Raw genomic sequence first — 288358 nt, 5'->3', positions numbered from 1 at the left:
AGCCTCAAGGACAGATTAACTGGTCAGGTGTGCAATGACTCCAAGGAGATCGCCACGCCTCCAATATATACTACAAAGAAAAAAATAAGGGGTTGGGTCAGCACAACCTGCCTGCAGGTGCAGATCACTATGGCGAAATACATATACAAACGGAAAATGCAAATGTGATCGCACACTACATCCAGCACTCTGCCCTCCATGCTGGATGAGACATTGGTTTATATTTTGGCCAAAGCATAGTAAGCCACTCACCGCGTCAAGGTTGTCTCATGAGTGGTCCCTAACTCTTGTTCCTACCTGTTCATGGGCCATGACAGCCACATAAAATCCAGGGAATGCAGGTCAGCATGCAAGCCAAGTACACTTTGCTTGTAACCCCGTCCGGTGCCATTACAGCTTTCATCGGATCCAGGGATGCAAGTACCAACATGCATGCTGAACCCACCATATACTTCTCCTGGAGCCAGATGGCTAATGGTAGGTTCTATACAAGCAGACTCAGTTTTATACTGACTTTAAAACCAGCCTCAAGGACAGATTAACTGGTCAGGTGTGCAATGACTCCAAGGAGATCGCCACGCCTCCAATATATACTACAAAGAAAAAAATAAGGGGTTGGGTCAGCACAACCTGCCTGCAGGTGCAGATCACTATGGCGAAATACATATACAAACGGAAAATGCAAATGTGATCGCACACTACATCCAGCACTCTGCCCTCCATGCTGGATGAGACATTGGTTTATATTTTGGCCAAAGCATAGTAAGCCACTCACCGCGTCAAGGTTGTCTCATGAGTGGTCCCTAACTCTTGTTCCTACCTGTTCATGGGCCATGACAGCCACATAAAATCCAGGGAATGCAGGTCAGCATGCAAGCCAAGTACACTTTGCTTGTAACCCCGTCCGGTGCCATTACAGCTTTCATCGGATCCAGGGATGCAAGTACCAACATGCATGCTGAACCCACCATATACTTCTCCTGGAGCCAGATGGCTAATGGTAGGTTCTATACAAGCAGACTCAGTTTTATACTGACTTTAAAACCAGCCTCAAGGACAGATTAACTGGTCAGGTGTGCAATGACTCCAAGGAGATCGCCACGCCTCCAATATATACTACAAAGAAAAAAATAAGGGGTTGGGTCAGCACAACCTGCCTGCAGGTGCAGATCACTATGGCGAAATACATATACAAACGGAAAATGCAAATGTGATCGCACACTACATCCAGCACTCTGCCCTCCATGCTGGATGAGACATTGGTTTATATTTTGGCCAAAGCATAGTAAGCCACTCACCGCGTCAAGGTTGTCTCATGAGTGGTCCCTAACTCTTGTTCCTACCTGTTCATGGGCCATGACAGCCACATAAAATCCAGGGAATGCAGGTCAGCATGCAAGCCAAGTACACTTTGCTTGTAACCCCGTCCGGTGCCATTACAGCTTTCATCGGATCCAGGGATGCAAGTACCAACATGCATGCTGAACCCACCATATACTTCTCCTGGAGCCAGATGGCTAATGGTAGGTTCTATACAAGCAGACTCAGTTTTATACTGACTTTAAAACCAGCCTCAAGGACAGATTAACTGGTCAGGTGTGCAATGACTCCAAGGAGATCGCCACGCCTCCAATATATACTACAAAGAAAAAAATAAGGGGTTGGGTCAGCACAACCTGCCTGCAGGTGCAGATCACTATGGCGAAATACATATACAAACGGAAAATGCAAATGTGATCGCACACTACATCCAGCACTCTGCCCTCCATGCTGGATGAGACATTGGTTTATATTTTGGCCAAAGCATAGTAAGCCACTCACCGCGTCAAGGTTGTCTCATGAGTGGTCCCTAACTCTTGTTCCTACCTGTTCATGGGCCATGACAGCCACATAAAATCCAGGGAATGCAGGTCAGCATGCAAGCCAAGTACACTTTGCTTGTAACCCCGTCCGGTGCCATTACAGCTTTCATCGGATCCAGGGATGCAAGTACCAACATGCATGCTGAACCCACCATATACTTCTCCTGGAGCCAGATGGCTAATGGTAGGTTCTATACAAGCAGACTCAGTTTTATACTGACTTTAAAACCAGCCTCAAGGACAGATTAACTGGTCAGGTGTGCAATGACTCCAAGGAGATCGCCACGCCTCCAATATATACTACAAAGAAAAAAATAAGGGGTTGGGTCAGCACAACCTGCCTGCAGGTGCAGATCACTATGGCGAAATACATATACAAACGGAAAATGCAAATGTGATCGCACACTACATCCAGCACTCTGCCCTCCATGCTGGATGAGACATTGGTTTATATTTTGGCCAAAGCATAGTAAGCCACTCACCGCGTCAAGGTTGTCTCATGAGTGGTCCCTAACTCTTGTTCCTACCTGTTCATGGGCCATGACAGCCACATAAAATCCAGGGAATGCAGGTCAGCATGCAAGCCAAGTACACTTTGCTTGTAACCCCGTCCGGTGCCATTACAGCTTTCATCGGATCCAGGGATGCAAGTACCAACATGCATGCTGAACCCACCATATACTTCTCCTGGAGCCAGATGGCTAATGGTAGGTTCTATACAAGCAGACTCAGTTTTATACTGACTTTAAAACCAGCCTCAAGGACAGATTAACTGGTCAGGTGTGCAATGACTCCAAGGAGATCGCCACGCCTCCAATATATACTACAAAGAAAAAAATAAGGGGTTGGGTCAGCACAACCTGCCTGCAGGTGCAGATCACTATGGCGAAATACATATACAAACGGAAAATGCAAATGTGATCGCACACTACATCCAGCACTCTGCCCTCCATGCTGGATGAGACATTGGTTTATATTTTGGCCAAAGCATAGTAAGCCACTCACCGCGTCAAGGTTGTCTCATGAGTGGTCCCTAACTCTTGTTCCTACCTGTTCATGGGCCATGACAGCCACATAAAATCCAGGGAATGCAGGTCAGCATGCAAGCCAAGTACACTTTGCTTGTAACCCCGTCCGGTGCCATTACAGCTTTCATCGGATCCAGGGATGCAAGTACCAACATGCATGCTGAACCCACCATATACTTCTCCTGGAGCCAGATGGCTAATGGTAGGTTCTATACAAGCAGACTCAGTTTTATACTGACTTTAAAACCAGCCTCAAGGACAGATTAACTGGTCAGGTGTGCAATGACTCCAAGGAGATCGCCACGCCTCCAATATATACTACAAAGAAAAAAATAAGGGGTTGGGTCAGCACAACCTGCCTGCAGGTGCAGATCACTATGGCGAAATACATATACAAACGGAAAATGCAAATGTGATCGCACACTACATCCAGCACTCTGCCCTCCATGCTGGATGAGACATTGGTTTATATTTTGGCCAAAGCATAGTAAGCCACTCACCGCGTCAAGGTTGTCTCATGAGTGGTCCCTAACTCTTGTTCCTACCTGTTCATGGGCCATGACAGCCACATAAAATCCAGGGAATGCAGGTCAGCATGCAAGCCAAGTACACTTTGCTTGTAACCCCGTCCGGTGCCATTACAGCTTTCATCGGATCCAGGGATGCAAGTACCAACATGCATGCTGAACCCACCATATACTTCTCCTGGAGCCAGATGGCTAATGGTAGGTTCTATACAAGCAGACTCAGTTTTATACTGACTTTAAAACCAGCCTCAAGGACAGATTAACTGGTCAGGTGTGCAATGACTCCAAGGAGATCGCCACGCCTCCAATATATACTACAAAGAAAAAAATAAGGGGTTGGGTCAGCACAACCTGCCTGCAGGTGCAGATCACTATGGCGAAATACATATACAAACGGAAAATGCAAATGTGATCGCACACTACATCCAGCACTCTGCCCTCCATGCTGGATGAGACATTGGTTTATATTTTGGCCAAAGCATAGTAAGCCACTCACCGCGTCAAGGTTGTCTCATGAGTGGTCCCTAACTCTTGTTCCTACCTGTTCATGGGCCATGACAGCCACATAAAATCCAGGGAATGCAGGTCAGCATGCAAGCCAAGTACACTTTGCTTGTAACCCCGTCCGGTGCCATTACAGCTTTCATCGGATCCAGGGATGCAAGTACCAACATGCATGCTGAACCCACCATATACTTCTCCTGGAGCCAGATGGCTAATGGTAGGTTCTATACAAGCAGACTCAGTTTTATACTGACTTTAAAACCAGCCTCAAGGACAGATTAACTGGTCAGGTGTGCAATGACTCCAAGGAGATCGCCACGCCTCCAATATATACTACAAAGAAAAAAATAAGGGGTTGGGTCAGCACAACCTGCCTGCAGGTGCAGATCACTATGGCGAAATACATATACAAACGGAAAATGCAAATGTGATCGCACACTACATCCAGCACTCTGCCCTCCATGCTGGATGAGACATTGGTTTATATTTTGGCCAAAGCATAGTAAGCCACTCACCGCGTCAAGGTTGTCTCATGAGTGGTCCCTAACTCTTGTTCCTACCTGTTCATGGGCCATGACAGCCACATAAAATCCAGGGAATGCAGGTCAGCATGCAAGCCAAGTACACTTTGCTTGTAACCCCGTCCGGTGCCATTACAGCTTTCATCGGATCCAGGGATGCAAGTCACCTGCTGGAGAATGCCTAGTCACCTGCTGACTGATGAGGATTTTATTGACAGATTAAAGGGGTGGTGGTGGGAGTACTCCCAGGATAACGAATCCCATAGGCAAAACCCAGAGCTTTTCTGGGAAACTGCCAAAGCGGTGTTAAGAGGGCGCATGATGTCTACAATAGGACAGAAAAGAGACATTCAGAAGAAATACGAACAGGCAATACAGCTTTTCCGACTAGCATATACAAAATATCTGGATGACCCATCAGACATAAATAGAATACAGTGGGTCACTGCAAAACATAATTATGATTACTTACAAGACGGTAAGGTCAAATGGTTCGCGGACTGTAAACAGGCCACCTTATTTAAACTTGGTAACAAGGCGGGTAAATTATTGGCAAACCTCACGCGCCCATATACCTGACGTGTACAAATATATCCCCTTAGAGATGAAAAGGGAGTTCTTCACACCCACCCTAGGAAGATGGTGGAAACTATGAAAAACGACTTCACTGCTATGTATTCTCAGGAATCCTATGACAAACAGATGGCTCGGGAGCTTCTAGCGAAAGTGCGACTCCCAACATTGACAGATGAGGCACTAGATAGTCTTAATGTGGAAATAACGGAGGCTGAGATAACACAGACAATCAAATCCCTGCAAAACGGGAAATCACCAGGCCTGGACGGGTTTCCGGCAGAATTTTACAAAGCCCTGGGACCGGAGATTGTGTCAGTGCTAACTGCATTGCTTAATGGGGTGATTCAGGGGGAAAGAATACCACCCTCCAGTATTACTGCGTACATTAAACGTATCCCTAAAAAAGGAAAAGATTTATCAAACCCGGAATCATTCAGGCCAATATCCTTGATCAATCAGGATCTAAAACTGGCTTCTAAAATCTTGGCCAACAGGCTGGCGATATTTATGCCAGACATAATCGGAGACCATCAGGTGGGCTTCATTAAAGGCCGCTCTGCAGTAACAAATATTAGGAAGGTACTGGCAGTGCAGGACAGCCTAAAGGGTAGAACGTCGAATGCCTCGCATGCCCTCCTGGCAGTTGATGCCGAAAAGGCATTCGACAATGTTAGCTGGCATTGGCTGGATGATGTTCTTGACACAGAAAGGTAACTTTCGGAACTACATCACAGCTCTATATGCAGACCCACAGGTGAGGGTGCACGTCCCGGGCTTTCTGTCAGATGCAATACGGCTCAATAAAGGAACAAGACAGGGATGCCCCTTGTCGCCCTTATTATTCGACTTAGCTTTGGAACCGTTGGCCTTGTACCTAATACGATCTAATGTATATGAGGGGGTAAAGGTTGGAAACGAAGTGCTGAAGCTCACGTGCTTTGCTGATGATCTATTAATTTACATGAGATCACCGGATCTACATTTAAAGACAATACTTGAGACATTCCAAACATATAGCGGTGTAACGGGTTACAAAATAAATGTATCCAAAAGTCCACTTTTGCTTTTGGGAGACCAAATAATAACAAATATATCCCAACTTGGAGTAGAAATAAGGAGGGAATACCTCACGTACCTGGGGATCAAAATAGGTAGAACCGCGTCCTCAATCTATACTTTAAATTACCCACCGTTAATTAACAAGATTATCAAAGAGCTTGATAAATGGAATGAGCTGCCATTGTCCCTGACAGGGAGAGCATGTCTAATAAAAATGATCAGCTTCCCCAAGATGTTATACCCGCTGCAGACAATCCCAATGCTTCTGAAACATGTAGATATAAGGAAACTACAATCAGCATTCGTGACCTTCCTCTGGAAAAAAAAACGGCTCACATAGCCTACAAAAAACTATGTTTATTGAAGTGGGAGGGAGGCCTGAAAATGCCCGATATTAGGTTATATAATCTGGCAGCTCTGTTTCGACATGTGAGGGATTGGGTGTGGAATACTGACTACTTTTCGGCGGGCAATGTAGAACGAGAGTTGGCGCAACCGTGGGACTTAGTGGCCCTGATACACACAGTTGCGGATCCAGAGCCTGGTCTCGGGAGGGGCACTTCCAGATTATTTTCTGTCCGCTGCCACAAAACAATGGTGCTTATAGAACAGACTCCACAGTGTAGAGGTATACTGTATATTGTGTGGCACAGTGTAGGCTATATGTGTATAACATAAACATATTCCACATGAAAACTTACAATTACTTGGCTTGGCCCTTGGGGATCTCGGACACCACTTCAACACTTTGACCGGGGGGCTCGGCGGAGCTGATGTGTTTTATCCTACTGAGAAAGATTTCATAATAAGGATTTGGAGAAGGGGCAGAGGGATAGCAGAGCATGGAGAGGCTGGTGCTGCTACTAGGGGGTCATACCATGGGGAAGTAATAAAGCCCACCATAATGCCCCCCCAGTAGAAATAATTCTCCTTATAATGTGCAAAACATACCCCCTTGTAATGCCCCAGGTGAGCTAATGTCCCCATAATGCTCCCATAATGTGCCAGTATAAAATACCCCTATATAGTGACCCCAGTAAATCCCCCCATAGTGCTCCACACCCTCCTTCCTCCTAGTGCCTGTACCAGTATAAAATGCTCCAGTAGATGCCCTCAGTGTCCCCCATAATTTGCAAGTATAAAATACCCCTTCTTAGTGCCCCCGTAGATGACCACATAGTACTCCTCTCCCCCCTTCCCCATAGTACCCACCATAATGTGTCCCAGTATAAAATTGTACTGTACAGAGCACCCCATATAAAATACCCCTTCTTTGTGGCATCAGTAGATGCCCCTATAGTGCCCCCAATAATGTTCCAGTAACAAGAGCAAACCCCCCAATCATGTGCCAGTAATAACAGCCCCCCCATGTGCCAGTAATAACAACCCCCCATGTGCCAGTAATAACAGCCCCCCCATGTGCCAGTAATAACAGCCCCCCCATGTGCCAGTATTAATAAAAGCCCCCCCATGTGCCAGTATTAATAACAGCCCCCCCATGTGCCAGTATTAATAACAGCCCCCCCATGTGCCAGCAATAACAGCCCCCCATGTGCCAGCAATAGCCCCCCCATGTGCCAGCAATAACAGCCCCCCATGTGCCAGCAATAACAGCCCCCCCCATGTGCCAGCAACAAACCCCCCCCCTTGTGCCAGCAATAACAGCCCCCCCATGTGCCAGCAATAACAGCCCCCCATGTGCCAGTAAAAGTATTGTATATATATAAAAAAAAACACACATACTTACCTCCATGTCAGCGATGCGATGCAGGCCTCTTCCGGCCTGTGTCCCGCGCTGTACGGCTCAGGCGGCGCGATGACGTCATCACGCCGCCTGCGCCGGCCTCTGATAGGCTGCAGGCACTAGTGCCTGCAGCCTATCAGAGGAAGGGAAAGGGACACACCTCTCCCTCCCCTGCCTCAGCACAGTCATCTGTATCGCTGTCCTGAGGATGGCGATACAGATGACTATGGAGATGAGCGCTTCCACAATGGAAGCGCTCATCTCCCTGTGCCCCGCCGCCACCAACGTTGCCCCGTTGCCCCCCCCCCTGGATCCGCCACTGGATACACACCAGGCTTAAAGACCTTCCAACAAATATTAAGCGATTCATTCTACTCAGGGACACCATAATGGCATGGAAAGCGATTAGGAAGTTGTATAAATTACCAATATATGTGTCACCCCAGATGCCCCTATGGTCCCTCCCAGCCTTCCCACAGGGATGGGACAATAGGATGTTCAAAAGTTGGAGGGAGAAAGGCATCCGCACACTGAGTGACATAATGGTGACTTCAGACCACATGTTGATGACATGGGAACAATTAGTAGACAAATACCAGCTAGTCACATAGCACTCATTGCCATTCTTTCAGCTTACAGCTTACTGCAAAGCCCAGTCGAAGTCACTGGGAGAAACCGACAGAATGACCTGGTTCGCAGCTCTCCTGGGGGGAAAAGATGGTATGACCACACTCTCAGATTTGTACAGGCGTATTCATAATACGAGTTCTATGGGCTTGGTGAAAAGTGTATTTGCACATTGGGAAAAGGACATCAAAGTCACAGACCTCTCCCTCAAAATGAGAGAGGGTTTGGAGTACATCAGAAAGGCAGTCCAAAGCGAACAGTGGCGAGAGTCGCAACTGAGAATCCTACATAAAGCAACATATGCCTTCAATCTCTCATACACTAATGCTCCAGCACATTACCTAAGAGAATGCCTGAAATGCTCGCAACCAAAAGCAGATCTCTTGCACGGGTTGTGGGATTGTAAACATATTAAGCCACTTCGGGATGAGATAATCTCCTTCATCAAAGAAGTGTGGGACATAGAGGTAAAAGCAGAGCCCCAACAGTGTATATTTCAATACATCCCAGTGGGACAAGATGAATCCCGGGGGAGAGGAATAGCAGAACCGGGAGTACATATAGTACTTATGGCGGTAAAAAAATGCCTACTACGTCATTGGCTGACAAGTACATTTCCTACTAAGGATGAGGTTATAGGTCTGGTGAAAAAGATACTATATATGGAAAGGCTGGAAGCTGGTAAATATAGAGAGAAGGCGGTGGCAAAATTCATAAAAAAATGGAGGAGACTGGTTGAACATGTATTAACAGGAGAGGAAATAGGGGAACTGATGTCTCCCTTTGTGCAAACCAAGTGGTACCTAGAGGCAAAGGTCAAGGGCACACTAGGAAGACTTGAGATATAAATGAGACGTCACGCAGTGAGAGGGTTGTAGAGCTGATGCATTTATTCCTTGTTCCTTCATTATTTTAGCATGAGCGACATGTGTTGGGGGGTGAAGTTTGGGGGGGTTACAAGGATTTTCAACTGTAAAAATATGCAAATGTAACTATGAGCGATGTTATTTAAAAGGATGTTCATGATGTGATATATATACTGGATGTTTTTCCCTTTTCACACCATTCTTTGTAAACCCTAGAAATGGTTGTGCGTGAAAATCTCAGTAACTGAGCAGATTGTGAAATACTCAGACCGGCCCGTCTGGCACCAACAACCATGCCACGCTCAAAATTGCTTAAATCACCTTTCTTTCCCATTCTGACATTCAGTTTGGAGTTCAGGAGATTGTCTTGACCAGGACCACAACCCTACATGCATTGAAGCAACTGCCATGTGATTGGTTGACTAGATAATAGCATTAATGAGAAATAGAACAGGTGTTCCTAATAATTCTTTAGGTGAGTGTATATAAATGCATAATACATGGGAAACTACTACTTACATTTTTAGCCATAATATATTTTCAGGAGTTTAATATGGAGCTCTATAGCTCATTAAAGGGGGGGGGGGGGGGGGGGGGGCATGTGGCGTATTCTGGAGCCATGAGGACCTTTATGGGGTGTCAATCTGTGAGGGAGGGCCCGAATCAACAGAGTGTAACTGTCTTGTTAGTACATTATTACAAGATTTGGGGCCCCACTTTTGATTTTGCACAGGGCCACATTTTGTCTAAAACTGGCCCTGGGGACAATGACATGGGATGCAGAAAGTAAGTTTGGTACTTTAGCTGATAACTATATGGGGACCACTTTGACTGACAGCTAAAGGTGGCAGGGGGCAATGTGACACACAGGAGAAACATTTGCTGTTCATAATTTTTTGAGCTTTAGTCTCAAGAGGCAAAGTCTTCTTTAGGGTCCATTCACACAACCGTATCTTTCTTTCCGCATCCGTTCTGCATTTTTGTGGATGTAGATCTATTCATTTCTGTTGGACCGCAAAATCCATGCATAGCACACCGTGTGATATCTGCTTCTGTATGTCCGTTCCATGTGTCCACATAAAAGATAGAACATGTCCTATACTTGTCTGCAAAATGAGGTCCGTCTCCCCATTCTGCAAAAATGTGGATTGCAATCCGTATTTTGCAGATCCGTGTCTGCAAACTTTAATGCCCTGTCATGTCACCTTTGAATCTTTATTAAAATGATACCTTCTGTTTTTTACGGCTCATGCATTCCATTTTTTGCATACATATGAAAGATTTAATTTGACGAGTCTGTGGACCGCAAATAAGAAACAGCCATCTGAATTAACCCTTACTGTGAGAACTGTGAATCTGTGGATGTGGTCACAGCAGGAACAGCAGTTAGTTAAAAAAAAAAAGGCTTGGATGAATTCTTAAAATTAAATAACATTAATGCTTATGAAAATGTGTAGAAGTTCAGGTCTCACTTATATTTTCTCCAATTCACATCCCGACTCATACCTTGGTTGAACTTGATGGACCATGTCTTTTTTCAACTGCATTAACTATGTAACCTATAGGGATGGATACATTGTGGCTGACAAGTAAGTGGAGTACTATAATTGATATCTATGTGAGCAGTATGGCTGACATGTATGTAGCAAGTGGTGGCTGACTCTAGGCCATTTTACAGTTGGCTCTGTATATTTTCATTTAGGACAAGGTATATACACTGCTCAAAAAAATAAAGGGAACACTTAAACAACACAATGTAACTCCAAGTCAATCACACTTCTGTGAAATCAAACTGTCCACTTAGGAAGAAACACTGAGTGACAATCAATTTCACATGCTGTTGTGCAAATGGGATAGACAACAGGTGGAAATTATAGGCAATTAGCAAGACACCCCCAATAAAGGAGTGGTCCTGCAGGTGGTGACCACAGACCACTTCTCAGTTCCTATGCTTCCTGGCTAATGTTTTGGTCACTTTTGAATGCTGCCGGTGCTTTCACTCTAGTGGTAGCATGAGACGGAGTATACAACCCACACAAGTGGCTCAGGTAGTGCAGCTTATCCAGGATGGCACATCAATGCGAGCTGTGGCAAGAAGGTTTGCTGTGTCTGTCAGCGTAGTGTCCAGAGCATGGAGGCGCTACCAGGAGACAGGCCAATACATCAGGAGACGTGGAGGAGGCCGTAGGAGGGCAACAACCCAGCAGCAGGACTGCTACCTTCCCCTTTGTGCAAGGAGGAACAGGAGGAGCACTGCAAGAGCCCTGCAAAATGACCTCCAGCAGGTCACAAATGTGCATGTGTCTGCTCAAACGGTCAGAAACAGACTCCATGAGGGTGATATGAGGGCCCGACGTCCACAGGTGGGGGTTGTGTTTACAGCCCAACACCGTGCAGGACGTTTGGCATTTGCCAGAAAACACCAAGATTGGCAAATTCGCCACTGGCGCCCTGTGCTCTTCACAGATGAAAGCAGGTTCACACTGAGCACATGTGACAGACGTGACAGAGTCTGGAGACGCCGTGGAGAACGTTCTGCTGCCTGCAACATCCTCCAGCATGACCGGTTTGGCATTGGGTCAGTAATGGTGTGGGGTGGCATTTCTTTGGAGGGCCGCACAGCCCTCCATGTGCTCGCCAGAGGTAGCCTGACTGCCATTAGGTACCGAGATGAGATCCTCAGACCCCTTGTGAGACCATATGCTGGTGCGGTTGGCCCTGGGTTCCTCCTAATGCTAGACAATGCTAGACCTCATGTAGCTTGAGTGTGTCAGCAGTTCCTGCAAGACGAAGGCATTGATGCTATGGACTGGCCCGCCCGTTCCCCAGACCTGAATCCAATTGAGCACATCTGGGACATCATGTCTCGCTCTATCCACCAACGTCACGTTGCACCACAGACTGTCCAGGAGTTGGCAGATGCTTTAGTCCAGGTCTGTGAGGAGATCCCTCAGGAGACCGTCCGCTACCTAATCAGGAGCATGCACAGGCGTTGTAGGGAGGTCATACAGGCACGTGGAGGCCACACACACTACTGAGCCTCATTTTGACTTGTTTTAAGGACATTACATCAAAGTTGGATCAGCCTGTAGTGTGTTTTTCCACTTTAATTTTGAGGGTGACTCCAAATCCAGACCTCCATGGGTTAAAAAATTTGATTTCCATTTTTTTTTTTGTGTGATTTTGTTGTCAGCACATTCAACTATGTAAAGAACAAAGTATTTCAGAAGAATATTTAATTAATTCAGATCTAGGATGTGTTATTTTTGTGTTCCCTTTATTTTTTTGAGCAGTGTACATAAGCATGTAAATAAAGCAAATGTAGAAGTGCTTAATGCGCATAACTGTATATTTAGGGGGAAGAAACATTACAGATTGTATTTTATGTTTTCACCTATGGAGTTGTACTGAAGGCACAACAATTATCAGCGTTTTTTTTAAGTGTAAGACTCGTGCCAATGATCCTCCTGGTTAGCTGTTTGCTTGAGACAGTTATATAATGTGAAGTTGCAGAAAATGAAAAATGGGCTGCATGTTTTGACTAACAAAGGGCCTGGTATGGGCCCAAAATACATTTTATTGGTATGAAATTGAAGGATCTTTTAATCACAACCTTGTCAGAGAACTTTTGATGACAACACTACGAAGAATCAATTGTTCTGTTTTATTGTTTGTTACCCCATATGGGATTTACATAAAAATACAGTCATAGTTGCAGTCTTTAGCAGTCTTTATTTCTTTTGCATATTTTTTTCAAACAGGGTAGATGAATCCCCCCCCCTCCAAAAAAAATTTATATAAAAATAGAGAGAGCCTATGGGCCAGATTTATCATTACTCTGACAGCTCACTCCACTTTCACATATGGCTAAAGTCAGTTTTAGCAAAGTTTATGATCGGCCCTTTAAGACTGTAATAAATGTGGTTTGACGGTAGCAGTTTATCTGTCAGTAAGCAGCTTTACGAAAAAGTCGCATGTTCTATTAAAAAGTCACATAAGATAAGCATGGTCCTCACTGGAGTTAAATTGCGCATTTTTGGGCGACTTTTTTGTGACTTTTTAAATAGTCGCAATAGTAAATCTGTTTAGAGGTTCATTTACATAAGAAAACACGCCCACTTTCAGAAAACTGGCGAGCATAGTGCAGAGCCAATAAAAGTCGCAAATTTTTGTGCAGTTTAAGCGATTGTGCAAAAATTTGCGACTTTTTCACTCCATCATTCTCACTTGAGCTAATGATAAATCTGGCCCTATATGTCTGTGTACGTTTATCTCCTTTCCCCAGGCTGAGCTTATGTGATTGTGCAGCCCTATGATTGAGTCAAGGGGTTCCTAAAAGTAGGAAAATGTGACTTACAACTTCGTAAGCCAATACGAAATGTGAAGTGTACCTGTGTTCATGGATTGACAAGATGTCTAAAAACAGTCTACTGTGAAGGAAGAAAATAACTACTTACAATAAATAAAACCATTTTCCTGGGATGATTTGTTTAAAACATTCCACACGGCACTGTGTGGCTGTACATTACATTCAAGAAATAGACCACCAAGTATTATGGAAAAAAGTGAACTCTGCTTGAAGATAAGACAGGAATTTCCCAAGCCTTAAATATTATTTCACAAGCAGACAACAATCATACGGTGTCTTGAAAGTTCTCTGACCATAAAGTTCAGAATTACATTTAGGATTGCTAAAGAGGATAATATTAATAGAACACTCTGCTTGTTGACACGAGCCATTCCGTGTATGCAGACAATTTAAAGAATTTGCTCATCTCCAGTCTAGCTGATTAATGACTTGGTGTACGAGGTTTGGACCTTACATAGTGGCTGCTAAATCTGGATAAATGTTTCCATGGTAATTTGTGTTTACCACCATAACATCATCCTTCAAATTTTGGAATTGTTAAACTGATGTTTTGGTAGGAAAAAAAAAAATCCCTAAATTTTAAGAAAGAAATATTTTTAATTCACAGTATTTTCTGGTATATTTTTTTAATTAGGGATTAGAAGGGGAATTTCTAGTAAAAATATCATTAGTATGCACCAGTAATGGTTATCTGAACAGTAAAATACCGAAATAATAAAAAATAGAAGATGTAGATACCGTATTGTCTAGGAACTGCAAATCTAAGGGGAGCAACAGACATATAAGTAATTTGAAAAATACAAAAATGCGCCATCATCTGAAAATCTATTATCTTATCTAGTTCGACGTTTTCCCAAAATGCAAACTACTGTTTGGTTTTTGTAGCAGTCTCTATGGTTGTTTGGAATGAAATGTCAGGAAGCCACCTCTCTGGTCACGTATATTTTTTTAATCATGCTCCCCTTCTCTAACATTTTGCCTATGATGTACAGTACAGACCAAAAGTTTGGACACACCTTCTCATTCAAAGAGTTTTCTTTATTTTCATGACTATCATGACTATGAAGGCATCAAAACTATGAATTAACACATGTGGAATTATATACATAACAAACAAGTGTGAAACAACTGAAAATATGTCATATTCTAGGTTCTTCAAAGTAGCCCCCTTTTGCTTTGATTGCTGCTTTGCACACTCTTGGCATTCTCTTGATGAGCTTCAAGAGGTAGTCCCCTGAAATGGTCTTCCAACAGTCTTGAAGGAGTTCCCAGAGCTTCTTAGCACTTGTTTGCCCTGTGAAGTGAAAACCATTTCAGGGGACTACTTCTTGAAGCTCATCAAGAGAATGCCAAGAGTGTGCAAAGCAGTAATCAAAGCAAAAGGTGGCTACTTTGAAGAACCTAGAATATGACATATTTTCAATTGTTTCACACTTGTTTGTTATGTATATAATTCCACATGTGTTAATTCATAGTTTTGATGCCTTCAGTGTGAATCTACAATTTTCATAGTCATGAAAATAAAGAAAACTCTTTGAATGAGAAGGTGTGTCCAAACTTTTGGTCTGTACTGTATGTGCAGCATTTCTTTTGGAAAGACTATTCAAGATTTTTCCTGTTGCTCTTCAGCATCAGACTATAAAGTCTTAGTTTGACAGTAACAGTCTAAAGCTAGGTTCACATCTCCATTAGAACAGACTACCCAAATGCAGAATGGAGATAGGAATCTAGCCTAAGGAGTCATTGTCAAGTTAGAAACCTGTGCAGAACATATCTGGGCTAGCTTCTTATCTGAGGCGGAGCCGGGCACCATTGATTATAATGGAGATCCAGTCACTACCTGGCAAATAGGCTGAGAATCAGCCAGACAAAAAACTTTGCATACAGGGTTTTTTCAAAATAGTCCCTCACCCACAGCCACAGTGATTCAACTAATCAAGAATGCTGTAGTATGTAATACCAAACCTTCCTCCAATATCCTTCTTCACTGTCTAGAGAGAGAGATATAGCTATATATTTCTAAGAAGTAGGGATAAATGAATGAAAGGTGCCTAGTCCACTTCACCTGTTTCTCCATGAGATCAATGCATCAGCGCTGAGCAGGGAAACTATTGCGAATGTCAGTCCACTGCTACATGCAGGAGGAGGTGGATCAGAGTTTCAGCTACAGGAGAAACAGCAGGGGGCGCTTCCAACAGGGGAAAAGGTAATATACAGTACATAAACTAGCAATATTTTTATTGCATGCATATTTCAATAATACTTCATTTTAAATGCTCTATCCATTACACAGTAATGCTATTCACGGTATAACCCCTTACAAAAAACTAAAAAACTGTAAACAAATCGTTATTTAATCAGAATCTTTTGCCTCACCCTTATCAAAATAGCTTGTCAATAGGCACATTGGTAGTACTTTAACTGGTATTGTGATAAAATATCTTGCGAAACGAATCCAAATTTCCTCGCGCTTTGTGATAACAAATCAGATTTCCTAAAATGGTGGTGGCTGCACATGTTATAAAGTGAATGTATGTGTAGAGGAGACAAGCCCAGGAACACGAGATCACCCATAATGTCGTGCAGACTGACAATCCACAGATAGCCATCCTCCTAGTGATATCTTAGGATAGTGATATCCTAGTGATATCTCAGCTTGGCAGAGCCCTATAAAACCCTGATCCCGCACGATCGCCACCATTTTCCTGTGAGCTGAGCATAGGGAAACATGTGACAAGACGCTCATGCACTAGGTACAGTGTTGTTGCAAACTCTTAACAGAGAGCGTAGAAAAATATTGGAGGGAGACTGCGTGGGAGACTGCATGGAGAGTGCAAGGAGAGAGTAGGAGACTTATGAACTACAGACTCAATTTATTGTCGTGTACATAAGTGTGCAGTGCACCAAGAGTCATAGCTAATCCATTAGGTTAGCTGTAGAGTTACTGCACCATTAGTATTTCAGGCAGGTCCAATCTATCGCCGTGTACATAACTGTGCAGTGCACCAAGAGTCATAGCTAATCCATTAGGTTAGGTGTAGAGTTACTGCACCATTAGTATTTCAGGCAGGTCTAATCTATCGCCGTGTACATAAGTGTGCAGTGCACCAAGAGTCATAGCTAATCCATTATGTTAGCTGTAGCGTTACTGCACCATTAGTATTTCAGGCAGGTCTAATCTATCGCCGTGTACATAAGTGTGCAGTGCACCAAGAGTCATAGCTAATCCATTATGTTAGCTGTAGAGCTACTGCACCATTAGTATTTCAGGCAGGTCTAATCTATCGCCGTGTACATAAGTGTGCAGTGCACCAAGAGTCATAGCTAATCCATTATGTTAGCTGTAGAGTTACTGCACCATTAGTATTTCAGGCAGGTCTAATCTATCGCCGTGTACATAAGTGTGCAGTGCACCAATATTCATAATCAATCCGTTCTGTTAGCTGTAGAGTATTACAGGCCACTGTTACTTTTAGGCAGATTGGCCTCGGTGTACCTGATTTATAACGATTTGTGACAAATCAAAGCTGCCAAATCAAATTTTTCAAAACTTTGCTCATCTCTACTTTTAACACAATACCTTCTGGAAAGATGTCAGTTCTAAGACATTATTTCAATATCCACTGAATTCATAGATCTTAATTTAAAACAATATTCAAAAGGTAATATAAATTGTACTCATACACCCTATCTGCCATTGAAAACACTAAACTGTTATATGAAAAGTATATCAGTTTAGCAATTCTTACCAGAGAATTAGAAATGTGCAAGCAACATGTTTACCCTCTCTCAAAAGACTGTGCTGTAAATTCACTGTGTATAAAATCTGTGCTGCTGATAAAGATGATTATGGCTGTCTGACTGGTTCATTGGCACAGATTACCGTATTTGTACAGCCCAGAGGCATTGCATAATATACCCTAGTGCTTTACAGTATCAAAGCTGACTACAGGCCAGCTTGCTTTATCAGCTTATATAACACATGTCACCGTTTGACACTGCTTATTGAATATCTTGCTAGCACAAGTATGACAGTGCATCTGGATTATCTTACCATGTCAATATAAAGTTTAGTCTAATTTCTTGCAGTATGTTTTACTTTACAGCCTTAAGACAGCAATTTACTTGAGATAGCTGGTGGTGGTGGCGAATGCTGGTCCTGCCGTTAGCTATTTCTCCGAATCCTCTCATATGCATGCTTAGTATATGTTTTGAATGCGTAGAGGGGCGAAGCCACTGTCAGACACCTCTGGCAGTGGTTAATCTCTGGAGAACAAAATCCTGTGAACAAAATCCTGAGAACAGTTGAAATCTAATGCACTTAATCCTAATTTCCCCCAACATCAACCATTGGGAGAGAATTGGGAGGCCCCATACACATTAGATGATGGGTTCCGCCAACATAGATGGCCAGCTTTAGTCAACTCTCAGACATATGTAATACTGGTGTTTTTTTTGTGCCTGTGCTATTGAGAGAACACCTGAACAGGGGCGGATTGGCCATATACCTTACAGGGAAATTTCCTGGTGAGCTGATGCCCATGGGGCCGCCCAAGCCCTCCTCTTTGCTGCTGGCCAGGTACAAAATGAGCTCTCAGCGGTAATTAATCGTGTGGGAATAAGAAACTCATGTACCCCACCAGCGACCGCACATGCCCTCTGAATTCAACTGCTGTGGCCCACATCTCACCTCCTAAGCCCCCTGCTCTATATCAGAAAATGGCATCTAATGATGGCCACAACAGAAAGACAGTTTTTGGGGCAGTATATTGCGCTTCTCTGTGGTATATGTTTCTGCTGGGACAGTATTTTGCGCTATGGTATTGCTGCCCCTGCCTATTTGTGTTGCCCGCCCTCTGTCAACTTGGATACCCCTACAACATGGGGCCACTTTTAGTTTTTTTTTCCAGGGCCACTTTAAGTTCCCAGTCCGTCCCTGCACCCGAATCTCCCACATTTCATCCAAACTGGAGTTAGAGCACCATAGAAGCGTAATACAGGTACAAAAAGCACTCTTATTATGTCTGAAAGTGTCCTAAAATAGATTGGTATTTTTATGCAAAGAGACACAACTTACAATCCAATATTTAATAAGTTGATCATAATTTTATTCAATTGTACAAAGTTAACATGGAAAAAAAAAAATTTCATTTTCTTTGGCACTTTGTACCCTTTGTCTTCTGTTTACATATGGCATTCAATCACACATGACATTCAATGATTAGAGGTCATTTACATGTAGTAGTTATTGCTTGAAATGAACAGAATTAAAGCAGTTGTTTGGGCTGTCCATTGACCTTAATGGGAGCAGCGCTGCAGTGATGAGCCCCAAGTTTGATGGAGCAGTGTAGTTCCAGAGCTGACTTCCAGTGACAGAGCTACTCACACACGGCTGATCAGCTGATATGTTAGCTTTTGAACCTTCAACTGCCCAGCAAGGGTAGGTACAAAGATTGTTCAAAATACATTAAAAGTAGAGAGGTCGAAATAAGTAATCCTAAAAACAAGAAAGACTCAATGAAAGCATGGTTTTATAAGATAGAATTTAGTAATATGGTAGCATGGGGTCAATCTGTCTACTGTTGCCCCAGATTTGGGCCTTGGCTCTAGCATAAAAATCAGAAGCATTAATAAGTTCATATTGCATATTTTGGTTTACTAAGACCACCACCACAGAGACATCAGGTGTGAGGGGAAGTTTCCAAGTCCTAGTAATAACTTTAGAAAAATGAAGAGACTGGCATGAAACTGTCTGGCGTCGCTTGAGAGTGAGGTCAGACCAATGCCTAAGGGCTCATGCGCACAAAATTATTTTTTGTCCGCATCCGGTCCTCATATTTTGCGGGTCAGATGCGGACCCATTGACTTCAATGGGGCCAAAAAAGATGCAGACAGCACATCGTGTACTGTCCACTTCCAGATTTGAATATATATATATATATATGTACAGTACAGACCAAAAGTTTGGACACACCTTCTCATTCAAAGAGTTTTCTTTATTTTCATGACTATGAAGGCATCAAAACTATGAATTAACACATGTGGAATTATATACATAACAAACAAGTGTGAAATAACTGAAAATATGTCCTATTCTAGGTTCTTCAAAGTAGCCACCTTTTGCTTTGATTACTGCTTTGCACACTCTTGGCATTCTCTTGATGAGCTTCAAGAGGTAGTCCCCTGAAATGGTTTTCACTTCACAGGTGTGCCCTGTCAGGTTTAATAAGTGGGATTTCTTGCCTTATAAATGGGGTTGGGACCATCAGTTGCGTTGAGGAGAAGTCAGGTGGATACACAGCTGATAGTCCTACTGAATAGACTGTTAGAATTTGTATTATGGCAAGAAAAAAGCAGCTAAGTAAAGAAAAACGAGTGGCCATCATTACTTTAAGGAATGAAGGTCAGTCAGTCAGCCGAAAAATTGGGAAAACTTTGAAAGTAAGGGCTATTTGACCATGAAGGAGAGTGATGGGGTGCTGCGCCAGATGACCTGGCCTCCACAGTCACCGGACCTGAACCCAATCGAGATGGTTTGGGGTGAGCTGGACCGTAGAGTGAAGGCAAAAGGGCCAACAAGTGCTAAGCATCTCTGGGAACTCCTTCAAGACTGTTGGAAGACCATTTCAGGGGACTACCTCTTGAAGCTCATCAAGAGAATGCCAAGAGTGTGCAAAGCAGTAATCAAAGCAAAAGGTGGCTACTTTGAAGAACCTAGAATATGACATATTTTCAGTTGTTTCACACTTGTTTGTTATGTATATAATTCCACATGTGTTAATTCATAGTTTTGATGCCTTCATAGTCATGAAAATAAAGAAAACTCTTTGAATGAGAAGGTGTGTCCAAACTTTTGGTCTGTACTGTATATATATGGATATGCCCCAATTATCTATGTATATGTGTGTTGTGGGGATTTGCTCTGGTAGGCAGCTTAGCGGACGCAGTATAGAGGCAATCACAAAGTCTTTAACTTAAATAGTTCAGTGTTTATTCACACAAAAGGCAAAACAAAATAACAGTTCGTAGTATTGGTGTATGTTCACACCATGGAAAGTCCACAGAACACAAACGTTCAGCTGGTTAGCAGTTTTTTTTATCAGCTATCCATTGCAGGCTTTAGGGGGCCTGTTTTCCAGCAATGCGGCTCTCAGCCCTTTAATTCATAGTGCAACTTTGTGGCGACGGTCACCTCATGAGTCCGCGTGCTGGCCACCGTGGATAGTGACACCAGGGCGGTAGGATAGTCCTTTAAGTCTCCATGGATGCACACTACACCTACTTTTCGGCCAGTATACTCGGCGGGCCACACCAGGGCAGCTCTTACCAGGGACACCAGGCTCCCTGAGTCCAGCAGCGCCACTGCCAGGGTATCTCCCACTTGCACCTGGCACAGGTGACTATTGTCTATTGTCTCAGGGTTACCGGATGCACACAGCCTCCTGGCATACATTGAGGGGCGGTAGCCAAAGTTAGTGTCCATGGGTTCACCCCGATGGGGGACAGTCGGCCCTTATGTGTCCAGGCTCGTGACACCGCCAGCAGACCACTGGGGCTGGGTCTGCAGGGGGTACGTCCTTGGCGGGTTTGGCTGTGACCAGCTGCCAGGCCTGGAGTGGAGATTACCGGGGTTTGACTAGCCCCCTCCCAAAAGAACTGCAGATTTCTGGTGGCCTCGTAGCGCTCCACCAGGTCGACCATCTCTAGGGCATTACCAGGAGACACCTGGCCGATCCAGTGCGGGAGAGGGCACGGCAAAGTCCTCCAGAACACATCCACCAACAGGCAGTACAGCATAGCAGTGGGACTCAGTACGTCAGGCTGCAGCCATTTTTGCAGCCGGTGAAGCAGATCATAATACTGCGGTCTGGCTGGTTTATCCAGGTTAAATTCCTACTGACGCACTCGCTGGGCCTGGACCAATACATTCACCCCCAGTCTTGCCAGAATCTCACCTTTTACGGTCAGGTAGTCGGCCGCTTGGTCAGCTGGTAGTTTGAAAAACACCTGCTGGGATCCAGACGCCAGGAACGGAGCGATGACCTCAGCCCATTGGTCTCGGGGTAACTTTTCCCACACGGCTACCTTTTCGAACACTGCCAGATACGTCTCGACGTCGTCTGATTAGATCATCTTAGGGATCGCCGCACGAACAGCTTTCTGGGCATCAAGGACGTTCTGGGACGCTCCTGCCGCTTGTAATGCCATCACATGCTGTTATGTAACATTCACCTGGTTAGCAGTTTTTCATCAGCCATCCACTGCAGGCTTTAGGAGGTCTGTTTTCCAGCAATGCAGCTCTCAGCCCTTTAGTTCATAGTGCAACTTTGTGGCAACGGTCACCTCATGAGTCCACGTGCTGGCCACCGTGGATAGTGACACCAGGGCGGTAGGATAGTCCTTTAAGTCTCCATGGATGCACACTACGCCTACTTTTCGGCCAGTATACTCGGCGGGCTGCACCAGGGCAGCTCTTACCAGAAACACCAGGCTCCCTGAGTCCAGCAGCGCCACTGCCAGGGTATCTCCCACTTGCACCTGGCACAGGTGACTATTGTCTATTGTCTCAGGGTTACCGGATGCACACAGCCTCCTGGCATACATTGAGGGGCGGTAGCCAAAGTTAGTGTCCATGGGTTCACCCCGATGGGGGACAGTCGGCCCTTATGTGTCCAGGCTCGTGACACCGCCAGCAGACCACTGGGGCTGGGTCTGCAGGGGGTACGTCCTTGGCGGGTTTGGCTGGCACCAGCTGCCAGGCCTGGGGTGGATATTACCGGGGTTTGACTAGCCCCCTCCCAAAAGAACCCCCCTGCAGATTTCTGGTGGCCTCGTAGCGCTCCACCAGGTCGACCATCTCTAGGGCACTACCAGGAGACACCTGGCCGATCCAGTGCGGGAGAGGGCACGACAAAGTCCTCCAGAACACATCCGCCAACAGGCAGTACAGCATAGCAGTGGGACTCAGTACGTCAGGCTGCAGCCATTTTTGCAGCCGGTGAAGCAGATCATAATACTGCGGTCTGGCGGGTTTATCCAGGTTAAATTCCTACTGACGCACTCGCTGGGCCTGGACCAATACATTCACCCCCAGTCTTGCCAGAATCTCACCTTTTACGGTCAGGTAGTCGGCCGCTTGGTCAGCTGGTAGTTTAAAAACACCTGCTGGGATCCAGACACCAGGAACGGAGCGATGACCTCAGCCCATTGGTCTCGGGGTAACTTTTCCCACACGGCCACCTTTTCGAACACTGCCAGATACGTCTCAACGTCGTCTGATTAGATCATCTTAGGGATCGCCGCACGAACAGCTTTCTGGGCATCGTGGACGTTCTGGGACGCTCCTGTCGCTTGTAATGCCATCAAATGCTGTTATGTAACATTCACCTGGTTAGCAGTTTTTCATCAGCCATCCACTGCAGGCTTTAGGGGGTCTGTTTTCCAGCAATGCGACTCTCAGCCCTTTAGTACACACACATCATGCAGATCCTAAAACCACAGCGTCTCCACAGCTTCACTGTGAAGTGGAGGATAATCCACACAGCTGAGACTGCTGGCTGGGTTTTTTATATCCCAAACCAAAACCCGGCCTGAAACGTGGGGAACAGCCACCCACCCTGCACTTTGGCTGCTCCCAGTAAGAGCCGGCCCGGATCGGCTCTACAGCCATACCAAATAACAAATAGTGTCAGTCAGCACTAACTGCCGCTGACACTTAAAATTACCGGCTCTTATCTCACCGAGGCCAGGAATCTCGGTGACACATACCTTCCATCAATGACTGACCCTTGCGCCTTCCTACAGTGTATATATGATTATATGTCCCCAATATTACGTTCTTCTATATACATTGATATATATATATATTTAACTATGCCACCATAAATGACCCCCACTCACGGGTGTTCCCCCCCAGCTATTGTATCCTCCTGCAGACGCATACCCTGTATGTCACATACCTGCGGCACTGTAATTACAGGACCGGAGGTATGCGGTCACTTCACAGGTGGGAGGTTCAAAGCGAACCTCCGCCTGGAAGCGTGCGCCAGGAGGCGCGGGCTGGTGCAGTCATATCACCGCGTCAGCCGGCGAGCGATGCTGGGTTTAAATAACCCGGCAGCACTACGCTCTGGAGGAAGGGAAGATGAACCAAGCAGAGGGAAGTCCAGCCGAGCAGACCCAAGAGAATCAACCCCTGCAAGACGAGCATTTACAAGCAAGGATCATCCCCTACAACGAGGAAGAACCCCTGAAAGACGAGCATTGACCCCTGGATGGCTGAGTACCCTATACCACCAACCTATTAACCCCTGCATTACCAATATTACCCTATACCACCAATGCATTAACTTCTGCATTACCTTCCCTACCCTATACCATCAACGAACCCTTTTCCTATTAGCCTCTGATTTTCCCACTGACACCAATTATCATTACCGTTAACCCTTTGTTTATTAACCCCTTCATATACCCTGCTCTGCATTGAACCCTATATTACCAACATTATTACCCCTGCAATATAATTAACCCCTTCATACACCCTGCCCTACATTATCCCTGGCCTGCACTGTATTAACCCTTGCAGTGCCACTACCATATACCCTTAGAACCCTCTATACCCTGTAGGGAAAGTATAGAGCCAGGAGGGTGGGCGCTGCTATTTACGTGTGTGTGTAGATAGTTTGTGGGGTGGAACTGGGATTGTGTCATGTTAGCATAGTTTAGGTGTATTGTAGTGTTGTTACTGTATTGAGGTGTATGTATATATATTTATAACCATTGATATAAATATATATATATATAGATATAGTAGAATTTATAGACTGTAGAATTGTATTTGTTAATAAATTATTTTATTGTTTAAACGCAGCTTATAGTCATTTGTAGTCGCCGTAATAATCCATCGCACGTAGTTCACAGAAAGGTATAGCAACAGGTAGTTAGTATTTATAGTATAAATAGTTGAAGTCATCAATAGACGATTCACACCTATTTATTAATATTAAGTATTGATATTAACACAAAATATTAATAATTAATATTTCCTTTACCACGCGGCATCTGCAAAAATATAGAACATGTCCAATTCTTGTCCATATTACAGACAAGGATAGGACTGTTCTATTATGGGCTGGAAGTTCCATTCCCCAAAATGTGGAACAAACACGTCCGGTATCTGTGTTTTGCCAATTTGCAATTTGCGGACCGCAAAACAGGCTACAGGTTAAGGAAGAGTAATTGTGCAATGCCACAATATATGAGCTATAGGTCCCATGTCTCTACGGTTGCGCTATTAGGAAGGGTTAAGGCTGGGAATTACACTACCATAAAATGAAAATGTCTATTTTACAACATGGCAATGCTGAGGTTTTTATATGCACACAACACCAATCAAGAAATACGCCCAAAGGCAATAATGGCTGTGAGCTAAAGATAGAAACTGAATAACACCTATAAATGTACAACACAGCCGTATGAAGTATAAAATACCAAATCTTTATTGTTACATACGCAACATAATAATAAAAAACATATATGTGGCAATGTAGACACAGGAATGACACCGGACTACTAGTGGTGTATCAATACAGTAAATGCAGTAAATCCCATCTACCACTGACAAATGCCAAATAGATACCAGTACAATGGATAATAATAAAGTGCGAAGTGCATGGGATATGTATAGACATGGGAAAGATAGCTGCTCAATAAATACAGACAATAGTCCTGACCCCGACGCGCGTTTCGCTGTCGCTTCCTCAGGGGAATCGACAGCGAAACGCACGCCGGGATGGTCCTGGATGATCAAGGCAGACAGATGCACGCCAGCATTGCCATATAAGCCATCATGCATAGTGCAGAGACGCACAAGACCAACATCAGATGTCTTGGTGTGGGGCACCATTAGTTACTATGCCCGTTTCTATCTGGTATTTGTGGAAAAACATTGACCAGCCTTTGGTGTGACCAGGACATTGTGAAACCAGTCCTACTGTCGTTTTTGTCTGAGTTAGGAGATGTGGTGTTCCAACAAGATAATATCCACTCATACACTGCCCATGCTATGCAATGTGCTCTTCAGGGTATCCAGCAACTCCTCTAGCCAGCTTGATAGCCAAATCTCCCCTTCGAGAATGTCTGGGACTGGAAGGGGCAAAGGATCCCCCATACACAGCAACCAACAAAAACATTGGCTAAACTACCCACCCAAGTTGAAAAAGCTTTGAAAGACATACAGGAGGATATCCAGCATTTGTATAACTGTTAACATGCCAGAGTGGCAGCCAGTATCGCAACAAGGGGAGATGCCACCCATTATTAACCCTTCAACCCCGGGCCTGTTTTCACCTTCCTGCCCAGGCCATTTTTTGCAAATCTGACATGTGTTACTTTATGTGGTGATAACTTTAAAACGCTTTGACTTATCCAGGCCATTCTGAGATTGTTTTTTCGTCACATATTGTACTTCATGACACTGGTAAAATGGAGTAAAAAAAATAAATTTTTATTTATAAAAAAAATACCAAATTTGCCAAAAATTTTGAAAAATTTGCAAATTTCCAAGTTTCAATTTCTCTACTTCTATAATACATAGTAATACCTACAAATTTCCAAGTTTCAATTTCTCTACTTCTATAATACATAGTAATACCTACAAAAATAGTTATTACTTTACATTTCCCATATGTCTACTTCATGTTTGGATAATTTTGGGAATTACATTTTATTTTTTGGGGATGTTACAAGGCTTAGAAGTTTAGAAGCAAATCTTGAAATTTTTCTGAAATTTTCAAAAACCCACTTTTCAAGGACCAGTTCAGGTCTGAAGTCACTTTGTGAGGCTTACATAATAGAAACCACCCAAAAATGACCCCATTCTAGAAACTACACCCCTCAAGGTATTCAAAACTTTGTTAACCCTTTAGGTGTTCCACAAGAATTAATGGAAAATAGAGATACAATTTCAAAATTTTTTGGCAGATTTTCCATTTTAATAATTTTTTTCCAGTTACAAAGCAAGGGTTAACAGCCAAACAAAACTCAATATTTATGGCTCTGATTCTGTAGTTTACAGAAACACCCCATATGTGGTCGTAAACCGCTGTAAGGGCACACGACAGGGCGCAGAAGGAAAGGAATGCCATACGGTTTTTGGAAGGCAGATTTTGCTGGACTGGTTTTTTGACACCATGTCCCATTTGAAGCCCCCCTGATGCACCCCTACAGTAGAAACTCAAAAAAGTGACCACATTTTGGAAACTATGGGATAAAGTGCCAGTTTTATTGGTACTATTTTGGGGTACATATGATTTTTTATTGCTCTATATTACGTTTATTATTATGTTTTGGCATCGTTTTTATTTTTTATTTTTACAGCGTTTACCTGAGGGATTAGGTCATGTGAATTTTTTATAGAGCAGATCGTTACGCACGTGGCAATACCTAATATGTGTACTTTTTCTTATTTATTTAAGTTTTACACAATAATAGCATTTTTGAAACTGAAATAATGATATTTTAGTGTCTCATAGTCTGAGAGCCATAGCTTTTTTATTTTTTGACCGATTCTCTTAGGTAGGATCTCATTTTTTGCGGGATGAGGTGACCGTCTGATTGGTACTATTTTGGGGGGCATACGCCTTTTTGATCACTTGCTGTTGCAATTTTTGTGATGTAATATGACAAAAATGGCTTTTTTTTACACCGTTTTTTTTTTTTTTTACGGTGTTCATCTGAGTGGTTAGGTCATGTGATATTTTTATAGCGCTGTTTGTTACAGACGTGGCGATACCCAATATGTATACTTTTTTGTATTTTTTTCACTTTAGCACAATAATAGCAGTTTTGAAGCAAAAAATAATCATATTTTAGTGTCTCCATAGTCTGAGAGCCATAGCTTTTTTATTTTTTGGGCGATTGTCTTAGGTAGGGGCTCATTTTTTGTGGAATGAGGTGACGGTTTTATTGATACCATTTTGGGGGGCATACGCGTTTTTTGATCGCTTTGTGTTGCACTTTTTTGTGATGTAAGGTGACAAAAATGGCATTTTTTTACACAGTTATTATTTTTATTTTTTTATGGTGTTTATCGGAAAGGGTGGATCATGGAATATATTTATAGAGCCGGTCATTATGGACGCGGCGATACCTAATATGTGTGGGTTTAGTTTTTTTTTCTGTTTTTTTATTATAAAACAATGGGAAAGGGGCGTTTATTTTTCTTTTTTACTTTATTAATTTTATTACTTTATTAAAAAACCTTTTTTTTTTACTTTTTTTTACTTTACTTTATTTATGACATTCACTTTTGGGGGTCTGATCCCCTCTGCAATGCATTACAATACATCTGTATTGTAATGCATTGCCTGTTAGTGTATGACACTGAGTCATACACTAACAGGTTGCCTAGGAGACCCAGCCTGAGGCTGAATCTCCTCGGCACCCGTAAAAGGCAGTTCCCGATGCTGTGCAAGGCATTGGGCAGCCTCTGCACGGCATCGGGCTGCCTTATGTCGCATCGGGTCCCCGCCACAGCAGTGCGGGGACTCGATGCGATCGTTCACCTGACACAAACCTCTTCTATGTCGCGGTCAGCGCGGACCGCGGTATAGAAGGGGTTAATCCACCGGCATCGGCTTTTACAGCGATGCCGGCGGATACAGCAGGGACCCAGCTACCACGGACTGCCGGGCCCCTGCAGTGATCGTGCGTTCACCGCTCCGGTGCCCGCGCGATCACTTTGACGTACTATTACATCAAATTGCGGGAACTCAGTGGTTCCCATGACGTAACAGTACGTCAAAGGTCGGGAAGGGGTTAATGTGACCCTGCCTCAACATATACCCTATTGCAGAACATAAAATAAAGCCACGTTGGCTGTGTGCTCATTGACAGAGCACCACTAGCATTTTATACTTTGTCAATCATAGCTCAATCACATTTTTTCAGGTGTTCTTTTTTCAATTTTCTGCTTGTGTCAAATACTAAGTAGAATCTTCAAAAAAAAACACCATCTGGAAGATTTATCACAACTGGTGTAAAAGAAAACTGCCTTATTTGCCCATAGCAACCAATCAAATTCTATCTTTCATTTACCAAAGGAGCTCTGAAAAAATGAAAGGTGGAATCTGATTGGTTGTTATGGGCAACTAAGTTTTCCTATACACCAGTGTTGATAAATATTCTCCTATGTCTTTGTTATATAAAAGTAGTAAATTGTAACAAAAATATATTTGTTTTGGTATCACTGTATTTGTACCAATACACTGAATAAAGTTGAATTCAATTGTTACCTTTACTGCATGGTAAACAACAAACAAAAATGCAAAGGAGAATGATGAAGGGCATTTTTGCACCTCCCTTAAAAATAATTGAACACATCAATCAATAGATTATATGTATCCCAAAATGGTACAACTAAAATGTATAACTCACCCCACAAAAAAAAAAAAGAAAAAGAAAAAAATCACCGGAAAGATAAAATATAATTTTTAATGCGAAATTAAAAAGAAAAGTTGCTTGAGGTGTTTTACATTGAAAATACTTGCGGTTTTAAACCTTTAAAGTAAATGCTTCATGTACAGAAATGCAGAGAGCATAAACCTAGCTTCAAATATATGATGCATGTGTCAAAGGTTTGACATCCAAATGATGCTACATAAATACCACTGCTAGCTGAGGATTACGTGAGGAGCGCACTGCCGTGCTGTCAGCTAATTTGTGTAAACATATACAGCCTTCCAGGGTTGCTTGAAGATAATTTAGGAGCCATCTGAACACCCAATCCTCATGTATGTTTTTACATCTGACAGTACAAACATGCAGGCTTTCCTATTGCAGTAATGTAGGGGTCAGGGGATACCTATTGATGTGGCTGAAAGAGGAACTACCACTTGGAAGATAAGGACTTTCTAAGGAATTGTACTACTGCTGTGACCTTCTGGGAGTCAACATAACTAACAAAGTCACACCGCATTAAATACATATTTGGAAATACAGTTCAGTTTTTAAAATTAACTATTACTGAGTATAGACAATAAATGGCTTTTACTTCCAATCCGTCCATTAAGATTGAAGATATGGTGAGCTGCTTGAAACTGTCCCACTGCACATATAGACAGACATCTGCAGTATCCACTTCTTTTCTCACTGAGTAAATCTCCAATTACTGTTAATGCTCAAAAGAGTATTAAAGTGGTCTTCCGTGACCCAGTGGGCACCGCAAACAGGGCCGGCGCCAGCACCCGGCAAACCCGGGCAAGTGCCGGGGCCCACTCGTTTCTGCACGGTCCCTTTAAAAATGTTTACAAACTGTTGCTAGCGCTGTGCAGCGCTGCCGCCGTGATAAAAGATCTCCAGGACTGCAGAGTGCAGAGCGTCAGTGCGCCGCGTGCATGTGCACCTTCGCGAGTAAAGTGGTCGGAGTGGCAGGCCCTGCAGCAGAGGAAGCCGGCGGGAGCTGGAAGAAGGAGGGCTCCCAGGTTGGCTGACAGCTGTAGTAAGGAGAGCATACTGCACTGCGCAAGGACCCATGGAAACATGACAGGGCTGCTGGAAAGCTAGGGAGCCCGGCCTGTCAGTCTTCAAGTAAGTGATTCCCCCCTCCCCCAATCATGGTTCTGTCCAGTCTCACAGTTCTCTGCTCCCCCTCCTCCTGTCTCCTCACTAGTGACCCTGCTCCCCCTCCTCCTGTCTCCCCACTAGTGACCCTGCTCCCCCCTCCTCCTGTCAGCCCCCTAGTGACCCTGCTCCCCCCTCCTCCTGTCAGCCCACTAGTGACCCTGCTCCCCCTTCCTCCTGTCAGCCCACTAGAGACCCTGCTCCCCTCTCCTCCTGTCTCCCCACTAGTGACCCTGCTCCCCCTCCTCCTGTCACCCCACTAGTGACCCTGCTCCCCCCTCCTCCTGTCTCCCCACTAGTGACCCTGCTCCCCCCTCCTCCTGTCTCCCCACTAGTGACCCTGCTCCCCCCTCGTCCTGTTTCCCCACTAGTGATCCTGCTCCCCCCTCCTCCTGTCAGCCCCCTAGTGACCCTGCTCCCCCTTCCTCCTGTCAGCCCACTAGTGACCCTGCTCCCCCTCATCCTGTCACCCTGCTCCCCCCTCCTCCTGTCACCCCACTAGTGACCTTGCTCACCCCTCCTCCTGTCATCCCACTAGTGACCTTGCTCCCCCTCCGTCTGTCAGCCAAATAGTGACCCTGCTACCCCCTCCTCCTGTCTCCCCACTAGTGACCCTGCTCCCCCTCCTCCTGTCACCCCACTAGTGACCCTTCTCCCCCTCCTCCTGTCTCCCCACTAGTGACCCTGCTCCCTCCTCCTCCTGTCAGCCCCCTAGTGACCCTGCTCCCCCTTCCTCCTGTCAGCCCACTAGTGACCCTGCTCCCCCTTCCTCCTGTCAGCCCACTAGAGACCCTGCTCCCCCCTCCTCCTGTCTCCCCACTAGTGACCCTGCTCCCCCTCCTCCTGTCACCCCACTAGTGACCCTGCTCCCCCCTCCTCCTGTCTCCCCACTAGTGACCCTGCTCCCCCTTCCTCCTGTCTCCCCACTAGTGACCCTGCTCCCCCCTCCTCCTGTCTCCCCACTAGTGACCCTGCTCCCCCCTCCTCCTGTCAGCCCCCTAGTGACCCTGCTCCCCCTTCCTCCTGTCAGCCCACTAGTGACCCTGCTCCCCCCTCCTCCTGTCTCACCACTAGTGACCCTGCTCCCCCTCATCCTGTCACCCTGCTCCCCCTCCTCCTGTCACCCCACTAGTGACCTTGCTCCCCCCTCCTCCTGTCATCCCACTAGTGACCCTGCTCCCCCTCCGTCTGTCAGCCAAATAGTGACCCTGCTACCCCCTCCTCCTGTCTCCCCACTAGTGACCCTGCTCCCCCTCCTCCTGTCACCCCACTAGTGACCCTTCTCCCCCTCCTCCTGTCTCCCCACTAGTGACCCTGCTCCCCCTCCTCCTGTCAGCCCACTAGTGACCCTGCTCCCCCTCCTCCTGTCAGCCCATTAGTGACCCTGCTCCCCCCTCCTCCTTTCACCCCACTAGTGACCCTGTTCCCCTTTATCCTGTCACCCTGCTCCCCCTCCTCCTGTCACCCCACTAGTGACCTTGCTCCCCCCTCCTCCTGTCACCCCACTAGTGACCCTACTCCCCCTCATCCTGTCACCCTGCTCCCCCTCCTCCTGTCACCCCACTAGTGACCCTGCTCCCCCCTCCTGTCACCCCACTAGTGACCCTGCTCCCCCCTCCTCCTGTCACCTCACTAGTGACCCTACTCCCCCTCATCCTGTCACCCTGCTCCCCCTCCTCCTGTCACCCCACTAGTAACCCTGCTCCCCCTCCTCCTGTCAGCCCACTAGTGACCCTGCTCCCCCTCCTCCTGTCACCCACTAGTGACCCTGCTCCCCCCTCCTCCTGTCACCCCACTAGTGACCCTGCTCCCCCCTCCTCCTGTCACCTCACTAGTGACCCTACTCCCCCTCATCCTGTCACCCTGCTCCCCCTCCTCCTGTCACCCCACTAGTAACCCTGCTCCCCTTCCTCCTGTCAGCCCACTAGTGACCCTGCTCCCCCTCCTCCTGTCACCCACTAGTGACCCTGCTCCCCCCTCCTCCTGTCACCTCACTAGTGACCCTACTCCCCCTCATCCTGTCACCCTGCTCCCCCTCCTCCTGTCACCCCACTAGTAACACTGCTCCCCCTCCTCCTGTCACCCCACTAGTGACCCTGCTCCCCCCTCCCCCTGTCACCCCACTAATGACCCTGCTCCCCCCTCCTCCTGCCACCCCACTAGTGACCCTGCTCCCCCCTCCTCCTGTCTCACCACTAGTGACCCTGCTCCCCCTCATCCTGTCACCCTGCTCCCCCTCCTCCTGTCACCCCACTAGTGACCTTGCTCCCCACTCCTCCTGTCATCCCACTAGTGACCCTGCTCCCCTTCCGTCTGTCAGCCAAATAGTGACCCTGCTACCCCCTCCTCCTGTCTCCCCACTAGTGACCCTGCTCCCCCTCCTCCTGTCACCCCACTAGTGACCCTTCTCTCCCTCCTCCTGTCTCCCCACTAGTGACCCTGCTCCCCCTCCTCCTGTCAGCCCACTAGTGACCCTGCTCCCCCTCCTCCTGTCAGCCCATTAGTGACCCTGCTCCCCCCTCCTCCTTTCACCCCACTAGTGACCCTGTTCCCCTTTATCCTGTCACCCTGCTCCCCCTCCTCCTGTCACCCCACTAGTGACCTTGCTCCCCCCTCCTCCTGTCACCCCACTAGTGACCCTACTCCCCCTCATCCTGTCACCCTGCTCCCCCTCCTCCTGTCACCCCACTAGTGACCCTGCTCCCCCCTCCTCCTGTCACCCCACTAGTGACCCTGCTCCCCCTCCTCCTGTCACCTCACTAGTGACCCTACTCCCCCTCATCCTGTCACCCTGCTCCCCCTCCTCCTGTCACCCCACTAATAACCCTGCTCCCCTCCTCCTGTCAGCCCACTAGTGACCCTGCTCCCCCTCCTCCTGTCACCCACTAGTGACCCTGCTCCCCCCTCCTCCTGTCACCCCACTAGTGACCCTGCTCCCCCCTCCGCCTGTCACCTCACTAGTGACCCTACTCCCCCTCATCCTTTCACCCTGCTCCCCCTCCTCCTGTCACCCCACTAGTAACCCTGCTCCCCTTCCTCCTGTCAGCCCACTAGTGACCCTGCTCCCCCTCCTCCTGTCACCCACTAGTGACCCTGCTCCCCCCTCCTCCTGTCACCCCACTAGTGACCCTGCTCCCCCCTCCTCCTGTCACCTCACTAGTGACCCTACTCCCCCTCATCCTGTCACCCTGCTCCCCCTCCTCCTGTCACCCCACTAGTAACCCTGCTCCCCTTCCTCCTGTCAGCCCACTAGTGACCCTGCTCCCCCTCCTCCTGTCACCCACTAGTGACCCTGCTCCCCCCTCCTCCTGTCACCCCACTAGTGACCCTGCTCCCCCCTCCTCCTGTCACCTCACTAGTGACCCTACTCCCCCTCATCCTGTCACCCTGCTCCCCCTCCTCCTGTCACCCCACTAGTAACCCTGCTCCCCCTCCTCCTGTCACCCCACTAGTGACCCTGCTCCCCCCTCCCCCTGTCACCCCACTAATGACCCTGCTCCCCCCTCCTCCTGCCACCCCACTAGTGACCCTGCTCCCCCCTCCTCCTGTCTCACCACTAGTGACCCTGCTCCCCCTCATCCTGTCACCCTGCTCCCCCTCCTCCTGTCACCCCACTAGTGACCTTGCTCCCCCCTCCTCCTGTCATCCCACTAGTGACCCTGCTCCCCCTTCCGTCTGTCAGCCAAATAGTGACCCTGCTACCCCCTCCTCCTGTCTCCCCACTAGTGACCCTGCTCCCCCTCCTCCTGTCACCCCACTAGTGACCCTTCTCCCCCTCCTCCTGTCTCCCCACTAGTGACCCTGCTCCCCCTCCTCCTGTCAGCCCACTAGTGACCCTGCTCCCCCTCCTCCTGTCAGCCCATTAGTGACCCTGCTCCCCCCTCCTCCTTTCACCCCACTAGTGACCCTGTTCCCCTTTATCCTGTCACCCTGCTCCCCCTCCTCCTGTCACCCCACTAGTGACCTTGCTCCCCCCTCCTCCTGTCACCCCACTAGTGACCCTACTCCCCCTCATCCTGTCACCCTGCTCCCCCTCCTCCTGTCACCCCACTAGTGACCCTGCTCCCCCCTCCTCCTGTCACCCCACTAGTGACCCTGCTCCCCCCTCCTCCTGTCACCTCACTAGTGACCCTACTCCCCCTCATCCTGTCACCCTGCTCCCCCTCCTCCTGTCACCCCACTAATAACCCTGCTCCCCCTCCTCCTGTCAGCCCACTAGTGACCCTGCTCCCCCTCCTCCTGTCACCCACTAGTGACCCTGCTCCCCCCTCCTCCTGTCACCCCACTAGTGACCCTGCTCCCCCCTCCCCCTGTCACCTCACTAGTGACCCTACTCCCCCTCATCCTGTCACCCTGCTCCCCCTCCTCCTGTAACCCCACTAGTAACCCTGCTCCCCTTCCTCCTGTCAGCCCACTAGTGACCCTGCTCCCCCTCCTCCTGTCACCCACTAGTGACCCTGCTCCCCCCTCCTCCTGTCACCCCACTAGTGCCCCTGCTCCCCCCTCCTCCTGTCACCTCACTAGTGACCCTACTCCCCCTCATCCTGTCACCCGGCTCCCCCTCCTCCTGTCACCCCACTAGTAACCCTGCTCCTCCTCCTCCTGTCACCCCACTAGTGACCCTGCTCCCCCCTCCCCCTGTCACCCCACTAATGACCCTGCTCCCCCCTCCTCCTGCCACCCCACTAGTGACCCTGATTCCCCCTCCTTCTGCCACCCCACTACTGACTCTGCTCCCCCGCTTTCTGTCACCTCACTGCTGACCCTGTGTGTTCCTGTACGGAGAGGAGCCTGGCTGAAGTGTGGTGAGGTGTGTGTGTCCCTGTGTGTGTGTGTGTGTCTCTCCCTGTGTGTGTGTCTCTCCCTGTGTGTGTCACCATCACCATTCCCACAGTGTTCCTATGTCTTGACGCAGCTGCATCAGGATGTTCTGTGCGGGGCAAGAAGAAGAAGATAGAAGAGGAAGCAGCGCCGTCAGCATGCAGTCCATGGGAGAGACACAGGGAGGCACACTAATGACGTAGGGAACACTACCACATGATCTACACTAGTGCTATCTGTGGTTTTACATAGGACTGCAGGTAACACTACCACATGATCTACACTAGTGTTATCTGTGGTTTTACATAGGTCTGCAGGTAACACAAACACATTATTAGCACTAGTGTTATCTGTGCTGTTACATGGGACTGCAGGTAACACTACCACATTGTCAGCATTAGTGTTATCTGTGGTTTTACATAGGATTGCAGGTAACACTAACACATTATTAGCACTAGTGTTATCTGTGCTGTTACATAGGACTGCAGGGGACATCTACTATATTATCTGTACTCAGAGAGTTATCACTGTGTAAGGGGGCCCACTGAGACTTTATCGCCAAGGTCCCACATGAACCTAGAGCCAGCCCTGACCGCAAACCTACTTTAGGGTACTTTCACACTAGCGTTATTCTTTTCCTGCATTGAGTTCCATCCTAGGGGCTCAATACCGGAAAAGAACTGATCAGTTTTATCCTAATGCATTCTGAATGGAGAGCATTCCGTTCAGGATGCATCAGGATGTCTTCAGTTCAGTCTTTTTGATCTTTCAAGGTCGGAGATAATAACGCAGCATGCTGCAGTTTTTTCTCCGTCAAAAATTCCAGAACACTTCGGCATTTTTTCCCATTGACATGCATTAATGCCGGATCCGCCCCCGAGTGTTGGTCTGCACATGCTCAGACCGCAAAAAATGTGAAAAAAAATAATTGCCGTATCCGTTTTTCCGGATGACGGATCCGGCATTTCAATGCATTTGTCATACGGATCAGGATCCTGATCTGTAATGACAAATGCCATCAGTTTGCATGCGTTTTGACGGATCCGGCAGGCAGTTCCAGCAACGGGGTTACACATACTTAATATAAAAATACAATAAACAAGAAAGGAGGTAGGCTTTCCTGAAGAGGTGGGTTTTCAGGTTACTTTTAAAGGTTTGGATATTGGGGAAGAGTCTGATGTACTGGGGTAGCTAGTTCCAGAGTAGGGGTTATAGTGTGTGTGAAAGGGGCAATTCAATTCTGGTTCAATTCCTAGTATAATTCCTGTGATACACTTAACCACTTGCCATCTGGGCCATTTACCCCCTTCCTGACCAGGCCTAATTTTGCAAAACTGACATATCTCACTTTATGTGGTAATAACTTTGGAACGCCTTTACTTATCCAAGTCATTCAGAGATTGTTTTCTCGTGACACATTGTACTTCATGATAGTCATAAATTTGAGTCAATATATTTCACCTTTATTTATGAAAAAATCCCAAATTTACAAAAATTTTTGAAAAATTCACAATTTTCTAAATTTCAATTTCTCTGCTTTTAAAACAGAAAGTGATACCTCATAAAATATTTATTACTTAACATTCCCCATATGTCTACTTTATGTTGGCATCATTTTGGAAATGTCATTTTATTTTTTTAGGACGTTAGAAGGCTTAGAAGTTTAGAAGCAATTCTTCAAATTTTTAAGAAAATTGCCAAAACTAACTTTTTAAGGACCAGTTCAGGGCTGAAGTCACTTTGTGGGGCCTACATAGTGGATACCCCCATAAATAACCCCATTGTAGAAACTACACCTCTCAAGTTACTTAAAACCGATTTTACAAACTTTGTTAACCCTTTAGGCGTTCCACAAGAATTAAAGGAAAATGGAGATCAAATTTTAAAATTTCACTTTTTTGGCAGATTTTCCATTTTAATCCAATTTTTTCCTTAACACATCAATGGTTAACAGCCAAACAAAACTCAATATTTATTACCCAGATTCTGCGGTTTACAGAAACACCCCACATGTGGTCATAAACTGCTGTATGGGCACACTGCAGGGCGCAGAAGAAAAGGAACTCCACATGGTTTTTAGATGCCATGTCCCATTTGAAGCCCCCTGATGCACCCTTACAGTAGAAACTCCCAAGAAGTGATCCCATTTTGGAAACTAGGGGATAAGGTGCCAGTTTATTGCTACTATTTTTGGGTACATATGATTTTTTGATCATTCATTATAACACTTTATGAGGCAAGGTGACCAAAAAATTGGTTGTTTTAGCACAGTTTCTATTTATTTATTTTTACAGCGTTCACCTGAGGGGTTCAGTCAAGTGACATTTTTATAGAGCAGATTGTTACGGAGGTGGCGATATCTAATATGTATACTTTTTCTTATTTATTAAAGTTTTACACAATAATAGCATTTATGAAACATAAAAATTATGTTTTAATGTGTCCATGTTCTGAGAGCTATAGTTTTTTTATTTTTTGAGAGATTTTCTTATGTAGGGGCTCATTTTTTGCGGGATGAGGTGACGGTATTATTTGTACCATTTTGTGGGACATACGCGTTTTTGATCACTTGGTGTTGCACTTTTTGCGATGTAAGGTGACAAAAATTGCTTGTTTTGACACTGTTTTTTTTTTTTTTTTTTTTCACAGTGTTCACCCGAGGGGTTAGGTCATGTGAAATTTTTATACAGCTGGTTTTTACGGACGCGGCAATACCTAATATGTATACTTTTTTTATTTATTTCACTTTAACACAATAATAGCATTTTTGAAACCAAAAAAATGATGTTTTAGTGTCTCCATGTTCTAAGAGCTATAGTTTTTTTATTTTTTAAAAGGTTTTCTTATGTAGTGGCTCATTTTTTGCGGGATGAGGTGACGGTTTTATTGGTACCATTTTGTGGGACATACGCGTTTTTTGATCACTTGGTGTTGCACTTTTTGTGATGTAAGGTGACAAAAATTGCTTGTTTTGACACTTTTTTTTTTTACGGTGTTCACCCGAGGGGTTAGGTCATGTGATATTTTTATAGAGCTGGTTTTTACGGATGCGACAATACCTAATATGTCTATTTTATTTTTTCTATTTTTAACATTTTTTTTTTATTACTTACTTGGGGAATTTTTTTTTTACATGTGAAACTTTTTTTTTATTTTATTTTTTCAACACTTTATTTTTTAATTTTTTATTTTACACTTTTCGTCCCCCATAAGGTCATACAAGATCTCTGGGGGACACTTACTTAACTTTTTCATTTTTTTTTCACTGTTGATTTCGGCTCTATTCACACGTCCGTGATGTGTTGCGGACCCGCAAATTGCGGGTCCGCAACACACCAGCCCGTCACCCCCATTGAAATGCCTATTCTTGTCCGCAAGCTGCGGACAAGAATAGGACATGCTCTATCTTTTTGCGGAGCTGCGTACCCAAAATCGGGGGCGCGCTCCGCAATTGCGGCTGCAGACAGCACACTGTGTGCTGTCCGCATCCATTCCGTCCCCATAGAGAATGAATGGGTCCGCACACTTTCCGCAAAATTGCGGAAAGGATGCGGCCCCATTTTGCGGACGTGTGAATGGAGCCTTCTTCTGTAACTGGGGCTGACATAGTAGCCCCAGTTACAGGAGAAATACACCCCCCAGAGAGGCTGTAAAGAGCAATACAGCGCTGTACAGCCTCAGTGCAGGGCTGATCGAGGTCTGTGAAAGACCTCACACAGCTCCTGCACTCTCCGGTCCCGGCGATCACATGACCGCATAGCGGTCACTGAGCGCTGTGTATGCAGCGATCCAGAAGGCAGGGACACCTGGGCACTGTCCCTGCTTTCTCTCTGGGTTGCCCTGCTGGCACTGACAGCGGGCAACCCGATCAGCAGCTGCACGATTAGCGTGCAGCTGCAGTTTCTGAATGGACGTTCTGGAACGTCCATTCAGAAATAGAGAACCACCTCCCGGACGTTTATATCCTATGGGCAGACGGGAGGTGGTTAACCACTTAAGGACCACAGGTTTATACCCCCCTAGTGACCAGGCCCTTTTTTACAAATCGGCACTCCACAACTTTAGCGGTTTATTGCTCGGTCATGCAACTTACCACCCAAATGAATTTTACCTCCTTTTCTTCTCACTAATAGAGCTTTCATTTGGTGGTATTTCATTGCTGCTGACATTTTTACATTTTTTGTTATTAATCGAAATTTACAGATTTTTTTGCAAAAAAATGACATTTTTCACTTTCAGTTGTAAAATTTAGCAAAAAAAACAACATCCATATATACATTTTTTTTCTAAATTTATTGTTCTACATGTCTTTGATAAAAAAAAATGTTTTGGTAAAAAAAAATGGTTTGGGTAAAAGCTATAGCGTTTACAAACTATGGTACAAAAATGTGAATTTCCGCTTTTTGAAGCAGCTCTGACTTTCTGAGCACCTGTCAAGTTTCCTGAGGTTCTACAATGGCCAGACAGTACAAACACCCCACAAATGACCCCATTTTGGAAAGTGGACACCCTAAGGTATTCGCTGATGGGCATAGTGAGTTCATAGAACTTTTTATTTTTTGTCACAAGTTAGCGGAAAATGATGATTTATTTTTTTTCCTTACAAAGTCTCATATTCCACTAACTTGTGACAAAAAATAAAAACTTCCATGAACTCATGTTGCCCATCACGAAATACCTTGGGGTGTCTTCTTTCCAAAATGGGGTCACTTGTGGGGTAGTTATACTGCCCTGGCATTCTAGGGGCCCTTATGTGTGGTAAGTAGTTTAAAATCAAAATCTGTAAAAAATGGCCGGTGAAATCCTAAAGGTGCTCTTTGGAATGTGGGCCCCTTTGCCCACTTAGGCTGCAAAAAAGTGTCACACATCTGGTATCGCCGTACTCAGGAGAAGTTGGGCAATGTGTTTTGGGGTGTCTTTTTTTTTTTAATAAAGATGTTTATTAGTATTGTGTCATGATCATAAAAAGATATCAATACAGTATCATCCATCATACAATAAAGATTACATTTCCATAATCTTCTATATTATGCATTTTAGGTGACATATCTTAGTTCAGAGCTGACGACACAATACTATGCATTTTTTTATATTTTTTTTTTTCCCTCCCCCCCCCATGTAATCCAACAAATAATAACAGATCAAAGTATGTCTGACAAGGGTAAACACATCTCTCTGAGCGCCAACTTGTTCGTCATCACCATTAATACACTTTTCCTGATACCCCTTTGTCTCCTCTTACTTGTCCTGTCTTATATCTCTACCGATCACATACTTTAAGCCTACCTAGCCGTCCTTTGATGTCTTCCTGCAGGTACCAAGCTGTTAGGGCGAACGGTCTCATGATTCTAACTGATTCTGCCTCCTCCATGAAGTTTAACATGAATTTTTTCCATGTCCTGTACAATTTTTTCCCAGCCGCTTCCTTTCTACCTATTGCTTCTAGCCACTCCAAGTGTAGCATATGCCTCAGACGTCTCAAAAATTCTGCCTTTGATGGTACCTCTGATTTAAGCCATGCCGACAACAGACATCTCTTTGCTTCCAGAACTATCCTATGTCCCATTGCCGTGAGGCCTTTATTCTGCCCATTATCATTTTCACCTTCATTAGACTCCCCCTGTTTTCTTGCATGCAGCATTACTATTTGGATGTCGAGTTCCTCTTTAGAATTACTGCCATTTCGTAAAATCGTTCTCACCATATTCCAATAATCTTCTAATTTTGTGCAGCTCCACAGCCCATGTAGCAGATCAGTTTTGGGGGTGGAACATCTCGGACATGCCACAATCCTATCTGGTTTTGCGCTATTGAATGGCATGTCAAAACCATATAAGGCACAGTGTATAATTTTAAAATGCGTCTCCCTCATTGTTTCATTCATCACTGACCTGTGTAAAGCTGCTATACCATTTCTCACGATTGGGTAAACCTCCTCCAGATCCAATTTGTTCCCCCATCTCCCGAACACTCCCTTGGCAAAAGTGTCTTCCCATTGGCTCCGCAGACTACTATACAAAAGCGATATGGATTGTCTATTACCAGAGGTAATGAGTGTATCAAATTTATTCCTGCTCCATTCACCACCCATATTGGTAGCTAGGCTCTTACAATAGTGTTTGACTTGTAGATATGGGAACAAATCAGATCCCGACAGCCCCCACTTATCTATTAGTTCCTGTAGAGTCGCCCATCTATTCTCCTGAATATGGAACAAATCGCCTACCGTCTTCACACCCTTGACTTTCCACCCCCGGAACGACCTCTCCGACTGCCCTGGCTTAAAGGCTGGATTATTGTGCAAAGGAAGGTGTTTCGAGACCTGATACGGCAATCTATATACCCTTCTAAGATTTTTCCACGCTATAATGGAATCCCGTAGTATTAATGAACATCTGGCTAGGCGTGGCAACTGAGATAGTTTGGTATGAACCAAAGCCTTTAGATCCCATGGTGCCGCCAACTGCTTTTCTAACCTTAAATTAGAGTAATGGGAAGTCTCATTGAACCAGTCCAATAGGTGTCTACTTAAACAGGCCAAATTATATCCCCTAATGTCAGGCACATTTAGCCCTCCAAATTCCCTTCGCAGTTTCAGCTTCCTCAATGAGACCCTTGGTTTTTTACCATTCCAAATGAATTTTATAAAACATCCCTCCAAATTCCTCACATCTATGTGTCTTAGGAGTACTGGTATGGTCTGGAGTGGGTACATCAATTTGGATACTGCTAGCATTTTGATTAAATGGCATCTCCCCATTAGAGATAATGGTAGATTCTGCCATCTGACTAAATCATCCTTAATTTTGTTGAGCAAAGGTGGGTAATTTAATTGATAGATGGAATGTGGCGTCCGTCCAATCTTTATACCTAAGTATTTGATTTGGGATTTTATCAAGGAGCCCACTATGCCCGTATTTTTATCTACCTCCAACCTGCTTTTTTGGCCTATCGGTAGAAGTTCACATTTGGACATGTTCACTTTGTATCCAGAATATTTCCCGAAACTCTCCAATGCTTTAAAGATATTATCTATTTGTCCCTGTGGTTTTGACATAAATAAAATAATATCGTCGGCAAACAATGCCGCTTTCACTTGCGACTTTCCGACTTTAATCCCTTCAAATAGGTCAGACTTGCATAGCTCTCTAGCCAGTGGCTCTAATGCCAGATTAAATAACAATGGGGAAAGAGGGCACCCCTGCCGAGTCCCCTTTTGTAAGTCGAATGGTTTGGATAAGTGGCCCTGCGTATAGACCCTTGCCTGCGGCCTGTGGTACATCTGCGTCAAGACTCCCCTAAAGGCCCCTGTAATCTCCATTTTATCCAGGACCGCCTCCAGCCATGCCCACCTGACATTGTCAAACGCTTTTTCAGCATCTAATGTGAGCATGGCTGGGGTCTCTCCCTTCTCCGGATCATGTTGCACCCTATCCATAACGGTAAGAACTGTTCTAATGTTTGTCACCGCTGCACGGCCCTGGATGAAACCCACCTGCTCCTGTCCTATCAATGATGGCATCATTTTAGCCAAGCGGTCTGCAATAATTTTGGACAGAATCTTTGCGTCCACATTTATCAGAGAAATGGGTCTATATGAACCCGGCAGTAAAGGGTCTTTCTCAGGTTTGGGTAACAATTTGATGTAGGAGAGGTTAGTTCCATCCAGGGCCGATACGCCCCTAAATACGTCATTGTAAACCTCCATCAACACCGGCAATAGCTGAGTACATAAGGCTTTGTAGTACTCTCCAGTATAACCGTCAGGTCCAGGAGCCTTAGCGTTACCTAGCCCCTTTATCACCCCCTGCAATTCTGTCACTGTGACCTCTGCATTCAAGATATGTCGTTGTTCCTCAGTCATCTTAGGTAATCTATTTTTGTCAAGAAGTGTGTTACTTAAGTCGACCCTATCCCCATCTTTATACAGTTTTTCATAATATTCTCCCAAAATGGAATTAATTTTTTCCGGGTTATGTATAGTGGTCCCTACAGAATTTTTCAAGCTGTTTATATACTGCGGTTGTCTCAATCCTTTCGCCAGATTGGCTAAAAGTCTCCCTGACTTGTTGCCATATTTAAATAACTTGGCCTCAAATTCAGAACTACGAAGTAGTTCTTTCTCTTTCATGCACTGCTCAAAACTTTGACGTTCCTCAAACCATTTTTTCCTATTTGAATCTGTGGGGTCTTGCTTAAACTCTGCATAGGTCGTCCTAACTTTTTGGCTTGCCATTTCCAGCTGAGCTTGAGCCTTTTTTTTAAGACCTGTCAGGTATCCCATGATTCTGCCTCTCAACACTACTTTAGAAGCGTTCCAGAAAAGATTTGGTGTGTCAATATGATTCGCATTATCTGCTTTATATTCCTCCCACCAAATAGAGAGCTTTTCCAAGAACTCCTCTCTTGCGCAGAGTTGCGAGGGGAATCTCCATATGTAGTCAGGGCCTCTAGGGAAATCATCCCTCACCACTACTGTCACCGGTGCATGGTCCGAGATTACTAAGTCTCCTACATCTGATAATTCTACCCTATGTACCAAGTTGTGGGTCACTAACACATAATCTATGCGGGACCAGGAGTTTTGGGAGTGTGAATAGAAAGTAAAACTACTCTCGTCAGGATGGGCTTGACGCCAGACATCTACTAATCCACCACCCACCAACAACTGTTGTAGCGCTTTATCTTGGGAAGTCTCCCCTCCTAGTTTTCCTTCTTTTCTCTTCCTATCCACTACACCATTTAGAACCGCATTAAAATCACCTCCAACCACCTTATTTATGCATGAGTCTCCTAACAGTCTTAATTCTAGGTCCTTTAGGAAGGCAGGATTCCCTGTGTTAGGGCAGTATATATTATACATACTATACTGTGTATTCTGCACTTGTATTACAATATGTACCCATCTTCCCTGTAAATCAGTAGTTTGTGATATAATCTGGCAGTTCAATTGCTTATTGATAAGCGTTATTACCCCCGCTTTTCGGTTAAGTGACGGGGACCCAATGACTCTACCCACCCATAACTTTTTCATTCTGTCAAAATCATGCGCCTCTAGATGGGTCTCTTGTAAGAAAACCACATCTGGTTTAAGTTTCTTAAGGTGTCGTAAAACCATCCACCTTTTCTGGGGTGATTTTAAACCTTTGATATTCCACGTTAGCACCTTCATGTCAGTCCCCTGGACTTTTTTTTTTTTTTTTTTTTTATATATACGTTTGGCAGATATATATGCTATTCCAACCTACCGAGTCTGGGGTCCACGTCACTCACCGAAAGCGCCCAGAGAGATCCCTTGCGAACAAACAGATAAATGTTAGATTACCAACAATTTTGTGTAACACTGTCACAAACTTTTAGCTTCTCTGTCTTCCTTCTCCTCTAATACAACCTCTTTAATTCTTATAATAACTTCCCTTTTTTTCTGGGTTGCAGGCTGCCTCTCACCAAGATATCTAGGAAAAATAACACTCCTACTGTACCTTCTTGAGGTCTCCCCGTTAAACATATTAGGCTTTTACCCGTATCCATCTATACTGCATCTGGTATCATCCACCCCGCATATGACATTTCATTAGCACTGCACTTAATACAGAATATTAACATAACTTGGCGGGTATAACCATAACCCTCTTCAACATATATGCAGTGACAGAACAGTGCTGCCATATTGAACCAGCAGGTATACCAGTCTCACATGCATTTTGAGATCTCTTATAGACCCCCTATTGATTAGATGGAAAACGTGGGTCATCTCCCTGGGTAGGGATCTTCTCTCCGGTCTGAAGATCTTCGTCCCCTAGTCCCAGGCTCTGGATATTCTCCTCCTCTCTCCCTTCTCCGTTCCCGATCTCTTGGGTTCACCACTCTGGATGAGCTTCTTCCTCTCCTCTTGTCTGCTCCCTCTGGCTCCCCTGGATTCTGTATGGATTTAATCCACTCTTCTGCTGTCGTCGGATCATGATAAATCGTGCTTGACCCATTAGGATGCAACACCCTTAACTTTGCTGGGTATTGTAGTTGAAACCTGCGTCCCTTTTGATGCAGTAAAGTGCAGACGTGACTAAACTCCCTCCTCTTCCTAGCCACAGCTGCAGAGTAGTCACCAAAAAGTAATACAGAGTGTCCCAGCAGCTTTAGTGGACCTTTCTTGGCCCTATATGCCCTCAGCAGGGCTTCCTTGTCGCAATAGTCCAGGAATTTCATAATAACCTGACGTGGTTTAGGACCTTGACTTCTAGACGGTCCCATCTGGTTCTGCTGATCCTCTAGTACTGGACCAATTCTGTGGGCCCTTTCTACTTTACAGCGCCCTTCTAATCCCAGAGCCCTGGGTAATTCTTTTTCACATATATCCATCAGAGTCTGCGGTTTAAACTTTTCAGGTAGCCCCAACAGTCTCAAATTGCTCCTTCTGGACCGATTTTCCAGGTCCTCTACCCGATCATACAAAATCATATTCTGCTTTGAAAGCTCATTAACTTTTTGAGTAAAAGCAGCCGATTCATTTTCAGCCCTAGACACTCTCTGCTCAAGTTCTTCCAGTCTCAGATCATGCTGGGCGACCGCCTCATGCAGCTGCTGTAACGAGGCAGACAGAGTTATGGTGAGTGTTTCTCTTATATCGGGGGCTAAATGTCTGGCCACCTCTATGGCCAGCTTTTTGTAATCAATGTCCATTGAGGGGTTTGGCTGGGTAACTTGCTCTTCACTCATACCGCTTTCTAGCAGCACTTGTGTCAGCGGAGATGGAGTAGAAGGGCGCGAGTCCGCCATCTTGTCGAGCATGTCCTCAATGACTCTGCCCCGTCCTCCGGAGATCCTCCTTTTGCCGCTCCGTAGCAGGTAGCGTTCCATAAACTTATGGACTCTGGATGTTCAGGGACCAGGACGTACCTGTCTCAGCCCCCTATTGCCGATTTTTGACGAGCGGGATTCAATATATGGTGAGAGGTCACCGGAGCTCCTTCACGCTGCCGCCCGCATCCCAGCGCCGGAACCGGAAGTCTTGGGGTGTCTTTTTACATATACCCATGCTGGGTGAGAGAAATATCTCGGCAAAAGACAACTTTTCCCATTTTTTTATACAAAGTTGGCATTTGACCAAGATATTTATCTCACCCAGCATGGGTATATGTAAAATGACACCCCAAAACACATTCCCCAACTTCTCCTGAGTACGGCGATACCATATGTGTGACACTTTTTTGCAGCCTAGGTGGGCAAAGGGGCCCACATTCCAAAGAGCACCTTTAGGATTTCACAGGCCATTTTTTACACATTTTGATTTCAAACTACTTCACACGCATTTGGGCCCCTAAAATGCCAGGGCAGCATAACTACCCCACAAGTGACCCCATTTTGGAAAGAAGACACCCCAAGGTATTCCGTGAGGGGCATGGCGAGTTCCTAGAATTTTGTATTTTTTGTCACAAGTTAGCGGAAAATGATGATTATTTTATTTTTTTTCTTACAAAGTCGCATATTCCACTAACTTGTGAAAAAAATAAAAACCTCCATGAACTCACTATGCCCATCACGAAATACCTGGGGGTGTCTTCTTTCCAAAATGGGGTCACTTGTGGGGTAGTTATACTGCCCTGGTATTTTAGGGGCCCGAATGCGTGAGATGTAGTTTGAAATCAAAATCTGTAAAAAATGGCCGGTGAAATCCGAAAGGTGCTCTTTGGAATGTGGGCCCCTTTGCCCACCTAGGCTGCAAAAAAGTGTCACACATGTGGTATTGCCGTACTCAGGAGAAGTTGGGCAATGTGTTTTGGGGTGTCATTTTACATATACCCATGCTGGGTGAGATAAATATCTTGGCAAAAGACAACTTTTCCCATTTTTTTTATACAAAGTTGGCATTTGACCGAGATATTTCTCTCACCCAGCATGGGTATATGTAAAATGACACCCCAAAACACATTCCCCAACTTCTCCTGAGTACGGCGATACCAGATGTGTGACACTTTTTTGCAGCCTAGATGCGCAAAGGGGCTCACATTCCTTTTAGGAGGGCATTTTTAGACATTTGGATCCCAGACTTCTTCTCACACTTTAGCGCCCCTAAAATGCCAGGGCAGTATAAATATTAAATTTTTTTGCCACAAGTTAGCGGAAATTGATTTATTTGTTTTTTTTCTCACAAAGTCTCCCTTTCCGCTAACTTCGGACAAAAATTTCAATCTTTCATGGACTCAATATGCCCCTCAGCGAATACCTTGGGGTGTCTTCTTTCCGAAATGGGGTCACATGTGGGGTATTTATACTGCCCTGGCATTTTAGGGGCCCTAAAGCGTGAGAAGAAGTCTGGAATATAAATGTCTAAAAAATTTTACGCATTTGGATTCCGTGAGGGGTATGGTGAGTTCATGTGAGATTTTATTTTTTGACACAAGTTAGTGGAATATGAGACCTTGTAAGAAAAAAAATTAATAAAAAATTCATTGATCACCCCCCTGTCATTGATCACCCCCCTGTAAGGCTCCATTCAGACGTCCGTATGTTTTTTACGGATCCACGGATACATGGATCGGATCCGCAAAACACATACGGACATCTGAATGGAGCCTTACAGGGGGGTGATCAATGACAGGGGGGTGATCAGGGAGTCTATATGGGGTGATCACCCCCCAGTCATTGATCACCCCCCCTGTAAGGCCCCATTCAGATGTCCGTATGTTTTTTACAGATCCACGGATACATGGATCGGATCCGCAAAACACATACGGACATCTGAATGGAGCCTTACAGGGGGTGATCAATGACAGGGGGGTGATCAGGGAGTCTATATGGGGTGATCACCCCCCTGTCATTGATCACCCCCTTGTAAGGCTCCATTCAGATGTCCGTATGTGTTTTGCGGATCCGATCCATGTATCAGTGGATCCGTAAAAATCATACGGACGTCTGAATGGAGCCTTACAGGGGGGTGATCAATGACAGGGGGGTGATCAATGACAGGGGGGTGATCAGGGAGTCTATATGGGGTGATCACCCCTGTCATTGATCACCCCCCTGTAAGGCTCCATTCAGACGTCCGTATGTGTTTTGCGGATCCGATCCATGTATCAGTGGATCCGTAAAAATCATACGGACGTCTGAATGGAGCCTTACAGGGGAGAGATCAATGACAGGGGGGTGATCAATGACAGGGGGGTGATCAGGGAGTCTATATGGGGTGATCACCCCTGTCATTGATCACCCCCCTGTAAGGCTCCATTCAGACGTCCGTATGTGTTTTGCGGATCCGATCCATGTATCAGTGGATCCGTAAAAATAATACGGACGTCTGAATGGAGCCTTACAGGGGGGTGATCAATGACAGGGGGGTGATCAATGACAGGGGGGTGATCAGGGAGTCTATATGGGGTGATCACCTCCGTCATTGATCACCCCCCTGTAAGGCTCCATTCAGACGTCCGTATGTGTTTTGCGGATCCGATCCATATATCAGTGGATCCGTAAAAACCATACGGACGTCTGAATGGACCCTTACAAGGGGGTGATCAATGACGGAGGTGATCACCCCATATAGACTCCCTGATCACCCCCCTGTCATTGATCACCCCCCTGTCATTGATCACCCCCCTGTAAGGCTCCATTCAGACGTCCATATTATTTTTACGGATCCACTGATACATGGATCGGATCCGCAAAACACATACGGACGTCTGAATGGAGCCTTACAGGGGGGTGATCAATGACAGGGGTGATCACCCCATATAGACTCCCTGATCACCCCCCTGTCATTGATCACCCCCCTGACATTTCCTTCAGGGAATACTCGCTGCTCAAGGACCATGTAATGAAGTCAGAAATTTATCATTCTCCGGCCATCCCCTTAACGACAATACAAAAATGTATCAAAAATAACTCACCGATAAAAAAAGCTATCTCCTCTATTTACAACATACTCAACAATCCCACCTCACCCCCCTCATACCTATGAAAATGGACAGCAGAGCTAGATAGAGAGTTCAATAGCTCTGAGATAAAAGACATCATCTCAAATGTAAGATCTAAATCAATTAGTCCCAAAATACAGGAAACTCAATTCAAGATAGTCTCACGTTGGTATAGAACCCCTATTATACTTAATCGAATGTTCCCAGACATTTCCCCGTTGTGCTGGAGGTGTGAGACAGAGAGGGGTACTATATCCCATATCTGGGTTCATTGCAAAAAACTAGAAATGTTTTGGAAATCCATTGAAACGATAATAAGTAAAACATTTAGCACGACAGCAAAAATCTCACCAAACCTGATTTTATTCAGTATATTCAACATACAAACCTCTAATATTAGACACCCTTTAACACTTCATATGTTAAATGTAGCCAAACTACTTATCCCCAAATTATGGAAGGAAAAAGAACCCCCATCTTTCTCAGAATGGTTGAAAGAGATGCATATCTTACACAACTACGAGAAGCTGAGATTAATTAGAGATGATAAAAAGCCCAGGTACCACCAAGTATGGGACCCTTGGACCAAACTTTTAGGAAAAAATGCCATAACTGAACATCTTTAACTATTTAACTTCCGCGCCTGGACCCTGTAACCATAAGGTTAAATCAAGCCTGATTCCCTCCCCCCTCCCTTATATACTCCGTGTTAAATTGCTATCCTGTTCTCCCTTCCCCCCCAAGTTACGGTTCTTCTTGTGATGTAGCTGGGATGACCCGACAAGATTGTCACACGCAGTAACTTAGAAGCTGACTAAATCTCACAATACTGGGCAACTGTAGTGATATAGGATTATAACAAATAGCAACTACGCTATCATCTAGTTAATAAAGACTGCGGTCCTAATTTGCTATTTGGTTGATTGTCGCCCCAGCACTAATAATCAGGGGTTCAATAACTTTAGGAAACTAAATACTCTCATCTCGTTACTTGATTATTATACATTTTTATTGTAACACATGTCATGACATTAATGATATGTATACCATTCTGATTTATGTTTACGATATTGATTTAAACTATCATTTTATTGTATTACAAATTTGTTCTTTGAACCTGAAAAATTTGAATAAAAAAAATAATTTAAACAGTGTTGCTTCCTAAGTGGACAGTTTGATTTCACAGAAGTGTGATTGACTTGGAGTTACATTGTGTTGTTTAAGTGTTCCCTTTATTTTTTTGAGCAGTGTATATATATATATATATATATACTGTATATATATAAAACTAAAATCGGACAGCACTCCAAAAACATCAAAATCTTTCTCAAGCAAAGAACACCAATACAAGTGAAGTATATATACTTGTCTATATATACTTCATTTGTTTATATATACTTCACTTGTATTGGTGTTCTTTGCTTGAGAAAGGCTCTATTGTTGAGCCGAAACGTTGCTCTCCTTTTTGCCACATGGGTGAATAAATTTTATTGTTTTTGGAGTGCTGTCCGATTTAAATTTTTTAGATTTTGGCATTGACCATATGACCTGGGACAAAGCACCCGCTCTACGCTTATTTGTTCGGTATATATATACACTGCTCAAAAAAATAAAGGGAACATAAAAAGCAGAACGTTCTCCACGGTGTCTCAAGAATCTGTCACGTCTGTCACATGTGCTCAGTGTGAACCTGCCTTCATCTGTGAAGAGCACAGGGCGCCAGTGGCGAATTTGCCAATCTTGGTGTTCTCTGGCAAATGCCAAACGTCCTGCACGGTGTTGGGCTGTAAGCACAACCCCCACCTGTTGACGTCGGGCCCTCATATCACCCTCATGGAGTCTGTTTCTGACCGTTTGAGCAGACACATGCACATTTGTGGCCTGCTGGAGTTCATTTTGCAGGGCTCTGGCAGTGCTCCTCCTGTTCCTCCTTGCACAAAGGCGGAGATAGCGGTCCTGCTGCTGGGTTGTTGCCCTCCTCCACGTCTCCTGATGTACTGGCCTGTCTCCTGGTAGCGCCTCCATGCTCTGGACACTACGCTGACAGACACAGCAAACCTTCTTGCCACAGCTCGCATTGATGTGCCATCCTGGATAAGCTGCACTACCTGACCCACTTGTGTGGCTAAGCGAGTGGATCTACAGCCTGCCAGCGGCGATCGTTCGCTGGCAGGCTGTAGATGCGATTTTTTTAACCCCTAACAGGTATATTAGACGCTGTTTTGATAACAGCGTCTAATATACCTGCTACCTGGTCCTCTGGTGGTCCCTTTTGCTTGGATCGACCACCAGAGGACACAGGCAGCTCTGTAATAAGTAGTACCAAGCACCACACTACACTACACCCCCCCTGTCACGTATTAACCCCTGATCACCCCATATAGACTCCCTGATCACCCCCCTGTCATTGATCACATCCCTGTCAATGATCACCCCCCTGTAAGGCTCCATTCAGACGTCCGTATGTGTTTTACGGATGCACGGATCGGATCCGCAAAACACATACGGACGTCTGAATGGAGCCTTACAGGGGGGTGATCAATGACAGGGGGGTGATCACCCCATATAGACTCCCTGATCACCCCCCCTGTCATTGATCACCCCCCTGTCATTGATCACCCCCCTGTAAGGCTCCATTCAGACGTCCGTATGTGTTTTACGGATCATCGGATCCGCAAAACACATACGGACGTCGGAATGGAGCTTTACAGGGGGGTGATCACCCCATATAGTCTCCCTGATCACCCCCCTGTCATTGATCACCTCCTTGTAAGGCTGGCTCCATTCAGAGGTCCGTATGTGTTTTGCGGATCCACTGATCCATGGATCGGATCCGCAAAACACATACGGACGTCTGAATGGAGCCTTACAGGGGGGTGATCAATGACAGGGGGGTGATCACCCCATATAGACTACCTGATCACCCCCCTGTCATTGATCACCCCCCTGTAAGGCTGGCTCCATTCAGAGGTCCTTATGTGTTTTGCGGATCCACTGATCCATGGATCGGATCCGCAAAACACATACGGACGTCTGAATGGAGCCTTACAGGGGGGTGATCAATGACAGGGGGGTGATCACCCCATATAGACTCCCTGATCACCCCCCTGTCATTGATCACCCCCCTGTAAGGCTGGCTCCATTCAGAGGTCCGTATGTGTTTCGCGGATCCACTGATCCATGGATCGGATCCGCAAAACACATACGGACGTCTGAATGGAGCCTTACAGGGGGGTGATCAATGACAGGGGAAGCATCATCCCATATAGACTCCCTGATGACCCCCTGTCATTGATCACCCCCCTGTCATTGATCACCCCCCTGTAAGGCTCCATACAGACGTCCGTATGTCTTTTGCGGATCCACTGATCCATGGATCGGATCCGCAAAACACATACGGACGTCTGAATGGAGCCTTACAGGGGGGTGATCAATGACAGGGGGGTTATCAGGGAGTCTATATGGGGAGATAACCCCCCTGTCATTGATCACCCCCCTGTAAGGCTCCATTTAGACGTCCGTATGTGTTTTGCGGATCCGCTGATCCATGGATCGGATCCGCAAAACACATATGGACGTCTGAATGGAGCCTTACAGGGGGGTGATCAATGACAGGGGGGTGATCACCCCATATAGACTCCCTGATCACCCCCCTTTCATTGATCACCCCCCTGTCATTGATCACCCCCCTGTAAGGCTCCATTCAGACGTCCGTATGTGTTTTGCGGATCCGTGGATCCGCAAAACACGGACACCGCGGATCCGCAAAACACATACGGACGTCTGAATTGAGCCTTACAGGAGGGTGATAAATGACAGGGTGGTGATCACCCCATATAGACTCCCTGATCACCCCCCTGTAAGGCTCCATTCAGACATTTTTTTGGTCCAAGTTAGCGGAAATAGATATTTTTTTGTTTGTTTTTTTGTTTTTTCTTACAAAGTCCCATATTCCACTAAATTGTGACAAAAAATAAAATCTCACATGAACTCACCATACCCCTCACGGAATCCAAATGCGTAAAAATTTTTTGACATTTATATTCCAGACTTCTTCTCACGCTTTAGGGCCCTTAAAATGCCAGGGCAGTATAAATATCCCACATGTGACCCCATTTCGGAAAGAAGACACCCCAAGGTATTCACTGAGGGGCATATTGAGTCCATGAAAGATTGAACTTTTTGTCCCAAGTTAGCGGAAAGGGAGACTTTGTGAGAAAAAAAAAAAAAAATTTATTTCCTCTAACTTGTGCCCAAAAAAAAAAATTTATATGAACTCGCCATGCCCCTCATTGAATAACTTGGGGTGTCTTCTTTCCAAAATGGGGTCACATGTGGGGTATTTATACTACCCTGGCATTTTAGGGGCCCTAAAGCGTCAGAAGAAGTCTGGGATCCAAATGTCTAAAAATGCCCTCCTAAAAGGAATTTGGGCCCCTTTGCGCATCTAGGCTGCAAAAAAGTGTCACACATGTGGTATCGCCGTACTCAGGAGAAGTTGGGGAATGTGTTTTGGGGTGTCATTTTACATATACCCATGCTGGGTGAGATAAATATCTTGGTCAAATGCCAACTTTGTATAAAAAAATGGGAAAAGTTGTCATTTGCCGAGATATTTCTCTCACCCAGCATGGGTATATGTAAAAAGACACCCCAAAACACATTGCCCTACTTCTTCTGAGTACGGCGATACCAGATGTGTGACACTTTTTTGCAGCCTAGGTGGGCAAATGGGCCCACATTCCAAAGAGCACCTTTCGGATTTCACAGGGCATTTTTTACACATTTTGATTTCAAACTACTTCTCACGCATTAGGGCCCCTAAAATGCCAGGGCAGTATAATACCCCACAAATGACCCCATTTTGGAAAGAAGACACCCCAAGGTATTCCGTGAGGGCATGGCGAGTTCCTAGAATTATTTTTTTTTGTCACAAGTTAGCGGAAAATGATGATTTAGGACCACACCCCTAAATGCATTGAAGCAACTGCCATGTGATTGGCATGACCGATCCCTCATGAAGCCATGCTGATATGGCGTTAAGATAGCTCTAAGATAGCATCTCTTAAACCTTCAAACAGTTTACCCACAACAGATGTTAAACTTACCGGCCTATAGTGCAGCTAGACGTCATTAAGGAGTCAAAAAGTGAGTGGGCCAGTCCTATAGTATTGATACCCAAGCCAGACGGGACGTTGCGGTTTTGTAACGACTTTTGTAAACTTAATAATATTTCTAAGTTCGACGCATATCCTATGCCCCGTGTAGATGAGCTAGTCGAGAAGTTAAGACAAGCACGGTACTTTTATGTTTTTGACCTCACGAAAGGGTACTGGCAGGTGCCCTTAACGGAGGCTGCCAAAGAGAAAACTGCCTTCGTCACAACTTAGGGGCTGTATCACTATAAAATGTTACCCTTTGGTCTGCATGGCGCCCCCGCCACTTTTCAGCAGCTTATGGGCATTGTGCTTCATCCACATCATCGGTATGCAGGCTGTAGTGGACTCCCTTCGGAAGGCTGGACTAACCGCTAACCCAAAAAAATTTGCAATAGGGTTAGAGGAGACTAAGTACCTGGGGTATGTCATTGGGCGTGGAGTCATCAAACCCCAAGTAAACAAAATAAAGGCGATAAGAAATTTGTCCCGACCTGTCACCACTAGGCAAGTAAAGTCATTCCTAGTAATAGTGGGCTATTACACAAGGTTTTCTCCCCACTTTGCTACGGTGGCCGCACCATTAACAGGACTCTTGAAGGGACGCAAGTCAGGGATGGTTCGCTGGGATGATCGGGCGGAAGAGACTTTCTCTGCTTTGAAGGCCCTGTGTGGGTCCCCGGTTTTGGTGATGCCCGACTTGAAAAGAAAGTTTATAGTACAGACTGATGCCTCCGAAGTAGGCCTCGTGTCACGGATGATGTTGCAGATAGCTGGAACTTATGAATAAACGTCCGACTGGCTTGATCCCAAACTAAGGAGCATATAGGTGAGCCCTATAAAACCCTAAGAGCTCTCCCTGACTGCTATGCCCATGCAAGGGTCTCAATGGTAGACGATTGCATGCCCACGTACCTATGACTATGTGACACCTGAAAACCCTATAATAGTGAGGGGACACGACCCTTTTTAGTCATATCAGTGAGTGGTTTAACAACAGAGGAATAATTCAAAATTAACTTTCTGTAATAATTGGCAAAACCCAAAAACCGCATCAGTGCCTTCTGATTCTCAGGAAGCTCCCAATCAAGCACAGCGCGGACCTTCTCAGGGTCCATGCGAAAACCAGAAGCGGAGAGAAGAAAACCAAGAAATTGAATCTCCAGAACTGCAAACACACATTTTTACAGTTTAGCGTACAATTTATTCTCCCGCAGAAGCAGCAAGACCTGACGTAGGTGGTCCCGATGAGTCTTGAAATCAGGAGAAAAAATCAAAATGTCATCTAGATACACCAGAACAAATTTCCCCATTAAATGATAAAAAATGCTGTTCACAAAATGTTAGAAGACGGCCGGAGCATTCATCAAACCAAAGGGCATAACCAAATTCTCGAAATGACCCTTAGGGGTATTGAAGGCCCTCTTCCATTCGTCCCCTTCCCTGACCCTGACTAGGTTGTATGCCCCTCTTAAATCCAACTTAGAAAAAACGTTAGCCCCAACAATCTGGTTAAACAGCTCCGGGATCAGAGGAAGCGGATATGGATCACGAATCGTGATACGGCTCAGCTCCCTGAAATCCAGACAAGGTCTTAAAGCACCATCTTTTTTCTTAACAAAAAAAAAAAAACAGCGGCAACAGGTGACTTCGAGGGTCGGATGTGTCCCTTTCTCAGGCTCTCAGAGATATAAGTACGCATAGCGACTCTTTCAGGTTGGGAGAGATTGTATAAACGTGATTTTGGCAGCTTGGCGCCTGGGATGAGATTAATAGGGCAGTTGTACTCCCGGTGAGGGGGCAACTCCTGGACACCACTCTCGGAAAACACATCCAAATATTCAGAGAGAAAAGATGGTACAGTCTTGGTAGAAACCTCTGAAAGAGACGCCGTGAGGCAATTCTCTCTGCAAAACTCACTCCAACCATTTATTTGCCTTGCTTGCCAATCAATGGTGGGGTTATGTTTAGTGAGCCAGGGTAGCCCCAACACTAGAAGATTAGGTAATCCGCTTAGGACGAAACATGACATATCCTCAACATGAGCATCACCCACAGTCAAACGGATATTGTGAACTATGCCCTTTAACGGTATTTGAGAAAGTGGAGCGGAATCGATAGCAAAAACAGGTATATCCTTTTCCAAAGTGCATACCTGGAAACCATGCGTTATTGCAAATTGATTATCAATGAGATTGACAGCTGCTCCACTATCTACAAAAATCTCACAAACAATGTTCTTGCTGTCTAGCGCCACCCTGGCAGGTAGGAGAAAACGGGAACTACAAGCAAACGGCAAACCTTCAATTTCCGCATCAACCTTGCCAATAGTAGCAAATGGAAAGTTTTTAGAGTTTTTTTTATTTTTGTTTTTTTTTATTACCCTCAGAAAACTCCATGAATCTCCTAGAGGGGCAAACATTAGCCAAATGAATTATACCCCTACAACAGAAACAAACCCTCCTCTGAGAGCTGAATCCTCTACTATCAGAGGCAAGCAAACCCAGCTGCATGGCCTCCTCCTCAGAAGGGATTGAGAGAGACTGAGACCGCTGCGCACTGAATGAGACTGAATATGACAGGAAGGAGTAGTCTCCTCTCTCTCTCTAAGACGCCTGTCAATACGAACAGCTAGAGACATGGCAGATTCTAACGAGGCTGGTCTCTCATGAAAAGCAAATGCATCTTTCAGTCTTTCCGAAAGACCATGGCAAAATTGACTTCGGAGTGCAGCATCATTCCAACCAGTATCAGCTGCCCATCTACGAAATTCAGAACAATATATCTCTGCGGACTGTTTACCCTGGCATAAAAGACGCAGTTTAGATTCAGCCAGAGCAATACTGTCACAGCCACTATCTCTGGCTGTGACCTTCCGTCCTTGCTCGTTCGGCGCTCCTTGCTGAAGTTTTGTTTCTGTTTTATTTGTGGTTCTGTATGGGTTAACTCCCCTGTGTTCCTATTAGGAGTTAATCCTCTCTGTCTGCTCCATGGGTGTGGCCTCTCTGCTGCATCCATGGAACCTGTATATAAGGCTGAGGTTTCCTCAGTTCTGGGTCAGCTCTCCTGGTGTGTGTTGTCTTGTCCTGCTCCTTGTTTGTACTCTCTCCCATGCTGCTGACCCATGGGATCCGTGTCTGTCTGTCTGTGCGTCTGTCTGTGCTCTGTGGGTTTCCCTACTTGTTAATTGTTGTCCTCTTTCCTGTGTTTCTATTATCTGTTCTGCCAGTTATGTTTTAGTTACCTTATGTGTATTCATGTCTCTGTTTAGCAAGTCCTTGCTGCACCTTTCTTTGCAGCAGAGTGCCATGCGCAAGGCCATGCAGTTTACTACTTGTGGAGCAAGTCCTTCTCTGCTCATTGTCACTCCTGTTTCCTTGCTATGTATTCCTGCTTGTGTTATTAGTTGCCCTGTTTGTATTTGCCTGTCTGTTATGTATGCCTATGTGCCGTCGGTACCTTCTGGTACCTGTTGTCCATTCGTTCCTGCTGTCACTGTCTAGTTCACGCTCCAGAGTGGACCCTGGCAACTTCCTGCTGCAAAGCCTAACCCTACCATCTGGGGCCCTAGTGAATACCAGGAGTTGCTTAGTCATGCCCCTCTGGAGTATTACTGGACAGTGGCGCAGTGGGGGTTTTCTCCCACTGTGCTGATGGTACATAGAGCTCATGTTTTGTCTGTGCTGCCTTCCCTGGTTTTTGTTTGTGCAATAAACTCTTGTGTGTCTGTACCTGATTTCCGTTTGTTTATTGCTTGACGACGCGGTGGTCTCTCCTGGGACCTCCAACTCGTGACAAATACGATCCGGGTCCTCATATATCTGCCCCAGGGCTACAAAAAATTCATCCACCGATCGGAGGGGCCGTGCCCCCACCGGCAGCGATAATGCCCAAGACTGAGCGTTATCCCTGAGCAGCGAGATGATGATCCCCACCCTCTGCTCCTCATCACCAGAGGAATGGGGAAGTAGGCGAAATCGGAGTTTGCAAGCCTCTCTAAAGCGAACAAAATTCTCACTACCCCCGGAGAACGTATCCGGCAGCGAAATCTTAGGCTCGGAACAAACTCCATGAACGCCAGCAGAACCGGTCACCTGAAACTGAGACACAGTTTTACGGAGATCTGCTACCTCCAGCGAAAGACCTTGCATGTGGTCAATCAAGGCTGAAACCGGATCCATGCTTAAGACAGTAACGGCGGTTTATAATGTCACGGATGATGTTGCAGATAGCTGGAACTTATGAATAAACGTCCGACTGGCTTGATCCCAAACTAAGGAGCATATAGGTGAGCCCTATAAAACCCTAAGAGCTCTCCCTGACTGCTATGCCCATGCAAGGGTCTCAATGGTAGACGATTGCATGCCCATGTACCTATGACTGTGTGACACCTGAAAACCCTATAATAGTGAGGGAACACGACCACCGGTTCCCTGCACTTAATATGGACGGAGTCAGGGTCACCTAGAATCAAGCCAGCAAGGAAACACAATACATAAAAAGACTTATCTGAGCAAACAGCAGCAGCCGCCAGCAGTGAACACTTCATCCAGGAAGTAGTATAAACCGCAAAGTGAGGCAGTATGGGAGGGAATATAAAGGGAGACGATTAGTCTAAATAGGTGACACCTGGGAGAAGGAAAGGAGATGACAAAGTGAAGCCAAAACAAAGAAAGTCATGCAAGAGGTAGAGAAGGACGTCTGCCAGACCTTCTCACAGAACTGGCGGTGACACCTCGGTGCTGTACTGTCTCAGGAAGTTAACAGGGAGGAGCATCCTGTTGTCTTCCTCAGCCGTAAGCTCACCCCAGCCAAGACCACGTATAGTATCGTGGAGAGAGAGTGCCTGGCCATCAAGTGGGCACTCGAGTCTCTGCACTATTATTTGTTGGTGAGAAAGTTCCGCCTGTGACTGACCACTCCCCTCTCAAATGGATGAGCCAGGCCAAGGACAAAAATGCCCGGGTCACCCGATGGTTTCTGTCCTTGCAAACCTTAAAGTTTTTTAGTGGAACACAGGGCAGGCCGGTTACAGGGAAACGTGGATGTCCTGTCCCGGGTACATTGTCTCGCGTGTGTTCACCCCCTCAGGGTTGAACAAAGGGGGTGGGGGTATGTGACACAGCGAGGAGTTTTGTCTGGGAAGGCAGGTATTTTCCTCCCAACATGTGCGGCTGGTCTGGTTTCCAGCCAGGTGAGGTAAAATACCGGACCAGAGTTTAAGTGGCGGTCTGGGTTTTGGCAGCACCTGGATGTCCTTTAAATAGGCAGCTGAGCTCAGCAGCTGAGTCTCTGTGTTTGGGATCTGAGGCTTTGCGCCCTGCTGGAGGGCTGAGAGACGCACGCTGGGAAACAGGCCCCCTAAAGCCTGCTGTGGACCGCTGGAGATAAAACTGCCAACAAGGTGATTTTTTGTTCTGTGGACTTTCCATTGTGTGAACTAACACCAAGACTGCAAAGTGTCGTTTTACTTTTGCCTTATGTGTGAATAAACACTGAAGTTTTGCTTTACAAACTTGTTGTTGCCTCTGTACTGCATCCACTTACCCTGCCTACCAGAGCAAATTCCCACAATATATATATATATATATATATATATACTAGCAGAAGGACCCGGCTTTGCACGGGTATATTTAATCTATATTTTTTCATGTTTGTGTGTGTCGTTAAAAGATATTGACAGTATCAACTATAACTACAGTACTCCGTCCCTTTAACAGTGACCTCCAAAGCGTCCTGCTCCCTTAACAGTAACATTCACAGCGCCCTCCCATTTACAGTGACCTCTACAGCAGCCGCCTGTCACGGCTGAGGATGGGGAAAACTCTCAGCCGTGCGATGTTAAAGGAAAATGAAGCTGCTAGGCCAGAACAACAGAATTAGGGAGCAGGTCACCTCCTACAGCGTCCCTAACTCTGACCCTGACTCCTAGCTGTATGAGCCGACCCTGATGGTAGGAGGGCTCATACTCCGGAACCTGGGGTCCCTATTAGCCCTCAGGGTGGCCCTGAACTAGGAGCAGGGTAAGACGACCAGTTCCTCCTAGATACGGAGGAACAGGAGTCTCACAGGCTGAGCTGCAAGGAATGGGGAACAGATACAGTATATAGATATGGCAGGTGAGTGAAACTACTTACACACCTACCTGCCACAGACACACTGACTGGATCCCGTGCTCACAAGCTGCTGTTCACACCAAACATAAATGGACACAGCACGCACACATAAACACACAGGAACCCAGATCCATAGCTGCAGTAAGAATAACACCAACATAAACTTATGACCACAAGGGTGGCCCTCACTGGCAGATGGTATATACCCAGGAGGATGACTCCAGCTAACCATGGCTGAAGTACCCCTCAGAGTCTGGCATCCAGCCGGAGCTAAATAGCCCCAAGTGGCCACACCCACACACAGACACACCCAGTGTTCACACACTAAGAAGGGAGTTAACCCTTCCTACACCAGGCAGGGTAGTGAAGCCACTTAAAGGGAAAAGCACATAAACAACACACTCACCGGCAACGGCATGCGTGGCAACCATGTCCTGGGGAACAGCCAGCAGGCCGAGACACTGCCACGACATGCACACAACACCACACGTTGCCGCGGACAACCGCAAGTGAAGGGAGGTGTCACAGTGCATACAAACATAACCTCGTGCACAACAAACCCGGAAAGTGCACACATACCAAGAGAGGTTGCCAGGTGAAACTGCATGCAATTGACAGCAAGCTGCCTAGCAACAGCTCAGGCTGCTATGATGCCAAATACAAACATGTTGCCAGCGGCAACCACACGTGAGGCAACATACACGCGGCTAAGCTCCATTAAAGTGAACAGAGCTTAGCCGCGCCCACGCTGATACTACTCGTGACATCAGTGGGCCGGCGGCCCGGCGGTAAACAGTGAGAAGGCCGCGGCGCTGCTGGAGCGCCTCTGCCTTCTCAAACAGCTGATCGGCGGGGGTCCCGGGTGTCGGACCCCCGCCGATCAGAAGCTGATGATCTATCCAGAGGATAGATCATCAGTTAAATGAAAGTGCAGAACCCCTTTAAGGACCAGCGCCGTACATGTACAGCTCCTGCACCCGTCCGATCAGCGGCACTAACCTGGCAGTCACTGACAGCCGGGCCCCTGCTGAAGACACCGATGCCAGCGTATTAACCCCTTGTATGCCGCGGTCAAAGCTGACTGCATCATGCAGAGGGTTTGAGGAGGGTATGTGTGCCCTCCGCATCTCCATCGGGTCCCTGCGCTGCAGTGGCGGGGACCCGATGGCAGAGAAGGCAAGTCCGATGCCTTCCATATGCATCAGGGCTTGCCTTCTACAGAAGCCTGTGAGATCCAGCCCTTAGACTGGGTCTCACAGGCAGTCTATCAGCATACAAGCTGACATGCAATGTATTAGAATATAGGATGTAATGTAATACATTGCAGATGGGATCAGACCCCAGAAGTTGAAGTCCCATAGTGGGGCAAAAAGAAAAAGTGTTTTTCATAATATTAAAAAAAAAGTTGAAAGTAAAGATTTTTTTTTACATTTCCCAAAATAAAACACATAAAATTGTAAAAAAAAAATAGAAAAAAACCCAGGCATATTAGGTATTGTCACTTCCGTAACGATCGGCTCTATAAAAATATCACATGATTCACCACCTCACCTGAACGCCGTAGAAAATTTTTAATAAAAACTGTGCTAAAACTATAATTTTTTGGTCACCTTACATCACAAAAAGTGCTACACCAAGCGATCAAAAAGGCATATGCCCTCCAAAATAGTACCAATTAAACCGACATCTCATCCCACAAAAAATGAGAACCTACCTAAGACAATCGCCCAAAAAATAAAAGAACTATAGCTCTCAGAATATGGAGACACTGAAACATGTTTTTTTTTTTTTATTAAATGCTGTTATTGTGTAAAACTTAAATAAATAAAAAAGTATTATTGGAACGTATAGAGAAATGAGGGGGCACACTCAAACGGGAAACACTAGATAGATAGTTAAATGATGTTTTATTATTATCAGTATAATTAATACTCTAAAAACAAACCCCTAAAATACATAAAATACATAAATACATCAAATTATATAGCAACCTATATAAAGTATGCCGCTGCTGCAGGTGTAGTATCGCTGTGCTGAATACAATGTCCCAGTTTAAATGATGGTACTATGACCAAGAACGTCCAGAGCAATGATCTTAATTATGCCGTACCAATGCACAGATGTGACACTGCAATCATATGGGGCAATGATGTATGCTGCTCGCGCTATGGCCAGATCCAATGGAGCAATGTTGGTAATAATATTATCAGTGCAACAGTAATGGTAATGATATACCAATGTCCGGTATACACAGGCAATGCACGTGACGTTATAGTCTCCAAATTACTTACAGAGTCTTGCCGCTTGTATTGTCCCGGTCTCACCCCTCCTTGCTGCCTGACCGCAACGTTGATGTACACGGCCGAACGTGGTGTCCCACGTGGCCTGGTCGTCTGGGGTTCCGGACGGACGCTTGAGATGACGTCACTGCTGTGCGGCTGTAACTCCGGACGGGCGCTTAGGTAACGTCACTCCTATGCGCTTGGGTAACGTCACTCCTGTGCGACTGTAGCTCCAGTTCTCAAGGTAAATATCATACACTTGGATCCAGTATGTAGGTTCTTTGTTCTTCTCTTTGAATCCACGCACACTCTGTAATGCCAGACGCGTTTCAGGGTCTAACGCCCCTTCCTCAGTGGCCACCGAGTGAGTGGATTCTCACTCCTTATAAATGGTGTTGTTCCACCCACAATTAACTTTTTTGGTGCTTATTCCAAAATGTGGAGTGGATTCGGTTTGGCTTCATATTATCATACAAGATTAAAACATCCTTAAAAAAGATACTGCATAAATATTACTTCCCATGTATTTAAAAACAGTTCAAAAAAGTGCTTGGAGTGGACTGCAAGGTCAGAGCATGATTCTAGAAAAAACCGCATCAAAACCGCATCCGTGTAAATTGCGTCTTACATGCGGTTTTTATATTTTTTTATGCTATAGGGCAAGGTGAACCCTCCAAAGGGAAATGGACCAAAAACGCATCAACATATCATATATTTTTTGTGCGGTTTTGGAATTTTGGGTCTTTTTTATCTTTTTATCATATTGGAGCGCCATCATTCCTAGGGTTTAATTGTGGTACCTGCGGAACAACTGGAGTTCCTGTTAGAGGGAGTGAGATACATCTTGACTCACAACTATTTCTCTTTTGAGCAGGAATTCTATTTGCAGTGTACCGGTACCGCCATGGGTACCAGATTCGCCCCCAGCTACGCCAATCTTTTTTTGGCCCAATGGGAGAAAGAGATCATCTCGCCCAGGCTGGGGTCGGATCTGGTACTATGGCGGCGGTACATTGATGATATTCTATTCATCTGGCAGGATACAGCTGAATCTCTGGATTCATTTCTCACTGACATTAACAAAAATGATAAGAACCTTGTATTCAGTCCAATTATCAGTAAAGAAAAGGTCGAATTTTTGGATTTAGAGATATGGATTAAGGATGATCAGCTACAATGTAATACATTTTTCAAGCCAGTGGCCAAAAACAGCTTCATCAGATTTGCTAGCTGCCACCTACCGCGGTGGCTTATTGATATACCAACCAGTCAGTTTCGCAGGCTGAAGCGAAACTGTACGGTTGATAGCAAGTTCGATGAAGAGGCCGCTGTCTTGAAACAACAACTGCTGGAAAGAGATTATCCAGTCCAGATTATAGACAAATCTTTGGAGAAAGTCAAAAAGATGGAAAGAAAGTGCTTCTTTGAGATAGGTCTACCACAATCACAAGATGAAACATTGAGGATCATCCTTCCATTTAGCTCCCAATATAGAGTGATGGAAAGGAGTATTCGAAAGCATTGGGGACATTTGCTAAATGATATGGTAATCGGGCTTCTTTTGACTGATGTACCAAAAATAACGTACACGAGGGCAAACAATTTAGCAGGAAAAATAGCCCCAACGGTGAAAGTCAAGAAGGACAGTCAACAACAACAAAAAAACAATTGGTTAACCACCAATGGGTTTTTTAAATGTGGCAGATGCGCAAATTGTAAAACTACAAGTTTCCCCAAAAAAACAACTAAGGTAGCATCGACAGTAAACTCTTTTAGTTTAGAAATAAAAGAATGTTTAACCTGTGACTCTACTGATGTCATATACCTACTGGAATGTGGGTGTAGGAAACAATACATAGGCCGGACAAAAAGAACACTCAAAAAAAGAGTAGCGGAACATATGGCAAATATAAAGAAAGGCCTGGAAACACACTCCGTATCGAAACATTTTAAAATACAACACAATTGTGACCCAACAAGTTTGAAATTTACTGCAATAGAAAGGGTCAAAAAAATGTGGAGAGGGGGTAACCATATTGCACATATGTCGAGACAAGAGTCCCGCAGAATTTTTGAGTATGATACCATTATCCCTAGGGGCCTCAACGCCGAGATGGAGGTGTTCGGGTTTCTGTGATCATTGGGGGGCTGTCCGGTGGGGATGGGATATCGTAGTTTGGTCAATTAATGACACTGTGATTTCCCCTCCCTGCTGGACGGCTCCTCCCAGATACCACAATTAAACCCTAGGAATGATGGCGCTGCAATATGATAAAAAGATAAAAAAGACCAAAAATTCCAAAACCGCACAAAAAATATATGATATGTTGATGCATTTTTGGTCCATTTCCCTTTGGAGGGTTCACCTTGCCCTATAGCATAAAAAAATATAAAAACCGCATGTAAGACGCAATTTACACGGATGCGGTTTTGATGCGGTTTTTTCTAGAATCATGCTCTGACCTTGCAGTCCACTCCAAGCACTTTTTTGAACTGTTTTTAAATACATGGGAAGTAATATTTATGTAGTATCTTTTTTTAAGGATGTTTTAATCTTGTATGATAATATGAAGCCAAATAGCAACCGAATCCACTCCACATTTTGGAATAAGCACCAAAAAAGTTAATTGTGGGTGGAACAACACCATTTATAAGGAGTGAGAATCCACTCACTCGGTGGCCACTGAGGAAGGGGCGTTAGACCCTGAAACGCGTCTGGCATTACAGAGTGAGCGTGGATTCAAAGAGAAGAACAAAGAACCTACATACTGGATCCAAGTGTATGATATTTACCTTGAGAACCGGAGCTACAGTCGCACAGGAGTGACGTTACCCAAGCGCATAGGAGTGACGTTACCTAAGCGCCCGTCCGGAGTTACAGCCGCACAGCAGTGACGTCATCTCAGGCGTCCGTCCGGAACCCCAGACGACCAGGCCACGTGGGACGCCACGTTCGGCCGTGTACATCAACGTTGCGGTCAGGCAGCAAGGAGGGGTGAGACCGGGACAATACAAGCGGCAAGACACTGTAAGTAATTTGGAGACTATAACGTCACGTGCATTGCCTGTGTATACCGGACATTGGTATATCATTACCATTACTGTTGCACTGATAATATTATTACCAACATTGCTCCATTGGATCTGGCCATAGCGCGAGCAGCATACATCATTGCCCCATATGATTGCAGTGTCACATCTGTGCATTGGTACGGCATAATTAAGATCATTGCTCTGGACGTTCTTGGTCATAGTACCATCATTTAAACTGGGACATTGTATTCAGCACAGCGATACTACACCTGCAGCAGTGGCATACTTTATATAGGTTGCTATATAATTTGATGTATTTATGTATTTTATGTATTTTAGGGGTTTGTTTTTAGAGTATTAATTATACTGATAATAATAAAACATCATTTAACTATCTATCTAGTGTTTCCCGTTTGAGTGTGCCCCCTCATTTCTCTATACGTTCCAATAATCCTTCCAGGTCCTGAGGGTAGGACCGGAGGGTGAGCACCTATCCATACAGGACAGGGGTGAGCCGCTGTATTCTATAAATAAAAAAGTATACATATTAAGTATTGCCGCATCCGTAACAACCTGCTGTATAAAAAATATTACATTATCTAACCCCTCAGGTGAACACCGTAAAAAAAAAAAAAAAAAACTGTGTCAAAAAAGATTTTTTTTTGTCACCTTACATCACAAAAAGTGTAATACCAAGCGATCAAAAAGTCATATGCACCCTAAAATAGTACTAATCAAACCGTCATCTTAAACCGAAAAAATGAGCCCCTACTACCTTTCATATTTGGTATTGTCGCATCCGTTACAACCTGCTCTATAAAAATAGCACATGATCTAACCTGTCAGATGAACATTGTAAATAACAAAAATAAAAACAGTGCCAAAACAATAATTTTTTGTTACCTTGCCTCACAAAAAGTGCAAAGCAACCAAAAATCATATGCACCTTAAAATAGTACAAAAACCAGATAGTAACAGCAGCACAGTGTACAAAAAGTAGTTAGGGTGCAAAATCCTTTGAAAAGGTGGACAACCTTTCCTCCAGTATAGTGTATCCAAAGAATAGGCAGCACTCCAAATGTGAGAAAAGGTGATGACCTGTTTATTCCCAGGCAACGTTTCAGCCCACACACTGGGGCCTTTGTCAAGCAATTACAATAGTGTCTCACATGGGTATAAATACCTGGATACAGTCACGTGATAAAAATGTGTCATTTAACTATTCAGAGTATCAGTGATAACAATTTCTGATAATACAATCCATCATAACAAATAATATGAAAGTGCACGATTACAGTGCATATATGTCACGGGGTAGCGTCACGGGTATAAAGATAGAGCGGAGGTGCACCCCCTGAGCTGCCACCCGGTCCCCTGTCCCTGCCTACTTGCACCACCCGCCCTAGGTGACGGGGCGCAACTGGGCAACAGTCCCTGACCTGAGTAAGTGCAAGCAGAGAGATAGAGACAGCGGGGAAGCGGACAGCCAATGAGAGGTAGCACTCGAGCGGACAGAGAGGTGGAACAAGCAAAGTACCACCAAAAACGGGAGGGCGAGGCGGGCCAACTAGCCGGGGTCAGTCCAGGAGGTCACGTCAGTACGACAGAGGAGACAGAGACAGATCCGAGAGCGGGCCGAGGTCAAAATCCGGGAGGTCACATCAGTACAAGAGAAGAGGCAAAGACAAAATCCAAAAGCAAGCCGAGGTCAAAATCCGAGAGGTAGCGTCAAGGTTCAGGGTGCAGGCAGAAGAGGTGTCAGGAAGCAGATCAAGGGTCAAATCCAAAGGTAAGCTAAATAACAATAATAATACACAGCCTAAGGGACCAAAATCACAGGCAACCTGTAGCCAGCAGGCTGCCTGTATTTATAGTGGGGAGTGAGGGTCATGTGACGTGGCCAGCGTCACATGACCGACAGACAGACAAGTCGAGCACCGAGTGATCAGCTCGGTGCTCAAGGCAGACCTAGGAGCAGGGAGCCTCCCAGCTAGCAAAGCCACCCTGGGAACGAGGCCGAACACAGATCCTCGATCCCGAAGCTAAGCAGCAGGTCTGCGGCTGATGGGAGACCGAGTGCGCCTTCGGCGCCCCGTTACAATACATCCAGTATTTCCATGATTACAAACGTGATTAAATACATATATCATGTCGATATTAATATAAACATATAAAATGCTAGTGCATCAGGTAAGTGAAGGGTTAAAAAGAGGGTTTATCTCTTTTTAGATGGTTACACTTTGTCATATCCATTCAGCGTGCCTGAGGAGGTTCTTGGTGTCCGGATGGTGTGGCTGTTTCAAATCGTCCACTGTGCATCAGTGGATTTGTCTGTTTGCCATCCAGTTATATATTTAATTTGCTATTTATGTTTTTACAACACAGGACCTTTAGTGACTTGGCATTTGAGACCGGTTTGTATCTGGACGGTGTTGATGTTTTCCACTAGGGATGGGTCACTAGCGTGTCTTGTCACCTGTGGAGACAGTTGCATTGGATCGATTGTCCTGATTGGGAAAATCTGTCTTATGCTACGCCTGTACCACTAACTAATACGGTCTCCTTCAAGTCTGTCTGGTCCTATACGTGATAACTTTGTATCCCAAGGGATGACATATGTGCTGTTGCAAAACGTGTAGTGCCGCTCTACACTGACGTGGGGGGCGACGCTCTACTATTGGTTCCTACTGGGCCCCTGCACAGGGAGCCCCATGGAGCTCTTAATGCACCACATGTTAAATCCTGCTTCTAGTGTACTTATACTACGGACAAGCACTGATGACATAGTCTTTATAATGTATGCAGCGCCCGTATGGCATAAACACTTTGGTCACCTAGGTGACTGACACACCCCTGTCTCTGATAGGTCGGGCCGAAGTCATGTGGCTTGTTCTCTCCCTCTGACGCAGGGAACATCCTCTTGCCGGCGCGTCCTCTGTCATGTGGGCGCTGCTGGGGGTGGCGCTGCTGCGTCTGTGGGAGGGGATTGATCCTATTGACTCTGTGGCTGCGCAGTGGCTACAGGGGAATGCCGATTCCATGCGGACACACCGATCCTGATTTGTTATTTCTGTATACTGAATATAGGTCAGCTGCGTATGTTCAGCTGAGCCTACCCTCTTATTAACCCTTGACTTACCTGATGCACTAGCACTTTATATGTTTATCTTAATATCGACATGATATATGTATTTAATCACTATTGTAATCATGGAAATACTGGATGTATACACTGTAATCATGCACTTTCATATTATTTGTTATGATGGATTGTATTATCAGAAATTGTTATCACTGATACTCTGAATGGTTAAATGACACATTTTTATCACGTGACTGTATCCGGGTATTTATACCCATGTGAGACACTATTGTAATTGCTTGACAAAGGCCCCAGTGTGTGGGCTGAAACGTTGCCTGGGAATAAACGGGTAATCACCTTTTATCACATTTGGAGTGCTGCCTATTCTTTGGATACATTACCTTAAAATAGTACCAACAAAACTGCCACCTGATCCCATAGTTTCCAAAATAAGGTCACTTTTTTGGAGTTTCTTCTCTAGGGGTGCATCAGGGGGTCTTCAAATGTGACATGGCAACTTAAAATTATCCCAGTGAAATCAGCCTTCCTAAAAACCATATGGCGTTGCTTTCCTTCTGCGCCCTGCCATGTGCTCGTACAGCAGTTTATGACCACATATCGGGTGTTTCTGTAAACTACAGAATCAGGGTAATAAATATTGAGTTTTGTTTGGCTGTTAACCCTTGCTTTGTTACTGGAAATGTTTTTATTAAAATGGAAAATCTGCCCAAAGAGTTAAATTTTGAAATTTCATCTACATTTCCCTTTAATTCTTGTGGAACACCTAAAGGGTTAACAAAGTTTGTAAAATCAGTTTTGAATACCTTGAAGTTTCTACAATGGGGCCATTTATGGGTGGTTTCTATTATGTAATCCCACAAAGTGACTTCAGACCTGAACTGGTCCTTAAAAATTGGGTTTTGGAAGTTTTCTTAAAAATTTTAAGATTTGCTTCTAAACTTCTAAGCCTTCTAACATCCCAAAAAAAGAAAATGTATGTTACAAAATGATCCAAACATGAAGTAACCATATGGGAAATGTAAAGTAATAACTATTTTAGGAGGTATCACTAACTGTTTTAAAAGCAGAGAAATATAAATTTTAAAAATGGCAAATTTTTCTAAATTTTTGGTAAAAGTAAAATTAGAATATTTTGACTCAAATTTACCACTGTCATGAAGTACAATATGTGAGGAGAAAACAATCTCAGAATGGCTTGGATAAGTAAAAGCGTTTTAAAGTTATCACCAGTGACACATGTTAGATTTGCAAAAAATGGCCTGGTTCTTATGGTGAAAAATGGCAGGGTCCTGAAGGGGTTAATGAACAAAGAGAAATCTAAACCAAATCAATATTTGGTCTGACCACTCTTTGTCTTCTAAGCAGCATCAATTCTTGCAGGTACACTTGCTTACAGTTTTTGGAAGGAACTCATCAGAGAGGTTGTTTCAAACATCTTGGAGAAATAACCATGGATTGTCTGTGGATGTAGGCTTGCTCAAATCCTTCTGCCTCTTCATGTAATTCCAGACAAACCTGATGATGCTGAGATCAGGGCCCTTTGCAGGACTCCTTGTTCTTCTTTATGCTGGAGATAGTTATTAATGACATTGGCTGTATGTTTGGGGTAGTTGCTGCAGAATAAATTTGGAGCCAAGCAGAAGCCTCCCTGATGGTATTGCATGAAGTATCTGCCTGTATTTCCCAGCACTGAGAACACAATTAATCCTGAAAAAATCCTCAGCTTCATTTGCTGAAATACAGCCCCAAACTGGCAAGGAACCGCTACCATGCTTCACTGCCCTTTGACAAACAAACTACACTACATTCTGTTACAGCCATATATTTAAAATTTTGACTTATCCATCCAGAGCACCTGCTGCCATTTTTCTGCACCCCAGTTCCTATGTTTTCGTACATAGGCTTGTTTCCTACTCAACCATACAGGGAGTACCCTGTCCAAGGTGTGGGTCCAGAAAGAGAACACCGAAGACAGGGAAGCTCTGCATCTGTGAGTGTCTGTAGGATTTTGCGGTACATGTATAAACCGTTCGATGGGCTGAAGGTTCAGGAGGCACTGCAGGATCTATAAAGGGGGAAATATTGATACATGCTTGTGAGGAATATGGATTAATGTTTGCTGTCAGCCATGTCCTCACACCCCCATTTGCTGACAGATGGCGGAGGTAGTGAACTCCACAGGAGGGCCCTGCTTCAATGCCCCCATCCCTGATTGTCATTTGATTCACCTCTTGGCATATTCAGTGTACATGCAAAATAAGTTTCCACCCCCCCAGCCATCTGAGTGTCAGTTGGCAAGAAAGAAAGCCCCAGGGGTCCAGGCTTCAAGGAGGCCCAAGGTGGAGAAGGTCACACCTCAGTCAACCAGCTTGGAGCTAAATCCTGCAGGAAAAACCCCCAGCAGGAGGTATCAGCCCTGTCAGGATCAATGCGACCTCCCAGACATGTTGGCACCTACATGTCATAAGGAATTATGAATCGCCTGGCCATAGCAGGCACAAACCGGATACATATTTGTGTCCCGGTGGCCACGATGTACGTGCCCATGGTCTTTGTTTAATAGGGTTTAATAGGGTGAGGTCAGGAAGAGGAGATATCCATATCTCCCCATAGAAACCACATAACGGTACCAGGTTTGGACTCTACTTGTAGCCGGAACACAGGCAAGTCCGTTGGTCCCAGAACCATCTCCCTGTGACCCTCTGGTCTGGAGTTATAAACCCTAAAGGGTTTTGTGGGTCATTTGCTGCCATCCCAGAAGAGGGGGAGTGGACCCTTCCCTGAGGCCGGGAGGGGAGGGGCCGGCTACAGGTTAAAAGGCTTGGGCCAGCAAGCGGCTGTGTCTTTTCTCTGAAGAAGGGTAACATCATGTAATGTGTTTAGAGGGACCCAGGAACTAGCTGAGATCACGGCCCTATATGTGGACTCCAGCAAAGAACATCTCACAACCAAAAGGAACTTTCATATTACCCGGTAACTGACTTTTACACTGCTTAACCCTGTTCTAACCATATAACCTGTAATCTGTAACCTCAGACCACTGTGTATATTCTCTGTGTATATTGTGTTAAATCTAGTGTGCCCTTACGGCGATTAAATATATAAATTAATCATGTGCTATCTTGTATCTCGATCACGAATCCCACGTCCGTGTTTTGGCCTAGTTATAAGCTACCGCGGGTTGGTTTCTGACCCTATATAATCCCGTTAGCGGACCGGGCTTATATCAAACGAGAAGCTGGTGGCAGATTTCCCAGGCTGAGACAGCTCTGTTTTCACTGCGGCAGTGAAAAGGCTCTCTCAGCTTGTTGCCTCTCTGTGCCCGCGTGGACAGGAGGTGTGTGTGTAAACTGTACCAACCTGACCTTACCTGCTGCTCCTAGAGGGCGTAACGTCACGTTTTTGGTAACCAGGGACAATACCGCGTCTCGTGAGCTCGACGTATTTGACATCTAGCGGGCACGAGGTGTGGTATTCGTCACAATTCTGTAAAAAAACTTATGCAATATGGACTAAAGGTGTTCCTTGATATTTGTGATAGTCACCACCAACTCTTTTTTATTCACACAGTTTTATTACAGAGCAACAAGTGACTCATTAAACAGGATTAGGTAGCACTCTATATTTTTTTAAATGTTAAAACAAACTTATTACAAGTAACATCAATCATAGATACCTGTTCTCAATATATACACCATGTAAGCAGAGGCACGCAGTATTAGCAGGAAGGGTATTAACAGGAAGCAAAAATATAATCCACCATATTGTTCACAATACTCAAATGGGGAGGGGGGCAAGATAATCTTAAGGCACCTGCACCTCACACTCACACCAAGAGTCCAATGCTGTGGGTATTTTTTATTAACTCAGTGTGTTTCAGGGATACATATAACTCCCTTTCTTCAGGAGTAATAACATAAAACAACTAAAAACTATAGACAGGCCCTTACATTTATATGAAAATACTGGATGCCATCACACAGGAGGGAGGGATTTGCAAGTGGAGGCAACACTACACTGCGTGCAGAATTATTAGACAAATGAGTATTTTGACCACATCATCCTCTTTATGCATGTTGTCTTACTCCAAGCTGTATAGGCTCGAAAGCCTACTACCAATTAAGCATATTAGGTGATGTGCATCTCTGTAATGAGAAGGGGTGTGGTCTAATGACATCAACAACCTATATTAGGTGTGCATAATTATTATGCAACTTCCTTTCCTTTGGCAAAATGGGTCAAAAGAAGGACTTGACAGGCTCAGAAAAGTCAAAAATAGTGAGATATCTTGCAGAGGGATGCAGCACTCTTAAAATTGCAAAGCTTCTGAAGCGTGATCATCGAACAATCAAGCGTTTCATTCAAAATAGTCAACAGGGTCGCAAGAAGTGTGTGGAAAAACCAAGGCGCAAAATAACTGCCCATGAACTGAGAAAAGTCAAGCGTGCAGCTGCCAAGATGCCACTTGCCACCAGTTTGGCCATATTTCAGAGCTGCAACATCACTGGAGTGCCCAAAAGCACAAGGTGTGCAATACTCAGAGACATGGCCAAGGTAAGAAAGGCTGAAAGACGACCACCACTGAACAAGACACACAAGCTGAAACGTCAAGACTGGGCCAAGAAATATCTCAAGACTGATTTTTCTAAGGTTTTATGGACTGATGAAATGAGAGTGAGTCTTGATGGGCCAGATGGATGGGCCCGTGGCTGGATTGGTAAAGGGCAAAGAGCTCCAGTCCGACTCAGACGCCAGCAAGGTGGAGGTGGAGTACTGGTTTGGGCTGGTATCATCAAATATGAGCTTGTGGGGCCTTTTCGGGTTGAGGATGGAGTCAAGCTCAACTCCCAGTCCTACTTCCAGTTTCTGGAAGACACCTTCTTCAAGCAGTGGTACAGGAAGAAGTCTGCATCCTTCAAGAAAACATGATTTTCATGCAGGACAATGCTCCATCACACGCGTCCAAGTACTCCACAGCGTGGCTGGCAAGAAAGGGTATAAAAGAAGAAAATCTAATGACATGGCCTCCTTGTTCACCTGATCTGAACCCCATTGAGAACCTGTGGTCCATCATCAAATGTGAGATTTACAAGGAGGGAAAACAGTACACCTCTCTGAACAGTGTCTGGGAGGCTGTGGTTGCTGCTGCACGCAATGTTGATGGTGAACAGATCAAAACACTGACAGAATCCATGGATGGCAGGCTTTTGAGTGTCCTTGCAAAGAAAGTGGCTATATTGGTCACTGATTTGTTTTTGTTTTGTTTTTGAATGTCAGAAATGTATATTTGTGAATGTTGAGATGTTATATTGGTTTCACTGGTAAAAATAAATAATTTAAATGGGTATATATTTGTTTTTTGTTAAGTTTCCTAATAATTATGCACAGTAATAGTCACCTGCACACACAGATATCCCCCTAAAATAGCTAAAACTAAAAACAAACTAAAAACTACTTCCAAAAATATTCAGCTTTGATATTAATGAGTTTTTTGGGTTCATTGAGAACATGGTTGTTGTTCAATAATAAAATTAATCCTCAAAAATACAACTTGCCTAATAATACTGCACTCCCTGTATTAGGAGACTGAAGCCATATGCTGCATCCAAAAAACTTAGTGGCTGGGCTTTTGTCCTGGAATGGAATGCATACTACCCATGTGTGTCATACTTCATCACTTCTGATCAGCAGGAGGATGGGCAAGACCATGTGGAAGTTCCTGTCAGTGATGATGTTAAAGGGGAGAAATAAGGCACATGGTATTATTGCAATGATACCCATACTGCACCCGCAAATGGGGGGAGTCTGGTGAGGTAAACATAGCATACCACCATGGACGCAAATATCTGAAAATGCGCTCAAAAGAGCTAGAAGATCAATTATCATGACAAATCAGAATCTAACTGTATTGTGGCAAAATCAAGAATCACAATATTGATGGAATATATTAAAATAAAAACATGATGAATGGTGTTTTAATATGAATAAAATATAAAAACAATAGGACATAAATTAGAAATTAAAACAATAGTGCCATAGTCACTATAAAAATGTATTTATGCTAATGCAAGATTCTTGGCATTTTGTACAAAATCATTTTTGCCTGTCCACCAACGGCAAGGTGATCTATTTAGGACAGGAACCTACACTAATTACTACTTCCACTGGTATCATACTGGCGTCCATTAAATTTAGGAAATGCAGGTCCACATTCATGCTGAGCCCACTCTGGATTTTACCTACTCTGGTGCCAAATGGCCTCCATTAAATTCAGGGAGAGCAGGCTACAGCTTTATACTTGCACTATTTAAAATCAACGCATGGGACAGTGCTGCGCTGGCTGGACTCCCCTTCCATGGTCTTCTTTCAGGCTCCGCTGTGGTGCCCCTACCGCGCACAGTAACAAAAAAAGCCAGAGAGCTAAGAAAACCGCAATAAAATGCACATCCCACAGATATAAAATAAATGAAGCATTTTTTTTTAGACAAGACAAGCATACAAACACTTTTAAAAATTGTATACAATAAACAATGTATACCCAGAAGAAGCAATGGTGAGGTGAGTCCTGGATATGCGGTGCTTTCCGGGAACAAGCGAGGTAAGTTTATTTTATTTTTTTTAAATCTGATCTGAGGTCTGATGGGGGTGGTGAGTACAATCTGAGGCTGATAGGGTCTGAGTGGGGGTCTGATCTGAGTCTGATGGGGTCTGGGGGCTAATGGGGGCTGATCTGAGGCTGATGGGGGGTCTGATCTGAGACTCAGTGGGGCTGGGGGGTTCTGATCTGTGGCTCATAGGGTCTGATTGGGAGTCTAAAGAGGCTGCGGGGCTGATGGGGCTGATATGAGTCTGATGGGGGATGGGGAGTCCGATCTGAGGCTGATTGGGGCTTGGGGTCCGATCTGAGGCTTTAGGGGTCTGACCTGAGTCTGATGGGGGCTGGGGGGGCTAATGGGGGTCTGATCTGATGCTATTGGAGGCTGGAGGGTCTGACCTGAGGCTGAAGGAGGTTGAGGGGTCTGACTGAAACTGATGGAGCTTGGGGATCTGCTTTTGGGGTCTTATCTGAGATCTGATGAAGAATTGGGGGTCTGATTTGGAGGTCTGATCAGGATCTGATAAAAAAAAATGGGAGTCTTATTTGAAGGTCTGGTCTAAAGAAAAACATTTTTTTTCCATATTTTCCTCCGCCAAATCCTAGGTGTGTCTTACAGTCTGAAAAATATAGTAAATCCCTGAATAAATTCATGGACAATCCTCTTCAATATCTTTGTATTCACAGGATATATACAAAATTAAATATCAGGAAGCGGTAAAGGAATACAATTACTGTAAAATATGCAAAACAACAAAGTGGAACAAAAAGGACCCATTGTCCATATAATAAAATAAGTTGTAAGGTATATAATGTAAACTTGTCTATTACACTAAATCACCGTCCCTATATCATCAGTAATTGGTGAATTCTAAAGACTCATTAAGGCCAAACAGTACTGATGAGTTTAAAGATCCCATACATTTCTTTCTGACAAAGTTGTAGATAAGAGACTGGAATGTGATCAATCTGAGTAAATATTAAAAGACCAGGGTGACTTCTATGGTGTTCCTTGAAATGTCTTGACACACTGTGTAGTGTGTATTCACGGTTAATATTAGACCAATGATGGTTCAGCCTCTCAGTGTTTGTGTGGTACGGCCTATATGCTGTAATCCACATTGGATCAGGTATATGTCAAACTTTAGAGTTATAATCCATATGATATTTTAATGTGATCTCTTCTACACTAGTGATGACAATAACTATACATCATGGGATATATTGCTGCAGCACTTGCAACATATAGAACCACACTTGACTGAACCAATTATTCCAAATTCTCTCCTGGGTCTTGCTTTGGCTTGCTGCTTAACAAACTGTTAGGCTGGTTTCACACGGGCGTTGCGGGAAAATGTGCGGGTGCGTTGCAGGAACACGCGCGATTTTTCTGTGCGAGTGCAAAACATTGTAATGCGTTTTGCACTCGCGTGAGAAAAATCGCGCATTTTTGGTACCCAACCCCGAACTTCTTCACAGAAGTTCGGGCTTGGGATCGGTGTTCTGTAGATTGTATTATTTTCCCTTATAACATGGTTATAAGGGAAAATAGCATTCTGAATACAGAATGCATAGTAAAATAGCTCTGGAGGGGTTAAAAAAATAAAATAAAATTTAACTCACCTTAATCCACTTGCTCGCGCAGCCGGCATCTCCTTCTGTCTTCATCTTAGCTGTGTGGAGGAATAGGACCTGTGGTGACGTCACTCCGATCATCACATGATCCATCGCATGATCTTTTACCATGGTGATGGATCATGTGATGACCGGAGTGACGTCACCACAGGTCCTGTTCCTCCACACAGCTAAGATGAAGACAGAAGGAGATGCCGGCTGCACAAGCAAGTGGATTAAGGTGAGTTAAAATATATATTTTTTTTTTAACCCCTCCAGCGCTATTTTACTATGCATTCTGTATTCAGAATGCTATTATTTTCCCTTATAACCATGTTATAAGGGAAAATAATAATGATCGGGTCTCCATCACGATTGTCTCCTAGCAACCGTGCATGAAAATCGCACCGCATCCGCACTTGCTTGCGGATGCTTGCGATTTTCACGCAACCCCATTAACTTCTATGGGGCCTGCGTTGCGTGAAAAAATGCAGAATATAGAGCATGCTGCGATTTTGACGCAACGCACAAGTGATGCGTGAAAATCACAGCTCATGTGAACAGCCCCATAGAAATGAATGGGTCGGTATTCAGTGCGGGTGCAATGCGTTTAACTCACGCATCGCATCCGCGCAGAATACTCGCCCGTGTGCATGAATCTGGGACATGATGGAGCTATCAAGTTCTTAGGCCCCTTGCAGACGAGCGTGTCTGGATTAGGTCCGGATGCGTTGCGAAAGCTTTCAGTGAAAATGCGTGATTTTGCAGGCAAAGTCATTCAGTTTTGTCTGCAATCGCGTTCAGTTGTTCAGTTTTTATCACGTGGGTGTAATGCGACTTAATGCATTTTGCACGCGCGTGATAAAAAAACGAATGTATACAAACAACATCTCTTAGCAACCATCCGTGAAAAATGCATCGCATCCGCACTTGCTTGCGGATGCGATGCGATTTTCACGCAGCCCCATTCACTTCTATGGGGCCAGCGTTGCGTGAAAATGACAGAATATAGAACATGTACAGAGCCCTATTGAAATGAATGGGTCCGGATTCCGTGCGGGCGCAATGCGTTCGCATCACGCATTGCACCCGCGCGGAATACTCGCTCGTGTGAAAGGGGCCTTAGACTTTAGAATATATATCCACATCACAAAATCAGGATTTAAAAATACCATTTAAGCAGTAATTGTGCAATAAACGACGTGTGTAGCAATGTACATAAATGACATAAAAAGTAGAAACAATTGTTTGTGTTGTAAATCATTCCAATCTTGCATTCCAATCTTCTCCACCTGTGAGAATGGAAGCTAGCTCTGGTTTGTGATCATCTCTTCTCTTTAGTTTCACACTTGCGGCAGGACGGATCCGACATGCTGTTCACCATGTCGGATCCGTCCTGCGGCTATTTCGCCGTGCCCCCAGGCCGCCGCTCCGTCCCCATTGACTATAATGGGGACGGGGGCGGAGCTCTGGTTCAGCACGGCGAAAGCCGCCGGACTAAAAAACCTGACATGCAGTAATTTTAGTCCAGCGGCCTTAAGCCGTGCACCGCCGTGCTGCGCCGGAGCTCCGCTCCCGTCCCCATTATAGTCAATGGGGACAGAGCGGCGGCCCGGGGGCATGGCGAAATAGCCGCAGGACGGATCCGACATGGTGAACAGCATGTCGGATCCGTCCTGCCGCAAGTGTGAAAGTACCCTAAAGGAGACCAACCAGAAAAAAAATGTTTAAATGGCTGTTTGGTGCACATTTGGATACAATAAGGGGGATGCGGACCCACATCTATTAGCGGGAAGAGAGAGCCACTACAAAGAGTGCCTACCCTTGGAGAACCATGCATTGTGCATTAAACTAATGGCTCATTCATTTGAGTAGGTGCTGTGCAATGCTTTATTTATTCTGCAAAATGGAGGCTCAGTGGTGACTTTCCCTAGGGACACCAGCTGATCACATAGAGTACTGACAGATCATCATTGGGGGACGTGTATGATGGTATGTTTTTCTCCAAACTGTGCTACCACTTTAAATGAATATTGATGTCAATGGTGATTTGAATCTTAGTCCGTTAAATTCAGGTGATATGCAGTTTTTACATATTCATTGTTAACTTAGAGCCTTGTACACAATTCTTTTGGTAGGTACCTTTAAGATATCTCATGGTAAATCCTTTCTCTAAAACAGATTTAATCACCAATCACAAAATCTCCATGCTTTTCTGAGTCTTCTGAAATTCATCTCTATTGGTAACATACAGTCTGATCACTTTAACATACACTGATGAGCAAAAGGGTAACAGTGTTATGAACTTTTGACCTTCAGGCTCCATATTTCACTATCCACTACAGCTTTGAACGTTGGACTACCATCATTTTATAGACAATCATCTCGGCTATCTCATACATAAATTAGACTTGCAACTATTTAGCATATGATTAGTTATGCAGATTATTGTCATGTAACTGCATTGATACTGTTTTGCTTCTAAAATTCAAAATTTTAATAATTTTGTTAGTATTTTGTAAATCCACCTTTGGCTTTCAACACTGCCTAAATCCTTCTGGGCATGCTCTCTATCAGATTCAAGCATGTCTCGACTAAAATCTGTTCCCAGGTCTCTTCTACACGTTCCCAATTAGAGATGAGCGAATTTTTAAAAAAATTTAGTTCGATCCAAATTTATTTGTGGAGAATCGTGTTAAAAAACTGCTATTTCCTGGCTGCAGAGAGCCTTTATAGTGGTGTAGAACACTGTGCCTTGCAGTTGCACACATATGGAGTCTGCTTTGGTAGTGAAATAATACTGTGAGTTCGTATGACATGCAGTTAACAGGCATCGCTCTTAGAATCACTGCACACTTCACTTATTTGGGCAGTTACGGGGCCAAAACTGACCAAATAACTCAAGTGTGAACTCAGCCTCACAGGTCAAGGTTAGCATCAAGAAGAAGCACACTCCTTTTACACCGTCATCAGCTGATTCCACATAGATGTCTACAGAACCTGTTCTATTAAATGCTTATACAAGTAGAGCCCCCCCCCCGACAGAGTGGAGTGGGTGTCAGCAGTAAGTTTGTGTTGATGTCACTGATTATTTTGCCCTTCCTCTGATCCGTCAGAACAATAACCCCCAAAAAACGGATCCTGTCCGTGGAGCATCCGCCTTCACTCGGTCAGCATTTGGTCAGTAATCCATCAGTATCGCTAAAGCAAAAAAAAAAAACAGGAGTGGATCCAAAACAGAGATGACATGTGAATGGAATATTTGTATGTCTTTTGTGTTTTGTAGCCACTCCTGCTTTTGGCTACGAAATCATAAGCCAATTCTGATGCAAAATAGCAACCATGCCATGCAGGCCTTACAGCTCTTACATAAAAAGGATCCGTTGTGCGTCTCATTTTTCCTTCCTTCTGACAGATCAGAATAAGGGTCAAATAAATGATGATGTCAGCCAGGCCAAAAGGCAAAATACTGTCCCAGTCATGAAGTGGGAAAGGTGGGAACAGCATGAGAAGTCCACAGCGTGGACCTATGACATAGTGTTGAGGTGGAAGCAGCATGAGGAGACCACAGAGTGGCACAATGACAGAGTCTGGAGGTGGCAGCAGCATCAGGAGGAGGCCACAGAGTGGCACAATGACAGTGTGGAGGTGGCAGCATAAGGAGGCCCCAGAGTGGCACAATGACAGAGTGTGGAGGAGGCGGCAGCAGCAGCATCAGGAGGAGGCCACAGAGTGGCACAATGACAGTGTGGCGGTGGCAGTATCATCAGGAAGAGGCCACAGGGTGGCACAATGACAGTGTGGAGGTGGCAGTAGCATCAGGAGGAGGCTACGGAATGGCACAATGACAGTGTGGAGGTGGCAACAGCAGCAGCAAGAGGAGACCATAGAGTGGCACAATGACAGAGTGTGGAGGTGGCAGCAGCAGTAGCATCAGGAGGATGCCACAGAGTGGCACAATGACAGAGTGTGGAGGTAGCTGCAGCAGCATCAGGAGGAGGCTGCAGGGTCGCACAATGACATAGTGTGGAGGTGGCAGCAGCAGCATCAGGAGGCCACAGAGTGGCACAAAGACAGAGTGTGGAGGTGGCGGCAGCAGCTTTAGGAGGCCACAGAGTGGCACAATGACAGAGCGTGGAGGTGGCGGCAGCAGCAGCATCAGGAGGAGGCCGCAGGGTGGCACAATGACAGTGTGGAGGTGGCAGCAGCAGCATCAGGAGGCCACAGGGTGGCACAATGACAGTGTGGAGGTGGCAGCAGCATCAGGAGGCCATAGAGTGCCACAATGACAGAGTGTGGAGGTGGCAGCAGCAGAAGCATCAGGAGGAGGCCGCAGGGTGGCACAATGACAGTATGGAGGTGGCAGCAGCATCAGGAGGCCACAGAGTGGCACAATGACAGAGTGTGGAGGTGGTGGCAGCATCAGCATCAGGAGGAGGCCACAGGGTGGCACAATGACAGTGTGGAGGTGGCAGCATCAGCATCAGGAGGCAACAAAGTGGCAAGGTGACATAGTGTTGAGGTAGCAGCAGCATAAGGAGACCACAGAGTGGCAAGGTGACATAGTGTGGAGGTGGCAGCAGCATCAGGAGACCATAGAGTGGCAAGGTGACATAGTGTGGAGGTGAGAGCAGCATCAGGAGACCCACTCTGATGCCACACTACTGGCCAGGCAGGACAGCTTTTCCAGGACAAACTCTGCCAGTTGTGGCAACAAATCCAGTTTGGCTGTCCAGTAGTCCAGCGGATCTTCAATGTGGGTTGGCAGGGTGCTGTCCACTATTATGGGGGATCTGTGGATGACGCACTGTCATGTGGGGGATCTGTGGATGGCACTGTTATGGGGGACCTGTGGATGGCACTGTTATGGGGGATCTGTGGATGGCACTGTTATGGGGGATCTGTGGATGGCACTGTTATGGGGGATCTGTGGATGGCACTGTTATGGGGGATCTGTGGATGGCACTGTTGTGGGGGATCTGTGGATGGCGCTGTTATGGGGATCTGTGGATGGTACTGCTATGGGGTGGGAGATCTGTGGATGGCATTGTTATGGGGTGGGGGGGATCTGTGGATGGCATTGTTATGGGGTGGGGGATCTGTGGATGGAACTGTTATGGGGGGGATCTGTGGATGACACTGCTATATGTCATCCACAGATCCCCCTCATAACAGTGTCCCCCAATACACCGGCCCTCTGCTCACCGAAGTATTTATAAACATGAATACTTATCCTGTTATTAAGTTTAACTAACGCTGCGCTCTCCCATGTTCCCATGTTCCCCTGTATCCCCACAGCACTTACGAACAAGCTTCAATAGCAGGCAGAGCGGACGGCAGCAGTAACGTCACTCACTGAGAGGAGCAGACGCGCGACGTCAGTGATTGACGTTACTGCTGCCGTCCACTCTGCCTGCTATTGAAGCTTGTTCGTAAGTGCTGTGGGGATACAGGGGAACATGGGGACATGGGAGAGCGCAGCGTTAGTTAAACTTAATAACAGGATAAGGATTCATGTTTATAAATACTTCGGTGAGCGGCGGGGCCCGGTGTAAGAGTACAGTGACTGCAACGGGCCCCGCCCCTAGTTCTGGACTCCAGCCCCTCCTCTCTCCCGGCTCATACATCGCAGTCTGCGATGCTGCAGCATCGCAGACTGCGATGTAAAATGGAAGCATTCGCCCCATAAGACGCAGAGGCATTTTCCCCCCACTTTTGGGGGAGGGGGGGAGTGCGTCTTATGGGGCGAAAAATATGGTATATTTTTTTCTCCACTGCATTCACTGAAGAAAATAAACTGTCAGATGAAATGCAGAATGTAAAAGTAAATTCCCCATTAAAAGTGTCCTGTCTGACCCAGGAAGAAGTACAGTGGCATCTTAAAAATATTAAAATAGACAAATCGCCAGGACCAGATGGCATACACCCCCGTATCCTAACATAATTAAGTAATGTCATAGCCAGACCCTTATTTCTCATATTTAAAGGGACACTGACAGGGCCAATAAGCATATGTTTTGAAGCGCCGCCCAGCTCATCAATATTCACTTCGCTGGGCGGCTACTACTGTCCCCGACTTCACAAGATCCGGCGCATGCCCAATACAATCCTACGGGCATCGGCCTCCGTCTCATCTTCAGCACTAGTATTAACCCCTTCTGAGGTGTAAGAGAGCAGCGCTCTGAAGCATAACGCAGAGGCTGTAGCGGCCTCTAAGATGCAGACTGAACGCAGGCGCGATGTGATCCCGGCCAGTGAAGGTGCCGGGCGCATGCGCTGAAGATGAGACGGAGGCCGATGCCCATAGGATTGTATTGGGCATGCGCCGGATCTTGTGAAGTCGGGGACAGTAGTAGCCGCCCAGGGAAGTGAATATTGATGAGCTGGGCGGCGCTTCAAAACGGCAGTTGGGGGTGGCTGGCTGGGCAGAAGTGGAGAGGAAACGCCGCCCCTTGGGCAGAATGAAGACGATTCAACCAGGTTCTAAAACTTCAGTTTACTGTATTTATAAGGTGGACAGGGGGTATACTTATATGCTTTTAATACACATTAGAAGACCTGTACTGTCATATATATATACCTAAATATGCTTATTGGGCCTGTCAGTGTCCCTTTAAGGACTCTATACTGACAGGGAGTGTTCCACAGGATTGGCGCATAGCAAATGTGGGGCCAATATTTAAAAAGGGGCCAAAAACAGAGCCTGGAAACTATAGGCCGGTAAGTTTAACATCTATCGTGGGTAAACTGTTTGAAGGTTTTCTAAGAGATGCTATCTTGAAGCGCCTCAATGAAAATAAGCAAATAATGCCATACCAGCATGGCTTCACGAGGGATCGGTCATGTCAAACTAATTTAATCAGTTTCTATAAGGAGGTAAGTTCTAGACTTGACAGCGGCAAATCAATGGATGTCGTATATCTGGACTTCTCCAAAGCATTTGACACTGTACCACATAAAAGGTTAGTATATAAAATGAGAATGCTCGGACTGGGAGAAAATGTCTGTATGTGGGTAAGTAACTGGCTCAGTAATTGAAAACACAGGGTGGTTATTAACGGTACACACTCAGATTGGGTCACTGTCACTAGTGGAGTACCTCAGGGTTCAGTATTGGGCCCTATCCTCTTCAATATATTTATTAATGATCTTGAAGAAGGCTTGCACAGTAAAATATACATTTTTGCAGATGACACTAAACTGTGTAAAGTAATTGACACGGAAGAGGACAGTATACTACTACAGAGGGATCTGGATAGATTGGAGGCTTGGGTAGAGAAGTGGCAGATGAGGTTTAACACTGACAAATGTAAGGTTATGCACATGGGAAGGAATAATGCAAGTCACCCGTACAAACTAAATGGTAAAACACTGGGTAACTCTGACATGGAAGAGGACCTAGGAATTTTAGTGAACAGCAAACTAAGCTGTAAAAACCAGTGTCAGGCAGCTGCTGCCAAGGCCAATAAGATAATGGGTTGCATCAAAAGGGGAATAGATTCCCGTGATGAGAACATAGTCCTACCACTTTGCAAATAACTGGTCAGACTACAAGTGGAGTACTGTGTACAGTTCTGGTCTCCTGTGCACAAGGCAGACATAGCAGAGCTGGAGAGGGTTCAGAGGAGGGCAATTAAAGTAATAACTGGAATGAGGGAACTACAGTACCCTGAAGGATTATCAAAATAAGGGTCATTCACTTTAGAAAAGAGGGGAGATTGAATTACTATGTATAAATATATCAGGGGTCAGTACAGAGATCTCTCCCATCATCTATTTATCACCAGGACTGTGACTGTGACAAGGGGACCTTCTCTGCGCCTGGAGGAAAGAAGGTTTGTACACAAACATAGAATAGGATTCTTTATGGTAAGAGCAGTGAGACTATGGAACTCTCTGCCTGAGCAGGTGGTGATGGTGAGTTCACTAAAAGAGTTCAAGAGGGGTCTGGATGTATTTCTGGAGTATAATAATATTACAGGCTATAGCTACTAGAGATGGGTCGTTGATCCAGGGAGTTTTCCGAGTGGGGAAAATTGGCTTCTACCTCGCAGTTTTTTTTTTTGCCTTCCTCTTGATCAACTTGCAGGATAACAGGCCGGACTGGATGGACAAATATCTTTTTTCGGCCTTATATACTATGTTACTAAGCAAGTCAGCATGCATTGGGCCATTTGTGCAAGTGACTCGAAGGGACTCCCTGCCTCCATCTCCACTGCATACTGCCACGGTGTCTCTGGGTCCTCTGCCTCGTCTTCCTCATCGCCCTGTAGCTCCTCTGGCTGCTCCTGCTCCTCCTCTCCTGTCACCTGTGTAGAAAAACCACCCATTTCGCTACACATTGCTCATGCTCCAATGTTGTTCTCCTCCTTCTCCTCCTCCAGTTCAGCCCCACAGGGCTCATGTGGCCATGAGAACTAGGGGCCACGTCTCCAGTCCCCTGACCAGCCAGATTTACCAGCATCTGTTCCAGGACATGAAGCAGTGGAATGACGTTGTTCATCCCGTAGTTCTAGCCACTGACAAAGAATGTGGCATCCTCAAAGGGCCTGAGCAAACGGCAGGTGTCACGCATGAGCTGCCACTGGCTGACATCGAAGTTACACAGGGGAGTAGTCCTGTCCGCTTGGATCATCAAGTAATTGTTTATGGCCTTTTTCTGTTCGTATAGTCGGTCCAACATATGGAGGGTGGAATTCCAACGGGTGGAAACGTTGCATATCAGCCTATGTTGGGGAATGCCGTTCTGCCGCTGCAGCTCAAGTAGGGTGTGTTTTGCGGTGTATGAGTGGCTGAAGTGCATGCAAAGTTTCCTGGCCATTTTTAGGATGTCCTGCAGATGGGTGGAAGACTTCAGGAACCGCTTGATAACCAGATTGAACATGTGTGCAATGCAGGGGCGCATGGCTCTTCCCTCCTTGACGCAGCACCGACACCATGTTCTTCCAGTTGTCGGTCACCATGGTTCCGATTTTGAGTTGTCATGGAGAAAGACAGGATTCGATTTCTTGATGAAGTACACTGAGAAGTTCCTCCCCTGTGTGACTCAGTTCCCCCAGGCAAACGAGGTGGAGAACAGCAGTGACACCGCCGTGCCCTGCACATGTGGTATGCTGGAGGGGCACTGTGAATTTTGCCTGCAGTGGAGGCTGAGAACACAGTGGAGGATGAGGAGGCAGAGGCGAACATTGTCGCAGTACCAACGGCGTGAGAACGTGGAGGCAGAAGCGGCGTTCTGCTGGTGTGGATGTGCAGGAACAACATTTACCCAGTGGGCCGTAAGGACATGTATTGTTCCTGACCGTAGTTACAGCTCCACACGTCTGCGCTGCCGTGCACTTTGGCAGACACCGACAGGCTCAAGGACTGGCCCACCTTCTGTTCTACATACAGTACAGACCAAAAGTTTGAACACACCTTCTCATTCAAAGAGTTTTCTTTATTTTCATGACTATGAAAATTGTAGATTCACACTGAAGGCATCAAAACTATGAATTAACACATGTGGAATTATATTCATAACAAACAAGTGTGAAACAACTGAAAATATGTCATATTCTAGGTTCTTCAAAGTAGCCACCTTTTGCTTTGATTACTGCTTTGCACACTCTTGGCATTCTCTTGATAAGCTTCAAGAGGTAGTCCCCTGAAATGGTTTTCACTTCACAGCTGTGCCCTGTCAGGTTTAATAAGTGTGATTTCTTGCCTTATAAATGGGGTTGGGACCATCAGTTGCGTTGAGGAGAAGTCAGCTGGATACACAGCTGATAGTCCTACTGAATAGACTGTTAGAATTTGTATTATGGCAAGAAAAAAGCAGCTAAGTCAAGAAAAACGAGTGGCCATCATTACTTTAAGAAATGAAAGTCAGTCAGTCAGCCGAAAAATTGGGAAAACTTTGAAAGTAAGGGCTATTTGACCATGAAGGAGAGTGATGGGGTGCTGCGCCAGATGACCTGGCCTCCACAGTCACCGGACCTGAACCCAATCGAGATGGTTTGGGGTGAGCTGGACCGCAGAGTGAAGGCAAAAGGGCCAACAAGTACTAAGCATCTCTGGGAACTCCTTCAAGACTGTTGGAAGACCATTTCAGGGGACTACCTCTTGAAGCTCATCAAGAGAATGCCAAGAGTGTGCAAAGCAGTAATCAAAGCAAAAGGTGGCTACTTTGAAGAACCTAGAATATAACATATTTTCAGTTGTTTCACACTTGTTTGTTATATATATAATTCCACATGTGTTAATTCATAGTTGATGCCTTCATAGTCATGAAAATAAAGAAAACTCTTTGAATGAGAAGGTGTGTTCAAACTTTTGGTCTGTACTGTACGTGTGCAGGGCTGGTACTGCATTTTTAGCAAAGAAATGACGGCTTGGGACTTTCCACCTTGGCACGGCACAAGCCATCAGTTCTCTGAAAGGTGCAGAGTCCACCATATGGAAAGGGAGGGACTGCAGCACCAGCAACTTGGCCAGGAGCACATTCAGCTTTTGTGCCATTGAATGAGTGCACGCATACTGTTGTCTCTTGGCAATCGCTTCGGTGATCGATTGCTGATGGAATGACTGATGAGGAGTAGGATGAGGACCAGGAGCATCAGGACCAGCAGATGATGGGAAGGACAGAAGACAGCTCCCTTCGGCTGAAGGGATGGAGCCTTGACTGCCTAGTGGATGGTGAGATATGGAGCCTGAAAGTCAAAAGTTCAAAACATTGTTACCCTTTTGCTAATTAGTGTAGTTTTAAGGCTAAAAAGAGACATCCATCCATCCAGTTTAGCCTGTTATCCTACGAGTATATCCAGAGGAAGGTAAAAACAAAAATGGGAGGTAGAAGCCAATTTTCCTCATTTTAGGGGGAAAAATTCCTTCCAGACTCTAATCAGGCATTCAGAATAACTCCCTAGATTAACGACCCATCTAAATCACCACCTCCTCAGGCAGATAGTTCCATAGTTATAGCAGTGTACTGTCCTCTTTCATGTTAATTAAACTTAAAGACCTTTTCACAGTGGGAAAGCTCTAATATGTATGGCCAACTTAAAGTATCCATGACCATCATTATGCTTCTCAAACTTTAAGGTAAGCCTCACTGATGAAATGCCCCCGGTTGTTGGAGAGGTGCAGTTGAGGATGCTGTTTTAATAGAGGTGATCATAATGAAACTCTGACTGAAATTATAGATAATAAGTAATACTTAAGCGTTTTCTTAATTTTGTCACGACTCAATTTTCTGACAGGTGAGGTCCCAGTTGAAAAAGGTTATGAAGCCATGTACTAGACAATAACTCCCAATTATATGAATAATTATAGAAGGCACACACTTATGCACCTCCTGTTTACCCATCTGTTCTACTAGACCATACACAATTTCAGTAGGGCTTCATGGATGCTGGTGATGGTAAAATTGTTGTGGACTGGGAGAAAATTCAAATCATGATTGAATGAACATGTGTGTCACGGGGTAGAGTCGCGGGTATAAAGATAGAGCGGAGGTGCACCCCCTGAGCTGCCACCCAATTCCCTGTCCCTGCCTACTTGCACCACCCGCCCTAGGTGACGGGGCGCAACTGGGCGACAGTCCCTGACCTGAGTAAGTGCAAGCAGAGAGATAGAGACAGCAGGGAAGCGGACAGCCAATGAGAGGTAGCACTAGAGCGGACAGAGAGGTGGAACAAGCAAAGTACCACCAAAAACAGAAGGGAGAGGCGGGTCAACTAGCCGGGGTCAGTCCAGGAGGTCACGTCAGTACAAAAGAAGAGGCAAAGACAAAATCCAAAAGCAAGCCGAGGTCAAAATCCGAGAGGTAGCGTCAAGGTTCAGGGAGCAGGCAGAAAAGGAGTCAGGAAGCAGATCAAGGGTCAAATCCAAAGGTAAGATAAATAACAATATTAATTCACAGCCTATGGGACCAAAATCACAGACAACCTGCAGCCAGCAGGTTACTTGTATTTTTAGTGGGGAGTGAGGGTCATGTGACATGGCCAGCGTCACATGACCAACAGACAAACAAGTCGAGCACCGAGTGATCAGCTCGGCGCTCAAGGCAGACCTAGGAGCAGGGAGCCTCCCAGCTAGTAAAAGCCGCCCTGGGAACAAGGCTGAACACAGATCCTTGCTGCCGAAGCTAAGCAGCAGGTCTGCGGCTGATGGGAGACCGAGTGCGCCTTAGGCGCCCCGTTACAATGTGAGAAATATTAAAAAAAGGATTAATGTTCCATAGAACATAAACAAAACCTCAATGGATTAAAAGTAACAGGTTGAAACAAATTGGAGGGGAGGTGATACAATCCGTACATTTTCACAGAAAGAACCCAAATACATTAATCTGCCCATCACTCCGCAGTGGGTTAAATGTGGAGGTTGACATTAAGGTCCCTTTCAGACGGGCGAGATCTCCGCGCGGGTGCAACGCGTGAGGTGAACGCATTGAATCCGGACCCATTCATTTCTATGGGGCTGTGCACATGAGCGGTGATTTTCACGCATCACTTGTGCGTTGCGTGAAAATCGCAGCATGCTCCTCTTTGTGCGTTTTTCACGTAACGCAGGACCCATAGAAATGAATGGGGTTGCGTGAAAATCGCAAGCATCCGCAAGCAAGTGCGGATGCGGTGCGATTTTCACGCACGGTTGCTAGGTGATGATCGGGATGGGGACCCGAACATTATTATTTTCCCTTATAACATGGTTATAAGGGAAAATAATAGCATTCTGAATACAGAATGCATAGTAAAAAAGGTCTGGAGGGGTTAAAAAATAAAAAATATAAATATTAATAAAATGTAACTCACCTTAATCCACTTGTTCGCGCAGCCGGCATCTCTTCTGTCTTGTTCTGTGAGGAATAGGACCTTTGATGAAGTCACTACGTTCATCACATGGTCCGTCACATGATCCATCACCATGGTAAAAGATCATGTGACGGACCATTCTGTATTCAACCATGTTATAAGAGAAAATAATACAATCTACACAACCTTGAACCCAAACCTGAACTTCTGTGAAGAAGTTCGGGTCTGGGTACCACAGTCAGTTTTTTATCACGCGCGTGCAAAACACATTGCACCCGCGCGATAAAAACTGAACAACGGAACGCAATCGCAGTCAAAACTGACTGCAATTGCGTACCTACTCGCGCGGGTTTGCCGCAATGCACCGGGACGCATCTGGACCTAATCCGGACACGCTCGTCTGCAAGGGGCCTAACTGTTTTATATGAAAGTTTTTTTTAATTGAAATTAATATTAAGATGACGATTGGATAGGTGTAATAGCAATCATAAATAAGTGGAGTCCTGAATTGGGAACCCCTTACGAAGGTGGTGAAATCTGTCGGGTGTCAGCAGGAATCATGTGGATTTTATGATGTGCTTTTTAATTAGATTTATCTTATCTTTCAAAATTCCATGCAGCCTTTGTCCCTTCTGTTTCCCGATTTTCCAATATAGGCTTTGGCTCTATTGGTGGGGATTTTTGAAGAGGAATTATCCTGTCTGAGGTGTGGGTCTGGAAGAAGAAGACCAAAGACAGGGAACTTCTGTGCCATCTTTGCCTGTTAGAGTTTGTCAGATGTAGCAATTTGAACTGGACAAATACTCCGTTCACCGGGCCAAAGTTTCCGGAGACACAGCAACAACTTTTGCTGTGGGTGCCTACCCCCAGGGCCCTTTAAGAGTTAAAAAGTAGTACTTGTTTTTGTGACGCCAGTTGCAGCGAAGCAACAAGAGCACAGGGCCCCTTTTTAGTGATGTAGTAAATGGTACCCAGGTGTAGGAGTGCTAGCGTGGTGTAGGGTGGCCTAAATGTCCTTTAATGTTGGTGCACATGTCACGGTGCTCCTACCTGAATATGCTGGACCCCAGGCGTTGGCTCCAAAGCAATGAAAAGGGGGTAGTTGAATGGTGGGATGAAGAATAAATTGAGTCCAGACCTTGTGATGAAGTTGATAACAGCTTTACTTGAATAAACGTTTCTCCAAACAGTTTCAGGCCTTGTCTTGGTCCCAGCAGGCATGTGCATTAACTGTGGCAGGCAAACTCGTCTCTGCTACATCTGGTGCTCTCTGGCTCTGCTGTGCTGACAGGCTAGCTGTATAATTTAGCTTTCTCTGGGTGCTGCAACTTCTCTCTGATAGTTTGACTCTAGGTTATGCCAGGGAACTTTCCTCCTGGCTACTGAAGCTTTAAGCTTTGGCCTCCATGTCCAGATGAGCTGCAGGTGCTCCAGCTGGCCTGGGCAAGACACGTCCAGCAGGGACGTGCACCTGCTTCCTTCCCCTAGCAGGGGGTAAGCTAGACTAACTAAACCTGGTCCTCACCCTTCCTGGAAGAAGCGGGACTCGCCCACTTCTCCACAGAGGGGGGTTAGAATGGAATAGAAAGCACCATTCTTTCTACCTGTAGCTCTGCCATTTATGCTGCCACCTTCTGGTGAACCAGGCATATTACACGTGAACATAAACAGATACATAGAAAGGGATGTGCACATTATACAGGACCTGGTAATAAATACACAGAATTACATTAGGTTAACAATAGGAGATAGGTAGCGACTCTGGGGTGTTACACTATGAATGGGGAATTATTGATACACTATAGAATTTGGTATCTCATATGGACTCAAGGTGTTTATTGTCCTTTGTGATAGCCACCATGGACTCTCCTTTATAGAGTCCTTTTCTATTGACTTGTAATAAGCATGGCTACCCTATATGAGATCCATTTTGTATTACGGACATTTAAAGGAGTTGTCCGGGACTCGAGTACAATATTCATGACCTATCAGATTGGCCGGGGTTCGACTCCTGGCATGCCAACTGTTTTATCTCTCATGCAAGCACTGCCTCTTCTCCATAGTTTACCTGCATGCCGTCTACATTGCAGTGGCGGTGCAGTGTAATTACAGCTGTTCAGTCCATTCACTTTAAAGGTAGAAGAAACTGCAATACCCTGCACCAACACTACAAAGTAGATGGAGTATAAATAAACATTGAAGAGGAGGCAGCGCTCTCGCTCTGTGGATAGGTCATCTATATTATAATAAATGGACAACCCCTTTACTAGACTACATTTCTGTGCTCAGGTAGCACTATAATTAATCTTTGATAGTTTGATCTAACCAATTATGGTGGCTTTAAATGGCCAGAGGACCAACCGATTATTGGAAATTAAGCTTTCCTTCCCGACAATCGGCTGCTCATCTAGGGTGGGTGGGGGGGGTGAAGTGCTACATTTACATGCAGCAATCACCTCCACAGTATGAGAATGAGCGATGGCTACTGAAATCGCTCATCCTCATACGTCTGCATTGTCTTAACAGCACTCTGCTGCCCAGAAACCATAATTTACTTGCCTGCACAAACAACAGTTTCACCCGATGAACGAGCGTTTCACTAGTTCATTGAGTGATCGGCTGCACCTTTACAATCGTGCCATGTAAACCCGCCATTAGGCTCTGTAGTCGTCTGCTTTGAGGAATCTCAAATGTTATAGTCGTACTTCCCAACTGTTGAAAAGCCCAAGGAGGGAAAATAGCAGCAGCACACATAGCATGCTTCAGCAAATATTTTTTACACTAAGCCATGTCATTAACTCCGCCCAATGCCTATCTATGCAAACCCAATCCCACCCGGTCACTTTTCTACCCCCACACAATAGTTATTCCCCCTTAGTGCCCCTCACAGTAGTTATGCTCCCTTAGTGCCCCTAAACTGTAGCTGTGCCCCCTTAGTGCTCCCACACAGTAGTTATGCTACCTTAGTGCTCCCTTCCCAGTAGAATGCTCCTTTAGTACCCCCTCACAGTACTTACTGGCAGGCCTGGCTCATTTATCATTTTCCACACCAGTTTTTGGTGTGGAAAATGGCTGAAATCTATGTCAGCAAGGAAGCTGGTGTAGATTTAAGTCTGTTGCATTGCCTGCTGAAGGAATTGCCAAACTTATGTAGAGGCTTGCACCTCTACATAACTTTGGCACATCTACCAGCAGTGCAGAGGGACTTAAGAGCGACGTGGAAAATGACAGTCTTAATAAATATCCCCCTATGTTTTGTGGAGATTTATGTTTTATCAATGCCACCTATAGAAGTAATAATTGTTTTGAAACTATATAGACCTGAATGGATATATAGTTTGTATGAGAGCTCTGTATGTAATCCCTTGAAAAAAGCCAAAAAGGCGAAACCAGTTGAGAGGAGACGGAGGTAAGTATAAATCTTTCCATAGAGGAGACAAATTGTGGACAACAACGAAAAGTTATTTATTCCCAGACAACCCTTTTATGACAAGCAATGAATAAGGCAGCTACACTTTTTCCATGTTTCTTTTATTCCCATTTAGACTTGCACATTATTCTCAGCGTTTCCGGGACATACATACTATATCGTTTTTTGAGGACAAATTTTAAGATTTATTAAAATTATTGTGTATAACAGTGTTTTTCAGTTATTAAATCCTTTTGCATTGCAAATTTAGAAAATGTCAGGAATTTAAGAAATAGTATTCCAATAAAAAGTAAGAAAAAGCCTGATATTACAATTTTATTACAGTATCTTTTTTTTATTACTAAATTATTGTCCATTTATGGAGATGTCGGAGTCAGAGCTGGAGTTGAAGTCCCTTATTTTTTTTTAGTTTGTTCACACTAACAGATGGGCAAAGAAGGAAAAATATACATTGATCCAGCTTCCTGCAACATGCTGGTTGTCATACAGTGAACAAACACTATGACCCTAGGGAAACAAACATCAAGTACAGTATATTTATCTGGATCAGAAGTCAGTGTTCCTTATCACCTTGTTTGAACAAGGCAGTACAATCTACCAAGATGGAATAAACAGGTTCAGAGACCAGTTTAGCAAATATTGGGAAACTATACATGTTAAAGAGGACTATGCCATCAATTATATTAATGGAAAGTCACAATTTTTACCAAACTATATGTAATTATCAATCTTTATTATTTTGCTCAAGATATTACACCACTTCTCTGGCATAAAAAAGTCACAAACCCAGTGTATGCAGATTTTTAAATGCCATTGTGACAAAATTTTGCTCCCAGTGTTGTTTCTACGCTACCCTCGGCACTTTCCGAAAAGGGGGCGTGATGAGGCGGGGAAGGGATGGGTCAGCGGGCCCAACACATTTATCTTTATTTACACTAGTTTTCTGCCATAATGAACACAGAAATCTATCCCAGTTGCCGTGTTTGTATGTTTAGGCGCACAGACAGCCTGTCACGAATCAGTGGAAGTGGCCCCACTGTGCTACAGACTGGTTGTACCCTGGAGGGGCGTCACTAAGCAGCTACCTTGTCTTTGGTAGAGCCTCTGGTGGTAACTATAGACTTAGGCTGTTAGGGTAGCTGCCAGGTACCACTCCAGGGCAGTCCCAGAGTCGGTAGCAGCTGGTCCGGGCGGACCAGGAGGTACCTGCGAAGGTACCGACAGTAAAGACGTAGTTAGACAGGCAGGGTCGTTACCAGGAGCAACCAGACAGGATCGGTGGAGGAGGCAGAGACGTAGTCGAGACAAGCAATGGGTCAGGGTGCTGTAACCTTTGCTGCTTTCTGACATATAACGAAGTCAGACAATCCGGGTCGGCAACAGGAGGAGCGATGCAAGCAAGCAGGGATCAGACAAAGAGCGTAGTCTAGGAACAACAATTGTACAAACTTATAAGACCTCTCAGCACATGTACGATGTTTACTTAACTAGTGCCACTAAAATTTGGTCCTTGAGACCTAACTACATCTTTTTTTCATGTGCTGTTTTATTTAAAACTTCACTTTATTTTATATGTTCCCTTTAAAATCTTATAAAAAATAATCACAAAAACTGTAACAGACTAAAACTCACAGTGGCTTCAGGCTGGCTCCCTCTTATAATCTGCGAACTCCTGCTGTTTATGTTTCTTCACAGCAGCGTTCTGATTCTAATAGGCTTAACTACCTTGATGTTCGAGAAGAGGTTAAGGACCACTGGTTTAAGCAACGACACGTGGAAGGCATTGGTAATCCGTAGCGAGAGAGGCAGGTGTAACTTGTATGTCCCCTCGTTGATCTTCTTCAAGACCTCAAAGAGTTTAAGGAATCTTGGAGCAAACTTAAAACTGGGGACTCTTAAGCATTGGTCTTCATGCGGATCACTGCTTTGTCAAGGCAGGCCTTGGTGTCACTCCAAATCTTCAAGAAATCTCTGAAGGAAGAGTCTGCAGCAGGTACCCTGGAAGATGTAGGAACAGGAAGAGGAGTATGGGGGTGTTGACCATAGACAACAAAGAATGGCGAGGATCCAGTAGACTTACTAGTGTGGTTGTTGTAGGAGAACTCTGCCCAAGGTAATAGTGATACCCAGTTGTCGTGTTTCATTGAAACAAAATGTTGAAGGTAGTTCTCCAGAATCTGATGAACCCACTCTACTTGTCCGTTGGTTTCGTGGGTGATAACCGGAAGAGAGGTCCAGACTTATTTCTATGAGACGACAGAGGGCTCTCCAGAGCTTGGACACAAACTGAACTCCTCGATCGGAAACAATATGCCAGGCAAGCCATGTAGACGAAATATATGTTTTATGAACAGCTTGGTGAGTTCCGCAGCCGAGGGTAATCCAGTCAACGGAACGAAGTGCGCCATCTTAGAGAAGCGGTCCTCAACCACCCAAATCACTGTACATTCATCTGAAGAAGGAAGATCAGTAATAAAGTCTATGGCATTGTGTTGCCATGGAGCATCAGGAACGGGTAGAGGTAGCAACAGGCCTGGAGGTTTGCTTCTGGAAATTTTATTTTGAGCACAGACGGTGCAGGCCGAAACATAGTCACATACGTCTTTGGATAATGTGGGCCACCAGTAGTGGCGAGACACTAGTTGAGTGGTCTCGCGGATTCCGGGATGACCGGCCAGTTTGGAGTTGTGTCCCCATGACAGGATGCTTTTCATTTTGGCAGAGGGTACGAATGTTCTCCCGGGAGGAATGTCTCTTAACAGGAAAGGAGCCACCGTGATTAAGTGATCAGGATCTATCATGTATGAAGGCTCCTCCTGCTGGTCACCCTCTACATTGTACGATTCCCACTGCCGTAAAACTTAAAGAGGTTCTCTGGGAATTAAGAAAATGAAAATACTTAAATATTACTTTATTATAAATATATTATCAAATACCTTTCATTATTTATAATGGCTTGTTTTGTCTGAAAGCAATCATCAGTGGAAACAAAATGGCCGCTGTCCCATTAGTTCACACAAAACCTGTCCTGATCACACATGAGGACAAGTTACTTTACAACAGTGAGGTAAAGAGCTGCCTCATCCTCCTCCTCCTCTCTACTTGTCATATGATCCTGAATACAGATGATAAGAACTTTAGCTGAATCTCTGGGGAATTTAGTTCATGAGGAAGCATGAAGAACAGAGAGGATGGACAGGACAGGCAGTAGTGATGTGGGGCTGTGGTAATGGAGACTGTAAACAAGTACTGCTGCTCATTTGCCACACCTCACCCTCCTCTCATGTCTCCTCATCTTCTCCATTCCCACCGAGATTCACCTGTATTCAGGATCACGATTCTTGATAAGCAGAGCAGAGAGGAGCATGAGGCAGCACTATGGCTCGTTATGGTGATGTAACTTGTGTACTGATAGGATGGCGGCCATTTTATTGCTCCCTAGACAAAACAAGCCATTCTAAGTAATGAAAGGTATTTGTGAATATATTTATTATAAAATAATATTCAAGTATTTTTCATTTTTTTAATTCCTGGACAACCCCTTTAAAGGGACACGGACAGGCCCTATAAACATATTTAGTTATTCCTATGCAGTCATAGATCTATTAAAGTGTATTCCAATGATATAAGAGTACCCCCTGTCCGCATTGTAAACCATGTAAAAATTTTTTTATATTGATCTGTCAATCACATTTCTTTATGCCCAAGGGGCGTTTTTTCACATTTCTTTATGCCCAAGGGGCGTTTTTTCTCCTACCTTACAATTATTATTCACTGCGCTGGGCGACTCTTACATTCCCCGATCCTGTCACCCGAGAGAAGAGCGCTGGATTCAATTACAGGCTTGGGAGGGTGGCGGCGCATGCGCAGATGGTCCGATTGAGGCCGATACCCATAAGTATCTATCGGGCATGCGCGGGAACTGACAGGATCGGGGAATGTAAGAGCCGCCTAGCGCAGTGAATAATAATGAGCTGGGCGGCGCTAGGAAGCGACAGTTGAGGCGCGGCTGGGCACAAAGGTAGGAGAAAAAAGGCCCCTTGGGCATAAAGAAATGTTAAAAAACGCCCCTTGGGCATAAAGAAATGTGATTGACAGATCAATATAAAGTTGTTTTTACATGGTTTACAATGCGGACAGGGGGTACTCTTATGTGATTGTAATACACTTTAATAGATCTATGACTGCATAGGAATAACTAAATATGTTTATAGGGCCTGTCAGTGTCCCTTTAAGGTGGGCTTTCCACTTTTGTGATTCCCACCTATTAGGAGTATGTGGTCCCAAGATCCTATGTTTGGCACTCCAGAGAGGAAAAGATCAGGCATCTGGGGGATACTTCCCTTAGGAAAACTGTGACAACTGATAGACTCTATTATTCCTAATAGAGAAGTGCATGACAGAGATTTAAAGAGGAACAAAAAGAATACCAGTCATGCCTCTCAGGCCTGTAATTGGCATAACCCAGTAACAGCTTTGTCTGGATATTTTGACAGCCGTGTCTTTTTGAACTAACAGGACAAAATGCAAATTGCCCACTTTTTTTTTTTTTGCCTGCACTGGGCTTCTCCTTGTCTGACATGCGGTGCCGCTCATGTCCACTTGTTAGACACAGAGAGGCTTCTTTCACACCGCAGTGTACTTTTACAGTATGCACAAGGAGGCTTTGTTGCATACATTAAATGTATTCATAGATCCTCATTCACCAGGCAGAGGTCAAAAAAGGTCCTTTGGTCTCCATTTAGGCATACGGTTCCTTTTTTGCTGTATAGGATAGTGCAGCAGATGTATTACTCCGAATGTAAGCATCCAGTAAAAAACATATACTGGTGGCATACATTTGTTTTTATCATAGGACACTATGGATGTTGCCTGACACTGTATGTTTTCTGTCACAGGCAGTCCTTAAGAGTATATGTCGGGAGCCCTTGCTCATTATATACGTTTAATGGAAGCCATTAAGGGCTCATACACATGAACAAATTTTCTTCTGTTTCCGTTCTGTTTTATTTACAGGTCCGTATGCGAAACCATTCATTTCAATACGGCTTGCAAAAAAACTGAAATAACTCTGTGTGCATTCGGTGTCCGTAAGTCCGCATGTCCATTCCGGAAAAAAAAATAGAACATGTCTAAGGAGTGGCATTGCTACAATGGTTCCGCAAAAAAAAAGAAAAAATGCAACTGTTTTTTTTGCGGATCCGTGTTTTGCGGACCGCAAAATACATACGGTCGTGTGCATGAGCCGTAAGGCTAGGGCTACACGATGACATGTGTTGCGCAACAATTTTTATATAGATAGTTTATGGTGTCGCACTGCAACATGTTGCAACTGCGACACGACAGTGGCAAAAAATCCATCCAATCGATCCAAAAATCCATTTTATTGTCGCTTGGATGCAGCCCTAGCCTAACACAGTGTGAATAGAGCCTAACTAATGTCAGCACTCATAGCATTAAAGAGACAATGAAAGTATCTGCTGCTGAGTGCAGTTTGTTATTTGGCAGTATCGTGCAGAAATACGCTGTGTGATACCAAACCTGCAACAACCTGTACAACGGCAGTGTGACAACCTAGAGGTATGCTACTGAAGTCTTGAAAGAGTTGTCTTCTGAGAATTTATATACTTGATAGAAATCTAATGCACCTAAAGCTATAAATGCTGATGCAGAGATCTCAGGGGTCAGTGGTTCGGTAATGAGGCAAAATCTACCATAACAATTGAGCGGGGAAAACCCATTGTCACATTATTCTGCCACTGAGTGTGAAGATCCAAGTGTTAGGCTAGGGCTACACGACGACATGTGTCGCGCGACACATAGGGCACAACTACACTGCAACATGTCTATAATGATAGTCTATGGTGTCGCACTGCGACATGCGACACAGCACGACTGCGACAGTCGCAGAAAAATCCATCTTGGATAGATTCTTTGCTACTGTCATGTCGCAGTCGCAGCATGTCGCAGTGCGACACCATAGACTATCATTATAAAAAATGTTGTTGTCGTGTAGCCCTAGCCTTAATGTACAGGCTGCTTCAAGACTCATCGTATGAGATACTTTCTCAGTGGCAATACGCTACAGATACACAGCATTCATTTATACAAATAGAATGCATGATTCGAGTGCAGTACAAGGTGCTCAGTACAATAAAAATGGAGAGTAAAGTTCTTCGTTCTGGCTGCCATTAGTGATTTTCACATCTTGCATTGCTTTAGGTTAGTATTTTGGGTTTTGATGGATACTATACCAGTTTTAGTGAACGTTTTTTACTGCAAAAACTACATTGATATACTTGCTTTAATGAATGCATTTTATTACTTCAAGATATCTTGTAGTTACAGCAAATGCATTTTACTAGAAAAAACATTATTTGTAAATTTTCAATACCAGTGTGCAGTGTGTTTGCCTCTGCCTTTAAATTACAGAGAAAATACTTGCAATTTTGCAAGTATTGTTGAGGCCTCATAATAAAGTGTCTGGTAAAAGGAAGAGTGGAAAATGAAAGACCCAGGCCTCCAAGAGTCAGAATGTGGGTGGCTGTAGTAGTGCAAACAGCACTAGCAGCACCAGCAATCCAGCCAGTAATAGTAGTACTAGTAGTGGCACTAAGCCACAGTTCCCCCTCACCTCTGACAGGCGCCACATTATTATTGAGGACAAAGAGGACATTGAGGACATTGTGACTAGATGGCTCACTTCTCTCAGTTACTGCAGGATGATGTTGAAGTCACCTCTGAGTCTGACACCATGACTTGGAGTCACAGTATTCCTCCTGCTCCTCCACCTTGCAGCCTTTCAGTTGCATCATCTGACTTCACTGCCCCCTCCTAGTGGGGCCCTTTCTTTTTCCTAAGAAGAAGCAACATAACTTTACGTGCTATTGAAGATACTCAAGAGAGTCTTGCTGTTGATGATTTGTATGTGAACAGTAAGTGTTTGGACTGCCATGAGGAGGGGATCCAGAGGGAGGTGGGGGACCCCATGCATAGCTGTGTTGGTAGTGGTGGTAGTAGTATTGGCACTTGTAACCGTGGTGGTAGGCGCTGTCATCGCCCTGGCAACAGTGACACTTGGGGCAAATACAGAGTAGCGAATCGGGAGGTGGGCTAAGGAGCCCACTGTGACATATCACAGTCTAATAAAAGTGATAGGGGACTATTACGATCATTGAGCTGGACAGGATCTGGGAGCAGGATTGGCGGCTGAGGAGGAGGTGACAGAGGAGGAGAGTGGTTGCAATAAAGAACAAAGGCAATGTACTGCCAAAATCTCAAAAAAAAACAGCTATGGCCAGATCTGCTTCTATTATTGTCAGCTCGGGAACTGGTGATGCTGCTGATACTGTGGGCGCAAGCTCAAAATGTGCCAGACCTAAGCCAAGCTCGGCTGCTGCTAGCTCTGTGTAATTATTGCCTATCTGGCAGAGAAAAGCATTGTAGTGTGCAAGATCTGCAGGATTAAAACAAGCGATGAGGGTTCAAACACAAACATAGGCACCACTGCAGCACATGAAGCAGCATCATCTGATGCAGTGGAAAAATAGAACTGGCTGCTAGCAATGGGAACAAGACTGTCCTACTTCAGTATGGTGCCCTTGTTATCGTCATCATAAGTTACTGTTTCCCCTGCTTAGACTACTCCTCTGTATCCACTGCATCATAAGCAATCGATAATGGAATGTGTGGCCAGGAAACTCTATGTGCCTACCAATCTAATGGTGTGCCAGTTTAACTCCCACCTGGCAACGTTTCTGACAGTGCGGTCACTGCCATACCACTGAGTGGATTCTGCTGCCTTTAGGGCATGCGCTCAGCATGATTGGCAGATACCTAGCCAGCATGATTTCTCAAAAAAAAAGCCATCCCCGGATTGTACTGTCATGTAGAGAACATGGGTCACTCCTTGCAATTGTCACTGTCTCGCAAGCTGCAGGCTACCGTGGACACCTGGAGCAGTTGTTATGGGCAAGGACAGTATAGTGCCATGAAAAAGTATTCATACCCTTTATAGTTTTCCAAATTTTTTCAGGAAATGGAAGTGCCACGTCTCCTGTCCCTTTGCCAATCAGATTTGTCAGCATCCCCTCTAGGACGTGAAAGAGTGGAATGACATCATTCATTCTTCCACTCTTGCAGTTCAGTGGAAGACTTGAGGAACAGGTTGACAATGAGATTGAAGAGTTGCGCCATGCAGGCCGCATGGGTCAGCTCTCCCTGATGCAGCGCAGACAAAATGTTCTTTCCATTATCAGTAACTAGTGATGAGCGGCATAGGCAATATTCTGTTTCGTGATATTTTGTTAATTTTTCACATAATATTCACAATAAATTCGCAAATTCTAGAATTCATGATCTTGTCATTATTTTCGCGACTGCGCAAATCGGCACTAATGATGTTCATATTTTTTGCACAATACATGGAACTTCACATTTTATCAGGTCTGAGTAGATATTACTGATTCCCTTACGTCCTACCAGCAGCACAGATGGGGTTAACTACCCCCTGTGGACTGGTAGGACCGGCGGAATTTTAATGAGCCCAAGAACCAATAATAAAGCTTTACACCCCTACAAAATGAGGGAACACCCCCCAGCCCACTGGGTTCTTTTCTGTCCTCCGGACAGGTGGACTGGCGGTTCCCCTCAGTTTTTTTGGGGGAAGTGTTTGTTTGTGTTTGGCGGTTTTTTTCCGCCTACTTTGGTATTTTTTTCTCTTAGCCCCCCTTTACTACAGGGAGTGCAGAATTATTAGGCAAGTTGTATTTTTGAGGATTAATTTTATTATTGAACAACAACCATGTTCTCAATGAACCCAAAAAACTCATTAATATCAAAGCTGAATATTTTTGGAAGTAGTTTTTAGTTTGTTTTTAGTTTTAGCTATTTTAGGGGGATATCTGTGTGTGCAGGTGACTATTACTGTGCATAATTATATACCCATTTCAATTATTTATTTTTACCAGTGAAACCAATATAACATCTCAACATTCACAAATATACATTTCTGACATTCAAAAACAAAACAAAAACAAATCAGTGACCAATATAGCCACCTTTCTTTGCAAGGACACTCAAAAGCCTGCAATCCATGGATTCTGTCAGTGTTTTGATCTGTTCACCATCAACATTGCGTGCAGCAGCAACCACAGCCTCCCAGACACTGTTCAGAGAGGTGTACTGTTTTCCCTCCTTGTAAATCTCACATTTGATGATGGACCACAGGTTCTCAATGGGGTTCAGATCAGGTGAACAAGGAGGCCATGTCATTAGATTTTCTTCTTTTATACCCTTTCTTGCCAGCCACGCTGTGGAGTACTTGGACGCGTGTGATGGAGCATTGTCCTGCATGAAAATCATGTTTTTCTTGAAGGATGCAGACTTCTTCCTGTACCACTGCTTGAAGAAGGTGTCTTCCAGAAACTGGCAGTAGGACTGGGAGTTGAGCTTGACTCCATCCTCAACCCGAAAAGGCCCCACAAGCTCATCTTTGATGATACCAGCCCAAACCAGTACTCCACCTCCACCTTGCTGGCGTCTGAGTCGGACTGGAGCTCTCTGCCCTTTACCAATCCAGGCATGGGCCCATCCATCTGGCCCATCAAGACTCACTCTCATTTCATCAGTCCATAAAACCTTAGAAAAATCAGTCTTAAGATATTTCTTGGCCCAGTCTTGACGTTTCAGCTTGTGTGTCTTGTTCAGTGGTGGTCGTCTTTCAGCCTTTCTTACCTTGGCCATGTCTCTGAGTATTGAACACCTTGTGCTTTTGGGCACTCCAGTGATGTTGCAGCTCTGAAATATGGCCAAACTGGTGGCAAGTGGCATCTTGGCAGCTGCACGCTTGACTTTTCTCAGTTCATGGGCAGTTATTTTGCGCCTTGGTTTTTCCACACGCTTCTTGCGACCCTGTTGACTATTTTGAATGAAACGCTTGATTGTTCGATGATCACGCTTCAGAAGCTTTGCAATTTTAAGAGTGCTGCATCCCTCTGCAAGATATCTCACTATTTTTGACTTTTCTGAGCCTGTCAAGTCCTTCTTTTGACCCATTTTGCCAAAGGAAAGGAAGTTGCCTAATAATTATGCACACCTAATATAGGGTGTTGATGTCATTAGACCACACCCCTTCTCATTACAGAGATGCACATCACCAAATATGCTTAATTGGTAGTAGGCTTTCTAGCCTATACAGCTTGGAGTAAGACAACATGCATAAAGAGGATGATGTGGTCAAAATACTCATTTGCCTAATAATTCTGCACGCAGTGTATAGTTTCGGGGCTTCTCCATTCTTACCTCCCCTCTTCTCCGTCCGGCGCCGCATCTCCATCACCGGAAGTGACGTCGGACCCTTCCCGGCGTCACTTCCAGTTCGGGCTGGCGTCACTTCCAGTTCGGGCTGACGTCACTTCCAGTTTTCGGCTTTGGCCGAGTATATTCCATTTTTTTCGGCCAGATTTTTTGAGCACTGGCTGTATTCTGGCTGCGCTAGGGGAGGGGGAGTAGTTTAGCCTATTTTTTCAAATTATAATAGGCTTATTTTCTGTCTCAGAGTAGGATCTAGTTACATCCTCCTAGTTACATCCCGCCTACTTAAAGCTCCTTTTCTCTCTCAATCGTCCTCTGGCAGCACACACTTTCAAAGCTTGCTCCCAGAGCCCAGAAGTACCTAGTGCTTCTTCTGATATTTGCATTGCAGTTTTTTCTGCTGCACTACTTCGGTGGGCCTCTGCTATGCCCTTTTCTCCTGATGGTTGTCAAATTGTCAGAATTATTAATTATTTTTTCTTTGCAGTGATGGCTTCCCCTAAGGACCCGGAGACCCGTAAATCGGTCTCAAAGAGGAAGCATCTGGCCTGCTTTGACTGCAGTACGCTGCTGGATGACAATTGCCCCTTTTCGAGGTGCGAGGCTTGCCGTAGATCCCAGTCGGCCACGGACCCACCATGCAGGAAATGTACCAGTGGGTCAAGGGATATGTGGATGATTCCATCAAGGGCGTGGTTAATCTGCTGGACGAGAGGCTTCCTGCCGCTACTCAAGCTCCCATGGATACCTCCGCGCCTGTGGAAAGACCCGCCGCAATTTCTTTGGTCTCCTCATCTTCTGACGAGGAGGAGTTAACATCATGCTTTTTTCCACCATAGAAAACTCAGAAATTGCTAAAGTCCATCAGGTCGGGGGACCATGATGTTGACACCGGGGAGTCCTCCGATCCCGCCGGTCGGGCACAGCGTGTTGTCTTCAAGGCGGATGAGACCCTTCTTTCCGTTATGCAGTTGGAAAGGAAAAAACCTGAGAAAGGTCCGGTCCTGACTAAGAAATTCAGGACCATGTTTCCCATGGCAAACTCCTTGGTGGAATCATGGGGTTCCATTCCCAAGGTGGACATGGCCATAGCCAAACTGTCCAGACGCACTCTGGTGCCAGCAGACGATGGGTCTAGTCTGCAAGACCCCCTTGATAGGAGGGCAGAGTGCATGTTAAGAAGAGGATACTCAGCCGCTGCAGCCTCTGCTTCGACCGCTATGGCGGCTACGGAAGTTTCTTCCTTCCTCGGGTCCCGCCTAAATCAAATCCAGACGGATGTGGACCAGAGGGTGTCCCGGGATGACATCCTGGCCGCATTTAAGACCATCAATCTGGCGACGGACTTTCTGTGCGACACGGCACAGTTACAGCTAAAATTGGCAGCTAAGTCCATGGCCCTGGTCTCTGCAGCCCGCAGGCCCTTATGGCTCAAACATGGGTCGCGGATAACGCATCGAAATATAATTTGTGCGGTCTCCCCTTTGAATCTGACCGCTTGTTCGGCTCACAATTGGACAAGATTATGGAGGATCTTTCCGATAAGAAGGGGAAAAGTCTTCCCCAGCAGCCCTTTCGGGGATGGGGCAGACAAGAGCGCGGCGGTAGATCCGTCGAACAAGCGCAAACTAGATCGCGTAGAGACTGGGGCGCGCAACGAAAATTTTCAAAGAGCTAAGCCCTAATGACTATGGGCCTCTCGCAGGCTCTTGGTTAACCCCCGCTACTCCTGCCATCCTTCCGGAAGATTTTCCTATTCCTTATCCCCTTGTGCCCGTCGGGGGGCGTCTCGCCCAGTTCAAGGATGTCTGGGCTCAGGAGATTCCGGACCCTTGGGTCCTAGAGGTCATTTCCGAGGGCTACTTAATAAACCTCAAGTCGCCTCCTCCGGACAGATTTGTCATCAACCAGCGCCTACTGCCCGCCAGGCAGGCAATTCTGGAGGCCTATATCCAGGACTATATCCTCAAGGGCGCTCTGAAGGAGGTTCCGGCAGGAGAGCGGGGCTTAGGGATCTATTCTCCGGTTTTTTTAGTTCCCAAGAAATCCGGAGACCTCCGGATGATTATCGATTTGAGATTTTTCAATCGATTTATAAGGAAGGCAAAGTTTTGCATGGAAACTATCAGGTCAGTGATCCACGTTCTCAATCCTGGAGGCGTGATGGCTACCCTGGACCTCAAGGATCCCTATCTTCACATCCCCATACATCCTGTTCCCAGAGGTATCTCAGGATCGTGGTCCAGGTCTCGGGGCTCCTCAGGCACCTTCAATTTGTTGCCTTACCCTTCGGGTTTTCCTCTGCTCCTATCACCTTCACCAAGGTGGTGGTTTCGGTGGTGGCAGCTCTGAGGCTTCAAGGGCTGACCATAATTCCTTACCTGGACGATTGGCTCCTAAAAGCCTCCTCGGTTCCAGTTCTTACCCACCATCTTCATGTGGCTATCTCTTTTCTGCTCCGCCTAGGGTGGATCATCAACTGGCAGAAGTCGAACGTGAGCCCGTCGACTTCAGTAACCTACCTTGGCTTCATAGTAGACTCCGTTGGGATGTCCCTCCAGTTGACTCCAGAAAGAAGAACTCGGATTCTGGACCTGGCAAGGTTCCTATCTGTTCCTCGTCGAGTTTCCATCAGGACTCTCATGAAGATGTTGGGGCTCATGTCAGCGGCTGCGGAGGCAGTCCCTTGGGCTTTGTGGCACCTCCGCCCTTTACAATCGGAGGTCCTTACCAAATGGGATGGCAGCCCCGCCGGGCTAAATTCCCTGTATTCCCTGTCTTGTCAGACTCAAACCTCCCTGAGATGGTGGCTCCATATCCGGAGGAGAAGTCTATAACCCAGCCCATCCTGGGTCATATTGACTACGGATGCGTCCCAAGTAGGCTGGGGCGCTCACCTAGACGGTTCCCCTGTCCAAGGGACTTGGTCTCCTCAGGAGCGGCTACTTTCCTCCAATCTCTGCGAGATTCGAGCCATCCGGCTAGCCCTCCTTCACTTTGCCCCCCGAATCCGGGGCTTAGCAGTGAGAGTACAGTCAGACAACATGACTGCAGTCCTGTACATCAACAAGCAGGGAGGCACAAGATCTCTACCACTCCTTTCAGAGATCGGGGTTAATTCTTCGGTGGGCAGAGTTGAACCTTTCCCACCTGTCTGCCATCCACATCAGTGGTTCCTGCAATATAATTGCGGATCGTCTGAGTCGCGGTCTGCCGACAATGGAATGGTCCCTGCATCCGGAGATATTCAGGCTGATAATCCTCATGTGGGGTTTACCAGAGGTAGATCTCATGGCAACGAGGTTCAATGCCAAGATGGAGAGGTTCTGCTCCCTTTACAGGGAGGACAACCGCCTGGCAATAGATGCTCTGTCGATACCGTGGAGGTTCAGGCTGGCTTACATCTTCCCTCCCTTTTCCATGATACCGAGGGTATTGATGAAAATTCGTCAGGATCAGACCTCGGTAATAGCCATCATACCGTTTTGGCCCAAGAGATCCTGGTTTACCCAGATCATTCAGATGAGTCGGGGACATTATTGGAGGCTCCCCCCACGGCAGACCTTGGTGTCATGGGACACTCACCTCTTGTCAGATCTGCACAGGTTCAACCTGACAGCCTGGAGGCTGATCAGTCCCTTCCCAGAATAGAAGGGCTTTCAGAGTCTGTCCTGAGAACGTTGTCACATTCAAGAGCAGAATCTACTAAGAAGGCTTACTCCAGAATCATGAGAATCTTCTCGTCATGGTGTGCTTCAAACCAGGTGGCGTCTGCAGATCCGCCCCTCTCTACGATACTTCAATTCCTACAGGACGGCCTAGACAGAGGCCTTGCTCCATCTACTCTGAGGGTCCAGATTTCTGCCATCTCGGCCTGTCTCAACAGACCCTATTCTCGGGACCCGCTCATCAAACGCTTCCTTAAAGGAGCCGAAAGATTGAAGCCTACAGTACTGAGACCCATCCCTCAGTGGGACTTATCAGTCGTGCTCAGGGGTTTAGCATCTCCCCCCTTTGAGCCTCTGGAGGAGGTGGATTTAAAGTTCGTGACTCTGAAGTCGGTCTTCTTTCTGGCGGTAACCTCGGCCAAGAGAATCTCAGAGCTTCAAGCCTTCTCGGCCTCAGAACCCTATACCATCTTTCTTCAAGACCGGGTTCTCCTGAGATTCCTTCCATATTTCAGGCCTAAGGTCCCTTCATTTCAGAACATAAATCAGGTGATTTCTTTGCCAGTTTTATTTTCTCCTTCTACCTCCTCCAGGCATCCTGTCAAGCATCCATTGGATATCTCGAGATGCCTCCAGATCTATGTGGATAGATCCAAGGAGTTCAGGATAGATGAGAATCTCTTCATCCTGTTTGCCGATAAGTCCAAAGGCCGCAAGGCGTCCAAGGCGTCGATTTGTCACTGGATAAAGGAGGCCATTAGAGAATCTTTTGTTTCTCAGGCTTTGGATCCTCCAGAGTTTGTAAAGGCCCATTCCACAAGGGCCATCTCTACTTCCTTTGCTGAAAGAAGTCTCCTTCCTCTGGAGATGATTTGTAGAGCTGCCTCCTGGAGCTCTGAATCCACGTTCATCTCCCACTACAGACTAGACGCCAGGGTAGCGGAGTTTTCGGCCTTTGGGCAGGCTATTCTTAGCTCTGCCAGGCATGAGGGCCCTCCCTAGGGTTTCTTCTTGCTATCTCCCCATCTGTGCTGCTGGTAGGACGTAAGGGAATCGTTAATTTCTAACGATAATTTTTTTTCCCTTAGTCCTAACAGCAGCACACAAATTTCCCACCCTAGTAAGTTATTCTTGCTATAGACACAGTGGGCTGGGGGGTGTTCCCTCCTTTTGTAGGGGTGTAAAGCTTTGTTATTGGTTCTTGGGCTCATTAAAATTCTGCCGGTCCTACCAGTCCACAGGGGGTAGTTAACCTCATCTGTGCTGCTGTTAGGACTAAGGGAAAACAAATTATCTTTAGAAATGAATGATTGGTGCACTAAGTATTGTTGTGACATCACAGCACTATGTCTGTAGCATATATGTATGGACAGCAGAGAAACAGTAATTCCTATCACACTACCTAACATCCTGCACTGGAACCTATCAGCTACACTATACAGTATATATAAGTTAACTATCTAATGTAACTGGATAAGTAATAGGATCCAGATGAAAGCACAGAGCACAGCAATAACACTGCTCTCTCTCTCTCAGAACTGCAAAAAAACTGCAGAAAATGGCTGCTGGGGAGTTTCTTATATAGTAAAGGGGTAGGCAACTTTCCTATTGGTTGCTAGGGATGTTGGTAAGCTCTGACAAAGATATTGAAGCCTTCTCATTGGTCCTCAAGCAAGAAGGGAGGTTACTGATAAAATAAAATAAATCTTGAATATTCGCGATTACGAATATATAGCACTATATTCTACTTCTTCGCAAATTTTCGAAGTGCCGATATTCGTGATAAAAATTTGCGATTAGAATATTTGTGATGAACACTATCAGTAACCAGGGTTTCTTTTCTCCATTTGTTGAGATCTTGTGGAGCAGTTCCTCCTCAGCGTGGCTCATTTCAGCAAGGCTGACCAGGTGCAGAACCGCGTGATAATGACTAGCTTTGCATAGGTGATAGGCTGAAGGACCATTGTGAACTGTGCCTAGTGGGGAGGGAGAGGGCAAGGTGGAGGATGAGGAGGACATTGGCACAGAAATCCCAGCATTACATGGCCAAGTTGCTGGTGTGCCTGGTCCGGAACGACATTTACCCAGTGGGCTGTGAACAATAGATACACCAAAAGTCAGCACTGATGTGAACTCCACTAGACACCAGACACCCAAGGACTACCCTACTTCTGCTCAATGTACGTGGGCAGGGCTGGTACAGATTTTTTAGAAAAGTAATGGTGGCTTGGGAATCTCCACCTTGGGTGGGCACAAGCCATCAGTTCTCTGAAATTTGCAGAGTCAACTACATGGAAAAGGAGCAACTGTAGTACCAGCAACTTGGCCAGGTGCATGTTCAGCTTCTGCTCCGTTGGATGACAGCATGCATAATGTTGCCTTTTTGCAATCGCCTTAGTGATCGATTGCTGTCGAAACAAGTGACGAGGAGTAGGAGCATCTGGAGCAATAGACAACATTGGGTCGATGGGAAGGAGCGACAGTTTCCTTCTACTGATGTTATCGAGCCCTGATTGCTGGAGAGGGTGTGTGGGCCGGTGGGAGATGCAGCGATTTCTGCATCAGGTTGTAAGACTAAATGAGTAGCACGGTTTTCCCATGCCACTTTATGGTGACGTTCCATGTGTTGTGCAAAATTCCCACACTGCAGAGTATGGCATTTCCCTCCACCACTGCCTGAACCCGTGCACTGCTAGTGTGTTCCTCACAGGTTGTCTCACGAGTAGCAGACGGTGTACCCCTACTGCGTTTGGCTGCAGATCTCCTACTGCTTCCACCCTGCTGTCTCACAGGCATGCTGCCACCCTCACCCCCTGATGATGACGATGCCCCTTCCTCACTCGTTTACCTCGTATGATCAGCTACATCATCATCTACATCTGTTTGGTCATCACTTGTGTCACCCTGTCCTGTCTCATGTGCACGTCCCTGACCTCAAGCAACATTTCCTCCCACGCGATTTTCATCATCGGCAGTTGCATGCCTAGAGAAGTCTGCAGCGGACCTCTCCCCCAATTCTCGGCTGGCCTGTACCTGCTAGCTGTCCGCACAAAGCTCATCCTCGCTGAAAAGCGGAGCAGAGCCGGCAGCATACATTACTTGGCAGAAGGAGCAGCAAAAGCAAGAGGCAGGTTCAGGAAGGTGGAGGCACAGAGGCAGTTCATGGGCCATGCCAACTAAGCGTGGTGTCAGAGAAACCCACCAATTCAGCTGGAATGTTGGTCCGCTGGATGACAGCAGCAGCTCTGGCCTGTTGCTGCAGCTGCTGCTACCATTACCCCTTCATCTGCTGCAAATATTTGCCACTGCCTGTTCCTTTGGAGGACCCATGCCACTGTCTGTTGGCCATAGTGTACAATAACTGTATTTGTAATGTAACAGATTAACTAAGAATGTGGCAGCAGTTCAACAAGATGCACGCGGCGATATATTAGACCACCCTTTAATACTTAGGCACAGTAAATCTATATATAAATTAACAGATCAACAGGGATTATGGCAGCAGTTGAACAGGATAAACACGGCGATATATTAGACTGTCCTTTAATATTGAGGCGCTGTAATTCTATGTATAAACTAACAGATTAATCAAATTTTTCCTAAACCTCAGATCGAATTCCACTTTGGATGCTTCGATTTGCTCCACACTAAATTTCATTTATACTAGAAAAAAAAAGGCATTTCATTTCATTTAACTTTTTCAATATTGAAGTGCACCAAGCAAAAATATAAAGAGGTGCCACATTTCTGCAATGTCTGCAGATGTATGTTGTAGAAACTGGCCATTGAGATGGAAATTCTCCCTTTCTTCTTATGAGACTTTATTCATAGTTACTTGTATAGAGGCATTTCTGTAGCAATTCATTGCATACTAATTCCCGCCTGGCTCTCAAGTAACCCCTTTGGCAGTGAAAGGTTCACAAATACAATCTATGCAGTGTGGAAATGTGTGTGAAAGTTTGAGCTCCATAACGAACACTTCTGAATTTCAATAAGTTTGGTTGCTTTTTTTTTTTGTTTTGTTTGCTTGATGCTTGAAAGTACAGTCCTGCCTGCTTCTAGGCCATTTGGTAGCTTTAGCTGCAGAACATATATTCAAAGAGGAGGCTGTTAAAGTCCAAGATTTCTATATTTTATAGTAGTTTGTAAATTTTGCAGTGAAAAATTTCAACTAAAAGCAAAAAAAAATAATTAGACAGAGTTAAAATACATGGTGAATTTACATTCGACACAGATTAAATCTACACCAAACAATGTGAATATTAAGCTTTCAAATGTATTATAACAGGCACAATAGATGGATAATACATTTAGGATGGTGACACACATTTTTGTGGCAGTTTTTGATGTAGTGTTTCAGCTAAAACCAGAAGTGGTTTTGGCAGGAAGTGGATGTGGCAGGAAGGACAAGTCCTTCTTTTGTATTGGTCATTTCCATCCACCATTTCTAGCTTTGTTAAAAAAATAAAAAAATATCACAAAAACTGCCACAAAAATTTGTGTGACACCAGCCTCAGGTCACATTTCCATGATTTGTTAATCTATTTGTTAATAGCTACACCCGGTCCAGCCACTGTGCAAATAAGATATTAGGACATATTCTGTCTGGATGTTATCCTCATTAACCCAGCAACCTTTGTACAGATTGCCCATGCTTGTGGCTCTATGATGTTATAAGAAATCTGTTCAAAGTTAACTTTGCAATAGTATGGAGTATATGTCTGCTACAGGATACATAATAATGCTGTATAATATTTAGACAGCGTGAACTTAGACCAGGCAGTCTAATGGTGCCACCAACAGTTTTGTGCTGCGTATTTTTTTGGCCAAATCAAGTCTTTAAAAAAGGCTGAATTGCTCTTCCTCTGTAGCCCAGTTGGTGGAAATGCATTGTTACAAAAAACGCCATGCAAAAAAGCCATTAAAAACAGCACACGCTGCCACTTACTTTTTTTTTTTTAACAGGGGCAAAAACAACAATGGCTGTCTCTGGGACAGAGAATGAAAAATCACCACACCTAGAGCATGCTGCAAGTTTAGTTCCTTGCCAACAAGTGAGATCAGCAACCAACAAGCGTAACTGTCTCCGTAACTGTATTTAAACCAAGCATATAGTATAATTTACTGTGAACTGTAACCGCCACTTATATTGTGCCTTATAAAAAAAAAAACACATAATATGCTACTTAAAGGGGTCTTGTCACGTCAGCAAGTGGCATTTATCATGTAGAGGAAAGTTAAATACAGGGCACTTACTAATGTATTGTGATTGTCCATATTGCTTCCTTTGCTGGCTGGATTCATTTTTTTATCAAATTATACACTGCTTGTTTCCATGATTCCGACCACCCTACAATCCATCAGTGCTTGCACAATATAGGAGAAAATGCCATCCTCTCTGGTGGCCTGGACCGTGGGAGCTCACATAGGCTGGTGCTTTTTTTTTTTTATAATCGCCAAATTTATATTGAATCACTTCATATTCCTCTAAAAATAGCCGACATAAATCATAGTGGACCAAATTATAACAAAAAATCCAAAAATACAAACAGGGGAGAGTGGGGTTATTGTAAACTAGGGAGAAATTTCCCTAACAAGTCCCTAGCTAGTACCTCAACCCACAGGAATACCCTAATGGTGGGTGGCCTGTGGACCCGTGCCTGCCCTGCCTCACCCTCTCATTGCCCTAGACACTCCCAAGTGAGGGAATGTCTAGGGCAATGAGAGGGTGAGGGCAGGGCAGGCACGAGACCACAGGCCACCCACCATTAGGGTATTCCTGTGGGTTGAGGTACTAGCTAGGACTTGTTAGGGACATTTCTCCCTAGTTTCCAATAACCCCACTCTCCCCTCTTTGTATTTTTGGATTTTTTGTTATAATTTGGTCCACTATGATTTATGTCAGCTATTTTTTTTAGAGGAATATAAGGTGATTCAATATTAATTTGGCGATTAAAAGTTATGTTTTATTCCTAGCTTTCTGTGACTTCTTTGATAAACTACAGGAATTTATGTAGAGTATCTAACCAGTATTGGAACTATTCTGTGTTGTTTTTTTGCATGCTTTTTTATAGTATGCAAGCACGACCACCGCTGCTGGATTGCAGGGTGGTCGTAACCATGGAAACGAGCAACGTATAATGTGATGGAAAAATTAATCCAGCCAGCTAAGGAAGCAATAAGGATAATAACAGTACATTAGTAAGTGACTTGTACTAACTTTCTCTACCTAATAAATGCTTTTTACTGGAGTGACAAAGCCCCTTTAAAAAAGGACTCCAGTTTTTTTATTTTTTTTATTTTACATACTTTACTAACTTACACCAGTATTCTAAGCTGTGTAATTTGTCTCACCCTAAGTGGATATTCACATAACCACACATGTATCAATTAATTTCTATGGGGCCGCAAAAAAAGACATCCATGTGTTGTCCGCATCTGTGTTGCCAAGCCACAAATTATAGAACATGTCCTATTCTTGTCCATTTTGCAGTCAAGAATAGGCATTTTTTCAATGGGGCCTGCAAAAAGTGCAGGATGCCCACAGGCCGCATCCATATTTTGTGGATCTGTGATTTGTGGACTGCAAAACAATATGGTCGTGTGAATGCCCCCTAACTGAGTTGCATCCCTACATGTTAAACCTTTTTATTATGGGAACCTGGTCATGTGATCTCAAGTCTGACTCCTTGATTTAATGTGTAAACAGGAACTCGGTCTCTCCCCTGAAGCTGACTTCCTGTGAACTGCAAGATGACATCACCATTCAAATACCTCCTGGCAGCTTTCAGGCCCCTCCCCTCTCCGTTCCTTTGCATATCTCTGTATTCTGTTGAAGATATAATGTCTCCTTTATATAAAGGACTAGGAGTGCAGTTATAGTAGGTAAGTGTATACAGTAATTAGCTGCAGTTATATAAATCTCCTGACTCACACCGCTGTCTGTACTATCTGTGTGTGCTGTCTCTCCAGTGTAGTTTTATGGGATGAAGCTGGTCCTACCTCCTGCATGTAAGAGCTGATAGGGGTGAGAGGACAACAGCTCTGTGTCACTGACCTGTCATGGCTTCCCTCAGAGGACACAGAGCAGTGCAGTGTGGTCAGATTCTGCTCCCTCTGTCTCTGCAAAGCCAGGCATGATAGGAAAATCATATCTGATGGAAGAAGCAGATAAGATGGCTCACAACCCACAAATTACATATATAAAAAACAGGTATACACAAGGCAATACACAAGAGCCTCTATCTTATTCTTTAATAATGGCCTATTTTGCACTATATGCAAGGAAAAAAATCCTGGCATGTTTCTTTAACATGTTTGCAACCATCTAAAATTTGTGCCAATGCAGTGCGATAAAAAATCTTCTTGTTCAATCAGTACTTTCTCTGATCATGTTTTCAAAGGGAAACCTACCACTTGAACCACTTCTTAGAAGCTTACCATAAATCTGATGTTTCAGCACAAGCTTTGGTCTTCTAGTGAAAGCCTCACTTAATGGAGTGGACTGGCACCAGCTGCTCAACTTTCCACATGATTTACCAAAATTGTGACTCAGACTCCAGAATTCAATGAAGTCTCAATGCTTGCTGCTCAGTTACATAGTAACATAGTACATAAGGCCGAAAAAAGACATTTGTCCATCCAGTTCGGCCTGTTATCCTGCAAGTTGATCCAGAGGAAGGCAAAAAAAAAACCTGTGAGGTAGAAGCCAATTTTCCCCACTTAAGGGGAAAAAAATTCCTTCCCGACTCCAATCAGGCAATCAGAATAACTCCCTGGATCAACAACCCCTCTCTAGTAGCTATAGCCTGTAATATTATTACGCTCCAGAAATACATCCAGGCCCCTCTTGAATTCCTTTATTGTACTCACCATCACCACCTCCTACAGGCAGAGAGTTCCATAGTCTCACTGCTCTTACGTTAAAGAATCTTTTCTATTTGTGTACAAACCTTCTTTCCTCCAGACGCAGAAAATGTCCCCCTCGTCACAGTCAGAGCCCTGGGGATAAATAGATGATGGATAGATCTCTGCACTGTAGTTGCCACATTCCAGTTATTACTTTTGTTGCCCTCCTCTGGACCCTCTCCAGCTCTGCTATGTCTGCCTTGTTCACAGGAGCCCAGAACTGTACACAGTACTCCATGTGTTGTCTGACTAGCGATTTGTAAAGTGGTAGGACTATGTTCTTATCCACGGGCATCTATGCCCCTTCTGATGCAACCCATTTCTTATTGGCCTTGGCAGCAGCTGCCTGCTGGTTTTTGCAGCTTAGTTCTAGTGTCTTGCCCTTAGGATTCATTTAGATAGCAGGGAGTAAACATAATTTGAGTTGCAGAAGGTCTCAACTCTGGGGAGGCTATCACTGGGCCTGTGAGACGTCAGCCTGGGAAGGACTAATGACCACTGTGTAGTTTGATATTGGCTTCCCTGAGGCCCATGAAGTGACCTGAATGGTTCGTCTGTGGTTTGAAGACCTGAACAGAGGCATAGAGGTTGGCTCACATAAGGCTCTCAGGAATAAAGGTGGATGAAGAGAGTGAGCCCCACTCTTGAAAAGGAAGTGAACTTAGAAGTGTGCTATCTATGTCACGGCTGAGGATGGGGGAAATCCTCAGCCGTGTGGAGCCCGGTGATGTTACGGCTGCTTGGCCATGAAGACAGGATTAGGGAGCAGGTCACCTCCTCCTAAACGCATCCCTAACCTGACCCTGGCTCCTAGCTACATGAGCCAACCTTGATGTAGGAGGGCCCATGCTCCGGAACCTAAAAGTCCCTGCTAGCCCTCAAGATGACCCCTCACCCTAGGAGCTGAGTAAGACAAGCCCCACTCCTCCCTAGACCCGGAGGAGCAGGAGTCTCAACGGCCAAGCTGCAGGAAAAGGGGAGACATAAAACAGCTCTATGGATATGGCAGGTGAACAAAGAGTTCACCTACCTGCCACAGCCTTGCTGACTGGATCCCTGTGTTAGCAGGGTGCAGATCACAAGCGCATCCCCCACACAGGGACCCAGATCCATAGCTGCACAAAATCACATATAAAACATCACACGGACATCACACATCACTAGAAATAACTTAAAGCGACATTATGGTTATGACATTAAAGGTTTATGACCACAGGGGTGGCTCTTACTGGCAGGTAATAAATACATGAGGCTGCTCTCAGCTAAGCATGGCTGAAAGCAACCTCAAGGCCTGCAAAAGCAGTGAGGCTTTATAGGCCAAGAAGCCACACCCCCCACAGTCGGACACACCCAGTGATCACACACACTAGGAAGGGGATTAACCCTTCCAACACCAGGAAGGAGAAAACCCCACTTAAGGGAACGTGCACACAATAACATAAAACACAGTGCACACATCCACACATCACACACAAAACCGCATGCGCAGCGTAGCGAGCTGCATGGCACAGCTCAGCCGCTACGCTGCCACATACATACTGTTGCCAGCGGCAACCACAGGTGAGGCCAATACCACAGCCCTCACCTGTGATTGAACACCAATGAAAACCGCTGACAACCGCATGCGGTTCAGGAGTCACGGTCATAGCCATGGCCGTGACAATCTACTTTATTTGTGCTGAGTGGTCATAGTAAAGATAACATAACCTGTAGTCTCTGTGAACTTGACATTGACTAGTTCAGATTGATTATACTGTAGATATATGTGTGTGAAAGATTGCGGAGGCTATATTTCACAAAGTGTTCCTTGCCATCAAGGGTAATCAGCATCCAGCAAGCATAACTGTGCGCTCTAGGGTGTATTATAATCAAGCATATAGAACAATTTACTGTAAACTGTAACTGCCACTTATATTTTACCTCAACAAAGTAAACTGTAACCATCAAGCATAATGTGCCACATTGCAAGTATCAAGAAATTGTGCCAAATGCTGAGCAAAAAAGAAAAGTCCTTCATTCAAATGGTACACTCTGTGATCATGTTTTAAAAGGAAACCCACAACATCAACCACAAGCTTGCCACATATCTGAAGCTACAACACAAACTTTGGTCTTTTTAGGGAAGTGGTCACTTATATTTCTCCAAGGCATTGAAAGTGGACTGGACTGGCACCAGCTGCTCACCTTTTCCATAACTGACTAAAATGATAACTGTAAGGCTACTTTCATACTCGTGTTTTGGGCGGGTCCGTCATGGATCTGCAAAAACGCATCAGTTACAATAATACAACTGCATGCATTCGTCATGAACGGATCCATTTGTATCATCTGTAACATGGCCAAGACAGATCCGTCATAAACTCCATTAAAAGTCAATGGGAGACGGATCAGTTTTCTATTGTGCCAGATTGTGCCATAGAAACCTGATCCGTCCCCATTGACTTACATTGTGTGCTGGGACGGATCCGTTTGGCTCAGTTTCGTCAAGCGGACAGCAAAACGCTGCAGGCAGTGTTTTGGTGTCCGCCTCTAGAGCGGAATGGTGACTGATCGGAGGCAAACTGATCCTTTTCCGTTCAGAATGCATTAGGGCAAAACTGATCCGTTTTGTATCGCTTGCGAGAGCCTATAACTAATCTCAAAACGGAAAGCCAAAACGCGAGTGTGAAAGTAGCCTAACAGACTCCAGTATCCAGTGAAGTCTCGAGACATGCTTTTCTGTTCTACCGTCTCGCCTACCGTGTTCATTTTTATACGGCTTGATTTGCAGTCTGTGTGGTTTCAGACCTTGCAAGGTAAATGAGGCCTACGGTCGAATCATAAGAACAGGGAAATGTTAATGTGAAGTAGCCAATAAAGTAAGGTAGGTGATCAAAAGTGAAATGCCTATGGGGGAGATTTATCATAACTGATGTAAAGGAACATTGGCAACTAAGCCTCTAAGGGCTCATGCACACGATCCGTGTGATGTCCTTGTTGCATCGTTTTTTTTCGCGCATCCGTTGCAACAATGCCTGTCCTTGTCCGCTAAACGGACAAGAAGACAACATGTTCTATTTTTTTGCTGAACGGACTTGTGGCCCTATTAAAATAAATGGTTCTGCATACAAGCTGCAAAAAACGGAATGGACATGGACAAAAAATATGTTCGTGTGCATGAGCCCTAATACATTTCTTTATAATGGGTGTAAACTGATTATAGCGTTACATCACTTGGATGGAGGATTTACTTTAGTCTGTACAACACAGATTAAGAAAAGAAACAAATCCTGTTAGATAGGGTGTCTGGTGAACAAACACATCCTTCATGTTCAGATCTCTCTGTCAAATATCATAGTAGAATATACAGTGATATGAAGTATTTCCCTCCCTGCAGATGTCTAATATTGTTCCATGGTAATTACAGTCAGTGTTACTTTATGAACACCTGTATCAGGCATATGAAGTAACAGCTCCCATAAAGCTCCCTTTGCACTACATCTAAAATACCTGCCATCCTGTAGGTCTTTTTTTTTTTAAATGTGGGAATATGTGACAATCACAGCACAGGGGAGAGGACAACATTCACAAACATTACTTTAGGGAATGTTTTACTTCTATTTTATATTATAGGGGTTGCATTAAAAAATTTTAACTAAAGACCTGTTTTTTTTATGTACTATATATTTATTTATATTATAAGCCATATAATTTATAGTCTGTCTCATTATGGCTAAAAGGTGGTGTGAATAAAGCTTAACATGCAGGTACAAAAACAGAAACCTTATACTGTACTTTGTTGCCCCCTGGTGGTAAGCTGTAGAAACATAAGTTATTTAATAAAAATTGCCACAGTGGTTATATGAAGCAGTATCTGAGCAACTTTGGCAAAACTGTGATGGCTTGTGGTGTTGGTGTATTCCCAGTATGCAGTGGTTAGTGCCTACCAAAAGTTGTCCAAGGATGTATAACTGGCGACAGTGTCATGGGTGCCTAAAATTTTTGGATGTCTTTGGGGAGTGAAGGCTAGCCAGTCTGGTCTGATCCCACAAGAGAGATACTGTAGCACTAAGTGCTGAAAAAGTTAATGCTACAGTATGATAAAAAGATATCAGAAGACACAGTGTACGTCAGCTTGCTGCACATGGGACTGTTCAGACCAAGGCTGTGGAGTCGGTAGATAAATGTTCCGACTCCTCCGTTTTTGGTACTTCTGACTCAGACTCCTCTGGCTAGGAAGCTGCTACCTTCTCCTTTGTGTGCTGATCTTCTGCTGAAGATAGGGCAGTGGGGGGATCCAGGACGGGGCAGGGGAAGGGGCATTTATTTTAAAACATGATTTCCCTAGGAGAATCCCAAAGTCATGTTTGAAGTTTAAGCTAACAATCTGAGTTTACAAGTTTTTATAGCCTTAGCTGAATGACAGCAGTTTTTCAAATGGTTTACAGTTTCAGTCTTAAGCTATTGACTATCCATTCCCTTCACTTATACAAGTGTCTCTAGTCCTGCAAAAAACATATTTACTTAATCAGTTATCAGTGAGAGGCTAGGTTAACCATGGGCGTTGCGGTCCCTGTAACAGCGGAACACAACACAATGGAAAGTATAAGTATTGCCGCTCCTTAACTGCGTTGCGTGCCATATAGTGAAGCACATGAAAAGCATGCTTCTTCATGGTCACTTAACGTGTTCGTTTTGCGGTAACTTGACACACTGCATGCATTGGCCTTTATTCTTACAGTAGAGAAGTAATTAATTATAACTTTTTGTGAATTGGCACACTTAAAGTTGCTTTTTTTTTTTTATTCCAATTTAAATTTAGTAGGAGTCGGAGTCTGAGTCCGTTCATTTTTGCCGACTCCGACTCCAGGTACCCAAAATTGCCTCTGACTCCACAGCCCTGGTTCAGACAAGAGGTAACTGTTGGCCCAACACTTGCAGCAAACCGCTATCTCTCCCATTCATTATCTGAGCATGCATATCATGCATATGTAGTGAGTGGAGGGGAGAAAGTCATTGCCAGACACCTCTGGCAGCAAATTATCTCCTGAGAACAAAAGGATCAGGCAACTGAATTCCAATGTGCCTGATCCTTTTCTCCTCCAACGTCAGCCGTAGGGAGCAAGTCAGGAGGCTCCATACACATTAGATCAGGCATCCTCAAACTGCGGCCCTCCAGCTGTTACTAAACTAAAACTCCCAGCATGCCTGAACAGCCTACAGGTATCAGCCTACAGCAGGGCATTGTGGGAGTTGTAGTTTTACAACAGCTGGAGGGCCGCAGTTTGAGGATGCCTGCATTAGATAATCGGTGAGTTTGACAAACATAGATCTAATGTGTATGGCCAGCTTTAGGCTCTGATCACATAACATTAGGAGCCTGCATTGGAGGTATACAGTACTGTGCATACAGTACTATGTTTTCAAAAATAGAAGTGTTAATAGATTACTTATATCAATTAACAAAATTCTAAGTCAATGAACAAAAGAGAAATCTAAGGCTACATTCATGCAACAGTGAAAAACTGCTGTGCAACAGCAGTCACGCGCCCGTTTTTAGAACCAAAGTCTATGGGGATATTTACATGGCTGTTTTTTTTTTTTTACACAGCCAGACGGACCCCATTGAAGTCAATGGGCCCGTTTTATAACGGCTGCGTAGACAGAAGTATACCAATCTAACAGCCGTTAAAAATAGGTTAAAGTGCCTTTCAGGGGGAAGAAGAAAAAAATATATAATTTACTCGTCTCATCCATTAGAATGACACTCTCTCTGCACTGAAAGGAACTGATGCCCCCAGTGTCATGACGTTGCATAATAGAAGCACCCCCTTTAAAGACTGGCCCAGTGCCATGCATGTGTACAGGGAGGATTTAACCACTTTTAAAAAAAAATAAATTCTTCCCCCCCCAAGAGACATAACTTTTTTTTCCATTCACATAGCCGTAAGAGGGTTTTTTTTTTTTTTGTTTTTTTTTGCATGCGACTTGGAAGCTTGGGGAAAATAAATAAATAAATAAATAAAATCTCTCCATAGTTTTATGTTTTTTCAGGCAATTTTATAAACAAAAAGCTTGGGGGAAAAAAACACATTTTTTCATTGGATCTCGGAGCCTTCAGAAGGCCAGAGGCTGCAATAGCAACCAAACAGCTCCCACAATCTAGTCATGGGGGAACAGTTCTGTTACCAGGAGCACAGCACTCCTGGAAATTGACCTCTCAGATGTCGTGACAATTGACATTTAAGCGGTTAAAAATCCTTGTTCATTGTTATTGCCAATCATGGACTCGCCCTCCAGGGACCTGCTTTTTCCACAGCAGACACTCAGTGGCAATGGCGTCTGCGCCACAAAATTAAACGCAATCCGCAGGCAGCATGTTACAGAACAGAAGAAGATGAGCAGACTGACTATAGTTTTGCGAGAAAAGATTTAGTAAAACTTATTACTAATTTATTCATTTGTATCTGTTTTTTCTTAACTTGAAGAGGACATTTCACAGCTCCTTGCATGTCTGTTCTAATAGCTACCAGCATTCCCCATGTAATAACAATTCTAGAGCATCTACCCTTATGGGTCCATGTTGTACCATTCCTGCTAGAAGGTATGAATAAATTGCTAGCAGTCTGCAGTAAGGGTACAGAGGGGTGTTACCAGTTGGGGTGTGTCCCTGCACAGTCTGACAATGGCAGCACTGATTGGACAGAGTCAGACTGCAGGGACACCTCCCCCCAACTGGTTAATACCCCTCTGAACCCTTACTACAGACTGCTGGCAATTCATTAATAACTTCTAGTAGAAAAAATAAAGGAATGGCACAACATACAGCCATAAGAATAGATGCTCCAGAATTGTTATTACATGGGGAATGCATGAAGCTATTAAAACAGATATATCAGGAATGACAGGTCCTCTTTAAGACTTCCCTTCATGTACAGTTATCAGTGACTGACAGCTAACTCTGTACACAGTTATACACATAATGCTATCAATTACTGATAACGCCTTCCCTGTGTAGAATTGAAGTCAGGAGGACTAAGGCCTTTTGCACACAACCATACAGCTTTTTCAGTATTTTGCGGTCCGCAAAAAATACAGATGACATCCGTGTGCATTCCTTTTTTTTGCGGAACGGAACCGCTGGCCCCTGATAGAACAATACTATCTTTGTGGGTTATGCGGACAATAACAGGACATGTTCGATCTTTGAACGGAACGGAAAAACGGAAAAATCTTTCCAGCTCCTCTTGCTCTGTAACATGGTGCCTGCAGATTGCACTGCATTTTGTGGTGACAGGTCCTCTTCAACCCCTTAGTGACCAGCCTGTTTTGGGCCTTACTGACGAAGCGTTTTTCTTCTTTTTCATCGTCACGTTCCAAGAGCTATAACTTTTTTATTTTTCCGTCTATATGGCTTTATGAGGGCTTGTTTTTTGCGGGACAAGTTGTAGTTTTTAATGGAACCATTTTTGGGGTAGACATAACTTTCTGATTAACTTAACTCTTTCTAGGAGGGAGATGAGAAAAACAGCAATTCTGCCACTGCGTTTTTACGACGTTCATTTTTAGGTATAAATAACATAATATCTTTATTCTCTGGGTCACTACGATACCAAATACATATATATTTTTTACATTTTACTTTTTGCAATAAAACCCCCCCTTTTTTTTTAAAGAAAAAAATGTTTTTGCATTGCCACTTCCCAAGATCCATAACTTTCTATGGAGTTGTGTGGAGCTTGATTTTTGCGGGACGACTTGTATTTTTCATTGCTATCATTTTGGAGTAAATAGCGCTTTTTGATCACTTGTTATTAAGTTTTTTCGGTGGCAACTAAGAATAAATTAGCAATTCTGCCCTTTTTATATAATTTTTTTTACGGCGTTCAGGGGATAATTTACATGATATTTCTGTAGTCCGGGTCGTTACGGACGCAGCAATACCAAACATATTGAGAAGATTTTTTTTCTTCATTTTCTTTTCATTGAAAAGCGTATTTTCAATGGGGAAAAAAAGCATACTTTTTTTATGGGATTTTTTTTATTGAATAAATGTTTTTTTTTAAACTTTTTTTTTACCACTTAATTGTCCCACAAGTGGACTAGGACAGCTTTTTGATTGCTTTTAGAATGCAATGCACTATCCCTATAGTGCATTGCATTTTAATGGCAATGCTATTCTGACATTCACCAGAAGGCTGCGCAAGAGAGGCACAGCCTGCTGGAAATTACTCAAGGCTGGTCTGGGGCCTACATCAGACCCCAGGAAGCCTTCACACACATCGGCACCCCGCAATCGCATTTCCGGGGTGCCAATGGGAGACAGGGGGAGTCCGCTCCCTCTGTCAGCACTTTACATGCGGCAGGCGCCATTGCCCGTGGCATGCAAAGTGTTAAACAGCCCGGATCGGCACTCCTGCCGGTCCGGGCTGAGAGAGCAGGGTCCCCGCGGGACCCGTGCAACGCTAAAACTGGGCTGCCGTAAAAAAGCGGCGGCCCAGCCTAAGGCCCCTTAGTGACCGCCGTAAAAACAAGTATGGGTGGTCACTAAGGGGTTAAAGACCCAACATCCGCCGTACATGTACAGTGGATTTTGGGAAGAGGTTAACATAAATAGGTTCAAAATCCTGTATTTTCTTAATATACCTTGATAGTGATTGAAGCCCCGGTTTTCTGATGCAGGGCTCCAAATAGTCTGTGTAGATATAGATTTATTAAATAGCATGCTGGCTGCCAATAGAGTGACTTTTAAAAGCTTAACAATGATAAGTGCCCATGCTCACCGCAATGGGGGATGTTTTCATACCCAAGCAACAGAAATACTTGGAGTCATTTACTATGCTGAAATATGCCAATCTGTGACTTTGCCAAGCTCCCCCCAGGTCTAAAATTGTGGGCGTGGCATGGGCGGGGAAGAGGAGAAGCCGTCAGGCCTGTCTCATTCACCATTTTCTACACCTGTTTTAGGCGTAGAAAATGGTCTAAATGTAAGACATCTAGGAAGCAGTCTTATATTTATTACTGGCGCTGGATGCGCCAAAGTTATGGAGAGGCCTGCGACTCCTCAAAACTTAGTTGGATCCACAGTCAGTTAAGGACTGAGTGGTTTAACCTCCTCCCGTCACACTAACGCCGATAGGCGTCAGTGCGCGGCTCTCTCAGCGACGCCAATAGGCGTCATCTCGTGAGACCCGAGATTTCCTGTGAACGTGCGCTAACAGGAGCGCTCGTTCACAGGATCGCGCAGTTCAGAAGTTCATCTACAGCCTGCCGGCAGCAATCATTGGCTGGCAGGCTGTAGATTTTTAAAAGATCCAATGGGTATGTCAGACGCTATTTACAAAATAGCGTCTGATATACCTGCTACCTGATCCTCTGGTGGTCCCTTTTGCTTGGATTGACTACCAGAGGACACAGGCAGCTCTGTAAGTAGCACCAATCACCACACTACACTACACCCCCCCCTGTCACTTATTAACCCCTGATCACCCCATATAGACTCCCTGATCACCCCCCTGTAAAGGTCCCTCATCACCGCCAGGTAGTTAGCTACTTGTTAGGTAGTTAGCGTCCAGCCCACCGCACCGCAGTCACTTATTAGTCGCTGATTAGCATCATCGCTGTCGCTAAATCAGCACTAGTACTATATAGTATCTGTAAGTGATCAAGACTGATCGCAATCAGATATATATAAGTACATTAGGGTCACCTTAGGCTCTACAAAAAACGCAGGCCTGATCTTGTGCGCACACTTGCTTACAGTCCGCCCCACCACAGTGACAGAAATTATTTTTTTCTGATCACTGCAAAAACACAGTAAAATCGCTGCGCCGCTATAAAGATCACTTTTGAGCTTTTTGGATCTTTATTAGCGATCGCAGCTTTACTTCGCAAGCACTCCTTTTTACTAGGCAGGTTTGCTCTTTTTCCTGGGTAGTCTCTTATTCCGCTGAAGAGGCCTACAGGATTCTGGCCGTGATGTAAGAAAGCGATGGGGACGCCTCATCCGCTGAATCCAGTGGTTCAGAATATGAACCTGTAGACCGCAGTGGCACTCTAACCGCTAGTGATGATGACGAGTGTGGAGGTCCCTGCTGCGGTCAGGCGTACCCGATCCCATGTCAGTGTTCTGCCTACCCCGCATGATAAGCCTCATTTACAGCAGAGTGGTGCTAGCGCTGATCTTTTTTATAGTGCGGCATACACCAGCAGCGCAGCACATCCTGGACATTCTACCAGCACTGCCGTATTCCCTGGTGAAGTGGCGAGCACCAGAAGGGCAGTTCAAGCTGGTACGGTGGCACGTGCATTAACTCCCCCGTCGCAGCCACCACGTTCACAGGCCCGTAGAGCCCTTAGTCTCCCAGAGGTGCTGGCAAACCCTAATTGGCAATCCCCTGCTTCCGCCGCACCCGTATTGCCCCCTTTCACCGCCCAGTCTGGAGTTCGCGTGGAGACAGCTCATTTAGGATCGGCCCTTGAGTTTTCTGAGCTGTTCTTCACCGCAGATCTCTATGACTTAGTTGTGGCAGAAACCAACCGCTACGCCACACAGTATATAACCGCCAATCCGGAAAGCTACTATGCCCAGCCTTTCCGATGGAAACGAGTCACAGTTTCTGAATTTCAAATTTTTTTGGGCCTTATCCTCAGCATGGGTCTAACTAAAAAAAAATATGTATTGCGGTCCTATTGGTCTAAAGACCCAATACATTACATGCCCATGTTCTCTGCTGCAATGTCCAGGGCATGTTTTGAGGTCATCATGCGTTTTATGCATTTCGCTGACAATAAAACCTGTCATCCAAGAGGCCACCCTGCTTATGACCGGCTCCACAAAATTCAGCCCCTTATAGACCATTTGTCATCCAGATTTGCAGATGCGTATACCCCCAATCAGAACATCTGCATAGACGAGTCCCTAGTACATTTTACCGGGCGCCTTGGCATCAAACAGTACATCCCCAGCAAGCGCGCCCGGTATGGGGTTAAACTGTATAAGCTCTGTGAAAGGGCCACAGGCTATACATATCGTTTTAGGGTCTATGAGGTGAAAGACTCAAAACTGGAGCCGGTCGGATGTCCTGACTACCTGGGAAGCAGTGGCAAGATTGTCTGGGACTTGGTGTCACCCTTACTCCACAAGGAGTACCACTCATGCGTGGACAATTTTTACACAAGTGTGGCCCTCTTTCGGCACTTGCATCTAATCGGAATTCAATGCTGTGGCACCGCGCGACCTAGTCGCCGGGGCTTCCCCCAACGGCTCGTTAGTACCCGACTTGCACGGGGGGAGAGGGCTGCCTTGTGTGACCAAGAACTGCTCGCGGTGAAGTGGAGGGACAAGAGGGACGTTTACCTTCTGTCCACCATTCACGCAGACACGACTGTCCAAATTGAAAGGGCAACTGGAGTCATTGTGAAACCCCACTCTGTCCACGACTATAACCTTCACATGGGAGGGGTGGACTTCAATGACCAGATGTTGGCTCCCTATTTAGTATCCCGCCGCACCAGATGCTGGTATAAGAAAGTGTCTGTATATTTAATTCAATTAGCTGCCTATAATAGTTTTGTTCTCTACAGTAAGGCTGGGAGAACGGGATCCTTCCTAAAATTCCAGGAAGAGATTATTTCGGAACTCCTGTATCCAGGAGGGTCTGTGCCCCAAGTCCCTGATGTAGTTAGCCGGCTACATGGCAGACACTTCCTGAGTGTCTATCCTGGTACCCCAACTCAGCGTTCCCCAAGAAAAAGAGGTTGTGTCTGTAGCAGGGCTGGAATAAGGCGTGACACCACCTTTTTTTGTCCTGACCAGCCTGCCCTATGCATAGGGGAGTGTTTCCGCAAGTACCACACACAGGTACACTATTAGTGTAGGGATTGCGTGACACAGGACAGGCACACAGGGGTCTTAGGGCCCTTTCACACAGAGCTGCCACAAACCTCTCCTTTCACCTGGGACAAAGTGCATAATGTACTTCGCCACATCTTTGGGCGATTTGTGCTTTGCACATTGTCCCATGGGGAAGGAGAGGTTTATCCTCTAAAGGTAAAAACAAACAAAAAAAAAAAAACACAAAAAAAAAAAACACAAAAAAAAAAAAACATGGGGTAAGGGTACTTTCACACTTGCGGCAGGACGTATCCGACATGCTGTTCACCATTTCGGATCCGTCCTTCCGCTATTTCGCTGTGCCGCCGCTCCGTCCCCATTGACTATAATGGGGACGGGGGCAGAGCTCCGGCGCAGCACGGGGAAAGCCGCCGGACTAAAAAGTCGGACATGCAGGACTTTTTAGTCCGGCGGCTTTCGCCATTGCACCGCCGGAGCTAAGCCCCCGTCCCCATTATAGTCAATGGGGACGGAGCGGCGGTCCGGCGCGACACGGCGAAATAGCGGAAGGACGGATCCGACATGGTGAACAGCATGTCGGATACGTCCTGCCGCAAGTGTGAAAGTACCCTAAGCAAAAAAGTTAATGTTCTGTTTCAAATGTTATATAAAGTTAATGTTAATAAATTTATTGCGTTACCTTCTAGGTGGACCAAGCTGCAGCACTGATGTGCATTCTGACAGAAGCATTGCGCTGCTGTCAGATTACACAAAAGTCGGTGTATGCGGCGCTGCAAGACGAGATTTCTCCTCTGCAGTAAAAAAGATGCGTTTGCCGAGGCTTATGAGCTGAGGGGCGCTGTTCATATGCTTTGGCAAACACTTTGTATAAAAAAAAAAAAAAATAATATATATATATATATATATATTCTGGCAATGATTTATTCATCCACATCGATTGATGTGAATGGAGAAATCAGGTTTGCCAGGGCATACGAGCTGAGTGGGTTTGGATGTTGGGCGGAGCTCCTAAGTCCTGGCAGACGCCTTTCCCCTCTTTTTTTTTTTTTGCACATTTTTTGACAGAGATTTTTTCATCCACATTGATCGATGCGAATGAAGAAATCTGTGCCGTTCATTTTTTCTTTCAGCCCAGAGGCTGAACGGAAAAAAAAATCTCATTACCCGTATGCTCAATATAAGGAGAATAGCAGAAACTCCTAATGCTGGCCATACATGTAATGATTGTGGAGACCCTCAAATGCCAGGGCAGTATAAACACCCCACAAATGACCCCATTTTGGAAAGAAGACACCCCAAGGTATTCGCTGAGGGGCATATTGAGTCCATTAAAGATTGAAATTTTTGTCCCAAGTTAGCGGAAAGGGAGACTTTGTGAGAAAAAACAAAAAAATAAAAAATAAATTTCCGCTAACTTGTGCCCAAAAAAAAAAAAAAAATCTATGAACTTGCCATGCCCCTCACGGAATACCTTGGGGTGTCTTCTTTCCAAAATGGGGTCACATGTGGGGTATTTATACTGCCCTGGCATTTTAGGGGCCCTAAAGCGTGAGAAGAAGTCTGGAATCCAAATGTCTAAAAATCTCTCTGTAAATTGACAACTTTGTATAAAAAAAATGGGAAAAGTTGTCATTTACAGAGATATTTCTCACCCAGCATGGGTATATGTAAAAATACACCCCAAAACACATTGCCCTACTTCTCCTGAGTACGGCAATACCACATGTGTGACACTTTTTTGTAGCCTAGGTGCGCAAAGGGGCCCAAATTCCAATGAGTACTTTTAGGATTTCACAGGGCATTTTTTACGCATTTGGATTCCAAACTACTTCTCACGCTTTAGGGCCCCTAAAATGCCAGGGCAGTATAAATACCCCACAAGTGACCCCATTTTGGAAAGAAGACACCCCAAGGTATTTCGTGAGGGTCATGGCGAGTGCATGTAAAATTTTATTTTTGGTCACAAGTTAGTGGAATATGAGACTTTGTAAGAGAAAAAAAAAAAAAAATTAAAAATAATAATTTTCCGCTAATTTGTGCCAAAAAAAAAAAATATTCTAGGAACTCGCCATGCCCCTCACGGAATACCTTGGGGTGTCTTCTTTCCAAAATGTGGTCACTTGTGGGGTATTTATACGGCCCTGGTATTTTAAGGGCCCTAAAGAGTGAGAAGTAGTTTGGAATCCAAATGCGTAAAAAATGCCCTGTGAAATCCTAAAGGTACTCATTGGAATTTGGGCCCCTTTGTGCACCTAGGCTGCAAAAAAAAAAAGTGTCACACATTGGTATCGCCGTACTCAGGGAGAAGTAGGGCAATGTGTGTTGGGGTGTATTTTTACATATACCCATACTCTGTGTGAGAAATATCTCTGTAAATGACAACTTTTTAAAAATTTTCATACAAAGTTGTCAATTTACAGAGATATTTCTCTCACCCAGCATGGGTATATGTAAAAATACACCCCAAAACACATTGCCCTACTTCTCCTGAGTACAGCGATACCACATGTGTGACACTCTTTTGCAGCCTAGGTGCGTAAAGGGGCCGAAAGTCCAACGAGTACCTTTAGGCTTTACAGGGTTGCTCACACTTTAGCCCCGCCCAAAATGCCAGAACAGTAAACACACCCCACAAATGACCCCATTTCGGAAAGTAGACACCCCAAGATATTCACTCAGGGGCATAGTGAGTCCGTGGGAGATTTAATTTTTTTTGCCAGAAGTTAGCAGAAATGGAAACCTTTTTTTTTTTTTCTTCCCCTCAGAAAGTGTCATTTTCCGCTAACTTGTCAAAAAAAATTAAATCATACATGAACTCACCATGCTCCTCCGCGAATATACTTTGGGGTGTCTTCTTTCTAAAATGGGGTCATTTGGGGGGAATTTATACTATCCTGGCATTCTAGCACCTCAAGAAACATGACAGGTGCTCAGAAAGTCAGAGCTGCTTCAAAATGCGGAAATTCACATTTTTGTACCATAGTTTGTAAATGCTATAACTTTTATGCAAACCAATAAATATACACTTATTGGATTTTTTTTTTATCCAAGAAATGTAGCACAATAAGTTCTGACACAAACTTGTATAGAAATGTAATTATATTTCAACAATTTAACCAGAGAAAGTTAAAAAAAAATTGCGGCCTATTTTGAATAATATCAGAAAAACGAAAAATCTTAGCAGCAATCAAATACCACCAAAAGAAAGCTGTATTAGTGAGAAGAAAAGGAGGTAAAATTCATTTGGGTGCCAAGTTGCATGACCGAGCAATAAACCGTTAAAGTTGTGAAGTGCCGATTTGTAAATAGGGCCTGGTCACTAGGGGGGTATAAACCTGTGGTCCTTAAGTGGTTAAAGATACACTCATTGACTAAAAAAATAAAGCTCCCAGATAGAAATATTGTATTGCTGTAAAACTCAACATGCAGCTACATCTCGGGTAGATATCTAAATGAACAGGTGGTCTGATTAGACATTGGGTCTTTCCACTAGAGGGTGTAAAAGTGCTCCACTCCCCCACTGCCCTATAAAAAAAAAAAGGCTCTCAGAGGCTATTTTGGTTAGCGTACCTCTTTGTGAGAGACGATTGGTTAATACACTTGCCTCTATGAGTCACTCAAATACATTATTCCCAGTTGACAAACTTTGAGAAACGGTGCATCATTGGACTGAGGGAAGCAGTATGGTTGTTTTGATGAACTGCCTTATGCTCACCCACATGCAGCAAGTGTTTCCCAGGAATGTTTCCGCCAGATTGCAACACTTCCTTGGCCTGCCCGGTTACCAAATTTATCGCAAATTAAACATGTGCATCAGTCGATCAGTTAGGATGCCAGCTTCAGCAACCTACAATTGTGCAGGATCTACAGGCCCAGCTCCAACATCTGTGGGCAAATGTGCTGCAGGATACCATACAGAACCTGTATGCCCCTATGCCGAACTGTATCTCATCTTGTATCCAGGTTAGAGGCAACCCAACAGGGTCTTAGAGCCTTCTTTCAATTGTACACTTTTCTGCAATAAACGTATTCTTTCACTCTAATATTGTAATCACTTACTTATATCACCATTACATTCACACATATATAATTTTATTCGATTTCAACAGCTCCTTCTGGGTGCATTACTTTATTTAGTCAATGAGTGTATATTAAGAGATTTAACATATAAGCTTGGACCTGAAATGATTGTGTTTAACACCTTAAAAGGGTTTTCCAGAATTTTTTAACTGATGCCCTATCTTCTGAATAGGTCACCAGTATCTGATCGGTGGGGGTCCAGGACCCCTGCCAATCAGCTGTTTGAGAAGACACTGGTGCTCCTGTGAGTGCCGTGGCCTTCTCGCTGCTCACCAAGCAAAGCGCCATCTGCATAGTACATTGGCTGTGCTTGGTATCGCGCACTCAGCCCCATTCACTTCTAGGCCATGTGAATGATGTGTCGTCACTGGCCTAGGAAAAGCTAAGAGAAGTCTGTGCCGATCACAGGAGTGCCGCTGCCTTCTCAAAAAGCTGATTCGCAGGGGACCCGGGTGTTAGACTCCCACGATCACATACTGATTACCTATTCAGAAGATAGGTCATCAGTATTAAAAGTCCTGGAAAACCCAAGTACCAGGCCTATTTTGATTTTTGCATTTAAATTTTTTCCTCCTCACGTTCCAATAGCCATAACTTATTTTTTGTGGGATAAGTTGTATTTTTAATGGCACCATTTATTTTACCATGTCTTGTATTGGAAAATAAGAAAAATTCTTTATGGGCTGAAACTGAAAAAATACCCACAATTCCAAAAGACAGTCCTTATTCTGTGGCTCAATATAATTTTTTTTTTTATAAGAGAAACAAAAAATCTATTTTCTTTGCATCACCATTTCTGACAGCCATAACTTTTTTAGATTTCTGTCTACAGAGCAGATCACTGTTACTGAATTTTTTGTGGGGCAATAAGATGACCACAAAATGGCAAAAATGGCGTATTTTTTTTTTTCCATTACACCAATTACGGAAAGATATTTTTATATTTTAATAGTTCAGACATCTTCAGATGCAGCGATACCTGTTATGTTTATTTTTTTGTTAATTTTTATATGTAAAATTGGGAAAGGGTGTGAACTTTTTACATAATAACTTTTCCTTTAGGAGGCTAGAACCTGGGATTAGGCATGAACGAACTTGTGTTTTACGAGTTTGGGTTTTATTACAAATCCATTATGGATTCCAATACCATGGGCCATAACGGAATTCTATGACGCAATGCATAATGCCTGGCATTCCGCCATAGCCTGTGGTATTGGAATTGTAATAAAACCTGAACACCAAACTTGTAAAACACAATTTCGCTCATCCCTACGTGGGATCTTTTGATCCCTTGTCCCATACACCATAATAGAGAACTATTATAGTGTATGAGATTCTGCCGCTCTGCCTGCTGACCTGTGCCTCGTGCACAGTTTTGCAGGCAGATTACCATGACAGGCCTGGGAACCTTCAGCAGGCCCCAGGCTGTCATGGTAACCCATCGGAGCCCAACGACTTTACTGCGGGGGCTCCGATTGGAAGGCCGAGGGAGCCGCCTCCCTCTGTCTAGCTCGACAGATCCTGTGATGTGAGGTTAAATGACGGGGCCCGACATCATTGCTGATCTTGATCATTACAGCGGGAGCCTGCAGTAGTATACAGCCGGCACTCGCAAGTATAAAAACAGGCTCAGAGCAGCAGCCCGCTTCACCACTTCATACATTCCATCAGCCAGTATGACGTACAGGTATGTCAAAATGCCTGAAGGGGTTAAACAAAGATTTACAAATCAGACTTTTTTTTTCAAAAAAGAGGAAAAAAAGCTACACAGAATATAGATCTACACAATGTACACATTATAACAGAAAAGTAAAAAGATAGACCATGTACTTGCAGTATTACATCACAACATTGTTTATTATGTGACTTTGTACAATACAAACAAAAAAATACAGAATGCAGTATATGAATACAGCTAAATGCAAAATTGTGATGTTCCTCTCCTTGTGAGGCCATGATTCCCATTTCTAGCAAAACATAAAATAGACTGCACAATTGGGTAGGAACAGAATGTTTGTTATTTGTATCTAGAAATGACCTATAAATGCATCATTCCTGCTGCCTTACCACAAGACGAGGCAGAAAGTAAAAAAAAAAACATATATAGAGGTTTTACTCACTGACTCCTACTGCAGAGAAATAAGATATACTTTAAATCAGTAGGGCCCAAACTCAAAAAAAATAATATCTAAAGTAAATGTTATTACAAAAAGGAAGCAGTTATTAAAGAGGACCTTTCACCGATTTTGACCCTATGAACTAACTATACAGACATGTGGAGCGGCGCCCGGGGATCTCACTGCACTTACTATTATCCCCGGGCGCCGCTCCGTTCTCCTGCTATGCCCTCCGGTATCTCCGCTCACTAAGTTATAGTAGGCGGAGATACCAGTCCCTAAGTTATGGTAGGCGGAGTCTGCCCTAGCGCTGGCCAATCGCAGCGCAGAGCTCACAGCCTGGGAGGTTATTTTCTCCCAGGCTGTGAGCTCTGCAATGCGATTGGCCAGCGTTAGGGCAGACTCCACCTACCATAACTTAGGGAACGGAGATACCGGAGGACATAGCAGGAGAACGGAGCGGCGCCCGGGGATAATAGTAAGTGCAGAGAGATCCCCGGGCGCCGCTCCACATGTCTGTATAGTTAGTTCATAGGGTCAAAATCGGTGAAAGGTCCTCTTTAAAGAGTCCCCTGGAAAGAAGGTATTACATGGAAAAGCATATATTTTAAGTATTCCCCAGTCACTAGAGTTTGGTTTTTGGGGGGGGAAATGAAAGAAAAGCCAACTGTGCACTGTAAGCCTGTAATTCCCATGTGTGTCTTTAAACAATGGAAGTGTCAAAATAGGGGGGAAAAGGTAAAATGACAAGAAACCGTAAGCATGGAAGTTCTTTGTTACGTGTGCGCGAGTTAGAAGATGTAACAAAAGTATGGCGTTTATCTTCATTGTTAGGCCAGAGTCTTTGTATTGTGGAATATCCTGCTACCAGCCACCAGACCACGCTCCTACAACAGTAAAATGCTTTTTTCTTGATTTTAAAATGAAGACATCAGTTAAAAAGAAAGAGAAGAAGGAAAGAAGGAGCAGTTACTTGCAACGTATAGTTCTCCAAGTATGCAGAAAAAGAACAAAAAAACCTCAAACAATTCAAGGCATATTTATCTCCACTAAGATCAATAATAAAAAAAAAGGTCATGCCGTTTAATCCAACATTAATGGATGCAACTGGTTTCAGAAGTGGCTGAATGGCTCCAACAAACACTGATGTCTGTGCTGGCAAGTTGGCAACGGATACAGAGTAAGGTGGTCAAAAAATGTCTTAAAAGATCTTCCCTTTCTTCTTATTTTTCTCCAAGGTCCTAAGAGAAACACAAACATAAAATTCACCAAAATGAAGACAATAACAGCTTAATTTGCCATAATTTGGCAAGCTGATGAAGGGGTCATTTGAACGGAAGTCTATAGCCTCACGGCTACCCTACACTAGATGCCAGCTTGTTGTCTATATTGTAAAAGAAGAGCTATGATTAAATAAATTGGCAGTTGACCATGGGAACCTGAGTGTAGCACAAAAAGAGAAGTCATTAAAAAATTAAAACATTATGATAGATCAATATGAACACCAGGACAGAGTTGTGAAATTGCTGCTGAGTTTAGAAGCCTGTAATACGAACTACCATAGACCTAACCCGTAGGATACCAGAGCTTTTTCTCTTCGTTTTTGCGTTATCATTTTTCCTCCCCATCTTCCTTGAGACATAACTTTTTTATATTTCCGTTTACATAGCTGTATGTGGGCTTATTTTTTGCAGGACAAGTTGTATTTTCTAATGCCATCATTTATTTTGGCATACAATGTAGTGGAAAGCTGTAAAAAAAAATAATAATGCAAATGGGGTGGAATGTGTGGGGGCTCATTTTTTGCAGGACAATCTGTAGCTTTTATTGATGCCAGTTTGGAGTGTGTGACTTTTTGTTAACATTTTATTACATTTTTTGGGTAAGAAAAGCAATGAAAAAATGGCAAATTGGCCATTTTGACCCTCTTTCCATTAAGCCATTCGCCGTATTGGAAAATATTTTAATAGTACGGGCGTTTTCGGTTGTGGTGATACCCATGATGTTTATATTTTTGGTTACTTATGCAATTATTTTTTTTATTATACGGAAAGAGGGGCGATTTAAACTTTTACATTTTTTTTACTTTTTTGTAATCATTTTGAAGATCGTATTTGAGCGTACAAAATCCGAATTGTTTCTTGAAATTTTGAACAATCATGGATTTTTAAAATCCATTTACTACTGACAGTTGCTCATTTCTTATGTTGGACTGCCACCTAATGGCCAAAATAAGAATTGCAGCTTTGACATCCTCAGCCTCTTCAGCGAGCCTGAGTGAATTGATATCAATTACCAGCATCCTCACTGGTCGCAGAGGCTGCCGGTAAGAAGCCCAGAAGCGAGAGCTCCCGCTTTTTCACCTTTTAGATGCTGTGATCTCACTTGATCATGGCATCTAAAGGCTTTAATTACCTGCAGGCCATGACGCCCGCTGCATGTGTGAGCAGACGCCATGTTTGCCTATCGTTCCAGCGCAGTGTAGCGAAAGGGTGAAATACTGTATCTTTGTATCTCTCAAGCTTAGAGGAAATTTAAGGAAGGTCACATCTGTAGGTACACAGCTTTCTTTCACAGCAATGACAGCTCACTATTGGAATCCTGATATTCAGTACAGTACCAGAACAAATAAAATGTGTCAAATGTGTATTTAAATAGAGTCTGTCAGCAGGGAATTCCCTGTTATGCCAGGCACAACACCTTGTAGGGCTAGCTCAACTGAATGTAATGCCTTTCACTTAATCCTTTCTGGAGAAAAAGTATGTTTAATCCATATGCAAATAAACAGTTAAAGGGGCTGTGCCATAAAATATATTCTACATTTTTCAAACCAGCACTTGGATGTGAATACTTTTGTAACTGCTGTCAGAAGCTGTGACAGTTACAGGTATAGTGCTGCGGCACAAAGGACTCGCCCCTGAGGAAGAACACCCGCCCTGCTGTCATCCTGAAATAAATCTGGCAGAACAAGTACAGTAATGAATGGGAAGATCACCGGCTCCATGTGAGATACAGGGCTGGTTCTAGCTGTGCTTCAAGTACACAATGGGAGGGCCCAAGCCACTTGTGCACTCTTGTTTCTCCTGCTTCCTCTGCCACCACCACCCCCTTGATAGACAGGTTCCTGCATAGTTCTCTCACACAACCCTGTCGATCAAGGAGAGGAAGGGGAAAGAGCAACATTGGATTGGGCCTGCCCTTGGTGCACTTAACTGCTCATTTGCATATGGATTCAAAGTACTTTTTCTCCAGAATGAAGCAACGGATCACTAAGTGAAAGAGCTGAGGTAGCACTACAAATTCTCGGCATTAAAAAGTACATTCAGAAGTACTTAATTTGGGGTTCAATGCTCAGATTACGCTCTATTTGGATGTGTGCTTTGACGTCTGTTTTCTGGTGGAAATGTTTTACATAGTACAGTTGGTTACTATGGTGACAATTTTTATACTGAAACTATACATTCCCGTTATAGCTGCATCACTATGACAACATTTTCCATGTCCTCTGTCACATAAGATGCTGCTGAGTTTCTTGAATGTCTGCACTGGAAAGCTGGCTCTCATGACTGCCTGTTTTCATAAAAGGGAGCGATGCCAGCACAAGAGATGAAGGCTACTTTAATATCTGCGTTTTTGCAGTCCGGTTTTGAGATCTGGCATGGGATCTCAAAACCACAGCAAAACGCTTCCTTTATAATACAACCGCCTGCATCCGTTCACAATGGATCTGGTTGTATTATAATCGAAAATGAAGAAACCGGTCTGAAAAAATGGATCCGGTACTAAAACCGTTGTCATTGGGTGCCGCCCCCGGTTTTCTCATGTTTGAAAAAACGGATCCGTCACTATTGACTTACATGGTTTCTGGTGCCAGAGCCAACTTCTTACGTTTCCCATGCCACACACAAATACACTGCTTGCAGCAGTTTTCTGTCCGGCATAGGAACGGAATGCATTAAGGTGCACTGCGTTCCGGTTTGTATTGTCCCTACAGACAATGAAGGGGGACAAAACCTAAGCGTTTTCCTGCGGTTTTTTAGATTCTCTGCCGGATTTCAAAACTGGACAGCACAACACAGATGTGAAAGCAGCTTAAAACTAAAGCATTTCTCTCTCTCATTTGTACCAGAATGTAGACTAGTCATGAGCGAGCATGCTCGGCCGAACATCGCTATGTTTGGCAGATCCGAGTGCTCGGGCCGAATAATTTGGGTGCTTGAATACAATGGAAGTCAATGGGAGAACCCCAGGGACCCCCTGCTCGGAAGAGAAGAGGGTGTCTGGTTCATAAAAAAAAAAGGTTAGAAATTGATGGAAACCCCATCAAAATGGTGTGGAAACAGCATTAAGAGGATAGCTGGATGAGTCTTAGACTCCTATTATGTACGACATACAATAGACAACCACACAAAGGCTGTATGCCAAAAGCCAGGTATGTGCAAGCCATCAATCTATCCATCAGACAGATGACAGGCTTAGTCAGCATACCTTATAATGGCAGCCTTGTGCACTATGAGCCATTCCAAACCAGCTCTCATCTGACTGAGAACCAGTAAGCCTCAAAGTTATTTTAGGGCGACAAAAAGTTTTGCCGATTGTCCTAACATAACCTTTCTATACAGTTTTGTCATGTGAAAACTCATTTGCATAAACCTGGACATATGGGAAAGACATGCAAATGAGCAGAATCTGCCTTGTTTTTCAGCTGTCAGACTATGAAAACCAATAGATGGCGCAATTGAGTTATGAACAGCGCCCTCTATTGGTTTCACAGTCTTATTACAAGACAAATATTCTTGTCAGAAGACTATGAAATAGAGGGCGCTCTTCATAACTCAATAGCGCCAACTATTGGTTTTATAGTCTTCTGACAAGAATAGACTGAGTCTTATAACAAGCTTTTATAGTGTAGCCTTTTGCATGGAAAATTCACAATTAGAATATTCACGATCTACACTAGGATGATATCTGACACTGGGAAAGCTGGGTAATAACTAGCGATCTACACTGACTTATAACCCAGGTTTCCCAGTGTCCGATATCATCCTAGTGTAGATCGCAAATATTCTAATCGCTAATTTTTATCCCAAATTTTCCATGGAAAAGGCTACACTAATAAGCTTGTCATAAGACTCAGTCTAATATTCTTGTCAGAAGACTATGAAATAAATAGATGGCGCTATTGAGTTATGAACAGCGCCCTCTATTGGTTTCATAGTCTTCTAACAAGAATATTTGTCTTGTCACAAGACTGAAACCAATAGAGGGCGCTGTTCATTACTCAATAGAGCCATCTATTGGTTTTTAGTCTTATGACAGCTGAAAAACAAGGCAGATTCTGCTAATTTGCAAGTCTTTCCCATATGCCCATGTTTATGCAAATGACTTTTTACATGACAAAACTGTATAGAAAGGTTATTGAATATTATGTTTGGACAATCAGAAAACTTTTTTTCGCCCTAAAGATATTGATCTAGGTGTGCAGGTCCACCTAAGCCATCAAACAGATGCAAAATAACTTTTGAGGTTTACTGGTTCTCAGTCAGATGAGACCTGGTTTGGAATATCTCAGTGCACAAGGCTGCCATTATAAGGTATGCTGACTAAGCCTGTCATCTGTCTGATGGATAGATTGATGGCTTGCACATACCTGGCTTTTGGCATACAGCCTTTGTGTGGTTGTCTATTGTATGTCGTACATAATAGGAGTCTAAGATGCATCCAGCTATCCTCTTAATGCTGTTTTGATGGGGTTTCCATCAATTTCTAACCTTTTTTTTTTTTATGAACCAGACACCCTCTTCTCTTCCGAGCAGCATTGACTTCTATTATACTCGGGTGCTCGGCCAAGCACACGAATATAGCAATGTGTTCGGGACGAAAAAACCTGAATACTTTGGTGCTCACTCATCACTAATGTAGACCCTTTGGAGAAGAAAGACTCATGGAAGGAGTGGGGGGAAGAAGCACAGAATCTGTGTATCCTTCACATACATATGCACAGCAAAGTAGGCTCCAGCACTGAAGAGTCTTAAAAAAAAAAAAAACTCAGTCCAATTTACTGAAGCATATAAAATACACCATGCAGCAAAGACTGCATGTACATCACATTAGTGCTTCACAGGTGAAGTTAACCTCTTCCAGTCAAACAGAATAACCAATAACAAATTTTATCTCATCTCTGGTTTAAACGCTCAGAACACGCGTACCCAATAAGTCTCTCTATTTGTTAAGTTTTTCACATGATCTCCACCCCTGTTCGGTCTCTGTACACGTTATATACCTTGGAAAACTAACGTGGAAAAGATCCCCTGATGTGTATCCCTAAAGTTTTTGGATAAAGTATAAATATTACCAGTTAAAGTGTTTGAAATACTGTACTTTAAGGGGATTAGTAGTATGACCACCATACTGCGATCTACATAAATTGCAACTGGCCAAACAAACGTGTTGTGTTGCAATTAATGTAAGATTTCATTTTAAAATTACATTGTACAAGTCAATTTCTCTCACAATGAACAAAAGCACAAGCCTTACACCTCCAATAACCACACTTGTAGTTGCCTATCCTTTTTAGCCAAGGTCGTGGAATAATGTTCTTCTCTACATACATGCTGGGCTCAATCCAATCACATAAGTGGACTAAATTTTTCAAGACTTCTCAGTGCTGGAGCCTACTTTGCTGTGCATCTGTTCGTCCTGCTTTGGGATGTTCCGTGCACACGTAGGTCAACTTGATAAAAGGGGTGAGTGAACACATTTTTAAGCTCCAAATACATAAATCCCAATACTTAAAGTGTAAGGTGCCCAGTACCTGGAAGAATTCTGCTGTTCCAGTAGACGTTGCTGAGTTTCCCAGTTCATCTTCTCCTCCTCAAATTGACGCCTCTTCTCTTCCAACTCTTTGTGCTGAGCCTCAAGGTTCTTTTTCATCTGCTCATGACGTCGCTGGAGCTAAGAGAAAATAACAAAATGTCACACTGATCCAGATATCTCAGAACTGAAGGGACATTCCTTTACAAATCAGGAGTGATGTAATAGTCTTTAGGATTGTGGGGGAAATACACAGTCTACCAAAGAGAGTCTGTAATATAATGTTTGGGAGCAACTAGCATAGAACTAAATTTTTTGTTATTGGCATATCCTGATAATCAAAAGAATTAGGGGTGTTATATTTTTCAGCTTATCATTTGCGTTACCCCTCACAATTGAGCAGTCAGGGATAATAACTAGTGGTCTACAGGCAGATATATAAAAAATACATTTATGAAGGTTCATACTTCTGCTTCAGAATCCTTGAGCTTCTGAACTTTTTCCTTGACCTTCATCTCAAACACTTGCTCCATTTCCATCTCCATTTTCTTCATCTTCGCCACATGTTCCCTTCTCTCTTCTTCCATCTGAGCTAGAGGGCTCCTGGAATATAGGGAAAGAAACAGGTTGTTCAAAGTAGCACAAACAAAGATTGGACAATGAAAACATACAATGGGTTAAATAAAATAAATGATGGAACAGTAAAGTCATGAGATGAATGGATCGATGAGTTCTAATGACCATGTTACTCACTATGGAGATCACGACTACTACTCAGTGTGTATGTGTGTATATATGTGTATATATATATATATATATATATATATATATATATATATATATATATATATATATATATATATATATATATATATATATGAAAATAGCCACTTTCAGCAATTTTCAGACAATGCAATGAATCCAGCTAGGTAAATGTAAGGACTGGAACGCAAGGGACCTAATGTCCTAAAGGTCAGCAAACCATCCTCTATTCAGTACATTATATTATTAAAGTGGTAAATGCTCAGACAAAACTGCATCTTCAGCAATGACCTATATGAGGTAGAAGAAGCAGAAAAATCCAATTCCCAGTAGCAGCTATAACTGGCACCATTTGTAGTGCTCGTTTGAGATAATCCCATAGTCTTTTTCCACGACTGAAGGCTGTATTACACTGGACGATTTTGCGGCCAAAAATTGCTAACAAGCGTTTGCATGAAAGCTCGTCAGCGATGATTTAGCAGTGTAATGCTGACACCGATTCATCGGGCAATTCAGATTTCTAAGCATGCTTAAAAATCAGTGCTTGGAAGTGGCAGATCGTGGCGTTTAAGGCTCCATTCACACATCCGCAATTCCAGTCCGCATTTTGCGGAACGGAATTGCGGACCCATACATTTCTATGGGGCCGCACGACATGCGGCCCCGATCCGGAATTGCGGACTCACACATCCGGGTCCGCAATTCCGATCCTGAAAAAAAAAGCGGACAAGAATAGGCATATTCTCTTAGTGCCGGCAATGCACATTGCCGCTGTCCGTGTTTTGCGGATCCGCAAAACACACACGGATGTGTGAATGGACCCTTATAGCAATCTGCCACCGGCAAACCATGACACGAGCGATGGCTCCTCGCCATGTTGTGGAGGAGATCGCTGCATGTAATAGCAGTGGTCTCCTCCGCTATCTAGCGAGCTATTGCCGGGAGGGAATGCGTCAATTGACCTGTGTAATACAGGCTTGACTCACTAAACTGTAATAAGGCTTTCACCTTATCTACCAGGACCAGGTAGAGGCACCTTTATTTCTACCCAATGTCCAACAAAGTGCAACATGAAAAGATCTAGCAACTACACATAAAATCATATAGAAACCCTTGGTTATAATCATTACATTAGAATCATATATGTTAGAAAAAAAAGGATACAAAAATACAGCACACCACGTTTTTGTATCCCGCAGAGTCCGGTAAAAAAAAATTATATATTTTTTTTTTTACAATGAAACTCTATGGTGAACGGATGCCACTGTATGGCACCAGTATAATCCATCCGTTTTTTATATATGTTAAATGAATGGGAAAAAACGTGATGTGAACCCAGCCTTACAGTCCTATAGCTCCTGTTTCAGTGGGACCAGCTAAAGAACTAATGTGTACCCACTCTCCGTAAATTAATCGAGCAGTCAGATTTCAGCATGTCTTAACCTTTGTTCCCAGGAGAGAGGAGCTGAAAAGTTAAAGGGGTTATCCAAGTTATATTTATTGATGACCTATCCTCAGGATAGGTCATCAATATCAGATCGGCGGGGGTCCGACACCCGGCACCCCCTCCGATCAGCTGTTTGAAGAGAAGGCATGTGCGGTGTCAGCGCTGCCTCCTCTTCACTGTTTACCTTCTAGCCGTTGCATCTGCAGTGGTGAGCAGGTGTAATTACACCCAAGCCGTCCCATTCATTTCAATAGGAAGGCTTGGGTGTAATTACACCTGCTCACCACTGCAGATGCAACGGCTAGAAGGTAAACAGTGAAGAGGAGGCAGCGCTGACACCGCACATGCCTTCTCTTCAAACAGCTGATCGGAGGGGGTGCTGGGTGTCGGACCCCCGCCGATCTGATATTGATGAGCTATCCTGAGGATAGGTCATCAATAAATATAACTTGGATAACCCCTTTAAGGCCACGGCCTTATTCGGCTCAAAGCGGAGCATGCATGTGTATGGCGGTAGTGGGGGCCTACAGTAATTTCGGGTCTATGGCCACCTTTTGGAGTTAAAGGGAACCCGTCACCAGTTTTATGGTGTCCTAACTAAGGGCAACATAAATAAGTGACTGATTCTCTTAGCAAAATGCTGGGTCACTTTCTTTAATTGACCCAGTAAATCTGCCAACATCTTGTATTGAAAAGCTCCAGCTGCTAATGATGAGTCATGAATATTCATGAGCTCCTGACTCTCCCTGCCCACCTGCTGCTGAATGACAGTTTTTTTCCATATGAACCAGCAGCAGGTGGGCGAAGGGAGTGGCTATAGCTCTGAATTAAATATACACTGGACTCAATGACATCACGCCGGACTCCAATCAGCTCATTAGCATGCGGCATCTTTGTGTGTATATTATGAGGTAACCATCTGTCACAGCAGTAAGTGAATACATCTAAGGTACTTTTTAGTAGTTAATGATAGTATATAATTAGTTAGATTATAATCAAATATCCACATGACAGGTTCCCTTTAAGTGACCAGGCTTCTGCAATTTAATAAGACTTCATGACTGTTATTCTGAACGAGTATATACAGATTTTTCTAATTGCCCTATTAGGCCATATAGTTCACACTAGGATGTTTGTGGCTGGTTTTAGATATATTAGATATATTTATATTTTTGAAGCCACAACCAATACATGATCCTAAAGAGAGAAGTGTGAATCTTTTCTTATCACTACATATGAAAACACAGAACGCAAGTAAATATTTCATCTAACTGTGGTGCTCTATAGCAATTTTGCTTCACTGTATATATTATAAAAGCCACAGTCCCAGGCATTACCTTTTACCCATAACAGAGCATTTCGAAAGTAAATCAGTACACAAATAGAAGTTACGTGATTTTGTAGAACTTGAAAAGACCACTTACATGCCTTCAACCGTTTCAAGTCTAAAAAACAAAAATAAAAAAAACAAAAAAATAAAAAAACACAAGGACTTAGCATGCGTAAATGAAGTAAATTAGGCAAATCAAAATGAAGTAAATTAGGCAAATCAAAATTAATCTATTAGAAAAAAGCTTAATTTGTGCATCTAGGAAGAGGAGAATGTGTAAAGAAAGCGGAGATCAGTCTTCTGAGAAGCAGAATTCAGGTGACAGATTAGACATATAGCCAAGTTCAGCATAACTGATTAATTTTAGGATTGCACAGGGGGAATTAAACAGCAATGGGTGCAAAGCACATTGGCAAAAGTGCAGCCATCATGCAGTAAGGTTTCAGAGAAACTTAACATTCAGAAATTAATAGTGATTAAACCTCTTTAGGGGTGTCAAGATTAGCAAAATTAGCAAAAATAAGATAAATCTAATTCACAGATATAAGTGGTTGGCAAGTTCTACTACACCAGGCTATTTGACAAACAAGAATGGGCCAAGAGTCCTCTTGCAGTCAATTTAGGGTGTAAAACGATAACTAGGCATTCTGTTTGCGCTCAGAATCTAATTTCTCAACATTTCAAAAAATATATTTTACTGTGAACAACTCGCAACCACAGAGGCTGCAATAGTTCACCAATTACCAATGTGGGCAGTAAGTGAACCTCTGGCTGTAGGGTATTTTGTCTGACCTGATATTCATAGGTGGACTAGCCCTAAGAACAGCAGCTTAAATATGAAATCTTCAGGCTGCTTAGATTCATTTCCCATTGGTTGTATAGTGCTATGATACCGCACAGTACTGTACATAGACTTTCCTATTCCAATACACACATAGGGTCAACGGCACTCGAGGCAAATTAAAGGGGTATTACGAGATGTGGTTACAACCCACAATCAATGAGTCATCATTGAAGCACTTTCATGGACTGCTCCCTGCACACCATCTCCACTGCGCATGCGCGAGTATGAATCCTGCGCTAGCACTGAAGAATACCATTATGCCTCCTAACAAGCCCGGCTGCGCCTGCGCAGTCAGACAGCTTCAGATGCTGACCTACATAGTGTCCACGGCTGCCTGACTGTGCCGGCGCAGCTTGGCTGGTTGAGATGCAAGATAGTATTCTATGTTCTCAAAGCATAGTGAGAATGGGCAGGGGCAGGCCACGAATGTGTTGTCAGTGAGGACTGTCACATTCATTTTGGGTTGTAACTGGGCTAGGACCACGTGCACAGTGTACGGCACCTGATCCAGGAAATGACTGAAGCATCATTTGGGAGTGCAGTGCTGGCCCAGTAGGAAAAATGTAACAATTATCAATGGAAAAGTGGTTCTTCACCTGAAGGGGAAAACGTGAAATAAAAAAAATACAAATTATATTTATATAATTTAACCTATCATGTTACCATCTTGATATATGCCAGGGATGGCCAACCTGAGGCTCTCCAGCTGTTGCAAAACTTCAACTCCCCGCATGCCCAGACTAACTACAGCTATCAGCCTACAGCAGGGCATGGTGGGAGTTGTAGTTTTACAACAGCTGGAGAGCCACAGGTTGGCCATCCCCGATACATACCATCACTTTATGATCTGCGGAGGCCTGACCTCTGAGGTCCCTACTGATCCTGATAATGTAGGGGGTCACAGCACTCATTTAACAAAATATATCCTTCCCCATTTTTCCTTTCACAAAGGTGACCATGGATCTGCAGCATGGCCCCCTTTAAAAGGAATGGTTGCAGTTCCCTGCACAGCCTGGTGACCGAGAGCTTCTCTAAGCAGGAAAAACATAGATGGGGGGCACAGTACAAACTAGTCCCAGAGTTTGGACCCCCAAACTTCAAAATGGGATAGCATATCGCAGTCACTTTACGAGATGAGAATACCCACTTTAAAGATTACATTTTAATTATTTCCTGCAAACTGGAGGTACAGTGGATATAAAAAGTCTACACACCCCTGGTAAAATGTCTGGCTTCTGTGATGTAAAAAAATGAGACAAAGATAAATCATTTCAGAACTTTTTCCCCCTTTAATGTGACCGATAAACTGTACCACTCCATTGAAAAACAAACTGAAATCTTTTAGGTGGAGGGAAGAAACAAAAAAAACCTAACTAAAATAATGTGGTTGCATAAGTGTGCACACCCTCTTATAACTGGGGATGTAGCTGTGTTCAGAATTAAGAAATCACATTCAAAATCATGTTCAATAGGAGTCAGCATAGACCTGCCATCATTTATCTTTTTTTTTTACATCACAGAGACCTGACATTTTATATTTACTGTACACGTTCTAAACATACACTAGTATATAGAATGGAGAAAACTTTTCACTTCACTTTTAGTTTAAAATCATATAAATGTGATGTGGTGGAGACGTGCGGAGATTTAGGGCAAAGATGATTGTGACATGGTGGACACTGACAACAATCAAATTATATTCAATGCCAATCTTTGGGAAAGTCCATTTGGACAGAATACAGTGAAATTAATACATGAATAGTCAAGTCATCCAGAACAAAAACCAGTGCCACCTCATTTTGTTTGAGCAGAAAGGAATACATAAACGGATTCTCAGAACACCGGTGGCTTTTTCTCATCAAGTACAAGAAAGATTTAAAACTAGCGTTACTTATAAATGAAAAAAATATATAACAAAAAAAAACAAAAAAACACCCTTAGGCTGTGTATATAGCCATATCAACCCAAGACGACATCACAAAAGGTATAAAATATATGGTTTATACCAGTATAGCCATACAGTCGGTACGATTCTACATAAATGGAGGACACATTTAAGGGGTTATCCAATCCCTATAATGACCCCCAGAATGCCTGGGCCCCCTCCTCTAGAGCTTACTTACCTGCTCCCCGGAGTGGAGAAGGTGGAATGTTGTGGGGGGCGGGCTGCTGCTAGGGAGGCTGGTCACCATCGCGGCCTGCTATTGGCTCCTCCCCCCTGTTGCTAGACGTTTTGATCCGCACAACAGGAGATGCAGCAGCCATGCAGGGATCCAGAGGGATGTGGGTGCCGGGAAGCAGGTAAGTAAGCTCTAGAGGAGGGGGCCCAGGCATTCTAGGGGTCATTCTAGGGATTGGATAAACCCTTTAAGTAAAGGCTGAGGGGGGAATTTATCCCACGCTACACTGAGAAATTCCTGCTTTATAGGGCTTTGAGGACTTTTTGGACTTATTTGCATAAAACGCGCAACTTTTATTTTTACACCACTTCCTCCAGTTTTAGGAAGTGGGTAGAAGTTACCGTAGTATCAATCCAGATTTTTTACTGCAACTTTTTCTCTTTTTGAATCCGCTCCTAGCTTCGGTTTCACAAACAGCAACAAAACAACTGAATATGGAAACCAAGTCTAGAAGTGGTTTGCTTGTTTGGACAACCCTGGATCAGACTGTGGTGTCCCCTATTTGCAGGAAAATAAAAGATAAGTATTTGCAATGGAGCTACAATCTACATTCTAATAGAATTCCCCTCTAGAGATAAGACTGCTCTGTGCTACTTAGTGTAAGTGAATGTAGTCCTTCTCGGGAGATCTTCCTCTATTAGCTCAAAGGGCCTAATAGTTCGTACAGGCAAGGGGCGACGTGAAGTACACAACCGATAAATCTAGACTCACATTAAGGGCTCATCAGTATTAATAGTATGACACGCTATGTATAACCCTTCATACACCAAAAGCAGCAATACTAACATGGAAGATGACGCATCATGGGACTGCCAACACAAGCAGGACTATGGAAATGAATAAACTTAAATCTAGATGGGGCAAAAACTTGCAATAAAGGGAATATTTGAAATACGCAAGGGCGATAGAAAAGTGGTAGAGTAAAATTTTTACACATGAAAATAATCAAATTAGAAGTGCTGGAGTGCAGGAGCCAGCATGTACAGTTCTCTACTAGGCCAGTAGGGGTCACCACGTGCACGAGACCCTGCATCGTACCACTACTGCTTCAGTATCCTGAACTCTTACTGGCCTCAAATTAAATTAAAACCAGACCCTATACTACAAAGAAAGTCAGCCATTCAAGCTTGAGCTGCACATTCCTCATCACACAGATCAGATCCACCAATACACATTCCTTTATGATGGGGAGGGGGTTGTCAAGTCTATCTAAGGAATCAAGGGATCTTCAGGCATTAAAGCCAGTTGAAAAAAAAACACCTATGACTGGAACAAAATCACACAGTCATCCCAGTCTAATATTTTTAAATAGGTAGTACTTACAATGCAAACCCATCGACTTAATGTGTGAACTACATTTCCCAGAATGCCTGGGTAAGTGCCAGTATATATGTAATTCAGCACGATTTAAATTTTCATTTGTATATGTTTGAATGGGTTTTCCCAGATTCTGACATTAACAACCTATTTTCAGGACAGATCATAAATATCAAGTCAATAGGGGTTTAACACCGGGGACCCCCACCGATCAGCTGTTGGAAGAGGCCACAGTACTCTGGTGAGTGCTGCGGCCTCATCCTGGACCAGTGATGTCACGTTCATCAGTCTCTTGGCCTAGGCAAAGCTCAATCCCATTCAAGTGAATGGGGTTGAGATGCAAAACCAAGCATGGCCACTATCCAATGGATGGAGCTGTGCTTGGTAATCTGCACGGGGGCTGCAGTCTCCTCAAACATCTGATCGGAGGGAGTCCTGGGTGTCGGACAGCCAATCCAGAGGATAGGTCATGAATATCAGAATCTTGGAAAAACCCTTTAACTTTATACATTTACATGAGTGGTCTGTGTGGGGCAGTGTTATTTTCAGCAAGTGGATGCCAAGGAGAGATGAGAGAGGGAGGCTTTTATAAAGCCCAAAGGCGGTCATACATATAAAAGAGCTGTTGGTCATCATTGGGCAAACAACGATCTCTCCCGAGTCCCAGACTCCCCCACACAAATCCACGTTCAATTCAGCCGAACATGTACTCAATGGGGAGAGGAGAAAAAGCCTCTGCCAAACACTTTTAGCAGGGCTGGGAGAACCAAAAGATCGGGTGAAATGATGCAAATCACCCAATTCTTCTCTTCCCCCAACAGATGAGTAGTTGGCCAACAACACACTACATACAGTCAGAGACTTGAAGGTTCTATGATTGGCTGGCCAACAGGAAGTCTGGGACACAAATGTCTAAACTTGTAAGAGGTTCTGCAAAGTTTTCAGTTCTGGCTGGAGGTTTACTTTAACTAGAATGACATCTTGTAACAGCAAAAATCATGTAACGCCTTTTCCTGGTACCACTTTTTTATACATTAGGCATATGCACCTGAACCATTTGGGTAGACAAAATACGTCATGGAAACTGTACAAGGCAGAAAAAGTCTCCTCATCTAGATTGCATTAAGAATCATATTTCTGGGTGGAGATGGTAGTGTCATCTGTGTATCCTCTGTTCACATCACATTTGTTACAGGATCTCCAGATGTACACATGCAGCTCCTATTCCTCTGTATAGGCATGCAATGGGATATGTTGCCAATAGGCCCCATTGTGGTGGGAAAAAATACTGCACAGCATAAAAAAACGAATGGACACTTGTTTGGCTTCCATTAGGTAAATGGAAGCCATATATGTGAAGAGCAGGCTCCAAAATGATGTCAACAAAGAGAAGGTCTACATGGTAGATGAAATGAGACAATTGTGATAGTGACAAGACAGACTCATGTGACATGTCAGACAAATGATAGCACAAGATGGAGAGGGGAATGGAATGATAAGACCATGTGGCAGGCACTTACTTTGTTAGCTGTCCTTTGTTTTTGTTGTTGTCCACACCATTGTAAGTCACAGCTGCTAGTTTTCTGCTTCTGTAGTTCTCATAATGTACATTATTGGTGACATCCTTCAGATCCTGCATGTGAGTTCTAAAACAGGAGGAAAAGAAAATAATTGACGGCACTGCGAGTTTTTAGGTTCAGAACATAAAAATAGCCCAGACCACGTTCTTATAGTGGAAGTATACACCACATTTTGAAAGAAAGGGTTTTTCATATCTAGGAATGTTACGGCATATTGCAAGGCTATGCTATCACTTTATGATTGGGTGGGTCACTTTATAGGAGTGGGTCTCTGGGAAGGAATATTCTGGAAATAACTGGGCTGCCCACCCTAACTATCTCTAAGTATCTCTAAGGAGAGGTGTAGTGAATGTACGTAGGAGAACATATTCTAATTCTATCCACCTATCACCTACAGTCCCCACCACCACAAACTGATTCATGTATATTGGCCATCAGGAATATTGTCATGTGCCCCATTCACAAGCAAACTAGAACTGTAGCGGTGAAGAGACCCATCTCCACCGGACACACTCTGAGGGTTTCATTGTCCTTAGACCAGACACCTCATCAGGAGCATAAAGGAGCTATGCATATTAACAGTAACCGAAAGAGAACAGCCTCTGATGGTGTGTGGTTAGCAGGAGCTTCTGGTGCTAGTACGGCCATATGGTCTTAAGGGGTTGTCTCGCTTCAGCAAATAGCATTTATTATGTAGAGGAAGTTAATACAAGACACTTACTAATGTATTGTGAGTATCCATACTGCTTCCTTTGGCCATCACATTATACACTGCTTGTTTCCATGGTTACGACCATCTTGCAATTCAGCAGTAGTGGCTGTGCTTGCACACTATAGGAAAAAACACCAGCCTCTCTGGTGGCCGGGACCAAGGGAGTGCACATAGGCTCGTGCTTTTTCCTATAGTGTGCAAGCACGGCCACCACTGATGGATTGCAGGGTGGTCATAACCATGGAAACGAGCAGTGTATAATGTGATGGAAAAATGAATCCACCCAGCAAATAAAGCAATATGGACAATCACAATACATTAGTGCCTTATATTAATTTCTCTACATGATAAATGGCATTTGCTGAAGTGACAACCCAGATCCTTCTAGATGCAGCTCCTCCCCTCTGGGTATAAGCCAGCAAGGTCAAATCAGGGAAGAAGGCCAGCAGAGTTTCAGTCCTCCTTCCCCTCCTAACCTGTTTAGACACCTTGGCGAAACGCACAGAGTGTGAAATGAGCTCACAGAGGGGGATCATTTGGTGGACTCCATCCTGATTTTTTATAAGAACATGCACAAAAGGGTGTGAAAGGGCTCAAAATACAGGCACTCCTCATGGTTCTTAACAGTTCAGACATCATAAAAAATGCAGCTGTCAGAAGGATTTTATTGATTCTTGTGACTTCCGCTTCTGTTTTCTACACTGGCGGCTGTTATTGATTATTTAGCGGAGAAATTGCATGCACTTCTCTGATTATAAGCACAGGAGTCAAAGGCTATAAACATTCAGCGCAGGTCAAATTGTACAAAGACTATCTAACAGTCTAAGACATGCATTATATGGATGTATTCCAATTCGATTAACCTGCAGTCAGGAATAAGTGCAAAGACTGCATCGGAATTTCTCGGTGCTCAGTACTCCAAGAGGATAAAGAAAAGTTGGTTTTTATTCCATTTGAATGTAGACAACATATTTAGTGCAAACACTGCGCACTTCATCAGGTCTCCACTTTTAAAACTGAGTCCTCACAATCCAGTCTTTGTACATATCCCCGATTACATGCATCACTGGACTCGAACTGAGAAGATCCACAGCTGGAACCAAAAAGAAAACTCCTAGAGTGGAACTTTTCATTTTCTGATGACACAAGGGGTTCCCTTGGAAAGAAAAAAATGCCAATACTGAAAAAAAACAACAACATTCTAAAACTCCTGAGTGCCTTTAATTATTTACAATGACTCATTTTATCTAGGGGACAATCAGTGAAGCTCTTAAAATGGCCGCTCTCAGATTGCTGAACATGGAATCCGTCCTCCTAATGACAATGCAGGAAGCAGAGCACAGAGCAGTAGACCCATGTAAACTCAGTCTGTCAGTATCAGCACTGTAAAGTACTATATCATGCGCAGATAACGGCGGAGAAGTGTGTCCGTGTGTTAGAAGCTCTCCTGTGTAGGATTGAGGACCAGACACTTCAGCTTGTGTGATCAAGGTGAGGTGACCTCTGAGGCAGACGGGTAAGAGCTTATCTTAACTGTCTTCTGCTTCACAGTGCTCACACAGGCAGAGAACAGAACCTGCAAAGAGATCCTGCCCTGTGCTGTGCATTCTCATACAGACTGCCCTGCAGTGTCATTCCATGCCCAGGAATCTGACAGCATTTTACATTTCCCCACTGATGCCCCCTAGACAAAATAAGCCATAATAAATAATTAAGGGCATTTAAGAGCTTATGTATAAACACATGTTTTTCAGGATTTTCATTTTTTTCCTTTCCTGGAGAACCCCTTTAAGCAAATCATTAGAATGGAAAAACAGTCATATCTGCGTTGTCATCAGGCGGATGAGAGATTACCATCCAGTAGCTTTTTTCAAATCCGTCCTTGTGTTTCAAAGACAGATTGCCCTCATCAGGTTATGACCTTTGCAACATGGAACAACATATACATTAGTTGGTTGTGTCCTTCATGTGATTTATGTAACTTGGTCTAAGGCCCCTTTCACACGGGCGAGTATTCCGCGCGGGTGCAATGCGTGATGCAAACGCATTGCGCCCACACTGAATCTGGACCCATTCATTTCAATGGGGCTGTGTACATGAGCGTTGATTTTCACGCATCACTTGTGCGTTGCGTGAAAATCGCAGCATGTTCTATATTCTGCGTTTTTCACGTAGCACGCAGGCCCCATAGAAATGAATGGGGCTGCGTGAAAATCGCATCGCATCCGCAATCAAGTGCCGATGCGATGCGTTTTTCACTGATGGTTGCTAAAAGATGTTGTTTGTAAACAGTTTTTTAGCACGCGCGGCAAAAATGCATTAAATCGCATTGCACCCGTGCGATAAAAACTGACTGGCAGATCATTGCTAATGAGTGTTTGTAGTACCGCTCGTTAGCGATGATCTGGCAGTGTAATACTGCTGCTGATTATGTGATGAACAAACAAACGCTCGAACATCAGACAAAAGGAATCTTTTGACAGGTTTAAAAATCATTGTTTGCTGGTGTCAGATCGTGCTGTGTAATCACAATCTGCTGCCGGCAAACAACTAGTCAGTATGGGGATGAGCAAGTGATTAACAGGAAGGAACGCTTACCCACTGACAATCGCCTGCTTGATTGCTGTAGGTAATAAAGCCTTTAGGTGAATGTAACACCTTGGATCTACATTGCAACCACTACCATGTTATCATCATTCATATGCAGCGCTTTTTTTTTTTCTTTCTTTCTGTAGGTCTGGTAGCTTACAGTAATATACAATCCGTGAATCTCAGATAGCAATTTAAAGGGTTTATGTCACCAGAGATGTGTTAGTCAGCTGGACCTAACTAGCCTATTCCGACTTTGATCTATGCCCCAGTTACTCCAGAAATATAACTTTTATAATATGCTAATTAGCCTCTAGGTGCAGGGGGGGGGGGGGGGGGGGGGCGTTGCCCCTGCTCCTAGAGGCTCTGTTCTCCCACCTCTGGCCACGTCCTGCTACACTAGATTGACAGGGCCAGGCAGCGTTGGTCTCCTACTGCCAGCCCTGTCTGCTGTGTAAATCTCATGCCTGCGCCGTCCCGTTCAGTATTCTGCGCAAGCGCAGTGAGTAGAACGCTCGCCAGCTTCCTTACTGCGCCAGCGCCGAATACTGAACGGCACGAGATTTCCCCAGCGCACAGGGTCGGCAGTTGGTGGTAAAGGCTGCCTGGCCCTGTCAATCTAGTGTAGCAGGGCGTGGCCAGTGATGGGAGAACGGAGCCTCTAGGAGCGGGGCAACACTCCCCCTGCACCTAGAGGAGTAATGGGGGCATAGATAAAGGTAGGAATAGGCTAGTTAGGTTCAGCTGACATTAGCACATCGCTAATGTCAGCTAGTTTTATAGGGTTCATTCTGGTGACAGAAACCCTTTAATGCAATAAAAGAAGCATTTACGCCTCCTGGTATGGTGGATCTGGCACTTGTCAGACTGGACATTTTTGGCCTTCTTCGGGATTGTCTCTGAGTAGTAGAAGGTAACCATTGCAGATCTACCTACCTTATCAACATGTTCCGCAGTATAGTGAAATCACAGTGTTCGCTGTTTTCAACTAAAAAAAAAAAATTTTTTTTTTTTTTAAAAAGGTGATCAAAGCAGCAATTGAAAAAAATAAATAAAAAGCCCCATTATCATCTATGCAGTATATGGATAACCCTACAAACAGTGCACACATAAGTATGAAAGAACAGAAAGTTATTCCAGTCCTGGGCTTTTGAGGCTGTCTACAGATACAAGTAATGTAAGTGCGCCTGTTCACAAGGGTAGGAGAGACAATGAAGCCTACTAATCACAGACACAGGCATTGCACCACCAGAGAGGGATGCTCTACTGAAAGGGACAATTGTACTACTGTACACAATTCAGGCTTGTGTGTCCAGCACTGGAGGTGACAGTGTCATAACCACACACTCCACATACCCAGCAACAAATGTAATCCTATAGCATACACTTAACTCATGCAGCTCCAAATCGTGTAATGTTTTCACCACAAAAAAAAAAGTGAAGGAAACACTTAGAAGTAATAAAAATGTCTAAACAAAACCGGCATTCCATTTTGTAATCTTAAAGTACAGAAAAACATTAATTGTTCACCAGCATGACTTGAAGTTACCCAAATTTGTGTAACCGGTGTGTGTCTATGTTGCATCCATTTTATTTTATTTTTTTGCGGATGCACTGATTTTAATGGATCCGTGGTCCGTATTTTGCAGCCAAGAAGAGGACATGTTCTATATTTTTTCAGAATGGACATACGGATGTGGAAAGTACACCAATGAGACGCATGTCTGTTCTGCAAACAGATAAAACATGTCCTGTACTTGGCTATGTCAATGCATCCGCAAAAAAAAAAAAGATGACACATGGACACCATCCATATTTTGCAGATCTGCTTTTTTTCTGGATTACAAAATACATACGGTTGTGTGCATGACCATAAGGGTCATCAGGGTGCAAACGCACAAAAAACTTTTCAAACATCAAAAGTTTTGATTGCTGGGCAGGAGCGCTGTCTCTCCACCCTAGTTAAAGACGTGCGATAATTTGCTCGTGTGTTGTAACAATATAACCTGTTCGTTTGTTGTCTGCACATCCTCTGGTGTATTCCGATACCAGACTACATTTATGAAAAAACTCACAATTGCTGAATAAAAGAAATATAAGCAAACAAGCGGCAGTTAACTTTTTATACTGTCGATCGACACCGTTCTGGATAATTTATATTTCCGTGGAAAAGGACCCAAAGTCAAGAAAACATTATAAAAATGCAAAAAGAGTTAGTTAAAGTGAAATTATTTTTGAATTACAATTTAGAATGTTTCAAAGCTGAAACCTGCGTGAAGCTTATCCTACATCCGCACATGTGGCCAGCATTCTCTTCCAGCAGAGGAACTGAACACCGGAATTGCCGTGTCTGGAGATGCTGGACAGAATGAAGGAATGCTGGCCACATACGTAGAAGTAGCCTGCTCCAACTCTGAATGCTACGCTTTCCTTATCTAATTAATCAAAACTTAGAAGAGGTTTTCTTCTCCATTCAGGTATAGAGCTACACTTTGGTTCCTTGCTACCAGAGAACTATGTGAGATTACAGTTAAGAGCTGGCCACGTATCTGGCAACAGAGAGGAGACAAATTATTGTCTGTTTCCAAGGGGAAGCAGCAGAATTTGCAAAGCAGCTGTGAAGACAATGTGAAAACGATACATATAATATGGAGAACATTTGAGCGTGAAAACAATTCTATGTATAAATATGGTCTGCAGGGCAACTGCAGAGAACCCTCAGAGCAGCACTGACTATTACAGTCCATACAGTATGAATGTAGACCATGAACCAGGACCTTCAACTTTACACTGATCCTTGTGCTGAAAACTGAAATAAATATTTTGAATGTGCATAACCTTGGAAACAAAGACTCAATAATTCTTCAATCTGTGTTTGTACATTCTGTAATCCACATTTCTTACATTGTGGAACTGAAGATTGAAAAATAAAGACATTATTTTGGGGAGATTTCACAACAGTGGTGTAAAGGAAAACGGGCTTAGCTGCATATAGCAACCACGCAGCTTCCACCTGTGGAAAGTATTTTAGGCAGGTTTCCTTTATACTAGTTTTGACTCATCTTCCCCTTTGTGTGCTTTTTTCTTTGTCAATTTCTCACCTTCTGCAACTCCCCATGGATACTGTCTTCCTCTTACTCTCTTGCCATTCACTTCTATGGTAGTGTTGCTACCCACCACAGCAAGAGGTAAACGGTCCTACGCAATAAAAATAATGACACCGATTTCATTATTTACAGGTCAAAGAGCTGTACAAAACAATGTATGTCGTCCTTTTAGATGAGAAGACTGCAAATGTGAATATATGGATATATCAAACCTTTATTTTTTTCACCAGCTTATTTTCTTCTTCGTCATCTGTTTCAGGAAATTCATAGATCTTTATTTTGTGTTCTTGGATTTCCTTCATTATCTACAACACAAACAACATTGAAGAAAATATACATTTTGTACCGGATTCTGAAAGGGCTTCTATGGAATGAAGAAACAGTCTCAAAGGCCATATATTGCACTGTATTTGTTTTAAATGTGCACAGCAGAAAACAATTCTTTTGCCACCTAGAAACGGAGTATGAGTTGAGTACTTTATTAATACTTGCACTGAATACAGTATGTGTGTTAATGAGACTGAACAGTCCCACAGCACATTTAAAACATTACATCCTTGCACACCTAAAGGGACACTTCCATCAACATTTTTTTCATGACATTAAGGCTAGTTGCAGATTAGTGTCAGATCTGAGGCTTGTAAGGCTCCATTCACTATAATGGGGAGCAATATATGCTGACGATCAACCAAATAACTGCTGCATGCATTCTATTTTATATAAAAAGAAACCGGTGAGTTTTTTCCAGGATATCATTTTAAGGGCACTCCAAGTCTTAGTTCTTCCTCACTTTATGGACTTCTAGCATGGTAGAGAGGCTCACTTAAAGGGGTTGTCTCATCATTGACAATGGGGGCATATCACTCGGATATGCCCCCATTGTCTTATAGGTGCGTGTCCCAACGCTGGGACCCGCACCTATTTCAAGAACGGAGCCCTGCAAGTGAAGGAGGGTGCACTGCGCATGCGCAGCCGCCCTCCATTCATTTTCTATGGGGCCAAATGAATGGGAGTGGGGGCCGCACATGCGCAATACACTCCCATTCACTTCCATGGGGAGCCGGCTTGGTGGTGGCCAGACCAGAGTACTCCAGCCGCCACCTTGCGGGGCTCCATTCTCGATATAGGTGCGGGTCCCAGCACCTATAAGACAATGGGGGCATATTCTAGCGATATGCCACCATTGTCAATGATGAGACAATCCCTTTAACATTTTATGTCAGACCATCAGTCTGATCAGGAAGAAATGAGGGGTAGTGACTCAATTAGAGCACCACACCTCCCCTGTGCTAACCCAGTATTGTGGCTGGTCATGACTAATCCATGCAATGCTCATTTATATAGGCCTATCAAAATAACAAATGTTCTGTCCTTCTAGCCGTCATTTCAGTCTTCCACCTACTATTTTAATGAGGATTATTACCTTGCAGATAAACCATTCCATGTCCAGCAGAGCTGTAAACTGGGATTAATTCTATCTTCCATTGAAAACTTTTATCTATGATAGTACTGCTACAGAGACCGAATTCTCTATATAAAATACTAAATAAAAAAATATCATAAATTCTATATATTAAAAATAATTGTTTCAATGAATATGGAGTTACTAAAATGACCCCTTTCTGATGGAAGTGTCCCTTTAAACATACTGAGGCTGGGTACATGTTCGACATGCATTATTTGGCTGCACAGGTCTCATTGAAGGAACACATGCTTCACCTATAAAGATTGAATGCCTTAAAACCATATTGCAAAACCTCACTCAGGAAGGCTACATATGAATGATATACCTTTTTAATTAGTAATGGCACTATGTGCCTTTATTTGATAGTGTTATGATGCAAATACCAGTTCTGTTTCAATTACTATACTTCCTACTTCAGATTACAAAGATATGACAACTTGCATATATAGCTTGGGTGGGGTAATGTGGACCGTGCGGGAAGGCGTGTGAATCCCACCCGAATACCTCAGCTGGGTGAGATAACTAAAATCCGGAAAGCTGCAGTGGTCTCAGCAAAGTATAGTTTGCTAAAACAGTTTTGTATACATTTTCTTCTGGGCTGGATTTTACTTGGATTTTCAGATAGGTTTGGTAGAGGGATCTGCCAGTCCACACCCTTCTGGCACAGGTATTCCCTTTCACCTTAGGTGATCGCAGATGAGGCCTGCTCTAATCAAGGAGGCATAAAACCAACCCTTTGTGTGTTAGTCAGGGGGAAGGAAAGGCTGAGGAGGCCTAAGAGTGAGAGAGAAAGGCTGAGGAAGCCTGAGTTTGGGGGACCTAGCGACGCCTGCGGAGAGAGTGTCGCACGGCCAGAGTCAGGCGGACTTCTGGGCCACAATCCCCCAAAGGTACTGATGTTGTGGTAGTCACAGCCTGGGGGCTGCTGGACTGTTTGGGCTGAGAAAGCCGCATTTGCCATAGCGATGTGCACCTGCATACAGGGTTGTGCTGACTGAACCCCCCGCATCTGATCACGTGTGTGAACGGAGTTCTTTAGAGGTGAGTCAGGGAATGAATTATGTATTAGGTAGTGCCTAGACGGGCAGGAGTTATTTTGGTTGCTGTATTGTGCTAAAGTGCTAGAAAATAAAGCATCGTTTGGACTTCAATCCGGTTGTCTGCCAGAAATCTGTGATTGAGACCCCCTGAGAGGGCGAGATGCCTTACACTTGGGTTATCCAAAGTTGAGTTTTACAAGACCCCATTGTCTTATAATGTGTGACATTCTTCTGCTTGCAGCATTAAAGCATCCCTAATCTTTCAATAAACTTTGCATTAATCAATAGTACAGTGTGTGTACATGGGTAATATGTATCTGGCATTGTTTAGCACTTTTCCACTCTGCATGCTGAAGGTCTAATTTGCAGTTCTTCCAGATGTGGTGGGTAGAGACTAGGTCCCATCCACTGCATACAGAATGTAGAGGAGAATCTGCTTCCTAACCTTCTCACTCACTCACTAAGAAGCAACCCTAGAACTACTGACCTGAATGGTTGTGTGCTAAGATCTAAACTTCCTATATGCAGCAGCAGTCTCTTTAGTGTCTCCCTGGAGTCCTGTCTCACTCTGCTCCTGCTTACTCACCCCCCCTTCCCTCCATAGACTTGTACTGGCATGTATAATATGATCCTTCTGTGAACTGCTCCCATCCTGGACGGATTCAAAGCATATTTCAAGGAGAATCATTTAATGGGGGAGGGGAAATAAACAGTTGATGAGAACATTTCTCTCTGAAAAGCCATATTATAAAGTTTCTTATGGTAGCTTGTGCGAAAAGTTGTGTGAAAAGTTAGTGACCATTTAAGCTTTTCAAAGGTGAACGAGTCAGAATGTGGTGGCAGCAAGGTGCATTTTTAAATATGGAGTAATAAAGCCCATTTTATCTTTAATAGCCAATAATCTGGACACAAGTCGGCAGATAAGACCTACTTGCATCAGGCTGAAGATCATTAAGTCATCATTCTAAAATCACATTTAAAAGAACGGGGGAAGGGGGGGGGGGGGGGGAATTAAAAAATAAGCAATAAATATGTTACAGTCAGTTCGGGTCAAGGAAGCCAGGGTCAGCCTGGCAGATGCAGCCAACACACAGACCATGCTTCCCGGGCCAATCACTGCCGTGTGCATGTGCACTAATATTGTCTAAAATGTATACAGCATAAAACTTAGACAGAAAGTCTAAAGAGGTGCTACATTTATCAGTAGGTGGTTCGGTGCAACAGTGTTGTATTTCAAGCTATGCCCCTTCATACTACTACATGCTTTTTTCCCTGTAAGCCATTCCCCTTGTCTCATGGCGCAAAAAATGCCATAATACACATAATAAATGAAGGGCAAGACATGTATGAAAAATTCTGCCACATTTAGCTTAGTGAATCTTCCTCAACTCAATTCGCTAAAATGAGGGGAGAGACACTAAATCAGCCCTTACCTGTCTTTTAAACTGCTGGCATTCTTCTGGCGTGAGGGTATCCGCTTTAGCAATAAGTGGAATGATATTGACTTTTTCGTGGAGACGCTTCATAAATTCAATGTCCAATGGCTTCAGCCTGCAATGAAAATAATAACGTGATTTATATATTTCCAGGGAATGTTAGTGCCAACGTGGAACATGTTCAAATTGTAGGAGACCACTAAATCAGATATCTAAACGTGTCTCAACAGATCAACGTTCATCAGATGGACAAAAACTTCCAGCCTGAAGCAGTGTGATTTTGCCGTTACGAGCATTTAGCCAAATTCTTCTGCACACGTCTGATTACTATCATTAAAGAAGAATGATATTTGTAAGAAAGGCTGCATTCACCGATATATGTTCAACTAAGTCAACGCAGACGGCAAGAAACTACAAAAACTAAAATGAGAAAAAAAAAACTTCAGGGCTTCAAAATACATGAAAATTATCAAATGTAACAGATTTACCATAGAAAGAACAGGTGTCTCATTCATCATTTTCTACGCCTGGTTTAGGCATAGAAAACGGTCTAAATGCAAGATGGCTAGGAGGCGCTTACATTTGGAAGCAGTGGTGGATCCGTATGAGTTACAGAGAGGCCTGCTCCTCTTCATTACTGCGGCGGATCCACTGCCAGCGCAGGGTCTTAAGAACAGTGTCTAAAACTGCCGGTCATAATAAATGTGCCCCTTCATTTCCATCATGGAAGGTCTGCTTTGAATTCTGCTTTTTTCCTTTACGTTTGATAAAGACCTAGTGAAGTGGACCAGCCTCTTAGGGTATGTTCACATGTTCAGGGTTTGGCTATGGAAAACTGTATTTTACTGTAGAATGCATGGCATAAATCCGATGCTTTCAGAACTGCCAATCAATGCGACAAATCTGTGGCTGTTCCAGGTGGAATATAGAGCATGCTATAGTTTTCCAATATTTAGTACAGATATTTTCCACTGCATGTGATAGGAGTATAAAATACCCCATTCACTTGCATAGGTTGCAGATTATCATTGGATTAGATAAGTACTTTAGGCTTTTTTTTTTTCCCCACTCTGCATTTTTCAAGGTATACTAAGGCCTCTTTCACACGGGCGTCCCGGATTTGCTCCGGATGCGTCCTGGGTGCATTGCGGGAAACCCGCGTGAGTGCGCACGCAATTTCGTTCAGTTTTTATTGCGCGGGTGCAATGCGTTTTGCACGCGCGTGATAAAAAACTGAATGTGGTACCCAGACCCGAACCCGGACTTCTTCACTGAAGTTCGGGTTTGGGTTAGGTGTTATTTATATTTATAATAAAATCTACAGAATAGCATTCTTAATACAGAATGCTTACTAAAATGTCGATTTGAGGGGTTAAAAAAATAAAAAAAAATTAACTCACCTCATCCACTTGTTCGCTTAGCCGACATAGTCTTCTTTCATGACCTGCAAAAAAAAAACACTTTGATGACGTCACCACGCTCACCACGTGGTGAGCAAGATTACGTCAAAAGGTCCTTTTGCAGGTCCTGAAAGAAGAAGAAAGACGACGATGCCGGCTGTGCGAACAAGTGGATGAGGAGAGTTCAAATTTTTTTTTAACCCCTCAAGACACATTTTAGAAAGCTTTCTGTATTAAGAACGCTATTATTTTCCCTTATAACCATGTTATAAGTGAAAATAATAGTGATTAGACTTTAATGGGGTTGCTCATCCCTATCATCTCTTAGCAACCATGCGTGAAAATTGCACCGCATCCGCACTTGCTTACGATTTTCACGCAAACCCATTAATATGCAGAATATAGAACATGCTGCGATTATCACGCAACGGACACGTGAAAATAACCGCTCATCTGAACAGCCCCATTGAAGTGAATGGGTCCAGATTCAGTGCGGGTGCAATGCGTTCACCTCACGCATTGCACCCACGTGGAATTCTCGCCCGTGTGAAAGGGGCCTAAGTGCAACACAGATCCATTCACTTACATGGAGCTGTATAGCAATTCTGTATATAGACACTGATGGGAAGTGGCATCAAGTCAGAGAAAATTCAAACGAAATTAGCAAAATCTAGGATACCATGGAGCAAATAAGAAACTTAGTTTTGCAGTGTATAGCTTGTATAAAGTGGCTGCTGGTTGCAGAAAGCACAGGAAAGCATCTCAAACCACCATTCAGAGGTCAGCTTCATTTCTGCTAGACTTTCGTGTGCCTTGCAGTTTCCCGTGGTAAGAATGTGATACCTTTATATTATAAGAGCTAACATACTTTAGCTGGTTAGTAATACACAACCTTAAAGCTGTACAGTGTCTTAAAGAGTCAATTTTTTGCAGTCTGGCTTTTTGAGTCGTGCAACCATCAAAATCAAATTATATGATAGACATGCTTCCTGTACAACAAGTGAACCACACGCGAGGTCTGCAAATAATGTTCTAAATAGAAGAGAGTTATGAAGGCAGACAAAGTGAAGACTAAAATAATACAATTATAGCAGACAGAAGAGTAAACCTATAAATACACATAGGAAAAAGTTTAAATCCACAACCTCAGAGCATAACCAGAATAAAAATAGAATAAAAAAATAAAAAATACAGGGTACATTTTTAGACTATAATCTAAAATAAAACAACCCCTCTCCCCCCAAAAAATAGCAGTCATGTGAGATTATCAACCCCACTCTATATAAGGACAAAGCCTTATGAGAAATCCACACTGAGAAAAGCTTTGTTTTAGATCAACTTGGACGTCAAACAGAGAAGACTAAAAACTTTGCAACGACATCTGCCCACCACCTTGTTGTGCATTTCTGATGGACTGTGTGCACGCTCCTTCACATGTGTGACAGAGCAATAAGCTTCCCAGAAATCAGAATGGCTGGTTGGCCATTTTATATATAAAAAAATAAAATAAAAAAATCACTGACTGAAACCATATGAATTATTTGTACACAGCAACTAAAACTATGTGAGCTTATGAAGGCTGGGCAATACTGAATTTTCTGTTCTGGAAGAACGCCCTTTAACTCGTGGAAGAATCAGTATTGTCGAAAAGTAAGGGCCGCACAAAAAGTTGGCTACATTAGGTGGTACATTGTTAAGAGAAGTATTAAGATTATTCATAGGAAAAACCCTAAGGGCTGTTTCACACGAGCGAGTCCATTGCAGGAATCATGCTCCGTGTGCGAGTGTGATCCTCCGCTCTGGACTTGCAGGAGCGCAGGGCATTATCATGATTTATAATGCTATGTGCCTCTGCTTAACCTTATTTCTACAGAATCATACTTTATGTCACTATGATTCTGTTGAAAAAAGGCCATGCAGAGACACATAGCATTATAAATCATAATAATGCCGTGCGCTCCTGCAAGTTCACAGCGGAGGATCACACTCCCACATGGAGCGCGATTCCTGCCTGCCCTTCTGCTCCAATTAAGCGAGCAAGGGCAGAAGCCCTGCTCCAGAGTAGTGACTGCGCAGGCGCCACTACAGTTCTGGGTAGCGGCATCTGCACAGTCACTGCTCCAAAGCTTAAGCAGAGCTTTTGCTCTTGCTCGGCTAATTGGAGCAGAAGGGCAGGCAGAAAATTGGTAAACCCCACCCATTCATCCAGACCTGTAAAGGAAAGATTACTTATCTGCTTCCCAACTCTGGCTCCCTGCTCCTTCTCCTGCAATGCTACCTCAATGTACACATCTGGTTTGCCATCGCCACAGCCAATCACTGGCCATGGAGGAGACCAGATTCCCTTGTGATTTCAAACGGGATGTTGACATTGAGTGACCTCAGTGAAGCCTTGTGGCCTAGAGGAGAAGGAGCGGGGAGCCAGGTCCAGGAAGCAAGTAAGTAATACTTCCTTTACAGGTGTAGAACAGGTGTGTACAGGTAGAAATATTACAAGTACAGAGCTAGGAAGCAACATCTTTTCTCAAATGGGTTTTCTAGGCCCTAACCATCTCATCCTTTCATTGCTGGGATCAGAATAACCTTAGTTAGTGCAGTCTGGGGTGGGTGATGTTCCAGAAAACAGCCAAGCAGGTTGTGCTCTGCTGTCTCCATAACTCCCATAGTAGTGCGTGAGAACTATACTTTTTCTGTAAGTCCTGAGTTTCCAATAAACACCATAGCTCACAGTGCCACCCTTTTTTGCACAGCTCCCATTCATTGCTATGGGAGATGTGGAAACTGTGGAGCGCAGCCATAACTTTAGCCACCCCCACCAGCGTTTTCTAAAGGTTATTCTGATTTTGGACATGAAAGACTGAGATGGGAATAACCTTTTAAATATTAATAACCTATCCTCAGGGCTAGTTCATCAATATTTGATTGGTGGGAGTCTGACTCTCGGAACTGCCACTGATCAGCTGTCCGATGCGCTCACATCACTTGGCAACAGCCACATTCTGTCAGGTTGCCATCTGTTTCAAAAAGATATTGCAAAAGTGACTTTTTTTTAATTGGCTGCCATGATGTAATAGAAAATATCTTGCCAAGGCCTCATGCACACGGCTGGTGCCCGACTGTTCCGTGTAATACAAGGACACCATCCGCGCTGCTGCTGCAGATGGATCCAGACCCATTCAACTTAAATGGGTTTGTTATCTGTCCGCACCGCAAAAAAATTTGAACATGTTATTTTTTTTTGCGGTGCAGAGGCACGGAGAAAATCCCCACGGAAGCTCTCCGCTGTTTGCGGGCTGCAATACGGGCACACCGTCTGCTTGAGGCCCAAGTAAAACCAACATAATGAAGAAACTTTTGACTACTACTAAAGCTTCTGATTTACTAATATATGAAAACGTTAGCTTATTTTATTGTAGAGCCTATGAGATTACGCCTCAGTTACGAACGCCATTCATTTCTGAACCTGAAAACCTGCCTGTTCATTCAGTTAGGTGACGCCTATGGCAACCTCCTGTGGGGAAGTGAATCAGAGCATTACACATCCAACTGATTAGGTCTGCAGCCTTGGAAATTGTATTAGGCATATTACAGACCATCTATTTTTAAACCCATTCACATGCTTTCAGACTGCACAGCGTCTCATCAGAAAGCTGTGTTATTTCTTTAGAGGGGTAGTCTCATCTGAGGCATTGATGTCCAGAGGTGGAACCAGACTCATCTCCAGAACAGGACCCCTGATGTGAAGGTATGGAAGCCACGCATAAACAGACGCCCTCCATTAATTTCTATGGGAGTTCCGAAAATAGCCAGCTGCTGGCTTGGCTATTTCCAGCAGTCTCATAGAAGTGGATGGAGCTGTGGACGCGCTTGCCCGGTGTGCTCTCCATTCATTTAAATGGGATTTCTGAACATAGCCAAGTGCGGTCTTTGGACTAATTTCAGAACTCCCATAGAAATGAATGGAGAGCATGCTGTGAATGCAGTGCTCTTTCACATTCGGGGGCCCATTTTAGAGATTGGTGTGGATCTGACTCTGATGGCATATCCTAGCAATGTGCTATTAAAGTCCCAGCTAATAAAACCCCTTTAAAAAGTCTACTCCTGAACATATTCCGATTAATGTTTTATCACATCCTCATAACGGTCAAAGCACTTTTTTTTTCCAGATACAGAGCTATAAACCCCCTGCATAAACAATGTTGATAAGTCTACCTTCCTATGTCTGCCACTAGGGGGAGCTCACAGCATTTTATTATTGAGTTTAAAGTATAAACACTGTGCAGTAAGCTCCCTGTAGAGGCAGCTGTAATATGGGATTCTGACCCTCATCAAAAGGCATTACAAAATACAACAGTCATGATTCTACAATGAGGCACAGACATTAGGCAAACCTTTTCTGAAAACTCAAGTACGCTCTAAAATTAGTGAACGTCGTCAATTCGATACCTGTAACAAAATTACAGTTCACTCAAGACCAGACAAAAGCCTCTATCGTCATGCCACTGACGATGCAGAAGGACCATCATCCTGAACTGATCTTTGGCCCCGACAGACTGTACTCTAGATGTGAACACAAACTAATAAGAGGATGACTGGTGCCGATACCAGGGAACCCCAATAGAATAAATAGCACTAGATTTGCATATTCGCCACCGACCTCAGAATGCAAAGCCACCCCCTTTACTTTAATATTCTTCGCACACTTCATAATAAATTATATGCAAGTGCTGAATGAGAAACAATGCGATTAATGAGATGCAATAAGCCCTGTCCCAAGGAAATCATCCATATGTACTAAGAGGTGAGCGAGTAACAGATGATCCTGCACTGCATAGCTGTTTATGCGGACCTATTATCAAAATGCTACATTCCTGAAAGAGGAATTCAGGAAACGCTGACATCAAAAGTTTGGGGTCAGTCAGTGACCTTCAGATGTTTATTTTAGTAAAATGTTCCCATAGTGTCTAAAAAAAAAAAAAGAAAAATAATTGGCAAGACAAAACTGACAATGTATAAATGGACTGGAGAAAAACACTCCCGTTACTATTGCTTGTTTGTGGTCGGTTGAGAGCAGCATGCTGCCGTATTGCAGTATTCTATGAAAAAACAAAACAATGTATGGAGTAGGGCTGCAGCTATCGATTATTTTAGTAATCACGTATTCTACAGATTAATCCAACGATTAATATAGAGTACTCTAATAAGAAAATTTAATTAAAAGAATGTTTTCTATAAAAACTCATCAGCTCCCACTGCCATTAGTTCCTCCCCCAGTGCCACCAGCTCCCCCTAGTGCCATCGGTTCCTCCTCCAATGCCACCAGCTTCCCCATGTCATCAGTTGCTCCTCTTCCGAGTGCCATCAGCTCCTCCCCCAATTCCATCAGCTCCACCCAGTGCGATGAACTTTCCCCAGTGCCACCAGCTGCCCCCACTGCCATCAATATCCCCACTCCCCCTCCTAGCCATCAGTGCCCAGCTGCAGCGCCAGCTAAAACACTTACCGTATTTTTTGCCCCATACCATAAGACACACTCCCCCCCCCCAAAAAAATGGGGATGTAAGGTACCATTAGGAATTTAGGAGTGAGGGGGCATATGTAGTAAATTTTAATTGAATAAGACATCTTATATTTGTATACTGGGGGGTATGATCCGTGGATAGCACAGTTAAGGGGTGGGGGTGGGGGGGGTCTGTGGATGGCACTGTTATGCGCTGGGGGGTCTGTGGATGGCACTGTAATGGGGTGGGTGGGGTCTGTGGATGGCACATATATAACAGTGTCCGTCATCCACAGATCCCCCCCTGTAACAGTGTCCGTCATCCACAGATCCCCCCTGTAACAGTGTCCGTCATCCACAGATCCCCCCTGTAACAGTGTCCGTCATCCACAGATCCCCCCTGTAACAGTGTCCGTCATCCACAGATCCCCCCTGTAACAGTGTCCGTCATCCACAGATCTCCCCTGTAACAGTGTCCGTCATCCACAGATCCCCCCTGTAACAGTGTCCGTCATCCACAGATCCCCCCTGTAACAGTGTCCGTCATCCACAGATCCCCCCTGTAACAGTGTCCGTCATCCACAGATCTCCCCTGTAACAGTGTCCGTCATCCACAGATCTCCCCTGTAACAGTGTCCGTCATCCACAGATCCCCCCCGTAACAGTGTCCGTCATCCAGAGATCCCCCCCATAACAGTGTCCGTCATCCACAGATCCCCCCATAACAGTGTCCTTCACAGATCCCCAGTAATAGTGCCATCCACAGACCACCATTAGTTCCAAACACACAGCACACCTTTTGGTTAAAAAAAAAATTTTCTTCTTATTTTCCTCCCCAAAAACCTAGGTGCGTCTTATGGGCCAGTGCGTCTTATGGGCCAGTGCGTCTTGTAGGGCGAAAAATACGGTACCTTTCGTGTAGGGGCACTGCCGACACTCCAGAGATCTTCCATCCTCTTCTTCACGTGCTGCACTGGGACCTGATGTCACACAGCGTCAGGTCATAGTGCGTGCTTACGTGTGTACGCCAGGATCCAGTGCAGCGGGCAGGCGGGTGACCACGGAGCACGAGTAAATAGCAAGCTCTTCACTCACACTCCGTGGTCACATGGCACAAACAAATCATTGATGCAAAAAATTAGCATCAGGAAATTTTTTGTGTGGAGTTAGGCTACTTTCACACTAGCGTTGTTTTAATCCGGCGTTCAATTCAGACACCGGAACTGCCCGCCGGATCCGGAAAAACGTGTGAAAACGGATTACATTTGAATCCTGATCAGGATTTTGATAACAATGAAAAAATGCATTGGAAAAAACGGATCCGCCATTTATGGACTAACTTTTTTTTCACATTTTTCGGGTTTAACATGCAAAAGCCGGATCCGGTTTGACTGAACACAGCGCCAGATCCGGCGTTAATGCAAGTCAATGGGAAAAGGACCGGATCCGGCGTTCAGTCAAAGTGTTCAGGATTTTTGGTCGGAGGTAAAAATACAGCATGCTACGTTTTTCTGAAAAGCCTGATCAGTCAAAAAGACTGAACTAAAGACATCATGATGCACCCTGAACGGATTACTCTCCATTCAGAATGCATGGGGATAAAACTGATCAGTTCTTTTCCGGATTTGAGCCCCTAGGACGGAACTCGGCGCCGGAAAAGAAAAACGCTAGTGTGAAAGTACCCTTAATCGATTCATTTGAGTAATTGTTTCAGCCCTAGTATGGAGTGCATGTACCAAAAAATATCTGGAGAACTAAACCAATACATAAAGAGTGGGGCTGGCTCCAGCTTATCCTGCCTTCTGACATGTGTTGCTTTCTGAAACATTCCAGTATTTTCAATGGAGAGAGAAATATGAGAACTATGAAATGGGAACATGAGGCTACAACTCGGGCTGTCTGCTGCAGTACAACCACCGAGGTGCATGACACATACAGGATATCATGTGAACGTCTAGGGAATTTCAGCAAACATATATTAAAAGTTACAACTAACTCCTATGAGGTTCATGAGTTCTCCTATGAGTTACAACTAAGGGCTCTTTCACACGAGCGGATGCAGTGTGGAATCCGCTGCGTGAAAGCGCCAAACCCCTTTCCGGACAGCAGAGACACGGAGGATTAACATGATTGATGACGCTCCGTGCCTCTGTGATCTCTTTACTACACAATCACAGTGAGATAAAATTGTCACCGTGATTTTGTAGTAAAAAGATCACAGAGAGGCACGGAGCATTATCAATCATGTTAATCCTCCGTGTCTCTGCTGTCCGGAAAGGGGCTTGGCACTCTTTAACGCAGCGGATTCCACACACAGGATCCGTGTGAAAAGAGCCCTAACTCCTATGAGGTTCAGTGTATAGCATTACATGGTTATACATGGTGGTGACACGGAAAGAAGACCAGGAAAATACACTAACCCATGGCCTGAAGGCGCGATGAAGTATAAGCAGCATTGCACACGGTTGTCGGGCATCTGACGCCTGTTGACCCGTGATTCTGCATTAAGGTAGTCCTCAAATTTACTGTCAATGTAGTCGATAACTGGCTGCCAACTGTAGAGACAAGGAAAAGGTCATAGTATTAAATTATATATCAACAAAAACGTAAATGACTAATATTGCAATCATGCATTTTACTGATGAGCGGATTATGCACATAATCTTTATCCCCAAATTATATATAAAAATATGCTAATAAACTAAAAACAAACTTTGACCCCATAGCTGTACACGAGGGTACCTGCACAAAACTAATGCCACACAGAGTTTGTGCAGATTTCTCTGCGTTTCCTCTTCAAAATCCAAATGCATTACTTGCAGATTGTGATGCGTTTTTGCCCAATCTCAATCTTTGCATTGCAAAAGGGTGAAATCTGCACAAAAAATCCGCACAAACAACTGACATGCTGCGGATTTCTAAATCTGCACGCCAAGTCAATTTCCACGTGAAAAAAGTAAAGTGTACATGAGATCTGTCAAATCTTATTCACTGCGCTGGTACTGTATCAGGGCTCATGCACACCGCCTTAGTTTTGGTCCATATACGACCAATGTTTTATTCAGATCGGATGCGGACCTATTCATGTGAATGGGGCCGCAAAAGATTCGAACACACAGTGCCGTCCGCATCCGTATGTCTGCGGCCCCGCAAATAAATTGAGCATGTCCTATTTTTGTACATTTTGCAGACAATAGGACATTTTTGCAGGAGTACAAAAAAAAGAAATAAATGGCAGCGTGCATTCACCCAGAGGACTCCCCTGCATAACGGAAATGGAACGGATCAGTTTTGCAGCCCATACACTTATATTATGAGGGAATGAATAACGGAATGCCTCCCCCAATCTCAAGGACTGTAGCGTTGGTCCTCACCTCTGGCTTTTACTTACAGGCTGCAGCAGTGACGTAGCCGTGTATGTCACATGACCGCTGCAGCTAATCACTGGCCTCAGCAGTATAGGGTATGAGACTACTGAGGTAAGTGATTGGCTGCAGCGGTCACATGCCTTATACAGCCATGTCATCTCGGCAACCTGTGAACCGAAACTAGAGAGGCAGCGCTGGAAATGGAGGTGGTGCATGCAGTAAGAATGTGTTCTTTTATTATTTTGTTACATTTGGAAGAACTGGGGGGGTTTTGTCATAACTGGGACTAAAAAAAATATACTACTTTGTGGCATACCTTCATTTTTAACATGTGGCCTATGGGCAACGCAGGCTACCGTAAACCTATGCACTGAAGTATACTTTAGAAAATCCACATGACATACTCCCAACATACACTGCAAACATAGAATAACTGCACCTTAGGCCTCATGAACACGACATTTTTATTTTTTTTTGCGGTCCGCAAAAACGGGTTCCGTAGTTCCGTGATCCGTTTTTTCTTCCGTGGGTCTTCCTTGATTTTTGGAGGATCCACGGACATGAAGCAAAGTAAAAAAAAAGGTCGTTTTGGTGTCCGCCTGGCCGTGCGGAGCCAAACGGATCCGTCCTGACTTACAATGCAAGTCAATGGGGACGGATCCGTTTGACGTTGACACAATATGGTGCAATTGCAAACGGATCCGTCCCCCATTGACTTTCAATGTAAAGTCGGGAGTTTTCTCCAATCCGATGGTATATTTTAACTTGAAGCGTCCCTATCACCATGGGAACACCTCTATGTTAGAATATACCATCGGATTTGAGTTAGATCGTCAAAACTCAGATCCGACAGTATATTCTAACACAGAGGCGTTCCCATAGTGATGGGGACGCTTCAAGTTAGAATATACTAAGAACTGTGGACATAACTGCCCCCCTGCTGCCTGGCAGCACCCGATCTCTTACAGGGGGCTGTGATCCGCACAATTAACCCCTCAGGTGCCGCACCTGAAGGGTTAATTGTGCGTATCATAGCCCCCTGTAAGAGATCGGGTGCTGCCAGGCAGCAGGGGCCAGACCCCTCTCCCTCCCTAGTTTTAAATTCATTGGTGGCCAGTGCGGCCCCACCCTCCCTCCCCAGTATTATATTCATTAGTGGCTAGTGCGGCCTCCCCTATGTCCCCCCCTAATTAAAAACAATCGCCGGGGCTCCAATCGGTTACCATGGCAGCCAAGACGCTACTGCAGTCCTGGCTGCCATGGTTACTTAGCAATTTTAGAAGCATTATACTTACCTGCACTGTTTGTCCGGCCGGGCGCCCCTCCTACTGGTAAGTGAAAGGTCTGTGCGGCGCATTGCTTATAGCACAGACCTGTCACTCACCAGTAGGAGGAGCGCCCGGCCGGTCACAGACATCGCAGGTAAGTATAATGCTTCTAAAATTGCTAAGTAACCATGGCAGCCAGGACTGCAGTAGCGTCTTGGCTGCCATGGTAACCGATCGGAGCCCCAGTGATTAAACTGGGACTCCGATCTGAACTCTCCGCTGCCACCAATGATGGGGGGGGGCCGCACTGGCCACCAATGAATATAATACTGGGAAGGGAGGGGGGGGGGGCCGCACTGGCCACCAATGAATTTAAAACTGGGGAGGGAGGGGGGTCTGGCCCCTGCTGCCTGGCAGCATCTGATCTTTTACAGGGGGCTATGATATGCACAATTAACCCATCAGGTGCGGCACCTGAGGGGTTAATTGTGCGGATCACAGCCACCTGTAAGAGATCGGGTGCTGCCAGGCAGCAGTTATGTCCACAGTTCTTAGTATATTCTAACTTGAAGCGTCCCCATCACTATGGGAACGCCTCTGTGTTGGAATATACTGTCGGATCTGAGTTTTCACGATGTGAAAACTCAGATCTGAAAAAGCTTTTATGCAGACGGATCTGCGGATCCGTCTGTGCGAAAGTAGTCTACGGACACGGACGCTGACAATCTTGTGTGGCTCAGTGTTTTTTCACGGACCCATTAACTTGAATGGGTCAGCGAACAGTTGTCAGTCAAAAAAATAGGACAGGTCATATTTTTTTGACGAACAGCAAACACGGATCACGGACGCGGATGATAAAAGGTGCATTTCCCGAGTTTTCAACGGACCCATTGAAAGTCAATGGGTCCGCAGAAAATCACGGAAAACGGAACAACGGACACGAATGCACACAACGGTCGTGTGCATGAGGCCTTAAAGAAAGTTTTCTGAGCGGAAAAACAAAAAAACATTACCAGTTACTATTGTCCACCGCATCGCCAAACCCAGGGGTGTCTACTATTGTGAGAAGCAGCTGGACTCCACCTTCTTTGATTAAAACTTTGGACTGCTCAACCTACAAAATAAAACATTTTTTACAAAAATGAATACAAAGTAGCAATCTCAAAACCCAAATGAATGACAATAGAGCATATTTACTAACCGTAAGACTACACAGATTTAGCACAGTGCCTACATGGCTGACGATAAACATGGCTAGGGCTGCAACGTTTAAATCGACTTTATCGATAATATTCTATAACTGGATTCGATGTCGACGAATCCAGTTATCGAATAATCGCTGATTCGTTGCTATGCGGACAGGCGGTTTACTTTAAATCAGAGCATCTTTATTTTACCTTACAACGAAGCTCCAGTAACAGGCAGAGCGGGCGGCGGCGTAACGTCACTTACTCACGTGACGCACCTGCTCCGCCTGCGTCATTCATAAAGTGGGCGGAGCAGGGGCGACACGTAAGTGAGGTTACGCCGCTGGCCGCTTTGCCTGTTACCGGAGCTTCACTGTATTTGATTTTGTAAGGTATTAAAGATCAATTCATTGCGCTGATTTAAAATTGAAGTAAAAGTTACTGCAGTGTAATGGTTAAGGAATACTCTTTAGATATTGCTGTGAGCGGCGGGGCCGGTGTATTGGGACTCGGGAGACACTGTTATGGGGGAGATCTGTGGATGACACATATAGCATAAGATGCTATATAGTGTCATCCACAGATCCCCCCTCCCCATAACAGTGCCACTGCCATCCACAGATCCCCTCCATAACAGTGTGTCATCCACAGATCCCCTCCATATCAGTGTGTCATCCACAGATCCCCACCATATCAGTGCGTCATCCACAGATCCCCACCATATCAGTGCGTCATCCACAGATCCCCTCCATAACAGTGCGTCATCCACAGATCCCCTCCATAACAGTGCGTCATCCACAGATCCCCTCCATAACAGTGCGTCATTCACAGATCCCCTCCATAACAGTGCGTCATCCACAGATCCCCCCATAACAGTGCGTCATCCACAGATCCCCCCCATAACAGTGCGTCATCCACAGATCCCCCCATAACAGTGCGTCATCCACAGATCCCCCCCATAACAGTGCGTCATCCACAGATCCCCCCCATAACAGTGCGTCATCCAAAGATCCCCCCCATAACAATGCGTCATCCACAGATCCCCCATAACAGTGCGTCATCCACAGATCCCCCATAACAGTGCGTCATCCACAGATCCCCCATAACAGTGCGTCATCCACAGATCCCCCATAACAGTGCGTCATCCACAGATCCCCCATAACAGTGCGTCATCCACAGATCCCCCATAACAGTGCGTCATCCACAGATCCCCCATAACAGTGGGTCATCCACAGATCCCCCATAACAGTGGGTCATCCACAGATCCCCCATAACAGTGGGTCATCCACAGATCCCCCATAACAGTGGGTCATCCACAGATCCCCCATAACAGTGCGTCATCCACAGATCCCCCATAACAGTGCGTCATCCACAGATCCCCCATAACAGTGCGTCATCCACAGATCCCCCATAACAGTGCGTCATCCACAGATCCCCCATAACAGTGCGTCATCCACAGATCCCCCATAACAGTGCGTCATCCACAGATCCCCCATAACAGTGCGTCATCCACAGATACCCCATAACAGTGCGTCATCCACAGATCCCCCATAACAGTGCGTCATCCACAGATCCCCCATAACAGTTAAACTTTCAAAATCATTTGTCTATCCCAAGTACATCCACATCATCGGAACGCCTCTTCTCTGCTACAGGCAACATAGCGTGTAAGAGAGCTAGCCTCAGCCCTGACCATGTGGACATGTTGTCTTTTTTACATTGTAATGCAACATTTTTATAATTAAGTAACTCCTAAATTGGTTTTAATATGGCCTTTGAACATAGTTTTTCAAGTAGAATCATATAAACCAAATTTGTGGTATATCAGCCGGACTTTTTGCTTGGCCAAAAGCAGTCATTTATGCCAGAAAGTGGCCAGATCACAGTTGGATCCTATTATAGTCAACAGGGATCCGGTGGTGTACAATTGGGTTTGGCTATGCCGGATACGGTAAACCCTGATACTCTGTACCAGTGTTTATGTAGCATATATGATCAAAGCCTTAGACTTGTCTTTTTCTTCTGCCACCTCAAGCATGACCTATTATTTACCAAAATTGTTAACGTAAATTTGCAGCTTTCCCTATGTTTTCCTTACAACCTAGCTACTATACTACTGCAATTAGCTGACCAAAAAAAAAAGCTATAAAAATAAAACTTAATACTAAATATACGAAGCATAGCCAGCTTCGCCCCTAAAGGATCTTTTTAAACTGGGATACTGGTTTTGTTGGTCAGTACATTAGTGCATACTCTTAAAGGAGACCTGTCACCAGGAAATTCACTGATAAACCAGGCGTGCCTGTAGGGCTAGATCACCTGAATGTAATGATACCCATCACTTAGCGATCCGTTGCTTCATTCTGGAGAAAAGGTGTTCAATCTACCTACATAAAAGCAATTAAACAGTGTGTCATCTTTAATTTTCTTTCAGAAAGTCACACTTTTCTAATCCATTTTTATTTTCTGATTGTAGATGTTTTCATTCTAGTTCCTGAACGTGATTATAGGAGCAGTCATCTTGCCTGAGCTGCCTTTAACAGCTACATGCGCCTTAGACACAATGGACAGGAGGGGACCTCACTGACTTCTATGGGAGAGTTCTCTAGGCATGTGCTGAGGTCATTGTACAAGGAAAGAATAGATCAGCTGTGACAATCACCTATTGAGAATGGATCCTGTGATTTCTGTCTTTGTAATACCGCCTGTGATAATGAGATGACTGCTGAAAAATGACCTGTACAGATCAGTAAGTGCTGACTTGTATTAGGCTTAGTGGCCAGTGTGAAAACTGCATGGTTTTAGGATTTAAATTTTTTTTTAAGGGCCAGTTCAGACGGCCATAGTGCTTTGCGGATCCGCAATTGGGCGCAATAATAATAGAAAATGCCTATTCTTGATTGCGGACAAGAATAGGACAAGCTCTATGTTTTCCCTCGGAGACGCGGAGCGGAACCACCAATGCAAACAGCGCACAGTGTGCTGTCTGCATCTTTTGCGGCACCATTGAAATGAATGGGTCCGCATCCGTTCTGCATACGGCCGTAAAATTCTTCAAAAATATGTTTAACATAAAACTTGATTTAAACAATAGGTCGTTTTCTGATGCCACTTTTCTTTCAGTTCATGAGAGCAGTCCTAAGTCACCCTGAGCACCCTTGTTTCATAACCAAGATGTGAGAAGCAGCCACTCTTTGGCTGGGCAAAATCCAGCTAATCGTATTCATGTATTGATAAACAATACACAATACAGAGATAATAATAATTAAATAACATCTGCAGGTACGGGGTGCACAGAACGACACGGAGAAGGGAGGTGCTGCGGGCTTCTCTCCAGCATTGAATACAGAGGCCTATAGCATTCTGTGCCCATACATGGTCAAACACACGCACTAAAACATCTGGAAGCGAGCCAACAAAACACAACTGTATAGCCGTGTCATTCACAGTTAAACTTCCAACTGTATCCCATCATCCGCTTTCTCCGCCAGAATTCCCAAGAGGCTCATGGAAAACAAATTAGCTTGAGTCCTGGAATTTCAAACTTTTCTCAGCAGATCGACTCCAAATGGCTTCTTTCCCATGCACTCGGTAAGGCGGGTCACTTCCATCCATTTTACAGATCTGTGGCCCCTACACACATCACCAAGAGAAGCCTTCCGCTGGAAGATGGTAGTAACAGCTGCACAAGAACAGGTTTGTGCATACAGCGTGGGACAATGAATGAGCATTCCTGACATCAAACGCCGGCTGACTTCTCTTAGTATACTTGTGAAAGCTGCACAGTCCTAACCCACGTTTTATTTTTATACATTTATTTCCCAATATTTCACCTTTAAGTGACACTTTATTCTAGGGCTGCAGCTAACGATTATTTGAATAATCGATTAGTTGTCGATAATTTAATCGATTAAAACAAAAAGGTTTATATGATTTTACTTGAAAAATTATGTTCAAAGGCCATATTAAAACAAATTGTGTATGGCGCTGTTATGGGGAGGGGGATCTGTGGATGGCGCTGTTATGGGGAGGGGGATCTGTGGGTGGCACTGTTATGGGGAGGGGGGGGGGGATCTGTGCATGACACTATATAGCATCTTATGCTATGTGTGTCATGCACAGATCCCCCCCCCCCCCCCAATAACAGTGCACAGATCCCCCCCCCCAATAACAGTGCACAGATCCCCCCCCTCCCCAATAACAGTGCACAGATCCCCCCCCTCCCCAATAACAGTGCACAGATCCCCCCCCTCCCCAATAACAGTGCACAGATCCCCCCCCTCCCCAATAACAGTGCACAGATCCCCCCCCCCCATAACAGTGCACAGATCCCCCCCCCAATAACAGTGCACAGATCCCCCCCCCCATAACAGTGCACAGATCCCCCCCCCCATAACAGTGCACAGATCCCCCCCTCCCCAATAACAGTGCACAGATCCCCCCTCCCCAATAACAGTGCACAGATCCCCCCCCTCCCCAATAACAGTGCACAGATCCCCCCCCTCCCCAATAACAGTGCACAGATCCCCCCCCTCCCCAATAACAGTGCACAGATCCCCCCCCTCCCCAATAACAGTGCACAGATCCCCCCCCTCCCCAATAACAGTGCACAGATCCCCCCCCCTCCCCAATAACAGTGCACAGATCCCCCCCCCTCCCCAATAACAGTGCACAGATCCCCCTCCCATAACAGTGCCATACACAGATCCCCCTCCCCATAACAGCCCTGGCCCCGCTGCTCACAGCAGACTATTCCGGCAGTAACTTTTACTCAGCGTCAGCGCATCTTTATTACCTTACAATGAAGCTCAGGTAACAGGCAGAGCAGGCGTCGGCCTAACGTCACTCACGTGACGCACCTGCTCCGCCCACTTTATGAATGAAGGAGGCGAAGCAGGCGCGTCACGTGAATAAGTGACGTTACGCGCCGTTCGCTCTGCCTGTTACTGGAGCTTCATTGTAAGGTAAACTAAAGATGCAGTGATTTAAAGGGAGTCTGTCACCACTATATGACCATATACAGCACTTACATGGTGCTGTAGCACACCTATACATGATTCTAATGGTACCTTTGTTATATTCTTTAGACATCCAGAAGCAGGAAAAACAACGTTTATTTCATATGCAAATGAGCACTCGCAAGTGCCCAGAGTGGTGTTCAGTGTGTAGGAGCCCAGGCTGCCCTGCCCTTTTAACCGTTACTCCTCCCCCAGCCTCTTCCTTTGCCCGCCCTCCTATTCCCTTGTATCATCCCTAGGTCCGGCCGAGATCCCGCACCTGCGCACTGCTTCGCCGGGCCGGGGCATGCACACTGCAATGCCCATTTTGGGTACGGCATCAATTCAACTAGTGTGCATGCCCCAGCCGGTGAAGCGCGGGATCTCGGGAATAGGAGGGCGGGCAAAGGAAGAGGCTGGGGGAGGAGTAACGGTTAAAAGGGCAGGGCAGCCTGGGCTCCCCCACCCCCTGCTTCTGGATGTCTAAAGAATATAACAAAGGTACCATTAGAATCATGTATAGGTGTGCTACAGCACCATGTAAGTGCTGTATATGGTCATATAGTGGTGACAGACTCCCTTTAAAGTAAACCGCCCGTCCGCATAGCAACGAATCAGTGATTATTTGATAACTGGATTCGTCGACCATGAATCCAGTTATCGAATATTATCGATAAAGTCGATTAATCGTTGCAACCCTACTTTATTCCAAATGAATCAGATTTCTTTTAATAAATTAGGCCCCCTCTACAAACTGACTGGTGTAAAATACACTAGTATTAGTAAATGTCGGCCACATAATAAACATTACACTTTCAGTGACTTGTCAGCTAACATTACACCGTACCTGAACAGTTTTTTTAATTCTGTGCGATGGACCCGGGTAATCTGGGGCATATAAATCCGTTAAGAAAAGTGAATTGATGAGAGTTGACTTTCCCAAACCAGATTCACCTACAGGGAAAAGAAAAAAAAAAAATTACAGAAAACCCTCTGTTAACACATTCTGTATGATGCATAAAAAGATACAATTCACGTTTACCAGACTGAATCAGCCCCTTGTTCATGAAAGTAACATACATTTACTTAATTACATATAAATAATAAAATGATCCCGTCTCTTAAATAAAAAATGTTAGCTATTTAAAGGGCCCTTTACACGGGCCAGGAATCTGCCAGATAATCATTCATAGGAACGCTCGTTAGCGATTATCTGGCGGTGTAAAAGGTGCCACCAACTACCCGATGAATGAGCGAAACGCTCAGTCATTGGGTGATAGCTAATCTGTGCAGACACAAAAATGATCATTTGCCAGCAGAAGATCGTGCAATGTAAAAAGCCTCTGCTGCCGGCAAACAACAAGTCTGTATGGAGAGGAGCAATGGCACTAGCGATCGCCCCTCCCCATACTGTGGAGGAGATCCCTGCATGTAAATGCAGCGATCTTACTCCACTGACAAGCAGGCAATTGCTGGGAAGGAACGCTTCCTTCCCGACAATCGCCTGTTGTGTTGTCCTGTGTAAAGGGACGCTAAGGCTCAGAAAATAAAAGTAGAAGCTTTGCATCTGCTGCATTTCATTAGGCTTTTTTGTCAGAACTGTCACTATGATGTGAAGCCAACTCTGGCATTAGCAAACAATTACACTCTGCCACATTGGTTTAGATGGAGAGGGGGGGGGGGGGGGGGGGAGATGGAGTAACACGACTGCAGGTGTCGTTTGTAGTCTGTAACCATGGAGATACACAAGTCCAAAATATCCAACCATTTTATGCTCCATTCACATATCCGTAATAATGGGTACGCATCCGTTCCGCAAATTGCGGAATAAGTGCGGACCCATTCATTCTCAATGGGGACAGAATGGATGCGGAGAGCACACTATGTGCTCTCCGCATCCGCATTTCCGGAGCTCGCCGCCAATCTTCCTCTCCCCCCAAAAAAAAATTTGAATATGTTCTATTCTTGTCCGCAATTGCGGACAAGAATAGGCATTTATATGGGGGTGCCGGCCGGGTGTATTGCGGATCCGCAATGCACTACGGATGTGTGAATGGACCCTTATGCATACAGATGCTATGAGGACCAAATAGGATCTGCATACTCAACGCGGTAGGAGAATTGTAATGCAGACTATTTACAAAATTGCTTCAATTTTTATTTTAGATGTATTGGAGACAAACAATATGGTTGTTAAAGGTTACTAGGGGAGATATATGAAGACTGGCGCATGCATCCGCCAGTCTTGATCTCCTTGCACTGGCGTGAGAGACGCCTGATTTATTAAGAGCCAGATGCCTCTTAATATATCAGGCGTATCTCTGCCCTGCTGTGCGCCAAAAACTAAAGTCTACACTAGCTACAGGCTGGCAGACTTCAACTATAACTTCCGCAACTTTCTGGCGAAAGTTATAGTAAATGCCGCGGGCGATACAAAGTCCCACCCCACTTCCACTAAGCCCCTTTCCTTCTTGCCACTTTGAAAAAGTGTCAAGAAGCCTAAAAAGTCACAAATTATAGCGCACATATGGTGCGTGTGCCATAATATGCAGGTTTTTTTACGCCACAATAGTGGTATAAATGCCTTGATAAAATGTCCCTGTCTTCTTAGGCAAGTCTTGATTGCAAATACTGTACTAAAGATTGCATCCGTAAGTAAAGTACGTTTCATACACAACCCATGGCATGGGGTCTGATTAGTCTAGTAAAGGTAAATGTAGCATATAGAGCCTACAATAACCCAAAAACCGAACCTCACTCACCAACTTACTGCAACTTGTACAAAAAAAGAGCAAGGATTTAACAAGGTAAAAAAATCTCATTTTATTTGTTATAAATCACATGAACATTACAGGTGAGACTCAAAAAGGGACAGAACATGGAGACTGGGCCACAAAAGGGCTCTGCAATGTGGAGAATCACAATGGGGGATAATGTGACCATATACAGCAGGGTACCTCCTGACAAAGCCTACGTGGCGAAACACGTGTTGAGGTCGAAGCAGTGGGGGAACTGTGTCACCATTTTTCAGCAGCAACATGGGTAGGTAACATGGTATCTGGATTAGGGTGGGACTAGTGACTTACAGTTATTGTTATATGCCATCTTTATGAGTAGTATTGCACCGTCCAATTATACCCTACAGCATCCATTGCTTGGACGCTGTGAATAAGAGCTAGGTAGTTGTTCAACACTAGGGGACAGCAATTGCACCCGCAACTACTCCAATGTTCACAGCTTCTGTTTATTGTCTGTTACCTGCTGTATATGGTCACATTATCCCCCATTGTGATTCTCCACATTGCAGAGCCCTTTTGTGGCCCAGTCTCCATGTTCTGTCCCTTTTGAGTCTCACCTGTAATGTTCATGTGATTTATAATAAATAAAATGAGATTTTTTTACCTTGTTAAATCCTTGCTCTTTTTTTGTACAAGGTAAATGTAGCATATCATAAAAGTAATTTTTTTGCTAAATCTACTGAACGAAAATTATTAATAACATAATGTATGGCAATATGGCAGGATAGGGATTATAAGTACACAAAAAATAATAATGAGTTTAGTGAGGTGACAGAAGCCCTTTAAAGGGATTCTGTCACCTCTTTTTACCCTATAGAGTTGCGGACATGCACGGCTAGATCGCCGCTAGCATGTCCGCAATATACCTGTCCCATGGCGCTGTGTGGTTTTATAGAGTGTAAAATTGATTTTATATGTATGTAAATCAGCCTGGTAAGGAGCCCAAGGGGCTGTACTAACCGTTCTGGAGCCTAGCCACGCCCCCTGTGAAGGAGACCTCCTGTATCCACGAATCTCCTCCTTGCTCACGAAGTCAGATCGCTGTAATCTCATGATGCGCAGTGCCGGCATAGTGTTCCTTCCCTGTGCTGGCATCAGCCTCAGGGAAGGAACTGAGCTCGCGCACCGCGAGATTACAGCGATCTGACTTCATGAGCAAGGAGGAGATTCGTGGATACAGGCGGTGCTGGGCTCCTTCACAGAGGGGTGTGGCTAGGCTCCAGAACGGTTAGTACAGCCCCTTGGGCTCCTTACCAGGCTGATTTACATACATATAAAATCAATTTTTACACTGAATAAAACCACACAGAGATATGGGATAGGTATATTGCGGACATGCTAGCGGCGATCTAGCCGTGCATGTCCGCATCGCTATAGGGTAAAAAGAGCTGACAGAATCCCTTTAAAAGCCAAAAATTTCTTCATTAAACAGGTCATTGGCAGTTAGCTCGGAAACGACACACTTGATATAAGTTTATTTTATAATGTTTTAAACTATTCGGCTACATCCGCTATTGAGGATGCTGAAGAACACATATTTAGAGCCAATGTTGAGGACTGCTTGGGTTTGGTTGCTAAGGTGGGGACAAATAAAGAATGCCAAGCATAAGGAAAGTGTCACAGCCAAGATATAGCAATTTGACAAAGATTCCTTTAAAAGAATCCAAGATGGAAAAGTATGGTGTTCCCTTAAAGAGCATAGGGGGGAAAAAAAGACATAACTAAAGGTTTACAAAAAGGTACAATATTTGAAGGATTTACATATTGGTAGCCTAGCCAATCAGCTGTTTGAAAAAGCCATAGTGTACACTGGAGCACTTGAATGGGACTGAGCTGTGCCCAGGCCTGTCATGGTTAACCTCCGGCACTCCAGCTGTGGTAAAACTACAACTCCCAAGATGCACACTTGCTTGGCTGTTCTCAGAAGTCCATATAAATGAATGGAGCATGCTGGGAAACGTAATTTCACTACAGCTGTAGAGACGGAATTTAGCCATCACTTGCCTAGGCCAGGTGACTGATGAACATGACTACATATAGCACCATGGAGTCAGATCCTGAGGATAGGCCATTAATATCCAAACCTTTAAGTCTACAAAAACATACACATTTTTAAATTAGAATGCATCCCCAAAACAGCATTAATGAGCTTATAACACAACCAAACTGAGCATTGATCACGGCCTACTAGAAAAATGGTACCATAGCGTTCCACAAAATATACAATACTGATTCTGATTAGATACCTTAAAACGTAACTTATCTTATAACAATTTAAATCCCTAAATGTATTAGCTAAACACCACTCGCTGCGCCATCGGTAACCAGGAGCTAGGGATGTGGGGAGACTAAAACTGGGTCTCTCACAACTAGTCTCTGCCTACAATGGATGTACCTTAAAGTGACAGTCGTACTATCCACAGGGTTATCCCACGGTTGCCCGTTGACACCTAATAGGCCCTCCCTGTCCCTGTGCAGCAATGGAGACTGCCCAGCTTTGTCACACTGTGGTGGAGGGCCCTGTTACCAATAGGTCATTAGTTTGGTCCTAGTAAACGTTCCAACGCGTTTCGTTGGACATTAGTCCAACTCATCAGGGGACCTGTTAGTAATGATCCCAGTTTCGATTACATAAGCGTCAGTACTGATCTTAGCCCCCCATAGTAATGATCCCAGTTTCTGAGGTGGTAATCCCTTTGCTGGGCTGGGCTGATAACCGCGCACCCAAACCCAAAGCCGCCTCTTCCCACTGGGTCACAATGTACACATCATTCGAATACAATGGAGAAAGTGAATCCCAATAAGCCAGAAGCCACAACTTACAGCCGCATCCTTGTGGACTGAGACATGGGGGGCTAAGATAAATACTGACACTCATATAATCAAATGGATTATTTTATTGGGATTAACTTTCCCCATTGTATCAGAATGTTGTGTACATTGTGACCCAGTGGGAATAGGCGGCTTTGGGTTTGGGTGTGCGGTTATCAGCACAGCCCAGCAAAGGGATTACTACCTCAGAAACTGGGATCATTACTAACAGGTCCCCTGATGAGTTGGACTAATGTAGGACGTTTACTAGGACCAAAAGAATGACATATTGGTAACAGGGCCCTCCACCACAGTGTGACAAAGCTGGGCAGTCTCCATTGCTGTGCAGGGACAGGGAGGGCCTATTAGGTGTCTACGGGCAACCGTGGGATAACCCTGTGGATAGTGCGACTGTCACTTTAAAGGGGTTCTGCACTTTCATTTAACTGATGATCTATCCTCTAGTATCAACTAGCGTGGGCGGGGCTAAGCTCTGTTCACTTGAATGGAGCTTAGCCCCGCCCTGGCTAGTTAAAACTAGTCGTGACGTCAGTGGGCCGGCGATAAACGGTGAGAAGGCCGTGGCGCTGCTGGAGCGCCGCTGCCTTCTCAAACAGCTGATCGGCGGGGGTCCCGGGTGTCGGACCCCCGTCGATCAGAAGCTGATGATCTATCCAGAGGATAGATCATCAGTTAAATGAAAGTGCAGAACCCCTTTAAGGTACATCCACTGTAGGCAGAGACTAGTTGTGAGAGACCCAGTTTTAGTCTCCCCACATCCCTAGCTCCTGGTTACCGATGGCGCAGCGAGTGGTGTTTAGCTAATACATTTAGGGATTTAAATTATTATAATATAAGATACGTTTTAAAAAGGTATCTGAATCAGTATTGTATATTTTGCCAAAACAGCATTACCACAGGGTCCAACGACAGAGTTTGGCTCTCCAAATGTTATAAGGAATGTGTCCACAATCCTTCAAACATATGGTAATGGTCTAGAATATTCTAACAAACACCAAACTATAAGTGTGGTTTTAAGTACATCAGAACATAGCTCCCTTCACTATTACTACAAGGACTTTCCAAGAACCGGTAGGAATTACCAAACACCCTTGATTAAAGGGGTTGTCTGGGTTCAGAACTGCTCCGATGCGCTCCTTTGGCATGTGCTAAATCGCGCAGGGCAAAGGCATTTTCCGGAGTTCCGGTGACATACCAGGCTCTAAATGGGGCTGCCAGGAAGCCCGGTGACGTCACTGGCACTGATGGGCAGGCTTTAGCGCTACCATAGCCTGTAAAACGGCTATGGCAGCACTAAACCACGCTCATCAGAGTCGGTGACGTCACCGAACACAGAGGGGGCCCTTGGCCTGCGGGATCTAGCGCAGGGCAAGGGAGCGCAACGGAGCATGAGATGCTCCGATGCTAACTTCAGGGGGGCTGCCTCAGGAAATTTTGGGTATGTCCGGTTTCAGCTCTGAACCCGGACAACCCCTTTAACCTAATAGTAAATAAAGAGGAATTTAGTCTTCGGTATTGGGAATAGTCATCTTCTATAAATGAATACATTACAGTTAATTATAAGGAAAACCATTAAGCAGGATGCTGGCTCTCAAAGATCAGATATGCATGAAGACTTATTGCCAATGCTCCATGAGGAACAAAACGTGCAAAGAGGTAGCGCTTAAAAGAACCATCTCGCTAGACCCACCGTCTGAAAGTGGCCCCTATAAGTCATACTTTTTAACAAGCCTTGGAACATATTTGGCTTGGCTATTTTCCCTGGTCATGTTCCGAGGCTTGGAAAAAAGTCAGAATGACTCACAGGGAACCACTTCCAGAAATTGGCACTAGCAAGATGGTATTCCTTCCCTGGGAGATAGCTCTATGCAAAAAAAATTTGGGGGTAAGTGCGTTTGAAAGCGTACTTATGGTTAAATTCTTCAGTGGGTTCCTGTGAATGCACAACAATTTGGGCAGAAGGGTTAAAAGGAAGATTGGATGGCTGAGGAATTACTTTAATTGCACACTAATCCCAAAAAAACTGGTACAAGATGGTATACTCCATCACGAACGATGACATAAAATGTCTCCAGATAATCAGGCACCGTGTTAGAGGTGCACACAAGGAGCAGGTAAAGTGCTTCATGTACAGCAGTCACGCCATAAAGTAGGAATTATCGACTGCAAGTCTTGGATTTGTAACTAGGATTCCCCAGTCTCCAAGACAGGAACAAAATGGACCAAAAATCTGTAGATTTGAGGATCTTATACACTGGGAATTTACTCATCAGGATATGGTCAAGATATAGCTATTTTGCCGGTATCACATATGAAGAACTCCCTTTCCTTATGAAAAAGCTTTGCCCATACCATTCCCTCGGATTCATCGGATCATTCAGGATTGGATTTTCTTAAAGGGGGTTATCCGTGAAATGACAACCTATCCTCAGGATAGGTCATCATTATCACATTGACAGGGGTCCGATTAGTCATTTCAGGGAGCTGTTATACCTGTTAGAGCTCTGATGAGCGCCTCGGTCTTCCGGTAGCTTACTAAGCACAGCGCCGTACATTGTATAGTAGCAGTGCTTGGTATTGCAGCTCAGCCCCATTGACTTGAATGGGGCTGAGCTGCAACTAGGCCACATGACAAATGTACGGTGACATCACTGGCATAAGGAAGATCTTAAGATTTTTTTTTGTTTTGCTAAAAAAAATATGCATTTCCAGATGTTCACTGAAAGTCTATGGGAAACATGAAATGTGATACACTAAAGCTGTGTTTTTTTTTATTTTAATGTTTTTGTCCCTTTTTTGTTGAAAATGTACTATACTGAAACTTTTTTTCCTTCATTTTTCTATACAGTGAAAAAAAAAGTCTGCAAAAAACCACTATCCACACATTTTGTGGAAAGTAATAAAAACAGCCATTACAAATTTATGTGGTATAGAATAAAACGGCAGTGGTTTCTATGTTTTTTTTTTTGTAGTAAAAAGACCACCTGAACAAATTTGCATGGAGGGTTTGAATTCTTTTTTTATATAGGATTTCTGCCCTATCGCTTTGTATTTTTCATAACAAAAATACATTTAAACACAAAAGAAAGAACTTATTAACTTAATAGGGCCCAGCAGATGTTGGAGTCAGTCTTGTATTGGATCTCGTTCTCTGCCATTTTTGGCTTTCTGCTCCTACCACGGAACAGAAAACCGGAAATCACAAGATGTGAACCAGGCCTCCATAATAAATAATAGTAAAGTGACTCACTTGACGTCCAACGCTATTTAAATGGTAAACTACAATACAGTAAGCAGTCCCCAAGCAATCCCAGCATACAGCCAAACAAAATATACTAATGAGAACATGACTCAGTAGTTAGACACAAGATTTTCACCAAAAAAAAAAGGCTTTTGTACGCTAAAAAGAACTGGGATGTTTCAAGTCATCATTGGATGTGCCCAGCAGCCCAGAAATAAAAGCGGATAAATGAGGAACAGAGATTTGCATATCTGGTACAAACTGCGTGTGCTCATGTGAACAGAACTGCCTATTCAACACAGACAAATGAAGGGAGCCGCAGAATAGTAACCATGTCACCTACAAAAAGATGCAAAGCACAATGCAATCTTACCATTGCCTGTGAAAGAGTCTACCAATCGAAATCATCACAACCAGAGAAAAAAGGAATGCTCTTAAAAGGGAACCTGTCATTAGGTTCAATCCCCAGTTACGTTGCTGGGGTTATCTTTCTAAACGGGCACACGTCTACACCGGCCTCATGGAGTCCAGGCCTTGGATTCATCTGTGCAATGAGCATGTATCTGATGCTTTACTATGCTTAGAAAGCCAAAACCCAGAGACAGGTTCTCGTTAAAGGTTATACAAGTATGCATATTCTTTCATAGTGTTATGGGAAGATCTATAGATACTAGCGCCTCCATGGTATGATAGATGATGCACTCAATGGGACACCATGTAGGGATCTATGTGACCGTTACACAACCTATAAAAATTGAACAGAAATGTATCATGTTTTTTGGGAGGATACTGTACCTCTGATTTCATACAGAGTTTTTTCTTTCGGATTCAGTATCTATTCTGCAATGCTTCTAGGTGAGAATAGCTCTTTATGGTGCAATGCAGTGACTTACAGGTCTGTAGGATGAAGCTGCAAGGACTGTGTATGCCTCCAAAGACTAAAATGATCTGAACGGACACCAAACCATTTGAAGCTACTGTGATGTCCCCATACAGAATTACTGCTTGCTGGCAGTCCGTCCCGGTTTACACAAACCGGAAAAATGTGATCATCCAATGAATGAGTGTTTAGTTGTTCATTGGGTGACTGGTGGCACATCAGGAAGGAGAGTTCGTATGTATGCTCCTGGAAATCTGCCACTAAATAACATATCTACAGGATATACCATAAATGTCTGATGGGGTTAATTTCCATAGGTAAATAGGTTAAGGGGTCCCTAGACCTCTGGGGCCACCACATCACGGTACACAAGGAATGGAGGGGTGGTTGGGAGTGTGCAGTGCTCTCTTGATTCACGTCTATGGCACATGCACCCATCAGACATTTAACATCCTATAGGAAAAAGTCTTCAAGTTCTCCTAAAATTGAGGCTATAATAGGGAAAAAGTGGCACTGGAAAATGATGCATTTAAAAATAATAATTTTTCCATATAGAGAACACGTGATCTTCAAGATTGAATAATTCCAATACAGCAGTGGGAACATTATAGCACCTCAGGTAAGGATGCAAATCAAGCAAGCAACGAACAACTCCATTTGGGAAAACAAACTGTTAATTGCAAATTACTACTGCAAAGTATTTTTCCTGCCTGAGGACAACGTTGCCTTCATTTCACTACCAACAAAGCTGAGGTTATTCTTCAGTAAATAATAACTTGAAGAAACAAACAGGCAACATAATGGAAGAAAGTATTCTACAAAGTATTAAACTGCTTCCCCCTGGCACGTCCCCCTCATTCACATTAAACGAGTGGTAGCAGACAAATTCCTTCCATGTGCTCCATTTACCAACTATCCCAAAGTGCTGGGGTCTCACCAATTACCCCTCCTCACTGCAGTCGTACAGTAACAAGGAATAGGGGCTCAGGACCCCCATTCGAGTGATTGTTAGGGTTCCAAGACATTTAGCACCTATTGTGTGGACTGGACTTAAAACTTTTTCTGTGGGATAAACCCTTTCAGGCGCCATGAAAGGGACTAAAAGGAACATGATAGTCATTTCATGAATACTTTGAAGATCTTTGTGGTGTATGCCATGGTTCCCAATGCCCCAAGCAAGGTTATAAAATTGGTAGAAAAGGCTAGCAAGCTAAAAAGAACACAGCTCTGTATCTTCATGTGACCAAGCAGAAGGACCTCTTTCTCTACTGAGAATGTCTTGTGGTTTTTAAAGAATTTGAAGCATGCAAGTGTTGTGCTCATAACTCCAAATAACCATGCCTGAAACCAATCAAGAACATGGATGAGTTTGTACGTTTTCGCAATAGTTGGAGCCCTCTACACTTAGCCATAACAATCATTTGTACATTGGCAGCAGATATTTCTTTGATTGCTCTATGAAGGCATTCTCATCTTGAAGATCATGTTGATAGCAGCCACTGCTCACTTAGCCTGGTTTCTAAAATAGTGTTTTTTGGTGTTTTTTTGTGGACAGATGTTAAATAGGGCCCCTCACCTCTCATTACCTGTATTTCTTAGTAACTACTTGCATTCATCATGTAATAACAGTTCTGGAGCATTTATGCTTATGACTATGATTTTCCATTCCTGTATTATTCCTGCAAGAAGTTTACAACTAAATTGCCAGCAGTCTGCAGTAAAGGTACTGCTGGGTGTTACCAGTAGCGGGTGTGTCTGACTCTGCCCAATCAGTGCTGCTGTCTTGGACTGTGCAGGGACACACCCCTGACTGGTAATACCCATCTGCACCTTTACTGCAAGCTGCTGACAATTCATTCATAAACTTATAGTAGAAATAACAGGGAAACGGCTTAACAGTCATAAGAACAGATGCTCCAGAATTATTACATGTGGCATGCAAGTAGTCACTACAACAGACATGTCAGGAGAGGTGAGAGCTCCAAGTCTAAAGTAAAATAAGGAAAGTGCTATAAAAACAGTGAGGGTTTTTCATGTTTTTTGGTTCTTTTCAAGGTATGGCTTTTTTAATTTTCCATAGACTTCTGTAAGAGGTCAGAAATGGCAGAAGAAACTTAACGAAAATATTCTTCTCAACCAAAAAAAGGCACATTATAAGGGCTCATGCACACAAACGTATATTGCTTTCAGTGTCTGCTCAATTTTTTGGGCGGACCGTATGCAGAACCAAAAAACTAAATAAAAAAAAAACATGGAAGTTACTCCATTTCCGTATTCCTGTTTCGCAAAAATAAAAATAAAAATAGAACATGTCCTATTATCGTCCGCATTATAGACAAGGATAGTACTGTTCTATTGGGGGGGGGGGGGGCAAGCTGTTCCATTCTGCAAATTTTAATATGAAATATCAAAAATACATACGAAAAACATGTTTGAAAATAATATGAAAAAAAAATATTTTATGTCTAGAAAAAAAAAAAAAAAAAAAAGAAGTGTACAGGTGCCTCAGAGTAAAGGCCTTTTTAAAAGGGTCAAGAAAGCAGGCCACGACAGGGAACAAACATTCCTATAACAGATTATCTGATCAATTTCTGTCAAATCAGACCAATAAGTGGTGCGTATAACAAAAGGTCTGTGTGTGTAAACAGCCATCTGATCAATAATTGGTCAGAAAATCTGTGGTGTAATACAGCCATAAATGGTGTATTAGACACCCCGATCAGGCAGACGATTGTCGGGAGGGAAGCGTTCCTTCCGGGCAAATTGGCAATCGCCAGCTCGCTAGCAGAGGAGACCACTGTTATTACATGCAGCGATCTCTGTAGCATGGGGAGAAGCAATCGCTATGTCATCGCTCATCCCCATGCCGTCTAGTGATTTGCTGGCAGCAGCTCGTAACTACACAGCGCAATCTGCCACCAGCAATATTAAACTGCAAGATGATCTCTAGCAATAATTGGGCAGAATCTCTCTCCACTGTGACGCAGCTGCCGCTACCACCAGTGGCTGCTACCAATGACTAATTAAACCATTAATACAAATGTAAGCAGCGGGCACTGGCCATATCACATAGCCGGCACCTGGTCTTGCTGTGATCCCTATCAATTAACCCCTTAGGTTCGGCACATTGCTCTGCCCCATCAGAGGCCGGGTCATACCCAGCCTCTATGACAGGGCACAGCGATCCGCCAACCCGCGCCTAGCCTACATTTGCATTAATAGTTTAATTACATTCATTGGTGGTGCAGTGGCCACAGCCCCTCCCCTCCTCCTGACTGCCATCTCCTCACTGGTCGCAGTCACGTCACAGTGGGGAGGGACTATCTCCTTCTCCACTATGCCGGCTGGGGCAAACTTGGCGCGCGCTGAGAAGTGGTGCGTGCCATGTTCTGCAAGAGATACTAGGCTGTGCAAAAATACAAATAGCAAATCCCGGTATCAAATTGATCAGTGTCCAAAACTATCGATTGGGTATCAACCCTAATTACATGGGCAGATTGTCTGCCTGATGATCGCTAACGAGCATTCGTGTACCAGTGCAAACACTCCTTCACCTGGCAACTGTGACTTTTAAGCACGCTTAAAAATAATAGTTTGCTGGTGGCAGATCGTGCTGTCTAATTACCATCTGCTGCCGGTAAACACTAGACAGCAGCTCCTCCCCATGCGGCATTTCAGATTTTACGAACACTATTATGAAGAGGTAAAAGTTTTTATGAGCATAATATCATGCATCCATGAATTTAAAATAAAAATTACACACAGTACATTTCATTTAACAGATTAATAAATCAGCATTATAGTTTATAAAAAAAACTATAATGTAAATTAAATAAAAATCAGACACATGGTGCTGTTAACAGGGGTCATGATGAAGTAATGCAGCATGAAAAAACATTTTTAAAGAACTTCCGTTTACCTTGCTTCGGTTCAGCCACGCACAGCATGCTAGACACATTCATGCAGCAGCTGTCAGAATACCAGCAGCCTTGCTAGCAGCTGCAGAAACAAGTTATTAAAGGGGTATTCCGAAATTCTGATACTGAGGGTAGGTCATCAACATCAGATTGGCGGGAGTCTGTCTACCAGAACCCTCACTGATCCACTTACCAAGCACTCTGCTATCCGCTGGAAAGCCGCCGTGCTCGTTACTACATCTTAGTGACATTCACTTGAATGTCGGACATTTTCAGCCATGTGACACTGGTTGGAAGAGCATGACAAAGACCTCCAAGTACTGGAATTACCCTGGCCCCCTAATTCCCAGACTGGAACCCAATTGAGCATTTGTGGGACCACCTTGATAGTCATGTTCGCTGTATGGATCTTCACACACGCACCCTCCAGCAGCTGTGGGATGCACTGCAGTCAGTATAGCCCCCGATACCTGGGACAACCTACCGGCTCCAGACTACACACGGCGGTTACTTTGGATATCAGCTGGTGGTCATAATAATGTGACTTGACGGTATATAATTATGACAGGTAGGATGCACTACTCACAATCGGTGATGATATAGTTAATCTACTAACTGCACAATGACCTCGGCAAAGATCACAAAGAACATCTAGAAAGTTCTCCCATAGAAATCAATGAATATCTCCTGCCTATTGTGGCCCATGTCCATACGGCCGCTTCTATAATCCTGTACAGAAAGTGTAAAGAAAATCTACAATCTGGAAATAAAAACTGTTTACAAAAAAGGAATATGTTTCACTATCTGGTTTTAAAAAGAGTAAAAAAGTGATCCATTCCTTTTAAAGCTTTCTGATCACATTTTTAAGTGCACGGTTCTGCTGAAAGGAAAACAAAAAAAGACAAATCTAAAAACTACTAGTTTTCCATGAGTATTGTTTTAAACAATACCCCTTTCTGACAGAAGTGTACCTTTAAAATCACATAGCCCCGGTTTTGTTGCCGCCCTATCAGTCAAATACACATGCTAAATAGTTCAATTTTTAAAACGTTCCACCCCCAAAGAGTTAACATTTGTTGCACATTCCTTTCCTATGTAAATGCCTTTCCCTTCCTTCCGCTTCAGGATACTCCTGTAGTGGAGAGAAATCTGAATTCTACCAAAGAACGCAAGTTTTCAATCACGTAAGAGCAGGAAAGAAGCTCCTAGAAAAAAGCAGCAACATCACGGTCATGGCTTCAACCTGGTACAAAGCTTTGGGCTACTTTCACACTTGCGGCAGAGTGATCCGGCAGGCAGTTCAGTCGCCGGAACTGCCTGCCGGATCCGGCAATCTGCATGCAAACGGAAAGCATTTGTAGACCGATCCGGATCAGTCTTTCAAATGCATTGCAAGAACGGATCGGTCTCTCCGGATGTCATCCGGAGACACGGATCAGTTATATATATTTTTTCACATTTTTACCAGTCTGCGCATGCAGACCGGAAGGAAGGATCCGGCATTGCTGTATTTTTAATGCCGGATCTGGCACTAATACATTTCAATGTAAATTAATGTGATACGGAATTTTGGACGGAGATAATACCGCAGCATGCTGCGGTATTTCCTCCGTCCAAAACGCCATTCAGCGACTGAACTGAAGACATCCTGAACGGATTTCTCTCCTTTCAGAATGCATGGGGATAAAACTGATCAGTTCTTTTCCGGTATAGAGCCCCTAGGACGGAACTCAACGCCGGAAAAGAAAAACGCTAGTGTGAAAGTACCTTTAGTCACCAGGACACACTTACAGATCAGGCACATCCCTGGTCGTGTAAGGATACTTAACCCACGTTTGCTTTGCACTGAACATGAAGGGCAGATGTGGCAGGACTTCTCAGAAATGTAACAGATCAACTTCATTTACTGGTTCTATCACAATGGTGCTTAACTTACACAAAGGAAAAGGTATAAGAAGGCTTGTTTCTTCTAAGAAAGAAGCTGCCTGGTGGATGGGTTACAACTCATCCCCTGACACTGCGATGATCAATGACAGATCAGATACAAACTACTGCACTTAGAGTATAGGCGACATAGGACTACTCACAGCACATCAGATAAAGGCCTCATGCACACGACCGTTGTTTGGGTCAGCATCCGAGCCGACGTTTTGGCGGCTCGGATGCGGATCCATTCACTTCAATGGGGCCGCAAAAGATGGACAATTTCCAGCACAAATGCAGGGTTTCATCTGGACAGAAACTGTTTAATTCAGCTGGCATTTGCGCGGGATCTGCTAAACAGAGATGTGAACGCAGCCTTAGGCCTCTTGCACACGACCGTATGTATTTTGAGGGCCGCAAAAAAACGGATCGGCAAAAAATACAGATGACATCTGGTGCATTCCGTATTTTGCGTAACGGAACAGTACTATCTTTGTCCGTGATGGGGACAATAATAGGACATGTTCTAACTCTTTGCGGAACGTAAATACGAACATACGTAATGCACACGGAATAACTTTGGAGGCCCCATTGAAATAAATGGTTCCGCATACAGTCCGCAAAAAAAGAAAAAAGAAAAATGGAACGGACACTGAAAGAAAATACGATCATGTGCAAGAGGCCTTAAAAAGTGAAAATATGGGATGAACATTAGCAGTTAGATACCATCTGTAGGCAGAGGTACTGAAGTAACTCGACTGCTGGGGAGATTTATGGAACAGCGTAGTTTTCCCCTTCAGACAGTTTTATAAATCAGCGCAGTTGTCTCTAATCATAGAGACGACATCTTCATAAGTGGCATAATATATATATATATATATATATATATATATATATATATATATATATATATATATTTATTATCAGGACTTTTCTCTTTTAACTACTTCAAGATCGGTCCATTTATCCCCCTTTCCTGACTTTTCTTTAGCACATGCACCATAAAGTTTTCAAAAACTTTGTGCCCCATCATAAGCTCCTATAATACCTTTGGGGGCCATTTGACATAACAACATTTTCTGCCGATCTCTCCTGTAAGGCTGTTCAGCAGCACTGTACATCAGCAGCTTGTGCAAATACCCAGTGCCCAACAATTACACTTCCTGATATGTATATATAGCTCTCTTTGAGCGCTGTGTATACAGCGATGGAGAAAGCAGTCCCTGCCTTCTCCATGGTGAGCCCTACTGCCACTGACAGCTGGCTCCCAGCTCCTGCATCTGCACAAATAGCGTCCAGTTGCTAACTTTGCCTTGACGCTCTGAAACATCTTTGCTGAGTTCAGTGTGGCCCACCTGGATGTTTACAGTCTGCTAGAGCTAATGCCAATGCTGCTGTGATCACAGGAATTTATTAGCTTCCAAGTTCTCTCTACAGACACGCAAACAGCTTATAATTTTTCTGTTCGGGTGAGATATTGAAGAGTTTTTAGTAAGATATCTTTCCCTCTTAAAGGGGTTATCTCATACTTAAAACCTATCACTAATCCACAGGAAAGGTGGAGTCTGATTGATGGGAGACCTGGGGCTGGGACTGCCAATAATCACAAAAATGGGGGCTTGTCCACCCCCATTTAAACAAAGACAGTCAAAACTGCACACTAACATCCCAGTCAAACTATGGGACTGCTGAAGATAGCCAAGAGCTATAGTCCCATAGACTATGACTATAGCAACATTGCACGTACTCTACAGTTGTGTTATTCACATGGGGCTCTCCATTCTCCTGCAAGTGAGCCATGATGCAGTCAGTAAGAATAACACTGGTTTTAAATGTGTCATTTTAGCATTAAATGTGGAAATTACAGAAGTTCTAAGGTAGAGTAGTTTAAAGGTAACCTGTCATCAACTTTATGCTGACCTCACTGAGGACAGTATAAAATAGTGACAGAAGTGCTGATTTCAGTGGTGTGTCACTCATGAGCTAAAAGCTAAAATCCACCTGAGAAGAGTCCTGGTTATTCATGATCTCCTGCTCTCCCCGCCCATCTGGTGATGATTGGCAGTTCTCTCCTAGAGAGAAAGGTAGGTAGAAGACTGTCAGTCACCAGCAGGTGGGCAGGAGAGCAGGAATTCATGAATAACCAGGACTCTTCTCAGGTGGCCGGGACTCTTTTCCAGGCCCAGTCTGCAACGATTGTGATGTTGGTTCTCGGCAACCACTTACTTTTAACTTATAAGTGACAGACCACCGAAATCAACTCACCTGTCTCTACTTTATTCTGCTGTTAGTATGGGCAGCACAAAGTTAATAACAGGTTCCCTTTAAGACATAGAAATAATCTGTGTGTGAAACTGTAGGCTAAAAACTTTTTTTTTTGTTTTCAACCTAATGTGAACCACATCCAACAAGTTTCTCCAACAAATGGTTTCAGTATCAGTAAGGATTAAAATGGGAAGTCTTTCCAAGGGAAGCTCATTTTCTTGGCACATAATTAGGGATCATTTTCACTTTTGACTGTAGGTGTGGTACAAAAGGCAAACTCTGAGGATGCCAGTCATAACACGGAAACTAGGAAATGCAACACAAATGTTTTTTACATGAGAAATTTCTATACATGTTTTCAGTAATACATAAAGTTTTTGTTATGATTTTGACACTAAAGGGTTTGTTGGGGACTTTTTTTTTAATCCCCAGTCAAGGGGACCTGTGAATAGAAACATACTTAGGCTAGTTTCTCACTATAGCGTTTCTATTTTCCGGGATTGAGACCAGTCATAGGGTCTCAATACCGGGGAAAAAACACTTCCTTTTTGTCCCCATTCATTGTCAATGGGGACAAAACGTAACTGAACAGAATGGAGTGCTCCGAAATGCATTCCGTTCTCATACCAGAGAGCAAAGCTACTGTATTCCGTCTTGTTCCGCATCCCATGACGGAAAGATCTGTCATGACCCACAATGCAAGTCAATGGGGACGGATCAGTTTTCTCTGACAATAGAAAATGGATCCTTCCCCAATTGACTTTCAATGGAATTCATGACGGATCAGTCTTGGCAATGTTAAAGATAATACAACCATCAGGAACCGATCCGATTGTATTATCAGTAACGATCCGGTTGTATTATCAGTAACGGAAGTGTTTTTGCTAAACCATGCCGGATCCAGCAAAAACGCTAGTGTGAAAGTAGCCTTACCTGCTCCCTGCAGCTTTGTTCCAGCTCTGAGGCTCTCTGCACCACACTTCCTATCTGCAAACCCCCGCACAGGCAGGGCCTTGTGCACTGTGGCAGGCAATGACTGGCCTCAATGGGGACATGTCTAGAAGTGGCACACCACCCAGCAGTGACAAGCCACTTGCGCATATGGCAAGCCTGAAACCAGTGAATGGGTGCAGCAGTGTATGCTAAACTATACCTGTATTTGAAGATGGGTGCTAGCTCCAAGGGGAAAAGCTTGCCCAGAATATAAAAATAAAAAGCAGAGCAGCACTCCAAATTGTGGTAGAAAGGGGATGTGTTTATTCACCCATAAGTGACGCGACGTTTCGGCTCCAAGATGAAGACTTTCTCAAGCAATGTGAACAATGCGAAATGAAGATATATATGGTGAAAAAAAGTGACATCAAATTAAAGTGCTTACAAATTAAGCTGGCATTAACCCATGTCGGCGTGAATGACATTACAAATACATCAAAATACTAAATTTCATCACAGAGCATGTGTAATTAATCCATAATACTGTATAATAAGACAATACCATAAGTGCCCATACAAAAATAAGTGCAAAATTATATATATATATATATATATATATATATATATATATATATATATATATATATTAATATATATTACAAGAAAAATGGCGGCGGCACTGGTGCTTTATGCTTGAAAAAGGCTCAAGAGCAGAGCCGAAACGTTGCACCACCTGGGTGATTAAAGGTTCACTTCTCTTTATCCAACGGAGTGCCGCTCGTTTTTCCGTTTTTTATTTATTATATATATATATATATATATATATATATATATATATATCTGCAAATCTAGATCTTTTATACATCCATCTACTAACAAAGAATATCTCATTAAATTCCATCTGACTTGCTCTTCATCATACGTGATCTATGTGTTGGCTTGCCCTTGCAATCTAATCTATGTTGGAGAAACATCAACAGAACTAAAGTTGAGATTAAACAATCATAGAAATTCCATTAGGAAAAAACGCACTGATCTACCAGTAGCTAGGCACTTTGGATCCCTACAACACACGGAACGGGATCTAAGATGCTGGATTGTTGATCAGATCACACTCCCTAGGAGAGGAGGTGATCGCTCAGCAATCCTCAAAAAAAGAGAATTACGATGGATCTATAACCTTGATAGCTTGTATCCTAAAGGTCTTAATGTTGAGTTCAGGTGAGAGTTTTGTGACTTGTGGTTCGTTCCCCCTCTCCCCCTGGTGCGATATATCATTCTCTTATATGTATAATAGTGCAGGGGAATTGTGAAAGATCAATATGTAATTGCAATGTAATATATACAAAATATTGACATATATATTTTCTCTCTGCCTTTTAGAACATTTTAATACACATGGTACTGGATACGGATCCGTGAACTATATCCTTTTGGAAGCAATGGAGACCAGAGCGGATACCATCTTCTCTCTTCTGTGCGCAGTCCTAGATTTATAATTCTCTATAGTGCAGACCTAGATCTTTGATTATCTTTATGTTGTGATGCTGTTCCATCTTATTAAGGGATGATCTCCCTGTGGCCATAATATTGTCAGCGGTCAGGCTATTGGTGTCAGTATGGTTCATGGAAGTGTTCCCGTCCGGCACCGGCGGCCCTTTGGTTCGGTGTCCCTCTCGGTGGGGCGGGATCCCGATCCATCCGCTGTCACATGTAGGAGATCCCTACCATGGCTACTTACCTTATTCCGGTGATATTCGGTACAGCTCACTTCGGTGCAATGTATAAATGTATAGGGCAATATGCCCTTTAACAAGATGGCGATGTCTGTTTGATACTATAGAACGCATGCGCCACATTTTCTGCATCATGACTCCTAGGATTACGCTTGTCTGGACATGCGCATTGAAGAGACAGAGACGCTCAACGAACGCGATGGTCTATGTGGGCGCTATGACTTCCTAAGGTTCTATTTCTTTGATCCGTACTCATTATTACATCACTGTTTTTATCATGATCTGTAACGGCATTATTTTTTCACATAAAGTGATTTAGTCCTGAGGATATAGATCACATGACACATGTCAGTTTATGCACATGCACTTTGTGTTTTGTATCAGATGTATGTAATTGGAGCCTAATTGTAACTTCAATCTGATTGGTTTCACACTTATGAAATGTCTTTTATATGCTCTCACTTTCACTACCTCTATGCTTGAGGAAGGCTCTGGTGAGCCGAAACGTCGCAAGTTTGCCATACTATGGGTGAATAAACCGAGTATTTCACTATTATTTTGGAGTGCAGTCCGACTTCTTCTATCTATATATATATATATATATATATATATATATATATATATATATATATATATATATATATATATATATATATACATACATACACACACATACACACACACACACATATATATACACACACACATATAACTACATATATACACACACCAAAACGACTGACAAAATAGGGAACCCATTTTAATATTTTACTGTTGTGTTCAAAAAATAAAAAAATGTTTGAAAGAGAAAAAATAAATAAAAAATCGTCAGTTTTCCCCAATTAAACCTAAAAAGGAAAGTAATAAAATACTCTAAAAAGTACTAATAAAAAGCTCTAAGGCCTCTTTCACACGAACTATACGGATTAGGTCCGGATGCGTTCAGTGAAACTCGCACCATTTTGTAATCAAGTTCAGTCAGTTTTGTCTGTGATTGCGTTCAGTTGTTCCGTTTTTTCCACGAGGGTGCAATGCGTTTTGATGCGTTTTTGACGCACGCGATAAAAAAACTGAAGGTTTACAAACAACATCTCTTAGTAACCATCAGTGAAAAATGCATTGCACCCGCACTTGCTTGCGGATGCGATGCATTTTTCACGCAGCCCCATTTATTTCTATGGGGCCAGGGCTGCATGAAAAAACGCAGAGTATAGAACATGCTGCGATTTTCACGCAACGCACAAGTGATGCGTGAAAAAAAAATGCTCATGCACACAGACCCATTGAAACGAATGGGTCCAGATTCAGTGCGGGTGTGCAATGCGTTCAAATTATGCATTGCACCTGCACGGAAAACTCGCTCGTGTGAAAGGGGCCCAAGTGTCACAAAAATTATTTGGTAAGTCCAACAAAGGGTTATTAAACCAATTAAGTCTGTTCTCATGATCAGTGGGAGTCCCAGCAGTAGGACCCCACCAAACTAATAGTTACCCCTATGTAACCAGAATACCCCTTTAAGGTCATTTCAGGTCTGGTCATGAAAAAGGTTAAGTACCATGATCAGCATTATACAAAAAGGAAAATATTAATTCATATTTAATTGAAAAAAAGATGAAATCACAGGACAATTGCTCTTAGGAGACAAAAAGTACCGATAACCAAATACAACTACAAACTAGCAAAAGAAAGTTATCAGTGGTCCAAGGATTCAGCTCATGACAAAGTATGATATAATGTCACGGCATATATTTGTATATTCTGGCATGCCAGGTCCTCATCTTTTAAAAGCCAGATTAGCATACCAGTAATCTGAGTTTATTATTTTAAAAAAAATACATAAAATGTAACTTTAAGATAATACTTGTCACATGTGACATTGGGAAATAGGCCAAGTTCTTACTGAAAAATATACAGGAGCCAAGATAATCCAAGCGGCTGGAATCTGTCAGTAGCCCGGAAACAGAGAAATTCATCGAATAAAGCTACTCTAAAACTTAAAGGGCATCTGTCAGCAGGTTTGTACCTATAAAACTGTCTGACCTTTTGAAAGTGCACTTGGCAGCTGAAGACATCTGTGTTGGTCCCATGTTCATATGTGCCCGAATTGCTGAGAAATATGATTTTTTAATATATGCAAATGAGCCTCTAGGAGCAACAGGGGAGGAGCTCTCCCCACAACTGCCTCACGTTGACTGACAGGCCTGGCAGCGAAATAATCATCACGCCTTGCCCTGCCAATCAAAATGCAGAAGGTGGGGCAGTCGCAGAGAGCAGAGCCTCTAGGTGTAACGGCAACGTCCCAGTTGCTCCTAGAGGCTCATTTGCATATATTAAACAATTTTTCTTAGTAATGTGGACACATATGAACATGGGCCCAACACAGATGCCTTCAGTTGCCAAGCGCACATGTAACAGGTCAGCCAGTTTCATAGGTACAAATCTGCGGACAGATGCCCTTTAACCTGTAATACATATTACATTAAAAAGTCAATTTGAAAATATCAAAGATTACTGGGATCCTCCCCATTTGGGTAATACCATGCAGGGCTAATAGGTAAGCACACCGGGGGGGGGTCACATTAGACATAGCTGAATAACCACCATATTGATTTGTGGAGATAACTGCACCAGGAAGACACATGAATACAACACAATGCTGTGATTATCACATGAACACCATGATTGCTATGGTCTCACAACCCCTGGTCAGAAGCTCAGTTGGAGAGGGACATCCACTTTATATAAGGTGAAAGATGGGGTGATCAGGCCAGGTAGATCACTCTATGCTTCGATACACTTCTTTAGGTTGCTGTGTTTATCTACAGGGGGTACCGATGGGACGTGCGGGTAACTAATTTCACCCTATGTCGATTCCTTATGACGTCTCTTCGTGGAGACCCCAGGCTGAAAAGGGCGACACTGTCCCTAATAAACCATAATACAGCCCTACACATAATGCAGATGGTAGAATCCAAGCTAAAAAGCCCATACGCCTTTCTGCTAGTGTCCCCACCACATTCAATGAGCAACGAAAGCTTGGAGAAAATCCATCAGTGAACGTGCGTGACCAAGTTTACAAGGAGCTCCATCTTTCAGCACCATAAGGCTACCTGCACACGGTAAGGGCTGTCTTGCAGAAATTCTGCACGAAAAGGGTGAAGTCCGCACCGAAGAACCGCACAAAGAATTAACAGGCTGCAGATTTCAAAAACCGCACAACAGGTCAATTAACGCACAAAATAAAAAAAAAGTGATTTGTAAAATCGCATACACTTTGCTGGTACTGTGTTCTTTTTTGCAGTTTGTAGTCGCCCTTTAAAGGACACCAGTCCCTTTTCATCTGACCATGCACGTTCACAATATAGTGGTTAATCAGATATGTCGCTATTGGCCTTACATGCTATTTCCCCAGACAGTTTCATCTTAGAGGATTCACTGTAATGACCGATTATTTTCACACTGACTTTTCAAGGACCTTCACTGATGGTTCACGTGGCTTTCTGGTGCAGAAACCTCCACAATATGGCGGTTAATCAGATATGCCACTATTGGCATGGCATCAAGGGAGGATTCATCTTTAATATTCTCACACTGACTTCTAAAGCCCTATTTACTATCTACAAAGGTTACGTTTTAGAGTAGCTTTATTCTGTGAACTCCTCACTGAGCTGACAGAACTGTGAGGACCTGAAATTCCGCATGGACGCCCTGATCCCTGACAGACCACTTTACAGTTACTATAAAAGCTTCTGCTGTCACTTTATGGGAAAAGATTACATAACCAAAGCGGGTACTGCCCAGTTTTGCAAGGGAGGTGCCCTCCTAAAAAAATAAGAATTAGGATCCCAGTCCATTCAAACTAAAAAGTTCAGCTCCTTGGCTCTAAGCTCCAGCTGCTTGAATAAAAGCACAGGAAGCCTTCAGACCAAACCAAAAGGAACTCGGGGGATGGGGAGAGACTTGCGCCAAGGAAATGCATTGTATTTAACCTCTGGTGGATCATGCACTGCTTCTAATCCTGATTTAGTGACTTAATGCTAACTCCAAGACAGAAGCTACAACATTATGCATCATCTATGAAAAGAGCTATACAGATATAACTATACGCAGTGGCTGCTAATAACACTGTTTTATCTTCAATAATTTACTGGCGGACTTCTGATTATTTCTGGACTTTGGAAGTAAGGAACTGATCAAGGCAATATGACCAGGTTCTGTCACTTCCCTTGACATGTCTGTAACTACTTTTATTACCCATGAAACAACTATTCTGGAGCGTCTTGTATCTATGAATAATTTGACAACTATTATCATTCCGCTTGTCAAAGGGTTGTTTCCCTATACAGTCATGGGCAGCACTGACTGGACAATGTCAGGCTGTGTAGGGACACACCTCCAACTGGTAAGACCCAAAAAAACTGAGGAGCAGCACAGCTCAAAGATACAAGGGGTTCTGCAGTTTGTTTAAACTGATGATCTATCCTCTGGATAGATAGTCAGCATCTGATCGGCGGGGGTCCGACACCCAGGACCCCCGCCGATCAGATGTTTCAGAAGGCAGCGGCCTTCTCACTGTTTACCTCTCGCCCAGTGAAGCATCAACTTGCCTGGGCGGGGCTAAGCTCCATGCAAGTGAACAGAGCTTAGCCCCGCCCAGGCCATTGACACTAGTTGTGATGTCACTGGGCCTACGGTAAACAGCGAGAAGGCCGCAGCGCTACTGCCAGCGACGCTGCCTTCTCAAAAAGCTGATCGGCGGGAGTCCCGGGTGTCGAACCCCCGCCAATCAGATGCTGATGATCTATCCAGAGGATAGATCATCAGTTTAAACAAACTGCAGAACCCCTTTAAAGGCTATGTACACCTCCAGGGGCAATTTAATTTTTTTTTATTTTCAATCGGATATTAAAATTATTGAGCTGCTCTGTTGGAAAGGGTTAACTGTTTCTCTAGCTGTGTGAATCCTACTTTGACTTTATGCAGGTCATCCAATAGACCTCATCTCTAAACTTCTGAGGTCATAATGACTTAAGCCACATTCTTATCAGTAATGAGTGTTTATAAGGTCAGAGAGCAGAGATAAGGAGCTCAGTCTACTTTCACACTGGCGTTTGGCTTTCCGTTTGTGAGATCCGTTCAGGGCTCTCACAAGCGGTCCAAAACAGATTAGTTTGCATTCTAATGCATTCTGAATGGAAAAGGATCCGCTCAGAATGCATCAGTTCCGTCTCCATTCCGCTTTGGAGACGGACACCAAAAAGCTGCTTGCAGCGTTTTGGTGTCCGTCTGACAAAACTGAGCCTAACGGATCCGTCCTGGCACACAATGTAAGTCCACGGGGACAGATCTGTTTTCACTGACACAATCTGGCACAATAGAAAATAGATCCGTCCTCCATTGGCTTTCAATGGTGTTCAAGATGGATCCGTCTTGGCTATGTTAAAGATAATACAAACGGATCCGCACAAAACGCAAGTGTGAAAGTAGCCTGAGCAGAAAGAAAATTCAGATCCCTCTATTCGAGCATCTCAGCTCTGTACAGAGAAAAAGACTCCATATTTTTAATAAAGACCAATGGAAAAAATAATTTTTACCTTAAAATAAGAACAATGCAAAAATAAAAACAACTTGTCTCTAAAGGTGTACGTAGCATTTAAGTCATGGGGAATACAATGATTTAGTAGAATAGTGATATCCGAAGAGATGATTCATAACCTATGATATTATTTCAAAGCTGTAATTCTGCAGATGACAGACCACAATGGTGAGAAAGAAACTAGCCATAAGTGTCCGCATTGCCCATAGTAACCAATCAGATGAGACTGAAAATGGAAGTGTTGATCAGAATGGCTGATATAGGCAACAATGACGCGCTCTGTTAGGACAGTTTTATCCATGAGTATGCTTTATATACACACACACCATAGACTCTAGCAGGCAGGGCAAGACCACCAACTTGTGTCGCTTGAGCAATGTGGGCCATGCACATTAGATGAAGGTCACCATCTTATCTGTATGTGGGTGTCCCAACTCTCCCCCTAGGGCATATGTAAGGGGAAGGAAGGCTTGGGTATGTCCTCAGGGGCTATAAGTTACTGTCAGAGGTGCCCGGCAGCAGTTTATTCTGCATTATCAGCCAAGTGTACTGGGTGAGGTAGAAGACAGTTGTCAGATGAATGGTCATTCAGCTGACAACCATCTAAAACTAGTTAGTTCTTTGGTCTGTTGCAAGTCTGGCAAACTAATATCAAGGTCTAGATCTGCGTTTCGGGGCTGCAACAGAGCAACTGTCCGAATATTTCTAGAATCTCAGTGGTTTTAGCTGAATGTTTGTGTTTCTTTACACCTATAAACCAAAGAAACTGTGCTTAGGGACAAGTATGTAAAGGTGAATCTCAAGTTTAGACTACACTAGTGTTACCTTTAACTTGTATTTTGTTCATATATTTTCACATGTAACCAAAATGTCGGATATAAGAGGTAAGGCTGAACTGCTGAGGGGAAAATGTACATGGAAAGTAGAGAGGCTGCAGTATGTGAGAAGAACAACATACGGGTCTTTGTTTCCTAATGCTATCCAGTCTTCGGTTTCTTCTAAACCGCTACATCATCCCAGTAAAAAGGACTGCTCAAGGAGGAATTTTATTTATTACTAATAAGACAAAGTAATGCCGTTCACTGACTGAAATACAAACTGTAAAGAAAAAACATACATCTGAATATACCAGAATTACTGTTCTTTGTTTCTCGAATGTCTGATCCACGTGTTCAGGATTTGATGAGGTTCTCATCATTGATTCTTAAGGGGTTTTCCAGGCTCCTAAAAACTGATAAGCTATCTTCAGGCTAAGTCATCAATATATGATCACTGAGGCCCTGGGACCCCCACCCCAGCTCTTTTTTCTGTAGCCATCGGCACTGGAACCAGCTCTCTGAATGGAACAGGAAGCACAGCTAGGTTACTGCAGCTCAGCTCCTATTTACTTTAAAGGGGTTATCCAAATTCAAAAATACCCCCCTTGTATGGATTCTTCCCCTCTCCCCGGATGTTTTGATCCGAACGGGGAGATGTAGGCAGTAGGGATCTGGAGCATCGCGGGTGTCGGGGAGTAGATAAGTATAATCCATACAAGTGGCCCGGGCACTGGGGAGGGGGGGGGGGGGGGGGGGATACTTTAGAATTCGCATAACCCCTTGAATGGAAGCTGAGCTGCAGTAACCAAGGACGTCCACTTACCGTATGAGCCGAGCTGTGCCTCCTGTTCCATTCAGGATCTAGTTCCAGGTAAGAAGGTTGCAGGAAAGAGCGGATCAGTAATCAGACATCAATGATCTATCCTGGAGGATAGCTCATCAATATCAGAAACCTGGAGACACTTTGAACAGACAAGTATTAGGATGTGACATCCCAATGAACAGCACGGTGCTGATTAACGGAAGGATCGTCCATACAGTTACTTCTGTTAATTTCAAACAAGTTGTAATCTTGGTCATTCATTAAATATAAAGTATAGTTTTCTTTCCAAACACCCATCCACCTCCTGTCTCATCAGAGGCTTATGGGCCCATACACCTTTAACAGCTGTCAGCTGACTCCCCCACACACATGCATGCTTAGCTGGCTGAGCATACATGCGTTTCCAAGATGGAGAAAATTGGTTCCAGACACCTCTGGAGGCAATTTCCGGCAAGAACAAAAGGATCAGGCATTGAACGTCAACTTGCCTGATCCACCTTTCCCCAAACACCAGAAGAGAGTAGGGGGGCACACACTAGGGCAGCGTCAATCTGATGCAAGGGGATGCTATTCAATTCCTCCTTCATGGTCTACAATGTAGCGGTGCTTCTTCAGACTGACTAGCGGGTTCAAGCACCAGCTTACCAGGAAGCTATTATTTCGTATGACAAAACCAACAGGGGTAGCTTTGATTTAAGGATCGGGCAGATCAGAGAATGCATGCAGCTTGGCCAAGACATCCAAACTTACTTATTTCTCCTCACCACACTATTCACATGGCTGGAGAAATAAGGCATGGGCAGACTAGCCCCATTTCAAATGGGTCTATATCATGCGTGGTACCCACCTACAGAGTTTCCGTGAATTCGCAGTTTACACAATGCGGACATCAAATACACAGCAGAAAATTCCGTGTCCATATGAACTACGGATTGGAGTACGAGAGATGAATTTTCAGCGCTGCACACACTCCAAAAGCCACGTGAAAAATCAGCCATGTGGGTTCCTACACAGACAGATGTACTGTGTGACTGTACGTGTACTGCAGTAAGCCACAGCTAAAACAGAAGTGACTCTGCACATAAAGTACCAGACATACACCATAAATACAATTACTATTCTGACGCTACAAGAAAGCAATCGCTTTAAGAATAAAGCCATGAACCTGCAAGTGTTAGGCTACTTTGACACCAGCGTTAATATTTTCCAGTATTGAGTTTAGTCATAGGGTCTCAATACCGGAAAAAAAAAACACTTCCGTTTTGTCCCCATTCATTGTCAAGGGGGACAAAATGTAACTGAACAGAACGGAGTGCTCCAAAATGGATTCAGTTTCGTTCTCATACCAGAGAACAAACCGCAGCAGGCTGCGGTTTGCTTTCAGTCCTGGGATGCGGAGCAAGACGTTTTCTCTGACAATAGAAAACGGATCTGTCCCCCATTGACTTTTAATGGAGTTCATGACGGATCCATCTTGGCTTGGTTAAAGATACTACAACCGGATCTGTTCATAACGGATGCAGATGGTTGTATTATCAGTAACGGAAGCATTTCTGCTAAACCCTGCCGGATCCAGCAAAAACGCTAGTGTGAAAGTGGCCTTACATGAATTGAAAATGCACAGTCATACAGCACAGAAAGAAAGCTGAGGAAAGTCTGAAAAGACGAGAAGCTGCGATACTAGCACTTACCTACAACCATAAGTGTGAATTCAAACCCCCTCTTCACAGACTTCCTGTACACTTGATTTGGCAGATTAGCAAAGCCCACATATCCTTCAAGGTTCTTCTGTTGCTGCAGTTAATAGAGAGGAAAAATGTCAGCACAGTTTGAAAGGGTTGCGCAGGCCACACTAAACGCTGCTCCTCTGCCTCCATGTATGCCATTATATTTGTGTATCATCCTCATTGTGAGTGGGATAGGACCTTGAGGCATATTAATATTGGCAGATGCGGCCTCTTCAAACAGCTGATCGGCAGGGGTGCTGGGAGTCAGAAAATGTACAATACTATCCACGCACCTCCAGCCAGCTCCTTGCACCCAGGACCCGACGATCCTCCACATGAATTACATCCAACAAACAGCAAGAGGCACTTGTATTGCAAAACTTCTTTTCGTTATCAAATACATCCAATAGTAAATGAGACAGTATACTCATACCAGTATATTAGATGTTCCATAAAATCCTTAAGTCCATTTATAGCAGCAGCAAGACATACATACCTTATTTTTCAGGCTATAAGATGCATTTTTCCACCAAAAGTGAGGGAAAGGTGGAAGTGTGTCTTATAGTCCGAATGCTAATGACCGCTTCTACTATGGAAGTGGTCACCAGCATGTGAGAGGCACGGGGAGCGGTGAGGAAAGCGCTGTATTGGCTCTACTCACCCTCCCAGGTCGTCTTCCGGGCCCTGCTTTGCACTGCGTCCTGAGGCTGATAGAGCTTGGGAGGGTCCGATGGCGCTTAGGGGTCTGATCTGAGGTCTGATGAAGAATGGGGGTTTGATTTGGATGTTTGATGAGGAATAGGGATCTGCTCTGAAGTCTGCTGAAAATTATTTTTTCTTATTTTCCTCCTCCAAATCCTAGGTGCGTCTTATAGTCTGAAACATGTAGCAGCTTGGCTCACCACAGTGATGGACAAGTCATGGTGCACAAGACCTGCAACATGTGAGAGGCAAGCTCTTTCTCAAGCATGTAGGTGATGAGCACCACGTATTGTCCATGTCTTTGGCGAGACAATCTGCTGCTATAAATGGACTAAAGGATTTTACGCAACATCTAATAGACTGATATGAATATATTGTCTCATTTACTATTGTATATGGAAATATTTGATAAAGAAAATAAGTTTTGCAATACAACTGTCCCTTGCCGTTTGCTGGATGCGATTCATGTGCTGGGAGTCCGAAGATTTATAACATACTTCATAATCAGCTAAGAACTACTTTAAGAAACAAGGCCAATCACAGTCTCCAGACCTGCGGATCGATCAATGCAAGACGACATAAGGACAGTTTTAAACTTGCAGCTTACAATAACTTTTTAGGACACAGGAGATATTTGGAAGCTGTGATATCTGCCATGAGGCAAGGGTTATGATGAATAAGGGTTAAGCGATGGTTGAATGAGCGCCCAATGTGCCAAATCTTGGATTAACTGTAGTAAAATGAATAAGAGTAGAGGGTTTAAAAAAGGTTCAACTGAAAAATAAGCCTCCCTAGCATTGCGGGTGACGCTAGGGAGGATGGTCACCATCGTGGCCTGCTATTGGCGGCTCCCCAGGTCGCCAGATGATTTAATCCACGTGACGGGGAGATGCAGAGGTGGCCATGCAGGGATCTGGAGGGACGCGGGTGCCGGAGACTAAGTAAGTATCGTCTATAAGAGCGGGCCCGGCCATTGTGGGGGTATTTGTACAATTGGATAACCCCTTTAATTATATAAGGATTCACATATAGGTTTTTAGGAGTGTTTTTCATCACTATTGTTTTTTTGATGAGGTTTTTTGCTAAAAGAATTCCAGCTCCAAATGTCAGCTGAAAGTCTAAGTGAATTACTAAATGGTGGTATTTTTTTTAAAGGCATTGTCCCCCCCAAAAGATATTACTATGCAATTAAAAAAAAAATTATTGTTGTTGTTGTTGTTGTATTATTCTCCTCCCTGATAGCACCCCCTGCTGTTCTGGTCCACCTTCTTTTGCAGTCAGAGGTAGACCTACATGCTCAGTAGCTCCCCTGCTCCCATCCTTCCCCCTCAGTGCTGGTGTATTGATCTCATAGTGAAGTAGATCAAGTGGTCCAGATACCTTTCATTTAACCCTATTCTATATTCATAGAAAAGAAATCTCTCTAGGCAGTGAAGAAGGAAATTGTGGGTGCATTACATACCATATGTATCTTAGGGCCATAAGCGGCGGGTCTATTTTGTGTGCCGGGTAGTAAGAAGTTAACAGGAACTAACTGCAGTGCATACTGGGAGATGTAGGCACTTGATGAGCTACTGCCTACTCATAGAAATGGAAAAAAGTCCTCCTAAGGGTCCATTGACACGTCCGCAAAGCGTGTCTGCATCTGTTCAGCAATTTTGCGGAACAGGTGTGGACCCATTCATTTTCAATGGGGCCAAAATGTGCTGTCCGCATCCACAAAAAAAACCAACATGTCCTACTCTTGTCCGCAATTGCAGACAATAAAAAGGCATTTTCTATGAGAATGTCGGCGATGTGCGGTCCACAAAATGCGGAACGCACATTGCCGGTGTCCGTGTTCTGCGGATCTGCAAAACACATACGGATGTGTGAATGGACCCTAAAGAGTGTAAAAGTTTTAAATTCATGAGATACAGTGAAGGGGTTTAAGCATGCATGGGATAGGCATAAGGCCATCCTTCATATAAGATAGGGCCGGGGGCTATCCATAGTATTCAGTATATTGGGCAGACTAGATGGGCCAAATGGTTCTTATCTGCCGACACATTCTATGTTTCTATAACTGCTCTATTCTGTCACTGCCAAGAATGTATCTCATATGCCCTTGCTACTGATGGCTGGATTTCGGGCAGATATAGATATATATCTATATCTAACTAAAAAGTAGAGCAGCACTCCGGGATTGCGATAAACATGTTGGAGTCGAAACGTTGCGTCACTTATTGGTGAATAAACACATCCTTTTTCATCGCAATCTCGGAGTGCTGCTCTACTTTTCAGTTAAACAATTTGGGTAAGCCTCTCAATATTGGTTGGTGCTGATGTATCTATCTATCTATCTGTATATCTAGCTGACATAATGTGCTCCGTTCTCCCACCACTAGCCACGCCCTGCTCCCTAGATTGACAGAACCAGGCAGCCGCCTTCACCTCCAACTGCTGACCCTGTGCGCTAGGGTGGGGAAATCTCGCGCCGTTGAGTATTCGGCGCAAGCACGAGATTTACATGGCAGACAGGGCCAGCAGTAGGAAACCAGCGCTGCCTGGCCCTGTAAATCTAGTGTAGCAGGGTGTGGCCAGAAGTCTCTAGGAGCAGGGGCAACGCCCCCTCTGCACCTAGAGGCTAATTAGCATATTATAAAAGTTATATTTCTGCAGTAATGGGGGCATAGATCAAAGTAGGAAGAGGCTAGTTAGGTTCAGCTGACATTAGCACATTACTAATGTCAGCTAGTTTAATAGGGTTAATTCTGGTGACAGAAACCCTTTGAAATATACAAAATTTAAGAGCGCTCTCCAGGAGTATAGCTTGGCCTGCTACACCACTTAGCTATTAAATGCAAATATATAATCAAGGGCCAGCTTGTTATAAAATCTAATACAATACTTTAATTTAAAAAAATAACAAATCTGGCTAATATTACATACACAACGGTATAACCTAGCCTCTAATTACTGTTAACAATTTGCATATAGTCGCAGTCCCTCAACTTGTTATAGTGAGGAGCTCTCATACTGTAATAAAAATGCTCGCAAAGTTCTGTATCGTTCTTATATATGCTGAGTATAGATTGGACAAGTGTGTTCAAATCAGGCTAAATCAAGCCTTTGATGGTAAACTGTATCACACTTATGATGCAGTCTCGTTCAGATATAGATCAAATCTGAATCAGACAAATACAACCGATCATATGGTATGTATGATGGCTACTGTTTACCAAAGTCTCAGTTGAGTCCGAATTGTTGGTTGATAGAGCAGTTTATACATACGTGATGTTACTCCATAGACTTTTTACGGCTGCTTATATCTGTCATCCAGTCCCGTGCTAGTGCCGGAACTTTGATTTTCTGCGCATGCGGGTTGGAAACCCAGGGACGGTCACGCCAAGTCGGTATTGTGGCTGTGTGTGATAATCTCCAATACAGATGGTAAACACTTCAGAGAACCTTATATGCTGTGTAAATGACACTATGGCAATATATTCTTCAGTTTAGCTGCCATGGCGTCATTTACACAGCTGAGTAAGTATAAGGTTGTCTGAAGCGTTTACCATCTGTATTAGAGATTAATCGCGGAAAGTTATAAAAATATTTTAATAGTTCAAACATTTTTGGACACCGCGATATCTAATGTGTTTATTTTTTTATTGTTTATATATTTGTATATGTAAAATTAGCAAAGGGGGATTATTTAAACTTAATATTTTGATGTGTTTCTTATTTTTTTTTTTTTTTCATTTTTATTATTATTAGTCCCCTTAGGGGAGCTAGAACCTGGGATCTTTTAAACCCTTGTTATATTCTAATAGAGATCTATGAGGGTGAATAGGATTCTTACAGTGTCCCTGCTGAGCTGTGTCTCGGGCATAGCGCAGCAGAGAGCTTACCATGGCCACTGCGCCATCAATGATAACTAACGTTTAATACATAACAAATGCAGGCGGCAGCAGAAACACATTGCCGATGCAATGCGCGGCAATTAACCCCTCAGGTGCCTCACGTTATACGTTACTTATCATTGGTGGCGCAGTGCCGTGGAAAACTGCAGGGGGGCACAGCAGGGCGTAGGAGCGATATTTTAAAAAAAACAGGCAGGGTGGCATCATCAGAGGGGGGGTACCCCACAAGTAAAAGGTATTTATCTAGAATAAATAAAAAAATAAAAAAAGATTTTTTAGATTTAGACTTATAAATAGATCTTAAGAGTAAAATATACCGACTGCTTCTCTACGATACTGGTTACATGCTGCAGTAATAACGATAATGATCACAAGAGAGGAATCTAATACAGACCGCCAGTCAAAGATCCTAACCGTATGTGTCAGTTTTAGGGTACTTTCACACTAGCGTTATTCTTTTCCGGTATTGAAATTCAGTAAAGGGTCTCTATACCGGAAAAAAAAAAACAACGCATCAGTTTTGTCCTAATACATTCTGAATGGAAAGCAATCCGTTCAGTATGCATCAGGATGTCTTCTTTTCCGTCCCTCGTACAGCATTTGACTGGACAAAATACCGCAGCTTGCTGCTGTATTTTTTCCAGCCAAAAACTTGGAACAATACCGCACTTGCCGGATCCGGCATTAATTTCCATAGAGATGTGTTAATGTCAGATCCGGTACCAAGTGTTACGGAAATTGCGGTGTCGCCGGATGCGGTTTTCTGGTCTGAGCAGGCGCCGGGATAAAGGAGGAGCCGATTTCATTTTTGGTCTTTGAAAAAAATAAATATACCGGAAAAAAAGGATCAGTTTGCATTAGGGATCAATCGATTATCGGTTTTACTGATATCATCGGGCGATATTCAGGATTTTGCCGATATTCCGATAACGAATCGGGAACACGGATCACGCTGCTGTCAGCGCTCTCCGTGTTCCCTCAGCAGCACAGGGGAGAAAGGAAGCAGTGTCTCCCTCCCCCTGTGCTGCCGCTGCCACCAATGAGAGGAGGGAGGACAAGAGGAGGGGAGGGGCTGTGGCCACTGCGCCACCAATGAAGATACCTCTCTCATTAATTCATATACAGGAGGCGGGACCTGGCTGCATAATCACATAGCCGGCTCCCGACCTCTATGACAAGTAGCTGCGATCTGCTGTAGTTAACCCCTCAGGTGCCGCGGATCGCAGCTAACGCTCAGAGGTTGGGAGCTGGCTATGTGACTCTGCAGCCAGCTCCCGCCTCCTGTGTATGATCAAAAATCAATGATTTTTTAATTTTTTTTAAAAAAAATAACGGATTTTTTTATATAAAATGCTTTTTGAGGAAAATATATTACCATCCAAAGGTTATTCCATCATGAAATAAAGATTCGTTATTTAATTATGTAGAATAAGGCTGTACGTGGACTCCCATATTGTTGAATGGATTAGGCAGTGGCTGAGGGACAGACAGAGGGTTGTAGTCAATGGAGTATATTCAGACCATGGTCTTGTTACCAGTGGGGCAACTCAGGGATCTGTTCTGGGACCCATATTGTTTAATATACACTCACCTAAAGAATTATTAGGAACACCTGTTCTATTTCTCATTTGCCTTCAGAACTGCCTTAATTCTACGTAGCATTGATTCAACAAGGTGCTGATAGCATTTTTTAGAAATATTGGCCCATATTGATAGGATAGCATCTTGCAGTTGATGGAGATTTGAGGGATGCACATCCAGGGCACGAAGCTCTCGTTCCACCACATCCCAAAGATGCTCTATTGGGTTGAGATCTGGTGACTGTGGGGGCCATTTTAGTACAGTGAACTCATTGTCATGTTCAAGAAACCAATTTGAAATGATTCGAGCTTTGTGACATGGTGCATTATCCTGCTGGAAGTAGCCATCAGAGAATGGATACATGTTCTCATTCTGTTTACGCCAAATTCGGACTCTACCATTTGAATGTCTCAACAGAAATCGAGACTCATCAGACCAGGCAACATTTTTCCAGTCTTCAACAGTCCAATTTTGGTGAGCTTGTGCAAATTGTAGCCTCTTTTTCCTATTTGTAGTGGAGATGAGTGGTACCCGGTGGGGTCTTCTGCTGTTGTAACCCATCCGCCTCAAGGTTGTGCGTGTTGTGGCTTCACAAATGCTTTGCTGCATACCTCTGTTGTAACGAGTGGTTATTTCAGTCAACGTTGCTCTTCTATCAGCTTGAATCAGTCGGCCCATTCTCCTCTGACCTCTAGCATCCACAAGGCATTTTTGCCCACAGGACTGCCGCATACTGGATGTTTTTCCCTTTTCACACCATTCTTTGTAAACCCTAGAAATGGTTGTGCGTGAAAATCCCAGTAACTGAGCAGATTGTGAAATACTCAGACCGGCCCGTCTGGCACCAACAACCATGCCACGCTCAAAATTGCTTAAATCACCTTTCTTTCCCATTCTGACATTCAGTTTGGAGTTCAGGAGATTGTCTTGACCAGGACCACCCCCCTAAATGCATTGAAGCAACTGCCATGTGATTGGTTGACTAGATAATCGCATTAATGAGAAATAGAACAGGTGTTCCTAATAATTCTTTAGGTGAGTGTATATTGCAGAAGGCCTCGATGGTAAAGTGTGTCTTTTTTTCTGATGACACAAAGATTTGTAACAGGGTTGATGTTCCTGGAGGTATACACCAAATGGAAAAGGATTTAGAAAAACTAGAGGAATGGTCAAAAATCTGGCAACTAAAATTTAATGTTAAATACAAATGCAATAGCACTCTGCAACCAGCATTCTGCCCTGCCTCTATGCTAGATGAGGCATTGGTGTACATTTTGGCCAAAGCGTAATAAGCCACTCACCACGTCAAGGTCGCCTCTATGGAGTGGTCCCCAACACTAGTTCCTACCTGTTTGTGGGCCATGACAGCCACACAAAGTCCAGGGAATGCAGGTGCAGCATGCACGCCAAGCACACTCTGCTTTTAACCCCGTCCGGTGCCATTACAGCTTTCATCGGATCCAGGGATGCAAGTACTAACATGCATGCTGAGCCCACTATATACTTCTCCTGGAGCCAAATGGCTACTGGTAGGTTCTATATAAGCAAAGCAGACTCAGTTTTATACTGACTTTAAAACCAGCCTCCAGGACAGATTGACTGGTCAGGTGTGCATGACTGCATAGAGATCGCCACACCTCCAATATATACTACAAAGAAAAAATATGTGGGTGATTCAGTCAGCACAACCCTGTATGCAGGTGCAAAAAACAGTCTGCTTATATAGCACCTACCAGAACCCATTTGGCTCCAGGAGAAGTATATAGTGGGCTCAGCATGCATGTTGGTACTTGCATCCCTGGATCCGATGAAAGCTGTAATGGCACCGGACGGGGTTAAAAGCAGAGTGTGCTTGGCGTGCATGCTGCACCTGCATTCCCTGGACTTTGTGTGGCTGTCATGGCCCATAAACAGGTAGGAACTAGTGTTAGGGACCACTCCATAGAGGCAACCTTGACGTGGTGAGTGGCTTATTACGCTTTGGCCAAAATGTACGCCAATGCCTCATCCAGCATAGAGGCAGGGCAGAATGCTGGTTGCAGAGTGCTATTGCAATTGTATTTTGCGTTTGTATATGTATTTCGCCATAGCGATGTGCACCTGCATATAGGGTTGTGCTGACTGAATCACCCATAAAATGTAATGTTGATAAGTGCAAGATAATGCACCTGGGGTATAAAAACCCAAGAGCAGAATATAAAATCAGTGATAGTCCTAACCTCAGTATCTGAGGAAATGGATTTAGGGGTCATTATTTCAGAAGACTTAAAAGGTAGGCAGACAATGTCATAGAGCAGCAGGAAATGCTAGCAGAATGCTTGTGTGTATAGGGAGAGGAATTACCAGTAGAAAGAGGGAGGTGCTCATGCCGCTCTACAGAGCACTAGTGAGACCTCATTTGGAGTATTGTGCGCAGTACTGGAGACCATATCTCCAGAAGGATATTGATACTTTGGAGAGAGTTCAGAGAAGAGCTACTAAACTAGTACATGGATTGCAGGACAAAAAACTTACCAGGAAAGATTAAAGGACCTTAACATGTATAGCTTGGTAGAAAGGCGAGACAGAGGGGAGATGATAGAAACTTTTAAATACATAAAGGGAATCAACAAGGTAAAAGAGGAGAGAATATTTAAAAGAAGAAAAACTTCTACAAGAGGACAGTTTTAAATTAGAGGGGCAAAGGTTTAAAAGTAATATCAGGAAGTATTACTTTACTGAGAGAGTAGTGGATGCATGGCATAGCCTTCCTGCAGAAGTGGTAGCTGCAAATACAGTGCAGGAGTTTAAGCATGCATGGGATAGGCAGAAGGCCTATATATAAGATAGGGCCAAGGGCTATTCATAGTATTCAGTATATTGGGCAGACTAGATGGGCCGAATGGTTCTTATCTGCCGACACATTCTATGTTTCTATATGTGTAATTTTTTTGGTAAATAAATTCCATTAATCCATTCACAATGTCATGCTCGTCCAGAGGTTTTTGTAAGATTATTGGGCAGTTTCTCTGCCTACAAGATATTATCACAGATGCTTGGTTTACTTTTGCAGTTCTCAAAACTGAATTTGACTCAGCAGAGATCACATGCCTCTTCTTCACAGCAAAAATGTTATAACATGAACAGAGTTGAGAAAAAGACCTTAATCCTAACTTCTACAAACCTATGAATGCAGAATCAACCTAATCAAACTAATCTGAAAAGTTGTTTAAATCTTCATCTACTTGCATATTATAAGTTATACCAGCAAGAATTAGTCTTTATGTAGAAAACGATGATTTAACCACTTAAGGACCACAGGTTTATACCCCCCTAAAGACCAGGCCCTTTTTTACAAATCGGCACTCCACAACTTTAGCGGTTTATTGCTCGGTCATGCAACTTACCACCCAAATGAATTTTACCTCCTTTTCTTCTCACTAATAGAGCTTTCATTTGGTGGTATTTCATTGCTGCTGACATTTTTACTTTTTTTGTTATAAATCGAAATTTAACGATTTTTTTGCAAAAAAAAAATGACATTTTTCACTTTCAGTTCTAAAATTTTGCAAAAAAAACGACATACATATATAAATTTTTCTCTAAATTTATTGTTCTACATGTCTTTCATAAAAAAAAAAATGTTTGGGTAAAAAAAAAAAATGGTTTGAGTAAAAGTTATAGCGTTTACAAACTATGGTACAAAAATGTGAATTTCCGCTTTTTGAAGCAGCTCTGACTTTCTGAGCACCTGTCATGTTTCCTGAGGTCCTACAATGCCCAGACAGTACAAACACCCCACAAATGACCCCATTTCGGAAAGTAGACACCCTAAGGTATTCGCTGATGGGCATAGTGAGTTCATAGAACTTTTTATTTTTTGTCACAAGTTAGTGGAAAATGATGATTTTTTTTTTTATTTTATTTTTTTCTTACAAAGTCTCATATTCCACTAACTTGTGACAAAAAATAAAAAACTTCTATGAACTCACTATGCCCATCAGCGAATACCTTGGGGTGTCTTCTTTCCAAAATGGGGTCACTTGTGGGGTAGTTATACTGCCCTGGCATTCTAGGGGCCCAAATGTGTGGTAAGTAGTTTGAAATCAAAATGTGTAAAAAATGACCGGTGAAATCCGAAAGGTGCTCTTTGAAATGTGGGCCCCTTTGCCCACCTAGGCTGCAAAAAAGTGCCACACATGTGGTATCGCCGTACTCAGGAGAAGTTGGGGAATGTGTTTTGGGGTGTCATTTTACATATACCCATGCTGGGTGAGAGAAATATCTTGGTCAAATGCCAACTTTGTATAAAGAAATGGGAAAAGTTGTCTTTTGCCAAGATATTTCTCTCACCCAGCATGGGTATATGTGAAATGACACCCCAAAACACATTCCCCAACTTCTCGTGAGTACGGAGATACCACATGTGTGACACTTTTTTGCAGCCTAGGTGGGCAAAGGGGCCCATATTCCAAAGAGCACCTTTCGGATTTCACTGGTCATTTTTTACACATTTTGATTTCAAATTTCTTACCACACATTTGGGCCCCTAGAATGCCAGGGCAGTATAACTACCCCACAAGTGACCCCATTTTGGAAAGAAGACACCCCCAGGTATTTCGTGATGTGCATAGCGAGTTCATGGAAGTTTTTATTTTTTGTCACAAGTTAGTGGAATATGAGACTTTGTAAGGGGGGGGGGGAAAAAAAAAATAAAAAAATCATTTTCCGCTAACTTGTGACAAAAAATATAAAATTCTAGGAACTCGCCATGCCCCTCACGGAATACCTTGGGGTGTCTTCTTTCCAAAATGGGGTCACTTGTGGGGTAGTTATACTGCCCTGGCATTTTCCAGGGGCCCTAATGTGTGGTAAGTAGGTAAATGACCTGTGAAATCCTAAAGGTGCTCTTTGGAATGTGGGCCCCTTTGCCCACCTAGGCTGCAAAAAAGGTGTCACACATGTGGTATCGCCGTATTCAGGAGAAGTTGGGATTTGACCAAGATATTTATCTCACCCAGCATGGGTATATGTAAAATGACACCCCAAAACACATTGCCCAACTTCTCCTGAGTACGGCGATACCAGATGTGTGACACTTTTTTGCAGCCTAGATGCGCAAAGGGGCCCACATTCCTTTTATGAGGGCATTTTTAGACATTTGGATCCCAGACTTCTTCTCACGCTTTAGGGCCCCTAAAATGCCAGGGCAGTATAAATACCCCACATGTGACCCCATTTTGGAAAGAAGACACCCCAAGGTATTCAATGAGGGGCATGGAGAGTTCATAGAAATTTTTTTTTTTTGGCACAAGTTAGCGGAAATTGATTTTTTTTTTTTTTTTTTCTCACAAAGTCTCCCTTTCCGCTAACTTGGGACAAAAATTTCAATCTTTCATGGACTCAATATGCCCCTCACGGAATACCTGGGGGTGTCTTCTTTCCGAAATGGGGTCACATGTGGGGTATTTATACTGCCCTGGCATTCTAGGGGCCCTAAAGCGTGAGAAGAAGTCTGGAATATAAATGTCTAAAAATTTTTACGCATTTGGATTCCGTGAGGGGTATGGTGAGTTCATGTGAGATTTAATTTTTTGACACAAGTTAGTGGAATATGAGACTTTGTAAGAAAAAAATAATAATTTCCGCTAACTTGGGCCAAAAAAAATGTCTGAAAGGACAGGGGGGTGAAAATGTAAGGACAGGGGGGTGAAAATGTAAGGACAGGGGGGTAAAAAATGTAAGGACAGGGGGGTAAAAATGTAAGGACAGGGGGGTAAAAATGTAAGGACAGGGGGGTAAAAATGTAAGGACAGGGGGGTAAAAATGTAAGGACAGGGGGGTAAAAATGTAAGGACAGGGGGGTAAAAATGTAAGGACAGGGGGGTAAAAATGTAAGGACAGGGGGGTAAAAATGTAAGGACAGGGGGGGAAAAAAGTAAGGACAGGGGGGGAAAAATGTAAGGACAGGGGGGTAAAAATGTAAGGACAGGGGGGTAAAAATGTAAGGACAGGGGGGTAAAAATGTAAGGACAGGGGGGTAAAAATGTAAGGACAGGGGGGTAAAAATGTAAGGACAGGGGGGTAAAAATGTAAGGACAGGGGGGTAAAAATGTAAGGACAGGGGGGTAAAAATGTAAGGACAGGGGGGAAAAAATGTAAGGACAGGGGGGTAAAAATGTAAGGACAGGGGGGTAAAAATGTAAGGACAGGGGGGTAAAAATGTAAGGACAGGGGGGTAAAAATGTAAGGACAGGGGGGTAAAAATGTAAGGACAGGGGGGTAAAAATGTAAGGACAGGGGGGTAAAAATGTAAGGACAGGGGGGGTAAAAATGTAAGGACAGGGGGGTAAAAATGTAAGGACAGGGGGGTAAAAATGTAAGGACAGGGGGGTAAAAATGTAAGGACAGGGGGGTAAAAATGTAAGGACAGGGGGGTAAAAATGTAAGGACAGGGGGGTAAAAATGTAAGGACAGGGGGGTAAAAATGTAAGGACAGGGGGGTAAAAATGTAAGGACAGGGGGGTAAAAATGTAAGGACAGGGGGGTAAAAATGTAAGGACAGGGGGGTAATCAATGACAGGGGGGTAATCAATGACAGGGGGGTAATCAATGACAGGGGGGTAATCAATGACAGGGGGGTAATCAATGACAGGGGGGTAATCAATGACAGGGGGGTAATCAATGACAGGGGGGTAATCAATGACAGGGGGGTAATCAATGACAGGGGGGTAATCAATGACAGGGGGGTAATCAATGACAGGGGGGTAATCAGGGAGTCTATATGGGGTGATCAGGGGTGATCAAGGGTGAATAAAGGGTTAATAAGTGACAGGGGGGGGGGGGAGTGTAGTGGTGCAACATATTACTGAGCTACCTGTGTCCTCTGGTGGTCGATCCAAACAAAGGGGACCACCAGAGGACCAGGTAGCAGGTATATTAGACGCTGTTATCAAAACAGCGTCTAATATACCTGTTAGGGGTTAAAAAAAAAATCACATCTCCAGCCTGCCAGCGGACGATCGCCGCTGGCAGGCTGGAGATCCACTCTTACCTTCCGTTCCTGTGAGCGCGCGCGCCTGTGTGCGTTCACAGGAAATCTCGGCTCACGCGAGATGACGCCAATCGGCGTTAGCGTAGCCTGGGGGAGCCGCCGCGATGACGCCTTTCGGCGTTACAGTTGCGGCAAGTGGTTAAATCAAGCCTTACTGACTAGTGATTTAAATCATTTTGATTTAAATCAAATCCACCCTGGTATGAATTAATGAGAGAGGTAACTTCAAGCCCCCCTGTATTAATCATTGGTGGCCACAGGGTCCCGTCCCCCCCCTTCCTCAGTGGCAGTTCCGATCGGAGCCCCAGCAGTGTAAGCCTGGGGCTCCGATCGGTTACCATGGCAGCTAGGACGCTATTGAAGCCCTGGCTGCCATAGTTAGCTCCCTTGCTGCTGTGTGCATTATTCACAGAGCAGCAGGGACAGTGTGAGGTCCTATTCACCCTGATAGAGATCTACCAGGGTGAATAGGACAAGGGTTCTAGTCCCTAAGGTGGCTAATAGTAACAAAAAAAAAAAAAACACACACACCTTAACAAACATTCATTTACAGCAGATTTGTGTAGGATTTAGATTTTTTTTAAAATGAAAATTCACAGAATATCTGTATAAATTATCGGCTATCGGCCTGAAAGTTCACAGATTATAGGTATCGGCCCTAAAAAAAAAACAATATCGGTCGATCCCTAGTTTGCATACGGAACGGAACTGCCTGCCAGATTCTAACAACGCTACTGTGAAAGTAGCCTTACATGCATTACACAGTGTACCCAAAGTACTTGATGTTTTCATTACCCTACATTATTTTCAACTTGGTTCTCAATAAACGTTATGTTTTCCCAAGGTGCTCCACATCTAGCTGAGCATATAAAAACTGGAGGTACTAGCAACACAGACTAATCTAGGGTCTAATGAGAGGCAATTATTGTATTGAAGGCTAGTTACCTTTTAACCTCTCCACTTAAAGAGAACCCGTCACCATGAAGCAGCACGTTAAGGAGCTGAGCATCAGCCGCATCTCAAGGACTGACTGCTGAACTCATTGCATCATAGTCAGATCTTATCGGATTACAGGTCTAATGTAATGTACTCACTATTTTTCATCATAATCAATGATTGCTAAATTTTTAAAAAAATAACTGTTTATAATGCTTATAATGATTGGCAGTCCTGTCGACAAGGGCCAGGAAACACAGACTGGTAGTGGACTCGGGAAGCACTGAAATGGGAATAGCAGAGGATCAGTAAAGTGAATATTGCTTCTTTCAGCATCTTAAAGGGAATATGTCCCCTTTGGCAAGTCCTACTGAGTAGAGTAATACATGTATAGCACACCTTCCGCTGACTTCAGATCAGTAATTTGCACGTTGACACTCTCCACAAACCAGTCTTAGATTGCAACGACCACTCCCGGAGTCCACTTCATTAGGTGCACATGCAGAGGAGTCCTCTCAATGAATCTGAAGGTTGGTTTGTGGACTCACAGTGGGGGAATAGGGGTGCATGGTGAGATATATATTACTAATTCGGAGTCAGGTGTTCTATACATGTATTACAGTACTTATTTTTAAACATTAAGTGGCAGGACACCCTTTTAAAGAGGGTTTCTACCCAAAACAGAGTGTCTTTCACTGGCCACAGACATGACTGCTGTTGGCTGTACAAGACCGTCCCAACTCCCTCAAAATTTAATGTGAAAAGGGTGAGGAGGTTATCTAAACTATATGAGGGACATTTATTAAGCTAATTACCGATGCACCAGACCGAAATCTACGTCCGCCGCCTAGCTGTCGTAGATTTCTGTCTTTATTCACACCAGAAAACTGGCGTGAATGAAGATCAGTGTGCTAGGCCTCCTGGTCCCGGACCCATGCCACCCACACCACACACCCTTTTCGGAAAGTAGAGAGGGCGGCGTAGAAACTACCACAATTTTTGGAGTCGAGTTTAAAGAGTCACAAATGCACGGTTTGCACCTTTTGTACTTCAGAAAACTGGTGTGGAAGGGACTGATAAATCCTCCCCTTTGTGCCTTCCTCGACAAGGATTTACAGAAAAAGGGCATGGCTTAGAGGGGAAGGGGGCATGAACCAATGTGCTCCAAAATTTGGCACCAAGTAAACCAACCAAATAGGTGGTAGACATTTAGACAAGAGGCTAATAATGTCCCAACCTTCTCATCCACTCACTCATAAATTTGTCTAAATATTGGTCAGGATTAGTAACTCTGCTTCAGTAGGTTTTGTTTCATGCACTAATTTACATTTATTTTTCAGTATAGTTCAGACATCAAAATCATTCAAAATTATTCTAAGCGGAAGCTGCCATCACAAATGGGGGAGACTGCAGCAAATAATAGGAGAATTAGCAGCACAATCCTTCTTAGGCTACTTTCACACTGGCGTTTTGCATTCAGTTTGTGAGATCCGTTTCAGGGATCTCACAAACGGTTGAAAACGGATCAGTTCAGCCCCAATGGATTCTGAATGGATAAGGATCCGTTCAGAATGCATCAGTTTGGTTCCGTTCCGCCTCCATTCCGCTCTGGATGCGGACACCAAAACGTTGCTTGCAGTGTTTTGGTGTACGCCTGGCGATGCGGAGCCAAATGGATCCGTCCTGACTTACAATGTAGGTCAATGGGAGCGGATCCGTTTTCACTGACAATATGGTGCAACTGAAAACGGATCCGTCCCCCATTGACTTTCAATGTAAGTCAGGACGGATCCGTTTTGACTTTGTTCTTCATAATGCAAACTGACCCGTTCTGAACGGATACAATCGCTTGCATAATAGGTGCGGATCCGTCTGTGCAGATACCAGACAGATCTGCACCTAAGGCAGGTGTGAAAGTAGCCTTAGGTTATGACATCTATGGCGCAGTTTCATCCTGCTCAGGTCTTTCTGGAAGGTTGTGAGACATTGCTGCAATCCTAAACTAATGAGAAGCTGGCAAAGAAAACAGTAGTTGTCTGAGTGTGACTGAATGTAGTAAATGCACGGTGGCTCACTGGTTGGCACTGGTGCCTTGCAGTGCTGGGATCTGACTAATAACATCTGCATGGAGTTTGTATGTTCTCCCTGTGCTTGTGTGGGTTTCCTCCAGTTTCCTCCTACACTCCAAAGACATACTGATAGGGAACTTAGATTGTGAGCCCCATTAAGGACAGTTAGATGCTAATGTCTAAAGAGCAGCGGTATATAGCAGCGCTATATAAAATGCATAAAATAAATAAATGCCACATTTTAATGTCTTTCTTTGCAAAAAGTGGAGATTGATCCCAAAATCTGCAGTTAAACTCTCACATATAAACATTTATGGCAGATCATATCAATGTTACACATCCACTGTATAATGCTCATGATGGCACAATGACACTGTACTCTATGCTATCTTCAGAACTACTGGATCAGTGAATGGGACGCTCGCCTTGACCTCACCCCCTAAGGGGCCTGGATGTGTACTAGGAGACGGGTCAACTGATCTTTGACTACTGAGAGGGGAAGGACCTGGAGTGCTGCTATGACTACTAGGGAAATGGACGGGTGCTTTAGTGCACATGGTTCAAAGCACATCCCCTATACTTACAGTAGACTGTGGTGCCCAAAAATGTTTAGTTGTGGCACTGCAGGGAAGATGCAATCACCCAGACAAATCAGCGTTTGCCGGGTGATCGTTGGCACAATTACACAGGGCGATGATCCATTCCTGATCATCAGACCATGTAAGGCTACTTTCACACTTGCGTTCAGAGAGGATCCGTCTGGTGTCTGCACAGACGGATCCGCTCCTATAATGCAGACGATTGGATCCGTTCTGAACGGATCCGTCTGCATTATAGCTTAGAAAAAATTCTAAGTGTGAAAGTAGTTCAGTCGGATCCGTCCAGACTTTACATTGAAAGTCAACGGGGGACGGATCCGTTTGAAGATTGAGCCATATAGTGTCATCTTTAAATGGATCCGTCCCCATTGACTTACATTGTAAGTCTGGACGGATCCGTTTGCCTCCGCACGGCCAGGCGGACACCCGACTGCTGCAAGCAGCGTTCAGGTGTCCGCCTGCTGAGCGGAGCGGAGGCTGAACGCTGCCAGACTGATGCATTCTCAGCGGATCCGCGTCCACTCAGAATGCATTGGGGCTGGACGGATGCGTTCGGGGCCACTTGTGAGAGCCTTCAAATGGAGCTCACGAGCGGAGCCCCGAACGCTAGTGTGAAATTAGCCTAAAGGGGCCCAAAACATGCATGCTCTTCTCAGCCAAATATACATGAAGGATCGGGGAATGTAAGCTGCTTGAAGCCTATCTGGCTAGTGCCCATCCATTAGACTGTCCGTATATATTGTTCGACATTGCCAAACTGACAAGATATAATGAATGCTCTTGCCCCATTTGTCACCGTTTCAATACAGTAATCCCTCAAGACACAATGGCCTAATACAATGGTCTTTTCTGACCCAGTTGAAACTAGACTGAAGATACAGATCCAACCAATCAAAGTCACTTCTCTGGTAAATAGCTGGATTAGTCACTAGTTAGCAGCTCTTCTTGACTGTTCTATGTAATTATCTGCCTTAGGCTAGTTTCACATTGGCTTTTTGGCTTTCCGTTTGCGATTTCCGTTCAGGGCTCTCACAAGCGATCCAAAACGGATCAGTTTTGCCCTAATGCATTTTGAATAGAGAAGGATCCGCTTAGAATGCATCAGTTTGGCTCCGTTCCGTCTCCATTCCGCTTTGCAGCGTTTTGATGTCCGTCTGATGAAACAGAGCCAAACGGATCCGTCCTGACACACAATGTAAGTCAATGGGGACGGATCCGTTTTCACTGACACAATCTGGCACAATAGAACACGGATCCGTCCTCCAGTGACTTTCAATGGTGTTCAAGACGGATCCGTCTTGGCTATGTTACAGATAATACAAATTGATCCATTCTGAACGGATGCAGACTGTTGTTTTATCTGAACGGATCCGTCTGTGCAGATCCATGACGAATCCGAACCAAACAAGAGTGTGAAAGTATCCTTAAATCTTCATTTTCTCTCATCTTGGATGACATTTTGGGGCTTTGGAACAGATTACTCAAGTTACAATGGTTTCAACCATGGTTGTCCTGGAACCAATTAATATTGTAACTTGAGAGACCACTGTATTGCTAATAATTGGTTAGTATGCAAAACGGAGGGACACAGATCAGTGCAGACAAACGCAGACACATGACCACCACACACGGCCACCCTTGTCTGTGCGAGGCTGCGTGCTCCGAGGTACCAGCAGAATGCTCAGGACACACAGCACATCAGTCCATTCAGCAAGAAAGGAGACAGAAAATACAGTGGCTTTTGCTTTCCTTTTTTTAGGGAGCACCAAACTTGAAAACTATTACACTGGTGCTTTTATTCTCTGTGAACCTATAGCTGACGCTGCGGTAGCGCAACAGTACCGCCACTACTGCAAAAAAAACAGGAAAACTAACAATATGGTTCCGCGCGACAATTCCCCATACTTCCTAGAATACCAAAAGCAGAGGTAAACGTGCAGTCACAGAATTGATCCAAATATGTATATATGTTCCTGTTTGAACCTTGCTGTCACTCTTCTGGGTGTACCGATCCTCCTTTGTATGCTGGTACTTGTATTCAGGGTGGGTTAGGGAGCACTAAATAATCTTATGAAAAGGAGCCTGCCCCGGCCGGTGGCACCGCTCAGTATTAAACTAACTGACTCGCGCTCAAATCAGAGCGCTTTGTGACGTCACTGAACTGAGTTACGGTTATCTAGGAGTATAAAAAAAAAAAAAGCTACAACGCATTTCGGATCGTTTTCCTTAGTCAGGAATATAGACCGGCTCTCCTAGCGTTTCTTATATAGGATTATCCTCCCCTCCCATTTTTAACCCTTAGTTCTCATCATACTCTGATGTTTCAGCCTCCTTTTCTCCTTTATTCAAATGCAAATAGTTCAATCACTGAATTTAACCCTATTGGTGCTAATGTGCTCATATCAAAAATCCAATGAGTCTTCACTTTAAACTTTTTTAAAATAAAATCTCCTCCTCTTATCGCCCTTAACTATTTCTATTACACTAAATTAAGTTCCCACACAAACCCCCATGTTTCCCCTTATAGTGTCGGCATAATGGATGGCCATCATATTTTCTATGGATAAAAAGGAGGTTACATCAAAGGAAGATAAAATAAGGGAGAAGAAAATTTGAAAATTTAACAGTAAAGCCTTCCCAAAAAATTCTATAGAGAATGAAGAATCCGTAATCCCCAATTCATTTCAAACAGTAGATGAATTTATACAAAGTGGGAATAATGATACGGAAGAAATATCATCCATTATCACCATATATATAATGAGGAAGAAGATCACTATCTAAACTCTAGAACTCCATTAAGCCCAGAAATTATAATAAAGAGAAAGGATGGATCTAATTTCTAATGTACAAAAAAGTAATCAATTTGATGTGTTAACTGATTGTAGTGAGGAGAGCATTGAGGACATAATCCAGCAACAAAGATCACAAAACGATACACCACAAAATGATAAAGAAGAGAAAAATGTTACACAAAAAGGAGCATCGAATACAATGATGAAAGGAGAAAGGAATGATAGAAATATGGGGAAAGATAAAAAAAAAAGAGAAAGATGGAGGGTGAAGTGGGCAATGAAGAAAGAGATAAGGAGAAGAAGAAGAAGGTAGTGGTGAGAAAAACAGTAAAAAAGGGATTTTTTTTTTTCAGGCCAGAAGGAAAGGAAATGGAGGAGTAGGGGAGGGAAACTCACCAAAAAGAAGAAGTCATCATTAAATGAAACAATTAAATAATCGGGACAAAAAGTAAACACACACTTACGGAGGGAGAACGAAAAGATACTAGAGAAAGGTTTGAGTTTTGCGCCAACAACATTTTTTTTTATAAATTTGAGGCATTCATAGGTATACGAAAATTCATGAGATAAACATTAAGGAAATATTTCATGAAAAACAAAAAAATAAATAAATAAAATAAATGATAAAGATATTACGAAGGAGGAGATTAAAGGGAACCTGTCATCAACTTTATGCTAACCTCACTGAGGACAGTATAAAATAGTGACAGACATGCTGATTTCAGCGGTGTGTCACTCATGAGCCAAAAGGAAGTGGTTGCTGAGAACCAGCATCATAATCATTGCAGCACAGGCCTTGACAAGAGTCAAATCTATCCTGAGAAGAGTCCTGGTTATTCATGATCTCCTGCTCTCCCCGCCCATCTGCTGATGATTGGCAGTTCTCCTAGACAGAGAGGGAGAAAACTAGGTAGAAGACTGTCAGTCATCAGCAGGTAGGCAGGGAGAGCAGGAATTCAGGAATATCCATGACTCTTCTCAGGTGGCCGGGACTCTTTTCCAAGCCTAGTCTGCAATGATTGTGATGTTGGTTCTCGGCAAACACTTACTTTTAACTTATAAATGACAGACCTCCGAAATCAACTCACCTGTCTCTACTTTATGCTGCTGTTAGTATGGACAGCATGAAGTTGACAACAGGTTCCCTTTAATAACGATTACAAACAGACTGACTTGAAAATTAAGTCTAGATATCACCCCATAACAGGAGTACTCTCCGGTCTTTTAATACATTTATGAACCTAGTAGTAAAAGAAATACAGAAAAAGGTCCCAGAAAATCCCCAAAATTACAATATGAGTAATCAAAAGTGGAGAGGGAAACTGATGGCGATGCAAGAGAATAATATCATTATACGTCCAGCGGACAAAAGGTGGAGGCATCGCAATTATGGATAAAGAAAATTATTGTAAGGAGGCTTACAATTTATTGGGGGAATCAAAAAACATAGAATATTGAAGAAAGACCCCACGGAAATAAAAAAGAATTAAATAGATTAATACAAAGGGGTAAAAAACAAGGTATATTAAATATAAAGAAGACGGCATTTGTAGGGATTAGACACCTGAGAATTGCATCCTACCATAATTCCAAAATCCATAAAAGCATAACGGAACCACCTCACAGACAGATTGTATCAGGCACTGAATGTCTAACTAGCAATTTATCGAGATATGCGGATTACCACTGTGGGGATTCGCTCTTGTAGTTAGGACTAGCGGATGCAGTATAGAGGCAAAGTACACAGTTCTTGAATCAAACAGTGGTGTTTATTCACACATTGGTGTATAACAAAATGCAGATAAGGTCCATCACAAAACGCAGGTAGCTTCGTGTTTGTTCACACACAAGGAAAGTCCATAAACAATAAAAGTCACCTTTTCTCCTGGGTGTTAATTCACACCCTGTAAGCAGTTCAGCCTCATCAAGTCCATAGGCGGCCTGTTCGCCTTTAGAGGGGTCCGAGTCCCCCAGCCTGGCTCAAACCTCAAATCCCAGCACAGCCCTTAGTTCACAGCACACAGACTCCTGAGCTCCACTGTCAGAGGGAGGTAAATCCACACCACCTGGTAGTGCTGGCTGGTTTTTATGTCTGGCAAAACCCGGCCTGGAACATGGGGAGTAGTCACCCACCCAGCACTTTGACTACTCCCAGTAGGAGCCGTCCCGAATCAGCTATGACAGCCATGCTAAATCTCACTGTGTCAATTAGCAATAGCTGCTGCTGACACATAAAATACTGGCTCTTACTTCACCGAGGCCAGGAACCTCGGTGACACATACCTTCCATCCATGATGATTCCAGGTACCTTCTTACACCACTTACAGCCATGTGCCCAGATGTTGGCAACTTATTTGAAAGACAAACATATTTTACAGATATTAAATAAAATAGAATAGAGATTACACTACATTATTAGCATGCTTGATGTAAAAATCACGTTATACTATAATAGAAAATGATAAAGGATGTGAAGCTGCAAAATTCTTTTTAGAAAAAAATAAAAGGGAGAACTGCCTAGAGGTCAAATTGATTTTAAAAGGGGAGTGCATATTATTTATTTTAAAGAAAATTTATTTTATTTTTGAGGATATTTTTTATCTTCAGCAGTGGGGTACTACGATGGGGACGAGATTCTAGGGTTTGCAAATGTGGGGCGATGGGAACATGAAGTGATCCACCCCAATGGCGAGCTCCGGGCAAATCTCGTCCTCAGGAAACGTTTCATAGATTATGTAGTTTTTATTTGGGGTGGGAGAAGAATTGGTGCAACTTTTTAAAGAATTAAATAAAAATGGAGTTTTATTTGTAATTTACACCTACTATTAGTACAAGGGAGATTAACTTTTTAGACTTAACTATCTATATAGAGAAGAATAAAATACGTACAAGGACATACAATAAACTCACAGATGTGAATAGTTTTATTTCACAAGACAGTTGCCACCTCCCCCAGTGGCTGGAAAACATACCCAAGAGTCAGTTTATGCCAGGCATGGCCAACCTGAGACTCTCCAGCTGTTGCAAAACGACAACTCCCACCATGCTTAGACTGCCTACAGCTCTCAGCCTGCAGCAGGGTATGGTGGGAGTTGTAGTTTTACAACAGCTAGAGAGCCGCAGGTTGGCCATGCCTGGTTTATGCGAATAAAAAGAAAGTGTACAAAAATGGAGGATTATGAGTAAGAGGCAGAGGAATTACAACACAAGTTTGAATCAAAAGGTTATAGCAGGGATAGTTTAATAGAACAAAAAAAATACTAATAGCTGGATTAGGCTACTTTCACACTTGCGTTCGGGGTTCTGCTTGTGAGTTCCGTTTGAAAGCTCTCACAAGCGGCCCCGAACGGATCCGTACGGCCCCAATGCATTCTGAGTGGATGCGGATCCGCTCAGAATGCCTCAGTCTGGCACAGTTTGACCTCCGTTCCACTCAGCAGGCGGACACCCGAACGCAGCTTGCAGCGTTCGGGTGTCCGCCTGGCCGTGCGGAGCCAAACGGATCTGTCCAGACTTACAATGTAAGTCAATGGGGACGGATCCGTTTGAAGTTGACACAATATGGTGCAATTTTCAAATGGATCTGTCCCCCATTGACTTTCAATGCAAAGTCTGGATGGATCCGTCTGACTAACTTTCAGACTTAGAATTTTTTCTGAAAGATAATGCAGACGGATCCGTTCTGAACGGATCCCATCGTTTGCATTATAGGAGCGGATCCGTCTGTGCAGACACCAGACGGATCCGCTCCGAACGCAAGTGTGAAAGTAGCCTTAGAAAGACAGGATTTAATTAAGAACAAGAGACTTAATAAAGGAAATGGAGAGAAGAATGATAGGGAACAATTCAAATACCGCCCATTATCACACAATCTAAATTTTCAAACTAAGAGGTTTAAAAACAATATTAAAAAACATTGGGATATTTTGAAAGACAAAATAGGTGATTATATCCCCAAATTTATATATAGGAAGGCAAGAAATGTAGGGAATATGGTGGCACTAACAAATAAATGTATAAATTTACAGATGAACAATCTGGGAAAAATAAAGCAACCATCAAAAGGTTTTTTTCCGTGTGGGATATGTAAAAGATTAAAAATTACTAAGAAATCTGGAAAAACGATACAAATAAAAAATACAGATGGCTCATTTGTACTCGATATAAGATATCACATGTAATAGTCGAGGTGTCATTTACTCATTAATCTCTCCATGTAAGAAGATATACACATAACGTACAAAAAGGTCATTAAATAAAAGCAGAGAGGAGGAGGAGGCAGCTCTTTTACCTCAGTGTTGTAAAGTAACATGTCTTCATGTGTGAACAGGACAGGTTTTGTGTGAACTAATGGGACAGCGGCCATTTGGTTTCCCCTGACTGCTCCCCAGACAAAATGAGCCATTATAAATAATTAAAGGCATTTAGGAATATATTTATAATAAAGTAACATTTAACTATTCTCATTTTCTTAATTCCCGGAGAACCCCTTTAATGTCTCGTTTTCTCTAGGGGGTAATCAGGGGAAATAAAATGGCCACTACAAAACCGGTCTCTCAGCAGGACAATTTACTCCAGGGCAGAAAGCTGAAAAGCCGTCTTAGAGGCGGTCATGAATTACAGCTGATAACATAGATAATAAGATCTTCATCTCTTTGGGTAGAAAAGAACCAAGTAAAAGCACAAAGAGGAAGGACTGGTGGGGTTGTGACTAATGGGCAGCAGCACTTGTGTTCACTCTGCTACATTACCACACAGAATCAGGTCTATAAAGATGGTGCCCACTCCAGACACCTGAGGCTGTTCACAGACATTTAATCCCCCAGATGTAGCGATCAATTGTGACCACGGCATCTGAGGCAGCTTTCCCTGGGAGTACTGAGCTCCTGGAGCCCAAAATCAGCAAGGGGGAGAGCTGTTCATTCCTTGTGGTTGCCTAAATCCTGCTGAAGGATCAGAGGCTACCACAGCCATAGTTCCTATGAATACCTGCAGGTGTCAGGGCTCCACAGGAATATAGCACAACCACAACTCCCATAGATGGCAATGGTAACTCATTGCAGTCGTCTATGTGACAAGAAATCTAAGAATAACTTGTTACATATCACTCAATGTACTTTGGGGGGGAGTTTACTGTTATCTCCCTTACCTTCGCTATTGAAACCATAATTACCATCTTGGCTAGTCTGTCCATGGACTTGGCATTGCGGGTCTGCCGGTGTCTCCGCTGTTGAATTCATTACTGTACTCTTTGTATTGCACATATTCTAATGTATCTGACTAAGGCTTCGTTCACATCACCTTTCTGGCTTTCCGTTCTCCTGCTCCGTCTAGGATCAGGAGAACGGAAAGGACGGAAAAGGCACATAACTGACGCCAAACGGAGCCCTTAGGACCCCATAGATTATAATGGGGTCTGTTAGGTTTCCGCTCAGAAGATGATTTTTAAGCGGAGACAAAAGTCCTGCATGCAGGACTTTTGTCTCCACTTAAAAATCATCTTCTGAGCGGAAACATAACGGACCCCATTATAATCTATGGGGTCCTAAGGGCTCCGTTTGACTCAGTTTGGCGTCAGTTATGTGCCTTTTCCGTCCTTTCCGTTCTCCTGCTCCTAGACGGAGAAGGAGAACGGAAAGCCAGAACGGTGATGTGAACGTAGCCTAATATGTTAGATTTGCTGCTCATCTCCTACAATGTTTGGGTTATGGGGGATTTTGTTATTGTATTTAATGAAAACATTTGTTACTACTTAATGATGTGATTTTTTTTTTTTAAATCAGTTGTTAGACCCTATTCACACAACCCTATTTTTGGTCTGCATCCGATCCACACTTTTTGCAGAAAGGATCTGGACCCATTTATTTCAATGGGTTCACAAAAAATGAGGATAGTAATGTCAACATCTGTATGTCCGTTCGGTAGCCCTGCAAAAAATATAGAACATGTCCTTGCAGACAAGGATAGCCAATGCTACAATGGATCCGCAAAAAAAAACGAATAAAAAACACGGATGTCAACCATTTTTTCGGATCCATGTTTTCGCGGACCACAAAATACATATGGCCGTGTGAATGCACCCTTACCACCCCCTAAGGGCACTTAAAATGTGTAACAAAATAAAAAAAAAACTATAAAAATTCCCCATAATAAAAACATATTTTTTCATAGCTGAGCCCCAAAACACCAGTAGTATTAAAACGTATTTTAGATGCGGTATCGCTATAAGGGTCCATTCACACATCCGTGTGTGTTTTGCAAATCCACAAAACACAGACAGCGGCAATGCGCGTTTTCCGCATTTTGCGTACCGCACATTGCTGGCAGTAAGAGAATATGCCTATTCTTGTCCGCTATTGCGGACAAGAATAGGACATGTTCTATTTTTTTCAGGATCGGAATTGCGGACCCGAAAGTGCGGGTCCGCAATTCCAATTGGGGCCGCACGTCGTGCGGCCCCATAAAAATGTATGGGTCCGCAAGTCCGTTCCGCAAAATGCGGAATGGAATTGCGGATTTGTGAATGGACCCCAATTGTACTGTGACCTGGAAAATGAAAGGAGCAGGTAATTTTCTAGGGAACACTGAAAACAAAATCCACAAAACTATAGTAGAATTTTCCCCAATTTCACCTGTCTTGATTTTTTTTTTCAGCTTCCCACTACATCATACGCAATATTTAATGGTGCCATTAGAAAAAACAACTTGTCCTACCAAAAAAAAAAAACTGTACAAACAAAATATGGCTATGTGAATGGAAAAATAAGAAAGTTATGGCTCTGGGAAGGCAGGGAGTGAAAAACGAAAACTCAAAAACAGAAAATTCCATCTGGAAAGGGTTAACAGTAAATTAGCAGCAGTCATTGTGTCAGTCACACAGTGTAATTGAAAAGTAGAAGCGTTTGGGAACCACAGCAGCTCCGCCATGACATGGTAGACCATGTTATAGAGTGGGGTTACAGAGTAATGATGTGCATAGCGCACAAAATTTGCCAACCCTCTCCTGACTCAAAAACCGCGGAGATCAAAATCTCCTCTGGCATTAACATCAGCACAAACACTGTGCGCCAGCAGCTGCATGAAATGGGTTACCATTGTGAGCAGCTGCATGCAAGCCTTACATCAACAAGGACAATGCAAAACGCTGGATGGAGTGATGTAAGACATGCCACCCTGGACTCTGGTGTTCTGTGGAGTGACAAATCACGCTTCTCTATCTGGCAGTCTGATGGACAAGAAAGGTTTTGCAAATAGAGAACTTTACTTGCCTGACTGCACTGTGCCAACTGTAAAGTATAGTGGATGAGAGATATTGCTATGGGGTTGATGTTCAGGGTTTGGCCTAGGTCCCTTATTTCCATTAAATCTTAATGCTTCCGCATATCAAGACATTTTTGGACAGTTGAGTACTTCCAACCTTGTGGGAACGGTTTGGAGAATACTTTTTTCTGTTCCAGTACGGCTGTGCCCCAATGCACAAGGCAGGATCCATAAAGTCATAGCTGGGGGGAGTATGGTGTGGAAAAACTTGACTGGCCAACACAGGGCCCTGACCTCATCCTCATCGAAGACCTCTGTGATGAAGCAGAATGGAGATTGTGAGCCACGGCCTCTCAACCTACGTCAGTGTCTGACCTCACGTGCTATAATGGATGAATGGGCAAAAAGTACTACAGACACTCCAAAAATCATGTAAGGGGAGTATAAGCGGTTCTGGCTGCAAAGGGGGGACCAACTACATATTAATGCTTATGGATTTAGAATGGGATGTCATAAAATCTTCTGTAGATGTAATGACCCAGTACGTTTACCCATATAGTGCATCAATCTGTTCAGCTCCTCCAGCTCTATACCATGGTGCCCACATAAAGGACTATAAAACTGACCATTTATATTCATCTATTTACCTTAACATTAAACAGCCCAAAAGGTGTGTGAGTAAACCTATGAACACAACCTACTATCATAGAAACACTTTTGGTCTTTGTGTTGTGATTGAAAATAATGTTCCTATCAACAAACATAAAAGACACAAAATAATAATACAGAACTGCACATATAAGGGCTACTTACAGCTACTTTGTAAATAACACAGTTCCAGCATTCGAGGATTCCAAGGGTAATGGACGTCCAGATGGTAAAGCAACCATTCCAAGAGGTCGAAAGAGACGAGCAGGAGGCATAAAGGAAGACAGAAAAAAAAGTCAGTTAAATGTCCCTTTAAGAACAGCACATCCTAAAACAAAAGTGAATATTTAATATGCAAAATCTTCAAGACAACACCTTTTTATATAGTACATTTTAGTCCCATAAGGCTTCATGCACACAGTCATGTCCATTTTGGCTATTTTAGGTCACCGCGCTAAATAACTTTACAAGATAACAGCAGGACAACTACACAACGGCCATTGTAAAGATTTTTGCTTAAAGCAATTACTAACCTTCGGTGACAAGGTTAGCGCAATGATTTTCTTCTCTGTAGAGCAGTCCGAGTGTATTCATGTGCATTCTGAAATTTACCAGCATCTCTAAAGGATACTGGACCCAACCCACATCAGTACATTCAAACCAGAACCACCAAGGCTTCAACAAATATGATCTTCCATTTATCCGATGGATATTCGGTTTTGCAGTTTGCATTTTTCACCTAAAACCTTATTATGTTAAAGGAAATTTTCACTTCTGTATAGTACAGTAAGTAAAAATTAAATCAAATGTATCCTACACCCTACTACTACCAGTACTGTCTGTGAGAACAGTGAAGTGTTTCTAGATATTAGTCAGGTCTATAATAACAGACGGTTGTCTGCTCCTGTCAGTTTCCGTTAAAGAGAGGTTGTCCAGTTTCAAGCAGAAAGCAGACAATAAACTGCAATAAAGAATAGATGATTACTGTATTTTGCGCTTTATAAAATACACCGGACTATAAGACGCACCCCAGGTTTAGACAACAGAAAATTTGAAAAAAAAATTTGATGTCCTTTTTGAAGGGAATGTGGTTTACTGAAGTGAAGGGGTCAAGTTCAATAACTTTAGGGTTTAGCATGGGGGGGGGGGGGGGGGGGGGGGAATAGCTTCTGTCAGCTCCTGTTAACCTTAAGGCTCATTCAGACGGCCGTATGCTGTCAGCAAAAATGCAGATGAGTTTTTTTGCGGATTAGAGGCTGTCCCATTCACTTCTATAGGGCCTTTTCTTCTATTGCACAGCTCATCAAAACAAATGAAACATGTCCTATACTTGTCAGTGAAAATCAGAACATGGCCCCATTGAAGTCTATGGGTCAGCAAAAAAAAAAAAAAAAAAAAAAACGGAATGACATCCGTCTTTTTGCGGACATGCTGAACTGTCCGCAAAAAAAATCGGATCTGCATTTTTGCGGACAGCATATGGCCGTCTGAATGAGCCCTTACTGTGTCATCTGCTGACCATTATAACAACCAGCAATAGTGCATGTGGTCCCCTCAGTAAATGTATCTATCCAAATAAATGTGTCTCCTCTGTTGTGTTCTGCCATGCTGCTTCTTCTGCTAGAGGCACAGCTCTCTCACTGATCGGGCAAAGCATGGTATTTGTGCTCTGCCGGATCAGGGGGTCTTGTCCATGCTGGATCTCCCTGACTGACTTAATAAGACAGAGGCACTTTTTTGCAAGATTTTTTCTTGCTAAAAAGTGCATTTTACTTGACAGATCCTGCACTGCCACCCCAGTTCTCCCAACAGGGCACTGTTCTGGCTGCAGTGGTGACAACCCATTACCACTGCACCAAATCACCGGCTTCAGCAGCTCAGTGAAGACCTCAGGGACTGGCTGCAGCAGTCATGTGTTGTTGACATGGCATTACCGCTGCAGCCAGGAAAACCAAAACAGCGGAATGGGATCTGTCAGATAAAAAAAAAAAATCATCTATTTTGTATTACAGGATGATCCCCGAATAGTCCGCTTCCCTCTAGTAACTGAAAAATTTATTTAGGGGGTCATGCACACTACCGTTAACGGTCAGATAACAGCAATGTGCATTTCAAATTTTTCGAAACGCAACGTCCAGCCCATAATAGCACAGTCCTATCCTTGTCTGTAATACAGACAATAATAGGACATGTTCTATATTTTTGTGGATGCGGACAGCACAGTGTGTGCTGTCTGCAAATTTTGCGGCCCAACTAAGGTGAACCGGTCCGCTGCCGACCCGCAGAACATGCAGATCGGTTGCGGGCAAAAACTAAGTTTGTGTGCACGAGTCCTGATTCAGAAAATTTTTACATCAAAAAGCTCATCCTGCTGTTAAGTTCCTCTGGACTAGGGCTGCAACGATTCATCAATGCAAAAAAAAACACCTTGATGCAGGATTCGTTTAAATCACGTGACCACAGAGCGTGAGTGAAGAGAAGCCTCTCACTCACCGTTCCGTGGCCTCCCATCCGCACCGAGCTGCCAGGGCCTTACACGCACACATCATCAGCGCGCTGGCTGACGCTGTGTGCGACGTCAGGTTCCACCTAGTGCATGCCGGGAAGGGGGAAGATGCGGTCCGTCTCCTGTGGACTCCATGTCAGCGCACTGCCAGGAAAGGTAAGTATAAGTTAGCAGTGGCCTGAATCTACCGGCGGGGGGGGGGAGTGGGGGGGATACCTGTGATTTGAAGAGGCTGATGGCGCTGGGGGAGGGGGACAGATGGCAAGGGATGGGAGGGGTCTGATGAGTTTTTATAAAGGAAAACACAGTCTATTCATTTTTTCTTATTAGAGTACTCGATTAATCGTAAAAATGATCAGTAGAATATTCAATTGCTAAAATAATCATTAGCTGCAGCCCTACTCTGGACCCAATTCAGCAGACAATTATGAATTCCCTACATACTGTTTATTCGGACCCACTCAAGTCATAAAATAAAAAAAATAAAAAAATGCATGTTTTGGATAAAGTTGCAGGAAGCATCAGAAACAAATTCAAACATTCCTGCAGGGCCTGGAGACGACCCATCAAGGATGTTCGGGGTAGATGCCTGCAGACAGTGATAAGGGGAAGTTGCTGTAGTACACGGCTAGAGAAGAAGGACTTCAGAAACAGATCATTGGTTTCACTCATAAAATAACCTTCTTGTAAACCAGATCCTGTAGAGAAGCAAACATTCCAGTATAACCGTAAAAACGCATTTTCTTTCTTGCCGTATTCTCCAATTCAGCCTGCAAGCCCTTCTCAACAGTAATCTTTTCTGTCACGTGTCACACCAATGACAGTCTAATGGTATCAAGTGCTAACTGGAGCTGATTACGTGGAATCTCCACCAATACTTATTACCTAACCTAAATTCAGGACCCAGTGAAATCTAAAAAACAGCTGAAAAATCTGTGGGGAATTTATAAAGACTGGGGTTTTCATGCCAGTCTTCATCTGGATTCTTGTGCAGGGAGATTTGTCAAAATTATTAGGCGGCACACACAGCATAAAATAAAATAGCAAATTTTTGGTACCACCATTCTGGTGCAAAAAGCTTGATCTATGCGCTTGCTAAATAAGCAGTAAAAAAAAAAAAAAATAACTGCAATGTTTTATAAAAAAAACAAGATATGCCTTAGAGGTATTGGACTTCCTGCTGAGCATTCAGGTACCCACCACCCTCTGAGATAGACCCAGACCTAGGAAGATGGACTGTTCAATAACCAGGCTGACAGCTTGAGAAGCCCGGGGTTCAGATGATTGATTGGACCCTGCATTAGAAGGTCCTCGGTCTGAGAAAACAGAACTGGATCCTCCCGGCTGAGGGATCTCAGAAGACCGAACCAGCCCCTTCAGGGCCAAAAGGGGACCACCAGGATTAGGGTACATTTCTCGGTCTTGAATTTCTGGAGGACCTTCGGAATCATCGGAATTGGGGGGAAAAGCATAAACAAGACCCCACATCCAATCCTGAGCAAAGGAGTCTACCGCCCCACAGGGATCCCTTGGGTTGAGGGAGAAGTAATGAAACACTTTGTGGTTTTTCTTTGAGGCGAACAAATCCAGACTCTGACTGCCCCAATGAACCTCGATCTTCCGAAAGGCTGTCTGAGAAAAAGACCACTCGCCTGGATCTAGTCTCTGCAGACTTTGAAGATGACAATGCCTTGTGCTTCCCTGATGTCAGATGAAAGCCACTGCTGTGGAGTTGTCCGACTGGACCAGTACATGACTGTTTCTTGAGACCTTCCCATATTGCCCGAAGCTCTCTGTAATTGGACGACATCCTCCTCTGAGGTTCGGACCAAGTCCTCTGGAAGGAACTTCTGGCTGTAAGGGCGCCCCAGTCCCAGGAACTGGCGTCTGTTGTCAACTAGAAAACGTCTTCCTAATTCTAGAAAACCCCCTTCTGAGCCACCACTGTAAAGAGATTCTTACTGATGTTTCTAATTCTTTCTAATGTTTAGAAATATCCTCTGGTCCAGGGTTGACTAAGATCTGTTCCATTTCCTGAGGACAAGGACCTGCAGAGGTCTCATGTGGAATTGAGCCCAGGCAGCCGTGGGAATGCATGACGAGAGGTGTCCTAGAATTTTCATGCCCTCTCTCATCGAGCAAATGGGTTTTTTCAGTACTTGCTGGACTCTGAGCTTCTTCAGATCCTGGACCATTGGGAAAGGTAAGAAAGATTTCTGGAGGACGGAATCTAGAAGGATGCCCAAAAGGACATTGACTATCCACTCTGCCCTAACCCCTGAAGACGCCGGTCACGGCGAAACATGTCGGGGGGCAGCGTGAGGCTTCAATTCTAATACAGTGCATGTTGCAGCCCCAAGTAGCATAAGGGGAATTGTAACACTGAACACATACTGTGCTGGCAGCGCGCAGCCAGCCAAGCAGTAGTGATTTGTACCCTGCACCAAGTAAGGTGGCGGTGTATAACCCTATAGTAAACCGAATAGATGAGTAAGGACTGCGATGCACTGGAATTTTAACATCTAGTTAAGTTAGAAGTAATACTATTAAAAGCATATCAATAAAAGTTAAGTATTAGGTATATGAGTAGGTGCTGGATTAATAGGTGTAAATTAGTCCTTTGGACATTAGTATTTATTAAGTGTGGTAGGGGCACTCATCGTCAACAGGTCCCGTCTACCAGAATGCCAAAAGGTACAAACAGGGGTGAAAACCCTGGCTGTTTACCCTTGCTTTGTTACTGGAAAAAAAAAATTGAAAATCTGCCAAAAAAGTAAAATTCAGAAATTTCATCTCCATTTTCCTTTAATTCTTGTGGAAGACCTAAAAGGGTTAACAAAGTTTGTAAACTCAGTTTTGAATACCTTGAGGGTGTAGTTTCTAAAATGGTCATTTTTGGGTGGTTTCTATTATGTAAGCCTCTCAAAGTGACTTAAAAAGTGGGTTTTGGAAATTTTGAAAAATTTCAAGATTTGCTTCTAAACCATCTAAAGGCCCCAAAAATAAAATGGCATTCACAAAATGATCTAAAAATGAAGTAGACATGTAGGAAATGTAAAGTAGTTTTGCAAGAGCTGGAGGGCCACAGGTTGGCCATTCCCATGTGGTATTGGGGAGGGAACATTGAACAGCCTTCGTTATGTCCAGGACATCATAGAACCAGGCCTACTACTTTTTTTTTGACTCAGATGACGATATGCTCGAATAAATAAATGCCACCCACATACCTCCTGCATTGAGAATGTATGGGTCTTGGGACTGGAAGGGGAGACGGATCCCCATGCACAGCAGCCATTAAACACCACATACCACAGGAGGATATCCAGCATCTGTATGACCACTACCATACCAGAGTGCCAGCCTGTATCTCAGAAAGGGGAGATGCCACCCAGTATTAATGTGACCCTGAAGCAGAACCCAAAATAAAGGGTGCACCGCATTAGTTGTGTGATCATTGGCCAAGCACCACTAGAAGTTTATACATTGCCAATCTCAGCTTAATGGCATTTAAAGGGTTTTCTGAGATTTTACAACTGATGACCTCAGTATCTGATCGTGAGGGTCCAAGACCCAGGTCCCCCGCCCATCAGCTGTTTGAGAAGGCACTGGCAGTCCTGTGAGCACTGCGGCCTACTCCCTTCTCACCAAGCACAGCGCCGTACATGATATCGCAGCTTAGCCCCATTCACTTCTATGGAGCTGGGCAGCACCTAGGCCAAATGATCGATGAATGTGTTGTCACTGGCCTAAGAAAAGCTGCAAGGCGGCCACGGTGCTACGACGAGCACTAGTGTCTTCTCAAACAGCTGATCGGCGGGGGTCCTAGGTGTCGGACCCCCACCGACCAGATACTAATGACCTATCCAGAGGTCAGGTGTTCTTCATTTTCCAGTAGTGTATGTGTATGAAATCTACTGCAGCATGCATCACTGATGCCCGTGGAGGAACATCGGTGGTACAGATGATTGTCAAGACTAAAGCCATGATTAAACACAGCAGGTAGAGATCATCATCATATCTGCCCGGTCCTATCAATCAAAAGTGAAGACAGAGTGAGGCAGTTGCAGAGAGAGCAGAGCCTCTAGGTGTAAAGGCAACACCCCCGTTGCACCTAGATGCTTATTTGCATATAGTAAAACATTTCTCTCAGCAATGAGGGCACATATGAACATAAAACCAACACAGATGCCTTTAGCTGCCAAGCACAGATGTTACAAGCAGGGTGGATAAAAATCTGATTTAAAAAAAAAAAAAAAAAAATTGATTCTTTTTTATTTGATTCAGATTTTTTTTAATATAAAATGCTTTTTGAGGTAAATATATTACCATCCAAAGGTTATTCCATCATGAAATAAAGATTAGTTTTTTAATTATGTAGAATAAGGCTGTACGTGGACTCCCATATTGTTGAATGGATTAGGCAGTGGCTGAGGGACAGACAACAGAGGGTTGTAGTCAATGGAGTATATTCAGACCATGGTCTTGTTACCAGTGGGGTGCCTCAGGGATCTGTTCTGGGACCCATATTGTTTAATATCTTTATCAGCGAAATTGCAGAAGGCCTCGATGGTAAGGTGTGTCTTTTTGCTGATGACACAAAGATTTGTAACAGGGTTGATGTTCCTGGAGGGATACACCAAATGGAAAAGGATTTAGGAAAACTAGAGGAATGGTCAAAAATCTGGCAACTAAAATTTAAATGTTGATAAATGCAAGATAATGCACCTGGGGCGTAAAAACCCAAGAGCAGAATATAAAATCAGTGATACAGTCCTAACCTCAGTATCTGAGGAAAGGGATTTAGGGATCATTATTTCAGAAGACTTAAAGATAGGCAGACAATGTCATAGAGCAGCAGGAAATGCTAGCAGAATGCTTGGGTGTATAGGGAGAGGCATTACCAGTAGAAAGAGGGAGGTGCTCATGCCGCTCTACAGAGCACTAGTGAGACCTCACTTGGAGTATTGTGCGCAGTACTGGAGACCATATCTCCAGAAGGATATTGATACTCTAGAGAGAGTTCAGAGAAGAGCTCCTAAACTAGTACATGGATTGCAGGACAAAACTTACCAGGAAAGATTAAAGGACCTTAACATGTATAGCTTGGAAGAAAGAAGAGACAGAGGGGATATGATAGAAACTTTTAAATACATAAATGGAATCAACAAGGTAAAAGAGAAGAGAATATTTAAAATAAGAAAAACTGCTACAAGAGGACAGTTTTAAATTAGAGGGGCAAAGGTTTAAAAGTAATATCAGGAAGTATTACTTTACTGAGAGAGTAGTGGATGCATGGAATAGCCTTCCTGCAGAAGTGGTAGCTGCAAATACAGTGAAGGAGTTTAAGCATGCATGGGATAGGCAGAAGGCCATCCTTCATATAAGATATAGCCCTTGGCCCTTCATAGTATTCAGTATATTGGGCAGACTAGATGGGCCAAATGGTTCTTATCTGCCGACACATTCTATGTTTCTATATGTGTAATTTTTTTGGTAAATAAATTCCATTAATCCATTCACGTCATGCTCTTCCAGAGGTTTTTGTAAGATTATTGGGCAGTTTCTCTGCCTACAAGATATTATCACTGATGCTTGGTTTACTTTTGACTCAGCAGAGATCACATGCCTCTTCTTCACAGCAAAAATGTTATAACATGAACAGAGTTGAGAAAAATACCTAACTTCTACAAACCTATGAATGCAAAATCAACCTAATCAAACTAATATAAAAAGTTGTTTAAATCTTCATCTACTTGCATATTATAAGTTATACCAGCAAGAATTTGTCTTTATGTAGAAAACTATGATTTAAATCAAGCTTTACTGACTAGTGATTTAAATCAAATCCACCCTGGTTAAAAGTCAGCCAGTGTCAGGGGTACAAATCTGCTGACAGATGCGCTTTAAAGGGTTTCTATCACTTCGTTTCACCTATTTAGCTTTCAGACACTAGCGATCCGCTAGTGTCTGCTTTATCTAACCATCCTAATATAAGAGCTTATTGTCCTGCCGTTTAGCTAAAAAAATAACTTATATAGATATGCAAATGAGCCTCTAGGTGCTATGGGGGCGTGATTAGCACCTAGAGGCTCCGTCTACCTTAACAAACTGCCGCCGCCCAGCGCGTCCCTCCAGCCCGCCCATCTCCTCCGGAATGCGATGCTCCTCGTATTCGGCGCATGCGCAGTGAATGTCTGATCGCTTCCCTGCTCAGACATCTCCACTGCGCCTGCGCCGATGACGTCATAGTGCTCCGAGGAACAGGCGCAGTGGAGATGTCTGAGCAGGGAAGCGATCAGACATTCACTGCGCATGCGCAGAACAGAGACGCGCACGGAGAGGATCGCTTCAGCTGGAGATGGGCGGGCTGGAGGGACGCGCTGGGCGGCGGCAGTTTGTTAAGGTAGACGGAGCCTCTAGGTGCTAATCACGCCCCCATAGCACCTAGAGGCTCATTTGCATATCTATATAAGTTATTTTTTTAGCTAAACGGCAGGACAATAAGCTCTTATATTAGGATGGTTAGATAAAGCAGACACTAGCGGATCGCTAGTGTCTGAAAGCTAAATAGGTGAAACAAAGTGATAGAAACCCTTTAAGTGCCTAAAGAGGAGCTGTCACCTCTCCTGACAAGTCTGTTTTAGTAACGACTTGCATTCCCCATGTACTAACTCTGGAGAATCTATTCATATAGCTCTATATTTGCCAATTACTCCAGTATTCATACTAGAAGTTTATGAATGAATCCTCTACTGGGTGTTACCAGCTGGGGAGTGTCCCTGTACAGTCTGACACTGTTCAATTAGTGCTGCCAGAGTCAGGCTGTACAGGGACACTTCCCAATACCCAGGAGAGGATAGGGATGGGCGATTTGAAAAATTTTCAGACGATAAACGATATTAAGAAATGTATCGCAATAACTATTTATATCGCGATAAATACCAGTTTAAAAGAAAAAAAAACACAAGGAGACGTTATACTGTATATGGGGGCAGCTGCAAGGAGACAATCTATTACAGTATGGGGGCAGCAGCTACAAGGTGCTGCCACGCCGCCATGTCTTCTGGCCACCTGTGTGACCTGCCTGCCACCACCGTACAGTAATTCCTTCTTGTTGGTCATGTCATGGGGGAGGGACTCATGATGGCTCATTCCCTGCCTGCTGGCTGCTATTTCAATGTGCAGTGCGGTGCGTGCAGCTAGTTGCAGGCAGGCAGGACTGAGTAGTAACAGACATAATAGGGGTCATCTGATAGACAGACATTACACCTTTAATCGGGGCCGGGCTCCGGCAGCTGTAATATATAGGGTCTCTCTCCGCAGGCGAAGTGAATTCTGTGGTGGTCGGACGGAGTGGGACTAAGTTCAGAGACTTTACCGCCACTCACTCCCTTACTGTGCTGCTCAGCCTCAGGGGCCTCCTATGATTCAGACGCTAGACGTCGGAGGGCGGAGCATGGGCGGCCGCTGCAGGCAACAATTAATATGCAATGATGCAGGGGCGGGAGGCCGCAGTTCTTGAAGTGGTCAGCACACATGACAGCTTCGTTGACGTCACAAAATAGCACAGTTATTAGGAAACAGTGATATCGCCATATCACAGTTTCTTAACACCGCGGTATACTGCCAAACACCGATGCATTGCCCAACCCTAGGAGAAGATTCATTCATAAACTTCTAGTATGAATAATGGAGTAATAGCACAACACAGTTATATGAAAAGATGCTCCAGAATCGGTATTACCTGGAGAATGCAAGTCGTTACTGAAACAGACATGTCAGGAGAGGCGAAGCGTCCCCTTTAAATACAAAAATGACTTCCTAAAATAGCAACAGGTTCAAAAGATACGATCCACATGCAGCATGCTCGTGAGTACAGTCTTCGTACAGTGTTGGAATCCATGTCACTTTCTCAGCTACTAGGTGACCATCCTCAGCTCTTTCATATACTAGACTATGAGATCATATTATAACAGATCCCCCATTACACCAAATACCGCCATATATTAGCACACAGAAATATAAGGACGGCACCCTGGAGGGGACAAATGCACATGTTACCGTTATCTGGCGCGGGGGTTTATCAAGCCTCATACAACAGAAAAGAAAGTTAGAAGGAAAACGTGGAAATCTAGAACTGGCAAGGAACAGGTTAAACTAGCATGCCTGTGGGTTGACAGACCACACTGCTGAAGGCTGTCCCTGTTCCAAAGTGATGAGGAAGGGGGGGGGGGGGGGGAGAAACTTTTTTTTGTCTTGCATTTTTGCCCCGGACTGAACGCAGCCCCCTGCACAGAAGGCGGTATATGCCTTACATACAGGATACGTAGGGCAAGCAAAAGGGTAAAATGCAGGAAAGTCGGAAGAAGAAATTCCAGAAGCCTGAGAGGACATTCCCCTATCACGCAGGGAGGCTTCTGGATGTGGCCGTTCTAAATACTCCAGACGCCGATATACAGATATCGACTATTACTATACACTAGGGCTGCAACGATTAATCGACTATCGATAATATTCGATAACGGGATTCGTTGTCGACAAATCCAGTTATCGAATAATCTCTGATTCGTTGCTATGCGGGCGGTTTACTTTAAATTAGCGCATCTTTATTTTACCTTACAATGAAGCTCCAGTAACAGGCAGAGCGGACGGCGGCGTAACGTCACTTACTCACGTGACGCGCCTGCGTCATTAATAAAGTGGGCGGAGCAGGCGCGTCATGCGAGTGAGTGACGTTAGGCGACGCCTGCTCTGCCTGTTACCTGAGCTTCATTGTAAGGTAATAAAGATGCGCTGAGTAAAAGTTACTGCCAGAATAGTCTGCTGTGAGCAGCGGGGCCGAGGCTGTTATGGGGTGGGGGGGGGGGATCTGTGTATGGAGCTGTTATGGGGTGGGGGGGGGGGGGTCTGTGTATGGCGCTGTTATGGGGAGGGGGGGGGGTCTGTGTATGGCGCTGTTATGGGGAGGGGGGGGGGTCTGTGTATGGCGCTGTTATGGGGAGGGGGGGGGATCTGTGTATGGCGCTGTTATGGGGAGGGGGGGGATCTGTGTATGGCGCTGTTATGGGGAGGGGGGGGGTCTGTGGATGACACATATAGCATAAGATGCTATATAGCGCCATCCACAGATCCCCCTTCCCATAACAGCGCCATCCACAGATCCCCCTTCCCATAACAGCGCCATCCACAGATCCCCCTTCCCATAACAGCGCCATCCACAGATCCCCCTTCCCATAACAGCGCCTTCCACAGATCCCCCTTCCCATAACAGCGCCATCCACAGATCCCCCTTCCCATAACAGCGCCATCCACAGATCCCCCTTCCCATAACAGCGCCATCCACAGATCCCCTCCATAACAGCGCCATCCACAGATCCCCTCCATAACAGCGCCATCCACAGATCCCCTCCATAACAGTGCCATCCACAATTTGTTTTAATATGGCCTTTGAACATAATTTTTCAAGTAAAATCATATAAACCTCTTTGTTTTGTAATTTGTGTTTTTTCCCGATTAATCGATTAAATTATCGACAACTAATTGATTATTCAAATAACCATTAGCTGCTACTATACACTGCCCGCCCTTTCTTCAGTTTCAGCTGCTTTCCGCCCAGTCTACCATACAGCAAAAAAGATGGAAATGAATTGCTAGGTTCACATCTCCATTACTGAGATCCGGAGCAAATGCTGTTGGCACAGTGCTTTTTGTAAGGCCGGATCACAGCCGGATCTCATTACAGTCAATGGGGATCCGGCGGTGAAGTGGAGAATCCTGCGCGATCCAGGAGGCTGCTTTGTGATAAACAGCCCGTCGGATCTCCTTAGGCCACATTCGCATCACTGTATGTGTTTTGTGGTCCTCAAATTGCAAATACGCAAAATATGGATACCGTCCAGGTTGCATCTGCACTCTTTTGCGGACCCAGTGACTTCAATGGGTTCATAGGGCGCATTTTGCGATATAGGACATGTTCTATCACTCTGCAGAACAGACATATGGATCATCTGTGTGTGCTTTCCACATTTGTATATCCATTCCCCAAAAAGATGGTATATGTACTCAAGTCAATGAGCCCACAAAATATATTGCGGACGGCACACTGACTACTTCCATATTTTGCGAATCCGCAACTTGCGGTTGTGTGCATCAGGCCTAAGTCCAAAGATTAACCCTTTGGGCCCTTTTAAATGAACAGATCCATCCCAATATACGTTTGAGTACCATTCAGGTGTTTATATGTACGCCAGCGGAAGGCTAAAATGTAGTGTGAACCCCACATATGACATCCATAGACCCCAAGAGAGCGTATAGACAGGGGGTTATCTTTATGAGACAACCCACATAATGACATCGATGCCTTGATGGGTCAGCTAATTCACCAGTCTGGACGTGGCATTCCATTCTATGTGAGGCGAGACCCGCATGTATCACAGAATTTCCTGTAATTGCGCCATAAGGCCTGGACTGCACTGCGACTTTTTAGAGCGCTACGGATTGATTTTAACTATTGAGTAACAGCTGCAGTCCACAAGAATGCTGTCATGTGGACTGCAGCTGTAGTTAAATAGTTAAAATCAGTCGCGCTACAAAAAGTCCGGTGTGGGTGAAGATGACACGTCCTGTACCATCAGGCTCACTTTAAATGATATAGTATCTGCAGAATGAGCATTTATAGCACAGAAATAAAAAATAAAAGTCGTCGCTTTCACTTCAGAATCAAGGATCAGACTAAACAAATGAGAGCACTTCCTCTATCTCTGCCCAGAAGGAGATTCATGGGAAGCCATCCATCAGTCCCAACTCAAGTTTCAGGGCTGGGCAGCCATTAACCCTGTGCGTGCAGCTTCCTGTACAGCTCCAGAGTGACAACATTGTCCGCTTCTGAAGTCCCAGAGCCAGGACAAGCGCCCAGCCAAGGACGCGTGCACTCCTCAAGAAGCTGGGGAGATGCAATGAAATCTTCATGTACTGGAAGCCTCTCTCACAATTCAATGATACTTGCAATAGACTTTGTGGTGAGGGGAGAAAGATGATCATAGTCAATACTATGCTTGAACTCAAGTCCCACACAGTAAAGTGTGACAACCACATGAACTCCGCTACGGCACATGTTCCATTTACATAAGATTAGAATGTGGCTTCCATAGAGCTAGTTATATTCTCCAGAATACAATTGCATACAACAGTCGCATCACTAATAGTTAGGAGCACCCCTATTGTATTCATTGTAACCCATATATTATGGAAAAAGATCTACGTGCTGTTAACCCCTTATCTATTTTGGGAATATTCCCCACTTGGAAATCCTTATCCATGTTTTCCACATTTCGGGACACCATGACATGATCTCTAATCAAGCGATATGGATAGAAAATTGTATAGAATATCGTTTTCACAGTTCGAATCCACAGGCCATGAGTAAGGATCTCATGCAGGTCCAAAATGCATTAGCTGTGGAGTTTATTCAAGGGGGTTATGCCACAATGAACACCAGACATCATATAGTCCACGACAATACCTTTCTAACCAAGCTAGAACCAGCCCTGTACCTCACATGGATGGGGGTCCTTTCTGCTGCAGCCCTCCCTACAACTGTCACAGCTAACAGAACATATGGCTGGCGGCAGTTGAAGATTTAAAACGTGCGTGCGACCACCTCAGCGAGATGGACAAGAAATAAGGAAAAGAGCAAACAGTGGCTATGCTAAATGTTTAATTCCACACAATTACAATAGTATTCAGATCAGGGATGAAGACTGTAGAATATTTTTCATGGGACGACCCCTTTAAATATATCTCGGACATTACTTATATCTGGATCTCCACCTCATACACATTACCAGGACACAATGCTTCTCTGTTCTCTTGGAATGTGTTAGCAGTCCAGTGATGGTTCCACTGAAAAGGACTTTTAGGAGCAATCGGCTACAAAGCACACTAACTAAAACCATACCACCAGACAATGCCAACAGTCTACCGTAATCCCGTTATGGTTCAGACAAGATGCCGTAAAAGGATATAAACCATGGTTAGGAGCCATCTACAGTTGTCATCTGTTTGACAGCCGCCCTGTAAAGTAAATGAGTAGTCCCATGCCTGCTTTCTCCTGGTGGCACACACACATGGGAGGCGCCCAACACTCAGAAGAGTCTCACCCTGCCTCACTTCCATGCCTCTGCTCCCGAAGCACATATTATTCCTACGTGACTAACAAAATGAAAACTCTTTTCTAAAGCCAAGGCAGCAATCCAGAGACTCACTGATGCTACAGGTCACAAAAAACAGCTGACGAGCAGAGGCAACCACAAAAAGCGTTCACCTTCCAATCCCTGCTCTTCCATTTCCTCCCACATGAAGGTATCTTCTTTCCGGCAGGACAGCTATGCAGCCCCCAGACATAAATCAGGTGAAGGATGGTCTCTGACAGCCACCCGCAGCCAAACGCTTGCATCCCTAGCAATGTCCTGAGGGAGGAGCTGCTTCCTGATGTCCAGCCCCGAGAAAACAAATGAGAAAAACTTCCGTTCCCACAGTCACCAATGCAATTTACCTCGGCAGGATGAAAGGGAGAGGAAAATCCACTTAGGAGTGAATTTGGATAGAAATTACTTATTACGCTGATTACAATCAGGAGGGACCTGGTAGTCACTTCCTACAACGTAACCGGTGTCCAGTGCCACGTGACCGCGCCGGCTGGCCCTTGGGACTACCACCCAGTAACGCGCCGGCTGGCCCTTGGGACTACCACCCAGTAACGCGCCGGCTGGCCCTTGGGACTACCACCCAGTAACGCGCCGGCTGGCCCTTGGGACTACCACCCAGTAACGCGCCGGCTGGCCCTTGGGACTACCACCCAGTAACGCGCCGGCTGGCCCTTGGGACTACCACCCAGTAACGCGCCGGCTGGCCCTTGGGACTACCACCCAGTAACGCGCCGGCTGGCCCTTGGGACTACCACCCAGTAACGCGCCGGCTGGCCCTTGGGACTACCACCCAGTAACGCGCCGGCTGGCCCTTGGGACTACCACCCAGTATCGCGCCGGCTGGCCCTTGGGACTACCACCCAGTATCGCGCCGGCTGGCCCTTGGGACTACCACCCAGTAACGCGCCGGCTGACCCTTGGGACTACCACCCAGTAACACGCCGGCTGACCTTTGGGACTACCACCCAGTAATGCGCCTCATAGCTGAGAGGTTAAACCCCGAAACGCGTTGTACCACTTGCCCAAATAAACAAGAACCATTATTACTCCAACTACTGGGTGGTTTTTGTGCCGTGGGATACCCTTTCTTTTATTTGAACTCATAGCGGAGAAGACAGTTAGGCACCAGCTGCCCATACATGATATTCTCTTGTGTAACTTCCATTCATGTGAATCAAACATTATCAAAGTGCTAGAATTTACCACCAGAGATCAGAGGGCCCCTTTGCAGGTCAAAGGCAGTGAAAAAACTGAAATGCGATCAAGGCCTTACCAGGCCAATGGTGACAGAGCGTAACAGGGACCCCCACATAACTTGGCTTGAGCCCTGGGCACCCTTAGGCAATTTTTGGCCATAAATCACCTTTAAGAAATCAATACTCCAAAAGGATAATAAAAAGGAGCCTAAACAGCAATTCCCCAACCTATCAACAAACCAAGGAAAAGTGGCGAGCAGTAGAGGGTGCCTGCTGCCCCAGACAGGATACAGGCTCCCATAAACAGCAGCCTGCCTTCTGATGGATTTATAGCCCCCCCCAGCCCTGCCGGCTTCCTGTGAAGCCGCCACTACTACTACTCTCAGCGTTAGGAGAAGCAGATCCTACATTCCACTGAGGAGGAAGTGATGTCACCGGCAGAACAGTACGCAGAGTATGACATAATGCGCCGGCTATTTACAGAAGAATCATCCCGACATTGGGCAACTAAACGCGTGCAACTAATACGTAGGTATAACTGTCAATACGTAAATCACATACAATCCCGAGTCACAATGTACAACGAAAACTGCACAAAAAGTGCATAAAGTGGTCAACGCGTGGCAGCGGGCACAACGGGTGGAAGATTTACAATTACATCCGTTTTCCAGCCATACACGGACAGCAGCGACAATTTCGTTATAAAGGGGTGTGGTCAGATGGTGACATATGGTGACAGGGGAAATGAATGAGGCTCACCATGGCGTGGGCACTACTCAAGCATGCCCGCTGTGTACCATAGGCATCATATGATCTACACAGGGGGACAAACAATGCACCAATTCACACAAACACTGCAGATCTGTTCCCTCCTGAAATGTAGGACCACAACAAGTAACCCCCAGAGTCACCAGCAGCACAGGCCATTCCTCCATGAGGGGCTCACACAGGGAAGAGGCAGCCAAGTACTGGGGGGACACCATGGAGCCCCCTCAGCAGCAGGCCTGTACCCAGCTCCCCCCTCCTCTCTGCGGGGCCTCTTCCCTCCATCACCGAGCGGTCCCCCCCTCACACATCCACGCACAGGCCGGATATGAGACTCACCCATGGTGCCTCTGGTGCTGGACCCACTCCGCCTGGCCTGCTGCGAGTCTCTGCGCTCAGTAACTGACACAGCCACCGGACGTCGCCGTGCGCGCTACGTCTACGGACGGCAAGGAAGCGGCGACTACAGCCCACCCGGTGACGTCACGGAGTGGGAGGGGCGTCGGCTGTGGAATCCGCACGGCCCGCCCGTACAGCGGGAGATGGGCGTGGTGGGACAGGGCGCTTCCGCCCGCACACTATAGCCCTCAGAGCGCCGCGAATGACAAAATGGAGGCCGCGCGCTCTGACGTGGATATCCTGTGTGCTCGCGGGGAGGAGAACATGTCTTCCGCTGCTAGGCTGGTTCTCTACGACGTGGAGAACTACAACTCTCAGCATGTGGCTGTTTTTTATCATGCTTATGGGAGTGCCATAGAAGTAAAGGCCAGAAGTGTATATAGACCGGTGCCTCTGCCATATAGCGGAGATCTAATGTAGAAGCGGCCCATGGCTTATTTTTCTGCTGCATTTCTATAGAATCTGACACATTCTGATGTATTCCAGGGTCACTGAGTTTTCACCAAACTTTTGATATTTTATAGCAACTTCTTGGGTTTTGATCAGTGGGGATCCGAGTTCTGAGACCCCCAAGGATCGCTAGAAGGAGGAGAGAGAAGTGATCACCTTTTTTTTATATTTCTCTGACCAAACATTTGAAAACCCTGTGACTCTTTAAAGACACTATCTTCCAAAATTACTAGAATGAGGGCCCCCCTTTTTAGGAGTTTGAATTGAACTCCATTTAATGTCTATGGGACTCTGTGTTTAGTGATGTTGAAAAATCAAGTGGTGAGCAAGCCAGGCAGTTTTATAGTCCTGGGTGATGTGTAGGCCATCTCCATATATCTATACACCCTAAGGCAGCAGGGGTCAGCAACCTTTGGCACTCCAGGTGTTGTTAAAGTACAACTCCAGCATGCTCTATTCACTTCTATGGGAGTTTTGAGAACAGCCAAGCAAGTGTGGATGCTGGGAGTCTAAGGCCCCTTTCACACGGGCGAGTATTCCGCGCGGATGCGATGCGGGAGGTGAACGCATTGCACCCGCACTGAATACCGACCCATTCATTTCTATGGGGCTGTGCACACGAGCGGTGATTTTCACGCATCACTTTTGCGTTGCGTGAAAATCGCAGCATGCTCCTCTTTGTGTGTTTTTCACGTAACGCAGGCCCCATAGAAATGAATGGGGTTGCGTGAAAATCGCAAGCAAGTGCGGATGCGGTGCGATTTTCACACACGGTTGCTAGGGGACGATCGGGATGGGGACCCGATCATTATTATTTTCCCTTATAACATGGTTATAAGGGAAAATAATAGCATTCTGAATACAGAATGCATAGTAAACTAGCGCTGGAGGGGTTAAAAAAAAAATTAAAAAAAATTAACTCACCTTAATCCACTTGTTCGCGTAGCCGGCATCTCATTCTGGCTTCATCTGATCTCTGTGCAGCTACAGGACCTTTGGTGACGTCATTCCGGTCATCACATGATCCATCACCATGGTAAAAGATCATGTGACGTACTATGTGATGACCGGAGTGACGTCACCACAGGTCCTGTTGCTGCACAGAGATCAGATGAAGCCAGAAGCAGATGCCGGCATCGCGAACAAGTGGATTAAGGTGAGTTAAATTTTTATTTTATTTTTTTAACCCCTCCAGCGCTGTTTTACTATGCATTCTGTATTCAGAATGCTATTATTTTCCCTTATAACCATGTTATAAGGGAAAATAATATAATCTACAGAACACTGATCCCAAGCCCGAACTTCTGTGAAGAAGTTCGGGTTTGGGTACCAAACATGCACGATTTTTCTCACGCGAGTGCAAAACGCATTACAATGTTTTGCACTCGTGCGGAAAAATCGCGGGTGTTCCCGCAACGCACCCGCACATTTTCCCGCAACGCCCGTGTGAAAGAGGCCTTAGTTTCACCATATCTGGAGTTTCGAAGGTTGTTGATCTCTGCCCTAAAGGGAGATTCCTCCACTATTATGCTACATTCACACAAACGTATTTTGTTTCCGTGTCCGTTCCGTTTTTTTGCCGATTGGATAAGGACCCATTCAACTCAATAGGTCCGCAAAAAATGCGGACAGCACACCATCTGCTGTCCGCATCCGTATGTCCGTTCTGTAGCTCAGTGAAAAAAAAATAGAGCATGTCCTATTGTACGTTTTGCGGACAAGGATAGGCATTGTTACAATGGATCCGCAAAAAAAAGGATGCCAAAAGGACGACACGTTGCAGAAAAAATCCACCGTAACACAGTACTACCAAAGCGCAGGAATTGTCCTGCGCTGCGGGCGTACAAATTCTTAACATGTCAATTGTGCGATATATGGTGCGGATTTCACCCTTTTCAGTAGAAGGTTGAGATCTGAGGAAAATCCTCATCAAATTCCGAACAAAAGCTGAAGTAACACATGCGGTTTTTCAGTGTGGAAATGCACAAAAGACCGTGTGGATTTTCTGTTTTGAAATCTGCCCTTGTGTGCAGGGAGCTACTGCATACTGTAGTCCAGATTTACTAATGTGTCTGCTCCAAAAATCTGTCTAAAAAAGTGCCACAATTTAGAGCATCTAATGGGAGATTCCTATACATTTTCCCATACACCAATCTTGATCTCCCTGTGCTAGAGTATGATAGGCCTACTTTATTATAAGAGGCAAATGTCTCTTAATAAATCACATTTCTGACCCTCCATGCCCCAGAAACTCAGGTCAACCCCCTGACTGGCGTAGACTTGAGCTCTAACCTATGCCAGTTTCTAGTGTAAGTTATAATGTCAGGGACGTTGGAGGTGTCAAGGGGACCTAGTCTTGGTACTTCGTCGCTGTAAAAAACATTGACCCAGTAGGCCTTCAAAGATGGGATAATTTCCAAGGAGCAGCCATTGTTCCCTGCCTCGTGAGAGTACAAGGCAGGGATGGCTTGTTTGGATAAATAATGCTGACTAGATATCTCTGTTGGTCTGAGCACGCTCCAGTTTCCTAAAGGCCAGAGAATCTACTATGTGGTGCAGCAGCAACTGCACCACCAGAAACCTGGCCAGGTCGGAGTTAAGCTTGCACACCATTGGATTGCTCGGAGTGTGGAGTTGTTTCCGGCCACACATTACCTTATCGATGGCTGACGGAGCAGAAGAGGAGTGGGAGAAGCAGTAACATCATGATGACAAGAATACTGTATTTCATATACCGTATTTTTCGCTTTATAAGACGCACCCGATGATAAGACGCACCTAGATTTTTGAGGAGGAAAATAATAAGAAAAAAAAATCTGAACCAAAAGGTGTGCTTTTGGTGGGTTTTGAATTAATGGTGGTCTGTGGATGATGCACTGTTATGGGGGGACCTGTGGATGACGCACTGTTTTGGGGCGAACTGTGGATGATGCACTGTTTTGGGGAGACCTGTGGATGACGCACTGTTTTGGGGGGACCTGTGGATGACACTGTTATAGGGGGACCTGTGGATGACGCACTGTTATGGGGGATCTGTGGATGACGCACTGTTATGAGGGGGATGTGTGGATGATGCACTACTACGGGGGATATAGCATCTTATGTAATGGGGGTCACTATTCACACAGGGACAATATACTGTGACACATATGATACTGTGACCAGCATAAGATGATCTTATGCTGGTCACAGTATCATATGTGTCACAGTATATTGTCCCTGTGCGAATAGTGACCCCCATTACACCACAGGGCACACAGTAGACTTTATATGTAAAATCTTTTAGGCTACATGCACACGATCAGGATTCATGTGCGGAAAATCCGCACGCAATCCTGATCGTGTGCAGGGGGCCTTAATGGCTCTGCTTTCTTCTGTAACAGTACTCACTATAAAAGCAGCAGTCCGGCCAGCACGTGACGTCACTCACTCAGTCAGTCACGCTCCTGCCAGCTTCATTAATGAAGTGGGAGGAGCATGACAGAGTGAGTGACGTCACGCGCCGGCTGGTCCACTGCTTTCATAGTGAGTACTGTTATAGAAGAAAGCAGAGTGTAATGAAGCAGTTTTCATATGTAAAGTCTATAATCTTCAAGCAGTATCTCTGCTTTTAACTAGGGCAATCCTCTGTAGTGCAACTCACTATGAAAGCGGCAGCGTAACCTCGCGATGCTCACTCATTCACGCTCCTCCCACTTCCTTCATGAATGAAGTGGGAGGAGCGTGAATGGGTGAGCATCGCCAGGTTACGCTGCCGCTCTGCCTGCCGCTTTCATAGTGAGTTGTACTACTACAGAGGATTGCCCTAGTTTAAAGCAGAGATACTGCTTGAAGATTATAGAGTTTACATATGAAAACTGCCGTGAGCGGGGCCCGATGTATTACAGTACAGTGACTGCACCGGGCCCCGCCGCGAGTGTTGCCAGCCTCCGTCCCCTCCTCCCACCCCTCTGATACATCGCGGCTTGCAATGTATCAGCGTAACCAAAGTAAACATGGCAGTGTTCGCTTTATAAGACGCACTGCCATTTTCCCCCCACTTTTGGGGGGGGAAAAGTGCGTCTTATAAAGCGAAAAATCTCGGTAAATGCCTCTGGGCTGCTGCAAAGGAGACCTGGAGAAGGAGGGCAGTCTTGTTGCTCTAGCTGTCCGGGCATGCTGGGAGTTGTAGTTTTGCAACAGCTGGAGGCACGCTGGTTGGGAAACACTGCTCTAGCAGACGGCCACTTCTGTTTTTCCATAGGATCTGTTGATGCTGCTGCATGTGCTGCAATAGAGCCGTGGTGCCTATAAGTGTGTTTAACCTCCCACACCTTAGTTTAACCACCTCCGGACCGCTGTACGCACAGACGCGTCCTGGAGGTGGTTGATTCATTCCTCCTGGACGCGCAGGCGCGTCCTCTCGCGAGACGCGAGATTTCCTGTGAACGCGCGCACACAGGCACGGAAGGTAAGACAGTTGATCTCCAGCCTGCCAGCGGCGATCGTTCGCTGGCAGGCTGGAGATGTGTTTTTTTTAACCTCTAACAGGTATATTAGACGCTGTTTTGATAACAGCGTCTAATATACCTGCTACCTGGTCCTCTGGTGGTCCCCTTTGTTTGGATCGACCACCAGAGGACACAGGTAGCTCAGTAAAGTAGCACCAAGCACCACTACACTACACCCCCCCCCGTCACTTATTAACCCCTTATTAGCCCCTGATCACCCCATATAGACTCCCTGATCACCCCCCTGTCATTGATTACCCCCCTGTCATTGATCACCCCCCTGTCATTGATCACCCCCCTGTAAAGCTCCATTCAGACGTCCGCATGATTTTTACGGATCCACTGATAGATGGATCGGATCCGCAAAACGCATCCGGACGTCTGAATGAAGCCTTACAGGGGCGTGATCAATGACTGTGGTGATCACCCCATATAGACTCCCTGATCACCCCCCTGTCATTGATTACCCCCCTGTCATTGATCACCCCCCTGTAAAGCTCCATTCAGACGTCCGCATGATTTTTACGGATCCACTGATAGATGGATCGGATCCGCAAAACGCATCCGGACGTCTGAATGAAGCCTTACAGGGGCATGATCAATGACTGTGGTGATCACCCCATATAGACTCCCTGATCACCCCCCTGTAAAGCTCCATTCAGATGTCCGCATGATTCTTACGGATGCACTGATAGATGGATCGGATCCGCAAAACGCATCCGGACGTCTGAATGAAGCCTTACAGGGGCATGATCAATGACTGTGGTGATCACCCCATATAGACTCCCTGATCACCCCCCTGTCATTGATCAACCCCCTGTAAAGCTCCATTCAGATGTCCGCATGATTTTTACGGATGCACTGATAGATGGATCGGATCCGCAAAACGCATACGGACGTCTGAATGAAGCCTTACAGGGGCATGATCAATGACTGTGGTGATCACCCCATATAGACTCCCTGATCACCCCCCTGTCATTGATTACCCCCCTGTAAAGCTCCATTCAGACGTCCGCATGATTTTTACGGATCCACTAATAGATGGATCGGATCCGCAAAACGCATCCGGACGTCTGAATGAAGCCTTACAGGGGCGTGATCAATGACTGTGGTGATCACCCCATATAGACTCCCTGATCACCCCCCTGTCATTGATTACCCCCCTGTCATTGATCACCCCCCTGTAAAGCTCCATTCAGACGTCCGCATGATTTTTACGGATGCACTGATAGATGGATCGGATCCGCAAAACGCATACGGACGTCTGAATGAAGCCTTACAGGGGCATGATCAATGACTGTGGTTATCACCCCATATAGACTCCCTGATCACCCCCCTGTCATTGATTACACCCCTGTCATTGATCAACCCCCTGTAAAGCTCCATTCAGATGTCCGCATGATTTTTACGGATGCACTGATAGATGGATCGGATCCGCAAAACGCATCCGGACGTCTGAATGAAGCCTTACAGGGGTGTGATCAATGACTGTGGTGATCACCCCATATAGACTCCCTGATCACCCCCCTGTCATTGATTACCCCCCCTGTAAAGCTCCATTCAGACGTCCGCATGATCTTTACGGATGCACTGATAGATGGATCGGATCCGCAAAACGCATCCGGACGTCTGAATGAAGCCTTACAGGGGCGTGATCAATGACTGTGGTGATCACCCCATATAGACTCCCTGATCACCCCCCTGTCATTGATTACCCCCCTGTAAAGCTCCATTCAGATGTCCGCATGATTTTTACGGATGCACTGATAGATGGATCGGATCCGCAAAACGCATCCGGATGTCTGAATAAAGCCTTACAGGGGCATGATCAATGACTGTGGTTATCACCCCATATAGACTCCCTGATCACCCCCCTGTCATTGATCACCCCCCTGTCATTGATCACCCCCCTGTCATTGATCACCCCCCTGTCATTGATCACCCCCCTGTCATTGATCACCCCCCTGTCATTGATCACCCCCCCTGTCATTGATCACCCCCCCTGTCATTGATCACCCCCCCTGTCATTGATCACCCCCCCTGTCATTGATCACCCCTCTGTAAGGCTCCATTCAGACATTTTTTTGGCCCAAGTTAGCGGAATTATTTATTTTTTTTCTTACAAAGTCTCATATTCCACTAACTTGTGTCAAAAAATAAAATCTCACATGAACTCACCATGCCCCTCACGGAATCCAAATGCGTAAAATTTTTTAGACATTTATATTCCAGACTTCTTCTCATGCTTTAGGGCCCCTAGAATGCCAGGGCAGTATAAATACCCCACATGTGACCCCATTTCGGAAAGAAGACACCCCCAGGTATTCCGTGAGGGGCATATTGAGTCCATGAAAGATTGAAATTTTTGTCCCAAGTTAGCGGAACGGGAGACTTTGTGAGAAAAAAATTAAAAATATCAATTTCCGCTAACTTGTGCCAAAAAAAAATAATTTCTATGAACTCGCCATGCCCCTCATTGAATACCTTGGGGTGTATTCTTTCCAAAATGGGGTCACATGTGGGGTATTTATACTGCCCTGGCATTCTAGGGGCCCCAAAGCGTGAGAAGAAGTCTGGTATCCAAATGTCTAAAAATGCCCTCCTAAAAGGAATTTGGGCACCTTTGCGCATCTAGGCTGCAAAAAAGTGTCACACATCTGGTATCGCCGTACTCAGGAGAAGTTGGGGAATGTGTTTTGGGGTGTCATTTTACATTAACCCATGCTGGGTGAGAGAAATATCTTGGTCAAATGCCAACTTTGTATAAAAAAATGGGAAAAGTTGTCTTTTGTCAAGATATTTCTCTCACCCAGCAAGGGTATATGTAAAATGACACCCCAAAACACATTCCCCAACTTCTCCTGAATACGGCGATACCACATGTGTGACACTTTTTTGCAGCCTAGGTGGGCAAAGGGGCCCATATGCCAAAGAGCACCTTTAGGATTTCACAGGTCATTTACCTACTTACCACACATTAGGGCCCCTGGAAAATGCCAGGGCAGTATAACTACCCCACAAGTGACCCCATTTTGGAAAGAAGACACCCCAAGGTATTCCGTGAGGGGCATGGCGAGTTCCTATAATTTTTTATTTTTTGTCACAAGTTAGTGGAAAATGCTGCTTTTTTTTTTTTTTTTTTTTTTTCATACAAAGTCTCATATTCCACTAACTTGTGACAAAAAATAAAAACTTCCATAAACTCACTATGCCCATCAGCGAATACCTTGGGGTCTCTTCTTTCCAAAATGGGGTCACTTGTGGGGTAGTTATACTGCCCTGGCATTCTAGGGGCCCAAATGTGTGGTAAGGAGTTTGAAATCAAATTCTGTAAAAAATAACCTGTGAAATCCGAAAGGTGCTCTTTGGAATATGGGCCCCTTTGCCCACCTAGGCTGCAAAAAAGTGTCACACATCTGGTATCTCCGTACTCAGGAGAAGTTGGGGAATGTGTTTTGGGGTGTCATTTTACATATACCCATGCTGGGTGAGAGAAATATCTTGGTCAAATGCCAACTTTGTATAAAAAAATGGGAAAAGTTGTCTTTTGTCAAGATATTTCTCTCACCCAGCAAGGGTATATGTAAAATGACACCCCAAAACACATTCCCCAACTTCTCCTGAATACGGCGATACCACATGTGTGACACTTTTTTGCAGCCTAGGTGGGCAAAGGGGCCCATATTCCAAAGAGCACCTTTAGGATTTCACAGGTCATTTACCTACTTACCACACATTAGGGCCCCTGGAAAATGCCAGGGCAGTATAACTACCCCACAAGTGACCCCATTTTGGAAAGAAGACACCCCAAGGTATTCCGTGAGGGGCATGGCGAGTTCCTAGAATTTTTTATTTTTTGTCACAAGTTAGTGGAAAATGCTGCTTTTTTTTTTTTTTTTTTTCATACAAAGTCTCATATTCCACTAACTTGTGACAAAAAATAAAAACTTCCATAAACTCACTATGCCCATCAGCGAATACCTTGGGGTCTCTTCTTTCCAAAATGGGGTCACTTGTGGGGTAGTTTTACTGCCCTGGCATTCTAGGGGCCCAAATGTGTGGTAAGGAGTTTGAAATCAAATTCTGTAAAAAATGACCTGTGAAATCCGAAAGGTGCTCTTTGGAATATGGGCCCCTTTGCCCACCTAGGCTGCAAAAAAGTGTCACACATCTGGTATCTCCGTACTCAGGAGAAGTTGGGGAATGTGTTTTGGGGTGTCATTTTACATATACCCATGCTGGGTGAGAGAAATATCTTGGCAAAAGACAACTTTTCCCATTTTTTTATACAAAGTTGGCATTTGACCAAGATATTTATCTCACCCAGCATGGGTATATGTAAAAAGACACCCCAAAACACATTCCTCAACTTCTCCTGAGTACGGAGATACCAGATGTGTGACACTTTTTTGCAGCCTAGGTGGGCAAAGGGGCCCATATTCCAAAGAGCACCTTTCGGATTTCACAGGTAATTTTTTAGAGAATTTGATTTCAAACTCCTTACCACACATTTGGGCCCCTAGAATGCCAGGGCAGTATAACTACCCCACAAGTGACCCCATTTTGGAAAGAAGAGACCCCAAGGTATTCGCTGATAGGCATAGTGAGTTCATGGAAGTTTTTATTTTTTGTCACAAGTTAGTGGAATATGAGACTTTGTATGAAAAAAAAAAAAATCATCATTTTCCACTAACTTGTGACAAAAAATAAAAAATTCTAGGAACTTGCCATGCCCCTCACGGAATACCTTGGGGTGTCTTCTTTCCAAAATGGGGTCACTTGTGGGGTAGTTATACTGCCCTGGCATTCTAGGGGCCCAAATGTGTGGTAAGGAGTTTGAAATCAAATTCTGTAAAAAATGACCTGTGAAATCCGAAAGGTGCTCTTTGGAATATGGGCCCCTTTGCCCACCTAGGCTGCAAAAAAGTGTCACACATCTGGTATCTCCGTACTCAGGAGAAGTTAGGGAATGTGTTTTGGGGTGTCATTTTACATATAACCATGCTGGGTGAGAGACATATCTTGGCAAAAGACAACTTTTCCCATTTTTTTATACAAAGTTGGCATTTGACCAAGATATTTCTCTCACCCAGCATGGGTATATATAAAATGACACCCCAAAACACATTCCCCACCTTCTCCTGAGTACGGAGATACCAGATGTGTGACACTTTTTTGCAGCCTAGGTGGGCAAAGGGGCCCATATTCCAAAGAGCACCTTTCGGATTTCACAGGTCATTTTTTACAGAATTTGATTTCAAACTCCTTACCACACATTTGGGCCCCTAGAATGCCAGGGCAGTATAACTACCCCACAAGTGACCCCATTTTGGAAAGAAGAGACCCCAAGGTATTTCGTGATGGGCATAGTGAGTTCATAGAAGTTTTTATTTTTTGTCACAAGTTAGTGGAATATGAGACTTTGTAAGAAAAGAAAAAAAAAAGAAAAAAATCATCATTTTCCACTAACTTGTGACAAAAAATAAAAAGTTCTATGAACTCACTATGCCCATCAGCGAATACCTTAGGGTGTGTACTTTCCGAAATGGGGTCATTTGTGGGGTGTTTGTACTGTCAGGCCATTGTAGAACCTCAGGAAACATGACAGGTGCTCAGAAAGTCAGATCTGCTTCAAAAAGCGGAAATTCACATTTTTGTACCATAGTTTGTAAACGCTATAACTTTTACCCAAACCATTTTTTTTTTACCCAAACATTTTTTTTTTATCAAAGACATGTAGAACAATAAATTTAGAGCAAAATTTATATATGGATCTCGTTATTTTTGCAAAATTTTACAACTGAAAGTGAAAAATGTCATTTTTTTGCAAAAAAATCGTTAAATTTCGATTAATAACAAAAAAAGTAAAAATGTCAGCAGCAATGAAATACCACCAAATGAAAGCTCTATTAGTGAGAAGAAAAGGAGGTAAAATTCATTTGGGTGGTAAGTTGCATGACCGAGCAATAAACGGTGAAAGTAGTGTAGGTCAGAAGTGTAAAAAGTGGCCTGGTCTTTCAGGGTGTTTAAGCACTGGGGGCTGAGGTGGTTAAAGGGGTATTTCGGTAAAGTAACTTATTTTTTGAAAAACTGCATTAAGGCTGCAAGCTGTGACCTAACCAGAACCCATACCTATACATATAACCAGAGTTTCAGTTTACCTTGCAATCCATTTGTCTAGCTCCTTTGTGAGCCTGCAACACATTGAGAGTATCATGACGCCTGTTCCTCCTTCACAAAACTTCAAAGACTACAATCCCTAGCTTTCCTGCTGTGAGTGTTGATGTCTATTGATTGGCTGCCTGATATAAAGTCTGGTCACGCCCCTTCTACTCAGTAATCACCAGCACACTAACACGCCCTTTGTTTCACAATACATTTAGCTACAGAATTGATAGCAACACACTGAGCATGCTCGACCTGACAAAGGCTCAGAACTACAGGTCGATGCGGTATGAGGAAACACAGTGGGTAGCAGAGGAAGAAAACTATTATAACTACTGAATGGTAAATGTTAAATTTACATTATATTAGGTAATTATTAATGATGATTTAGTCTAAAACAGGCATGCTCAACCTGTGGCCCTCCAGCTGTTGCAAAACTACAATTCCCAGCAGGCCCTTACAGCTATCAGCCTACAGCAGGGCATGGTGGAAGTTGTAGTTTTACAACAGCTGGAGGGCCGCAGGTTGAGCATCCCTGGTCTAAAACATAAGTTATATTTATGGTAACCAGAATACCCCTTTAATCCTCTAAAACTTGCATATGGCAATGCTTTTATTCCGGCACTGTGGATAAAACCTGCCAGATGGGAGATGCTCACATAGAGATAGTGTCATGCAAGATTGGCTTGGGTCAGAGGTTTTGAGCCAACGCCCTCAGTATCAGCTGCATCACCAGTTCTAAGGCTGACCATTATAAAAGCCGATCTGGCCATGGCAGTTTTATGGGAGGTTCTGGCTGTATATTGCCTGTGCTGTTTATTGGTTCAGCCACCACCATCCTCCTCTGATGTCACCTCTTCTTTAGCACCCTGATTCGGCTCCCAGGTCATGTCAAACACACATCATCGTAGGCTACACCCTACTTGTCACTTGTATCAGACTATGATATATCATTGTGGGCTCCTTTGTCCCCCTAACAATTCCCTGCTCTCTGTTTGCCCTAAGTGCTACCACCATGTACAGTGCTGCCCATAATTATTCATACCCCTGGCAAATTTTGACTTAAAGTTACTTTTATTCAACCAGCAAGTAATTTTTTGACGGGAAATGACATGTGTCTCCCAAAAGATAATAAGACGATGTACAAGAGGCATTATTGTGGGAAAAAACATTTCTCAGCTTTTATTTACATTTGAGCAAAAAGTGTCCAGTCCAAAATTATTCATACCCTTCTTAATAATCAATAGAAAAGCCTTTATTGGTTATTACAGCAATCAAACGCTCCCTTTAATTGCAGACCAGCTTTTTGCATGTCTCCACAGTTATTTTTGCTCATTCATCTTTAGCAATGAGCTCTAAATCTTTCAGGTTGGAGGGTCTTCTTGCCATCACCCTGATCTTTAGCTCTCTCCACAGATTCTCAATTGGATTCAAGTCTGGACTCTGGCTGGGCCACTCCAAAACGTTAATGTTGTTGTCTGCTAACCATTTCTTCACCACTTTTGCTGTGTGTTTTCGGTCATTGTCATGCTGAAATGTCCACTGGTGCCCAAGGCCAAGTTTCTCTGCAGACTGCCTGATACTGTCGTTGAAAATCCTCATGTATTGCTCTTTTTTCATGGTGCCTTTTACTGTGATTAGGTTCATTAGTCCTTTGGCTGAAAAACACCCCCTAAGCATTAGGTTCCCACCACCATGTTTGACAGTGGGGATGGTGTTCTTTGGGTTGAAGGCTTCTCCTTTTTTACGCCAAATGAAGGAAACATCATTGTGACCAAACAATTCAATTTTTGTTTCATCTGACCATAACACAGACGACCAGAAGTCGTCTTCTTTGTCCAGATGAGCTTTTGTAAAGGCCAAGCGAGCTTTTGTGTGCCTTATCTGGAGAAGTGGCGTCCTCTTTGGTCTGCAGCCGTGGAACCCAGCAGTGTGCAGTGTCCGTTGGATTGTCTTCCTTGAGACATTGCCACCAGCAGAGCCCAGATTCACCAGGATGGCCTTGGTGGTGATCCTTGGATTCTTTATCACCTCTCTAACTATCCTCCTGGCCAGTACAGGTGTCACTTTTGGCTTCTGACCACGTCCTCTGAGATATTCCACAGTGCGGAACATCTTGTATTTTTTTTATAATACTTTGTACTGTAGCCACTTGAACTTGAATACATTTAGAAATGGCCTTGTAGCCCTTTCCTCACTTGTGAGCAGCCACAATGCGCAGCCGCAGGTCCTCACTGAGCTCCTTTGTCTTAGCCATGACTGTCCACAAACCAACTGCAGAGAGCTGCTGTTTTTTACCTGTTGAGTTGATTAAAACAGCTGTTCCCAATTAATCAGGGTAATTAGGATGCTTTAGAACAGCTTGGACTATTTGGAATGGTATAGAACTTGATTTTCCCACAGAATGTGACAGTTTCTGAAGGGTATGAATAATTTTGGACTGGACACTTTTTGCTCAAATGTAAATAAAAGCTGAGAAATGTTTTTTTTCCACAATAATGCCTCTTGTACATCGTCTTATTATCTTTTGGGAGACACATGTCATTTCCCGTCAAAAAATTACTTGCTGGTTGAATAAAAGTAACTTTAAGTCAAAATTTGCCAGGGGTATGAATAATTATGGCCAGCACTGTATATACACTACTCACAAGAAGTTAGGAATATTTGACTTTCAGGTGAAATTGATGGAAAATATAAAATGTTCACAGTAATAGTATATCATGAAATATTTAATTAGAAGCATGCAATGGTGAGTTTCTCATCTCAAACAATTTATTGAAACAAAAGCCAACAACAGTGGTGGATATAACCCCACAACAATGTCAATGTCTCAGTAACTTGTCATGTGGCCTTGAGCATCAATTAAAGCTTGACAATAACGTCTCATGCTGTTCATAAGTCAACCTATTGTCTGCTGAGGCAGGGCATCCCACTTGTCTTGAAGGGTAGCCCTTAGGTCATTGATGTTCTGAGTTACAAGCCTCTACACAGCGACTCCCATAGGTTTTCAATGAGATTCAGGTCTGGAGAAAGTGCAGGCCACTCTATTTAAACAGGACCTTTCTTCAGTTTTGACATAAGCTAATTATAGTATTACCTTGTAGGGCAGCCCCCACTGATGCCATGGATGTATTTTAATTTATTTTTCCTTCTCCCTGGCTGTGAGCGGTCCACTCTAATTGGATTGCACTCACAGCCAGGGAGAAGGAGACGCCCACAGCAGAAGACTGCGTCTCCTCCCGTAGCGAGTTTAATGCTCATTCTAAAATCATCGGGGGGCCACAGAGCACGAACATCAGGAAGGGGGTTGAAAGAAAAATACACCCATGGCATCAGTGGGGGCTGCACTACAAGGTAATACCATAATTAGCCTATGTCAAAACTGATGAAAGGTCCTCTTTAAGGTACCTCAGCCTACAGCAGCCATTTCCTAATGATGTGACCTTAATGAGCTGGCACATTGTCGTTCATGAAGATGAAGTTAGGCCTGTGTTGTTCATGCAGAGGCACAATGACTGGATTGATTATTGATGTTAAAGTAGTATGGACTTGTCACTGTACCACTGCCTTCTCTTCAAACAGCTGATAAGTGGGGCTACTGGAAGTCGGACCCCCACTGATCTGATATTGATTGCCTATCCTGAACAAAAATCTAAACGCAACACTTTCGGTTTTGCTCCCATTTGCATGAGCTTGAATTCAAAGATCTGAAATATTTTCTACATACACAAAAGACCCATTACTCTCAAATATTGAGCACGGATCCTACGGGACTGCGAAGGGAGAAAACTTCTGGAGAGGTTAGTACCGGAGAATACGCGGGACGCCGCGTTGAGATACACCGGCCTGAAACCTATTTACCCCCGTTTGCAGGTCCTTCAATAACAGTCTGTTGCTGAGGCTTTTATCTTTCTGTCACTGAATATGTGGTAATTTGACTCTGCTATAACTCACAAGCGCAGATACCTACTATGTTCCTTTGAACTCTTGATTATATGGTCAGTACTGCTGCTTTATCACTACCTATTGGGAATTATTGTTTTGGGCTGAATATTATAGCGATCACACGACAATTTGATTGCCCTACAATTGGTATACGTTTTTGATACTTTTACATCAACTTCATGTCGATACAACTATTCCAGGACATTGACTCAAATTAGAGCTCCATACATTCTTTTTGAAATTGGAAAACCCACCATTATTGTTGCTGCTATAGAAACATTTCTGAATACTTCAGTGGATATCAACTTTGGTTTATATATACTGCTAATATTTATTCTTTACCTATATTCCAATTTTATATACTCACAAGCGTAATTGTTTTTTAATGTTTAATTTTAGAAATTAAATACGTACTCCAAATGTAAGTGTGCCTGCTACTATTTGTTTATTTACTCTCAAAGATTGTTCATAAATCTGTGTTAGTGAGCACTTCTCCTTTGCCAAGATAATCCATCCCACCTCACAGGTGTGGCATATCAAGGTGCTGATTAGACAGCATGAATATTGCACATGGGTGCCTTAGACTGCCCACAATAAAAGGTCACTCTGAAATGTGCAGTTTGAGCACAATGCCACAGATGTCGCAACGTTTGAGGGAGCGTGCAATTGGCATGCTGACTGCAGGAATGTCTACCAGAGCTGTTGCCTGTTCAGTGAATGTTCATTTCTCTACCATAAGCCATCTCCAAAGGCATTTCAGAGAATTTGGCGGTATATCCAACTAGCCTCACAATCGCAGACCACGTGTAACCACACCAGCCCAGGACCTCCACATCCAGCATGTTCACCTCCATGATCGTCTGAGACCAGCCACCTGGACTTCTACAGCAACAATCGGTTTGCATAACCAAAGAATTTCTGCACAAACTTTCAGAAACCGTCTCAGGGAGGCTCATTGGCATGTTCGACGTCCTCATCGGGGTCTGGACCTGACTGCAGTTCGTCGCCATAACCGACTTGAGTGGGCAAATGCTCACATTCAATGGCGTCTGGCATGTTGGAGAGGCGTTCTGTTCAGGGATGAGTCCCGGTTTTTACTGTTCAGGGCAGATGGCAGACAGCGTGTGTGGGTGAGCGGTTTGCTGATGTCAACGTTGTGGATCGAGTGGCCCGTGGTGGTGGGGTTATGGTATGGGCAGGTGTTTGTTATGGACAACGAACACAGGTGCATTTTATTGATGGCATTTTGAATGCACAAAGATACCATGTCGAGATCCTGAGGCCCATTGTTGTGCCATTAATCCACGACCATCACCTCATGTTGCAGCATGATAATGCACGGCCCTCTATTGCAAGGATCTGTACACAATTCCTGGACAAAACTGGCTGAAAACATCCCAGTTCTTGTATGATCAGTATACTCGCTGGACATGTCACCCATTGAGCATGTTTGGGATGCTCTGGATTGGTGTATGAGGCAGCGTATTCCAGTTCCTGACAATATTCTGCAACTTCGCACAGCTATTGAAGAGGAGTGGACCAACATTCCATAGGCCACAATCAACAACCTGATCAACTCTATGCGACGGAGATGTGTTGCACTGCGTGAGGCAAATGGTGGCCACACCAGATGCTGACTGGTTTTCTGACCAGCCCCCACCCCCAGTAAGGCAAAACTGCACATTTCAGAGTAGCCTTTATTGTGGGCAGTCTAAGTCACACCTGTGCAATATTCATGCTGTCTAATGAGCACCTTGATATGCCACACCTGTGAGGTAGGATGGATTATCTCGGCAAAAGAGAAGTGCTCACTTAGACAGATTTGTTAACAATATTTGAGAGTAATTGTGTGTATGTAGAAAATGTTTCAGATCTTTGAGTTCAGCTCATGCAAAATTAAAGCAAAACCGAAAGTGTTGCATTTATATTTTTGTTCAGTGTAGTAAAAAGCGGACAACACCTTTAATGGCTTGTGACTCTGCAATTGATTTTTGACAGACCCAGCCACCACACATTCTATCACATCCCCAGGTGTGCACGCAATGGCATTTATTCCTTCAGAGCAGAAGGACCTGCCTGAATACTCCCCTGATCAGGCTGTCAGCCTCTGAGTATGATGTTGCAATCATGTGATCCTCCATCTTCATCCTTCCTCTCGTTTTCCCACCAGTATTTACAGTATAGTGCTGCTGGGCACCATTTTTGTACTATTTGGCAAAAGTTAATTGCCAAAACTTCAGATTCTTTTGGAGGATTTTTTTTTAAATTCATAACAATCTGTTTAGTACTGTTGCTTGCTTTCAGAGAGCAGCAGTGAAGTGCCTGGATATGGCACATAATCGCTGCAGCCAATCACTGTCTACAGTTCTGGACAGTGGCAGCAGTGGTGAGGTGCTGAGTCCAGGCACATTACTGTACATGTCACTGTATTCTCTGATATCTCTAACGTGATCCTGATGAGTCTCCATGTCTGGAGAATAAATTAGTATGTCAACAAACATCTCCACCAGGTGATGAAAAATGTCATTCACAAAAACCGCGGGAGCATTGGTCAACCCAAAAGGCATGACCAGGCTCTCAAGGTGACCCTCTGGGGTATTAAAAGCCGTCTTCCATTAATCCCATTCCTTGATCCTGACCAGTATATATGCCCCCTTAAAGGGACACTGACAGGCCCAATTAGCATATTTAGGCATATATACAGTACAGACCAAAAGTTTGGACACACCTTCTCATTCAAAGAGTTTTCTTTATTTTCATGACTATGAAAATTGTAGATTCACACTGAAGGCATCAAAACTATGAATTAACACATGTGGAATTATATACATAACAAACAAGTGTGAAACAACTGAAAATCTGTCATATTCTAGGTTCTTCAAAGTAGCAACCTTTTGCTTTGATTACTGTTTTGCACACTCTTGGCATTCTCTTGATGAGCTTCAAGAGGTAGTCCCCTGAAATGGTTTTCACTTCACAGGTGTGCCCTGTCAGGTTTAATAAGTGGGATTTCTTGCCTTATAAATGGAGTTGGGACCATCAGTGGCGTTGAGGAGAAGTCAGGTGGATACACAGCTGATAGTCCTACTGAATAGACTGTTAGAATTTGTATTATGGCAAGAAAAAAGCAGCTAAGTAAAGAAAAACGAGTAGCCATCATTACTTTAAGAAATAAAGGTCAGTCAGTCAGCCGAAAAATTGGGAAAACTTTGAAAGTAAGGGCTATTTGACCATGAAGGAGAGTGATGGGGTGCTGCGCCAGGAGACCTGGCCTCCACAGTCACCACCTGAACCCAATCGAGATGGTTTGGGGTGAGCTGGACCGCAGAGTGAAGGCAAAAGGGCCAACAAGTGCTAAGCATCTCTGGGAACTCCTTCAAGACTGTTGGAAGACCATTTCAAGGGACTACCTCTTAAAGCTCATCAAAAGAATGCCAAGAGTGTGCAAAGCAGTAATGAAAGCAAAAGGTGGCTACTTTGAAGAACCTAGAATATGACATATTTTCAGTTGTTTCACACTTGTTTGTTATGTATATAATTCCACATGTGTTAATTCATAGTTTTGATGCCTTCATAGTCATGAAAATAAAGAAAACTTTTTGAATGAGAAGGTGTGTCCAAACTTTTGGTCTGTACTGTATGTCAGTACAGGTCTTATAAAGTCTATTAAAATCATCTAAGTATCCCCCCTGTCCACCTTATAAATACCGAAATATTAAGTTTTATAACCTGCTTGTCCGGTCACCAATCTGCCCAAGGGGCGGCGTTTCATCTGAAAATGCGCCCAGCCAGCCGCTCCCAACTGCCGTCTGCAGCCCCGCCCAGCTCATCAATATTCACTTCGCTGGGCGGCGGCTACAACTCTCCCGACTCAAGATTCTGCGCACAGCCCATTCGATCCTCTGGGCACGTCCTCCGTCCAATCTTCAGCGCATGCGCCCGGCCGGGGTCACATCGCGCCTGCGTACAGAGCGCTGCAGCCCCTGTTTATGCGCATGCGCCGGGCACTTGAGTCGGGAGAGTTGTAGCCGCCACCCAGCAAAGTGAATATTGATGAGCTGGACGGGGCTTCAGACGGCAGTTGGGAGCGGCTGGCTGGGCGCATTTTCAGATGAAACGCCGCCCCTTGGGCAGATTTGTGACCGGACAAGCAGGTTATAAAACTTAATATTTCGGTATTTATAAGGTGGACAGGGGTGATACTTAGATGATTTTAATAGACTTTATAAGACCTGTACTGGCATATATATGCCTAAATATGCTAATTGGGCCTGTCAGTGTCCCTTTAAGTCCAACTTGGAAAACACCTTGGCATCAACAATCTGGTTAAACAAATCAGGAATCAAGGGAAGTGGGTAAGGATCATGGACAGTAATCCGATTGAACTCACAGAAATCCAGACATGGCTTAAGAGTTCCGTCCTTTTTTTTTAACAAAGAAAAACCCTGCTTCCACTGGAGATTTGGAAAGTCTTATGTGTCCTTTAGCCAAACTCTCGGTAATATATTCTCTCATGGCATTTCTTACGGGTCCAGAAAGGTTATGCAACCTAGATTTGGGCAACTCGGCTCCAGGAATAAGGTTGATAGGACAATCATATTCCCGATGCGGAGGTAAATCCTGGCATCTGCTTTTAGAAAATACATCGGCAAAATGAGATATAAAAGAGGGTAATGTTTTAGTGGTTAAAGCAGAAAAAGATGTATTCATACAATTGTCAATGCAATAATCTCCCCAATCCAGAATCTATCTAGCTTGCCAATCAATGGTTGGATTGTGCTTGCTTAACCACGGTAAACCCAGAACCAACGGAGCAGGGAGACCCTCCAACACAAAACACAAGATGAATTCCTGATGAAAGTCACCCATTCTTAATCTGATATCATGCACCACTTGAGATAAACACTTCTGAGTTAGAGGTGCAGAATCGATAGCGAAAATGAAAATGTTTTTCTCTAATGCACTTGGAGACAACCCGTGCATATGGACAAACTGAACATCAATCAGGTTCATCCCTGCCCCACTGTCGATAAACACATCAATCCCCACAGTCTTGGACTCTAGCAGTCAGGAGAAATCGGGTACTACCAGTCAAAGACAAATGCACGTTCTCTGACTCTCCTCTCACCCCTCCAAGAGTCAGATGGGAATTAGACGTCCCCCTTTTTTTTTCCCTTTTTGACGCTGAATGCATGGACATACATCGATAAAATGTCCCTTTTGTCCACAGAAAAAACACACTCCCTTCCTACGACTAATACGCTTAAAAGTAGATCCAGGAATAGCTCCCCATAATTGCATGGGTTCGTCCCCAGACATAAACCCAGAAGTATCTTCACACAAAGTGTCAGAGGGAGACGATACGTTATGTGATAGTACCTCCTGAGAGTGGGGGCCCCTAGATCTCTCTCTCAGCCATCTATCAATGCCTACTGCAAGAGACATAGTGGCTTCCAGAGACTCAGGATTCCCATGAAAGGCCAAAGCGTCCTTCAGCCTCTCCGATAATCCCTGACAAAACTGACTACGGAGAGCTGGATCGTTCCACTCAGTATCTGTAGCCCACCTTCTAAACTCAGTGCAGTAGATCTCAGCACATTGCTCTCCCTGACGAAGGCCACGTAGCTTGATCTTGGCCAGGGAGGTCCGATCCGGGTCATCATAGATGGGACCCAGAGCTTTGAAAAATTCATCCACCAACCGTATAGACTGCAATCAGGTCGGCAGAGAAAAAGCCCATGACTGAGCGTCCCCTTTAAGCAATGAAATAACCACACCAACTCTTTGAATCTCATCCCCAGATGAGTGTGGACGTAGCCTAAAATACAATTTGCATGCCTCCCTAAACAAAATTAAATTATCACTTCCCCCAGAGAATCTGTCCGGGAGGGCATCTTTAGACTCGAGACAGGCCTGGTGTAACGGTCACGTACATACACACACAGGGGGAAGGATAGTAACCACTGCAATCCACCCTCACCCCTGGCCCTGCCTACTTGCCTCACGAGTCCTGATGACAGGGGACAACTGGACGGCAGTCCCTAACTTAGTATACGTGCGGGAAGGACAGACAAGACAAATAACGGATAGTGAATGGACCGGGTCAAAACCAAGAGGACAATGCAGTACAGAGGGATAAGCAAAGAAAGGTCAGGAGAAGCCGGGGTCATAAATACCAGGAGAGTCGAAAAGTACCAAAGGAGTCCGCAAAGAATAGTCAGGTGGAGGCCGAGGTCAATATCCCAGGAAGCATGCGCAGTACAGGAGGAGCAGGCAAAGGATCGTCAGGGAACAGGATCAGGTAAGTACACAGGTATCCAACAACTGCCAGGAACCTAAATTAACAGGCAACCTGTGGCCAGCAGGCTGCCTGTATTTATAGTGGGGAGTGAGGGTCATGTGACGTGGCCAGCGTCACATGACCGACCAGTCGAGCACCAAGTGATCAGCTCGGCACTCAAGGCAGACCTAGGAGCAGGGAGCCTCCCAGCTAGCAAAGCCGCCCTGGGAACGAGGTCAAACACAGATCCTCGCTCCCGAAGCTAAGCAGCAGGTCTGCGGCTGATGGGAGACCGAGTGTGCCTTCGGCACCCCGTTACACCTGGTAACCACCACCACTAGGACCTGCAGCCTGTGGTCTCTGGATCTGCAAGACGGTCCTGCGGAGGTCAGCTGTCTAGTCAGCGCAGCAATAGGATCCATGGCTGTACGGAAGCAAGCAAAGAAAATGGCGGTTTATAATGTCACGTGGGATGGGAACACCACACCGAACATAGGAGGGAAAGGGCTGAGGGAATAAGGCCTGGAAACCAGGGAAAGGAGATGGACACCTCCTAGTAAAACCTAATCAAAGTCCTGACTAACTACCAGTATGAACAGACCCCAGAGGTAGGAGTTCATACACCGGAATACCTAGTGTCCTAACTCACCCTATAGGACCCTGGTACTAATGTCAGGACTGAGACAACCTGTTCCTCCAAAAAGGAAGGACGACCAGGAGTCTCCCTCAGGCCTTAATACAAATGACTGGGAAATGGAACACACAAAATAACCAAAACAAAACACAAAAGGGAAAGAACACACTTAACTTCAAGTGGCTATGGCAGCACCAGGAACTCAGCCGAGATCCACACACCAGCTATCTACAACTCCAACAGAAGCTATAAACCGCATAGCATAGTGGGAGAAACAACAATAAATGGAGAAGGTTAAATGACCATAATAGCCACACCTGGGGAAAGAAGGTGTGGCAAGCACCAGAAACAACACAGACGTCATTTGATCCAAACGCAAAACATGTCAGATCAAACCACGTGTTGCCGCTCTTACCGATCTCCTTCCACCTGTCGCGGGATCGTCTGTGACACATGGATTAAGCACTTCACTGCTGCAGCCAGTCATTGTCCTCAGCTGTAAACTGCCAAGGTGAAAAGTAGGCCGCAGCGATCATGTGCCATATTTAGGAATGTCACCCCTACTGTTTGAAGCTAGGCAGTGGGAGTACTAAACCAGTGCCGCAAAGAGTAGGGCTGGAGAAATTGATGTGTATATAATTTCATTTTTATTTTAGGACATTGGAAGGGTTGTCCAAAATTTTTAATTATCTTGGACAATCCCTTAAACAAGAATGGTTATGGCCTGATTTGCCTATTATAGGTACATATAATGGGCCATTATCCAGTGAACTCATACTTATCTTATCTACATCAATATAATGTATGCTGTGTAGCTTTCATTCCAGTTTGGCTGTGACTTGTTCATCACATGACTTTCCAGACAGACTAATTTTACATGTCACTTAAGATTTGTGCTGCCCTTTTGTGGTTTAGTAGGTTGTAAATGACCTTCAGTTTGCCTCCCTTTTCTTTTCCTGCTCCTCACTGAGTATAAAACTGCTACGGGTGTAGTCAGAAGAATACCTACAGGTCCCAGTGAGTGGAATTTTGCTTGCTAGCTTTGAGCTTTGTGTCCAAAGTAACTTTTATGTTGCCTGTATAGATGATAATGTACAATACATGCAAGTAATATTGTATGTATCTCAAGAAAAGAAGTAGCACTCCAAATTTCTTTAAAGTGTACCTAAAATTATAAATAAAGTTTATTAAAACCTACTGTAAATGCCCTAAAATGTTTTTTTCCAATATACTTAATTTTTTTGTTTTCCAGGCAATATAGCCATTTGAAATTAAAGGGAACCTGTCATCAACTTTATGCTGACCTCACTGAGATGCTGATTTCAGCTGTGTGTCACTTGTGAGCTAAAAGGGAGTGGTTGCTGAGAACCAGCATCACAATCATTGCAGCCCAGGCCTTGAAAAGTGTCAAATCTACCTGAGAAGAGTCCTGGTTATTCATGATCTCCTGCTCTCCCTGCCCATCTGCTGATGATTGTCAGTTCTCTCCTAGAGAGAAAGGTAGGTAGAAGACTGTCAGTCACCAGCAGGTGGGCAGGAGAGCAGGAATTCATGAATAACCATGACTCTTCTCAGGTGGCCGGGACTCTTTTCCAGGCCCAGTCTGGAATGGAGGAGAAAGGAAGGTAGAGAGTTAACCCAGGGAAAGCGCTCCACCTCCACAGTGAATATAACTACTAATAATATACAAAATGTTAAAAAACATATAGACATATTACATTGAACATATAAAACTCCCTAAATTCAAAGTGTGTAGTGTATTTGCAACAGTCTTATGTCCCATAACATAAGACTGTTGCATACACACTATGTGGCTTTTGTGCGGTAATGTTTTATATATTCCCATGCCCTTGCTTGTTGCACTCTGAATTTAGGGAGTTTTATGTGTTCAATGTAATATGTCTATATGTTTTTTAACGTTTTGTATACTATTAATAGTTATATTGACTGTGGAGGTGAAGCACTTTCCCTGGGTTAACTCTCTACCTTCCTTTCTCCTCCCTGAGCCATTGATTTTTATCAGCTTGTTCTGGCAGGATGGGAAGAGGTATTTAGGAGACCTGTGAGGTAAGTGCACTTCAGGTTATGATTAAGAACCAAGCAGGTTCTTAATCATAACCTGTCCAGAGGTGTGGGGAGGTGATATCCAAGTTTGGAGTGGCTGTTCAAAAAGGCAGACTACACAAGATAATCCAGTGCTGGAGTGCTTTCCTTTTTGCATTTACTTTCACACTCGCGTTTTGGCTTTCCGTTTGTGAGATCCGTTCAGGGCTCAAAATAATAGCAAAGACAGGTGCACTCTGCAGTCTTACTAAACCCTCAAACTGATTTTAAAATTGAGAGATTAGTCAACATGTCCTACGGTGTAGAACATGTCTAAGCCCGGGCACCACTGAACATCCGTTCAGGGCTCTCCCAAGCGGTCCGAAACGGATCAGTTTTGCCCTAATGCATTCTAAATGGAAAAGGATCCGCTCAGAATGCATCAGTTTGCCTCCGATCAGTCTCCATTCCGCTCTGGAGGCGGACACCAAAACGCTGAAACTGAGCCAAACGGATCCGTCCTGGCACACAATGTAAGTCAATGGGGACGGATCCATTTTCTATGACACAATCTGGCACAATAGAAAATGGATCCGTCTCCCACTGACTTGGCTATGTTACAGATAATTCAAACGGATCTGTCCATGATGGATGCATGCGGTTGTATTATTGTAACGGATCCATTTTGCACATCCATGACAGATCTGCCCAAAACGCGAGTGTGAAAGTAGCCTTAGTTAGCTGCCTAATTTCTTAAATCTTCATTATCTCTTATCTTGGAGGATATTTTGGAGCTTTGGAACCGATTACGCAAGTTACAATGGTTTCAACATACAATAATTGTCCTGGAAGCCATTAATATTGTATCTTGAGGGACCACTGTATATATTTTTTCCAGGCAAAGCTAGATGAAATATATGGAATCCAGGAAAGCAAGTTTACCTAGAAAACAGTAGTTTGTTAAGGGCTTCAGTAAGTTCTGTGTTTGGGTCTGGATTTTTATGGAATTGTGGACTGGAATTCGCTAACCCCAGACTCATCCATCAAACTGCCAGATAGAGAAGCGTGATTCATCACTTTACAGAACACATTTCCACTGGTTCACAGTCCAGTGGCGGCGTGCTTCACATCACTCCTTCCAACGCATGGCATTGTGCTTGGTGATGTAAGGCTTGCATTTGTGCTGATATTAATGGCAGAGGAGGTATAGGATTCTGCAGTCATTGAGGCTGCAGAGCATTTGTGACTTATATGCAGTATGTGCTTCAGCAGTTCAGTCTTGGTCTGTAACATTATGTGGTCTGCCACTTCGTGGCTGAGTTTCTCTGGTTCCACTTTGTAATCATACCACTTATAGTTGATCATGGGATATCTATCAGGGAAGAAGTTTCACGAAAAGTCTTGTTATAACAGTGGCATCCTATTATGGTACCACACTTAAATTCAATTAGCTCTTTAGAATGACCCTTTATTTCACAAATGTTTGTAAAGGCAGACTTCATGGCTAGGGGCTGGATTTTATACATGTGTCGCAATGGGACTGAATATCAGAATTCACCGATTAAGAGGTGTGACTCAAAACTTGCCATTTTCCAAGCATATTTGACATCAGCATGTTACAAAATATGACCCTGTGTACATGGTCGCCTTTCTCCCATTGAAATTGGTGGTGGGGGGAAAATTTGTTAGTTTGGGCTCAGACTGGGATAAAAACTTCTGGGCTCAAGGGTTGCATATAATGGAAGAGAAGCAATCCTGTGTACTTCAGAATATTATGATTTGAGGGCAGTAGCCTCAACAGGAAAGTCAATGTGGCATAGCTCCAAGAACACTTCAAACGGTGATATGTACATTATCCAGGAAGTATTAGACAAATGGAAGGGACATTCCCTGCACTCCAGAATTTGTCTTCAAAAAGTCATGAAATAGGGATTTTGTGACTTTTTTGGGGTCGCGTGTGAAAAAATGTGACTTTTTATACCACTACCTCCTGTGATATAAAGTGGACGTGGTTAGCTATGTTAATGAGTTTCACTCCAGAATCATTACTGAGACTTTTTTTAAAAGTTGCCAAAAAGTCGCAAACTCATTCCATTAGTGAGGTGATACAGAAAAGTGGAGTAAATATTGTAAACCAAAGTGTTAAGTTTAAAAATATACCAGCTTCAACGGTGCCTTTCTATTTCACTCGTAATAAATGTATTCCCTTCATAATAAATCCCCCTTATGTGTGCAGTGCATGACGGGGATTCCAAGAACAGAGGGAATCCCTCTATCCTGCACCAGTAAGTGAGATTTGTAGACTGTACATCTGCAAAAAAAATGTCTGCCCATGTTCAGTATTATCATAAGGATAATTTTTCAATACAGTCCTTTGAATTTGATCCAGTCTGATCACAATATGAAGAAAAGAAGGACTCTTTTTGCCTTTTGGGACATATCAACTTATTAAGGTACTTGTTTATTTTTTTAATTCTTCTTGGTCAACAGGCAAGACGCTGCTTTTCCCCAGACATGCTTAGGAATTCATGGTTACTCTTGGTAGCAGGTATATAAAATCGAGCAACTTGCATTTCTAACGCAGACAATCCTATCAACAGCTGAAATCATAAGTATACTTAGCTATATCACAGCCGAGGCTCCAGGCGACAACAGTGTACAGGAATTCTGCTGAAGACAATTTATAGTGGTTTCCTCACCTGATAAAAGCAGGTATTCTTTTCTTGCCTCAGGCTTTAGTTCTAGGATATAATTACTGTAAAATGTGGAATAGAAAATATATACATTTCTGTATAGGTCTAAAATCTAGTGTTCAAAATCTGCACCATTGAGTAAAATGTGTATTCACAAATATATAAAAAAGATGGTTAGTATATACACTATTTAACTGGATAGTGTTTTATGGCTGCTACCTCATACTTTTATTGGGGTATACTCGACAACAGTGTACAGGAATTCTGCTGAAGACAATTTATAGTGGTTTCCTCACCTGATAAAAGCAGGTATTCTTTTCTTGCCTTAGGCTTTAGTTCTAGAATATAATTACTGTAAAATGTGGCATAGAAAGTATATAAATTTCTGTATAGGTTTAAAATCTAGTGTTCAAAATCTGCACCATCGAGTAAAATGTGTATTCACAAATATATAAAAAAGATGGTTAGTATATACACTATTTAACTGGATAGTGTTTTATGGCTGCTACCTCATACTTTTATTGGGGTATACTGGCCAGATGTAGGCCAAGAATATATTTTTAGGTGATGTTTGGTGTGTGGCAGCAGTTTTTCTGACATACATGCTAAACAAACTATACATCCATCACAAACTTGATGTGAACTAAACCAAAACTGATCGCAGGGAGTCTCTCCTGCTGGGACCCTCGGAGATCAGTTGTAATCTGACGGGGAACGTGTTAGTGCTACCACAGAGGGAATGAATCATTACAGGATTCCCATCGATATCAATGTGCTATCATTATAATGCACAGTTGCATCTTTACTCCAACTAATAGAGGAAAGTGGTGAAAGAGCAATGCTTATTACTTCTATTTAAGGGGTTGTCCATGGGGGGAAAATTTGTTAGCTAGGGCTCAGACTGGGATAAAAAGCAAGAAAAGGAATACTTAAAGGGGTATTCCATTTACATTAAGTTATCCCCTATCCACATGATAGCAGATAACTATTAGATAAGTGGGGGCCCTACAGCTGGGACCTCCACCAATCACAAGAATAGGGGCCCTGTACCCCCTGAAACGAACTGAGCCTCTGGTTGGCATGTGTGCGCTGCTCCATTCATTTCTATGGGAGTTCCGGAGATAGCTGAGTACAGCGGCTATCTCTAAAATTCCCATTGAAATGTAGTGACAGCAGGCATGCCTGATCGCCCACTCTGTTCATTGCAGGGGTACAGGGCCCCCATTCTTGTGATTGCTGGGAGTGCCAGCGGTAGGACCCCCACGATCTAATATTCATTCCCTATCCTGTGGCTAGGGGATAACAATGTAACCAGAATTCCCCTTTAACTTCATTAATATTCTGCCACCTCTTGTTCCCATGCATACTGGGTCCCTACTGATTTATGCTTCTCGGCTTGCTGTTAACACACAGAAAGTGCCTGAAGATGCTAATCCCACTCTGAGCCCTTTCTGACAAATTTCTTCACATCAAACCCCTTTAAAATGAAGTCCCCTAAGCCAGAAAACCTCTAAGAACTCTAAGAATCCTTTTGCAGTGTAGTTAATTAAAGGGATTGTCTCACTTCAGTAAGTGGCATTTATCATGTAGAGAAAGCTATTACAAGCCACATACTAATGTATTGTTATTATCCATATTGTTTTCTTTGATGGCTGGATTCATTCTTCTATCACATTATACACTGCTCGTTTCCATGGTTACAGATCACCCTGTAATCCATCAGTGGTGGCCGTGCTTGCACACTATAGGAAAAAGCTCCAGCCTATGTGCACTCCCATGGTCCCGCCACCAGAGAGGTTGACGATTTTATATATAGTGTGCAAGCACGACCACCACTGATGGATTGCAGGGTGGTCTGTAACCATGGAAACGAGCAGTGTATAATGTGATGGAAAAATGAGTCCAGCCAGCAAAAGAAGCAATATGGGTAATAATAATACAAACCGGATTCCAAAAAAGTTGGAACACTATACAAATCGTGAAAAAACACTGAATGCAATGATGTGGAGGTGCCAACTTCTAATATTTTATTCAGAATAGAACATAAATCACGGAACAAAAGTTTAAACTGAGAAAATGTACCATTTTAAGGGAAAAATATGTTGAATCCGAATTTCATGGTGTCAACAAATCCCCAAAAAGTTGGGACAAGGCCATTTTCACCACTGTGTGGCATCTCCCCTTCTTCTTACAACACTCAACAGACGTCTGGGGACCGAGGAGACCAGTTTCTCAAGTTTAGAAATAGGAATGCTCTCCCATTCTTGTCTAATACAGGCCTCTAACTGTTCAATCGTCTTGGGCCTTCTTTGTTGCACCTTCCTCTTTATGATGCGCCAAATGTTCTCTATAGGTGAAAGATCTGGACTGTAGACTGGCCATTTCAGTACCTGGATCCTTCTCCTAGGCAGCCATGATGTTGTGATTGATGCAAAATGTGGTCTGGCATTATCTTGTTGAAAAATGCAGGGTCTTCCCTGAAAGAGATGACGTCTGGATGGGAGCATATGTTGTTCTAGAACCTGAATATATTTTTCTGCATTGATGGTGCCTTTCCAGACATGCAAGCTGCCCATGCCACACGCACTCATGCAACCCCATACCATCAGAGATGCAGGCTTTTGAACTGAGCGTTGATAACAACTTGGGTTGTCCTTGTCCTCTTTGGTCCGGATGACATGGCGTCCCAGATTTCCAAAAATAACTTTGAATCGTGACTCGTCTGACCACAGAACAGTCTTCCATTTTGCCACACTCCATTTTAAATGATCCCTGGCCCAGTGAAAACGCCTGAGCTTGTGGATCTTGCTTATAAATGGCTTCTTCTTTGCACTGTAGAGTTTCATCTGGCAACGGCGGATGGCACAGTGGATTGTGTTCACTAACAATGGTTTCTGGAAGTATTCCTGAGCCCATTTTGTGATTTCCTTTACAGTAGCATTCCTGTTTGTGGTGCAGTGTCGTTTAAGGGCCCGGAGATCACGGGCATCCAGTATGGTTTTACGGCCTTGACCCTTACGCACAGAGATTGTTCCAGATTCTCTGAATCTTCGGATGATGTTATGCACAGTTGATGATGATAGATGCAAAGTCTTTGCAATTTTTCGCTGGGTAACACCTTTCTGATATTGCTCCACTATCTTTCTGCGCAACATTGTGGGAATTGGTGATCCTCTACCCATCTTGGCTTCTGAGACACACTGCCACTCTGAGAAGCTCTTTTTATACCCAATCATGTTGCCAATTGACCTAATTAGTGTTAATTGGTCTTCCAGCTCTTCGTTATGCTCAAATTTACTTTTTCCAGCCTCTTATTGCTCCTTGTCCCAACTTTTTGGGGATTTGTTGACACCGTGAAAATTGGAATTTTTCCTTTAAAATGATACATTTACTCGGATTAAACGTTTGATCTGTCATCTAGGTTCTATTACAAATAAAATATTGACATTTGCCATCTCCACATCATTGCATTCAGTTTTTATTCACAATTAGTTTAGTGTCCCAACTTTTTTGGAATCCGGTTTGTAATACATTAGTAAGTGCCTTGTATTAACTTTCTCTACATGATAAATGCAACTACTGAAGTGAGTAAACTCTTTTAAAGTTATAGCAGAAAAAAGCACAGATTGTTAGACAGATTATCAGGGGTGAACGTTCATATTAACGCTTATTCCTGAAAATCTGCCCGTGTAAAGGTATCACAGATTACCCGATGAACAATCAAAACTCTCATTCATCGGGTGAAATGATTGTTGGTGCGGAAACATCAGTCATCATTTCTGGACATCAGATCGTGGTCTCCAAACAGCACTCTGCTGTGCAGAAACAATTATTCTGTATAAGCATGAGGGATAGCAGTAGCCATCTCTCGTCCTCATACAGTGGTGGTGGTCGCTGCATGTGAATGTAGAGCTTCACCTCCACTGAACAAGCAGCCAGTTGTTGGAAAGGAATGGTTAAGCGTGTACATCCATCTTAAAGGGAGTCTGTCACCACATTTGGACATTATAGACCACTTACATACCGTTCTGGCATAACTTTAAATGAATCAAATGGTACCTTTGTTGCGTTCTTCTGCGGTTCACCTGCGTCAAAAACAGGCTTTTATTCATATGTAAATGAGGGCTCTCAAGAGCCCAGGGGCGGCGTTAACTTCTTTGGAGCCCAGGCTGATCATCCTTTTTTGTTAATATCCCCGCCCCAGCCTCTGCCTCTGCCCGCCCATCTCTTCCCTTGCGTCCTCCTCCTCTCCCAGCGAAATCCCGCGCCTACGCTCTGCCTCGCTTGGCCGGGGAATGCGCACTGTGATTCCCACTGTGGGTACGGCTTGGCTGGAGCATGCGCAGTAGCTACAGCAATGCCCCGGCCAAGCGAGGCAGAGCATAGGATTTCGCTGGGAGAGGAGGAGGACGCAAGGGAAGAGATGGCGGGCAGAGGCTGGGGCGGGGATATTAACAAAAAAGGATGATCAGCCTGGGCTCCAAAGAAGTTAACGCCGCCCCTGGGCTCTTGCGAGCCCTCATTTACATATGAAAAAAGCCTGTTTTTGCCACAGGTGAACCGCAGAAGAATGCAACAAAGGTACCATTTGATTTATCTAAAGTTATGCCAGAACGTTATGTAAGTGGTCTATAATGTCCAAATGTGGTGACAGACTCACTTTAAAAGAAATCTGTCACATGGATTATCACTAATAAAGTAAAACTATTGCCATGTAGAACATAACACCTCCTTCCCTGATATACCTTCCATTTGGCTTTTCTTATTTTTTATCTTGTGAAAATCATCTTTGTATGATATGCAAATTACGCATTAAGGTGCCCAAAGGGGTGTTATTTTCTTTCAACGGTGCCCAGGAACACCCTCATCCAGGCCCGCCCTCCAGTTGAACTCAAGCATGCCTCTCCTGGGCTGAGATTCCACATCCCTATCAGCCCTATTGCTACCCCCACCACGTCACTGACGAGAGGTAACGTTGCCCACACTTGCCTTCAGCTTCACAGATAAATATTGCGCAAGCGCAGTATCAAAGACTGCCTGCACCTGCATGCTTCATGTCCTGCTGAGGGCATCAGCCTCAAATGTGTCACTGGACATGCGCCTGAGTAAGATTTCTCAGTGAAGCTGAAGGCAAGTGTAGGCGGCGTTACCTTGCATCAGTGATGTAGGGGTGGGGTGGAGGCAACGGCACTGATGGGGGCGTGGAGTCTCAGCCCAGGAGAGGCGTGCTTGGGCTCTGTTGGAGGGCAGGCCTGGGCACTGGATGGGAACGTTCCTGGGCACTGTTGAAAGAAAATAATGCCCCTCTGGGAACCTTACTGCCTAATTTGCATATCATACAAAGATGATTTGGGGCCATGGCCATCCAAAGTGCCCAAAGATTTAATGCATGTTGCAGTTCTGTACTGGATTTTGCTAAAAAAAATTGCAAAATGTGATATGCAGTGATCTCAGAAGGCTGTGGTGCCTGCTCACGAATATCTTTAAAGACATACCGGAAAGGGGTTAGTTCGCAGGCTGAATCCAGTTGACTGTCACCAATGGAATAATATTTTTCTGCATGGGTAATGAGTCCTGCTTTAGTCTCAGACAAGTGGGCAAAGCCATAAAGAGGCCTTCACAAAGGAACAGACTGGTCCTACTTCCAGGATTATGGTGTGGGAGTGGAATAATGTATGGTAACCAGACCCCTCTCGTCCTCATTTCAGGTACACAAACAGCTCACTGTTACATTGATTTAGTTTTGGAACCAGTGCTATGGCCATTTTTACAAAGTGTCCCAGGTGCCTTTTTCAAACAAGAAAACACCAGGCCACATGTTGCTTATTCTACTGTGAGCAGCCTGCATGACCTAAGCGCGCAACCATAGCCCACAGCATCTCTGTACTTGTCTCCCATTGAGCACCTCTGGGACATCATTGGTCGGCAAATGCAAAGGGAGCTACCAGCAGTGGATCTTGATGATTTGCATGTCCAAGTGTCTTCAGCGTGGCAGAACACTCCTCAGACAACCCACTACCAGTGGGCTAGTAGTTCAAAGTGGATGATATGCTAGTTCAGAAATTCACAACATAATTTATGGTCCCCCTCATAGAGTGGGGTTATTGGAAGATGCAGGGTGGAGATGCCAGAAACTGTGACAGGCAGACATAATGGGGAAGACACTGGGGCTTGAACTTGCAATACAGAAGTGGTAGTGGTCAAGATGTCTAGGCGTGCAGTAATAGTATGTTGTAGTTGCTTTTGATGACCACGCTAAGTAGTTTACTCCTTTTATACTTCAGACAGGCCCATCTTGGGTGGACCAATGGGTTTCATAGTCTGAGCAAACTGTCACAGCAGTGAGTGTGGAATGACCTTGTTAACCAACAAATTTGGCTTTGGCTAATACTAGGGGTGCTATCTTGGCAGTTCCCTGGTATTCACCCTTTAACCCCTATACAGGAGGCTGGATTTTACTGCAGGGGAGCCACCAGGCCTCTACCTCCTGAAATATCCTCTGTGTGGTTAACAGCTGACCTACAGGGGTCAGAGACACCAATGCAAAGTATCAAGGGGTCAGACAAAATCGTAATCAGGGCTGGCGGAGTATGTGCAACATGGGAACTGGTCTGAGGTCAGGGCAGGCTGCATAGGATCAATACGGAGGTCAGGTCAGGCAGCGGAGGGTCAGAATACTGTAAACGTACAGAGGTGGGTACACAGGCAAACAGAATACAGCACACCTTTGCAGGAAGATAGGAAGCTAGGGACACTATTGGTCAGGCACCCTCCCACAGGGAAGGTGCCTTAGGTACTTCAGGGTTGCCAGCCATTGGCTGGTGAAGATAAAGGTGTGTGTGCCGGTCTTTTAAGAGACGGAGGGAGCGCGTGTGTGCCCTATGGGCAGAGAATAAGAGACCTTGCCAGCATGCAGGCCACAGCCTGCGTGGAGAGACAGAATGCACCCAGTGGCTGGGCCCCCCTGGAAGAATACAGCGGGTGGTGGGTCTGGGCCACTGGGCATGGTGAGCAGAGCAGCAGTGGCTTGCAGCCGTCACTGTGACATGAGGTTCATTTTTAGTAAATGGAGTTGGGGATTATGTCTGGATTAATGGTGTCCTCAGTCCTGAGAAATACAGGCAGATACTGTACTTATCCATCATGTACTACTATTAGGGAAGTGTCTGGCTCCAATATTAGGGAAGTGTCTGTATTCTGCTGCAGGACAATGACTCCAGACACACAGTCAATGACATTAAATAATTAATAGTGTTGATCAAGCATGCTCGGCCGAACACCAGTTCGGCTCGAGCATCAGAATGCTCGGCACATCGTAGTATTCGGCCGAATGGATGATATGCAATACTATTACTAGCAATTTTTCTCCTATCAAAACTTGTATGTTTTATTTTTCTCCTATCAAAACCTGTATGTTTTATTTTATTTATTTTTTATTTATATTGAAGACACCAATTTCTTTTCTAATAATACTGAAGAAAAATCTCTACATAGACATCTACTTTTATATGGACGCTATTTTTGCATGGTTACTATTTTATACAACAATTGATTATTTTATGTGTATTTTAATCATAAATTATACACAACAATGAAAATGAGGTAAAACAATAGAAAAATAACAAAAACGCACAATAAGAAGAAAAAACGCATGAAAACCGCAACAATAACGCAGATGCATTTTTGTTATTTTTATAAATAATTTTAGAAATCCTATTGATCGTAAAAAACTAATATGTGGATTCATCAATCAACTAAATAAAAGCAACAAATAAGGCAGAATTATGCTGAATTATAATTGGATGGTCTGTCCCTTTAAGAGATCCACATCGGGTTTTGGTGGGTTCCCTAAAGAAAAGGGTATAAATGGAGGGTAGATGAGACTCTCAGTATGGCCAGTGAGGAAGAGGTAAGAGGACCTCGAAACGCATCTGGCGTAAAATTAGAGATCGCAACTACCCACCACTACCCGTGTACAGTGTTTATCTAATTGCGATATCCAAAAAGGATTGCAGGATCAACTAAGAAATATTTCTCCTCACGCTTCATTTAACACCCTTCAGAGACATCACGTGACAGAACTACAAGCTCCGATACACAAGTCACGTGACGGAGCATCACGTGAGACGCCAGTTTCATCGCGGGACCGAAACAACACGACCGCTGTACAGAGAGCTGATATATATAGACCTCACAGCAATACGAGGGTGGGTGAGTGTATATACACCACGAGGGACGCTTCTGGTGTAGATGCTGAAGCAACTATAAAGTGAGTAGAGCTATTTATGTATATTTGCAAGAAAATAAAGGATCCCCCATTTTTTCTCATACGCCAGTGTATGAATAGACAGATCGTACAATACAGTACCTCATACCACAGCATTTATATACTACAAATGATGAAAGAGTGACGACTACTAATTCGATACCAGTTCATCTGTTTATGTTGGACTTAATATATGAATTATTGCACCATATCGATTGGTTTCAAATCTTTTTTATATCTATGAATGACATCGCATATATATCAGCTTGAATTTTTTGAATTTTTAAATCTTTTTTATCTATTTAAGAAAGATCAAGTTTTAAGTGGATGTTGATTGGGCATTGATCATACACTCACCTAAAGAATTATTAGGAACACCATACTAATATGGTGTTGGACCCCCTTTTGCCTTCAGAACTGCCTTAATTCTACGTGGCTATGATTCAACAAGGTGCTGATAGCATTCTTTAGAAATGTTGGCCCATATTGATAGGATAGCATCTTGCAGTTGATGGAGATTTAAGGGATGCACATCCAGGGCACAAAGCTCCCGTTTCACCACATCCCAAAGATGCTCTATTGGGTTGAGATCTGCTGATTGTGGGGGCCATTTTAGTACAGTGAACTCATTGTCATGTTCAAGAAACCAATTTGAAATGATTCGAGCTTTGTGACATGGTGCATTATCCTGCTTGAAGTAGCCAGAGGATGGATACATGTTCTCATTCTGTTTACGCCAAATTCGGACTCTACCATTTGAATGTCTCAACAGAAATCGAGACTCATCAGACCAGGCAACATTTTTCCAGTCTTCAACAGTCCAATTTTGGTGAGCTCGTGCAAATTGTAGCCTCTTTTTCTTATTTGTAGTGGAGAGGAGTGATACTAGGTGGGGTCTTCTGCTGTTGTAGCCCATCCGCCTCAAGGTTGTGCGTGTTGTGGCTTCACAAATGCTTTGCTGCATACCTCGGTTGTAACGAGTGGTTATTTCAGTCAACGTTGCTCTTCTATCAGCTTGAATCAGTCGGCCCATTCTCTTCTGACCTCTAGCATCCACAAGGCATTTTTGCCCACAGGACTGCCGCATACTGGATGTTTTTTCTTTTTCACACTATTCTTTGTAAACCCTAGAAATGGTTGTGCGTGAAAATCCCAGTAACTGAGCAGATTGTGAAATACTCAGACCGGCCCGTCTGGCACCAACAACCATGCCACTCTCAAAATTGCTTAAATGACCTTTCTTTCCCATTCTGACATTCAGTTTGGAGTTCAGGAGATTGTCTTGACCAGGACCACACCCCTAAATGCATTGAAGCAACTGCCATGTGATTGGTTGACTAGATAATTGCATTAATGAGAAATAGCAGGGGCGTGAACACTAGCAACCTCACCACCACCAGCATTGATACTATTTTTGGGTATATATGATTTTTTGATCATTCAGTATAACACTTTATGGGGCAAGGTTTTAGCACAGTGTTTATTTATAAATTTTTACAGCGTTCACCTGATGGGTTAGGTCATGTGACATTTTTATAAAGCAGATCTTTACAGACGAACCGATACCTAATATGTGTACTTTTTCTTTTTTAGTTAAGTTTTACACAATAATATCATTTTTTAAACCAAATAAATGATGTTTTAGTGTCTCCATCGTGTGAGAGCAGTAGTTTTTAAAATTTTTGACCGATTGTCTTAGTTAGGATCTCATTTTTTGCAGGATGAGGTAACAGTTTGATTGGTACTAATTTTGGGGGCATACGCCTTTTTGATCATTTGGTGTTGCACTTTTTGTGATGTAAGGTGACAAAAATCGCTTTTTTTGACACAGTTTATAATTTTCTTCGTGTTTATCGGAATGGGTGGATCATGTGATATATTTA

At 44.1% G+C, this 288358-nt stretch overlaps 1 protein-coding gene across 5 annotated transcripts; it reads right to left on the bottom strand.

Moving 5' to 3' along the window:
- Positions 1–133991: 133991 nt before the first annotated feature.
- SEPTIN7 (septin 7) lies at positions 133992–251686 on the bottom strand. Of its 5 annotated transcripts, none has more exons than XM_040431308.1 (15): positions 249266–249326; positions 234603–234607; positions 206876–206978; positions 178270–178376; positions 172252–172352; positions 169023–169157; positions 159700–159817; positions 155974–156066; positions 155756–155852; positions 153591–153642; positions 149294–149419; positions 143527–143547; positions 140361–140496; positions 139895–140034; positions 133992–134321 (listed from the first exon to the last, which is right to left on the bottom strand). In XM_040431308.1, the coding sequence occupies exons 1-15, from the start codon at positions 249297–249299 to the stop codon at positions 134282–134284; spliced, it is 1308 nt and encodes a 435-aa protein (XP_040287242.1). In that variant the 5' UTR covers positions 249300–249326; the 3' UTR covers positions 133992–134281. The 5 variants fall into 5 exon arrangements, with proteins under 5 accessions (XP_040287242.1, XP_040287246.1, XP_040287245.1 ...); XM_040431312.1 differs by lacking the exon at positions 234603–234607 and adding an exon at positions 251450–251686 and having other exon boundaries at positions 134195–134321; positions 249325–249326; XM_040431311.1 differs by lacking the exon at positions 249266–249326 and adding an exon at positions 251450–251686 and having other exon boundaries at positions 134195–134321.
- Between the last annotated feature and the right edge of the window lie 36672 nt (positions 251687–288358).

Source organism: Bufo bufo, chromosome 5 (assembly GCF_905171765.1).
Source record: "Bufo bufo chromosome 5, aBufBuf1.1, whole genome shotgun sequence".
Taxonomy (NCBI): Eukaryota; Metazoa; Chordata; class Amphibia; order Anura; family Bufonidae; genus Bufo; species Bufo bufo.
Note: the sequence above shows the minus strand (reverse complement) of the source record. Positions and strands in the feature narration are given on the sequence as shown.

What these genes read in the sequence shown, in the direction of transcription:
- SEPTIN7 (XM_040431308.1), bottom strand. Translation starts at nt 249,299, where the DNA reads ATGTGGGAGGAAATGGAAGAGCAGGGATTGGAAG. An exon ending in GAATTAAAAAAACTGTTCAG is followed by an intron (nt 172,353 to 178,269) that starts GTACGGTGTAAT and finishes TTTATTTTGTAG; the next exon opens with GTTGAGCAGTCCAAAGTTTT. An exon ending in CTTGAAACGGTTGAAGGCAT is followed by an intron (nt 140,497 to 143,526) that starts GTAAGTGGTCTT and finishes CCTATATTCCAG; the next exon opens with GAGCCCTCTAGCTCAGATGG.